Raw genomic sequence first — 288358 nt, forward strand, 5'->3', positions numbered from 1 at the left:
ACAGTGGTGAAGAAGGTAAATTCAATGCTGGCTTTAATTTCAAGAGGAATAGAATATAAGAGCAGGGATGTGATGTTAAGGCACTGGTGAGACCTCACTTGGATATTATGAGCAATTTTGAGCTCCTCATTCAAGAAAAGATGTGCTGACATTAGAGAGGGTTCTGGGAATCATCTGAAATATCAAACGAGGAGCATTTGACACCTCTTGGCCTTTATTCATTGGAATTTAGGTGAATGAGTGGGATCTCATTGAAACATTTCAAATGTTGAAAGATATAGACAGAGTAGATGTAGCAAGTTGTTTCTTATCATGGGAGAGTTGAAGACAAGAGGGCACAAATTCAGGATTAAAGGGGAGAAATGTGTACAAATTTCTTCAGCCAGAGGGTGGTAAATCTATGGAATTTGTTGCCACAGGTAGCTGTGGAGGCCAAGTCATTAGATGTATTTAAGACAGAGATTGATAGGTTCTTGATTAGCCAGGGCATCGAAGGATATGGGGAGAAGTCTGGACAGTAGGGCTGAATGGGATGATGGATCCGCTCATGATTAAATGGTGGGCAGACTCAATGGGCTGAATAGCTTATTTTTGCTCTTATGTCTTTTGATCTAATATACACCAATTCTTTTGCTGTTTTACACATTTATTTATATTTATCATTTAATAGTAATTATCCCTTTTAAATTTTGTTCTAGTTTCTGCCCCACTTGGCCCTGGTCATAAAACATACTTTGTTCTAATAATTCTGTGTGAAAATGGATCTTTTAATTTTGCTCTTTATTCTTGGAATGATAATCCTGTGCTGTAATTTCACCAAATGTCAGGCAGTAGAAATAATCTTTTAATATTGAACCTCTCAAACCTTCTGGAGATTTGAAATCCAGTATTAATGCCTCATTATACACACTAATCCCTTAACAAAGTAGTGCCTTTAACGTACATTCATCCCAAGGAGCCTTAGAGGAGCATTAGAAAGCAAAATTTGACTGAGTCTCATCAGGAAATATTAGTGGAGGTTCAGAGGTAGGTTTAATTTTACATAATAAAGGAAGCAGAGGGGTTCAGAGAAGAAATTCTGTGGCTTAACTAGTTCAATATCAGTATAGATAACTGCTGAATGTTTCAATTTTTCATAAAAGTGTTTGATGACATTTCACAAAATCCCTTCTTAAAACTCAAGCAAGAATAAAGCAAATTGAAATGATCAATATTTGGAATGATCAATGAGACATGTAAACAGTGAGGCAAAAAGAGTGTGACATTTAAAAAAGGCTTCAAGTTTAGCAGAATCCTGGTATTATGTTTGCAAGAGATCTTTGTATCAATATCCAATGCCAGTCTTTGGTCTTTGACATAATTTATTGTTTTTTTTTTGTGTTCAATATATTGTTGTACTCTAAATTAGTCCACATACCTCAAACTCCATGCTATGAAATTACCAGATTTACATAGTTCCAGTTTTGCTGGTTGAACAGTAAATCTTTACTAAGAGCCAACATGAACAGGAAAACTCTCTGTTCTTCAATATTGCCATGAAATCCATTAGCCTACATACCCATAGGTATTATATTTGCAGACTTTAATTTCTGGTCAGATTTAGTACTGTGCCTTATCAAATTTTTCTATTTAGAGTTGCCACATAGATCACTAAAATAAATGGATGTTTTATTATCATTGGAGAAAATTAATGTTAATAGTAGTACACAATTTGATTTAGCAACCCTGGCAATAATTAGACCACGTACCAGCTGGTCTTACTAATGCTGAATTCATATAAAAGAAAAGAGACAACTTCATTCTAATAATAAAGATTTGTATTATTATGTATTGAGCAGCTGTTGCTGGGAAAAAAAGGGAAGAGGAGGTCATATCCTTTGCTGCTTTTTTGTTGGGCCTGCTTCCTGGCTCTTAATGAAAGATAAGTTAGACAAAAACTAAAGGAACAGAGTAACTGGAAAGCTTTGCTTGCAGCATGGAGCTGACAGCTACCCTAAACCTTTATGGTACTGCTTCTTTTTAGTCTTCAGTCAGATATTCAACTGGTATCAACCTATTAGTTACAGATTAGTTTTCAGTTTCTGGCTCAATATGTTGCTATTCTGACTGTATGCACGATCAAGATATAATGGAACAGATAGTTTGCCTTTCATTTTTCCCCTTGGATTTTAACATTCCATTGTCTGGTTAAATACAACATTACAAGCTTCTACCCACAAGAAAATGGTGGACTGGAAAGGAAATATAATCCTGGGAACATGCAGGAAGTGTGCATGTATGATATTCATGCTACTGTACATGTTCACGCTACTGACCCACGTCTGCATCCTCAGATTCAGCTCCAACAGCGTCATTAAGTTTGCAGATAACATAATAGTAGTTGGCTTCATCAGCAGAGGTGGAAAGTTTTGTGATATGGTGCAAGAATAACAACCTGAGTTTCAACACAGACAAGATAAAGGAAATGATTGTGGACTTCAGGAGGACCAGGAATGACCACCCTCCACTACACATCAATAACTCTGTAGTGGAGAGAGTGGAGAGCACCAAGTTCCTTGGAGTTCACTTAACTAGTGACCTATTCTGGACACGCAACATCACCTTGCTTGTCAGGAAGGCACAAAAGCAACTGCATTTTCTGAGAAGACTGAAGTGGGAAAGGCTACCAGCCACCATTATGTCAACCTTCTACAGGAGCTCTATCTGAGAGCATCCTGGCCAGCTGCATCACAGTGTGGTAGAATGCTTTCTGCCACACTTATGGTCCTAGATCATTGAAGCTTCCTCCTTCCCCCCCAGTTGATGTGATCTACCAGGATTATTGTCTGAAGAAGGTGTGCAAAATCATTGAGGACCCCCTCCACCCTACACACAGCATCTTTCAGCTGCTCCTGTCAGGAAAGAAATACAGGAATATCAGAGCCAGCACCACCAGGAAATGGAAGAGCTTCTTCCCACGGGCAGTGAGAATGTTGAATGAGCAAAGGAACTGCTCCCACTAACCATCCGAGACTCTCATATTCATGAAACAATATTTATTTATTTGTATATACTGTATAATTGTACAGCATTATGTATTTTTATCTGTATGTGTGTTATGTCTGGTTGTGTGTCTGCGTGTGTGCCACCGAGGACTAGAGAATGCTGTTTTGTTGGATTGTACTTGTGTAATCAGATGACAATAAACTTGCCGACTTGATATTGCACATTTTGAATAGTCTTTAGCAACTGTCTTCTGGCTTTCAATGCCTTCAAAGTAAGAAAACTTTATTCAGTCTCTCCTGTATAAAACATTTTAAAGAAGGAGGTACCAGTGATTAGTCTTTGTTCCAGACATTTCAGAATGATGATTTGGAGAATATCTGAGAGAAGATGTTGTGATAAGATTCTTCTTTCTACGGTTTTAATGTTTTTTGCACAGGCTGATCAGCAAATGGGAGTCGAGAGCATTATTGAATATGAATGTTAATTATAATTAAAGGGAAGAAATATGAAATAGGCAGTGAGCAGAGGGATTCACTTCATTCATAAATTGAAGAAACCAACAAAACTCCCCAATTATCAATGGGAATAAAGAAGACAGAACTCTTCAATCAGGATCAGGTGAGTTAAGTGCAGCTATGTCTATTTAACAATGGGATTAGTGTCCATTCAAGGCTGAAATGGAAGGGAGGATTCTCCATTTGTGGAATGGAAGAAGTGAGCAGAATGTAGAGCCAATTTTCAGCTTCCAGGCTCTAAACTCAGTTTGCTCTTCAAAGCTGATTGCCTCTGCATCTCCCTAGCTCTTTTTTAAATCAACCTTTCATTGCTTTCAACTGCAGTGTTTGTAGTATTCCTCATGCTGACATTCACACAGAAGGATAGCAATAAGCCAAACATCCTTTGTTGAAACCAAAGGTTCTCAAAATAATAGTAGTGTCTGAACAGAACAATTCACACTGTAAGATGCAAACTAGCCTGTAAAGATACTCTATATAAATTTAAGATACCCCCCTAAAAAAACCATACAATCAATTAAACTAATTACTCTATGGAAGTTAAATACTTGGATAACTATTTCCATTAAAGCACCTCTGTAATCAATTCAATCAATGATGAACTTACTCATCTCTTCATCTTCACTGCAAAAACTGCACTTGGCACCTCTAAAGTATCCAGACCAAGTACAATTATTCCAGTGGATAATTTCTCCATGTAGGTAATATGTATTCTGTTAGGCAATATTGGCTCAAACTAACTTTGAATAAACAGTTTAATATGTCCTGAATCATTTTCTTGGTTTCACCAAAATACACTAAACTGCCCATATAAATATTTAACAATAGCCCAATAACTCCTGTCACTAAATATAGTAAGTTATGGTTATATATTTAATTTGATACAACTGTGGATGGCATGAATACATTTGCAACAATTCCCATGTTGGTTGCTTCTTAGAGCATTTCATCTTTGTGCTTCTAATTTGCCTTGCACATTATGTCACCACTGAATCTAGCGCAGATATTGGATCTTTCTTATTTCCTGTTCAAAGTTATTTCCTTGTATTTGACTGTGCTCAATCTGTCCTATTACACTTTGGCAAGATGCAATTAATAATTCTAAACCTGTTGTGAATCCTTCAAAATATAGTCAGAACTATAAAACTTCCTCCACTTTGCAGTGCAATCTTCCTTCAAAGTAGCCAACACAATCTGATTTTAATTCAGTCCATTCATCAAATCTGTAGATAGCAATAGTCTTGCAGAGCCTGTGCTCTTCCCCGGAATTTCATAATTTTCATCGATGTTTTCTTTGAGGAGATTCATGAATGTGAGATCAAACTCAAGGATAGTTTCTTTCCTGCCATTAGCAGACTCCTAAATGAACCTCTGTTCTAAGTGATTTCTATGTAACTTTATATTCTGAACTGTGTTTTTGTTGCTATCCTGTACATGGGTTGATTAGTTGAATTGCATTCACAAAAAACTTTCTTCCTGTACCCTGGGTACACATGACAAAGAAACTTAAGCTTGAACAATTGCTAAGAAACTCACTGCAGGATTTTGTTCTGAGCAGTTACTTCATACTTTGTTTCTGACTCATGCAATGATCCAATGTTTTTCCAACCATCATGTACGCTGGCTCTCTTATGTTCTTCGATATAAACTCCTTCAGCCTTTCTTTGCATTTTGTTAACAGTTCCATTGTTTTGAATGGCCAAACTTGTGGCGCTGGATTCAGAGTTTTTATTTCCTCTGAGGAGCATTCTCCACTCGAATTTTCTCAACTTCTAAAGCATTGTTCCTTTCCACAGAAAGCACTTTTTGTTTATATTTCAAACTTTCATCATGAATAATTTGTTAAATTATTAATCCTTTTTACTGTTGTAAAGTCCAAACAATCTCCTATTTCAACTTGAGCAAATTACTATGAGTTATTAATAATTTTTTTCTCTATTGTTGTTGGTTACTCTGTATTGACTTGGCATTTTGTCAGGTTTTTACTTTGCTTAACTTCAAAGATTTGAGATAAAATTTCATTTACAGAACTCTAGAAATTGATGTTAGCCTGGAGAAGAGCTATATTAAGTGCATTTTGGATGCCTTAGCACCTGTTAAAAAAAACCATCTCTATTTATTTGCAGTGTTTTTGCTTTGTATAAGTCTTTCTTTAACCTAAGAGGATGTCGAGAGAGGCCTAACAAGCAAAATACATCTTCAGTCAGATTTTCATCCTCACTGCTAAAAGAGAACTGTTGTTACTTACACCTAGAACAATCAGATTTTTACCAACATTATTTCCCCTAAAATTATACTCATTAACCAGAAACATTCAAACTCTTATATATATATACTGACTGAACTATGACATCAAATGCATATATGTCAGGACTGTTTTGCTCATAGACATCAAAATCACAGTCACTCCTGGCTTGCTGGTATCAGCATCATAACAAGTTACAATTTTCACATGCCTGCCACTTTTTAATTATTGCATCAGGAAAATCACTCAAAACTCCTACTCAAGGCATGAATCACTTTTCTCCCTAGGTGCAGGCAGACCCTGCATAAGCATTGCTCAAATTGCAGACATCTAGAAAGTATTGAGGTTAATGAATTCAGATTACACACACTGCTAGTGTTAATGTCTAAACGTCACCCCCCCCTCTCAAACCTCCATTAATAGTCTGATTCATGCCCCTTTTCCCATTATTACTATTTTCCTATAACCCACCCACTACACCTTATGAATCTCCTATCCACCGATAGATTTTATCTGCCCATCATTCCTCCTTGGTTCTACAAAACCTTCTTTACTTATTTGATTCCAGAATTTCAGCCTTTTTCTTCTACTTTTCATTTTCTAGCCTCTGTCCGTACCTCCACCTTCCCCTCATCTGGTTCTATCAACCTTTTTTTTACCTCTTTCCTTATCTGGGTCTGGTTATTGGCCATAAGCCACTGTTTCTTGATTCCACCCCTCCCTCTTCTCAACTGGCTCCATCTATCCATCAATTCATCAACTCCCTACCCATCTGACCTATCATCTTTCAGCCCCACCCTCAGCTTTTCTCCCTCTTTATTCCTTCTCCCTGCTACTCTCTCAGTCTAGATAGTAAATCCAAAACATTGACTATCCCTTTGCCTCCAAAATGCTGCTTGATCTGCTGAGTTTCTCCAGCAGTTTGTTTTTTTTAGTAAGGGAATAAAATTCTTACATTCTTAAATGCTTAGATATGTTTCAGTCTTCTTTAAATTCAACAATCCAGAAGGGTTTAGGATTTATGATCCTGGATCAGATCCTGATTGCAATTTCTTTACCAGCTGAGAGGAAATATTTTGACTTACTTGTATAGAGGGACACTGGACAAATTGGCGACTCTCTGTCTGGGGCTGTTCCACAGCCTCTCCTCAATGCAGGACAGTGAAACAGTATGGATGTGCCATTGTTCTTAAGTGAATAAAAGCCCATTCATTTCTCAACAAGTCTTTTGAGTAATTGATGGTGCATCAGTTTTTTTCACTTTAAGTTTTTTTTCACACTGGAACAGATCCTGAAGCCAGGAAAGCTGGAGATTGCTCCCTTAATCACCTGAGGCATCCACCAACTGGTTGCGTGGTTTTGAAGTATTCCTGCAGGCTTCCTCTAGCAATGTGCGATCAGAGAACGGTAAGCTACAAGTGCTGCCCATCCACACAGGCTCCTGTATGAAGGTGACTGATCCACAGCCCCATCCTTGCTGCAGGACAGTTGAACAATATGGATGTGCCATTGTTCTGAAGTGGATAAAAGCCTATTGGTTTCTCAACAACAGTCTTTCGAGTAATTGATGCTGCATCATATCCTTTCTTAAATAAGGGAACTAAAACTGTACATACTACTCCAGGAATAATCTTGCCAACACCCTGCACAATTCTACCAATACTTCTCTATTTTAATTCGAAAATGCCTTTTGCCTCTTGCTCCACCATGTACAATGAACAAGAACACATTGATTTCTCTATACAAGTCATTCCTATTACCAAAGTGCCCCAGCATGCTACTGAGCTCTCAAATACTCTTTCTGAGCTCGTGGATGACAATAGACAATAGACAATAGGAGCTGGAGTAGGCCCTTCGGCCTGTCGAGCCAGCACTGCCATTTTACAGATCATGGCTGATCACTACTATCAGTACCCCTTTCCAGCCTTATCCCCATAACCCTTAACTCCTTTGCCCACTAGAGTCTTATCTAACTCTCTTTTGAACATAATCAGTGAATCTGCTTCTACCACCCTCTGTGGCAGAGCATTCCACAGATTCACACTTCTCTGGGTAAAAAAATGTTTTCTCATCTCCGTCCTAAAGGGCCTACCCTGTATTCTTAAACTATGCCCTCTAGTCCTCGTCTCCCCCATCATTGGGAACAAGTAATCCAACTTCACCCTGTCTATCCCCCTGATAATTTTGTATACCTCAAGCATGTCCCCCCTCATCCTTCTAAACTCCATCGGATACAAGTCCAGTTTTTCTAGCCTTTCAGCATATGTCAACCCCGCCATCCCTGGAACTAACCTTGTAAATCTGCGCTGCACACCCTCTATAGCTAGTATGTCCTTCCTCAAAATTGGAGACCAGAACTGGACGCAATACTCCAGGTGGGGTCTCACCAGGGCCCTGTACAACTCCAGAAGGGCGTCTCTGTTCCTATACTCCAATCCCCTCTTTATGAAAGCCAACATGCCATTTGCCTTCTTCACAACTTTCTGAACCTGCATGTTAGCTTTCAGTGACCGGTGAACAAGTACATCCAGATCCATTTGCACCTCCCCACTCTCTAGCTTGTCTCCATTTAAATAATACTCACCTTTCCTATTATTGCCCCCAAAATGGATAACCTCACATTTGCTCACATTGAACATCATCTTCCATTCAGCAGCCCACTCCTCCAACCTGTCCAAGTCCCTCTGCATTTTCCTGACATCCTCCTCACACCCCACACCGCCACCCAGTTTAGTGCTTCTAATGTTCTACCCTTGAGCCCCATGACACTGCTTTTGAGCCATGGAAAACTGAGCGTCAGAACTCTTCCTAAGAGCTTGTCTTGGGATGCTGTCTCTGTGCCACTTATCCCATTGTCAGAGGGTTTCTGCTGAGCTATTGGTTGGAGTCCCTCCTATCCTGGAGTGCTATCCTTGATCTTTAGGAAACTGCCACTAATTCCTGGGATATGGCCTCTGACCCCTGAGATGTTCTCTGACTTCCACAACACTTCTGAGCCCAGCAGTCCTAGAGTTCAGCAGTTGAAAGTCTCTTTACCCTTCAAAGGTTTACATTGCTCTTTCTTATAGGTCATATTAATAATAGACAGATATAATTCAATGCTGAGCCCACAAATGGAATAAAAAATTCTGTCCTCTTCATATGCCTTTGAACTAATTAACATTGCAACTTGCAAAACCTCCTTTTGTTTTGAATGTTAGGAACTTAACATCCTCCCTCCTTTTCCTCTTGTAATTATTTATGTATTTTTAGCCTTTTTTAACATTTCTTAGGGAACAGGCCCTTATTGGGACTGAGTTAACTCCAGTAAATTCAGCAGCAATGAACAGAATGACACAATCAGGTATCCAATGTTTTCTCTCAATTGTGCAGAAGATATTTAGTAATTGAACCCTTAACTTCAGAAATTCTCTTAAAATATCGCACCCACCAGTCTTCCTCTTTTAACCTCCTACCTCTATGTCCCTCAACTGTCTTAATAAATGGCACCGAGAAACTGTTAGCTGATTATGCTTTTGTGAAATGCAATTACATGCTTTACTCTTACTCATGCAATACAAGGCCATTTTTGTATGGGAAAGTTAGCCATGGAGATAAATATTGGACTGCGTTATAGTATATAAATTCTCCATTTTACTTCTGGGCTGCTATTGGGTCCGGCACTGAGCCCAAACTTTGCTAAGCATCCCAAAATGCCATTTGTTTTCAATCAAAAGAACTTTTTCTGTTCCAAAATTACTGCCCTTTAAAAACTCCAGCAAGAGACCTGAGAGAGAAATTGAGATCAAAGAGAAAGTGATCTGACTTAAGTATGGTAGGCAAACAAAAGGAGGCATATTTTCAAAGAACAAGTGTGCATGAAAACTGCTTGAATAAACTCTCCGTGGAACCTGCTGACCCACCCAAAGGGTTCATTCTATGGAGAAATTAACCTATTTTTAAGCAGACAGACTGTTTCTATTGTGTCATGTCTGTGTATGAAATCAGTAGGTTGAAAAAGAGCCAAGATTCCACTCCTGACTCAAAGTGCTCATAGCACGATGGAATGTTGCCTGGATTGAAGGGGGAGGACTAGTGGTCTATAAATTGATTTAATTGAGCCTGTTTTTATTTTATCTACACAAATTGGGCATAAAACCAACTTAACCAAAGCTAGATCTTGCTCGCAATTCTGAGTGAAATTAACCCAGTCCTCTCTGCATTAAAATGTCTGACCACTTTTTTGGCATCATTCATGCATGTATGGATATCACCAGTTGTGCTCAACATATTTTCTCCCCTACCAACATAAACTAAAGCTATGGGTGCATTTTATGACCATTTGAACAGTCACGATGCAACTAGGAGTATTTAATGCTTCATTTTTGCAGTTATGCCTATCTAAAGGAATACTCAGCTGATACGGGAAGACATGAGTGAGCAGCTTCAGACCTGACTACAGGCCGCTCCTACAGGTCAGTGTCTGCTTAAGCTAACAGGGAGTGCCTTTCTTTCAGATTGCTGAGATACTCATTCAGCGATGATACTGTTGGCAGCATTCCATTTCTAGAGATATTAGTCTGGACATTGCTGGTGTTTTGGGGACCTTGTTGCTGGAGATAAAATTCAGAGACAGTGTATCCTACTTGGGCCTTGCTGAGGAATTGTTTTATATTCTCCAAGAATGCTGTTGGACATGTGAAATGCTGTGGAGAGACCATAAACTGTGTTCACATGCCGGGGCTGTTCTTGCCAAGGTGCTCAAAGTCTCATTGAGTGATTAATTCTTGACACAGGATATTTCAGTCAGCTCCTGTAGATCTCCTCATTATTTCACAGTTGATTGCAGTATTAGAGAGTCGCCCTGACACAGTGTTCCCACAGAGATGAGTTTATCTGCTTTGAATAACATAACAACTAGAGCATAGAACACTCTAGCACAGTACAGGCTCTTCACCCCTCGATGTTGTGCCAATTAATTTTTGACTTCACTTCAATGTAGGTAGCCATTGGCTGTACTCAAAAAGGCTCTAATTATTAAAAGGGAGCTTCTCCTCATAAAAGACGTTCCAGACAAGTGAGGTCCATCAGAGTATTTTCCTTGAGGTGAGTTTCTGAGAATTGCAAATGATATATTTATTGTCAAGCAGATCAGGTTTCTAGCATTGCTTAGGGATTGGATCTCAAGAAATAAGAGCTAACCTTAATTTTCCTGTCTCTCAAAACAACTTGCAGTCCTATGGCAGCAACAATGAGAATCTTCTGAGTAGCAGAATCATGTGCAAAATGGCATTGAACTGAAAATGAAAGACTGGCACTTCGCTCAACCTATGAGTACCTGTAGTATACCCCCAGAAAAGGAAAGAGTTTCATTTTTGTGTGTTGAATCCTGCACAAAGTTGCAAGCCAAAGAGAATAGTCGGTGCCAGAATAAAAGTCAACAGACCTGGAACCTGAAGGGCATTTGGGACTAGCTGAAGCACAGCAAGAGTGAAAGGAGCACAAGAGCAAAGAAGGCAACTGCTGGTGAATTGCTGGCAGAGCACCACCACCTTCAGCTCCCAGTGAAGTGGAGCAGGGAGGATTGATTGCACGGGAAGGGGATCATATTTCTAAAGGAATCTTATAAATCATGATCTCCAATGCACATTGTGACCCTCCCCATGCTCCAGTCTATAAAACCAATGTAGTTCTCAAGTAATCTGTCAAGGGAGCCCAGATGACATATAATAAACTCCACATCTTTTTTTGCAGGATGGTGTGAAATGAATACATATCAATGAAGCCCTGATCTATTTATTGAAATTGCCATTTTTTATTCAATGGTGAAGATGTGGTGGCTCACCATAAGGCAGGTGAACCAGCCCCGCTTGTAAGGCACGCGGCGGGGCAGCCGGCCAAAATGGCGCTGTCGGGGGTTTCCCTTCCTTCCAGCTCGCGGCTCAGAAACCCGCGCTTGGGGACCACGTGATGCCCGGATGACATCAGCGCCTTCCATAAGTGCACCCCAGCAGCCTGCAATAAACTAGTCTGATCACTGAACTCAACCCGTCTGGTTGTGTGAGTTATTGCAGGAGCAGTGTAACCGCCGCTACAATTGGTGACCCCGACTGGTTCAAATGTCTTTGAACCCATCATGAGTGAGCCTGGGATCAGCACAATAGCCATGAAACTGCCTGAATTCTGGGTTCAGGAGCCAGAGACCTGGTTCGTCCATGCGGAGGCCCAATTTCACATCTGCCAGATTTTGTCCAACATGACCAAATTTGACCATGTGGTTGCTGCCCTGGACCAGGCCACCGCCAGATGCGTGCTACACCTTGTTCAGCACTCACCCGCCGAGGACAAGTACGAGACCATCAAGCGAGTGCTTACCGGGTCCCTCATACTATCCAGACACCAGCGTGCCATTCGGGTGCTGCACCTCGACGTCCTGGGGGACAGGTCCCTAATGGAACTGATGGACGAGATGCTCGCACTCATGGGTGAGTACACCAACTGCCCACTTTTTGAGCGCATCTTCCTTGAACATATGCCCGGGGACATCCGCCCACTGCTGGTTCAGGAGAGCTTCACTGACCTGAGGAAGGTCGCCCTGAAGGCCCAAGAGCATTGATTCGCATGATTCTCAGAAGGCTTAGTGGTCCAGCAGGTCACGAGGCACGGGCACGACCACACCAAGCCCCCCCCCCCCCAGCGCTGCAGTAGGGCACCCAGCCCCTTCAGGGGCCCCCAATAGCATAACCAAGGCCACAGCATCCGGTTCAGGCCTCTGCTTCTACCACCAATGCTGGGGAGTCAAGGCTCGGAAGTGTCGTCAGCCCTGCTTGTTCCAGGGAAATGACCAAGTTGGCCACTGTTAATGGGTGTGGCAGCTGGCCAAGGACACAGCCTTCTCTACCTGCGGGACTCAGTCAGCGGCCGGCAGTTCCTCGTTGACACTGGAATCCAGATCAACGTCATACCGGGAACGGCCATCGAATCAGGAACCGACCTCGTGGACCTCCCCTCCGTGCGGCCAACGCAACGGCAATTCGGACATATGGAGACAAGACAGTCCACTTCCAGATCGGCCAACAGAATTTTGCATGGAGGTTCACCGTCTCGTTCCTCCTGACTGCCATCCTGGGTGCAGACGTCCTCCTTGCACATGGGCTTCTGGTGGACATTCAAGGTAGGCTCCTGGTGGATGCCCGTACCTTCCAGGCCGTTTGCCTCAGTGCCTCCCACTCGGAGCAACTGCAGATGACCACGATCAGCATGCCCAGAGGTGAGTTCCAGCTGATCTTGGATGAGTTCTCAACACTCTTCAAGCCAAAGTTCTCCGCTGCCTCACTGCGCCATAGGCTGTTGCACTACATCCCCACCCAGGGCTCATTAGTTCACTCCAAGGCACACCGGCTCCCGCCTGACAAGCTCCAGGTAGCGAAGGAGGAGTTTTCGCACCTGTTGGAACTGGGGATCATGCAGCCGTCCAACAGCCCATGGGCCTCGCTGCTCCACCTGGTCCCGAAAGGCTCCGGCGGCTGGCGTCCCTGCGGAGACTATCGACGGCTCAACGAGGCAACCGTTCCTGACCGTTACCCCAACCCTCACATCCAGGACTTTATGGCGCGAGGGTCTTCTCCAAGGTTGACCTGGTGCGTGGATATCACCATATCCCGATGCACCCTGAACACATATCCAAGACAGCCATCATCACCCCCTTTGTCCTATTCGAATTCCTGCGCATGCCATTCGGGCTCAGGAATGCCGCTCAAACCTTCCAGCGCCTCAGGGATTCGGTGGGCAGGGACTTGGATTTCGTCTTTATTTATTTGGATGACATCCTTGTCGCCAGCAAGGACAGGGCGCAACACAAGGCCCACGTATGTGCCCTTTCCTCCCGGCTGGCCAGCTTCGGCCTTACTATCAATCCGGCCAAGTGCCAGTTTGGGAAAGAGCCATGCAGTTCCTGGGCCATAACATCATGGCCGAAGGAACCACGCCCGCCGCTATGAAGGTTGCCGCCATCAGGGAGTTCCCATGCCTGAACAGCCTCAAGGCGCTGCAGGAGTTGCTGGTATGGTCAACTTTTACAACTGCTTCATCCTGGGAGCTGCACGCATCATGCAGCTGCTGTTCGCTCTCATCACAGCCAAGCACAAGATGCTCGCTTGGAACCCAGAAGCCTGCACCACATTCAAGACCACCAAGGATGCCCTTGCGAAGGCCACCATGCTCACCCACCTGCACACAAACCTGCATATGGCACTCTCTGTCGATGCCTCTGCCACAGCTGTTGGTGGCATCCTGGAGCAGCAAGTGAATGGGCATTGGAAGCCGCTGGCATTCTTTAGCCGCCTGCTCCGCCCACTGGAACGCATGTATAGTGCCTTCGATCGCAAGTTACTGGGCATGTACCTGGAGGTGCGGCATTTCTGCTATTTTTTGGAGGGGAGAACTTTTACCATCTTCACCAACCACAAACCCCTCACCAAGGTGCTCACGATAGCAAAAGATCCCTGGTTGGCCCACCAGCAGCGTCACCTCTCCTTCGTGTCGGAGTTTACCACCGACATTTGGCACAAGATGGGGAAGAACAATGTGGTTGCCGATGCAATCTCATGACCAGCCATCTGCGCGTTGACACTCGGTCTTGACTTCGACTAGCTCGCCCGGGTCCAGGAAGCTGATGAGGAGACGAGGGCCTTCAAGACCGCCATCACTGGTCTGTGGTTCCCAGACCTCCCGACTCTGAGCGGCGAAGGCACCATCCTGTGCAATATCTCCTTGGGCACCCAGCAGCCAGTGGTTCTGCAGCAGTGGCACAGGCAGGTCTTCCATCACATCCACGAACTTTCACATCTGTCCATCAGGTCCATGGTCTGGATGGTGGCAGAACGGTTCATATGGCATGGGCTGTGGAAGCAGATCGTGGGCTGGGCCAGAACATGCACCTATTGCCGGATGTCTAAGGTGCACAGGCACACCAGGGCACCCGTACAGGAGTTTGAGCACGTCCAGGAACGGTTCAGCCACATTCATGTGGACATTGTCGGGCCCTTACCTATTTCTCAGGGCAACCGCTACCTCTTTACAGTGGTGGACTGCACTACTCGCTGGCCCGAGGTGATCCTGATGCCAGGTGCCTCCACCAACTCCTGCTCCCGAGCCCTGTTGCATGGTTGGATCGCCCGGTTCGGCATCCCGGCTCACCTCACCAGCAATCGGGGCGCCCAGTTCACATCTGCGCTCTGGACACAGCTTGCCAACAGGTTGGGGTTCCGCTAGACCGCAACATGGCCTACCACCCATAGGCCAATGGACTGGTCGAATGTCTGCACCGCCACCTTAAGTTGGCGCTCATGGCCCACCTCACCGGTCCCGACTGGACAGACGAACTGCCCTGGGTGCTCCTGGGCATCCGCTCCACTCCCAAGGAAGATCTGCAGATGTCATCAGCTGAGCTGGTCTACGGTGTGCCGTTGGTACTACCTGGTGAGTTCGTCAATGCGCCTCACAATCACCAGCGGTCGCCACATGAACTACTTCCAAACCTCGTGGCATGCTTGGACACCTTCGAACCCCCATCGCCACCTAGGCATGCACCCGTCTGACTCACATTCCTGGCATGCTGCTTTCCGTGAAGTTCGTTTTCATTCGGCGGGGCCCGACCGCAGCACCTCTCCAGTGACCATACGAGGGGCCGTACAGGGTTATACAGCATTCCGGCTCGATGTTCATGCTGGACTTGGGCGGCGGCATGAGCTGTTTACCATGGACAGGCTGAAGCCACCGCACCTCGATCCCACTGAGCCCGTGGTCATTGCCCAGCCCAAGAAGCGAGGCCGCCCGGCAAAAAAGGACATTGGCACCGGTTATGGGGGGAGGGGCTGGCTGTGTTGCGGCTCACCACAAGGCAGGCGAACTGGCCCCACTTGTAAGCCACGCAGCAGGGCAGCCAGCCTAAATGGCGCTGTCAGGGGGTTTCCCTTCCTTCCAGCTCGGGGGTCAGAAACCCGTGCTTGGGGACTACGTGACGCCCGGATGACTTCAGTGCCCTCCAGCGCAGTTTTCAGCCAGGTCCAGGCTGGGAGTATAAGTGCAGCCCAGTGGCCTGCAATAAACTAGTCTGCTCACTGAGCTCAACCCGTCTGGTTGTGTGTGTTATTGCAAGAGCAGTGTAGCCGCCGCTACAAAGACATGAATTTCTACATTGCTCGAATGGGTGGGGATTCCACTGCTGGAGGAAGCAGCTGAAGGTATCACTTGCCAGACTCTTTTTGGCCCCTAGCATGCATGACCTGCCATGGCATTTCTATCACTGATGAGAATTCCAGGACACTTTCACTAAATCTAGGGCTTCACTCCCCTGCAGCTTTTCTCTCTCCAAGGCAGTCATAGTTTTAGCAAACATGGGACAAAACTAATCTTCTGGAGCAGCATCAATAATTCTTGAACCACTGAGTTCCTCCAGCAGATTGATTTTTTTTCCTCCAGATTCCAGCATCTGTGTCACTCGCAAAAAAAAGGGGAATTGTTTTAAAGAGCTGTTGACTTTCTCAGGTAGTTGTGGAGCACATTGTGAGATGTGAACTAGCCCTCATCCTGGCAGGAATTCCATGCCAAGAAGCATTCCATTATGTTTCAGTGCATGGTTTGGTATGTAAATTACTTTGATATTATTACCAATGTATTTTTTTGGCAAATTTCTTGAACTTTATTATAAGTGACTGAGTTGGGTATTGGTGGTGTACACAATATGTTTAGTTCCTAAAAAAGGGTTAAAACTGATTTCTCAACCATGGTGGATTAGAAAAATAAAACATGTATTGGCACATAATTCATAAGGCAGCTCTGAACTTCTGCACTTGCACTGTTTTCACATACGTGAGGAGAAAATGCAGGAGGATCATTAGGTTATTAAGTCCAGAACATGAACCCTGGCAAGCTGAAGTAACATGCCTTGAATTCTGATGACGTTATCTGAATTTGTAAGAAACACTTCCTCCACAATCTAAAAGAGAATCAGACAGATACATTCAAAACTGAACCTTTTGCATTCATTTTCACAGGCAAAATTACCCAAGCAGCCCAAGGCAAACCTAGACTGACTGGTCCAAAACTGCTCACATTTTCTACATCCTCCATCATCAACTAAAATTCTGGCCAGTTGCTTTGGAAAGTTTCTCCTGCTGAGCTTCTACCATAACTAGTTGGTCTGTTCTGAGATAACAAGCAGATATTTCTTAATGTTGCTTATCTCAGGAAAATTCCAGAATCATGACCAGTTTTCTTGTTAATACATATGGATTTTCTCTCTCTTCCCCTCACCCCTCCCTCTCTCTCAGGGGTGCAGTGCTAACTTTTTTAGGTGCTGGAGCCACTCCATGAGGTCCCTGGAGCAACCCCATGAAGTGCTAGAGCAGCGCTGCTCCCCTCCTCTCTCTCCCTCTCCCTCCCTCTCTTCAAGGAATGATGTCTTTAAATTGCCTGCCAGTGCATATGAATGTTATTTTGTGTATTTTTCCCTCTCAGAAAGGCTAATGTTCACATTTCTGATTTAGTTTCACTTACTCTTCCATGTAATTGATGAGTTCATACCAAATAGTTGATATCATAGCTCTGAATCCTCAAAAGAAGATTGCTTGTTATCTCAACAAGTCAATGCTGACCCACTAAACACAGTATCTTGTACATTAAGCAAATTTTTCATAATTTCTTCTTTTTGAACTTTGCATACAAAATCCATACCACTTGAACAACAACTATCTGTGCAGGTGGCTGATCCTATCTGTGATCTACAGGGACACACGTACACAGTTACTCAGTTTAGGATTGGATAGGATATTGAAGTTGTGAATGCTCCCATGCAGTCTGAGACAACAGCTGGTAAACAGAATGAAATCACCAGTGACGGTACAGGGCTTGCAACAGGTGCAAAATGGTAGGTTGGTAGGGCAGGCAGCCAAATACATCAGCCTTTTCCTTCCTAATCTTTAACTGAAGGTAGATTCATTTTCTTCAGTCCCTCACACTGAGTAACACTCTGTAACTAGTAGCTAAAAAGACAGATATTTAAAATTGAAATGTAAAGAGATGTTAAATGAAAGGTCAATAATCATAGACAGTGTACATCCAATGTATGTTTTTGTTAGACAGCATCTTCTGCTACCAGAGCTCACTCAGTACAAATGAAACTACTCTATAAGCATCAGATGGAATTGGTAGTAAGAAAACAGGAGTTAATAGCATACCAAGGTAGATGGATGAGTTTTTTTGATGAGCTGTGTATATGTACAACTGTAAATTAGAGAAGGAATCTTAGTAATATATTGCCTGGTATTAATATCTTACATCCAGCTGATGGGGGCTTGGTTTAATACCTCTTTCTAAAAGGTGGCATTTCCAACAGGGCAGCATTATTTTATTTATGCCCCGGGATGTCAGCTTCAATAAGTTAAGTCAAGTCAAGTCAAGTCAAATCACCTTTATTTATTGTTCATACCATGCTCACGTGGTAAAAATTAGATAAAATTTCTCCAGGACCACAGAACATATTTACACACATATAAGTTAGAATAGAAATTCAGCACATTAAAATATTTTCAGTAACAGTCCATGGTATTCTATCCACAAATATTCTGGAAATTCAGGAGTCTGATGGCTTGGGGGGGAAAAACTGTGGCCCAATCTGGACATAAGGGCTAGAGTGCTGCAGTACCTCCTACCAGATGGCAGAAGGGAGAACAGTTTACATGAGGGGTGTGTGGAGTCCTTCACAAAGTTTATTGCCTTTTGTCTGCATCATGTATTGTAAATGTCCTTCATGGTAGGAAGAGAGCGCCCAGTGATCTTTTCCATTCAAGTATGTATTAAAGTTTCAACTTAAAAAGACTGACAAATAAAAACTGACTCTTCGTGGCCTACTTTGATGTACATTTGTAAAGCAAGAATATCATGAGGCTGTCCTTTGATACAGACGCTTTGATTCAAATGTGAAATCAATGATCTTAGTTATTTTCCTATATAGGACAAACCTTTTCTGAAGTTCATAAATAAGAAGTCAAGCTTCAGTAAAAAAGCTGAGGTGACATGCCAGCTCAAATCTCAAATGATACTGATGTAACAGGCACTTATCAATGATCACATAATGAGCAGAGAGTGGTGAGTGGAGTTCAGAATGCTTGACATCTTCCATTATTCAAATTGCCAGGATTTTCCATTTCTTGCTATTAGAACACCTTGCAATAATTTACCTACTACTGAAGTCAGGCTAACCGGCCTATAATTTCCAGGGTTACTTTTGGAGCCTTTTTTAAATAACGGAACATTGTGAACTATACTCCAATCCTCTGGCACCACACCCGTGGCTAAGGACAGTTTAAGTATTTCTGCCAGAGCCCCTACAATTTCTCTACTAGCTTCGCTCAAGATCCAAGGGAATATCTTGTCCAACCCTGGGAATTTATCATCACTTATTTGCTTTAAGACAGCAAGCACTTCCTCCTCTTTAATCTGTATAGGTTCCATGACCTCACTGCTTGTTTTCTTTATTTTCCATGACTCTGTGCCTATTTCCTGAATGAATACTGATGAAAATAAATCCTAGGTGTTTGTGCAGAGCATGTGGCCAACCTTACATGGCAATGATCTTCACTGTAATCAGTTCTGTTGTACATCTGTTGGATCATATTATGACTTGTAAAACAAGGATACATTTCTGAAAGCTGCAGAATTTGAGGAAGGTATTTCACAGAATATTGCAGAACAGCAGAAGGAAGTCATGCTGAACAGGGAGAATTCATGCATGCCCTTGTTAGGCAACAATAAACATTAGAAAATGCTCTAATGACACAGCAGGTCATGGAGCATCTGTGAAAGAGAATAAGGAAGAAATGTTTCAGGTTGAAACCCTTTCAGGAGATAACAGGCTTTTGACGTGAAACATTCATTTGTTTTTCTTTTCACAGATTGTGCCAGGGCTGCCAAGAGTTTCCAGTATTTCCATTTTATTTTTGATTTTAACAATCAGTAAGTTTTGATTTTTAGAAACCAAAAATAAATTAGCTCAGCAATTTGCCAAATGTTTGTTGAATAATGTAAAGTTTTACCCTGGGATTAGTGCAATATATTCCCCATACAGCCTTTCCCCTCTCAACATTATACTTTTATGTTTGAGAATAGATCTTTTTAAGATATCCAAGGAACTTCAACCTCATTGATTTGATGAATAAATCCCAAATACATGATTCAGAGATTTAGAATGCCTTTAGTGAAGATGTGGTTCAAGAAAATGAATGATAACTTTGAAAACGGAGCTGTAAATTGGATATAAATTCTTCTTCAAAGATGTTCATCGTTATATACATTGTGCAATGTACATCTGCACTGAAATTCTTGCTTGCTGCAGCTAAACAGATACTTTGTAAAATAAGACAACTTCAAAACAACTACATACAAAATAGTTAATTGAATTAAAAAAGACTATAAATACACAAAAAAGATAGATAATAAATGTTCCTAATTATCCTAATCCCATCCACCACCCCAATTTTTTAAGCTTTATTCTATCTTCAATATATGTATGCCTAAATTGATCACAGTCCATCCAAGATCATTTGCTTGTACATGGATATAAATATTTAAAATTCCACGTCAGGAGACTTAAAAGGTGCCAACACATACATAAATAAGGAGATTAATGTACAGAAATATTTGGATGATAACATTTTACAAAAGGTAGTGATCACTTGGTTTAATTCTAAACTCTTGTGTGATCATATAATTTCATTGGAAGCTGTTTCCGTTATGTATTTTCAGAAAAACTTGTGTAGCAGCTGATTAACTAACTTTTCTTAGGCTGACAGAATCATGAGAAACAGACTTTCTATCCTTCATACACTCCTTTGATGAAACATGAAATATATGTTTAATATCAAACATCCATTGTCAATACAACAATTTTTTAAACACATATAGATGCTAAAGGTCCCATGCACTTGACTCATAGATATAGTTATGCAAGAGAAGTTTTTATGATAATCAAAGAAGAAAGTTTGACTGATACTAGAGCCTTAAAATCCTTTGGTGCCTAAAAAACCACATTAACTTGGAACTACATAGTTGACCCATGGCATTTTTATGCCTGGCCCCATAATAATATTATATTGTGTTCGTACTCCAAGGATCTGCTTGATCCAAATTTATCCAGCCCACAATCTAATGCATTTGCCTGATCACCCTCAGCCACTCCAACATACACTGTTTGCCAAACTAACCTGTTAGCCTTTGTCATTAGTGGCCTCAGGGACTGTGTGCAAAGATTAAACATCCCTCAGCAAAGGAAATACTTTGTGGCTATATAAATGCCATCTGTTCTTTCAGGGTCAAGAACTGGGCAGTGAAATGACTGCATTCACATGCAATATTCACTGAAGTCTCTCTACATCATTATAACCAGAAATCAATCACCAACTGCATCACTTCCTGCCCCTGCAAAAATAACTCACCCTGGCGCTCCCAGGAACATGCTTCATCCTCAATCTGGGCCTGACACAAACTTTGTATCAGTAACCAGCTGTCAGGCCACTCACCCACCAGTGATCATGGAGCTTGGCGGCCGATGGAGTGAACATTTTGGAGCGACCCTGAAGTGTCTTCTCCCCTCCCCTGAGCCACAGCCGCCACTACTCACCCTCCTCTCCCTGCTCCTCTGAGCTGCTCTCTCCCTGCTCCCCTGAGCTTCCCCTCTCTCCGCTCCTTCTCCCTGCTCCCCTGAGCCACCCCCTCTCCCTGCTCCCTCTCCCTTCTCTCTTTTTTCTCCCTCTTCCCACTCCCCTCCTCTTCCCACTCCTCTGAGCCACTCAAAAAGGCGCAAAGCCAGATGGCCATGTATGGGACACTGCAATGTTTCTTCATCCGGCTCTGGCTGAAACCAAAACTCATTTAACACAAAGCAAAATTCGTTCACTCAGAAATGAGATTTACCTCACTTACTCGAAGTTCAAAACACACCTTAGAGTGCAGAGAAATTAAATAAGAGCTGGAGATATGGATCAAAGGCAGAAGTTGAAAGGAATACGCAATAGCTTCTGCTGAGAAAGATTCAAGATGCTATATTCAGCAAATTTATTTATGTCTGCAGTTTTGCAACAAAAATAATTGTTACCAATTATTTTTAAAACTCTTGAACTATTTGAAGAATTATTTAAATGCAACCAAGTTTAAATGACAGTTTGCTGCACTCCAAACTCCTGTCTGAAATATATATATCCAGCAAAAAATGATTTTATCAGTCTTGCTAAGTAGTTTGTTCTACCAGTGATAAGATTGGTGGCACAACTCCTTGAGGTGATGTCTTGCTATTGGTATCAACAACTATGTCACCCAATATCAAAATGCTTTCAAACAATAAACAAAATGAAGTTTCGCACCGATTGAGCTGCTGTCTATTTTGGGATTAGTTATTTTGTTTTCATTATGACTTATTTTTCTCCTTTTTGACTTTTATGTTTTTTTTTTAAATAATGTCATTTTAATGACTAACTCATGATTTTTGCTGCTGTGGTAAACCATTGTTATACTGTGATTGGCTGCTACCAATTGGACACGCCTCCTGAGACCGATCCTACCCATAGCCCCTTGCATGCCACCCTTTTACTTTTGCTCAAATCAGTCAAGGAGGTGGATGGTTGTTTGATAGTGTTCCAGTCTTTACCTATTAAAAGCCTGATTGTTTCACTACTCAGCCTTTTGTGAATTATTGATGGTACATCAGGTGCATTTCCAGATTTGAAGATGCCTTTCCTGACCTGAAATGCATCATCTTAGTTTTTTTTTTGGAAGGAATATGGTTGATCTCACTGCTTGAACTTTTTCTGTCGATTGTTTTTTTTGATAAATTATCGTCAGTTACGTTCTGACATTGTACATTACGTACTTCAAGCAGAGACTATTGAAAACTTCAATTACATGATGTCTGTGTTTCAGTATTTATTTCATTTATGGTAGCATCAGTGCAGCCCGCTGTCCAACCACTGACACACCATCTGGCCCACGCATGGTAAAAGTTTGCCCGCCCCTGGTCTAAAGGATAGTGAGGGCTTACAGGGAACAGGTCCAAAAACGAAGTTCAGGACAAGATCAGTTGAGCCAGAATCATATTTGATGTCACAGCAGGTTAGAAGGTCCATACAGCTTTCTCTTACATTTGCTTTTTATTTTCTTAGGTTCGACATCCACCCTGTAATCTCTGGTCAACTTAATTTCCTTTGCTATTGTGTCATTGTGGAGCAGTATGATAAAAAATCTTTGTGCTTATTTTCACAAGCAGAGGCTTGGAGTATGAACACAATAGAATATTATTAAGGGGCCCAAGCATAAAACTGTGTAGTGCCAAGTTAATGTGCTTTTTTAGGCACCAAAGAGTTTTTAAACCCCTAATACCAATCATATTTTCTTCTTTGATTATAAAAACTTTTCTTTTTTAATATTTTATTTTTTTCCATAAATATACATAGTAAACTCTCCAATATCAATATATATATACTGTATATAAAACTTTTTCTACAAAAACCAAACAAAACTAAACAACCCTTCTCCCCCACCACCCCCACCCCCACCCCTTTTCATAATATAAATCCACACACCATCAGGGTTCATATTTATATTAACCATCAAAATTTCTTTATGGGAAAGTCACTTGTATTTATACTGTAGCAGCATCTATTATTGTAATTATATTTATAATTGGACCCGTATATGGTCCAAATATGGCTGCCATATCTTAATAAATATGTCATATTTGTTCTTTAAGTTTTGTCAATTTTTTCCATAGGTACATCTCAGCAGTCGATTGTGCTAATTGTAGAGGGGAGTCAGATTTCCAAGTAATTGTAATACATTTTTTAGCCACTCCTAAGGCTATTTTAACAAATGAAATTTGGAATTTAGTTAATTTATTGCTTATTTCAATAAAGTTATCCAAAAGATTATGTCAATGTCACCCGTAAAGGCCACCCCTGTTATCTTTGTTAATAATTTGGCAATATCCTGCCAAAAAGGTCTCACCTTCACACATGACCATGCAGCATGTTAAAATGTTCCTATTTCTGTCCCACATCTAAAGCACATTTTTGATATTTTAGATTTTGGTCTATGCAACTTCTGTGGTGTAAGATATAATTGATGTAGGAAATATAGCACTAATCTGTATATTGCATTTATAATTGATTTCATGCAATCCAAACCCTGGTTTCCTGCCTAAACCCAGAACCCTTCTGAAGACTACTGTGAGACCCTACCCACAGCTATAAGCTAATAAAAGCATTTGTTCTCCCTCCAGTCATAAGAGGTTTTATTCGCACTACAATTTTATTAACTTATTCCATAAACGATGAAGTGCTACACAAGCCAGGTATGCTGGTGTTTCCTGGCTGAAGAGTTAACGTACTGGCTAGACTACTTCCAGGCCAATGTGAACGCGACCAGAGACATCTTCCACACCGATGAACTCGGGAAGTCCGCACTCGTTTTGAGGGTAGGAACGAAAGGGTATGCAGTCATCAGGGACTGCTCTACATATGATGCTGCCATCGAGGCGTTGAAGGCATGGTACCTGAAATCACAAAATGATGTCCTAGCGAGGCACTGACTCACTCTACATTGCCAACAGCCAGGAGAGACCATCAATGACTATCTGCTGGATCTGTGGACTCTTGCCAAGGAGTGCAGGTACAAAGCAGCCACGGGCCATGTTCGTGAAGAAAAACATTTCTGGGACACTCTAGTTGCAGGTGTCCACTCAAGAGACTTGAGGCAGTGACTACTCGAGTCAGTTAAGAAGGACTGGCGAACCACGTTGATCTGGCCAAATCGTTGGTACAGGCCAAGCTCGAGAACAACGACCTCAAAGCCAGTGAGCTCGCTCACCCAGGTGACCCCTTCCAAGGACCAGCTGCTCCCACTGCCCCAGCCCTAACGACTGCTACTTCCTATGCTAGGGAGTGCTCCCATGCTAGGGAGTGTGTTTTCTGTGACAAGGGCCAGCATTCCCGATCTCGTTGCCCGACTAAAGACTCAGTGTGTTCCAGCTGAGGCAAGAAAGAGAATTGAGTGAGGGTTTGCTGCACGAGGGGAAGCCCAGGGAAGTCTGCAGCCTGCACCACTTCCGGATCAGATTCCAGCCCCAAGTTGTCTACCCCGAATTCACCCAAACCCACTTGCTGTGCTACACACCAATGGAGGATGGCAGTGAGGAAATGGCACAAAAAGGCTTGGAGGCCATCTTGCCATGACCCAAATTCAAACTTGGTGCCATCATCATCAGAGGAGAAAGGAGGATGGCCATCTTGCCACACCACGAGGTCAAAACAATCTTACTCACGCTGGGCAACCCAGGACGGTGGTGGACACTTGAGTTAGGAGTATGGAATCTCCAGGGTCCTAATCTCGATGGTTCTAGACCAGGACAGACCTCACCAGCTCAGAAACTCCATAGTGACCGTGAAGGTAAACGGTCATTCCACTTAATGCCTAATCAACACAGGCTCTACTGAAAACTTCGTAGACTCACAGTCTGTGCAAGAGTACAACCTAATGATGTGTCCTTCCAATTATCACATATTCCTTGCATCTCATTCACATTTTACACGTATTCAACAACATTATATAGTACATCTGTCGTTTGAAGGGGGGGAGTTCTGTAAGATTTGCCTGTATGCACTTGATTAATTGTGTGCTCTGGTGTTGATGGGTCTGGACTTCCTGTATCACCTTAAAAGCGTGACCTTGGAGTATTCTGGTCCCTTCCTGCCTGAAATGGTTCAGAATGGAGAGCCCTTAAAATCAGAACCCACATGCAGCCTTTCCGCACTGAATATCGATCCCCCACCTCTCTTCCAGAATCTGTCCTCAGACTGCAAACCTATTGCTACCAAGAGCAGGAGGTACAGCATAGCAGACCGAGATTTCATAAAGTCTGAGACACAACATCTGCTTTTTTTTTAAATTTTTTATTTTTCACACCATAAATCACGTTAGCCATGATATACACTTTTTCTTTTTCACACATATACAGTGACTTTTTCTCCCCCCCACCTCCCTCCTCCCAAGCCACCCCCCCACCCCCCCCTCTCATCCATTTTAGGTATACAATCTAGGTTGCATTAAGCCAGTCAGACAATGTTGTCATTCAACAAAAATACACCAGAAATTCTACAGAGTCCATTCTTTTCTTTCCTTCTCCTTCCATCAACTTAGGTAATGTTTGTCCCCGGTAGGTTTTTGCTATTGTATTTAATGTAAGGCTCCCATACTTGTTCGAATATTTCAATATTATTTCTTAAACTATATGTTATTTTTTCTAATGGAATACATTTATTCATTTCTATATACCATTGTTGTATTTTCAAATTATCTTCCAATTTCCAGGTTGACATAATACATTTTTTTGCTACGGCTAGGGCTATCTTAACAAATCTTTTTTGTGCATCTTCCAAGTCAATTCCAAATTCTTTATTTTTTATGTTACTTAGGAGAAAGATCTCTGGATTCTTTGGTATATTGTTTTCTGTTATTTTATTTAATATCTGATTGAGATCATCCCAAAATTTTTCTACTCTCTCACATGTCCAGATTGCATGAATTGTTGTTCCCCTTTCTTTTTTACATCGAAAACATCTATCAGATACTGTTGGGTCCCATTTATTTAACTTTTGCGGTGTAATGTATAGTCTGTGTAACCAATTATATTGTATCATACGCAGCCTCGTATTTATTGTATTTCTCATCGTTCCAGAACATAATTTCTCCCATGTTTCCTTTTTTATCTTTATATTTAAATCTTGTTCCCATTTTTGTTTAGTTTTACCATTTGTTTCCTCATTCTCCTTTTCTTGCAGTTTAATATACATATTTGTTATAAATCTTTTGATTAACATTGTATCTGTAATCACATATTCAAGGTTACTTCCCTCTGGTAAACTCAAATTGTTTCCTAATTTATCTTTCAAGTAGGATCTCAGTTGGTAATATGCCAGCGCTGTATCTCCAGTTATATTGTACTTATCTCTCATTTGTTCAAAGGATAAGAATCTACTTGCTGAAAAACAATTTTCTATTCTTTTAATCCCTTTTTTTCCCCATTTTCTAAAGGAAAGGTTGTCTATTGTAAAAGGGAGTAGCTTATTTTGCGTCAATATTAGTTTTGGTAATTGATAATTTGTTTTATTTCTTTCTACATGAATCTTCTTCCATATATTGAGGAGATGGTGTAATACTGGAGAAGTTCTATGTTGTACCAATTTTTCGTCCCATTTATATAATATGTGTTCAGGTATCTTTTCCCCTATTTTATCTAATTCTAATCTCGTCCAGTCTGGTTTTTCCCTTGTTTGATAAAAATCTGATAGGTACCTTAATTGTGCGGCTCTATAATAATTTTTGAAGTTTGGCAATTGTAAGCCTCCTTGTTTATACCATTCTGTTAATTTATCTAGTGCTATCCTCGGTTTCCCCCCTCTCCATAAAAATTTCCTTATTATTTTCTTTAACTCTTTGAAGAATTTTTCTGTCAGTTGTATTGGGAATGCCTGAAATAAGTATAGTATCCTTGGAAAAATGTTCATTTTAATACAGTTTATCCTTCCTATCAGTGTTAGTGGTAGCTCTTTCCAATGCTCTAAATCGTCCTGTAATTTTTTCATTAGTGGATTGTAATTGAGTTTATATAATTGGCCTAGATTTTTGTTTATTTGTACACCTAGGTATCTTATTGCCTGCATTTGCCATCTGAATGGGGATTCCTTCTTAAATTTTGAGAAATCCGCGTTATTCATAGGCATTGCTTCACTTTTATTTACGTTTATCTTGTATCCCGACACTTCTCCATATTCCTTCAATTTCTTATATAGTTCTTTTATTGATAGTTCTGGTTCTGTTAAGTACACTATCACATCATCCGCAAATAGACTGATTTTATATTCCCTGTCTTTTATTTTTATTCCTTTTATATTATTATCTATTCTTATCGATTCTGCTAGTGGTTCTATAGCTAGCGCAAACAATAATGGTGATAGTGGGCATCCCTGCCGCGTTGACCTGCTTAAGTTAAATTGCTTTGATACATGTCCATTTACTGTCACTTTCGCTAACGGTCCCTTATATAATGCTTTAATCCAATTAATATACTTCTCCGGTAAACTGAATTTTTGCAATACTTTGAACAAATAATTCCATTCTACTCTGTTGAAGGCCTTCTCTGCGTCTAAAGCAACTGCTACTCCAGGTGCTTTATTTCCTTCTACTGCATGAATTAAGTTAATAAATTTACAAATATTGTCTGTTGTGTGTCTTTTTTTGATAAATCCAGTTTGGAGACACAACATCTGCTTGATGAAGGTACTGTATCATCGAACCTAGCACCAGATCGTGAAGAGCGCAAGTGGTAGTGGTAAAAGGGGAAAACAAGTCCAGGTAGTAATTGACTGTAGCCAAACTCCTGGACACATAGTCCCTCCCTCGAATATTGGAAAAGGTGAATGATATTGCACAGTATTGAGCCTATTTGACCATTGCTTATCAACAGCTGCTCATACATTCTGAGGACCATCCGTATGCGGCATTTGAGGCTAACGGTTGTCTCTATCAATTCCGGAGGGTCCCTTTCGGTATCACTAATGGGGTTTCTATCTTCCAGAGGCAGATGGACAGAATGGTGGATGATTATGGGTTGAAGGCTACCTTCCCCTACCTTGATAACATCACCATCTGTGGCCATACCTTGGAAGACCATAATGCCAACCTCCAGAGTTTTTTCCAAGCGGCGTGTGGTGATACACCACTAGTCTACTGGAGGGGGCGATCTCTGTACCTACAGGAAGACCACCGGAGGACAGACTACACCTGGCCAGCTGTCAATCAGCCAACCTGAATAGACCGCTGGGGGCTAACTCCACCCGGCTGTCAATTACCCAACCGGGATATAGTCCTGAGTCAGCCTCTCCTGAGACAGTCACTTGGGAGCCAACATCACAACCACTACTGTAGCAGAGACCTTTAGCCAAATAAAGCCTGTTGTACAGTCTTCAAGTCTGTGTCTACTTACTTCTGCTGCAGTGCATCACAATTTATTTGGCTAAAATTTAAACCTGCCATGGAAAAGCTCCTGACTGTCAGGAGCCTGGAAATCGACCCTCGGCACCCAGAAGCCCAGGCACGCTTCGAGATCTGGAAGCACATGGTCAGGGCAGTCATCCAGGCCCACTCTGATGTCGTCAATACGAACCAGAAGAAACTCATGGTGCTCCATACTAAGTTTGGCCCTCACACCTTCCAAGCCCTCAAGGACTGCACTGAGTACCCAGAAGCTATAGCCACCCTGGAGGCCACATAAAGCCCCCGACAAAAGTGGTATACGCCAGATATCTGCAAAGTATCTGAGCCCAGCAGCCTGGTGAGGCATCTGAAGCCTACCTGGGAGTCCTTCCTGCGTGAGCTCTCCCATCTGTGTCTGGCAGAGCCCGGGGTGAACAAAAGGGAAGTGGAACGATTGATCAAGGACACCTGTGTTCGAAGTCTGTACTCAAGGACCCGCCTGGCAGAAGCTGCTGGAAGACAACATCTCCTCACTTGCCCGAACTGTGGAGGTGGTCTGCTCCTTGGAGACTGCAACCCTCCATGCAGAAGCCTTCGACTCCCGACTCCCCCAAGCCTCTGCATGGCCGGCCCAGATGCTGCCGTGAATCAGGGACCACTGGTGGAAGAGAGCATCACTGCTGCAAGCACCCTGTGCCCTTGTTAGTACTGTGGGTCCTGATGTGGGTCAGGCTGATAATCTCATAAAAACTGCCCAGCCAGGAACCTGTTCTGCTCGCAATGTGGCAAGAAAGGCCACAACGCGAAAGTGTGCCTCTCTAGGCCTGTCGGCAGCTCAGTGGCCCTCCACGATCACATTGCTACCCCCCCGGACACCGCCATGTGTGACGACCGGGTGACACCATTGCTTGTCCCGCTACTTCTGTCCTTGCCAGCCCCAGTTCCAGCCCTGCCCTCAACAGGCACCGCGCCCATGTGCTCACCACTGGTGCCGCCATACCTGATGAAACCTCGCCTGCCAGGATCGACGATGACGTCACTTCCACCAACACCGAAAACGTCACTTCTGCCGGTGCCGAAAACATCACTTTCAGCCCTGATGACATCACTAACCACCCACGCAGGCTATGCAACTGGCAGGTAAAGCAAGCCATACCGCCGTCACGCAGGGCGCCACCATCTTGTGACGACCGAACACCGTTACTATCTTGGGCCAATCGGGCCTACTCGGTACCGCACCACACCCTCCACCCAGGACAGCATGGTCAACATGGGCGCTGACCAGACCAGCCACTCGACACACCCCACGCCTGCGGAAGATGCCACTGGCCGCCACTCACCTCAACTGTTGGGGAGCGGCGACTCACACCCTGAGATTGTCCTAGCAGCCACTACACTTAAAAGAGACATCCAACATGGACTCGGGCACTTGATGATGAATGTCACAAACAACGGTCAGGCAACAAAATGCCTATTTGACAACGGCAGCACCGAGAGCTTTATACACCCTAATGTGGCCTGGACAATAAGACTTAAAATCTCTGTACCTGCAGGAAGACCACCGGAGGACAGACTACACGTGGCTGGCTGTCAATCAGCTGACTTTAATAGACCCCTGGGCGCCTAATTCCATCCGACTGGATGTCAATCACCTGACTGGATATGGTCCTGAGCAGTCACTCGGGAGCCACCACTGTAGCAGAGACTTTTCATCAAATAAAGCCTGTTGTGCAGTCTTCAGGTTTGTGTCTGCCTACTGCTGCTGCAGTGCGTCACACGGTCAAATCCCTGAACGTCACTTATAACTTTAACAAGTGTGTGTTCACGAGTAAACATCTAGCTATTCTTGGCCACATGGTGGAGAATGGCATCAATGGCCCTGATCCCAATAGGATGTGCCCCCTTTTAGAGCTCCCCATTCCCAGGACCACAAAGGGTTTGAGAAGATGCCTGGGGTTTCCCTCATATTACACCCAGTGGATCCCTCAATATGCTGATAAGGTTCATCTTCTCTTAAAAGCCACTAATTTCCCCCTCTCGGCTGAAGCCCAAATGGTTTTAACTACCTCTGGAATCACATTGCAAAAGCTGCCATGCACGCGGTGGATGAGAATGTATCTTTCCAAGTGGAAAGCCCACAAACTCTGGAACCCATCTGTGGAAAAGGAGGCTCAAGCCACTGTAGAAGCCGTGAGGCACTGGAGACACTACCTGGCTGTAGGAAATTTACACTCCTCACTGAGCAGCGCTCGGTCACTTTCATGTTTAATAGCATCAAGAGGGGCAAGATCAAAAATGATAAGTTTGCTAGGTGGAGGATCGAGCTCTCCACCTACAATTTTGACATTGCCTATCAGCCAGGAACCTTCAATAACCTTCCAGATGCCTTATCCAGAGGAAGCTGTGCCTCTCCACACACCGGCCAACTGCAGTCTCTACATAATGAGCTCCGCCATCCAGGGGTTACCCGCATGGCTCATTTTGTCAAGGCACACAATCTGCCCTACTCCATGAAAGATGTTAGGGAAATGAACAGGTCTTGCCAGGTCTGCGTGGAGTGCAAGCCGCACTTCTGCTGCCCTGCAAAGGTGTATCTGATCAAGTCATCCAGGCCCTTCGAACAACTAAGTGTTGATTTTAAGGGACCCCTCCCCTTCACGAATGGAAATACTTTCTTCCTCTTTATCATTGAAGAGTACTCCCGCTTCTCATTTGCCATTCCATGTCCAGACATGACCACTTTGTCAGTCATAAAGGCCCTAGATTCTATTTTCGCCCTGTTTGGGTATTCCAGCTACATTCATGATGACCATGGCTCATCCTTTATGAGTGACGAGGAGCATCGCATCCAGCAGGACGACTAGCTACAAACCCCTGAGGGAACGGGCAGGTTGAAAAGGAGAATGCTACGGTCTGGAAGGCTGTCAAACTGGCCCTGAAGTCAAAAGACCTTCCAGACTCGCGCTGGCAGGAAGTCCTCCCTATGGCACTCCATTCAATTTGGTCACTACTATGTACTGTGACTAAAGCTACAAGATCCTATTCAATCTCGAAAGAAGGTCGGCCTCGGGAACTATCCTCCCAACCTGGCTCATCACTCTAGTCCTTCTCAGGAAACATGTGAGGAGAAGCAAGACTAGCCCCCTGGTGGAAAGGGTGAAACTGCTCTACACCAATCCCACGTACGCTATCTTTCTCCTAGGAACAATCTTAGCTGGAGAAAAGCAAAGAATGTCCCATTAGCTACTTTGTATTTATTTCTTAATTGTTCAAAAGACATTGGAGATCCGTCCACACAACAATCATCAATATATCTTATTCCTTTGTCATGCTAGGAATTCAATATTTTGTTGCCCAGGTTCATGGGCAGCAACACATTTGTACATAATGGTGGTATTAGTGATATCTCTGCATTTTTTCCCCAATACATTAATTTATTTCTTGCCATATTTTAATCATGTGTATTAATATAGGTGTGTTAGTACAGATTCTATCTCCAATGTGTGTAGGATGACTGTGATTGGCTGAGAGTGGAGCCACACCTACTGGTAGGTCTTAAAGGATTGCTCCTAGCCAGACCAGGTCATTCTGGACTAGTCGACCTACTTGTGATATGCTCCAGTCTTCTAGTTAATAAAAGCCTTGGTTTGGTTCAACAAGTCTTTGGTTCTTTCGACGCGCTCTACAATAGGGTTATCTGTCTTTTTTATTATTAACATTCCACATAAATAAAGTCCTTTGCTGCCCCCTCTTTTATTGAATACAATCCCATTTGGATCCAAGAAGGGGGACTGTCTTCTTCAAAGAATCATGATAAAAATCTAGCTTGTACTTATAAATAATACTTTGTGGCGGCGCACATCCTCATGGTGAACCGACCCCGCTTGTATCGCCACGTGGCGTTGCAGCCATGGGGAAATGGCAGCGTCAGAGGTTTCTCTCTGACTCCAGCGTCCCTTCCAGTGCGCACCCTGGGCAGCGATTATGACATCACAATGCACCAGGTGACTGAGCTCATGCTGCCCTTAAAGGGGCGTGCTGAATTTGAATAAAACCTGTCGTTAATGACCCTCAACGTGGTGGCTGTGTTTCTTCCACTGCTCACACCGCCACAACTTCTTAAAATCCAGAACCTAAATCCTCTCAATTTATAGTCCCATGTTAGCTTTTCCAATGAAATTCTTGGCACTTTGTTATTCCATGGGAATTGCCTTGTATAATTATTTAATAATTTAAAGAAAGTTTTAGGTAGGGCAATAGGCAGTGATTGAAAAAAATACTATAATCTTGTCATCATCTTAATTTTAATCCAATGTACTCTTCCGACTAATCGGCAAGTCTTTCCAATCCTGTAAATCTTTCTCTTTTTTTAAAAAAAGACGTGTATAATTAAATTTATATAAGTTCTGTAAATTATTATCTCATTATTCCTAAATATTTGATTCCATCTGTCTTCCATTCAAATCTACTACCTTTTTGATATCTTTCATAATCAAAATTCGTTAATGGCATTATCTCACTTTTATTCATATTTATTTTATAACCTGATATTCTTCCCTATTTTTGTAATGTTATTTGTAATTTTATCAAGGTCTCAGCCAGGTCAGACATATATAATAGCACATCATCACCAAATAAGCTAATTTTATGTTCTTCCTTTCCAACTTTGAAGCCCTTACTATCCAGATCTCTCCTTATAATCTTTGCCAAGCAGTTCAATTGTTAGGATAAAAAGCCATAAAACCTTTTTTGTATGTAATTATAACTATGAGTGAAGTGGATGGGACCTTTAGCATTTATATGTGTTGAAAAATTGTTGTATTGACAACAATATATGATATTAATATATGTTTGTGGCGGCCCGCCACCGCAGCGATGAAACCAGTGCTCCAGGCGGCGAAAACACCTAAAAACCAGCAGACCGTGTAGCGGTACTGGCCCTGCAAGTGAACTGGTGGACAAATGGCAAGGACAGCTTAAGGGACAGCAACCCCAAAATGGTGCTGGCCCCCAATGAAAAGCCAACAGACAGGGACAGTGTGTGGGGAAAAAGGTATTGTCATGCAAGAAGGCACCCGCATGCGGGAAACGGACTTTTCTTATGCGGATCGTTACGTCAGCAATTGGGGCAAATGGCAGGAATGTGAGAGGCATAAAAGTCGGGCTTGAACCCCAATAAAATCAGAGAGTACACTCATGAGTGTGTCTTTCTTTCAAGTAACCCACAGCCACAATTGGTGACCCTGATGGTTTAGATAGCATCTAAACCCAATGATGAGTGGGCCTGCAGCAGTCAACAGAGTTGCTTTCAAGCTGCCAACCTTCTGGAAAAATCAGCCATGCTTGTAGTTTGACCAGGCTGAGGCACAATTTCAAATCCGGCAGATCACAGCAGAATCCATCTGGTACTACCACATGGTGAGCGCCCTGGACCAGGACACGGTGAGCCAGGTGGCCAACTTTATCCAGGAGCCCCCATCAGAAGGCACATACAGCACCTTCAAGGACATGCTGATTGAGACCTTTGGGCTCTCACAGGATGAGAGAGGAACACATCTGCTCCATCTGGACAGCCTAGGGGATGGGCCCCCATCGGCCCTCATGAACAAGATGCTGACCCTCCTAGGCAAACATGAGCCCTGCATCATGTTTGAACAAACATTCCTGGAGTAACTGCCCGAGGATGTCCAACTGCTCCTGGCAGATGCCAAATTCAGTGAACCCCACCCCCAACACTCGGAAAGTTGCAGCACGAGCAGATATCCTGTGGAAGCAGAAAAGAGAGTGCTCAGCATCTGTGGGGCTCGTTGTTAAACCCTGCAGCCAGATCCGTGCAGACCCACCGAAGCAGCACCCCCACATAGGAGGTGATCCCAACGACCAGAGGTGCTTATACCATCAGCGATAGGGCGCCAGACCCCACCAGTGGAGGCCGTCATGCACATTCCAGGGAAACGCCGTCACTAATGGCCACAATGGCTGGCCAACAAGACAGCCTCCTGTACGTGTGGGACTACCAGTCTGGACAGTGATTCCTCATGGACACAGGAGCAGAGGTCAGTGTCCTGCCCCCATCGGGACAGGACGCCAGGAACAGGCAGTCGGGTCCCACACTGAGGGCTGCCAACAACACCATGATCCGGACCTATGGTACCCACAAGGTTCAAATGCAGTTGGAAGGCAGCCTTATCTCATAGGTAGGTGTTCATGCTAGCCACAGTGAGGCAGCCACTCCTCAGGGCAGACTTCCTGCACACCCATTGCCTGCTTCTGGGACTGGAGGATGGTCCATGCAAAGACTTTCCAAACCTTCCCCTTCAAAGACGCCAAGCTTCCAGCACTCCACCTGGACTCCATGCAGCAATCTACCGATGAATATGCCAAGATCCTGGCTGAGTTCCTGACAGTGCTCACCCCCCAATTCACCACAACGATGCCCTGGCATGGGGTACAGCCTCATATCCTTACCCAGGGCCTGCCACTCCACGCACAAGCAAGATGCCTTCCTCTGGAGAAACTCCAGCTGGAAAAGAAGGAGTTCAAGAAACTGGAGGAGCTCGGTATCGTACGGTGGTCAGACAGCCAATGGGCTTCTCCCCTGCATGTGGTGCAAAAGGTGTCTATGCAGTGACTACTGTCGGCTCAACGAGGCCACAACACCAGATCGATACCCCATGCTGCACATCCAGAACTATGTGGCTAACCTCCATTGGGCAAGGATCTTTTCCAAAGTGGACCTCATGAGGGGATATCATCAGCTCCTGGTGCACCCCAATGATATCCCCAAGACTGCCATCATCACTCCGTTTGGCCTGTTCAAATTCCTGCGAATGACGTTCGGGCTGAAGAAAACTGCACAGACCTTCCAGTGACTAATGAACGCAGTGGGCCGAGACCTGAACGGCACCTTCATGTACCTGGACGACATCATTGTGGTGAGCAGGAACTGGCAAGAACACTTGATGCACTTCTGCAACCTCTACACCTGGCTGAGCGAGTTTGGACTGATGACCAACCCAGCAAAATGCTAGTTCGGGTTGGAGACCTTCGACTTCCTGTGCCATAGGATAACCAAAGAAGGGGCTGCGCTGCTACCCAGCAAGGTGGAGGCTGCTCTGAAGTTCCCTAGGCCCAACACAACCAGGGGGCTACAGGAGTTCGTGGGGATGATCAACTTCTACCACAGATTCATCCCCTCAGCTGCCTGGATCATGCAGCTCTCGTTGGATGGCAAGCAAGGAGAAGGACATCACATGGGATGAGGAGTCAGTGCAGGCCTTCATGAAGGCCAAGGAAGCCCTGGCAGGTGCCGCTCTTTTGGCACCCCAGGACAGATGCTTCAATGGCCCTGACGGTGGACTCCTCAGGAACAGCGAATGGCGGAGTTCTGGAGCAGCAGATCGAATGAAGTTGGTGGCTGCTGGCTATGTTCAGCAAACATCTGTGGCCTCCGGAACTGAAGTACAGCACTTTCGACAGAGAGCTACTGGTGCTGTACTTGGCCATCCGCCACTTTCAGTACTTCCTCGAAAGCAGGTCTTTTTTGGCCTTCACAGACCACAAGCTCCTGACTTTTGCCTTAGCCAAGATCTTGGACCCCTGATCAGCCCGCCAGCAACATTACCTCTCTTACATCTTGGAGTACGCCACAGATGTAAGGAACATTTTTGACAAGGACAACATGGTGATCGATCCACTGTCCAGACAGAGTATCCACATGCTATCAAGGGGAGTGGACTTCATGGCACTGGCAGAGGCGCAGCAAGTTGATGAGGAGATGCCCCAGTACAGGACAGCCATACCAGGACTACAGCTCCAGGACATCCCAGTCACCACAGGTAACACCACCCTCCTGTGTGACATGGCCACCAGCCAGGTCAGACCTATCATCCCTGCGGCTTGGAGATAGCAGGTTTTTGATTCCATCCACAGACTAGCTCACCCATCCATCAGGACCACAGTCCGGCTGGTGGCCAGCAAATATATGTGGCATAGATTGCGTAAACAGGTCAGTGGGTGGGTGAAGGCATGCACGCAGTGCAAAACAACCAAGGTACAGCGGCATACCAAGACCCCACCTCAGCACTTCGAGCCCGCTGAGCAAAGGTTTGACCATGTCAATGTGGACATAGTTGTACCCTTACCAGTATCCCAGAGTTTCCACCAACTGTTCATGATGGTCGACCACTTTCACCAGATGGCCAGAAAAAGCAGTCCCACTGGTGCACACATCCACAACTTCGTGCACCAGGGTCTCATCTCCTGGGGAGCATGGTTCGGGTTACCGTCCCACATTACATTGGACAGAGGGGCCCAGTTCACCTCCAACCAGTTATACCTCACAACAGCCTATCACCCACAATCAAATAGGTTGGTGGAGCACTTCCACAGGCACCTACTTCAAGGCTGCGCTCATGACCAGACTTCATGGACCTAACTGGGTAGACGAGCTACCAAGTGAACTGTTTGGTATCTGCACAGTGCCCAAGGAGGACCTCAACTCTTCTTCAGCCAAACTCATCTACGGAGCTCCACTCGTGGTCCCAGGGGAATTCATACCTTCTCCAGGTGGACAGCAGGATGGCGCAGCAGCACTCCTCTGCAAACTGAGGGAAAGAGTCAACAACTTGGCCTCGACTCCACCTACCTACCAGGCATGGACATGCGAGGACCAACATACTCAAAGACCTACAGGAGTGTGAGTATGTTTTCATTTCCAGGGGTCCGCACCACCCATCACTGGAGATGCCATACAAGGGTCTGTTCCGGGTCGCCCATAACAATGGAACCATGTTGGAACTGGAGGTCAGAGGTAGGATGGAGGTCTTCACCATGGACAGGCAAAAGCTGGTACACCTGGACCTGCCATGTCCAGTCGAGACACCAGCACCATTCAAAAGAGGCAGACAACCAAAGCCTACAGAGACTTGGCCTCTGGGCACCAAGGACAATACTGCCGATTCTGGAGGGGGGGTAGTCATGTGGCCACCCACCACTGCAGTGATCAAACCAGCAGTCTGGGCGGCGAGCATGCCTAAAAACCAGCAGACCATACAATGATACTGACCCTAGCAAGCAAACCAGTGAATGAATGACAAGGGCAGCTTAAGGGCCAGTGACCCCAAAATGGCGCCGGCTCCCACTCCACAGCCAACAGACATGGATAGCATGCGAGGAAGAAGGTATTGTCATGCAAGAAGGTACCCGTACGCGGGAAACCCATTTTTGTTATGCGTGTCATTACATCAGCAATTGGGGCAAATGGCAGGAACCCCTTGACAGGTATAAAAGTCGGGCTTGAGCCCCAACAAAATCAGAGAGCTTAACCTGACTATACTCATGAGTGTGTCTTTCTTTCGAGTAGCGCACAGCTACATGCTTGACATTAAATATATGTTTAATTTCAAACATATTTAATATTTCAGCAAAAAGATTGTGAAGGAGGATAGAAAGTCTGTTTCTCATGATTCTGTCAGCCTAACAAATTGCAAACAATTTGGGAAAAATGAGTTAATCAGCTGCTATGCAACTTCCTTTGAAAATACATAATGGAAACATGTTGTAATGAAATATATGATCACTCAAGATTTTAGAATTAAATCAAGTGATCACTAGCTTTTGAAAAAGGTTACCTTACCCATGTGTGCATAGCTTTTCCCCAGGGGCTCTGGTTTTCTCCCACCATTGAAGATATACCAGGGGTTGTTGGTCATTTGGGTGTAATTGGGTGCCACGGGCTCGTACACCAAAAGGGCCTGTTACAATTCAGTATGTATAAATTTTTAAAAAATTAAATAATTGTATAAGTCCAACCTGATGCAAGTTTTCTCCAGTTTTCAGTGCAAAAACATACAAACTCAACAACCAGACATAACACATACAGACAAGTGATTCATATGCAGTAGATCTATTCATATATAAAAATAAATAAATATTGTTTAATAAACAGTAGAATCTCAGAGGGTTAGTAATAACGGTTCATTCAGCTGTTCAGCAGTCTCACTGCCCATGGGAAGAAGCTACTTCTCAGCTTGCTTGTTCTGGCTATGATATTCCTGTATCTCTTTCCCAATAGGAATAGCTGAAAGATGCTGTGTGTAGTGTGCTAGGGGTCCTCAGCAATTTTGCTCATCCTCTTCAAACAATCCTGGAGGATCATGTTGATTGGGTGGGGGGGGGGGGGGGGGAGACCATAGTGATCCTCCTTGCTCCTCTTATGGTCCTGTGTGTGAATTGACCTCTGATCCAGTGCTCTACACTAATGCTCTATGATGCAGTGGTCAAGACGCTCTCGATAGAGCTCCTGTGGAAAGTTGATAGGATATTGGCCACTAGTTTTGCCCACTTCAGTCTTCTCAAGAAGTGCAGTGTAGCTATTGTGCCTCGCAATCAAGTGAGGAGATGTTGTGTGTCCACAATAATCCAGTCCAGTGCAGGGTGTTTGTTCCTGGTCTCCTGAAGTCCACGATCATTTCCCTTGTCTTTTCCATTTTGAGACTCAGTTTGTTATTATTGCACCATATCACAAGGTTTTCCACCTCTTCTCTGTAGTGCGATTCATTGACATTGCTGATGAGCCCAAAGACTGTCATGTAATCTGCAAATGTAGTGTGGGTCAGTGGTATAAACAGGAATGGGCTGAGCACACCGCCCTGAGGTGATGCAGTGCTCAGTGTAGTGGTGCTCAGCGTTCTGCTGCCAACCTGGACAGACTGTGGTCTTTCTGTTAGCAAGTTCAGAATCCAGTTACAAAGAGGGAAGATGACGACAGCTTCTCCACTAGCCTCTGGGGAATTATCGTATTAAATGTCAAGCTGAAGTTGATGAATTGCAGCCTGGTGTATTAGACATCTTTCTCCAGGTGGGTCAATATGGAGTGGAGGCACAAGGCTCCAAATAATAGATTGTATAATTAGTGGAATCATTAGTGGAACAGTTTAATCTTTAAGTGAATTGAAGTAGGTCCAGGGTCTCAGAGACGTGCACTTTGATACGTTCCATCACCAAATGCTCGAAGCACTTCATAATAGTGGAGGTCACTGACATGGGTAGTAGTCATTGAGGCTTGTTACTGTCGCCCTCTTTGGTACTGGGATGACTGAGGCTGTTTTGAAACTCATGGGAATGACGGTCTGCTGCAGTGATGTGTTGAATATGTCCATAATGACTTCCGTCAGTTGGTATGCAGTCCTTCAGTACCCGACTAGGTATGTTGATGGCCCCACTGAATTGTGTGGGCTCACCTTGAATAGGGTTCTCTTCACCTTAGCAATGGCTATGCAGGGGAACATGGCAAATAATGTGAGAAAACAACAATGTCAAGCTTGATCAGAATGATTAAAGGCATTACTGTGACAACTAAAGTAACAGAACATTCATTTTTTCAATAGTGCTGTAAGAAGAGAGAGAGCAAGAGGAAGAAGGTTGATTTATTTAAACCATGAAAGTAGTGAAAATTGCTCACAATGCCACAGGAGGAAAGTAGAAATAATTGTTCACTCTTGGGCCAAATAAAATATACTCATTCCCCAGATGGCATAATGGTCAAAGAGAAACAGGATATATGCACTTCCAGGAGATGTAATGTCGGCAAATAATGTTTGACAACGTGGAATATAAAGACATCATTTGAGAAAATAGAAACATTTACAGTTTCAGGTTGAATCCTAACCCTACTGGTTCTGGTAACCTTTCTGTTTTCATTTCAGATTTTCAGTTTCTTTCACTTTTCATTTACTCCACCTGCAGCGTTGGAAGTGTCTTACGGCAATCCCTCCTGACAGATAGAGAGTCTGAGGCAGACCGTACATTTTATACTCTTAAGTTCCTTTTCTCATCTGATCTTGCACAAGGTTTCTCACTAAGACTGCTAAAACAATCACTGAACCAATTAAGTTAGGATATTATCCATACAAGGTGACTGGCTAGATAAACAACGTTAAACTTTCCTGGCCTGATTTCCTTATCCGAGACGTAGAGGCTTCCTTTTGACTCTTGATAGCACTGGACAGTAAAGATTTTGCTTCCTGAACAATTATGGGTGTATTTTATGGAGTTTAGCCTGCTGATCATGAAAATCACCTTAAAATTTTCCCATCACCTACCATGTTTTTGGATATCCTATTTTTGCCATTACCTGTCATATTTTATGTCTACTTCAAGCAAACAAAGCCATGAAGTGCAATATATCATTGAAAATTAATTTTCTGCACTCACACATGGACTTGCCCGCTGATATTGGTGCAGTCAGTAGCAAACATGGTGAAAGGTTTCATCAGGACATTGCGACCATGGAAAAGAAGTATGAAGACACTGGAGTCCATCAATGCTGACTTGCTATTGTTAGGCACTTACATGAGAGGTGTCAGATGCTGAGTACAAATGAAAATCATTTTTAGGTCAGCTGAACTCATTCAATGCGTCAGCATAATTATGTGAGTAAACATGCTGTAGAGCGCGTCGAAAGAACCAAAGACTTGTTGATCCAAACCAAGGCTTTTGTTAAATAAAAGACTGGAGCATATCACAAGTCGGTCGACCAGTCCAGAATGACCGGGTCTGGCTAGAAGCAATCCTTCAAGACCTGCCAGTAGGTGTGGCTCCACTCTCAGCCGATAACAGTCATCCTACACACATTGGAGATAGAATGCTAAATTCAGTAAAAAATAATTTAATGTTTCTCCAACTTCTTAGATTATACAGCAATTCTGAAATGATCTTTGTGTTCAGCTTGAAGTTGTCTGTTATAATCCCCTATTTTTTTTGTCAGGAAACAAACCTTTAGAAAAAAATTGTTGTCTAGCGTAGTTGGTTTCATGTCCCGGATTTAAGTGAGTTCTCTCTTTATGATTGTTTGGTCTCCTCAGAGATATTGTGCAGGTGTGGACTTTCCTCCTCCTTGGAGAATTGTTTATTCACCTGATGAGTTTAGTCCTTGCTTAATCAGTTTCATTCTGGATGCCATTGGTTCACTTTCACTGTCTTAATTATTCATTTGTAACGTATCATTGTTACGGGTTATATTATATTTTATATTATAGGTAAATATTTTTTTTAAAAGAGATAGATAGTGTGGGGGTGGTATTTAGTGTAGGTCACCACAAACAGAGTAACACTTTACATCTCATTTAAAATGCAAGAGCTTGGCTGAAACTAGTCATGCAGGCACCAGTGGCTTTGCAAAAGACAATGGACTGTTTTAGAAGGAATTTTAAAAAGCAGATGGAGATGAAATAGTCCATGTTCAGAGGCTGATAAGATCTTTCAAAGATTGGGTTTAGAACCCTGCAAGGAGTTCTGGTTTTGCAAGCAGAGAGAAAATATTCTTTTGGGGAAAGGGAGAGAGAGAGAGAGAGAGAGTTCTGCAAGTAGCTTTTGAGGCTGCAACGTGACAAGCTGGCAGCTTGTTGAATACCTCATACTGAAGACGGTTTGTGAGTTCTGAGTTCAGCCTGTTGAAAACCCTTTGGTCCTTACAAGAGGAAATGGCTGTTTCTGCTGAAATAAGGGAAGCAAGAGGTACTCTGTGGTGACCTGGGAGAAGAGGTTATCATTTGGAAACCCATGATGAGGCAAGTTTCTTTGGCAAGACATTGAAGTACTGAACATAGGAAATCAGTTTGTGTATGTCCAATGAGCAACAAATCACTCTCTGAAATGACCTAGTACTTTCCTGAGTGGTAACCATTTACCTTTCAGCAATAGAGCCTGGTGAAAATTCATTTATGTTTAATTCTGTGCACAGTATAAAAATTGCCTGATACCGGTGAACTTGGAGGAGTGAGAAGTGAGATTGGATTGTGAATCAAAGAATTTTCCTGAATCTACACACACATTACATAAACGTGTGCTTAGATTAGAAGGGGGTTAAGTTAGGTTAAGTTAAGTTAATAGTATTAAGTTAAAGTTTGATCCTGTTTTTATGTTTAAAGAAAATTAAAAGTAACTTTTTTTAAGTAACAATTTGTCTTGGTGAATTTCTTTTGCTGCTGGGTTTTGGTGTCCTCTGGGACCATAACAATCAGCATGAAATATTTTCATCTGTCTGTCTACTGATTTTATTAAAAAAATAATTGCTTCAACTGTTTATTCAGTCCACTGACTAAATCATATATTACTTCTTAACCTTGTGATTTCCTTTCACAAGCTGCTTTGTGCAATTTGATGCATTGCCTTCCCAACTCCATTGAGTGTGCGATTTGAGATGAAGTACCTAGTTCTGACAATCCAGAACTGGAAACTACGTCATGAATTATGTATGAATTGATCTTCTGGAAGCCCTGGCTGCAGCAGCCTTATTGCACTTGGACTGCACAACACCAGGGACACCCACTGGGTGCTTAGGGGCTAATCTTCTTCACTTAGATTGTGAATAAACCTGCTGGGGTTTCATTTTGTTTGTTGTTTCTTTTATTAACTAAATGTTCTTTATCCAAATTTATCTGAGCAGATACAGTATGTGTGGATGATAGCAGTCATAGTTTATGTTCTCATTGAACTTTTTTTTCTTGTAACCCACATCTTGTTTGCATCAGCCTCTTTCACCAACCTCTTTTTCATCTTGGCTTCTTTCTGATGCTGAGTCAGATTTCAGATTAATTGTCAGAGTACATACATGACATCACATACAATGCTGAGATTCGTTTTTCTTGCCGGCACAGCAGAATTACCACTAATTGGTAGTGCAAAAAAAATAAACTGTACACAGTGTAAACATGTAAACAAACAAAGAACTGTAAACAGATAACATGGTAAATGCAGACTCACTCTTAATTTTTAAGAATAAATTGGATAAATACATGGATAGGTCTGGAGGGGTATTGGAATGGCTGCAGTTCAGTGGGACTAGATGAATGATGTTTTGGCACAAACTAGAAGGGCTGAATGGCCTGTTTTTTGTGCTGTAGTTTTCTATGGTTTTCTAATGAATGTAAATGAACTGACTGTGCAATACAGAGAGAACAAAAAGAAAATCAATAAAGTGCACAAGTAGGAGTCCTTAAATGAGTTTCTGACTTTGTTGTTGAGGAGTCTGATGTGGAGGGGTAGCAGCTGGTCCTGAACCTGGTGGTGCAAGTCTTATGGCACCTATACCTTCTTTCTCATGGTATCAGCAAGAACAGAGGGTGTGCAGGATGGTGTGGGTCTTTAATGATTGATGATGCTCTCTGACGACATCAATAGATGCACTCAATAGTGGGGAGGGTTTTGCCTGAGATGTTCTGAGCCCTGTCCATGACCTTTTGGAGGGCTTTACACTCAGGGGTATTGGTGTTCCCATTCCAGACTCTGATGCATCCAGTCGGCACACTTTCCACCACACCTCTGGAGAAATTTGCCAGCATTTCTGATGTCATATCAAACCTCCGCCAACTCCTGAGGAAGTAGAGGGGCTGACATGCTTTCTTTATGATGCCATTGGTGTGTTGGGTCCAGGAAAAATCCTCTGATATAGTGACTCCCAAGAACTTAAAGACCACTATACTGTTCCCATTCCTGGTGTCCTAGATAGTCATTGGACAACGTGTGTGTCTTCAGCTTCTCTCCTTCTATTGCAAAGTGTGTGATGCATGGTTATGTCTACCCTTCACTCTGTCAAAACTTGCCACCTTCATTGTAGTACCTTTGGATTGTGCCCTATTTATGCATTGTTTGGTTTGAATATGCCAATCACAACTTGGAAGATGACAGATTTTCTATTTAATTCTGTACCTTAGCTTCATTCTAGTGCTGCCTAATCTGTTCTATATAGATAATATTCTGGTTTATTTCAATTTCCAGTAACAACACTGTTCCAACATGTTCTTTTGTTTGTTTACTCTCTGTCCAATTGTCTTAATTTATTTATTAGCTAGATGATTCTGAAGGCATTGTATAATATGAATAACTGATCCACTGTATCACAGATATTTCCTTTGTGCTCTCCAATCTTTCCCACCCTTGCAATTTGTAATTTGTTTTTTACACTTTTCCAGTCCTGATAGCAGCACATCACCTCTCTCTTCACTCCATAGAATGCTTCATGTGTTTATACTGCACATCACTTTTTCTTTTTATTTCAGATTTATAGCACCTGCCATTTGGGATTTTCAAGGCCTCTTGCAATCATGTGACATTGGAGAGAACTGCTATTTCAGGTCGTCAGGAGTTGACATCAACTTGTACCACGTACCCACCCCCCTCTAATTGAAAGGTATGGATTTGATTCATTTTTATCACATTGCTTTTGCAAAAGACATCACACCCAAATGGTCACTGTTTAATTTCAGTAGAACCCCAATATAACATGCCCCAATTTAACGCAAATCCGGATTTAACGTGATGAGCCATCGGACCCTTTTTTTTGCTCTTTCTGGAATTGAATACTTTTGTCAGAACGCAGTACACCGTTAGAAAACAAAAATCTTTTTCCGAGAAAGATAAGCTTTACACACTTGACGCGATAAAGAATAAAAGTCAAACCCAAGTTATACGAGACCTCGGCATACCTGAATCAACACTTCGTGGCTGGAAGTCTCAGGAAGATAAGCTGAGGAAGAAGCAGGACTTAAGGCCAAACGCATGAAGACAGCCAAAGGTGTCAGCTTCGATGACTCCCTGTATGAGTGGTTCGTTCAAGCATGTTCAGACCTTCCAATTTCTGGGACTATTCTCAAAGCTCAAGCCAAAAAGTTTGACAAGCTGATCAACAGAAAAACCTCACAGTTCAAAGCTAGCAATGGATGGCTAGACTGGTTTAAATGCTGTCAAGGGATTTCGGAAGTGTTAGTGTCTGGAGAAATTAGCTCAGCTGACAGTGCCAACGCCAGCAAAAACCCAGGAGAATGAAAAACTCTCTTAGAAGAAGGTGGCTGCATCAAAGAACAAGTGTTAACTGTGACAGAATAGGCTCCTGTCTAGAAAAGATGTCTCCCATCAACGTGAGGAGATTAAACATCACAAAGATCACGTGATGTTGTTGTTTTGTGTTAACAAGTTAAAACTGCTCATGGTTGGTAAATTTTGCCCCGCTGTTTCCACCATGTCAATGTGAAGTTGTTACTTTTCGAATACACGCATAGCAACAATGCTTGGATGACCAGTATCATCTTTGAGGATTGGGTTTACAAAACTTTTGACTCTGCTTATTGAGGTCATTTGTGTAAGCAAAAGCTAGAACTCAAAACTCTTCTTTTGCTTGCCAACTCTACAGCCCACCCACCAGCTGCCAACTTAGTAAGCTGTGATGGAAAGATCCAAGTTTCTTACCTCCCAAAAAACACTACTTCTAAGATCCAGCCCTTAGATCAGGGGTTCATCTTCATGGTCAAGCAGAATTACAGACGTGAATTAATTTGTTGAATTGTAGACAAATCAACAACACCGGAAGACTATTTGAAAAGCCTGCACATTAAGGAATTTTGCCACTTAGGTAGAAAGGTCTGGGCAGCAGTCAGCTCCTCGTGTGAGGAAAAATGCTGAGAGAAGGGTCTGGGTCCAGCCTTTTCATCACAAAAATACACCAAGGAAGATGAAGATGATGAGGATGAACAAGAATTCTATGGCTTCACAGATGAAGAGGTGCATGTTTGAAATGATCAAAAAGGATTTTCACCAGTTGTACTCTGCCGATGATGAATGCCTGACATATGAGCATCTGATGGTCTCCAAGATCGTCGATAACATTGCTATAGCACCAGTTCCCGAACCACAGGAGGATGATAATAAGGAACCTCCACCCCACCCCAAAAGTGTCTCAAGCCATTGAATACCTGGAGGCTAGCCTACGTTGGCTGGAGACCCAGGATGTGGACCACATAAAAATCCTCCAGCTCAAAGGCATTTTAGACTTCACTCACAGCCAGCGACCTGCTGCATTCAAGCAACAAACACTTGATCACTTTTTTAAGAAATAAAATGAGATTGTAAGAAATAAAAATATGATTGCAAATACAGGTATTGTACATGTGTTCTTGGTTTTTTGAAACTGCTTTTTTTCGTTAACCTTGATTTAGTGCAACCCCGTTTTATTCACGATGCAATTTTCTGGACCCAAACCATCGTGTTATAACAAGATTTCACTGTACCATTTAAATATTTAAATAATAAAACAAGGAATTAACAAAAAGTAACTGATCAAGAGTAGGTCGATTCAGTTAGTAACCAATAAAAGAGGAGAAAAATCAATTAACCAAATTTTCAATTTTTAAAGCATTTCAAATAGCAGAAATCGATCAAATAATGGAAATTTTCATTGAAAATGTAAATATGGGCTTCTGCTATTAAGCAGAATGAGATTTTGTTCCAATAAGATACAAGATTTAACTCATCCCTGAAGTAGGTTATGGGTTTAACCTTCGGTGGTTGGAAATCCAGATGGGATTTATTGCTTTCCTTTTTCTACAAGCTGCAGATTCACTCATAGTGCAGTATATAAATAGAACCATAGAACATTACAGAACAGAAACAGGCTCCTTTGTTCCTTCTAGTCTCTGCCAAACCTTTTTTTTGCCTAGTTCCACTGACCTGAACCAGTCCATAACCCTCCATACCTCTCCCATCCATATATCTGTCAAAATTCTTCTTAAATGTAAAATATCCCTGATTAGTGTTACAAGGGGTGGTTCAAGAGCCTGATAAATGTTGGAAATAAACTGTACTTAAACCTAGACTTACTGGTCTTCAGGCTTCTGATCAAAGATAGCAGTGAGAAGAGGTGACGATCAGGGTGATGGGAATCCTTTATGAAGTTGACTGCCTTCTTGAGCCAGTGCCTCACATAGGTGTTTTCAAGATGGGAGGTTGCAGCTCATGATGGAATGGGCCCTGTTTGCTACCTTCTGCAGCATTCTGTGTTCCTGGGTAGTTGAATTCCCAAAGCTGGCTGTGATGAAACCAGTCAGTTTACCTTCCACAGTGTATTTGTAGAAGTTTTATAGTGCGTTTGACGATATATCAAATCTCTGAGACTCCTTAGAAAGTATAGATAAATGATACAATTCATTATCTATATCAACTGTTCTCAATGGGGTCTACAGCACACTTAAGGGGGGGGGGGCCATGGACTGAAATAATAAAATATTTTAAAAGTTTTTTTTATATTGTCGGTAGGAGAGAAGTATTCTTTGGCTTGGCTTCGCGGACGAAGATTTATGGAGGGGGTAAAAAGTCCACGTCAGCTGCAGGCTCGTTTGTGGCTGACAAGTCCGATGCGGGACAGGCAGACACGATTGCAGCGGTTGCAAGGGAAAATTGGTTGGTTGGGGTTGGGTGTTGGGTTTTTCCTCCTTTGCCTTTTGTCAGTGAGGTGGGATCTGCGGTCTTCTTCAAAGGAGGTTGCTGCCCGCCAAACTGCATATACAGAAAAAAAAAACAACTAAACTTGACTGCTTCACGGGGAGCCCATAAATTTTGAGCAGAGTCCTAAAGGGCCATAGCCAAAAAAAGGTTTAGAATGGCTGATTAAAAACGTTAAACATGTATTGGATGAAGCAATCACACACTGATGGTGTTTGTGCCAGTATTTCTATATAATCAGAACTACAAGGTATTCAAGCAATCGAATTCGGTCCAGACATTGTCTCCAGGCTTGTTTTACAAAATTGTTTCAAGTCTTCATATTTTTTTTGGATGATATCAACAGGCAATACTGAGTGTACTGGGATGATGTTCATTTGCATACTGCTTAGCAGCAAGCTGTTTTTACTTTTTGGGGCTCTCTTCTACTTTTCAATCCTAGCTCCCAATCCATGAGAATTCAAGTATTAAATAATATTTGTGATGTGTTCAGATAACCAGGTAAAAGATGATTTTGCAAGAAATGTTTACTCACAGCAAGGTAGTGGGATAATTCAAACTAGAGTTTGAATTATTAGATAGCAATAGCGAATAGTGGCAACAGTTGTGTCCAGCCATCGTTAACTTTGTGGCCATAATGCATCTGGGATTTGCTTCCCATCCTCAGCACTGAAGTAATGTTAATCAGTCACAAACAACAACCTCTGTATTGGAGCCAATTGGGCAATTTCCCTTCTACTTACTCCTTCCTAGTCCAATTTTCCACCACAGCCTACCTCTCCATTACAATTTAATTTCATATTGATTCCTCCCATTCTGGTAATTTTAGCTACCCCTCAGGTCTCTAGCCTTGCTCATTCTTTTTTAATTATTTTTCTAGGTTACCAGGAATGTTTACAAAGGATAAGCTGTAGATATTATCTACGTGGACTTCAATAAAGCCTTTGATGAGGTCCCACATGGCAGGTTAGTCAGGAAGGATCGTACGCTCACTATTCATGGTGAAGTAATGAACTGGATTCGACAATGGCTGGATGGGACAAACCAGAGAGTAGTGGTGAATGATGGTTTCTCAGACTGAAGGCCTGTGACTTGTGGTGTGCCTCAGTGATCAGTGCTGGGACCATTGTTGTTTGTCATCTATATCAATGATCTGAATGATAATGTGGTAAATTGGATCATCAAGTTTGTAGATTGGAGGTGTTGTTGACAGAGAAAAAGGTTTTCAAAGCTTTCAAGAGGGATCTGGACCATCTGGAAAATTGACCTGAAAAATGGCAGATGGAAATAATGCAGACAAGGGTGAGGTGTTGCCTTTTGGAAGGACAAACCAGGAAAGAACATACATGGTAAATGATAAGGCACTTTTGAGTGTGGTAGAAAAGAGGGACCTGGGAATACAGAAAGTGGTGTCATAGATGGATTGGGTTGTAAAGAGAACTTTTGGAATATTGGCCTTCATATATCAAAGTATTGAGTACAGGAGTTGGGATGTTATGGTAAAGTTGTATAAGACATTGGTGAACCCAAATTTGGAGTATTCTGTGCAGGTTTGGTCACCTAACTACAGGAAATATATCAATAAGATAGAAAGAGTCCAGAGAAGATTTACTAGGGTGTTCCCCGGATTTCAGGAACTGAGTTCAACAGGTTAGGACTTTATTCCATGGAGCATAGAAGAATGAGGGGAAATTTGATAGAGGTATTTAAAATTATGAAGGGGATAGACAGAGTAAATGTAGATAGGCTTTTTCCACTGAGGCTAGGTGAGATACAAACTAGAAGACATGGGTTAAGGGTGAAAGGGGATGAGAGGGAACTTCATCTCTAGGTTCAAGTATAGTCTCTTTCCACTGGTTGTCAGGATCTTGAACCTTCTTTTATTACACTAACCATAAACTATTCTGGTATCATAAAAACGACTGTCTGCACTATTACATATACTGAACTTTTTTTCTCATACCAATGGTAACTGAATATTTATTTTCTATGTGTATTTTATATTCATTATCTCTTTCAGAACTGGGTTAATTTAATGTAATCTCTTGTATTTTGACCAAAACTACCTGTTTGGCTGCAGCAAGGAAGAATTTTGGTGCATATATACAATGAACTAATTATCATTCTATTGTCATCTCCAAAATGGATATCACTCTCCACAGAAAATTTGCCCTTGAATTCACCTGATCAGGTTTAAAGCCATAGTGTCATAAATTCATACTTGTACAAATTGCAAACAGGCCCTTTCAGCCCAGCTGATAAAGAAATGAAATGATATTTATGAAAACATATCCTTCCTAAAGCATAGCAGCCAAAACTGCACTATTAGGCCTTTTCACACTGCTGAGTACATTTGAGTTAACCCTCCAAATTGGAGGGTCATATCATGGGTATTGCGTGGTGTGAAAAGAAATATCTTGGCAGGGTGCGTCAATTTCAACCAGTTCTACCAGGAAGGATTAGTGAGGTTAGTGCCTGCGTGCTTGCATCAGTCTGGCAGGTAAAATTCACAGCATGGCCGGCCGCACTCAGCGGGGTGCTCATATAACCTTATATATCCTTATTCCTACCAATTTTTTATTGCTGATACATACAGAACGTTTTTGCCAATGTGTGATATAAAAATTGTGAATAAAGTTCCATGGAATATTTTTCTCTTTTTAATGTAAAAAACAATCACTGAAGGTGTTAGATCTTCACCCCTCCAGAGTGATCAGTGCTGGGACCATCACAGTTTATACAGCTTCAGATATCGCCCTTCAAGATTACAAATGGGGAAGACTCTGCCCAGTTCTGTGGAACTGAGAATGTACAGGTGTTTTTGTTGCTTTGGATTCCTCCTCCATTGTTTGAATTCTGAGATTTTCTCTTATATCCTTGAATTGGGAAGGGTTGTGACTGTCATTTAACAGAACTGCCCTCTACCTAATTGGAGGACACACCAGCTGCCAATCAAAGTTTGATTCCACCCCACCCATTAGTGCACACCTCGCTGTTGATCCATGTAAATTACCTGGACTGGATTCTCCAGCATGCCTGTACTTGTCCTTGGGCCATTGGCTGTTGTAATTGGATTAACCCTCCTAGCACTGAGCCATTTTACCCTGCTAACAACCTGGGCTGGAACCTCCAGGACTATAAAGGTGCCATGTATTCTTTGTTCTCTCTCTTTGCCAGCTTGGGACCATCTTGCTTCACTCCAGTGTGGAAGAGTGCTGGGGAAACTTGGTAAGATGTGCACTGTTAAAAGAATTAAGAACATTTAATTAGTATCACTTATAGCATAGAGCTGTGCCTGCACTGAGTGAATGGGTGTTGGGTATGGTAGTGATTTTTTTCTTTGATCATTGTGTGACAGGTTATGTTATATTTTATATTGCCTATCAATTATGTTTTAAAGGAGATAAATTGTTTTTTTTTTAGTTAGGTCACAAAATGATACAAATACTTCACAACACAGATATTATTTAAAATGCCAGAGCTCTGTTCAAGCCAGACAATCCAGGCTCCCTTTGCAAACACTTTGAAGAATACCTATTAGAGACTTCACAAATAGGTGTTAATTGAACATGTTGTGGAGTAATGGATTACTATTTTGGAAAGCAACAGATAATAGACAATAGGCCAATTAGCTCGTCGAGCTAGCACTGCTATTTTTCAGATCATGGCTGATCATTCTCCATCGGTAACTATTCTCTGCCTTATCCCCATAACCCTTAACTCCTCTGCCCACAAGAACCCTATCTAACTCCCAGTGAATCTGTCCCCACCACCCTCTGCGGCAAAGCATTCCACAGATCCACTCTTCTCCTCATCTCTGACCTAAAGGCCTTCCCTGTATTCTTAAACTATGCCCTCTAGTCCTAGTCTCTCCCAACATTGGGAACATGTAATCCGAATTCACCCTGTCTAGCCCCTTGACAATCTTATATACCTCAATCATGTCTCCCTCATACTTCTAAACTACATCGCATATAAGCCCTGTCTTTCCAACCTTTCAGCATATGTCAATCCTGCCATCCCGGGAACCAACCTTGCAAATCTGTGCTGCTCTCCCTCTATAATGGTGAAATTCAAAAATGTTAAATTCTGTGCAAGTATAAGAATTGCCTGATACCAGTGAACTTGGAGGAGTGAGCTGAGATTGGACTGTGAATCAAAGAGCTTTTCTGAACTTACATACATATTACATACACGTGCACTTAGAATTAGAAGGGGGTTAAGTTAATAGTATTAAGTTAGAGTTTGATCCTGTTTTCATGTTCAAATTTGGAGACCAGAACTGGGCGCAATATTCCAGATGAAGTCTCGCCAGGGCCCTGTACAACAGCAGGAGGGCATTTCTGCTCCTATAGTCCAATCCCCTCTTTATGAAAGCCATCATGCCATTTGCCCTCTTCATTGCTTGCTGAACCTGCATGCTAGCTTTTAGTGACTGGTGTACAAGTATATCCAGATCTTTTTGCACTACCCCATTCCCTAGCTTGACTCCATTTAAATAATACTCTGCTCTCTTATTACTGCCTCCAAAATGGATAACCTCACATTTGCTCACATTGAACTTCAACTTCCATTCCTCTGCCCACACCCCCAACCTGTCCAAGTCCCTCTGCATTTTCCTGACATCCTCCTCACATTTTACACTGCCACCCAGTTTAGTATCATCTGCAAATTTGCTCAGAAGATCGGGTCCGGTGCCGCAGTCTGTCTGAGTGCAGTTTGCTATTGTAAGAGGGTCATGTGGTTTTCTCTGAGAGAGAGAGAGAAAATTCAGTTTACAGTTCAGCAGCAGCAGCTGGGACTGGAACAGGACAAGCTGGCAAACTTGTGGAAAATAAAACCATTTTGAAGATGTGTTGTGATGGAATGGTTAATTATAATTTTTTACATCAGTTATATTGAACTCCAGAGAAATTGAAAAAAATATGGTTTTAGTAACTCGGATTCTTGTTTTAGATGTGGTGTATGTACTGGCACTTTTTTACATGCTGTTTGGTCTTGTGTTTATGTACAGCCATTTTGGAAGAAATTAGGTTAATTTTGAAAAAAATATATAACATTAAGTTACCATTAGATCCATCTATTTTTTTAATGGGTTACATGGTTCCTTTAAAGGGATTAGGGCTGGATAAATTTCAAATTCCATTTGTACGTTTAGTACTGTCTGTAGCTCGAAAATGTGTAGCAAGTGCATGGAAAGATAACACAATGATTAATATAATGTGATGGCATAATGAATTGAAAGCTTGTATTGTTATGGAAAAAAATTACATATAATTTGCATGATAATTATTCTTTTTTTCATCAATAAGTGGTTACCGTATTTGGAATATATGCATTTAGATGTACTTTGATGTATTATATATTTTTCCTCTTTAGCTCTCCTTAATAGAGCTGGCTGATGGGGTGGGAGGGGTATTTTTTTCTTTTTCTTTTTTGTTCTTTTTTCTGTGTTTATGTTTTTTAATTTTCTTTTTTATATGCAATTATATAAAATTACTTATATTGGATTGTATATTTTTTTCTATTAACGATTTTTAAAAATAAATAAAGTTTAAAAAAAAAAGATGGGTTGTGAGTTCAGCCTGGTCAAAGCCCTTGTGGTCCATACAAGAGGAGATGGCTGGCTGTATAATGTTTCACTTGAAATAAGGGAAACAAAAAATGAACTCTGTGGTGACCTGAAAGAAAGAGTTATCACTTGGAAAACCCTGATAGGGCAAGTTTCTTCAGCAAGACACTGAAGTGGAGGAATCAATTTGTATCCAGCAAACAACAAATTTCTCCCTGAAAACCGACAAGAATCTTCCTGAGTGGTAACTATTTACCTTTCAAGCACCAAAGCCTGGTGAAATTCAAAAATGTTAAATTCTGTGCAAGTATAAGAATTGCCTGATACCAGTGAACTTGGAGGAGTGAGGTGAGATTGGACTGTGAATCAAAGAGCTTTTCTGAACTTACATACATATTACATACACGTGCACTTAGAATTAGAAGGGGGTTAAGTTAATAGTATTAAGTTAGAGTTTGATCCTGTTTTCATGTTTAAAGATGATTAAAAGCAACTTTTGTTTAAGTAACAATTTGTCATGATGAATTTCTATTGCTGCTTGGTTTTGGGGTCCTCTGGGCCTGTCACAATTGTATGTATTCTATTTGTGTTTGTGTGTGTATTTTGTTCCCATGCTATTTTTCCCACATTTGTTATTAATTGTCCACTCTTTCTTTCCCACAGCTGCTATAAACTGTGTGTGAGTTTGTGCGCGCGAGTGTATGCGTGTGTGCACGCACATGTTGAATCATTTCTATTTCCCATACTTGCCTTATGTAAATAGAATCGTCCCCAACCAAAACTGTGTTCAGAGTCCTTGTGTTTGAGACCTGCCAAACCTGTTTCCTCACTCACAACAATCCTGCCTCTGTCTTTTCTGATTTTGCCTTGAAGAAGGGCTCAGGCCTGAAACATCGGGAATATATTTTTGTCAAAAAGATCCTAGATGCTGAGTAAACCAGCTGAGTTTCCCAGCATTTCAGTGTTTTTACTTAGACCAAGATTAACCTGTATCAGAGTGTTGGCAAGAGCAAAGTGTGGATTCATAAAGTAACTGCCCAAGTTCCAAACCAAACCACCTCATCTGTGAAACATGGTGGTGGAGTTATTATGGCCTGGGCATGTCTGGTCGCCACAGGTACTGGCACAATTATCTTCATTGATGATGTAATTGCTGATGACAGTAGCAAAATGAATTCTGAGGTGTATAGAAACATCTTATCTTCTCAAGGTCGAGCAAATGCCTCGACACTCATTGGACAGCGCTTCATCTAACAGCAAGACAATGATACCAAACATACCGCTAAAGCAACAAAGGAGGTTTTCAAAGCTAAAAATTGGAAAATTCTTGAATGGCCAAGTCAGTCACCTGATCTAAAGTCCTATTGAGCATGCTTTCCATATTCTTAAGAGAAAACTTAAGGGGAAAAGCCCCCAAAACAAGCAGGAGCTGGATGATTGCAGTTGGGGCCTGGCAAAAGCATCACCAGTACCAACAACATTCTTGCTCACAATGTCACAAAAACTAAGGAGCTGATTGTTGACTTCAGGAAAGGAAAGCCAGAGTTCTACAATCAGAGGTGGAGAGGCACATTTAGTTTCTTGCGAGTCACTATCTTGGAAGAAATTTTCTGGACCCAACACATCAATGGCATCATAAAGAAAGCACGCTAGCACTTCTACTTCCTCAGGAGTTGGCAGAGGTTTGGTATGACATCAGTAACCCTGGCAAATTTCTACAGAGGTGAGGTGGAAAGTGTGACGACCAGCTGCATCACAGTCTGATATGGGAATACCAATACCCCTGAGCGTAAAGCCCTCCAAAAGGTAGTGGACACATCCCAGGACATCACAGGCAAAACCCTCGCCACCACTGAGTACATCTACAGGGAATGCTGCTATCAGAGGACAACAGCAATTATCAAAGACCCACACTACCCAGTACACACTCTGTTCTCACTGCTGCCATGAGGAAATAAGTATATGTGCCACAAGACTTGCACCACCAGGTTCAGGAACAGCTGCTACCCCTCTCATCAGACTCCTCAATGACAAAGTCAATCAGAGACCTATTTGAGGAATCTTACTTGTCCATTTTATTAATTGATTTTCTTCATTCTCTCTGTATTGCACAGTCAGTTTGTTTACATTCATTATCTGTTTACAGTTATTTGTTTAAATGTTTACACTGTGTGCAGTTTATTTTTGCACAACCAATTAGGGATAATTCTGCCGTGCCTTATGCCGTTGTATGTGATGTCATATGTACTCTGACAAGAAATCTGAAATAGGATGGTGCCCTGAAATGGGGTACTATGTATAAAAAATATTGTAATTTCTCCATGGTCAAACTAAAATAAAAATATCCTTAAATACAATCTGGTATGTGCACTTTAATCACTTGTGAATGGTTTGATTATAAATTTACAACTGTGGAGCAAAGGGGAAAGTAATGGAGAAAGGTGTCATTTGTCCCAAACATTATGGAGGGCACTGTATGATCTCATGAAATATAAATGTGAATGTATCTAAAATCTAAAGTGGATGTATAAAATGGATCTGAATACTTTCCTGACTATTCAATAAAAAAACCCCAAACAAAATAGTCTTGTTAGAAGTCACCCATTTTATCATTCGTATCATGGAAATTAAAAAGAGTAATTTGCATGCTGAATCTCTACCCTCCTCCCCAGCTCCTCTCCCCATGTAATCAATAAATGACCTTTTAAATTCGAATTTGAGAGCTGATATTTCCTAACTATAGAATTTTGTTCAAATATATTTGAATTCAGAATTGTTGAAATGTAGCTTCATTTTTTTAAAAATTGGGTTAATTCCTTTTTGTGTAACAATAATCTGCATCTGACTACAGTTGTAATTTGGCAAAACTATATTCCTGTCTTTCCCTTTAAAATGAGAAGATGACAGGAAGATTATAAAAGTAAAATTTATAGGAATAATAAACATATAAACAAAAATACCGCAGTCAAGAATTTTATGAACAATGTCCTGCACACACCTATAAAATGTGTGAGAATGTAAAACTTTTTAAAAATCAACAATTAAAACAATTTAGTTGATTCCTTTTTTTGTCAAAATGGTACAATAATCTTCATGTTTTAGATGACTTTGGATAGAGGAGTGTAATGCGAGTAAACGATGGTTATTGGTGGTATTGCTTGGGGGGGGGGGGGGGGGGCTGTCTGTGAATAATACCTGAGCATGCTTATTATAAAAGTGAACTGTCAGACATCACCCATATCATTCAGACAATACAGTCCCTCGACAGCGTCATCCTATTTTATGTGCTCAATCCTGAATCGAGAAAGAGCACACCTATTCCAAGCTCTTTCGCCCCAGAGCGAAATAATAGTATCCATATCTTCAAAACAGTTTTATTAGCATGCCCACAACGGGCTGATTTTCGAACTGGGAATATTTTAATAGCCTGAAAGGGTCTATAACACGCAAATTGTAAAACATTTCGAACTGGAAATTATTGGAAAAAGCCCGAGCCTGTCAATTTATAAAATATTGGAAATATCAGAAAACAATGTAGCCCAACGATCTGCCACAACGTTACGCCTGGAAAATGGATCAAACGCTTCTGGACGGTCTCTAAAAATGGGTATTCGCAATCATTTCCATGCCCCTTTAATCTATATTCTTTGTGTGTATCGTTGGTGCGTTAAATGTAAAAAGTCGTATTGTCCACCAGAAATGTGAAACACAATGACTCCAGAGTTGAATTCCTCCATGGTCGTTATCTATTAGTAAATCACGGCAGCCCTTTCTCTTTCCTAATGCTAAACAAAAGGCTTCAAACATGAAATAACAAACCAGCACATGAGTCCTCTGTTCTGGAGAGTCCCACAACCCCCAGCTTTTGCCAATGTTAGTAAATAACAGGCAGCTGCCTTGTTCACTCCTCCTCCTTCAGTGCCGCTCAGCCCAGCGCAATCGACAACAAATCGTCGATCGCACCCTTTAAATCGACGGTGACCAAAAAAAGACAGCAAAGGGAATCAGACATCATCGCAATGATTTCAGTGCCGAACAACTCCATGAACTAGAAAACAACTCCGCAGCAAATAACGTGGTTATGCGATCAATGCCGCCGCTGCCCTCATTTCCTGCTGCCGCTGAAGATCCAGTTTGATGGATTGAGTCTGGAGCTGAAATCCTTTTGATCTTTGCATTTATTCTGAGTATGGCACCTCTCCTGCTGGATGTGCGGCCAGGTTCGTGCAGGTGGACAGGAACTCAAAGGGTTTGCTGCACGCACATGTAAACCTGTTTACCTTCATTCCAACCAACTATATTCATCATTCGAGACAAAACACTCAAAAGACATCGCCATCAACTAGGTTTAGGACGTTTGCTGAGTCGAGCTTCTATTTAGGTTTAAATTCTAACTTCGATTCGGATTGGCTTAACATAGAAATGGAATAGGTCCAGCAACTGGATTGTATTGGGCGAGGGAAGTCGTTGAGTCAGGATAGAGTCTGGGAATGTAATTTGGATGAGTGTCAGGGGTTGACGTGGATTTGTATTGAAGTGGGGTCAATACTGTTTTGGGGCTTGAATTTGTTTCGAGCGTGAATTGAAGTTGGAAACGTCTTTTGAATGAAGTTGATTCGGATTTGGGGTGACAGGCTGTGGGGGTCTTGCTGTGTTGCGGGCGGAAAGCTGAAAGTCAGTGACTCGCAATCATTAATTCATTCCTCTCCTCCCTTTCCTCTGGCGAGGAACGCAACCCATGAGAGCGGGTTGAGTCAGCAGCACATGAGGCCGCTGTAAATAACCCGGCCCCCGGCACAAGGCGCACACACTGGGAGAGAAGTCCGGGGGCCACGGACGGGAAGGAGGAGGTGGCGCAAAAAAAGAAATCCCACCACCCCCAAATTAAAAAAAAATAACAGGAAGGAGGAAAATAACAGATTACAGAAACTTGTGGCGTCTGATCGCAGCCTTCGAGCCGACGATAGACGGAAAACGAAGCGAAACGACCGAGTAAGGCGGACAGAGACTGGACCTTGGCCAAGCCCTGAGCCGGGCCAGGCCCACACCGAGCTACGGACCAGCCGCGGGGCCTCGGTCGGCGCAGAGCCGCCAGTAAGAGCTCTCGGCCTGCCCCTGCCGCCCTCCGGTTATTGTTCCTGTCGCCGCCGTTTGATACAAAGTCCCGCAACTTTGGCATCGTCGCGAATACCAGCTCCCACCGACTGCAACCTCCTCGCGTCTTCCGCCTTTCACTGCCTCCCGGTTCCTCTCCTGCCCGCTGCCCTGCCCCTTCCAGGCCCTCGCCGACTCTCCACCGATCGGCTTCCCTTCCCCAACGCGGCCCGCTCTCGCCTCCCCTCCCCTGGGGCCTGCGCCTCTTCCCTCCGCCTTTGCCCACGGCACCAGATGCCGATCGCCTCGCCTTCTCACTCGGCTCAGGAGCCCTGTCTCTATCCCCGGCTGCGGGTCGGGCCGTCTCCGCCCAAAGAGAGCGGCGATCGAAGCCACGATCAAGGAGCATCCGCCGAACAATCACGGCCCCCGAGTAACCCTGAAGCGGGCGGGGGCCCGGGCTCCGAGATGCTGGCGCGGCAGGAGCTGTGGGACCGCGGCGCGGGCAGATTCCCCACGGCTGCTCCGCACCCCTTGCTGGAAGCTCCCCGGACGCGGTCTCGATCCAGGTCGGAACTCGGTGGCAGCGGCACAAACTCGCCTTTCTGCAGCCAGCCGAGGGCAAGCGGCGTTCAGCCGCAGGCCGTCTGCCAGGGCCACGGCGACAACCCTGCCTTGAGACGTGGAGCCACGGGCATAGCGGCAGGAGCGGCAAGGCCAGCAGGTAAAGGACAACCGGATCCAGTCGGGTGTTGGTCACTTTTGTGCGATTGTGCAGCCTGCAAAGCAGAGCGGCTCGAAGAAGCTTTGCTCCAGGGAGGGGAGGGGGGGGGGGCAATAACGAGATAAAAATGATGTGCCACTCTTTTTTTTTGTTCATGACCCATGAAATGGGTATTGTATTTTGAATGGTCATGGGAAGCCGGTGGACAGGAATGAGTGTTCTCGTTGTTGTATGGAGTCGGTGCCTCATTGGCAGAGCTTGCTGCATCTTAACTGAAGCCTTCGACACTCTGTGGACAAGGAGGGGGGTGAACAGTGTTAAAACAAATCAGTAAATAGATATAAGAATAATAATCAGCCAATTCATTTTGGAACGACTGCATGAACTTTGCTACATTTGAAGCCATTGCTCCACCCCGGTGTGACAAGGAAGAACAGAGCATTTAAAAATAACGTGTTTTAATTTTATCACCGACGTCAAGAATCCGACTTTTTCTGTACGTCCTAACTCGACATTCTGGGAAACGATCGCTGCTATTTGAATAGTTTTGTGGATAGGGCGAGCGGTTTCCACCTTCATCTCAGTGGTGCTTATGAACTGAGGAAACTTGTGACATTTTTTTCCTTCTTCGCACATAAGGTGCATCATGTTGCTTCACCAAAAGCCATTCACAGCTTGCATCTGTCATGCCATGTCGACAGAGAACAGTGGCATGAGATATGTGGTGTGCCTTGCATTGACTAGTAAGAACTAGTTGTCCTGAAAGAAATAAATGGCCTTCATAAGTCAACGCATTGGATTAAAAAAAAATTGAAATATCCATCATTTATAACAACTGAAAACCAGGAAATTAGTGTTTAACAGTTGTGGGCATAACATGAAATATTATTGAAATTTGCAAATTTTAAAATATACCTAGAATAAGCAAACCTTAATTTTAAACCTGCAGTACCGTTCTCAGGCCAATTATATAATTCCTTTATCACCAGATGGGTTCTTCATTTTCAAATTTTCAATACTTACACATACATGTTGCTAAAATTTACAAGTGATGGCGTAGTAACTTCCTAGTGGAGTCACTTATTTTGTGCACTGCTTTACTTCTGAATGAAGAAGAATATCTCTAAACCCTGAGTTGGTGCATATTTACCCTGAGAATCCAAGCAAAAGTTGCCTGCTTGAACTGTTTCACGTCCAATTTTACAAGTGCAACCTGATGAAAGAAAGTGTTCTCTGATCCTCGGTGCAAAAACACAACCAGACAAGCGATACATATGCAGTACCTATCTAAAAATAAATAAATATTGTTGAGTAGATAGTAGAGTCTTGGAGGGCTAGTATGAGCAGATCATTCAGCAATTCAACAGTCTCACTGCCAGAGGAAAGAAGCTGATTCCCAGCCTGGTGGTTCTGGCTCTGATACTCCAGTATCTCTTTCCCAACGGGAGTAGCTGAAAGATGTGTGTGGGGTTTCCAGGGGTTCTCAACAATTTTGCACACTCTCATTGGACAACAATCCCAGTAGATCATGTCATTGAGGGGAGGGAGATCCCAGTGATCCTCTGCTCCTCTTATGGTCCTGTAGATTGACCTCTCCAATCCATTTCTCTGCAGCAACTGTACAACACAGTGATGCAGCCTGGTAGGAAGCTCTCAGTAGAGCTCCTGTAGAAAGTTGACATGATGGTGGCCATTAACTTTGCTCGCCTCAGTCTTCTCTGGAAGTGCAGTCACCGTTGCGTCTTCCTGACAAGTGAAGAGATGTTGTGGGTCCAGGATAGGTCACAAGTTAAGTAGGCTCCAAGGAGCTTGGTCCACTCCACTGCCAAGTCATGAATAGGTAGTGGAGGGTAGTTGTTCCTAGTCCTCCTGAAGTCCACAATCATCTTCTGTGTCTTGTCTGTATTGAAACTCAGGTAGTTATTCTCACATCATATCATAAGATTTTCCACCTCTTTGGAGTGTGACTCATCATTGTGGTTGATGAGACCAACTACTGTCATATGATCTGCAAATGTGATGATTCTGTTAGAGCTGGATCTAATCATGCAGTTGTGGATCATGAACAGGAGTGGGCTGAGCACACAGCCCTGAGGTGCACCAGTGCTTAGCGTGATGGCACTTGATATTCTGCCGCTGACCTAGACAGACTGTGGTCTTTCTGTTAGTCCAGAATCCAGGTACGGAGTGGGATATTGAGTCCCAGAGAATGGCTTGGGAGAATAGTATGGTAGTGATGCCGACAGATACCAGGAAGATTTTAAAGTGGAATCTGAGACAATATAGCTAATGGAGATGGTGGATGAATGGAACTGATGGAGACTTCAACATCTTAGTTCAGGGCCAGCTGATGTTTTGAGAGCATTGGAATAGTAGAACACACAAAGAGTTTCTGGCGTACACAGCATCCATGGGTAGAAATGGCCAATCAACATTTTGTACTTGAACCGTTTATCAAGACTAGGATTTTTTAAAAAGTAAAAATATATATATGAAGGGTGAAAGAAGCTGGGGAGGTGCCCAGAAGGAAGCCATGGTGCAGTCGGACAAAGCATTTGGAGTACTGGGTACAGTTTTGATTGCCACATTATAGATTTCAGATTTCTTGTCAGAGTACATACATGACATCACATACAACTCTGAGATTCCTTTTTCCTGCATGTGCGGCAGAACTACCACTAATTAATTGGTAGTGCAAAAATAAACAGCTCACGGCATGAACGTATAAACAATCAAAAAAACTATAAACAGGTAACAAATGCAACAAACTGCAATACAGAGAGAGCAAAGAAAATCAATAAAGTGCACAAGAGTCCTTAAATTAGTCTCTGATTGAGTTTGTTGTTGAGGAGTCTGATGGTGGAGGGGTAGCAGCTGTTCCTGAACCTGGTTGTGTGAGTCCTGTAGCATCTATACCTCTTTCCTGATGGCAGAGAGAAAGAAGAAAGAGAACAGAGTGTGTGCTGGGTGGTGTGGGTCTTTGATGATTGCTGCTGCCCTCTGACAGCAGCATTCCCTGTAGATGTATTCAGTAGTGGGGAGGGTTTTGCCTGTGATATCCTGGGCTGTGTCCACTACCTTCTGGAGGTCTTTATGCTTAGGTGTGTTTGTGTTCCCATACCAGACTGTGATGCAGCCGGTTAGCACACTTTTCACCACACATCTGTAGAAATTTGCCAGGTTTTCTGATGTCATACCAATCCTCTCCACAATCCTGAGGAAGTAGAGATATTATCGTGCTTTTCTCATGATGCCATTGGTGTGTCAGGTCCAGGAAAGATCCTCCAGATAGTGACTCTCAAGAACCTAAAAATTTGCTCACCCTCTCCACCTCTGATTTCCCCCAATTATCTCTGGATTATATACCTTTCGCTTTCATTTCCTGAAGTCAACAATCAGCTCCTTAGTTTTGGTGACATTGAGTGCAAGGTAGTTATTGGTGCACCGTTCAGTCAAGTTTTCAATCTCCATTCTGTATGCTGACTCATTCCCCATCCTTTATACAATGCACTACTGTGGTATTGTCAGTAAATTTGTAGATAGGTGTTATTGTTGTTCCAAGTCACACAGTCATAGGTGTAAAGTGAGTAGAGCAGGCAGCATAAGAACACAGCCCTGTGGTGCTCCGGTACTGATGGAGATTGTGGAGGAGATGTTCTTACCAATCTTCACTGATTGTGGTCTGGAGGTGAGGAAATCCATGATCCAATTACACAGTGGGATGTTAACTCCCAAGTCTGCTGATCAGTTTTGAGGGGATGATGGTGTTAAATGCTGAACTTTAGTCAATAAAGAGCATCCTGATGTATGCATCTATTGAACGACGTGGATAGGATTCGTTGAATTTATTACCTAGAGTAGAGGAGTCCAGAGCTAGAGGGAGCAGCTAAGAGGATAAATTTAAAAGGAGGTCTGAAGAGTTCGTTTTTCACACAGTGGATGTTTGTTATCTGGAATGAATTGGTAGAGGAGGTGCAGTTGAATATAATTACAACATTTGAAAGGCATTTGGACAGGTACTTGGATAGTAAAGTTATAGAGGGACATGGGCCTAATGCAGGGAAATTGGATTAGTGTAGAATAGTATGGACCACGCAGGCCAAGACACTGCATTTCTGTGCAGTACGATTCACTTTTGCCAAGTGGCAACATGTAGATGAAGAAGATGTGGTCAAGGGACTGTAAAGGATGTCCTATATGGAAGTATCCTGGCTGAGATTGGAACGGAAAGAATAGGAACAAGTGAGGACTTTCCCATTGAGGTGGACAATGATACCTTAATTGCCACAGAATTTAAAAAAAAATGGTTGGTGATGTGCACTTCAGTCTAATCTGCTAGATATAGTATTTTATTGTAACAATTTCTTTAGGTTAAAAAAATCTGTTAAATTGAGGCTTCTTTGTTCTTCCACAGAGAGGAGAATATATTTTAGTCTGTCTTAAGAATTTTTATGAACTGTGTATATAATTATGACATTTTATTGGCACATTCATAATATACTTTATTTGCCACTGATCGTTTTGCAACACTATTTAAAAAAGCTTCTGTGAGATTCAGTATCCACTTTTGTCTGATTGTCCTACTGTCACATTTCTATTGTTATGGATGTGCACAGTCAAGTAGAATGATAAGGGACAAGAAGACTGTGGGAAGTTGACATTTTACCTGAGAAGTTTGGCAAAAAGACATTAGATTTGGTCAGTTGAAATAAATAGTGCAGAAACATTTTCCATTTATCAACGTTTTTGCCTTGGGGTGTTAAATAATTAGTAGTTCAATAAGACACTGCCTATATTATGTGACTTCAAAAAAAAGTATAATTTCTTTCAGCTTTACTTTGTGTGATGCATGTTGAGTATAAATGTTTATTTAACTGCACAGGAAGCTGGTATGAGCACATCTGGAATAATACATACAATTTAGTTCTCCATATTTAAGAAAAATGTACTTTTATATGTAATGCAGAGAAAATTCACTTGATTGATTCCTGGGAGGAGGGATAAAAAAATTGAGAAATTATCTTCTATAACATGCTGAGACAATGTTTCCACTTCGAAGGGGGATGCTGTGACAATGTTTCCACTTGTGAGGGTATCCAGAATTGGAGTATAATTTCAGAATAAAGAAGTGCCCATATCAGATGGAGAAGAGGAGAAATTTCACCCTTGAAGATCATAAGTGTTTCGATTACCCAAGAGAGCTCGGAGCAGAGTTATAAAATATTGGGAGACTATAGGGAATTCAAGCAGTATGACCAGAGAGCAGGTACGATTGGATCAGTAATGACCTTAATGGAAAAGCAGGGGATAGGGATGTTGTAGTAAAATATCCGAACTGAAAGCAAAAGCATGTAAAAATGTATAATGGCTATAAATGTGCATCCTTGCATGGCATCTGACACAGGAATATGAAGAGTAGACCAGTCAACCCCCTCTACCCTGCTTTTCTATTCATAACATGTAAACTCTATACAGTAGAACCCAAGGTCCAGATAGGGCCCTGGTTACTGAATCTTTAATAGCAACATCACTATGCACTCCATGAATTTTGGAAACAATTTTGCAGATAGGCATTGTTATGTGGTGTTTGTATACTTTCAAAATGTGTGAATTTTTAATAACCCAATTATATACTTAATATGGTATTAGGAATTTTCTGTGCTATATTTCATTTGTATGGGAAATTTTATGGAATTTATGAGGTAGATAATTTGTTCCTTGGAGCCTTGTTTTCTTTTGTGTAAAATGTATTGAATTGCATTTTGGGATCTTTCTGATGCTTCAGTCAAATTCATTGTATTAAAAATGAGCAATCCTGCACAGTTAGTCATACTAATGAAAATAATTATTCACATTGCAGATTCCAGTTATTTATATTAGATTTCAGATTTATTGTAAAGAGTACATACTTGACATCACATACAACCCTGAGATTCATTTTTTTCTGAAGGTGAGGCAGAGTTGCCACTTATTGGTAGTGCAAAATAAATTGTACACAGCATATACATATAAAGAACTGTTAAGCAGATAATGAATGTAAACAAACTGATTGCAATACAGAGAGAATTTTAAAAATCAGTAAAATGCAAAAGTAAGAGTCCTTAAATGAGTCCCTGATTGAGTTTGTTGTTGAGGAGTCTGATGGTGGAGGGGTAGCAGGTGTTCCAGGTCCTGGTGGTGTGAGTCTTGTGGCACCTATACTGCTTGGTAGCAACAAGAACCAAGAGTGTGCTGGGTGGTGTGGATCCTTGATGATTGCTGCTGCTGCTCTCTGACAACAGAGCTCCCAGCAGATGTTGTCGATAGTAAGGAGGGTTTTGCCTATGATGTCCTGGGCTGAGTCCACTACCTTTTGGAGAGCTTTACGCTCAGAGTCATTGGTGCCCCAATGCAAGACTGTGATGTAGCCAGTCAGCACACTTTCCATCACACATCTGTAGAAAGTTGTCAGGGTTTCTGGTGTCGTACCAAACCTCTGCAAACTCCTGAGGAAGTAGAGGTGCTGTGTTTAACAGTTAACATTTAATACTTAACATTTCCAATTTTTTTCCACCAGATCACATGGTTCCTGATTTCCTATATTGTGATGGTGATTTATTTAAATATACTTCATCAATTGTAATATCTCATAGAATTATTTACAACATAATGTCGTGTAAATTTAAGTTGTGTTTCTTGTTTTCCGTATTTGAACCAGCTTTATGTATTTGTTTTGTGATATCTAAAATCTGGAACATTTCTAGAAGAAGAGAGTATTGAAGCACTTATGAGGACAAACATGATTTTGTTATTTAACCAAGTCCTCTAAAAGAAAATCTAATTTGGTGATAGAGAATTATAAATTTGTTCAGCAACAATACAATAAATAACAAAAAAGAGTTGGAGATAAATGTATCATTTATTGTAGCACCAAGCCACATTGCCACAAGATTCTGCGCCAAGATTTTTTTTTTCTCATTTAGCTGATTTCAGTCCAGGTTGTGATAAATGTGTCAGTTTACCTTTGGTGTTCCTGGAAGGGATAGGAAAATGAACTACCTTGGCCTGTGACCAATAACTGCATCTTTTATTTCTGTAAGATATTGTAAGGCTCTCTGCACAAAATGAAATATGCTGGAAATGGTGAACAAAATAGTCAGTGAACCAGGATTTCAGAACCATAATGATGAACAGAGGTAGAACGGTGCAAGAAATGTGAGATAGAATTCCAGAATAAGGTCTAATTAGCTAAGAGCTGAAAATGAGAATGTGTGATGGCGGAGATTGAATTGATATGGATTGTGGGTTTTTTGTCACAAAGGGATTTTAATATGCAGATAGAAATTAAAAAGTGGAAGAATTGATGGACTGCGAGTTAATGATAACGTGAAATTTCATGTGCATGAAGATCAGGTGAAGAATAGATCTTGTTTAAGAGGTATTTTCAAAGCACTTTCAATGTAATCTTGCAACATTCACCACCTTGGGAAACATTTACTATGAATAAGGAGTTGGAGAGTTGCTGGGACTGAAACTTACACTGGCAGCAGTTTGGATTGAAGAAGAAAGAAAATTACTACAAAAAGATTTTTTTTCAACTAACTTTCAGAATAGAGGCTATGCAGTAGAATGCCAGAAGCAATTTTCTGAGTGAAATGTTTCGACAGTGTACTTGCCTGTTTCTACAATGTACTTGCATTAGCAGTTTGCATATTTCTGCACAGTTGGATTTCTCTTAGAATTGTGCAGTACAGAAATGGGCCCTTTTCGGCAGCTTGCCCATCCCAATGCTACTGCCTCTTGATAGGCATATCTCCCCCCAAGCCATTCATACCTCTCTGCACCTGTACAAATGCCTTTTAAATGTACTTGCTTCTGCCACCATCTACGGCAGCTGTCCCAGATAACCACCATCTTCTGGGGCTATGTGAAGTTGTATGAAAACTTCATTTGTGGACTACAAGATTCTGACATCTCAAAAGTTTTCTTTTTTAAACTGTACCACATGTAACTTTTCCATTGTTCAATGTGCTTTGCTTTTCTTCAGATCCTACAATTGCTCAAAAACTGAAATGGAATACTCAGCTAGTAGCTGTCAAAGCTGGAAACCCTCCTACCCAAGATAAAATACTGGCCCATTTGTTGGAAATTGCTTTTCTAAATGAAATGCAAGGAAAACTCTTCCTTTCATAGATATTTTGACTCTGGTCCCTGACCTTCTAGGTTTGAAACCTATTATCATAATGTCTATTCTTTTGGCATATCATGTGTTCACTGTCCTCTCCAGTATATGTTGCAAGATTACATTGAAAGTGCTTTGAAAATACCTCTTAAACAAGATCTATTCTTCACCTGATCTTCATGCACATGAAATTTCACGTTATCATTAACTCGCAGTCCATCAATTCTTCCACTTTTTAATTTCTATCTGCATATTAAAATCCCTTTGTGACAAAAAACCCACAATCCATATCATAAATCCTTTATTTACAGATATTTACAATGTTACCTGCCTATTTAGTATGTTGACATGGCACAGTCATTCAGCCATGTTCAAACTTGGTGCATCTTTCATATGAGTAGTTCACGTCAAATTAAATGAAAATGTCTTGCCCCCAATATTCTAGTCAAACTGAAGTTGGGAGGGGAGATGAGGCCAAATATTGGAGGAAGATAATGACATTTGAGGAATCAGAGTTTTGTGCTACTTGTGGTGTTATGAAATATGAATCAAATTATCAGGTACTGAAACTTAAGTTTTCACATTCTTTTTGTGATCCTTGGGATGTTTACTCATAACATTGTAAGATGGTAAGTTTCCGCAGCTTGTAATTGACCCATTGTGGTAAATGAGCTTCTTGTGTGTGGTTCTTGTGTACTATTTTTTATTCATTTACTGAATGTGGACATATTCTTTAAAAAAATTTTTTTTTTTTTTTGCTTTTCCTGAAGTGAATTTTGGAGGGTTGTGATGGACTCTCTTGAACTACTGTGGAAATTTAACTCTGTGCTAGAGAGTCCCACAACTAAGGCCAGTAACTTGGAAAGGAACTTGGAGGTGACAGGATTCTAGTGAATCTGCTGTTCTTTGTCTTAGGGGTAGAGATTATGGGTGAGGGAGGAGTTACTGAAGAAACACGAGCAAATCATTGTTGTCTTTCTTGTATTTGGTATTCACTGCAGGAATGGTGTGCTGGTACTGAGAGTCTGCTTTGAGATTTGGAGATGAATCATTCCATCATACTCCTGACTGGTGCTTTGTAGAAGGTGGAAAATTATTTCCAATGATTGGGGGAAACAGGTACAAAAGTTTAAAGTTCATGGAATCCAAAGAAAGTTGCCTAAGTGGAATCAAAATTGGCCGGGTAATAGGAGGGCGGTGGTGGAGGGATGTTATGATTGGAAACCACAGGGATTGGTACTAGGATCCTTGCATTGACAATTAACAATTTGGATGTGAATGTTAACAATATGACTGATAAGTTCACTGATGACCAGAAAACTGGTAATCTGTCTTGCAGAATATGTTGATGAGTTGGTAAAATGGGCAGAGCATTGACAAATGGAATTTAATCCCAATACATGTGAGAGGAAGCATTTAGCGGACTAATTAAACATAAATGGGAGTGTTAAAAGGATCAGAGGAATCTTGGTGTACAGGTACACTTTTCCTCAAAAATGATAACATAGGTAGATCAGATAGTTTTGAAGACAAAACAGGATATTTGATTTCATTAACTGGGCAGGGCGATGATGGTATAACTTCATAAAATATTGTTTGGAACACTGTGCACTTGTAGTCACAACACAAACATGTGAACATGAAGCATTAAAAGGGGAGCTGAACGGATTCATTAGGGTGTTGTCTGAGATAGAGCATTTCAGTTATGAGGGTAGGTAGACTGGATAGGTTGGTTTTCCTTGGGATGAGGGAGGATGATTCTGATTAAAGAATACAGGTTGTACCTCTCTTATCCGGTGCTCTTTGGTCGGCATATTTGAATCTGCTGTCATTAGTAAAAACTCCCTACAGATAGCGGGGGCCTCTAGCCCCAGTCCCGATTGCTGGTGCTGTAAAGGCGTTGCAATAACCGCTATGCTAATCATGCCACCCCATAGTATTATTTCCTTTTTTATGCTTTGTTCTTTCTTTGATGTGTTTACATAGGGGGTTCCCTTAGGGGTCAATTTCTGTGATGGCCAGGTCCCAATGTTGCCGGATTTAAGAGGTACAACCTGCAGAAGTCAAGCTTATTGTCATCTGATTGTATAAGTAAGTACAAACCAATGAAACATTGTTCTCTGGTCCTCGGTGCCAAACATGCAGACACACAACCAGGCATAACACACATACAGACAAACAATACATATGCAGGGCAAGTATTTAATCTATATAAATAAATATTGTTTTGTACATCTTAGAGTCTTGGATGGTTAGTGTGAGCAGTTCCTTTGATTGTTCTGGAGAAGAAGATAAAATTACAAGGAAGCCGTTTTCACCTGGAGAAGTGAATACACAACTCTTGGGGGTGGAGAGGGAAGAGATTCTTCAGGTTTAAGTATCTAGATGAACACTTGAATTATCAGGGCTCAAAGGCTACAGGCAGGTACTGGTCATTAGAATTGCAATAGATGGGTATTTGATGGTTGAAAGGCCTGTTCTTATTGTGTAACCTTATATGTAACCTGCATTTGCAATTTTTGTGTTCATATGCCTTGTTTTTATTAATGAGGATGGGAAGATGATTAGTGGTCAAGCAAGTTTTTGTACCACAGTGTCATCTCCTGCATTTCAATCAACAGTTCCAAACTCTACATTTTGTTATAGGTCCCTAACCTTTTATCTGGAATTCTGAAAATCGGCAACCTCCAAAATCCAGCACTTTTTTTTTAGTATTTAACATCTGCTCTATGAACATGGCAAAGAGAGCAGCAGAGTCCCCTATGGGTAGCAGTGAGATGCAGAAAAGGAAGCATCTTTCATTATCGATTGTGCAGAAGGTGGAGTTATTGCGGAAGCTTGCTAGTGGTGTGTCTGTGCATCGTCGAACGGAAGATTATGGTGTGGGGTCGTCCACCCTATATGATTTGAAGAAAGAACAGCTGTTGAAGTCTTACAGTGAGAGTGATGATGACAGAATGATGAATAAAAGGAAAACTTGGCACAGGGCACAAAATGTAGATATTGACCGAGTGCTTGAGTGGGTGCCACTGACTGGTCTGCTTGTAATGAAACAAGCTCAAAACTGAACCTTGTGGGTGAGTGTAAATATTCACATGGTTGGCTACAAAAATTTAAGAAGTGTCATGGTATAAAATATCTCCAAATCTGTGGCGAAAAAGCTTCTGCAGATTTGTTGATGCATGGAGAAATGTAACTGAAGCAACATTAAAACATGTTTGGCATAGACTTTGGCCATCTACAATGTTTAATGAAAATGAGCCTACAGGTGAAGACTTTGAAGGTTCTTGTGTCAGTAACGAGAGGAGGATGATCGCTAACCTCATTGCCTAGGCCAAAAGTGTTGCGGCAGAAAATGTAAACACGTTAGAGACAGCTGACATCAAAGAAGTGCTGAATATTGACAATGAGGCACCCGTTGTGCATTCCTTGAGTGATGGGTAAATTGCTGAAATGATGTTGCATACCATTGCATATAAGCATGACAAAGACATTGTGCGCATAGGTGAAAAATTGCCCATGGATGTTACAGTTAAAATGTGCCATCAGTTAATTGATGGGATAAAGCGATGTTCATTTATCAGTAATCATGAGATTATGGCTGTTTACTCAGTTAAAGAGAGACTGCTTAGATAGAAACCTTTTAATTAAACAGACGACACTGGAAGAAATCTTTAAAGAGTTCATTCTGATGCGATGATTGAGCTATAATGTGTGTTTACTGCATTTGCACTGTTTGAGATGTCTGCAACGTCAGAGCCAATTTTATTTTGAAGTTTTACTTTAAAATTTAAAAAAAAACATGCTGGTGATATTATGGTCTTTATTTAAATTCATTTAACACCTTGCACTCCGTTTTGTGCAATTTTTGAAGTATCGCATTTGCTTAAAGGGACCACCGTTTTAAAATGATTCTGAACAACGGCAGGTGTCTGGTCCCGACGATTCTGGATGAAAGGTTAGGCACCTGTCATCTTTTTTTCAATTAAAAGGAAAATGTTTTCAGGGTGGGATTATGTCATGTACTTTTCATGTCAGAAGCAAACTACTGGAGGAGCCCAGTGAGTTGGGCAGCAACTGTAGAGGGAAAGGAATGGACGACTTTTCATGCCAAGTCCACTGTCTGATCTGCTGACCTCTTCCAATAGTTTTTTTCTTCAAATTAGAGAACAATCTAAGTGCTGTTACTCTTCAATCATAAAAACAGAAAATGCTAGAAAAAAACTCAGCAAATCGGCTAACATCTGTCTGAAGAGAAACCGATAACTCTGATAAGGACTTGTAAATCTGAAATAATACTGTTTCTCTCAGCCTGATCTACTGAGTTTTTTTTTCATAATTTTCTGTTTATATTTCAGATTTGCAGCATCTGCATTTAATTTTTAAAAATTTAGTCTTGTTCTGTGTTTTCCCTGTAATCTCGCAAAACCTTAATTTCAATTGACCATCTCATACCTTTTTGTAATTAACTATTCACTATCCTTTTGGGCAAGATATTTCATTTCATAGTTTGCAGTTGGGCCAACTAAAACATTCTGTAAATGCTCCTTACTCCAAGATAAGTAGTTGTAAGAATGTTGCTGCAGCAATTGGAACAACTTTTCTTTTGATGAATTGTAGTTGAACCAACAATGAAAGTACAAAACCTATCTTCACTTATGGAAATTTTAGAGCAGGTTGTTGGCCAACAGGCCTGTTGAGCCTGCTCCACCATTTAAGAAGATCATGCCATGGAATTGGCTCCATTTGCCTGTCTGTTCCCTGAATTCCCCAACCTATCTAACAGTGTTTTAAATACATTTAGTCATGCAGCCTCTGCTGCTTTGTTGGGCAGAGAATTCCACGGATTCACTTCTCTCTCAGAGAAGGAGTTCCTCTTTACCTCTATTTTAAATCTACTCTGCCAAATCTTGAGGCCATGTTCCTTGGTTCCCATTTATCACCTGCCAGTGGAAAGAAACTTCCTGCTTTAATCCTATCTATTCTTTTCAAAATTTTATGTTTCTATAAGATTTTCTCCCCCTCCACCCCCCCCCTCGCCACTCTTTCTAAACTCCAAAGAATATATTTGCAAGGGGGTCGATCTTCCATGCCAACACCCTATTTTCTGGAATCTATCTGGTGACGCTGCTCTGCACTGTCTCCAGAGCCAGTACATCCTTTCTCAAGTAAGGAGACCAAAATCACCTCTCTCTCTGCACAACAGCATACAACAGTTTTTTTTTACCATTTAAATAGTGGTTGCCTTACCATTTTTCCTTCCCAAGTGGATGGCCTCATATTTATTAATATTGTACTCCATCTGGCAGACCTTTGCCCACATACTTAACCTATCTATATCTCTCTGCGGATTCTCTGTACCCTCTAAGCAGTTTGCTTTTCCACTCAATTTATTGTCATTGGCAAACTTGGATTGTGTCACTTGGTCCTCCACAATGTATACAGGTATACACCGTTCTATGAAACTAAAGTATTCCTATGAAATTTCTCATAAGCCAAAATAGTGTAAAGCGAAGACCCATTCACTACTATTGGATGCTATTTTCAGAAAAGCAAATTTTTGTAATTGGTGTATTCGTAAAGCAGGTCATACCTTAGTGTGAAAAGTTGCAGGCCCAACACTTCCCACTGATTGCCAAGAAGAGAAACACTTATTTATCCTAATTCTCTGCTGTATATTCATTAACCAATCCTCTATCCATGCAAATATACTAATCAGATGAATCAGATATTAATCAGATTAAACAAATTGATCTACAATATGCACACATTTAAAAAAACCCTGAATTATATCAAAAGAGTTGAACTTAAGAAGAAATTTGTTTTTCTTTCTGCTTATCCTATTGAACAGCAACATTTGAGGAGTAAAAGTTAATTTTACATACACGGTGAAAAATCTGGTAAGCTTCTGGCTAATCAATTCAAAGGAATTGCTGCTTAGAGACAAATTACTAAGATTCGGATGGAAGATGGTAATATTACTACAGATCATTCTAAAATAAAAGATATATTTATAGAATTCTATTCAAGATTGTATACTTCTGAATCAAATAATGATAATAGCCTTTTTAGACCGCTTAAATATTCCCACACTATCTCAGAATTATCGCTTGAATCTGGATGAGCCTATCTCGCAAGAGGAAATATTTTTAGCTATTTTTTCATTATAGTCAGGTAAATCTCAAGGACTTGATGGGGACCCTGTGGAATCTTTAAAATCTTTTCTAGATTGCTTGTGCCTCAATTAAGTTTGGTGCTTAATGACTCATTTAGTATTTTTTTAATGAAGTTTGTATCTCTCTTATGGAAAAAAGGGGAAAAATCCACTTGAATGTTCTTCCTATAGGCCAATTTCTTTATTAAATGTAGATATGAAGATCTTGGTTAAATTGTTGGCCCATAGGCTGCAGAATATATTACCATTAATTTTTTTGAATGATCAGACTGGCTTCATTAAAATTATTATTCTTATTTTAATATGCCGTTTATTGAACATTTTATATTTACCACCCCCCCCCCCCTGCGCAAACTCATGTTTTTGAATGCATTCTTTCATTAGATGCAGAGAGAGCATTTCATCGATTAGAGTGGGGTTATTTATATGTGATTTTGGAAATATTTAACTTTACACCATGTTTTATTAAATTAGTATATTTATGTCCTAATGCTTCTAATTAACTACCTCACAACAATAAAATCTTTTTAATCTTCAATGGGGTACTCATCAAGGCTGTCCTTCAAGTCCATTACTTTTTGACTTGGTCTTAGAGCCGTTAGCAATTGCCTTTCGTAAGTGTAGAGATTTTTTCAGGGATCTATAGGAAAGGTATTGAACATAAAGTTTCCTTATATGCAGATGATCTTTTTATATCTAACCCAGAGACTTTTTTTTACCATTCATGTTATCTGTTCTATCTTACTTTAGTCAGTTGTCAAGGGATAAGATGAATCTGGATAAAAGTTAACTTTTACTCTTGAATGCTTCTATACCTAGGTATTTTAATTTCCCTTTTAAGATAATGAGTGATCAATTTACTTATCTTGGTATTACAATTACCAAGAACTATAAAACATCTTTTTCAGGAACTTTTTTCTATTTTACTTACACAGGTTAAATTGTCGCTAATGAGATGGTCACCTTTGTCACTTTCTATGATTGGTCACATTAATTCTATTAAAATGAATATCTTACCTAAATTTTTGTATCTTTTCTAATCTATACCAATTTTTATTCCTAAATCCTATTTTTGATTCATTTTATTCACTTTTATCTTGTATGTGACAAGGAAAACACCCCTGCTAAAATAAAGTTCATCTTCAAAAATCAAAAAAGAATGGTAGTTTGACATGTTCTAATTTTAGATTTTATTATTGGGTGGTCAATATAAGTAACTTAATTCTTTTGTTGCAGTTTGTTAATTGAGTGAATGCCCCACATGAGTAGAACTGGAATTAAATTTTACTAAGAATATTTCTTTGTTGGCCATTTTTTGGTCTTCTCTATCTTCTTTACTTAAATTAACTGAACACCAGATCATTAAACACAGTTTCAGAATAGGGGCACAATTTAGAAGGATTTTTGGATTTGAGTTTTTCTTTTATTAGCTCAATTATATCCAATCATCTTTTCCAACCTTCTTTGCAAAATGCCGGTTTTAATGAGCGGCATAAATTGGGTATTAAATGTTATAAAGACTTGTTATTGACAACAGTTTTGTATCCTTTGAACAATTGGTTGTAAAATTTAATTTATCTAAAGGTTTTTTTAGATATTTGGAAATTAGACATTTTGTTCAATCCCAGATTCCTGAGGCAAATATTCTTGATACATTTTTTGAACTACAACGCCCTTATAAAGGCTTAATATCTCTTATTTACAACAAAATGGTGAATTTAAGACAAGCCTTTTTAATTAAAATCAAGAACACCTTGGAGCAAGATTTGAACCTTTTAATGCCCAATGAGGTGTGGAATGCTATTCTTAAACTGATTCACATTACATCTTTTTGTGCACGGCATTGTCTATTACAATTTAATGTGGTTCATAGAGCATATATGTCTAAAGTTAAATTGTCTCATTTTTATCCGGACACAAGTCCTCAATGTTATAAATATGATGCCTCTTTAATTTACATGTTCTGGACCTGCCCCAGCTTAGAAAAATCTTAGAGTTTGAAAAATTTCCTTCCATCGGTTATTTGTAAATTAAAATTGGAACCTAACCCTTTCATAGCTCTTTTTGGAATACTTCGTGACGATGATGTTAGACCAACTTCAATTCAATGTTGCATTTTATCCTTTTCTTTGTTAATGGCCAGATGTGAAATTTCAATTAAATGGAAAGACGATGCTTCACTTATATGTGCACAATGGCTAAGGGATATTATGTCTTGTTTAAATTTGGAAAAGATTAGATATGCTGTTATTGATTCAAATATCAAATTTCAAATGATATGGAACTCGTTTATGGACTACTATCATAACCAAGAGTTGGCGTTGATTTGGAATTTTGGCATGTTGCTTTCTCTCTCCAAGATTATGCCACTTGAATTTTTTTTAAATGTCAACCTTTGACCTTGCTTAGGAGAAGGGGTTTAGAATTTTTTTTTCTTGTTATTGTAACATTAGGTTTGTGCTATTGTACTTCTGAATGTTTATATGTAATCCTAATTGTAACTTTTTTGCTAGTTCTATAGAACATATAATTGCATTGTTCATTTTTTTTCTATTGTACAAAAATTTAAAAAAATTTTTTAAAGAAAACCCATTCAAATCCTTTCGTAGAACCGAACACGGCTTTCTTCGTAAAAGCAATTTTTTGTAATTTGAGTTTTTGTAAAATGGGGTATATCTATATTGTGAAAAGTTGCAGGCCCAACACTCACCATTGATTGCCACAAAGAGAAACACTAATTTATCCCAACTTATTGGTTAACAATCCTTTACCCATGATAGTACACTACCAGCAACTCTAGGCATCCCTGTGTGGAAGTTTTTATGTAGTACCTTATCAAACTGCTTCTGGAAATCTAAATATACCTCATCCATCTGCTTCTCACTACGCTTGTTATATCCTCAAAGAACTCCAGTAAATTAGTTCAACATGACCTGCCCTTGCAGAATCCATGCTGTGTCTGCCTGATGGAACACTTTCTATCCAGATGTCTCGCTATTTCTTCAAAGATTTTCCCAACTACAGACATTAAGCTAACTGGCCTTTAGTTACCTGCCTTTTGTCTGCCTCTTTTTATTAAATCAGTGGTGTTCAAACTGTCCCCTTAGTTAAAACTGAATGGTCTGTCTCCAAAATTTGCTCTGTAAACTCAAAGCTCCATCAACGTGAGGAGTATTTACAAAGATTGGAGTATTGTAGTTAAACTTCAACTCAATTAATTCAGGTAGTGTTTAAGTGTGAATAAGAATAAGCAATGCACCAGACCAGAACATGAAGTTAGGAATACCTCTCATGTTCACTGCTTGTTGCAATTTCTGCTTGTGTATCATTGAATGGGATGGATTTCGGATGTTGTCCAAGAAATCCAGGATTTCAACTTTGTTGTGAGGTATTACCTTTCAAAACAAAGAAGGGACTGCACACTGATACATGTATTACTTGTACACAAAGGTTCATAATTACGGTTTTAAATTTACTTTACTTTGGTTTGCTGCCTGGTCCTTCTAGTTAGATTATTTTGAAATAATGATCCTGACTTATTTGATCTTTAACCCTGAATCACACACCTATTCATTTTTGGACTGTACTGTGCTTCTCGCTGAACTATTTCTTTCAGGAATACATGGTGCCCCATTAAGACTGCTGATTTTTCCAGGAATCTTCTCTACTTTTTTTACTGATATTTTTTATTGCCCCACATTTAAGAGTCAATGTAGATATGAATCAAACTCCCTGTCCTTCAGATGATTTCCATATCCCCTTAAGTAAGACTTTAGTCCTTAATATAATTGCATGTTTCAGTTAATCTCAGCATAGTTGAATATTAAGATCTAGTGTTACGTACCTAGACCAGCAGCAATATAAATACATCAAGACAATGGTATCTTCAAAACAATTTTTATTAATAACATAACATTTCTTACTTAATTCTAACTTAACCCTATTATACGTAAATGCATATATGTATGCCCGTGGCAGGTCCCAAATCATTACAGTTTAGGCGTAATTGTTAAAAAGAATCAGTTTTTAAAGTTCAGTCAGCTTTGTGTTGAAACTCAGATTCTTTAAAAATCAATTATGGAGTAGATGTGAGGCATCAGACTTCTCAAAACACATGAAATTCTTGTGGAGTTGTTTTCATAGAATTGCTTCTTCACATGAATGATTTACCTCTCTTGCATGGAGGTTTCAGAACGTGTTTTCTTCCATGATGATTTCACTAAGTCAGGTATGTGTCTGATGAAGTAACCATAACAATGGTTATGATCAGAAAGAAGAATGATTTTGCTTTCATTTACCCAGAATTGGGTCAGTCATGTGCCTATTTAAAATGTCCCCAAACACTGCTCTCTCTCTCTCGAACAAGAGAAACAGCAAAGTGGCCATCCTTTCCGAAGCCACTGCAATTCTATGTTCCTCCCTTGTCAAAGAGAATACAACACAAACAGTACCTCTCTGGCCAGAGCATACTGCATTTCTGACCTCTGATGAAAACTTGTGTCTCCTTGAAGTGTCTTCATCATATGCCATGACTTCACTGATGATTTTGTTTCATTTCTTCAAAAGCATGAATCATGGTAGATGACCTCTTGCTTCTTTATACAAATTATCAAACAAAAGCCTGCTTGTTTGAACAAGTGTCTTTGCTGAGTGTTTGAAGTTCCTCTCTTCCAAAAGTTTTACAAGAAAAAGTTTCTGGACTGTCTGCACAGCTCAACCAGCAGAATGGCAGTGAACACACGTACTTCTTAGCAAACACTATTATCTTCAATGTTACAATGAAGAATCACTTCAGATTTTATGGCTGTTTACACAACTTCAGCCAACAATGGTTTAACAGAGATTTCAACTTTCAAAATGGTTTCTGTGTGTAAGGGTCTGTGGTGTCTGTTTTCCTGTCCACCCACAAAATCACTTTACTAAGAATTATATAATAACTAAAGATTAATAACACAATTCTGTCACACTAGTTTAGAAGAATGAAAGAATATAACCATATAACCGTTTACAGCACGGAAACAGGCCATGTCGGCCCTTCAAGTCCGTACCGGTTCACTTGAACAACTGGCAATGTATTTCCAATTAAAGTTTCTTCGTGCCCCTGGTGTCCTTCATGGTGGAAGTCACAGGTTTTAAAAGTGCCAGCTATTGCTTTTATACAGAAGATTTATTGTATTCTTTATTAGAATTACACAATTTGAACAACAACTCTTGGAATTTCAAAAATGACAGTAACTACTGCAAATATTTTTGAGAAATATCTGGAGTTACGTCTTTACATAGTGGTTCTCTTAATAGAATAAGCTTGGGTTGTTCTCCTTGAAGCAACATTTGGAAGGAGATTTGACAGTGGTGCACTTGATTATGACTTCCAGAGAGTGCACCACTCTCTAGACCAGAGGACATTGATTTAAGATTTTGAGTAGAAGATACAAGGAAGATGTGAGGGGAATTTTTTTCACTTTGACTAGCTATAATGTAGAATTCATGTTAGTAAGGGTGATGGACAAAGGATTTGAATAGGAGGAAAGAGGATTGGGAATAACACTGATGTGATTCAGTGGTGTAGCTAGGTTTTGATGTTGGTGGAACAAGAGCCCATAAAAAAATGCCACGACCACAGCTGTGCATGTTTTGCAACCAGCACACAAAGGAAATTGATGTGTATACATTCATGCCGCATACAATTTTAAATTCATCATGTAGTTTTATTTTGTATTTAATAAAGCAACTACAACAGCCTCTTTCATCTGGGTACAAAGCTCAGGGTACAGTTGGGAATCTTTCCTCCACTACACTAAGCCTTCCCCCCCCACCCCCCACTCTCTTCCACCTAAAGTCCCATTCTCCTCCATCCCTTCCTTCTCTCTCTCTCTCTCCAGGCCCTTCACTCTCCCCTTCTTTTCATGTCCTTCCCCCACTCTTTGCTGCCCCAGCCACTGGCCTCTCCTTCCCCAACCGACCCAACCCCTCCTCCATCCTTTCCTTCTCTTCCACCAAGCATGCCTACACATGACCAAATGTCATGAGAAAATTACAATCTTTCTCTTTGCACTAGAACATCAAAAGACATAATGTGGCTCTTGATTACAGTAAATCTTCAGCTATCGTATTTCATCTGACTGTAGTTGCCTTGACTGCATACACCTCAGGGTGTTTTTTCTGTGCCAGGTACACTTTACTGAATGCTCCCCAGCTGATGGATTTGATTAGTAATGAAGTCCTCGACGCTGGGGGCTGCTGGCTCCTTGATTGCCTTCACATTCCTGTGTGAGACGGCAGGACTAGTATCATCGGAGATGGGAACCTTCATCTCCCAATTGGATCCTACAGACCATTCCCTGCCATTCCAATGGAATATGGGACACCCTCCAATTGAATGCTGGTGCATGACTCGTGGCTCTCTGTGCAGCTACTCTTCAAAATGTTTTCTAAAGTTCTGCTGGAGTCCTTCATCAAATGACTTTGCACTTCAATAAGATGTCAGGCTGGAATTGGTACCAAATGTTAATAATGGAATGCACTTTCAGAATGCTCATTATTACTTTGATTTAATTTGTCAAAGATTTGTTGTTCCATGCTTTTGAGAAGTGTGATCAGGCACGGCTGAAGCTGCCTCAGTGGGTCCTGAGGATAGGCTTGTCTGGCTGGAGTTAGTGTTACTGGTGTGTTTGGCTAAACTTCCATGATAGTATAGCATACATCAGCTATTTCTTTTGCAATAAACAAGCATAATTTTCCACAGAGTCTGCAACACAATTTTTCTTTTAGTTGTAGCCATTTACCCAGCAGAGGTAGATTGAAATCTTGTGTAAATCTAGCACAATAATTATTTTTAAAAACTCTGCTTCAAAAAGCTTTCTGAGTTAGGTTGAGTCAGTGCCACTTGACATGACTTCCACTCATTTTTTTATTCCCACACTGCTCTTCCCTCCAGGTCTCACAGAAATGACAGGGTAGGCTTTGAAACTGACATCCTTGTTTCTTCCACGAATTCAAAGTTATCCATAGAGCTCTGTGTGGTTATTTTCATGTCCCATTTTAACAGACAGGGAATGAGTTGTGTACCAGGAGTTTGATGGGATGTTGCTTGTTACCATTGGTGGGAGACAAAGGGTGCAAAGTTTGGTTATTTTTTTCTGGTTGGAGCACCGCTTATCATTGGAAGGAGACCTGCAACAGCAGATTGATGATGGCTACCAAAATGTTAAAAAAGGGAAAGATCAAATACTTATATTTGTGATTTAATTTATAAAAAAAACACAGGTTCTATAAATTCCAATAGTTGCAACATCCTTTTAAAATAGTAGATCCAATGCTAAACTAAAGAACATTTACAATGTCCCACTGTTTTCAACACCACTTTGAGAAAAGAACGATAAAGTCACCTTACAAATGGAATCCAACACTGAATACCGAGTGCATTTGCTTTTGGCATTATAAAATTTAAAGTCATTATCTCATTTGTTCTTGAGAGAGGGGGGAGCGAAGGAGCCAGGCGTGGATTGGAAGGAGTGAATATGTGGTGTGGGAGGACCGTGGGATCGGGGGCGCCCTTAACTACATCCTTGATGGAATTACTCCAAAAGGATGGGCTTCAGAGCTGCCAGTCTGATTCTAAGATTTTAAAAAAAATTAAATGCTTCTCAACCCCTAAATATCTTATGCAAACTGAGAAGAATTTAAGTTAAGCTTGGGATAAGCAATATTTTAAAATCTCCCAGTTCATAATATTTTTGCTTTGTTTTCATTATATTCTTCTCCACCTTATAAGTTTGTAATGTTTCATATTTTTTTTTGTCATATCATCCCTTTTTACTAGTTCCTTTTCTGTACTTATTATCTCCCTTTCCAACTGCTCTATTTTCCGATTGTAATCCTTTTTCATCTTAGTTACATAACTTATTATCTGTCCTCTAATGAAGGCTTTCATTGCGTCCCAAAATATAAATTTGTCTTTCACTGATTCTGTGTTTATTTCAAAATATGTTTTAATTTGGCGTTCAATAAACTCTCTAAATCCCTGCCTTTTAAGTAGCATGGAGTTTAACCTCCATCTATATGTTCTTGGTGGGATGTCCTCCAGTTCTATTGCTAATGTTCTGATAGTAGTCTAGCTTTATACTCAATTTTCCTAATTCTCCCTTGAATATGGGCCGACAACAAAAACATATCAATCCTTGAGTATGTTTTATGCCTACTCGAATAATATGAATATTCCTTCTCTCTTGGGTGTTGCTTCCTCCATATATCCATAAGTTTCATTTCCTGTATTGAATAATCATAAATTTGGCTACTTTATTCTTTTTGCTTGTCTTTTGTCCAGTTTTATCCAACATTGGATCCAAATTAAGGTTAAAATCCCCTCCTATCAATATATTTCTTTGTGTGTCTGCAATATTTAAAAAAAATATCCTGCATAAACTTTTGATCCTTTTCATTAGGTGCATATATATTGAGCAAATTCCAAAATTCTGAATATATCTGACACTTTATCATTACATACCTCCCTGCTCGATCTATTATTTCCTCCTTGATTGGTACATTTTTGTTAACTAATATGGCTACACCTCTAGCTTTTAAATTATATGATGCTGCCGCTTGTGCCCTACCCAGTCTCTCCTTAATTTATTATGTTCCACTTCAGTTAGATGTGCTTCCTGCACAAATGCTATATCTTTTTTTTCCCTTCTTCAATAAACTTAATAGCCTCTTCCTTTTAATTTGGTTATATATTCCATTAATGTTTATAGTCATATAGTTCAATGTGGCTATCTTATATCTTGCTTACACCTCTTTTCAAACTCCTCACCACATCTATCCCCCTTTTTCCCATTTTCATCTCTTAGTTTTCCCTTATTAAACTCAATGTACGATAACACATTTAAAACATTAAAATACCCCAACTATTCCCACACTCAATAATACCTTAACCCCAAATGCTCCCCCCCACCTCTCTAAGTTGCCCTTTATCCCTTGCCGGGCAACCACAACTCTCCTTTTCCATTTGGATTGCGACCCTGCTCGCAAGCGTCAACTGAATTTGCAGTGATGGTTATTCCCTCTCCCCGCCAGCCCCCCCAGAAAACACTTTTTTACATATATAACAAAGGTCTCTTTTTTTCCCCTATCCTTCCTTCCCTTCTCTTTTCCCTCTTTCGTTCTTTACATATACATTGTTTTTACATCTTTATATATACTTTATCGCTGTTCCTTCATTCTTGTTACATATCTTCATCTCTTCTTCTGTCCCTCAAATGTTCTGCAAATTCTTGTGCTTCCTCCAGATCTGAGAACAGTCTGTTTTGCTCCTTGGGTATAAATATTTTAAGCACGGCTGGATGTCTTAATATGAATTTGTAACCTTTTTTTCATAAAATCGATTTCACTGTATTAAACTCCTTCCTCCTCTTTAAGCGTTCAAAACTTATGTCTGGGTAAAAAAATATTTTTTGACCCTTGTATTCCAATGGTATTCCAACTTTATTCCTTGCCCGTTCCAGTATATTTTCTCTTGTCGTGTATCTTAAAAATTTTACTAAGTGGATCTTGGTTTTTGATGTGTCTGCGGTTTCGGAGCTAATGCTCTGTGTGCCCTTTCTATTTCCATTTCTTCCTGCATTTCTGTCATTCCCAGGACCTTCAGGATCCATCCTTTTATAAATTCCTTCATGCCTGTGCCTTCTTCACCCTCCTTCATGCCCACTATTTTTATGTTGTTTCGCCTACTGTAATTTTCCAACATATCAATTTTCTGAGATAACAACTCTTGTGTCTCTTGGACTTTACATTTTTAGGTAGATTAATATTGTGTTATCTTGAATATAGAAAATTAAAGGATATCTAACAACAGTGTTTAAGATAATTGAAAGATTTGACAGTGCTCAGAAGCAGAAAGCATAACCTTCAAATGAAAATAAAGCAGTTTTAAGGATGATAATTTGGATATTTTATGCAAATGTGATTACATGGAATAATGTCTCCAAAAAGTTGAGGAGGCTCAGTCGATTGATGAAGGACTTTTGGACCAAATGCAGGCAAATGTAACAAACCCAGAATGCCAACTTGGTCAGCATATAGAAGTTGAGCTATAGTGGCCATTCTGTGCTGTATGACTCTTGTTAACAAGAGACAGAAAACATTTTTAAATGGATAGATAGTAAGGTGCACCCTGACAATACAATGAGAGCTGGAAATGTGGCCCAATGTGACAAATTATGGATTGCAGCAATATTATTGAATACATACCTATAAATTGGATGTTCGAACAAATTCCCCTCTGATGGTTCCCTAACTCCATTTGAAGAGCAAGAAAATACTGTAATACTGTGTCCTGACTGATTGGAGGATAAATATTATTATGACTGGTATTAGTCAACGTATTTTATGCCATTGCTGTGCACATGTCATTTATGGCAATTTTTGATGTTTTGATAATGATGCATTTGGTGTGAAGTAGAATGTGCAGAGGTTATGTAAATCCTTTAAAGAAAAAAATCTTACCATTGGGAATTGTTGACAAGGACACTTTGTGAATTTCCAATACAGCTAAATGGCTTGTAATTCAGTGTAAGCCAAGGGATGCCACACCTAGTTCTATAATGACTTCACTGATCATTAGATTTTTATTTTCAGATTTTTAAATTGCTATTGAGGAAATTTAAAATGGAATAGTTTGGATTTAATTCAGATTTTTGAATTCCTCTTCATTTTTATGGACAGTCTCTTGGAATGAAGGATTACTTTCTTCCACTCCAGTATGATTGGTTCTAAGGTGGCATATGAGACCAATGTGTGAATTACTCTCCATCTATAGGCAGGGCCTGAGTTACCTGGTTTGAGTAGATACTTAGTGAGGTGGTCTGCTTCTGCAGCTTGCACAGGACTTCTTAGTCAATCCATGGCGTGATTTCAGATTGTCAAAACAATCCCAGATGCCCCCTCCATTCCTCAACCATTCCCCCCTGCCCCCCCCCCCCACCAGTTTAAGCGGTCATGACCACCAGTTCCAGGAACCAATGGAGGTATCGCATTTGTCAAGGAAGCTTTCCTCTGCTGGTTACTGTGACAGAACTCAAACCAGAGTGGCTATTTCAGGAATCTGATGTTGGGCATGCAAATGATATGGCTTGCACGACATAGCTGATGACAATTAATTAGTGTCTCAATGCTGAAGTTGTTGATCAGGGAGAGGACAGTGGATTTCAAGGGTTTTGCAGCAATGACATTGGTGGTATCTTTGTAGTGTCTTGCTAAAGATGGTGTCGGAAGCACATAGGAGGGCAGCATTCACTGCTGCTTTGTGGACCTCTCAATTTGTTCCAGTTCTCACTGCCATTCTATCAGTATGCTTCCCCTACCCATCACACTGCCGCCTATCCTCCCTCAACCAGATTCTCTTACCAGCCGCTACCCTAGGAGTCATTTCATCTCACAACCATGTTGTTTTGATGTGGGAAGAAACCCAAGGGAAACCCACATGGACACAGGGAGAATTTGCAAAGCCATGGCTGGCAGTGGATGCCTCAATTCATCAAGGGACAATCAAGCCATGAGGCAGCTTTACTACCTACAGGCTACTGTGCTGTCCTAGAATGAGTTCGAACTAGATCAGAGGTCTCTTCTGTAATTGCTCAACCAAAGGCTGCTCTAGTGTGTTAAAGGCATGTGTTGAAGTGGCTCCTGAGACACCAGATTCTGTTCAAAATTTTGTCAGTGATTTGATTCGGAATATTACCATGAGATCCTGTGTTTCTCCCTCTGACAAACCATTATTTATTTGGACGAGGTTATGTTCCAAGCGCTTTGTCCTAATTTCTCCTTGTCATCTCTTGCCAGAGTTCTAACCCTTTCTATCCTGACATAGATGTCATCAAGGAGGATTGGTTTGTCTCCCTTTTTGGGTGTGGATCAGGGTATTTTCAGAGTTAGTGTGTAGAAGTTTCCCTTGGCCTCAATTTATGTCAAGGTTTAGGGGGCAAGATTTTGATGATTGGTTCAGTGTATGGGGAGTTGGAGTTGTATGGCATTCATGTAAAATTAGTGAAAGTCACTGAAGTGCTAAAAAAAAACTCTTGAAGCTCACCCAATTAAAATGGCATTCTTTCGTATTTGCCCTTCAAGAAAATGTACATTCTCTGTCTTCAGACTGGCGAGCTCCGACCAAGTGCCTCTCTGAGTGTAGTAATGTCAACATTAAATGACTGACTTCATAATCCATGATGGCAGAGTGATGTTCAGATCTGTTACTGTCCATGAGGGTCCTGACTTCAAGGCCCTGAACATCATATTGTGGAGTGGAACTCCTCTGTGGAGGTTTTAACAAGGAGTAAATGTAACACAATGGGTATCACACAGGCTCCTCTGACCAAGATCATGGTTCAGAATCAGGATTTATTGTCATAAACAAGTCATGAAATTCAGTGTTGCAGCAACATCATAGAGTAAACATTCATATTATTTACCATTTTGCGACATTACTATAAAAAATAAATAATAATAATGATGTGCGAAAAGTGAGGCAGTGTCTGGTTCATTTATTATTCAGGAATCTGATGGCGGCGGGGAAGAAGCTGTGCTTGTGCTGCTGAGTCTTTGGGCTCCTGTACCTTTTCCTTGATGGTAGCAGAGTGAAGAGGGCATGACCTTTGTGGTGGGGGTCTTTGAGAATAGAGGCTGCTTTTTTAAGACATCGCCTCATCTAGATGTCCTCGATGGAGTGAAGTCTGGTGCCTGTGATGTCTCAGGTCAAGTTGACCTGGAGTTTATTCTTGTCCTGACAGTTGACACCTACATACCAGGCAGAATGCTCTCCACGGTACACCTGTAGAAGTTTATGAGAGTCCTTGGTGACATACCGAAACCTCCTCAGCCACCTCTCAAACTATAGCCACTGGCAAGTCTTCTTTGTGATTGCATCATTGTGAAGGCTCCAGGACAGATCCTCAGAAATATTGACACCTCAGAATTTCAAGTTCTTGACCCTCTCCACTACTGAACCCTTGATGAGGACTAGGTCATATTCCCCTGGCTTCCTCCTGAAGTCTACAATCATCTCCTTAGTTTTGTTGATGTTGGCTGCAAGGTTATTGTCATCACACCATTCAATGAGCTGACATATCTCCCTCCTGTACACTTCTTCATTGCCATTTGTGAGTCTGCCGACAACTGTGGTGTCATCAGCTAACTTGTAGTTAGCATTGGAATTGTGCCTGGCCACACAGACATGGGTGTATAATGAGTAGAGCAGTGGGCTAAATATGCAAGGTTGGGGTGTGCCTGTGCTGATAATCAGTGAGGAGGAGACATTGTTTACAATTCATACTAACTGTGGTCTTCTGATGAGAAAGTCAAGGATCCAGGGTACAGAGGCCTAGAGTTTGCAGCTTCTTGACCAGCACTGAGGGAATAATGGTATTGAAGGCTGAGTTGTAGTCGATGAAGAGCAGCCGTATGTATGAGTTGCTGTTTTTGAGGTGATCCAGAGTTAAGTAGGTTGTTTTTCCAGACTCTTTTGTGTAGTCTTCCAAAGGCGCTATTTGCCTTGGCGAGTCTGTTGTCTATCTCATTGTCGATCCTTGCATCTGATGAAATGGTGCAGCCGAGATAGGTAAACTGGTTGACCGTTTTGAGTTTTGTGTGCCCGATGGAGATGTGGGGGGGCTGGTAGTCATGGTGGGGAGCTGGCTGATGGAGGACCTCAGTTTTCTTCAGGCTGACTTCCAGGCCAAACATTTTGGCAGTTTCCGCAAAGCAGGACGTCAAGCGCTGAAGAGCTGGCTCTGAATGGGCAACTAAAGCGGCATCGTCTACAAAGAGTAGTTCACGGACAAGTTTCTCTTGTGTCTTGGTGTGAGCTTGCAGGTGCCTCAGATTGAAGAGCCTGCCATCCGTGCGGTACCAGATGTAAACAGCGTCTTCATTGTTGGGGTCTTTCATGGCTTGGTTCAGCATCATGCTGAAGAAGATTGAAAAGAGGGTTGGTGCGAGAACACAGCCTTGCTTCAGCCTTGCTAAACAAAAGAGTCTGGAAAAACAACCAACTGAAAAACCTCACAAAGATAAGCGTATACAGAGCCGTTGTCATACCCACACTCCTGTTCGGCTCCGAATCATGGGTCCTCTACCGGCACCACCTACGGCTCCTAGAACGCTTCCGCCAGCGTTGTCTCCGCTCCATCCTCAACATCCATTGGAGCGCTTACATCCCTAACGTCAAAGTACTCGAGATGGCAGAGGTCGACAGCATCGAGTCCACGCTGCTGAAGATCCAGCTGCGCTGGATGGGTCACGTCTCCAGAATGGAGGACCATCGCCTTCCCAAGATCGTGTTATATGGCGAGCTCTCCACTGGCCACCGTGACAGAGGTGCACCAAAGAAAAGGTACAAGGACTGCCTAAAGAAATCTCTTGGTGCCTGCCACATTGACCACCGCCAGTGGGCTGATAACGCCTCAAACCGTGCATCTTGGCGCCTCACAGTTTGGCGGGCAGCAACCTCCTTTGAAGAAGACCGCAGAGCCCACCTCACTGACAAAAGGCAAAGGAGGAAAAACCCAACACCCAACCCCAACCAACCAATTTTCCCCTGCAACCGCTGCAATCGTGTCTGCCTGTCCCGCATCGGACTTGTCAGCCACAAACGAGCCTGCAGCTGACGTGGACTTTTTTACCCCCTCCATAAATCTTCGTCCGCGAAGCCAAGCCAAAGAAAGAGAGCCAGCGATATTGCATTTGCCATGGAGCAATTGTGACGAAAGGCGAATTGCAAGGGTCCAGATCTTTTCTTGTTAATTCTGCCCATGACTAGAAAGGTCCAGTGGTAGAAGGACCATAACAACATGCAAAAAAGGCAAAGAGCTTGTGCCTGCTACCTCCTTTCCAGTCTCAAGATCTCACACCCTGCTTCATGCCCAGTCTCCCCTCTGGTTGCTCAGATTGCCCATGATCCCAGGTCTAGACTGGGATCAACTCTGACTGCATTAGAAATTAAATATGACCATCACATTCTCACAAAAATAAACAAACTGCTAAAATATCACAATGGAAGAAACCCATGATTTACAGAAGTAGTTTTTTTTTGCCCTTTTCACCCAACCTTCAAAACATGAATAAAATCTGAATATATTTGCCTAGTTATGTAACCAATACATTGCTGTCCATGTTATTTCTTTAAATGAGTATTTGAAGTAGATGCCAATTTATGATTTAGACCAGGATGCCTCAAAGCATTCCTACATGCACTAACTACATTTTGGAAGAAAATGCTTCATTATCATTGAAACAGTTTAAGACCTGCTGATGCCAGTTACATGCAAGTTTGTTTATTCTTCCACTACCAGTTATGCACATTTGAAATCACTAATGTGATGTAAGAAAACTGGTTGGTTTAATTCTAGTGTGTGTGTTGTCAACGTTTCAACAACAGGAAATATAAAAATCAGACTTGTGTTAATGCCTGAAAATTGATAAGTATGAAATACTTGTACAGGTAGATAGAGGCCAACATTAGTAAGTGCTAATTTAAGAAATATCTGTCTATACTTGTTTGAAATAGGCATATGTTATGAATATCTTTTAATATTTTCCTAAGCCAATGAGGCTGATGGGGCCTCAACTTTTTAATTTACTGGGGTCATGAGATTGCAACTGCTAGAATCTGGATTAAAAAAGCAGACTGCTGGAGGAACTCAGCAGGCAAAGGATAGTTGATTTTTCAGGTGGAGAGCCTGAATCAGGGCTTAGAATGTAAAGGAAAGATAACCAGTATAAAGAAATCACAAAGGGGGAGCAATGAGAGAGGAAATGACAGAATAGAGGAGGAAATCATAATTTACTGGCATTCAATAGGTGTTATTTTGCATTATGTGCTTAAATCCTGGAGGGGGATTTGAATCCTGTCAGAAATTAATGTTGCCCATTGGAGCACTATTGATCGACCACATTAGACTGAGAGTCATGATTAATAGGCTTTCATCATCTTAAGACATCAACACATTGCACATGTTGCTGGCCCAGATCCAAGGCAGATACTGAGGGGGGGGGAATTTGGGTGTATCAGGCTTTATGGGGATTTCCAAGGGGAGGATCACAGGTGCAGGAGGTGGGCCAGCCCAGACGGTATATTCATACAGACAGTGCTAATAGCTATACAGTGGTTCCACCATATATATTTTACTGAAGCCTTTAGTGAAGTTCAGCAAAAGCACCCAATTAGTAGTTCAATTTTTTGATGCACAGGACAAACTTAGAAGATCGCCAATCAATGCAGATCAAAAACAGAATTAAATTTCTAGTTGCTCTGAAAACATATTTGTTTTCAATAATGTTATGATCCATTTGCATAGGGGAATTTATTTACTGTTGGCAAGAGAAACCACCAATAGCTTGAGGGACACATGCAGAATGTGCTCATGAACTATTACTAAGTTCTATTTGTATCAAAGTCAATTATGAGCATTTGAGTCTAATTGATGGTGTGTTTGCCTTTATACATGCTTTGAATTGAATAATACGACTTGAATCAATTAATAAATATTAATTTCTGGAATGCACTATTGGCTGTGATAAATATCCTTAAGGTACAGGAAAGAATCCAAAGTTGTCAACAGAAATAGTCATCCAGAACTAATCCTAGTGCTGTGTTGTCACCAGAATGTTTCATTGCTTCAAATATTTAGCAAGCTTTCCTGTTAATAATACAGAGCCTCTTTCAAAGTTGTCACCATCGTGAAGATCCATGAATGCCTATAAATCTGATCATGAAGATTTCCTGTGCTGCTGTCCAACTGCAACCCAGATTCAAACATAAAAATAAAAGAAATCCTGACTATTCCTGACTGTGGGTGTTCAAGCTGAATATTGCATTCCTTCTACTTAATTGGATAACATTTCTACCATTTAAATCTGTTTCCACCAAATATAAAACTTATAGATGTTTTGTTGGGAAGAGTCACAAGCCCTTTTTCCACTGGCACCTTGTCCCAGCAATTAACGGGGACAGGGACCAGTGGAAAAATAAATAGTCACCACACCGGCATCAAATGTTGTAATTTCACACCAGGGATTAAACACCTCAATCCCTACTCGTATCCCCAGCACCAGCTGGTGATGGCGTGCTGATAAAACCAATGGAAAAGGGACAGCAGAAAGTCACCCATTTCCGGTTGAAGATCGAACACTTCGATCCCCAGGGGGATGAGTTGTGTCCCAGTTAAGGGTGGCCCAGTAGAGCACCAAGGGCTTCCTATCCCAGGTCATTGCACAGCCAATTAACTGGGATGGCAGTGAAAAAGGGGCTACAGCAATGGGCCTTTTGGATCACCGTGTCCATGCTGATGACTTTGCCCATCAACACTTATCCCATCTGCCCATGAGGACTGTATTCTGCAATTTCTTGCTGATTTAAATGCTTCTCAAATGTACTAAATATATTTGATTCCACCACCTGTGTCATTGTAATCAATATTTCATCCAGATCTTTTAAAACTCCCTTCTCTCATTCTAAATTTATGCCCTCTATAAGCCTGATTCCATTGCAAGATATTCTTATTTTTATTATCTTTTTCTTTCTTCTGTTTATTTTAATTTTACGCAATTCCCTTATTTGAAAATGCATGGAAGGTTCAATTTAAATTAAGAATTTTATTGCTTTAGATTTTTGTTTTAATATGAAACTATTAATTGTCTTTGTGAGAAATTGTAATGAACAGGTTTAAATTTGACAGTTATTTTCATTGTAATTACTTTTTTATTATTTATACGTAGGTGGCATGGATCCTTCCTTTCAGTATCACCCAAGTCCACATGATCTACTTTTCATTGAAGATAGTGATAAGGTGAGATTTAAATAATTTTGTAATTTTTAAACAAAAAGATAGAACAATGTTGGCTTCTACTGTTCCCAATTCATTGTATTTTTACATGTATATAACCGAGATCCTATTTCCATGGAAAATTTTGAGTTATTACTTGTATTTCCTGCCCATCTCTCAACTTGGGTAGCACAGTTTGCTTTGTGGATAGCTCAATGCTATTTCAGGGCCAGCAGCCCTGGTTTGAATCTGGCGCTGTCTGTAAGGAGTTCGTACTTTCTCCCTGTCTGCGTGGATTTCCTCTGGGTACTTTGGTTTCCTCCCACCATCCAAAAACGTGGGTGGATTCGGGCAGGAAAGGGCTCATAGCCAGGAGGGGCCTGTTACTGTGTTGTATCTCTGAATCTCAATTTAAAAAAAATTGAAAGTGTGAATGTGCTAGTGAGCATTGTGTTATAAATATAGTAAATAGTTATACTGTATATAAATATAGTAGAGCTGTTGTCTCTTGGACTCTTGTGAACTGGCACACACTGAAGCAGGACTTTTGTTTAATGTGATTAATATGAAATATTAAATTACAAAGCATAATGTGTGCCATTTTGCATACCAAAGTGAAAATACAGGTGAATGCACTTCAATTGTCACATAAAGATAATGGTCAAATGTGCCAAGTAGTGTTCAGAAAAGATGATCAGGTTCTTGGGAAAGATTGAACAATGCTTTGTATTGAGTAAATTATTAGTATTTTAATTTTGAATTGTTATGTTCTTTACCATGTTAGTTTAATTGATGTTCAATCAAAACATTCCCATTATACAATATTAATATGCAGTCCTGTATAGATGCTTTCTAGTGTTTTGCAGTTACAAATATCAAAATCAGAATATAAAACAAGGAAGAAAAATCAAGCAGTCTCACCTTTAATTATCAAGAGCATTTTTTTTTTTTTTTTTATATACACAAGATGAATTTTCCAAATTCCGACATGTTGAATTTGGACTTTTACTTTGAAGTTTATTCAAAGGAAATTTGCATGGTCATTCAAGCAACATTGATCACATATGCCTGATTGCTTTTGACAAGCACCCTTCTTGAACAAAAGCGGTCCTTGTGCTGAATGTATTCCCAATTTGGTATTGGATAAGACATTCAAGTACAGGTATATGGTCCAGATGATGATGAAGGAACATATTTAGAAATCAGAATGCTTGATAATTTGAAGAAGGAAGGTACAGGTTTTCTCATTTGCCTGCTGCTCTAGTGCTTCTGGAAGAAAGGGGTCCCAGTTTAAGATCCTTTATTGTTATAATGCATTGCCCTCCATAATGTTTGGAGGAAAGACACTATTTTTTCTTTATTTGCCCCTGAGAACCACAGTTTTAAATTTGTTATCAAATAATTCTCATGGAATTAAAGTGCACATTCAAGGTTATTTGTTTACATTTTGGTTTGACTATGTAGAAATTACAGCACTTTTTGTACATAGTTCCCCCATTTCAGAGCACAATAATGTTTGGGACATTTGACTTCACAAGTGTTCGTGAGTACTTAGGTATGTTTAATTGCTTCATTAGTGCAGATACAAGAGATCTAAAATTTTGATCACCTTTGGAGTCTGTAGTTGCCATTTTTCAACATGAGGACCAGAATTGTGCCAATGAAAGTCAAAAGAAGCCATTAGGAGGCTGAAAAAGGAGAATAAAACAGTAAGAGACATTGCTCAAATCTGAAGATTACCAAAATGACAGTTGCGGACATCATGAAAAAGAAAGCATACTGGTGAGATCAGTAATCACAAAAGTAATCACTGGTATTCCATGGAAAATCTCCACTGCAGATGACAGAAGAATTCTCATCATAATGAAGAGAAACTCCAAATGTATGTCCGACACATCAGAAACACTCTTCAGGAGGCAGGGATTGTCATATGTAGATATGTCAATGACTGCTGTCCACAGAAGTCTTAATGAACAGTACTCTCTTTTAAATGATGTTCCCAACTGTTGATTTTGGTAATCCTAAGGTTTGAGTGACGATTACAGTTTTAGTTTTGTTTTTCAGCCTCATAATGGCTTCTTGGCACAACTTTGTAGTTGCCATTTTCAACATGACTCTAAAGGTGATCAAAAGCTTAGAAGCAAGCCTAACTCCCTTATAGCTGCACCAATGAAGTAATTAAACATATCTGAGTACTCACAAACATCTGTGATGCTAAATATCCCAAACATTATGGTGCCCTGAAATAGAACCATAGAACACTGCAGCACAGAAAAAGGCCCCATCAGCCCTTCTAGTTTGTGCCAAACCATTTTTATTTTGCCTAGTCCTACTGACTTGCGCCCAGTCCATATCTCTCCCATCCATGTACCTGTCCACATTTTTCTTAAATATTAAATTTGACCCCTCATTCATCACCTCAGCTGGCACCACACTCCCACCACTCTCTGTGAAGAGGATTCCCCCTCATGTTCCCCTAAACTTTTCCCCTTTCACCCTTAACCCATGTCCTCTGGTTGGTACCTCACCTACACTCAGTGGAAAAAGCCTATCTGCATTTACTCTGTCCATTCCCCTCATAATTTTAAATGCCTCTATCAAATCTCTCCTCATTCTTCTACTTTTCAGGGAATAAGGTCCCAAACCTACTTAACCTTTCATTGAAGTTCCTGAAGTCCAGGCAACATCCTAGCAAATCTTCTTTGTACTTTTTCAATTTTATTGTTATATTTTCTGTAGTTAAGTGACCAAAAGTACAGACAATAATCTAAATTTGGCCTCACCGATGTCTTATACAAATTTACCATAATATTCCAACTCCCATACTCAATACTTTGATTTATGAAGGCCAATATGCTAAAAACTCTTTACAACCCTATCCACCTGAGATGCCACTTTCTTGGAATTATGTGTCTGAGTTCCCAGGTCCCTACATCCTACCGCACTCCTCAGAGCCCTACCATTCACCATGTATGTCTTTTCTTAGTTTGTCATTCCAAAATTGCACATTTCATTTTTTTTTTTTTTTTTTTTTTAAAAAGCCCATTTTTCCAGCTGGTCCAGTTGCCTTTGCAAGCTTTGGAAACCTTCTTCACTGTCTACAACAATCTTGGTGTCATCTGCAAACTTACTGAGCCTTTCCTTTGATAACTTTCCTGGTAACCTCCTCAAAAAACTCTACATAATCCCTAAAGCATGACCTTTCACACACAAAATCATGTTGACTATCCCTAATTAGTCCATGGCTATCCAAATAATTGTATATCCAATCTCTTAGAACACTTTGCAATAATCTACCTACTACTGACATCAGTCCCACCAGCCAATAGTTTCCAGGGTTACTTTTGGAGCCTTTATTGAACAATGTTATCTACCCTCCAATCTTTGGGCATCACACCCGTGGCTAAGGAAATTTTAAATATTTCTGCTAGAGCCCCTGCAATTTTTACACTAGCCTCTCGAGGACCGAGAGAATATCTTGTCAGGCCCTGAGGATTTATCCATTTTTATTTGCTCTAAGCAGAAGCACTTCTTTCTCTTTAATCTGTATAGGTTGCATGGTCTCATCTGCTTGTTTTTCTTACTTCATATTACTCTGTGTCTTTTTCCTGAGTGAATACTGATTGGGGAAAAAAACATTTCTAAAAAAACATATATAACAATTACAGCACGGAAACAGGCCATTAGGCCCTTCTAGTCCACACCGAACCAAACATTCCTCTCTAGTCCCACCAACCTGCACAATGACCATAACCCTCCACCTTCTTCTCATCCATATACCTGTCCAACTTTTTCTTAAATAATAAAATTGACTCTGCCACCAATATTTCTCCCGGAAGCTCATTCCACACCGCTACCGCTCTCTGAGTAAAGAAGTTCCCCCTCATGTTACCTCTAAACCTCTGCCCCTTAACTCTCAACTCATGTCCTCTTGTTTCAATCTCTCCTACTCTTAACGGAAATAGTCTATCCACATCCACTCTGTCTATCCCTTTCATAATCTTAAATACCTCTATCAAATCCCCTCTCAACCTTCTATGCTCCAAAGAATAAAGACCTAATCTGCTCAATCTCTCCCTGTACTCTAGATGCTTAAACCCAGGTAACATTCTGGTAAATCTTCTCTGCACTCTCTCCACTCTGTTTATATCCTTCCTATAATTAGGCAACCAGAACTGCACACAGAACTCTAAATTAGGCCGCACCAACGCCTTATACAATCTCAACATCACTTCCCAACTCCTATATTCCATGCAATGATTGATAAAGGCCAGCATACTAAAAGCCTTCTTCACCACCCTATTCACATGAGTTTCTACCTTCAGGGAACGATGTACCGTTACTCCTAAATCTTTCTGCTCTTCTGCATTCATCAATGCTCTCCCATTTACTACGCATGTCCTGTTCTGATTCTTCTTACCAAAATGAAGCACCTTACACTTATCAGCATTAAATTCCATCTGCCATTTTTCAGCCCACTTTTCTAAGCAGCCCAAATCCATCTGCAATCCTTGAAAACCTTCTTCATTCACTATTCCACCTATCTTAGTATCGTCTGCATATTTACTAATCCAATTCACCACCCCATCATCTAGATCATTAATGTATATAACGAACAACAATGGGTCCAATACAGATCCCTGAGGCACACCACTGGTCACCGGCCTCCAACCTGACAGACAATTATCCACTACCACTCTCTGGCCTCTCCCCTTCAGCCAATGTTCAATCCATTTGACTATCTCAAAATTTATACCTAAAGACTGCACCTTCCTAGCTAACTTTCCATGTGGTACCTTATCGAAGGCCTTACTGAAGTCCATATAGACAACATCCACCGCGCTACCCTCATCCACATTCCTAGTCACCTCTTCAAAAAATTCAATCAGATTGGTCAAACAGGACCTTCCGCCCACAAATCCGTGTTGAGTGCTCCAGATCAGACCCTGTCTATCCAGATATTTATAAGTACTATCTCTAAGAACTTTCTCCATTAATTTACCTACCACAGACATCAAACTTACAGGCTGATAATTGCCAGGCTTCCTCCTTGAACCCTTTTTAAATAACGGAACCATATGCGCAATACGCCAATCCTCCGGCACTATCCCCATCTCTAATGACATTTGGAAAATTACCGTCAGAGCCTCTGCTATTTCCTCCTTTATTTCTCTCAATGTCCTAGGGAAGATCCCGTCTGGTCCCAGAGACTTATCCACCTTTATATTCCTCAAAAGCCCTAACACTACATCTTTCGTAATCACTATATTCTCCATATTTACCCAATTTGCTTTTTTTTTTTTAATCTCACATATCCCAATATCCTTCTCCTTGGTGAATACCGAAGAAAAGAAACCGTTCAATATCTCCCCCATTTCTCTAGGCTCCACACAGTTTTCCACTCTGATTCTCTAAGGGACCAATTTTGTCTCTCGCTTTCCTTTTACCACTAACATATTTGTAGAACCCTTTTGGATTAATTTTCACCCTGCTTGCTATAGTCTCCTCGTACTTTCTTTTAGCTTTCCTAATTCCTCTCTTAAGATTCCTCTTACATTCAATGTATCTTTCAAACATCTCCTTAACTCCATGCTTTTTATATCTAATGTACGCCTCCCTTTTTCTTCGAACCAAGTTTCCAATATTCCTTGAAAACCACGGCTCTCTCCAACCTTTTGCCCCTCCTTTTAACCTAACAGGAACATAAAGCTTTTGCATTCTCAAAATCTGATCTTTAAAAGACTTCCATCTCTCTACTACATCCTGCCTATAAAACAAATTGTCCCAATGCACACCCTGTAAGTCCTTTCGCATCTCCTCAAATCTAGCTTTTCCCCAATCAAAAACCTCAACCCTTGGCCCTGACTTATCTCTTTCCATAATGACATTGAAGCTGATGGCATTATGATCACTGGACCCAAAGTGCTCGCCAACACTAACCGCCATCACTTGACCCATCCCATTTGCCAACAGTAGATCTAACACTGCTCCTTCTCTGGTCGGCACCTCTACATATTGTTGTAAAAAACTATCTTGCACACATTTCACAAACTCTAACCCATCCTGCCCTTTCACAGAATGTGTTTCCCAATCTATATGTGAAAAATTAAAATCTCCCATAATTACAACCCTGTGCTTATCACAAATATCCACCATCTCCCTACAGATTCGCTCTTCTAGGTCTCGGTCCCCTCAGGGTGGTCTATAATACACCCCTACAAGTGTAACCTCTCCTTTCCCACTCCTCAGTTCCACCCAAATAGCCTCCGTGGACGAGTCCTCTAATCTATCCTGCCTAAGCACCGCTGTAATATTCTCCCTGACAGGTAATGCAACACCACCTCCTCTTGCCCCTCCGACTCTATTACACCTAAAGCAACGAAAGCCAGGGATATTCAGCTGCCAATCACATCCCTCCTGCAACTATGTCTCACTAATATATGAATTTCAGAGATTTCCCAATTCTTAATCCCTGTTTTCCCTCATCTTTAATAACAACATTATTTCCTTTTCCTGCCAATTGCCCTTCATCTTCTTCCAGAGCATTTCTTTTCTCTATCACCTGCCCATCCATATTCAAATACTTACTACAAACTTTCTTTGTTTGCATTCTAACCTTCTCTTTACTGCTCTGTACTATTTTGCTCCCTCCCCCCAACCATTCTAGTTTAAAGGATCCTGAGTAGCCCTAGCAAATACCCCTGCCAGGATTCTGGTCCCCCTGGGATTTAAGTGTAACCCGTCCTTACTGTACAGGTCACATCTTCCCCAAAAAAGGTCCCAGTGATCCAGAAACTTGAAACCCTGCCCCTTACTCCACCCCTTCAGCCACGTGTTAATCCTCCACCTCATTCTATTTCTATTCTCACTGTCACGTGGCACAGGGAGTAATCCAGAGATTACCCCCTTTGTGGTCCTTCTTTTTAACTCCCTACCTAACTGCCTGTACTCACTTTTTAGGACCTCTTCTCTATTCCTCCCTATGTCATTGGTACCTACATGTACCACGACCTCTGGCTCCTGTCCCTCCCACTTTAGGATATCCGGGACAAGAGCAGCAACATCCCGGACCCTGGCACCAGGGAGGCAAACCACCATCCGGTTCTCCTTGCTGCGTCCACAGAATCCCCTATCTGTCCTCTTAACTATGGAGTCCCCTACCACTATTGCCCTCCTCTTCCTTTCCCTACCTTTCTGAGCTACAGGGGCTGACCCCGTGCCAGAGGCACAGCCACTGCTATTCCGCCCAACTTTGATGTCCTCCTCAACACTACTCAAAGAGGCGTACTTATTGCTGAGGGTTACAGTCATAGGGATCCTCTCTGGCACCTTACATTTTTCTGTCCCTCTCCTAACTGTTACCCACCTTTCCTCCTCCCGTGGCCCTGGCGTGACCACTTGGTTGTAACTCCTGTCTATGACTTCCTCTGTTTCCCTAACCAGCCTGAGGTCATCGAGCTGCAGCTCTAGTTCCCTAACACGGTCCCTAAGAATCTGCAGCTCGACACACCTAGTGCAGATATGGACATCCGGGAGTCTGGAAGACTCCAGGACCTCCCACATCTGGCACTCCCAGCAACACACAGTCCTAACACTCATCCTTTACCCCAATGAAGTAGTAATAAAGACTATCTTACCTTAATGTGCAGTGACTCGTCCTCAACCTGTGCTCCCACTCACTCGCTGCCACTCCCAAAAAACCTTTCCTTTACTTTAATACACTACCCAATGTGACCACTAGCACTGTCCAATCCTAACCAGTTTCCTTTAATTACTCCCACCTGCACTCCCTATTCAATTACTGTCTCTGCACTGAACAGCAATCCCCACCTAAATTATTAACTCTTAATTAAGACTAAATGACCACTCTACTCACGTCCCTTCAGCACAGCATGCTCCCGCCTCTTCGCTCCTTGCCAACTGGACCTCATCTCTTTTGGATCCATTCAAAGACAACAACTCTGATCATCAAAGGGCCAGTTTTGCTCATCGCTATCCTTTTGTTCTTGATATACGTGTAGAAACACTTGGAATTTCCTTCACATTGTCTGCTAAAGCTACTTGTAACTTTTTTTAGCCTTTCTGATTTCTTTCTTGAGATTGTTCTTGCATTTTTTATATGCCTCAAGTACCTAATTTGCTTCACATTGCCTATACCTGCTATACACTTCTGTCTTCTTCTGAACCAGATCCCCAATATTCCTCAAAGACTAAGGTTCCCTATGCTTTCTAACTTTCCCTTTAATCCTGTCAGGAACATACAAACTCAATACTCTCAAAATTTCACCTTTGAAGGTCCTCCATTTACCTTAAATTTCCTTGCCTAATCTATGTATAAAATTGTTACAATTTCCACATGGTGAAATCAAAATGTATACAAATAACTGAATAAAATCTGGAATGTGCACTTTAATTACATGTTAATTGTTTGATTACAAATTTAAAACTGTGGAGCACTTGGGCAAATAAAGGAAAAAAAAAGTGTACTTGTACCAAACATTGTGGAGGGCACTGTATAATAAAACAGGTGTAAATTTGCTTTAGTTTGCTGTAAGGCAGACAGATTCACCATCAGCAGAAATTGCCAGGCAGTCTTGCAGTCAAAGAAAGATAAGCAAAAGTGAATCCTCCCAGAGTCATTAAGTGTCCAAGGATTCTCCTCCGACACTCCTGCAGCCTCTGCAGCCATAGACTCCAATAAAAACCATCGGCAATGTGGGCTCCAGATCTGAAACTCCAACTTGATTGGGAAGCCTCCAGCCCTGGTTCCAATACCCCTTCAGCCAGTCTTGACCCATTCTCCATCAGTCTACAGCCTGGTGTGAGTTTTGGAATGTAATTGCCTGCAGCCTGCATGCATTCCTCTCCTTGAGTAATCATCAGCCTGCTGTCTATATTTTCTTCAGCTGCAGAGCCTCTCACTGGTCCACCATCATGTGACTAATCTCCTCTGCTTCTCCTTCTCAACCGGTGATGGAGGGTATGGAGGTGGTGGTGGACTCCTGTTTTCTGGTGCCCTGTGCCAATCGTCTGCTTCCCTGGAGTTTGCAATCCCTCACGGTTACTGCTGATCATAGGCAGTGCCATCTTAGGCCTAGACCCTGCGGTCGCAGGATTTTAAAATAAAGCACCATCAGCTCCTTTAACAGGTTGTTTCAAGCCTATATGGAGCCGTCAGCTGTCAGACTGGGCAGTGGATCCCTGTGGATGAGCATTGTGTCTCCTCCTAGTTCTTTATGGGTCCACACCAGTAGCAGCGGTACCATGTTTTTCTTTTATGAGAGGTGCTGACAAAGAAGTTGACTTGCTGTAGTGGATGAGGAAGTGTTCCATCATTTCCTGGTTGTCTTGGGGTGGAAAGCCTTCAAGGACTCACTTTCATGTACCACTTTCCTGAACTAAACCCATATATCTTGATTTTCTTAATATAAAAAAAATCTGTCAATATTTATCATGAATCTATTTAGTAGAATTTTAATGCTTTATCACCATCTGAGTGAAATAATTGCTTCATATTTGTCCTAGACAGCCGATGGTTTATTTGAGACTGGAACCCTTGTTGTAGACACCCTCACCTGGAGAAACATCAACTCCAATTCTAACGTGTCAAGTCCAGTTAGAATTTTAACTAGACTTGACATCCTTTCTCATTCTTCTAAATTCAGAGTACAGTCCTGCCTGTAATTCCTACTTGTGACAAATTTGACATCCCAGGAATTAATTTAATGACTTTGTCAGTAGCGAAGAACTCTCAATGGAATCCCAGCCTCTGACTTATCCTGGAATCAGAATGGCTGGACTCTAAGATTCTGATCTGTTGTCATCTCCAAATTATCATTATTGCTTTATGTGTCAATGCTAATGCCATTAATGTAAAGGAAAGTTAAATTCAACTTTTGTTGGAAATGGTTATGGCCCAGTATCTTTAATGGCCTAGATCTGGCTATTCTGAAGTGTTTTCCTGGTCCTGCTACATACAGGCATGGCCTGCTTCAATGATTGATTAGATGCAAATGAAATTGAACATTGTGCAACCATCAATAAAAATCTTTACTTCTGACTTTATAAAGGAAAGGTCTCTTTTGGAATAGCTGTTGATTTTTGCCTTAAGAATACAGCCCTGTAGCAGATATTTTCCTCCACAATTACAACTACCTTCCTTGATGCTACATTTGTCGCCAGTGGAGAGATTTTCCTTTGATATCAATTAATTAGATCAAGAGCAGTCATTCTCATCTTGCTTCTGCTATTCTTTTATCTCTGTTTAGACAGACGGCAATAAGTTTTTGAATGCAGAACCCTAATCAATCAGCAGTGTCTTCTACCAAGATCAAAAAACAGAAATGGTGGAGAAACTCAAACGTAGTGTCTCACTCCTCTACCATTGTAACCTTGCCCTCCAATGAAGGTTCATTACGAGACATAAGTATATTACGAGACATAAGTATATACTGCGGGAGCCACCTCTCAACAAATCCAGCACAGTTGAGGAAAGTGGTGTTTAAGGATAAAGATTCAAGATTCCTTTATAATGATGCATGCAAAATGCACAAAGATTGTTTTCCTCTATTTGCTCTGTAAAGCCCACTAGTCCAGAGTCACTCTCAAGATAAGAAAGAGAAACAAAAGCGAGTCTCTTCAGGGACGGAATGCCTGTGGATCCCTCCACTGCCTCTGATGTCAGTGCTGCTTGTGCTCCCGCAACCTCTATAGTCACACAGCATCCTGTTCAGTGTATTTGAGCTCAGGGCATTCAAGTTGCACTCCTTGGCTTCTGGTTCCAAACCTCTGAAGCAATTTAGGAGGCTGATGGCACACAAGGCCCTTCGGGAGTCCTACTCACTAGTGGGGCCTTCACAAATTTCAGTCCTGACAGCAGGCCATTGCCTGGTGTGTTCTTTATCCTCTTAGCTCTGTTCTGGTCTGCTGCTGTGATTCCCTACCCTGTAGTGACCTCTGCTAGGCCACTTCATGTTGGCAGGGGACATGGGGGTTTCCTTCTGCTCTGGTGCCTGCCACCTCAAAGTCCACAACCATCAAGGCCTGGCCTGCCAAGCACGGCTACTGCCTTGGGCAAGGACCTGAATGTAAAACAACAAATTTGCCCCATTTTATGAGCAATTTAAACCTGTCAGGTGCGATGGCTGGTGAATAGACCCCATAAAAAAGCACTGGAAAGCCACATCTCCACTCCCCCCCTCCCCTATTTTTCACCAATGACAGCACTGCCATTATAGCAGCTGCAGCAGTGCCACCATCTTGTGTATCATGGATAAAGGCATCAGATCTGGCACAAAACTTGTGGTTAACTAGGCAGCAGTGATCCCAGTCTTCCTATATGCTCCAGACCTGGATTACCTACAATGGTCATCTGGAAGCATTGGAAAGGTACTATCAATATTCTCTTTGCAAGATCCTTCAAATTCACTGGAAAGATGAGCAAACTATCAATTCGAAGGCTAATTGATGGTTGGCCTCTTTCAAGGGATAAGACAACTCCCAAAATGGTTTATGAATCATGATTTACAAATTTGCTCATGTTATTTTGAGAATGTAATGAATAAGGTGTATGAAGAAGAACCAATAGATGTTGTGTATCTGGGTTTGCAAAAGGTATTTGCTAGAGAGCCACATAAAAGATTACTGCACAAGATTGCATAGGATAGAGGGTAATACTTGGGCATGGATAAGGGATTGCCTGGCATTAGTGTCAGGATAAATGGTCATTTTTGGATTTGTAGACAGAAACTAGTAGGGTGCCACAGTGGTAATTGCAAGGGCTTCAATAATTTACAATCTAAGAATAATGTCTTAAATAAATGGACTAAATGTGTGGTACTAAAATTTGCTGATGGGCTTAGAGGTTGTGAAGAAGGGACAAAGTTTGCCAAGGCATGTAGATGGTCTCAATAAATGGGAAAGATGTTGGCACATTGTAAAATGTGAGATTATTCACATTGGAAGGAAGAAGAAATAGTATTTAAAAGGAATGACCCCAACATTGAGGATATGAGCACAGGAGTTAATTTAGAAGACTAATTGAATGTTTTTATATGGGATATAAAAGTAAGGAAACATTGAAGTAAATCTACAGGATATTGGTGAAACCTTGTTCAAATATTTCATATAGTTTTAGCGTCCATGCTTAAGATGCATTAAAGAGTGCTGATAAGGTTAAGAACCCCCCCACCCCAATCTATTTTCTCCTGGATACATAGTACATTTCTGTAAGTATCCTAGTAGACTCTACTGCAATAATGCCAAGAGGCTGGCTTGTGAAAGAGAAATATAAAATTATATGAGAAAAAATGTTTCCAAGATAAAATCAAGACTTGATCCAGTTGGCCTTCAACAGATCCATCAGAGTAACTGTTTGGGTGTATTTTAAACAGGGAATAGAATGGTTAATAAAGTTAGGAATGGTTACTGCATCAATAGTAATTATTGCTGCTGTTTTAAGATGAGTTAAGAATTGATATCACAGGTTTATCTCATTTGCCTTGCAAGCTTACTCTCTCCCATGTAAATGTGGACTATGTATTTGTCAAAAAGGTCTTTACCCAAGTTCATCATGAGCAAGCTGCATGACACACAAATAAGTGCTCTGCAGGCTGTCATGGGATGCATACTGAAGCAAATGTGACCGTTGTTGGAAGATTATCACTTCATAAAAGATGCGTTTTGGTATGCAGGATACTTGTTGATCTTCCAAAGTAGAGATTTGTCTGCAGGCAATGCTGCTGCTGGTCCATTTAAAGATGCAGGGTTATCTGTTTCGGGATGCACTGAGGCATAATGCAGCCAGTCCAAAGGCTCTGATGAGCTGCAATCTCGGATCCTGTTGTCACTGGGCATTAATGGATTGAGTCATGTGCAAAAGCTTCTCAAACCCTTCATGTATGCATTAAGAATGAAACATTTGTGTACTCTAATTGTACCAAGCAATATAATAACTCTTAATGTGGATCATGATTATGACTATTTATTATAATTATGAATAGTCATTTGGAAAAAATAAATGAAATGCTACATCTCTGTGCACATATTTGCTGAATGGTGTATGTGAAGAGAAGCTTGATGAGCAAATCAGGGAACCAATAACAAAAGGATATACTGATAAAAGCTGAAAGATAGATTATCAAATGTTCGCCTACTATGCTACCACCAGTTGCGCCATTCAACCTCATCCCACCACTCTTCCCCTTTCTTTGCTATGTAAACATGTTTTAAAAAAATAATTTTGCCCAATACTGGTGAAAGATAGTTTCCCTTTAATATTGCCTACTTCTCCCTCCATTGATGCAACTTGACTTGCTGAGTCTTCTATGTGTCTTCCTATTTTGTTTCCAATTTCTGGCATCTGCAGTTTATTTTTGCTTTAAAAATTCAAGGAAGTCCCTAGGGTTCAAACCTAAATAATGACAGTGCAAATGGAACTGCTGTATACTTCAACTTGATAACCCTGGTAACCCAGATATTCTGCTCCTCCCCTTCTCAAAAATACTTACTTGGCAATAATATACTTGTTTTAAAAAAAAACCCCAGAAACACTGCAGGAACTCGGGTAGTCATGCAGCGTTCATAGGAGGTAAAGATATATTACTGATGTTTCGGGCCTGAACCTTTCTTCAAGGAATAAGCAAAGAACAGGAAGGTGTCAGAATAAAGATTGTAGACTGGCAGGAAGAGGAGTCCAGATCAACAAAAAGTTAATTGATATGATGAGGTGAGAATGGATTTTTGGGTCTGTGAAAGGAGACGGGGGAAAGGGAAGAAAGAGAGACAGAGCTGGGCAAAAGGGGGTGGGGGGTGGGTTTAATTCCATCTGGTTGGAGGGTACCCAGACAGAAAATGAGATGTTGTCCTCCAATGTGTAGGTGATCTCAGTCTGGCAGTCTCACCTCTCTTATTCAATTAACACTATTTGTTAGTGAAGAGGTTGAAAACCTTGTGATATGGTGTGAGAATAAAAGCCTGAGTCTCAATGTGGACAAGATGATGGAGATAATTGTGGACTTCAGGAGGACCAGAATGACCACCCTCCACCACACTTCAGTAACTCTGGAGTGGAGAGCACCAAGTTCCTTACTGCTCACTTTCCTAGTGACTTCTTGTGGACACACATCTCTTCACTTGTCAAGAGGGCGGAGGCGGAGGGAAATTAGGAAAATTGAAGTGGGCAAGGCAACCGGCACCGTTATTTCAACCTTCTATAGGAGCTCTATCGAGGGTCCTGGCTGGCTGCATCAGCGTGGCATAGTTGCTGCCCAGATCGGAAGTCAATCCACAGGACCCTAAGTGTGGCAGGGACGATCACGGGAGTCTCCCTCCCACCAAAAGATGTAATCTGTCAGGATTGTTGTCTGAAGAGGGCATTCCAAATCATTGAGGACCCCTTCCACCTTGCACACCGTAGCTTTGAGCTGCTCCTGTCCCAGATGAGATCCAGGAGGATCAGAGCCAGCACCACCAGGCTGAGGAACAGCTTCTTCCCACAGACTGAACGACCAAAGGAACAGCTCACACTAACCATCGGAGACTCTCCTCTTCATAAAACATTATTTCTGTGTGTGTGTGTGTGTGTGTGTGAATACTTGTCTGGCATAATGTATTATTTGTCTGTATGTTCGGTTGTGTGTCTCCCTGTTTTGCACTGAGGACCAGTGAACGCTGTTCCATCAGGTTGGACTTGTATCAGCAGATGACAATGAACTTGATTCCTTCTGACACCACCTTGTTTGTTGCTTGAAGAAGGGCTCAGGCCTGAAAACCCGGTCATCTCTCTCTCTCTCTCTCTGCTGGGTTCCTTCAGCATTTCTCTGCGTTTGCCGGCCCATCACAGAGTCTGCAGCCTTTGGCGGTTTCACTCAATCGTCCACTGGCGGCGGCGGGGGAGGAGGGTTGGCGGCGGCGGCGGCTCCCGGTGACGTCATCAGCACCCCGGCTGCCCCCGTCCCGGCGTGTGAGGGGGCGGAGTTGGAGCGAACCAAACAGCGGCAGCGGGGAGCGCTGTTCGGGGCGGGTCGGGCTGCCTCGAGCAGTATGCGGGAGCCGGACAGAAGAGCGGAGAACGGGCACAGCGCGAGTAACTTGTACACAATAGGTACGGCTAATCGCGACAAAATGGAAGCTATAATAAAGTTCACGCACTTGACCTCTCTCCCCCGCTGCGTTCGGTGCTACGGGACCTGCATGTCTCTGCCGAGCAGTTCCATGATTAAAAAGAATTAAAACCCCCCTTGCTTTCTGCAGCAGGCCCGGGCCTGCACTTCTCACAGTGTCTTTAAAACTCCTCAACACCATGACCCGACGATCGCGCTCTCTGTGGCGGCCGGGTTCCACGGCCCATTTCATGCGTGCTTTTCGTGTCAAGGTTGCCCGGGGATCCGCTGCCGAGCGGTGGGTGCGGTGCGGGCTCCGCCCTCGACCCTCGGGGCGGCCACTGGGGAGGCGCAGACAAAAGGATCGTCGGCGACTCGCGGCTGGGACCCGCGTCGTGTTGGAGCAGCGGGGTGGAAACGAGCGGCCCCACCCTCTGCCTCCCCTCCGCCCGCCCTCTGCCTCCCCTCCGCCCGCCCTCTGCCTCCCCTCCGCCCGCCCTCTGCCTCCCCTCCGCCCGCCCTCTGCCTCCCCTCCGCCCGCCCTCTGCCTCCCCTCCGCCCGCCCTCTGCCTCCCCTCCGCCCGCCCTCTGCCTCCCCTCCGCCCGCCCTCTGCCTCCCCTCCGCCCGCCCTCTGCCTCCCCTCCGCCCGCCCTCTGCCTCCCCTCCGCCCGCCCTCTGCCTCCCCTCCGCCCGCCCTCTGCCTCCCCTCCGCCCGCCCTCTGCCTCCCCTCCGCCCGCCCTCCGCCCGCCCTCCGCCCGCCCTCCGCCCGCCCTCCGCCCCCCCTCCGCCCCCCCTCCGCCTCCCCTCCGCCCGCCCTCCGCCTCCCCTCCGCCCGCCCTCCGCCTCCCCCTCCGCCCGCCCTCCGCCTCCCCCTCCGCCCGCCCTCCGCCTCCCCCTCCGCCCGCCCTCTGCCTCCCCCTCCGCCCGCCCTCTGCCTCCCCCTCCGCCCGCCCTCTGCCTCCCCCTCCGCCCGCCCTCTGCCTCCCCCTCCGCCCGCCCTCTGCCTCCCCCTCCGCCCGCCCTCTGCCTCCCCCTCCGCCCGCCCTCTGCCTCCCCCTCCGCCCGCCCTCTGCCTCCCCCTCCGCCCGCCCTCTGCCTCCCCCTCCGCCCGCCCTCTGCCTCCCCCTCCGCCCGCCCTCTGCCTCCCCCTCCGCCCGCCCTCTGCCTCCCCCTCCGCCCGCCCTCTGCCTCCCCCTCCGCCCGCCCTCTGCCTCCCCCTCCGCCCGCCCTCTGCCTCCCCCTCCGCCCGCCCTCTGCCTCCCCCTCCGCCCGCCCTCTGCCTCCCCCTCCGCCCGCCCTCTGCCTCCCCCTCCGCCCGCCCTCTGCCTCCCCCTCCGCCCGCCCTCTGCCTCCCCCTCCGCCCGCCCTCTGCCTCCCCCTCCGCCCGCCCTCTGCCTCCCCCTCCGCCCGCCCTCTGCCTCCCCCTCCGCCCGCCCTCTGCCTCCCCCTCCGCCCGCCCTCTGCCTCCCCCTCCGCCCGCCCTCTGCCTCCCCCTCCGCCCGCCCTCTGCCTCCCCCTCCGCCCGCCCTCTGCCTCCCCCTCCGCCCGCCCTCTGCCTCCCCCTCCGCCCGCCCTCTGCCTCCCCCTCCGCCCGCCCTCTGCCTCCCCCTCCGCCCGCCCTCTGCCTCCCCCTCCGCCCGCCCTCTGCCTCCCCCTCCGCCCGCCCTCTGCCTCCCCCTCCGACCCTCCGCCCGCCCCCCCCCTCCGCCCGCCCTCCCCCCTCCTACGAACGACCCACGATCGGTCGGGTGTGACTGTAGCTAGACGTCCCGTCCTGTCTGCAGTGGGAGCTGGTGAGGATGCAGTTCCTGCGAGGTTCCTATAATCATTGCGGTGTAGAATTATCCCCTTTACCTTGTCCCAATTGAAGCATTTTCCCCACCATTTTCTGCGTTTGTTGCAGAATTTCATGCAATCGACTTCGCCCATGTTTTGTCGCCGTTCTTGACCTGACTATTTGAAATATTTTGGAGGGAGGAAATAATTATGCTTAGTGTATTTGATTTTTTTTTGTAAAACAATGCTGCTCACCCATTTAAGGAATCTAATAAAATATTTTACGATTTTATTTGGAACCAGCATTTTAAGACTACAATTGAATTCGTGGGAGCCCTGATTAAGGCTCATGAACCTTTACCCTCACCCGCTAAACTTGACAACATAAAATAAATTATTAGTGAGCATATGGCAGAAGATGACTTGGGGTCAGAATTTGTCGTCCGTGGACTGTTGTTAGTTTGTGATGCTTGACACCTGGTCTTTTGCACAATACATGGTCATTGGAAACATCAAGTATACTCTGAAAATGATATCTGTGTCATAACATCAACCTCCTCATGAAACACAATCCAAGTGCACCACTCACATGAGTAAGTCAATCAATGCGTCTTTGGTGAAAGGAATTGGAAAAACCCCTTCTGAGGTGTGCAGATGTAATGTTGGATGTTTATGCTTATATAAATGGTAGAATAAAAATGCCACAGCATTGGCTGACTAAAAGGGAGGGGGGGGGGGGGGGGGGGAACCTATTAGGAGATATTAATAATTAGACATAAATGTCTTTACATTCAAGTTAATTTTCAATGCTGGCGAGATTATTTGGTGAAATATAAACTTCTGCATGCTCTCTTATGGATAAAATCTAAGTTTGTACAATTTGAATGTTATAGTTCTTGAGATATCCTTTAGTTAGCGTTGACAAAAAGCAAGGAAAATGGCGACAACTTGCTGATTCCTGAGGAAAGTGGTTTTGGTGTGTACTTTTTGCCTAATCACATGCTGTGAAGAGCGTTAGGACTTTTACCAAGGTGAGTGCTGTGAAAGAGCATATGCACATGTTGTTGTCAGATATGATCCCCAGTTTGAACTGTCTTGGTCAGCCTTAAGACAATTGTCAGGAAGCGGGAATGGAATTTGGCTGAAGACTTCCCTATGAAATATTAGCTGACAGTAGCAAGCCATCTATAATTGCAGATCTGTTTGAAAAGATTCCACCAAACTTGTATGGATTTCCTTGGGCAAAGATGGAAATTGTAGGCTCCACCTTTGGTGGAACCATTAAATTGAAATATTAAATTAACACAAAAATAGGTGAAAATATTAATCTTAATTCTTCTGGTCGATGCTGAAAAATAACTCCTTGTGTCACATTTAAGCAGATGGGCATAGTTGTGAAATCAACATTAAAAAGGGTTACCATTGTATGAGGTACCACAATCCTACCTGCCTCATAAAAATCCTGAATGTGCTAGCCATTCATTATGCTGGGTAATGCTGTGGAGGAATTGGTGGCAGTTCCTTGAATATCCAACCAGTTAAAAGTTTGGGTAAGTTAAAAAAAAGAATACACATTCAATATTATCATAGAGTTTATTATTTTCTTCATATCCTGGTTTGGAACCAGTGATGGGTTGATATATTTGCCACCTGTTGGCAAAGAAAGGTGAATTTCTTTTAAATTGTCAACACAAATAATCTGTTCAAAAAGAGGATGTTCATATTAAACGGTTCTCTATGCATCTCGATAAATAATATCACCCTGTTAATTGGTCTTGTAAAATACATTTGGCCCATCGGGTATCTGAATTTTGGGATCTATTCTATCAGTTGAATTCAGAATTATAGGTTAAGGAATGAGAAAGTGGCAATATTGTTTTGGAAAACAAGCAATGATATATTGAAAGTGTGAGTTTTGCATAAAAATAATGCTAATTTTATGTTTATATACAAATTGCCAAGGATAGCTGCAGACCATAACAATGGGATATTTTTATAATCACGGTGCAGGCATGAAGCACCATATATGTGCTCCCATATTCCATGATTACAAAAGAGGCATCTTTCCATTTCAACATATAATCATACAAATTAGAAACAGTCGCAGGTCAATTGGCCCCTTCTATCATTCATTAAGATTATGACTAATTTGATTGTAACCTTTGTTTTGTATTCCCACCCATCCTTGTAATTTTTCACGAACTTGTTTATAAATAATTATAATCCTTAATATTGCCTTTAAAAAGTATTCAGACTACCACCATCCCTTTGAGGAGGAGTATCAAAGACTCAAGACCCCCAGGAAAATGATACCTTATTTTAAAGAGTAACCTCTAGTTCTAGATTTTCCCACGAGGAAACAGCCTCTTCATATCTAATCTATCAATTTCCCTCAAGCAGTTTAATTTCAAAGGATATATACACAGGTAATCATATAAATCTATAATATAACATTTTATTGTCCATTTTATACAAGTAAACATTGTCATGCTTTATCCAGGAAAATGGGAGGTTGTTTTGTCCAGATAATATCCTTTAATATCATTCTAACCTTGTTAATTAAACATTCCAAAATTTTGCTGTTCAGAAGCTAGTAGAGTATTGATTTAATCAGTAGTTAATTTACATTGAAAATTCCAGTCTGCACATGTTTCTTCTGTGATTTTTATCGCAGGGTTTTGCAAAATGTTTGACACCTAAGTTGAGAGCACTGCAGAAATATTTTCATGATTATTCTGGATTTTTTTTAGTTCAAGGATAGCACTTGGAATCTGTAGTAAATTCAGTATTAGTTCAAGGAATCATTCAAATTATGTACTCTTTCAGTTTTGACAATCAATGTTGTCTCTTCTTGATTCTTTTATGTTGCCTTGTGGGAATATATTTAAAAAATCCAAATGATGTACATAAAACTGCTCTATTTTTATGTTCTAAATTCTGTTGGGTGATGTGTACTGGAATAGTTAACTATCATTAATGATAATTGTTTAAAGTACTTTGGGGAAAAATGGTAGCCAAACAATTTCAATTCAATTGCTTTTAGCCATTCATCTTCCTACTGAAGTAACCATAGTTATTTATCCCATTTGTTGATACTGTTATGACCTGGAATATAATTTTCTGTGATGAACTTTTTTGTGATCAAAAGAAGCAGTTGAGCATTTAATATTTGTTCACAGATAATCCATTTAATATTTTCCTATCTCCATGGACTCGCAAAATTTTCTTGTTATGTTACTTTATGAAATATTTGATTTAATTATTTGTGTTTTGTTAATTTCTACATTATCAACCAAGCTTGTTTCAAAATTATCAAGGGAAGGCCTAGCTTAGAAATAATATTAAATAATATTATTCATTAATACATTGTCTAATGATAGAATTGTTAATAGATTCATTGTCATCAGATTCATTCATTGATAGTGACTTGATATATTGATATAACTTCAAAGCAACGTCTTTGAGACAATGTAAGATGGTCAAGTAGTTTTTAACGTGAATAACTAATATCCCTTATGTTTGTTAGCAGGGCTTATTGAATCTTTGTCAAATGTTTGAATATTCGTCAACTGTACAGAAATGTGATAGTGCAAACAAAATTTTTTTCACGTGATGTTATTTGGGAAGATGTTAGACATTTCTGACTGTGCCGCATGATGACTTTAATAAACATATAGTGGTTACCTTGCAGTGGATATTGTGATTAAAAGATGGATTTGTGCTATATTTCTAAGTTTTGTAAGTTGATTATTATATTCTTCAAGCTGTTTAATTTGGACCATCTCATGAAACCTCTTTCCTGGTACATTTAGAGTCTGATGCTTTTATACAGTTCCCAAGCTATATGCAGTTGCGCAAGGGTTTAAATTCTGTCTTTATAGCATGCATTATCATAGATGCTTGTCAGCCACAGTTAGGCTGTCTCTTCATTTTCCTGACACATAAGGAGCATAACTGTAATTATGATGAGGGGGATCTTCAACTTGAAATACTAAGTGTGATGATTCTCTTTCCAGATGCTGCTTGAGTTGCTGAGTATTTTCATTGTTTAAGTTTCCAGCATTCTACATTTTTTAAATGTTTAAAATTAAGTTATAGGAGATGATTAATGTTAGTGAAATTGGCAAAAAATTCTCAGTATTGTAAATATAAGCTGGCATGAGTGTACAGTATAAAAAATGTATTTGATAGTGATGTAGATGCAGGGATTTGAGGGCTTGAGTTCTTAGAGTCACACATCATAAAAATGTGTCCTTCAACTCAGTGTGTTCCAGCTGATTATCAGTTTACCAGCTTCACTAATCCCATTCAGTAGTATGTGGTCTGTGGCCAATACTGTGACGATACAAATGCTCATCTTAATTTTAACTTCTGAAATGGAATACGAGACTATTTTTTTCCTGATTTCTTGAATAAATTCAAGGCTGAGATGGATTTCCTGACTATAGGGGATTCTGACTATGGATTGTTACAAGGATCAGATAGGTAAATAGACTGAGATGAAGATCTGATTAACTGATGTTATTGACTGGTGGAGCAGGCCTGAGAGACCATATGGTTTACTGGAACATGCTCTTACACTATGTTGAACTTTAATTCAGTGTTGCTGCAAATCTATACAAAATCATTATAAAAGAAATAATTGAAGAACTGTCTGCATTTCAAGTTCTAAGTGAAAGACAGAATTTTAAGAAAATCAAGATAGTGATGTGCAGATTTCAAAAGGATACTTTAGTATGAAGTGAATGGATGCTGTAGTATGAAGAAACGAATACAAGAAAAGATGCCAATGCACAAAATGATGGTGCTACTCAGCAGATCTGGCAGCACCTATGGAATGCAATAGTCAATATTTTGGTCTGAAACCCTTTATCATGAATCAGGAATTGAATTTTAAAATTCAAGCAATCTAAATTATTGACTTTATAAAGGTATAATCAAAACATAAAGTTTTGATAACCCTTGGTCGCATGCATTCATTTCATTTTTGAACTATTAAGAACTGATGAAATGGTTGATTGAAGATAAAGGGAATAAATGTATGGGAATAAGGTGGATTTGAAAAAAAAATCCTGCAGGCAGTAGGTGATATGAAAGCCAGAGCTGCTGAGTTAATATTTATTATAATTTCTGTGAGGAAAATATCTGTGCCTCCTCGAAGCATGCATGTGAAAATCAGGTTTCTTTGATTTTTTTTCTTACAAGTTCTAAGTCTGAGCTAAATTTACAACACAAGGTCTTTGTTCAAATTCATGCAAAACTTCACAATTTTCTAAAAAAAATTAAAGGTAGTTTTATTTTGCTCTTCTATTAGAAACCGCAATTATCTTTTAAATCTGTTTTCATATAAATTAGATAATTGTAAATGTTTAAAGTTATTTGTGCTCTTGTTAACTTAAAGATAAATATGGTGGTGCATTCTCTTTCAATACTGTCGCCCATTTAATGCAGATGCTCAAAAAGTAGATAAATAGATCATTACTTTCCTAGAGCTCAAAGCTGGGGTGTCTTTTTAAATTGGAAATGGATAGAACACTTCAAATTTTATTGAATGTGCTCCTCTGATGGTTAGGCTAAGGGAAATAATTTTCGATTGTGCAGCTTTTGTTTTCTGAATATTGTCTTTTACTTTTTAATTAATAGAGACATACAGCACAGGAACAGGCCATTTTAGCCCACGAGTCCGTGACACCCAATTTAAACCCCATTAACCTACATCCCTGGTACGTTTTGAACAGTGGGAGAATACTGGAGCTCCTGGAGAAAACCCACACAGACAGGGAGAATGTACAAACTCCTTCCAGTGCGGGACTTGAACCCTGCTCCAGCCTTGATCACTGGCGCTGTAAAGACATTGCACTAACTGCTACGCCAACCATATAGAATGATTCTAAGGTTAACCAGGTTGATTGCTGGGCTGTAGACTGATGTAGATGGCGGTAAAATTTGGAAGAATGAAAGATAATCTAATTAAAACTCACAAAACTATCTCAGGGCAAGATAGACAGGATGTGGGAAGGGTGTTTCTCATGGTTGTGCTATCTAGAATGGGGTGCCATACTCCCCATTTACAAGGCAATGGATTTAGGACTGAGATTTGAAGAAATATCTTTAATGAAGGTGGTGAACCTGTCAAATTTGCTGGAATATAGACTGTGGAGAAGTTAACTAAATATATTTAAGGACTGGATAATTTCTAAATACAAAAGGCATTCAGAAAATGGGAATACAACTACAAGATAGTTGATCTGTTATGATTGTATTGCATGATTGTACAGGCTTAAGGTATTGTGTACTTAATTTCTGTGATTCTCTGATGAGACGATACCAAGTATGTAATGCAAGTAGCTATACATAGAGAATTTGGAGAGAGAGGGAAACACATTAAAATTAGTATCAACAGAGCAATGACATTGAGCAAATTGTTGAAAATAGGCCGACAAGTCTTGATCGTCTTCATCATATGATCTTGTAAGATAGTTGGTTTTAATTTTCCAAAATTTCCAAGTCATTGAAGGTACAGTTGGATAGGAAAATAGAAAATAGCCTCCTTTCTAAATAAAGAGGTTACAGGGAGCAGGAAACTATAGGCCATTTCCCTCAGACAGTCCTTGGGAAGTCTTCGCCACACAGCCTTGTAGTCTCCCAGCTGTGTACAGCCTGCATCTGCTTGCTACCCAAGATTCACAAGCAGGACTGGGCTGCAAAATCCTTTTGCTGCATTGAAATTATTTCTTTCAACCGATTACGTCTGGTTCAGTCCATTCCCACTTAGATTCATCTCTAACACTTTGACATTTTCCATTTCCTAGGTCTCAATTGGTTCATCTTTTCTATGGATGTGCAGTGGCCCAACCTTGCATCAACAAATACATTTGCCTGGCTGAGTTTGTCCTTGCATTGAGGAATTTTTTTGTCCTATCACTTTCTTGAGATCAAGGGTAGCTATGGGAACTCATAAGTTCCCAAGCAATTTTTTGTTTGGAGACTCAAACCAGTCTTTCATTATTGTTCAAGGCTGCCTCTTTGATTCTTTATCTGGTACATCAGCATCTTTATTTGTTGTTGCTCCTCCATCAGAATTCTGTTAGGGAAGGATGATGGTGAAGCTGAAATTAAGTCTGGGGAGAATTTTAAGAGAAAAGATGAAGGTATGGTGGGAAAAGACAGAACTTTTGGATTTGTATGTCATTTTTGTAAGAAACCTGGTCATGTCATTGCAAATTGTTTAGTGTTGGAAAAAAACCCAAAATAAAAGGTTTTACCAGAAGCGTGTATTCAGACAGTTGAATTTAAGGAGAGCAGATGTTCCAAACCTGGTAAAGATGTTATGAATGTTTTCAAACCTTTTATGTCAGAATGCTTGGTTTCAGTAAAGGAGGGAGGATCACAGGTTCCAGTTAAAATTCTTAGAGAAACTGGAGCTGCTCACTCATGTTGTTGGAGAATATTTTAACTCTTGATCAAAAGACTGACACAGGGGAGATGACTTTGATTAGAGATGTTCGAGGTGAGATAGAGTCAATATCTCTTCACAACATAGGGCTGAATTCAGAATTAGTTTAAGGACTGTTGTAGTAGGAGTTATTTCAAAGTTACCCATGCAAGGAAGTTTAATTTTTAATAGGGAATGATTTGGCAGAGGATAAAGTTGGGTCAGTTTTGAGATGAACAAATCAGCCTAGTAAGGATGAAGTTGAAGAGGATTGTGAGATTATATCCTACCTGTGCTGTTACAAGGTCTTTGTCTAAGAAAATGATGAGAGCAGAGGAAGATCTAGTTGATAGAGACTTGCCCAGTATTTCTGAAATAGTCTTGAAAGAGCAGGTTAATTGTGAGAGTCAGGATTTCTCTTTGTCAAGGAAAGAGTTAATTCAGCGACAGAGAACAGATAAAGATCTTATTGATTTAAGGGACTGAGCAGTAAGTGAACAGGAGATTAAAGAAATGGGCTGTGGATAGTACTTGAAGGGTGAATTGTTGATGAGGAAATGGAGACCTCTTGATATTCCAGCTGATGAAGTGATTCATCAGGTGGCCATTCCTAGAATTTACTGGAATGAAATTTTAAATCTAGCCCACAGTACACCTTTGGGTGGCCATCTTTGTGTAAAGAAAACCATGAATAAGATTTTGAGACAATTTTTCTGGCCTGGTTTGAGGAAGGATGTGGTAAATTGGTGCCAGACATGTCACGTTTGTCAGGTTGTGAGGAAACCTAACCAAGGACCTCCATTAGCTCCATTGTAATCAATTCCTGCTGTTGGGGAACCTTTCACTAGGGTTATTGTGGATTGTGTGGGTCCCCTGCCTAAAACTAAGTCTGGGAATCAGTACTCGGTGACAATTATGTATACGCCGTCGAGATTTCCAGAAGCTATACTATTAAGGAATATAAAAGCCGAAACAGTTGAAAAGGCTTTGGAAAGATTTTTCACAGTTTTTGGATTACCTAAAGAGATCCAGAGTGATCAAGGATCTAACTTTATTTCTGTGTTGTCTCAGCAGTTGATTTATGAGTTGGGAACAAAGCAGATCACTTCATCTGCATACCATCCTGATACTCAGGGAGCTTTGGAAAGATTTCATTCTACTCTTAAAAATATGAGGAGGATTTATTGACTGGAGAATGAGAAAGATTGGGATGAAGGTATTCATTTATTGTTATTTGCAACAAGGGAGGCTATGCAGGATTCATTAGATGTCAGCCCTTTTGAAATTGTGTTTGGACATCAGGTTAGAGGACCTTTCATGTTGTTAAAAGAACAATGGGTTAATGAGGATGTATAGTTGCACTTGCTGGATTATATTTCTAAATTTAAAGCTAGGTTACAAAAAATGTGGACTTTGGCTCAAGAGAATTTGGAAATGGCTCAGGGTAAAATGAAGCGTTTATTTGATAGAAAAGCTCAAGTGAGGAATTTTGAGACAGGAAGTAAAGTGTTAATTTTGTTCACAACACATGACAATCTTTTGAGAGCTATTTTTTCTGGACCGCATGTAGTTAAATCAAAACTGAATGATGCTAACTATGTTGTTAACGTTAACACTCCAGATCGTAGGAATAAAATTCAGGTTTGTCACATAAATATGTTGAAACCTTATTATGAGGATAAAGGTAATGGAAAACAGCCTGTATCAGAGGTGTTGGTTGTTGACAGGATAGAGGAAGTTATGGATCATAAGATTATGGAAACAGAATCTTGCGATTGTAACTTTAAAGAAACCATGGTTCCTGTGTGCCTGTCTAACTCAGCAATTTTGGAAAATTTGGAGGAAAACTTAGGCCATTTTAAGTCACAAGAACAAATGCAGTTGAAAGAATTAATTTTGAAATAGACAAATTTGTTTCCTGATGTGCCAAAAAGAACATCAGCCATGTATCATGATATGGGAGAGGCAAGTCCCATAAAACAAATAGAATAAACATTCAGAAGAGTAAAATTATGGATCAGGAGGTGAAATATATGTTGAAAAATGATATTAGTAGACCTTCAAACTCAGATTGGAGTTCTTGTGTTCTGGTACCAAAACCAGATGGAACTGTTAGGTTCTGTACAGATTACAGGAAGGTTAATTCAGTAACTAAAACAGTTGCTTATCCTATTCTGAGAATAGATAACTGTATTGATAAAATTGGAAAAGCTGAATTTCTTACTAAGGTGGATTTGTTACTGTTGCGTTCCTCTAACTGAGAGAGGAATGAATATTTTGGCTTTTGTAACTCCATCTGGTTTATATGAGTATAATGCCTTTTGACATGAAAAACACACCTGCAACATTCCAAAGGATGACTAATTCGGTAATCCAAGGGTTAATGCATACAGATGCTTATATTGATGACTTGGTCACAAAAAAAATGACACATGGGAAGAACATCCTAGGGAATTGGACAAATTGTTTGCAAGATTGTCCAAAGCAAACAACTGTTAATTTAGCAAAAAATTAATTTGGACATACTACTGTAACATATGTAGCTCATGTAGTTGGTCATGGCAAAGCTGTACCTATTCAAGCTAAGGTAAATGCAACTTTTGAATTTCCCATTCCCAGTGGCAAGAAAGTGGTGAGAATGTTTTTAGGAATGGCAGGGTATTATAGGAAATTTTGCTGAGATTGCTCACCCTTTAACCAACCTTTTGAAGAAAGGGGAGAAATTTGTGTGGAATTTGTCAGAGGGCTTTAGAAAATTTAAAGAAGATGCTATGCCATTACCCTGTTTTAATATCTCCTGATTTTGACAGACCATTTTCTTTAGCAGTGGATGCCAGTGAGGGGGCAGCCGGTGCAGTTTTATTACAAAAACATGATGAAATTAACTATCCAGTTGCCTGTTTTTCAAAAAAATTCAATGTTCATCAAAGGAACTATTCCACTATTGAGAAATAATTGTTGTCTATAATACTGCAGATTTTTGATGTATATCTCAGTACATCTCATAAACCAATAGTGATATTTACTGACCACAATCCTCTGGTGTTTTTGAATAAAATGAAGAATAAAAACAGAAGATTGTTAAACTGGAGTTTAATATTACAAGAATATAGTCTTTAAATTAATCATATCAGAGGTACAATGAATGTGATAGCAGATTGTCAAGATGTTAAAAGTGATCAGGTATAGAAATATATACTCTCAACATTGGGTTACATTGTTATAATGTTATATATTGTGTATTGTTATCACTTTAGTGATTGTAAAGTCAGTTTACTTATAACTAAATTTTAACTCGAGAGTTAAAATTCCTTTGTAGGGGGAAGTACAGGTTATGTTATATTTTATATTGTATGTCGATCAGTTTTAAAGGAGATAAATTGTGGCAGAATTTTTTTTTAGTGTAGGCCACATACAAACATTTCAAAACAGATCTCATTTTAAATGCCAGAGCTCTGCTCAAGCCAAACAGTCCAGGGTTTGGATGCCTTTGGAAAAACTTTGAAGAATGCCTATAAGGACTTCACAAGTAGCTGTTATTTGGACATGCTGTCGAGTAATAGATTATTGTTTTGGAAATAAACAAATGAATGAACTCAGAAGATTAGGTCCAGAGCTGAAGTCTGTCTGAGTGGAGTTTTCTGTTCTAAGAGGGTCATGTGGTTTTGTCTGAGTGAGAGAGAATTTAGTTCTAAAGTTCTACAGTTCAGCAGCAGCAGCTGGGACTGGGACATGACAAGGTGGCAAGCTTGTGGAAAACCCCATTTTGAAGATGGGTTGTGAGTTCTTAGTTCAGCCTGGTCAAAGCCCTTGTGGTCTATACAAGAGGAGAGGACTGACTGCATAATGTTTCGCTTGAAATAAGGGAAACAGAAAAGGAACAATGGTGACCTGAAAGAAAAAGGTTAACATCTGGAAAAGCCTGATGGGACAAGTTTCTTCAGCTAGACACTGAAGAGGCGGATTGGAAAGAATCAGTTACGGGTGTCTAATGAACAACAAATCTCTCTCTGAAAACCAACAAAAACCTTCCTGAGCAGTAACCTTTGCCTTTCAAGCACCAAAGCCTGGTGAAATTCATAAATATTAAATTCTGTGTACAGTATAAGAATTGCCTAATACTGGTGAACTTGGAGGAGTGAGAAGTGAGATTGGACTGTGAATCAAATAACTTTTCTCAACTTATAAACATTACCTACATGTGTGCTTAGTATTAGAAGGGGATTAAGTTAAGTTAATATTAGTAAGTTAAAGTTTGATCCTGTTTTTATGTTTAAAGAAAATTAAAAACTACTTTTGTTTAAGTAACCATTTGTCTTGGTGAATTTCTATTGCTGCTGGATTTTGGGATCGCCTGGGCTCATAACAATAGATAGGACTAGTTAGGGAGGGGATTGGAAAATCACTAGGTGTTGTGTGTGGGTGATAGGCAGAAGGAACCATTTGGGGGAGGGGGATGAAACTGGGTGAATGGAAGTGGATGGGAAGCAGGAGAGCGAAAGGAGCACAGGGTGTTGGTTACCTGAAAATGGATCATTAAATTTTGTACCATTGCATTGTAGACTACTCAGGTGAAATATAAGGTGTTATACTTCCAATTTATTTTTGGTCTCACCCAGGCATTGGGAAAATCTGAGAACTGATTGGTCCATATGGGAACAAGAAGACAAATTAAAGTGGCATGCATCTGGGAGGTCAGTATGGCCATTGCAGATGGAGTGTGGTCATTGTAGAGGACCTCATATTGAGAGCACTGAATACAATAAGTGAGATTGGAGGAAGTGAATGTGAATCTTTGTCTGACCTGGAAGGGCCTTATGTGTCTGGCTTGTGTTGGTGATGTGTTGCATCTCCCATGATTCCAGGGGAAATTGCCAGGCAGGAGTGAGGTGGGAAGAGGTGAGCAAAGCAGAGATCAAGAGATATCACTCCTGTCTGATGGTCGGGGGTGGGGGTGTGGGGCGTGAGAGCAAAAAGCAAAAGTCCGAGAAATACAGGAATCACAAATGAGGGTCCCAACCACAGAAGAGGGGAAGTAAGGTTTCCTGAAAAAGGCGGCATTCCAGATGTTAACAATATGCGATTGGCATAGTGAAAAGCGCAACACTGTTGTAGCGCCAACAATTAGGACAGGGATTTGAATCCAAAGCTGTCTGTAAGGAGTTTGTACGTTCTCCCTGTGTCTGCATGGGTTTTCCCCAGGGGCTCCGGTTTCCTCCCATCATTCGAAATATACCGAGGTTGTAGGTTAATTGAGTATAATTGGTCGGCATGGGTTCGTGGGTTGAAATGGCCTACAACTGTGCTGTATGCCTAAATTATTTTTTTAAATTAATATCTGTATGATAAATGACACATTTAAATTCCTGCGAGTCACAATTTTTGAGGACCTTTCCTGGACTCAGCACACTAATGTCATTGTGAAGAAACCATGCTAGTGCCTGTACTTCCTCCGAAGTTTGTGCAGGTTTAGTATGACATTGGAACCTTGGTTGTATAGAGGAAAGTATACTGACTGGCTTCATCACGGCCTGGTATGGGGGCACCAATACCTCTGAGTTGACAGCCCTGCATCACTGACAAAACTCTTCCCACCAACAAGAAAATCTACATGGAACGCTGCCGTTGGAAAGCAGCAGCAATCATCAAGGATCCCACCACCTAGAACATGCGCTGTTCTTGCTGCTGGCACAAGATGTACCAGGAGGTTCAGGACCAGTTGTTATCCCTCCACCATCCCTCTACTAAATAAACTCAATCAGATTTTTTTAAAGGACTCTTAATTTGTACATTATTTATTACCAAATATTTTTTCTTCTGTATTGCACAATTTGTTTACATTTCTCTCTTTTGTATACTTATCTTTCCTTGAGTAGTTTTTTGCACTACTGCTAAGTGGAAATTCTGCCTTGCTTGCAGGGAAAAAATTATTTCAGGGTTGTATGTTATGTCATGTATGTACTTGAACAAAAAATTGAACTTTGAAAGTTTATATGGGGAACAGTAATCATTTTGCTCACCCTGGTCTTGCCAAGATTTGAGGCCAGCATGTTAGCTGTTGTTGATTCAACCAGATTAGAGCTATTTTATAAGGCAATTGCTAAACCTTTAGAACGTACAAAGAATATGTAACAGTCGAAGTTGTACCATTCATACTGGTCCTTCACATTATCCAGTGAAAATATTGTAACTGCTCCCCCATCAACTCCCCTTCCAATACAGTAATCTTGTTCATTTATCTATTCAGTAGTAAGTGCTAGAAAAAACTGTGCGTTAAATAGAACATTTCTCCTACTTTTGGCTACAGTGCTTTTCCTCATTGATTTAGGCATGCAAAAGGATACTACCATAAATTCTTGTAGCTTTGCTTGTTACATATTTACTTGCCTTCGAATAACAACAGTTTGTTATAACATAGTCTACAATGTTAAATTTTTTTATTGCTTTTTATTCATTCAGCTTTAAATTTTACCGTAAAGAAAATCTGCCACTTAGTATTGCTATAAAGTAGGTTTATGATTTTGAACAATGTTTTATGGTGATAAATCATTTCAGGAGTCAGAATGATAACTTCAATCAGAACTTGTATTCCTCTTCACCAATGTAATATATGTTCTATGCTATTGCACCTATTAAAAGTAATGTGAAATAAGTGTTTAAAGTATAAATTCATTGTAAAAGTTGTAATTTAATAGAGCACTAAGCAGAAAATGCCTAAAAACACAAGACATTCTGTGTGTGGTCTAAATGGAGGATCCTGACAATAAAGTACAATTATTGAGAGAAATAATTTGCATGATAGAATATACAAGGCTATTAGAAATCATGGATACTTGTGAAATACAAAACTGGGACAGGATTTCGTGTGCCATACATTCATGCAACTTAAAACATAGATCATAATCTGTCGCAGAGCTGTTTAAAGAGTTTCTGCTGAGTGGGGAAATCACATACTTTCCTTGCAACTTGCCTCCTTTCTACACCTGGATTCTAATGAGGTCAGTAAAAGCCTTTGAGTATAGTGAGAATTTTTGTGGAATGGGAAGTTTTTTTTTATCTAGGTTTCAGAAATATCTGGGAATGAAATCTTACCTGACTATATCCAAGTGGTATTACAGTTTCTTGATGCTGAATAAAAATTGCCAAAAGTGTTTTCAGTACATACAGTGGCTATTTTGTTCTTGGGGACACCTACAGGTAAAAGTACAGATAATGCCTGTCTCTTGGGCATCTGTAATACCATTGTTTTTCTTTTCCCTATATTCATCCCCTGCTGTTCTTAAATTGGAATACATTTAGACAGTTAAAATATGATTTAAAAGATAACCAGTTCTTGGACTTCTATATGCTAAATGGATGATGAATGCTATCCTTTTTTTACATGGGAGATCCATGTCTTATTATCTGGTCAGTGGTAGATGAAATTTGCTGTTCCTCCTTGTGTGTCAAATTAACTGATTTGTATACAGGACTCTGGTGGAGTACTGGAGTAGATTCTAATTCTTCCGTGTTATGGGCGTGAAAAGAAATTCTGATTTTTGCAATAACAGGAAATTTGTTGGCTATCCTATGTATAGTTTGTCAGCTGAGGAATAACTCATTCTTTTGGGCCCCAATAGTTACTTACTTCACTGTTGCCAACTGTGCAGTTTCTGGCATGCATAATTAATGCTTTGTACCGTGTTGAAGAACTGTATATCCCAACAATGAATTTCAGTACAGCAAGGGGAATAGATTTAGAGAGAAAAAAATCAAGTAGTAGAAAATGAAAGATGTGTAGGTAACCACAGAACACTATAAACTTAGCTGTTTTGATCATAACAGTCGGCTGTGAACAAATAGCAGTTATTTTTCTTTCTGTATTGCAGTCATTTGTTTCCATTCATTATGTGTTCACATTTCTTTATTTGTTTACATGTATATGCTGTGTAGTTTTTTTTGCACTACTCATGAGTGGTAATTGCCTCACCTGCAGAAAAAGAATCTCAGAGTGGTATGTGATGTCATGTATGTACTCTTGACAATAAATCTGAAATCTGAGAATATTAACATTTAACCTTCCAAAATATGTAATCAACTTGAAATAAATAAAACATGTTAATCGAAATAAAACTAATACAACAAATAACAATATAAAGAATTTAATTTTTGAATGTCATTTTTAACATTCTGGGTAACTTCATACTATGGTTACAAATTTTCTGCCTAAATTATATATACATTTTTTTTGAATGAAGAACCTCCATCATTCATGATTCTATATGAATGTTGAAAAACTGGTTAAAACATTTATGAGCAACAGGGTTCCAGGGTGAGTGTTCGTTCACAACGCTTCTCTGCTTCGCAAAGATACACTGTTGGAAGAATATTACTTGAATTTTGACTACCCATGTCTCATAAAATAGTATATATAAAATAATTCAATGATAAATTCAATAAACGTGTTCATGTTATTTATGACTAAAATGTCTTTATAAAATTCTGGATAAATATAAGCATAATGCAACAAGAAAAAGAACATTTGCAGCATTTCAGTTTGGCCCTTCTCATCAAGAATTCATTTAGTAATTCAATAGTTTTATCAAAGAGTCTGCTGTGCAAACAAGTGAATATTCAGCAGTAGTTTCTTATTCTTTCTCTGAATCTCTGGATTCACTTTCAACTGCTTGTTCATCTAGTGATTATTCATACTTTTTGGTGCAACCAACATTTCATCATTTTAAAATATTTATTGCAAGTTTTAAAATAATCTCAGTTACTGGTGGATGCTTCCTCATGATGGATGAGTTGAACTGCTGATGGGAAACCCTTTTTAATTCAACCAGTTAATGCTACAATCTGGCCTTGCCATTTTAATTTGAAATGATTCGGTGCAGGAAACACCTACAGATCATTGAATGTATTGGTGAAAAGACAAAGCTTGTTTCAAAAATATTTCTGAATGAAAATGACTAGAAATTAATGGTGCTTAGTAAATTCACGTAATTGATTCTGTTACTTCTAGATCAGGTAAAAATTGATCGTTTTCTCGTTCTGGTCTGAGTATTTCTGCTCAACTTGGTGCGTCTAAATTAAAACTTAAATTATGAGTGTGCTGGCCTCTCCTTGTAATTGTATAATTGAATGCTACAGCTGGGGATACACTAATTTATTTTTTAAAAGTTTCAGTACAACTTCCCTGATTTTTGTTATACCTGTATCAATTGATATAACCCAGAATTGTACATGCTTTATTAATCACCTTCTCAACCTGCCCTGCCACTTTCAATGGCTTTTGCATACGTACAAAAACTCCCATTGCTCCTTTTTGGACAGTATCTTTTTATTTTTTTATTGCCTCTCATTCACATCAAAAAATATCAGATCACATGTCTACATTAAACTTCATCTGCCACATCTTCCCAGTCTACTTGTCTGTTTATGTTCTGCAATTTATCACTAGTCTATTTGCAGTTCACAATTCATCCATGTTTTTTGACATTTACAATTTGCAGCTTGCACCCCCAATTCGAGGTTATTAGTGTAGATCAAGAAAAGCAATAGTAGTATGGAGTGCCTTTATTCACCTTCAGTAAAAGGAACCATTTGCCACAATTTTTTGTCTCTGTTACTTCACCAACTTTGTATTCAAGCTATAAATATCGTATTTATTCATGTTTTAACTTTGCTGATAAGCCTCTAATCTGGGACTTTTATCAAAGGCCATGCATTCACCTCTACTGCATCAATTCTATCCATTATGTCATCAAAAATTGTATCAAATTGATTGTTCAATTTGTCCTATGAAGGCCTATCTTAATTAATTCATTTTCACTTCGATGAATAATAATCCTGAAGGTAAACTGGACTATAGTTGCGCAATTCATATTTACTCCCTTCTTTGAACAAGAGTAAATTTACCATTCTATATTCAAAGAGCATTGCAAGATCTGTCAGTTTCACTCAGTTCCCTTCCATAAATCCCTCAATGGGTGGATCCTATTCTGTTGACCGTTGCATTGAGTGTAACCAACTTTTTCAATGCCTCCATATTTTTTTTAAAGTATTTAATGTTTCTATCTTCTCTGCACTTCTATAAGCAGTGACCCTAACTTTTATGATTGGAGGAAGAATACTGATGAAGTAGTTGACTATTGTTAATTATTGGATCCTGTCCTGAGTAGTCTGGGATTGTTCTTCGATAACCACAACCATATTCCTTGGAGTATTTATCCCTTGATGCACATTTACTTATGGTTCAATACTTTAAAATGGAAACCATTTCTCAACAATTGTTTTCAATGGAAAAACAAATTAAAGGTGGGAAAAACAAATTAAAGGTGGAAACAACTGCTGGAGGGTAATAAGCATGAGGGCATAGGCTACCGGTGCTATAATGATAATTAAGGAAATTGATCATTGGAACTATTAGGGGAGAGGCTAAGGATAGATGGACCCAGGTGAGGGAATCCAGTGGAAGAATGTGAGTGTAGTTGGTGGATATGAGGGAGAGGGGTTAAAATTGAGGGTGGGATAAGGGGTAAAGCCTGATGCAGAATCTCAAACAAAGTCAACATCTCCTTCCTCAAACCCACCCCCTGCCCTCACTATCCCTCTATCAAACAGATGCTGCTGGAACTTGGATAGCATTCAGCCTTTTGAAGCCATTTCAAGATGCAGGTGATGGAAATATGTTCAGAGTTACAAGAAATTAAATTGGAAAGAAAGAAAATTGTAGCCACATGTTCAAACAAGCTCTCATGGTGGTTGCCAATGTTACAAAGGCAATTGGATACCAGAGACAAGTCATTACAGCACACAATAATGGGGACCATACTGGCAATGGTTGTATAAAATCAAATAGACTTGGAAAACTACTGTTCACTTTATTAAATCAATCAGTTTACGCATTAATGACTAGGATCTCCCAGTGGCAAACCATTTCAATTCTGTGTCCCACTCCTACACTAACATGTCCGTCCATGATCTCATGCACTGCCAAACCAAGGGCACCTGTAAATTGGAGAAGCAACACCTAATATTCCCTCTGGGCACTTTCCAACTGGATGGTGTTAACATCAATCTCTCTAATTTCTGCTAGACCGCATCCTGTTCTCCCTCTCTTATTTATCCCCGCCTCCTCTCCACCCCTTCTCTCTCTTTTCACAGAGCCATTCCCCCCCCCCCCTGTTTTCTATTGTGCACTTTCTCCCTTATCTACATTTTGCCTCTTGTCTGTTCTCCTCCCCTTGCTTCTCAACCTCCTCCCCCCCCCACCCCCATAATTTTGTTCAGGAACCTGCTGACATTTTGCTCATACCTTGATGAGGGGCTCAGGCCTGAAACATTGGTTATGTATCTTTGCCTTTGCTATATAGACTACACTGCTTGGCCCCTGCTGAGTTTCTCGAACATTGTGTTTTTATTGCTGAGGATGTATTCAGTATTCCAAAGACAGGATCTAACTTCTGGTTTGGCATTTTCATTGATCTGACATTTCTAGCTGAGAGTTATCAAAGCCCAATTCTGGTTTTGACCAAGTATCTGAGCATCATATCGATTAATATGCCTCTTTCTTAAGTCAAGTCAAGTTTATTGCCATCTGATTGTACAAGTACAAACTGACAAAATAGTGTTCTGTGTCCTCGGTGCAAAACGTGCAGGCACACAACCAGACATAAACACATACAGACAAACAATACATATGCCTACGATTATCCGATTTAAAAAAAAATTGGCTGCCCAATTGAAATTTATAGCATTTTTTTTGAGAGAGGGGATATTCCTGACTAGGTTCAAATTGGACTACACATGGCAGGTGAGAAGATAGCAGAAGATTTAATTTACAAATGGATTATTAAATTATTGTCTTGAAAGATAGATAACCCCATTCTAAAACACATAATTTGGATATGAGAACAAATTAATAAATGTATAGGCTATCTTCAAAAAAAATCCCTTGTATCAAAATGCGTTAATACCAATGACATTAGGAAGTAAAATCCTGGACACTTGGCACCATAAAAGGACCGAGTGTATCGAGAATTGTTATGAACAAGGACAATTTATTCATTTGAACAGCTAAAAAATAGATAGGATTTGTCAAATAGAACTTCTGCTATCTTCAATTAAGATCTTTTTCGAAAGGGGATCACGTGAATTTATATCGAAGATGAGTTATTTCCTATTGCAGAATAATAGCCCGAAACTGGGCTTCCACAGATTGAGGGAAAGATGGGAGATGGACTTGGGGAAAAGGATTTAAGAACAATGTTGGTTCAAATTCTGCTCTGATAATATGACATCATTTATTAATGTCAGATATAGATTGAAACAATACATATTCATGCATCAATTATACCTTACACTGCAAAAATTACGTGGTTTAAAATCTGAAATTCCCGACTCATGTTTTAGGTGTAGTATAGAGGATGGAACATTTATATGTGTGAAAGTAAGATCCTTTTTGTATGACTGGGCAGAATTTTTGTCAAAAATTATAGAAGTAGATTTTCCATTGGAACTAGAACTCTATTTATTGAGCAATCTTATGGTTATTGGCACAAGGCTATCAAAATATCAAATGCAGTTTGATATTGCACTAACGGTAGCCAGGAAATGTGTAGATGTTACATGGAACTTCTGATTCCCCCCGCCCCACTTATAACTCGTTGGATTAAGGAAATGCAAAATTGTGCCCCCCTGGAAAAGATAACATAATCTTAGAAATAAATTGTGACTTGTTTGTTAAAATATGGCAACCTTATTTGAATCATACTGGCTTAAGGATATAATTAACTTTCCCAAAAAGGTTTAAATAATAGGTTAATAGCATTGAATTCCTGAAGATCAAGATACAGACTAATTAATGAAGGCAGCCTCAAAAACCCCTTCTTTTTTTAATGTTAGCAGTTGGTGGGGGGGGGGGGTGTTGAGATTTGGACAATCATATGAAATTCTGTAATTTTTAAAATACTATTTATATAATGTATGTAATCATGTTCTATATGAATCTTGGAAACAATAAAATAAAACATATTTAAAAACCCAAAACAATACATACACAGGACAAGTATTTCATCTATTCAAATAAATATTGCTTTGTAGCTGTGAGAGTCTTAGATGGTTAGTGTGAACAGTTTGGTCATTCAGCATTCCCAATTCCCATGGGAAGAAGTTGTGGTGGTGCTGCTCTGATACACCTGTATCTCTTCCATGATGGGAGCAGTTGAAAGATGCTGTGTGCAGAATGGAAAGGGTCCTCAATGATTTTACATGCCCTCTTCAAACAACGATCCCAGTAGATCATGTCAATGGGGGGAAGGAAGACTTCAGTGATCCTCTCTGCCATTCTAATTGACCTCCGATCCATTTTTCTGCAGCATCTGTACCAAATCTCACTGCTAACATTAAAAAAAGAAGGGGTTTTTGAGGCTGCCTTCATTAATTAGTCTGTATCTTGATCTTCAGGAATTCACGCTATTAACCTATTATTTAAACCTTTTTTGGGAAAATTAATTATATCCTTAAACCAGTATGATTCAAATAAGGTTGCCATATTTTAACAAACAAGTCATATTTCTTTCTAAGATTGTGATGCAACCAGCCAGCCAGGGTGCTCTTGATAGAGCTCCTATAAAAGGTTGACATAATGGTGGCTGGTAGCTTTGCCCACTTCAGTCTTCTCAGGAAATGCAGTCACTGTTGTGACTTCCTGACAAGTGACAAGATGTGTGATAATAAGGTCACTGAGGAACATGGTGTTCTCCACTCTATTACAGAGTTGTTGATGTGTAGTGGAGGGTGGTTGTTCCTGGTCTTCCTGAAGTCCATGGTCATCTCCTTTGTCTTGTCCACGTTGAGACTCAGGTTGTTCCTCTCACACTATTTCACAAGATTTTCCACCTCTTCTCTGTAATGCAACTCATTGTTGGTGATGAAGCCGACTACTGTTGGGACATCTGCAAACTTAATGACACCGTTGGAGCTGGATCTGGTGATGCAGTCATGGGTCAGTAGCGTGCACAGGAGCAGGCTGAACACACAGCCCTGAGGTGTGCCAGTGCTCAATGTTCTGCTACCAACCCAAACAGACTATGGTCTTTCCGTTAGGAAGTTCAGGATCCAGGTTCCAAGTCCCAGCAAGGAGAGCTTCTCCACCAACCTCTGGGGAATGATCATATTAAATGCCAAGCTGAAGTTAATGATCAGCAGCCTGTCATATAAGATGTCATTTTCCAGGTGGGCCAGGACAGAGTGAAGTGACAGGGCTATAAAATCTATCTGATTGTGATCTTATCTCCATAGTCTGGAAAAAAATATTGCTTTATTTTGAATGCTTTATTGCATATCAAATGAATAAAAAATGTCATGTGTTGTTTTTCTCACTTGTGGATGATAGAGTGAAGAAAGCCCAAGTCCTAAGCGCCAGCGTCTCTCTCATTCATTTTTTGAATACGCACCAGCTTCTCCTGCCCCATCACCACCAATGCGACCATGGGAGATGACTTCAAATAGGCGGCCTCCCTCAGCACGACCAAATCAACATCACTTCTCAGGGGAAAGATGCAATACACCTTCACGTAGCAGGAGGAGGTAAATTGATGAAACTCGTGATAGTAAAGGTGATGTTTATAATTTGCATTTTTATAGATTTGTTTAGATCCTGTTACTTTAAATAGAAACAATGTAATGGTATGCTCTTAATAATGCACCAGATCATGTTCAATCCAGTTCATTACCTGGCTCCATTCACATATCCCATTGCAAACCACCACACCCACCCCTCCTCCCCGACCCATCCACCCACCACTAGCAATTTAAATTGGTTTAAATTAGAAAAATAGCTTTATAAATAAATTTACTTATAAAGGCCAACCAATGAAATGAAAACCTAATAATGTAGAAAAATAAAAAATGTTAAAACTTGTACCCCAGTCAATTTTAGTTTATTCATGGGACCATGTTAGGCAAACCAGCTATGTTGGGCATAAAGCTAGAAATAAATTACATCTTTCTCTTCAGATCTGTAAGGTGTGGAATGCCCAAGATGCAATAGTAACTCCACATGTAAAGCAAGAGGATTGGTTCTGCCGTATCTCTCTTCCTATGAGTCAATACTACAACTGTAAAAGGGACATATGTAGCAGTCCTGACTACACTGTTCTGCACTGCAGCTAGTTGGTGTACCTTCACCACTGCCGAGCTGTCAGCATAATTCAGCTTTGATAAATTTCAACAATTCTGCTTGTTTTTTTTTCCTTTTCAAAGATGAGCAGGATTCCATGTTTTAGCAACTGTGTGAAAGGAAATAAATCTTCTTTACGTTTTTTTTTAATGTGTTAGTGTACTAAGCAACCAGCAGTGGAATGTGGTGACATTTGCTGTGCACTGCCATTGAAAGCTTTAAGCCCTGTTCTTACTGTAATGCCTAACTTATAAAAAACGTATTGCTTAACAACAAATCTGTGCACATGGGATCCCAGTTCTGATGTGCTGGCAAGTCCACGAATGATAGCAAAAGAGAATTTTGCTTGCCAAATGTTTTACATGTGACAACAAAGCATAATTTGGAGGTGAATGGCAAACAAGAAGGACAAACCCTGAATCCTGTTAATGATGAATCAATAGTTATTGAAGTATTAGAAAGCAGTAAGGTACATCATTATTTTAACCTCCACGAAAAATTTAAGGAGGGATATTTCACTACATTTTGCTCAATTTTACTCTTCTTGGTGCAGTTTTTTTTAAAAAGCAAATGTTTCTCTTCCAATCTTGTTGGAAAAAAACTTAGTTAATTTCAATAAATTAAGTATTTTTAGGTGAAGCTGTGAAATTTATCATGTGATTTTTCAATCAGTATTAGAAGTGTGCTATGGCTACAAATATGTTCCTTGTTTCAGAAACATGATAAAATATCTCATTCAAGTGCACAGGGTATAAAAATTTCTGTTTTTGCTCATATCAAGATTTGCAAAAGTTAGCAGAGACAATCCTCAACCCATTTATTGATTTTCCAAGATTTAATTCTGCAAAAATTTGATACTTTTAACATTGTTTAATTAGCCTGTATAGGATATCTCATTTATTTTGGTTGTGGAGTTCTAAAAATATCTATTGTTATTTAACAAATCTCAGACAATGAAATATACAAATCTCAAGTTGAAATCTATAATTCCATTTTAATTGAGCCACAACTAATTGAGTTTTTAGCAGAGACAAATATTGATCAATCTCACCGCAATATACTTTTTTTGCATTTCTACTTTTCTAAAGTCCTCCTGTAAGACGGCAACGTGGGAGACGTGAAAGACTAACTAGGAATAGTTCTCTGAGCCAAGATGAAAACTATCACCATCATCCTTATGGACAACAGCCAACTGTAGAGGAGCCCAGAGCATTTCATCCTCCGAATGTATCTCCACGCATGCTCCATCCTGCTGCACACCCTCCACAGCAGAATGCTGTGGTGGTTGATATCCATGAGCAGGTAGGTGAAATAATTAGGACGCACCCTTTGTCCGAATTGTTTCTTGGTTATGGATAAGCTTTCATTTTTATTTTATGAGCTACTTAATGAATTTAAATAAGATTATTTGCTTACAATTTTTCTTATAAGCAGTCAAGCAATATGAATTTATACTTTTTAAAAAATGCTTGATCCTCTTGGGAATTATTTTGCATGGATTATGAAATCATAAATTTGTCATCAACTTTAAAATATCAAAATTGCCTTGCCACTTGTACTCAAAATATTTTCTTTTACCAGCACATCATCCCTATTTTCAAAGGCCTGCATCCCTGTTGGGATGTAAATACACTTGAGGATTATTTGGATTTGTTGCTGGTGACTTTTATACCTAAAGCTAAGGTTGACAATAGGTTCATAGCTGAATTTCATGTTCCTTCACACATTCCACATGTGATTGCATAACGATCAATTGAAGATAGCCAAGCCAATGCGTTTTTTACCTTTGTATATCCAGATGCAGTGAAATGAGTTGTGCAGTTTGTTTTTGCTGTGGCTCAGTGCTAGCAAGCTCATCCAATCCGATTTTGTAGATTCAAATATTGCAAAAGTTTTGAGTAAAGTAAAAATAGGCTGGCAGACATGTAACATAAAGTGTTTCACTTTATGGCATGCTATCTTTTGGTTCACTATATAGAGCATTATAGCACAGTACAGGCCCTTCACCCCTCGATGTTCTGCCCACCTATTTATCCCTACCAAAAATAAATATGAAACCCTTCCTATCTCGTAACCCTCTATTTTTCTGTCAATGTAAGAGTCTCTTAAATGCTCCTAATGTTTCAGCCTCCACCACCAACCCCGGCAAGGCATTCCAGACATCCACAATTCTGTGTTTTTTTTTAAAACTTAGCCCTGATGTCTCCTTTAAACTTTTCTCCCTTAACTTTGTAGAGACATCCCCTGGTGTTTGCTATTCCTGCCTTGGGGAAAAAAAACACTGGCTTCCACCTTATCTATGCTTCTCAGAATCTTGAAGACCCCTATTAAGTCTCCTCTCATCCTTTTTCACTCCAAATAGAAAAGTCCTAGCTATGCTAACCTTGCCTCATAAGACTTATTTTCCAGTCCAGTCAACATCCTGATAAATCTCCTCTGCACCCTTTCCATAGCTTCCATATCCTGTAATGAGGTGACCAGAACTGAACACAATATTCTTAAGTGTGGTCTCACCAGAAATTTGTTGAGTTGCAACATAATATCTTGACTCCAGACTCAATCCCTCAATTAGTAAAGCCCAGCATCTCATAGGCCTTCTTAGCTCTCCTATCAACCTCTGCAGCAAGTTGAGGCATTAAGCCAAGGCCTTGACTACTCCCTATGATTCATTTAAAAGATTAGCTGGCATAATTTTGCAGAAGAGAACTTCTTGGTCTCCGAGCCAATATTTATTCCTCAGTCAATATCACTAAGAGAGTTTCTGTATTCAGTTAATGAAACAGTCTGGATTCTTCCCATAAAAACATCTTTGTAATGGTGACCACAAAATTGACTATCTGGTTGAGATGTCCTTCAGGGGAAGAAATCTGCTCTCTTAGGCTACTATGTGATTCCAGATATACAGCTAAGTAATTGGCTCAAAGAACCAGCTGAAATAGTTTGGTAAATATCAAATTGTATAAAAGGATATAATTGGATTGCACTTGGAGAATTTTTTTTCAAGATTTAAATAAACAAGTTAGTAAATTTTTTTGGAAAGGAAAAATGGTAAGAAAGTCATTAGAAAAGTTAACATGGAAATATGAACAAGGAGAACTACTACTTCCTAGTTTTAAAAATTATTATAAAACAGCACAATTAAGAATTTTAGTCTCCCTGTTTGTAAAAATTAAACCATCCTGGGTGGAAATTGAATTAAATAAGATGAAGAAATTATACCAGAGGAGTTTATTTATAAATGGGAGCCAAAATTAATAATAACAGATTAAAATGGTTCGATATTAAAACATTTGGTTAATATCTGGAATAAAGTTAAGTTAGAAATTAATGGAAATCTTCTTTCATTAAAAACACCGCTAATTAATCCTTTATTCATATTTTTCAAAAGATAATTTTTTTAATATTTGGAACAATAAAGGAATTTCAGATTTGGGAGATTGTTATGATAATGACAGATTGATGTCTTTTGATCAATTAAAAATCAAATATAATACTACTCATAATACGTTATTTTATTATTTTCAGCTAAGAGCCTATTTAAGAGAGAAATTAGGATCTGATATGGTTTTAAAAGATCTTTCAAATTTGGAGCAAATTATAGTTGATGGAATAACTAAAAAAATTATTTCAGTAACATATATTTTGTTACAAGAACAAACACCTAAACTAGGTTTGTTTAATTGAAAAGAAAGATGAGAACAAGATCTAGACACGATAATCAATCAGCAGGTCTGCCATAATCTATTGCAAAGAAGTTATGTCTGATGCTATTAATTTAAGATGTAGATTACTTCATTATAATTTTTTTTCCATCAATTGTATATTACACCTCAGAAATTGAGTAGATAGAGATCGAATTTTTCAGATCAATGTTTTAGATGTGGAAAAGAAATTGGAACCTGTAGCAGGCTGGGTCAACCCCGCACACGACGGGCCAAATCACCGTAGCAAACAGCCAGCATGGCAGGGCACAGGGGCTTTCCCCCCATCATGCAGAAGTTCAGGCTGTAGGAGCGCGTTTCCAGGGGAACAGCCAGGCCTCAAAGCAGCATTATGACATTACTCCCGTGAGCTTGTCTCCTCCCCTAAAAAGGAACGTGCGTGGTTTGAATAAACATCAGGTACTGGTTTACTTGCTTGGTGTGGGAATCATTTATTTCAGCAGCTTTGCTTTTTGGGGATCGTCTGTTGTTCCAATAGCCTGTGGGCTTCGCCACTACACATGGTCCCAAAGAACTCTGGCAGCTGGCACCTTTGCGGAGACTACTGCAGGCTCGATGATGCAACGGTACCGGACAGATACCCCATCCCACATGTACAGGACTTTACCACACGACTCCAAAGTGCCCAGATTTTTTTCGAAAGTCGATCTGATGAAGGGCTACCACCAGATCCCAGTGCACCAGGATGACGTCTGGAAGATGGCCATAATTACCCAGTTTGGCCTCTTTGAGTTCCTGAGAATGCCATTCGGGCTCAACAATGTGGCAAAACATACCAGCGCCTCATGGACATAGTGGCAAGAGACCTAGAGGGGATTTTCGTGTACCTGGATGACATCCTCATTGCCAGGACCCACAAAGAACATTTAAAATGCCTTTTTGCCTGGCTTCAGACTTTCGGGCTAACTATCAACCCGTCTAAGTGCCAGTTCGATTTGTCCACCATTGACTTCCTTTGGCACCACATCTTCAGTGAAGGAGCAACACCTTTGCCTGACAAAGTTGAGGACATTTAGAACTCTTCCAGGCTCAAAACCCTCAAAAGCCTGTAGGAATTCCTTGGGATGGTGAATTTCTATCATCGCTTCCTCCCTGGAGCAGTAGCCACCATGCAGCCTCTCTTCAACCTCGTTAAGGCAGGTAACAAGGAGCCCATCTGGTCTGTGGAAGCACTCCAGGCATTCGAAGAGACCAAAACAGCACTTTTCAAAGCCACATTCCTGGCACACCTGAATCTGGACTTACCCCTGACATTAATGGCAGACACCTCAGACCGATCAGTGGGTGCAGTGCTGCAACAGTGGATGGATCACCAGTGGTGGCCACTCACTTTCTTCAGCAAATATCTTCGACCACCCAAGCTGAAGTACAGCACTTTTGATCATAAATTGCTGGCCATTTCCAGTACATCCTTGAAGGCCGAGTGTTCACAACCTACACGGACCACAAGCCGCTGGTGCAGGCGCTGGGCAAAATCTTGGACCCCTCGTTGGCGAGGCAACAACGGCACCTTTCGTACATCTTCAATTATACAATGGACATCCACCATGTAGCAGGGAAGTCCAGCAAGGTAGCTGATGCACTGTTCAGGCCAACGATCTCCGAGATGACAGGCGGTATCGACACAGCTCGCTGAAGACGCCAACACACAGTCATACTGCACTGCCATCATCAGCCTACAAACTGAGGTGTTCGCGCTGGACCCAGGAGGCCCAACCCTCCTGTGTGACATGTCTACAGGCCATCCCAGGCCAATCCTGCCCGGAAATTGGAGACAGCGGGTATTCAATCAAGTGCATTGACTCTCTCATCCTTCCATTCGATCAACAGTCTGCTTCATTTCAGGCAGGTTCATATGCCACTGGGTTCAGCACAAAGTTCCACTTTGGGCAAAAACCTGTGTATAATACCAGCGAGCCAAAATCCATCGGTACACTAAAGGCCCAGTGCAATGTTTCATGCCCGCGGCAGACAGGTTCGACCACGTGGACATTGTAGGGCCCTTTCCCATCAACAAGGGGATGAGGTACCTTTTCACCGTGGTCGACTGCTTTACACGCTGGCCAGAGGTGATGGCCATGCCAGTCTGCGACATGGAGACCTGTGCAAGAGCCTTTACCTCACAGTGGGTCGCCCGTTTTGGTGTCCCTTCCCACATAACTTCGGACTGGGGAGTTCAGTTTACCTCTTCCCTCTGGGCAACCATGGACAAATTCTGTGGCAACCTGCTGCACCACACAACCACCTACCACCCCCAATCCAGTGGGCCGGTAAAGTGCTTTCACTGCTATCTAAAAGCAGCCCTCAAATAATGGTTGCATGGGCCCAACTAGATGGATGAACTCCCATGGGTCCTGCTGGGCATCTACACTGCACCTAAAGAGGGCCTCCCCACCTCATTGGTGGAAATGGACTACAGCGCACCACTCTCCATCCCAGGTGTCGTCCATTCTGGCTCCACGGAACCACCACTGAATGCCCTGGACAGCCTACAGTGGCTGAGGAACCACACCGCCTATCCACTCCAACATCCTTCCACCACCCACAGGATGGCAACCAGACACATCCCTCAAGAATTCAAAGGCGTGGACTTTGTCTTTGTAAGATGAGGCAAACCCTGCAGCACCCTTACGAAGGGCCTTTCAAGGTACTGAGAATGGAGGGGGTTGTATATACTCTAGACATTGGAGGCAGGCACGACAAGTTTATAGTCAACCGCCTCAAGAAAACCCACTTGGACTGTTCAGAGCCTTTCCCTGCCCCTACACTATGGCTACGGGGGCACCCGTCCAAAGACAATCTCCCAAACCTCACCCAAAGAGACTACAACCGACGGACCAAATTGATGTAGCGAACAGCCAGTGCAGCAGGGCATAGGAGCTTCCCCCCACCACGCAAAAGTTCCATATTGCAGGAGCGCATTGCTAAGGAAGTAGCCAGGCTCACAGCAGCATTATGATGTCACTCCTATGAGCCTGTTGCTTCCCCTATAAAGGAACATCCGTGGTTTGAATAAATAGTTTACTTGCTTGGTGTGGACAGCATTTATTTCAACAGCTCTGCCTTTAGCAGTGCTACAAACCTTTTTTCATTTTACATGATCTTGTTTGAAGGTTAATTCGTTTTGGGTTTCTACAACGAATAACTTGTGTGACTTTTCCGTTAAATCCTGAATTATTGTTGTTAGGAAATTTTGAAAGTATTACTCCTAAATTACTTTTGTCAGATTCTCAGTTAAATCAGTTAGGAATAGCAAGGAAATGTATCGCTGTAACATGGATATCTGATGTTTCATTAACATTAAATAGATGGCATGCAGAGATTCAAGGTTGTATTCCTTTAGAAAATAATATTTATAATTTAAGGGATAAATATTCCTTATTTATACAAAGGAGCCCGTATGGAAAAATTATGAGATTAAAAATATAGTTTTTTTTAAATCCTCCTGACCAATGAGGTTTTCCCTGAATTAATTATAACTTTATGATATTTTTGGGATCCTTGAGTGTCATCTGATGCAATCCAAATCAATATGCAGTAGTGTTGTTATGTATTTTATTTATTGGATTAGAATAAGTTTGGGGGAAGGGTTTTAGGGTTCTTTTAGTTTAGTTCCTTTTTAGTTTTTTCCTCCTTTTATATATTCTCAGCATGTACCTGTTAATACTGTAACATTGTGATTTATTATTGTTTATTGTTATTATCTTGTCTATGTTGATTAAATAAAATATTCCAAAAAGTAACAGTGCTATCAAGTAACAGTTACTCACCAATAACCTACTCACTGATGCTAAGTTTGTGTTTTGCTGGGACTTCCTGGCTCCAGATCCCTTTGTTGCCATGAACCTGTGGTTGAGAATTAATACTGTTACTGCTTTTAACCAAGTCTAGGATTGGGGAACTTTGGTTAAAATTAGAAAGGCCTCATGAGGATGATGTTCTATTTCATGCAGGATTTGTTGAAGGTCAATCATTCCACCCTCAGGCCAGCAGGGGTTCCTTCAACAACTTTACACCTAAGTCCAAGCAGCAGAAGTTGATTGATGTTTGCAGTGTTTGCATCGACAACCTCTCAACAAATAAAGCAGCATGAGCATGTTTCCTTTGGAAAGTAAGATTCAAAGCCTTTATGCCATTCATGAGGCACTAGTCAAGAGTCCGCAAGCATCAAATCCATGCTACTGAAGACCCAACTGCGCTGGGTGGGTCACGTCTCCAGAATGGGGGACCATCGCCTTCCCAAGATCGTGTTCTATGGCGAGCTCTCCACTGGCCACCGAGACAGAGGTGCACCAAAGAGGTACAAGGACTGCTTAAAGAAATCTCTTGGTGCCTGCCACATTGACCACCGCCAGTGGGCTGATCTCGCCTCCAACCATGCATCTTGGCGCCTCACAGTTCGGCGGGCAGCAACCTCCTTTGAAGAAGACCGCAGAGCCCACCTCACTGACAACAGACAAAGGAGGAAAAACCCAACACCCAACCCCAACCCACCCATTTTCCCTTGCAACCGTGCCTGCCTGTCCCGCATCGGACTTGTCAGTCACCAACGAGCCTGCAGCAGACGTGGACATACCCCTCCATAAATCTTCGTCCGCGAAGCCAAGCCAAAGAAGAAGAAAGAAGAAGTCAAGAGCATGATGGTGAATTCCCCACTTGCCTTCAGCAACATTTAAAGAGCACAATATCATCTGCTCAATTGGCATCTTATCTATGCCAAACATTTAGTCTCTCCATCATTGGCATTCAATGGATTAAGCATGTGCCACAGGAAAATGCATTGCACTTGCATATCTTATTTACACTGCCAGATCCTTCAGAATCTATCATCTTTACAGCCAAAGTCAAGGGCAACAGGCACATGCCAACACCATGTTTCTCATCAACTGCCAAATATTTTACTGTTCTTTTGTTATTACTCTCTAAATCCTAGAACTTCCCATCTATCTTAATTGTGGACTTCACTGGACTGCAGAGGTTCACAGTGATTCACAATCACGTTCATGGTTAAATAGAAATGGGCAATAATTGCAGATCTTGTCAGTAATGCCTAAAAAATGAACAAATAACCCTTTGTATGTTTAACACAGAATTATTGTGCAGGTACAAGGGAATAATTGTTCCATTACAAACTGTGAGAGAGTACAGAAGTAAGGAATTCTGGGTACAGTTGTCTCCTTATTGATGGAGAATATCTGCACTAGGGAAGATTCAGTAGATTATTTTTTCGAGTGAAAGGATCATTTTATGAGACATGTATGAGCAGGTTAGCTTTGAAGAATGAGGTGTAATCCTTTTGAAATGTAGAATTCTGGTGGGATGGCTAGAGAGATTATAAATGTCGAAGGAGAACTTCCTTTGAGGAGGAATCCACATCTACTATATGTTGTTTCAATTTAAGGAGCTACCTTTTCAAGTGATGGATGAGAGGAAATTTCTTCTGTCGCAGGGTCACGGTTTTTGGAATTCTACACTCCCGAAAGCTTTGAAGGCTGAAATAGATTTTGGATCACGTGGAAATAGAGGGTTATGGTGAGCAGGCAAGAAGGTGCAGCTGAGGCAAAGTTCAGGTCATCTGTGTCTTTAACTGGCAAACTAGGTTGAATGAAGGTCACACAACCTATTCCTTCTGTACTTAATATTTAAGTTTAACTTCACTCAAAAATAGAAAAGGAAGTGGTTAAGAGCGTTTCTTGAGCAGCAGCTTGGTAGGACAGCCGCAAGCAATTTTAAAAACAAATTCGATAATCATTTTTAAAGGAGTTAATTATTTGAAATTGAAGACATAAGTTTTATGGGAAGTTGGAGAGAAAAATAGAAAAAGGAAAGGCAGAGTGATGTTGCAAAATGGTTCACTTTAAATCCTCTTTGAAAGGATTTCATGAATAAATCAGAAATAATCAAAGTAATTTATGGTGCTAAACTAACAACAGGATAAGAATTTTAATCCCTATTTACTCTGTAGTTAGATCTTGTACAGGTGTCTAACCTTTTATCCGGGATCATCAGTACAGGATACTTGCCATTGTTCGGAATCTTTCGGATTTTGAAATCATTTTAATTTCCATTCCTTTAAAGCCATCCGAGTCACACTGCCGTCTTCTCCTACCCCCACCACGCCAGCCAGAGTTGTGCAGCCGTCTCACCCCTCCTTGCCCGCCCAAGTCACACTGCTGTCTCTCCCCCTTGCCCGCCCTAGTTGCGCTTTCGTCTCTCCCCCTCACTCTCCTGAGTCATGCTGCTATCTCGCCCACCCAAGCCATGCTCCCATCTCTCTCCCCATCCCTCCACCTGAGCCACGCTGCCGTCTCTCTCCCACCCCTCTGCCTGAGTCGCGCTGCTATCTCTCTCTCTCTCTCTCTCTCTCTCCCCTCCCCCTCCCCCCCCCCCACTGTACCAGCACCGGAACAGCAGCCCTCTTCTCGGTTCACCTGCCCTGGCACCGGTAGTGCGGTTTCAGCTGCGTGGGGGATTATGGGTATAGTCGACAGCCATTGATCCACTGCCAGGCCAACTGAAAGCACCGTGACATTGGACGGGAGGGAGTCTGTATAGGTGGTTGGGAGGCACTTATAAAGTAACAGAATACGACGAGATACACAGGAGTTGAGCTAGGGTTGTGCCAGGTCATATTTGGTGCCAAACTCCATCTTTGATGAGCATATGTCATCTACCGAAAAATGCGCAGGTTTTTGGAGGTTGCCGATTTTCAGGATCCAGGATAAAAGGTTAGACACCTGTACTTAAAGCATCTTTGGCACAAGGATGATTGTGAAAGCAGATGATTAGAAAATAGTCTAACTATGATCAATCTAATCAACTTCTGATAAATTGTGAAATGACAGGAGAATGTAAATCTTTAATGTAAACTTTTTATTAAAATGGGGTTGCAAATTTACTTGCAAAAACTTGACATTTTGTGGGGAAAAATGCACTTTAACTTCTCTCCAAGATTTGCATCTAACATGACCAACAAAATAGAAATTTCTGCTTTGATTGAGGGCATTAGATTGATTTGAATCAGCTGCAATTTGAACAAGTCTCCCTGCAAAATGGCTGAAAACCTTTTTCCTTCTGACTTGGTGAGGTGCATAGAAATTTCCATCAAAGGATAGTGAACTCTAGAATTCTCTGCCTGCGAGAATGGTGGAGGTCACATCATTAGATATATTTACAGTGGAAATATATGAATTTGAGAAACTGAGGAATTGAACATTATGGGGAACAGATAAAATGAGGAGTTGAGGCCAACATAGGTTGTTGCCAATTATCATATTGAATGAAGAGGCAAGCTTAAAGGAGCCTTCTACTCTTATTTCCTTATGTTCTTGTACAGTCCTAATTCTGACATGGACTACATTTCTGAATCATGCATTCAAGAACTGCGAAAATTAACAGTTTAAAATAAATTAATTTTAACAAGTAAAATTAAAGCTCTTGCCCACTTGAAAATACTTTTAAACAATTAAAAATATTAAAGCAAGTAATAAGAGAATTTAACTAACTTTAAACAGGAAAGTGTGCAGACATTGTGATTGTAGTAAAAACTCAGAAATGCTGGAGGAACTCAGCCAGTCTTGTAGAGTCCACCTAGTAAATTCGTACCTTTTAAACTGAAGTTGTCATTGCTGGTAAACCTGGAATCATGAAAAACAGGCTGACAAGGCAATCATTCTGAGTGAACACTCTGTGGCCTTGTGGAACAGGTGAAGACTGGAGACCAAGTTCAGATAGGTTTAGTTAAGGAAGAGGAAAGTGGAGATACCGTGTGACTCATCGTGGCATGCTAGGAAGAAGCATTCAATAGCCAAATGTGCACCATCGAGGTATGCTTTGGATGTCTCTATCTGGCCATTTTAAAATCGATTGCAGTCATTGAAGTGATTCATTATTGTGTTGTAGGAAATGGTCCTCAACATTAACCCACAAACAACAATTTATAACTATTCAGATTATTTTTTTTTTAATGATCCAGTTTTTCTTTTTTGGGGTGGAATAATTATTGGGAAGGAACCAATGTATTTCCCTTGCTGAACTTCGCAGTGATGCTATGGGATCTTTTATATTCATGTAGATATGAGATCTAATCTGATTGACAGCACTTTCATCAATATTGCACTCTTCCTACTGCACAATAATGTCCTCCATATTTTTTGCCTGTGGAATGTGATGTGAACCCTGAACTAACTGTTCACCTGAAGTGAGAGTGCTCCCATAGCCAACATCAAAAACAATTGGAGGGTGAAACACAAGACCTAACTCTTATCTTGATAGGCCAGTATGAAGTGGTTTTTTTTTAAAGTTCACTTCCTGATAACTTTCAAAATTTTGCATATTTGCTCAAAATATTGTATAAGGGATTTATTAAGCACTATGCGGGCAATTTTTTTCCAGAGAAAATTAAGATGAGACGAAGTAAGTTTCATTACTAAATTAAATAATAAGAAAAAGAAACAAATTTCTTGAATACTGTTGCCAACTATTGTGAAAGGGATTTTAGATGCAATTGAGAATGCAAGCTAAATACAGTTCAATATTTAGGATCTACTGGGAAAGTGAGCCAAGGAATGGAATCTGGTGTTTTACTTTGACAACTGAGAGGGATTTCACTTTGGAAGGTTAAACCAGGGCAGGGCTTGCACAGTGAATGGTCAGGTCATAGGGATCTTGTAGAAGAAAGAGACTTGAGGCCACAGGTACATAGTAGTATGAAAGTAATGATAAAGGCAAAAAGTGATGGTAAAGTTGGCACACTCTAATTATAAGAGACTGGATAGGTTGGGAGTTTTCTCCCAGGCAAATAGAAAGTTAAGAAGGAGACCTTGTCTTCTTCTTTGGCTTGGCTTCGCGGACGAAGATTTATGGAGGGGGTAAAAAGTCCACGTCAGCTGCAGGCTGACCTTGTAGATAATTGTAAAATCACGAGGACCATAAATAAGGAAAATAGTTATTGATTTAACCCCCCCCCCCCCCCCGAGTAGTTGAATATAAAATTGAAGGGCATGGATTTAAGGTGAGAGGGGAAAGATTTAAAGGGGACCTAAGGGGCACTTTCACACAGAGGTTGGTGGGTATCTGAAACAAGCTGCCAGGGGAAGTGATGGAAGCGGGGACAGTTGTAATGTTCAAAAGGCATTTAGATAGATACACAGTAGAAAGGGTTTAGAGGTAGATGGGCCAAGTGCAGCCAAATTGGACTAGCTTGTTCAGCATGGACATGTTGGACAAAAGGTCCATGACAGTAAGATTAATCACATGCATAGAATAGTTGTGCTGCTCTACCCCAGATAATTTACAAGCATAAGAACTAGGAGGAGGAATAAGCTCCACCATTTTGTAAGATTGTGGCTAATATGATTGTAACAGCAACTCCACATTTCCCTTTACTGTTGCCCTCTTTCTTATCAAGAACATATCCACCAATACCTTAAAATTCTCAAACAGTATTCCAAGACTCTTAGCCCTGAGATTTGTCTCATTTTGGTCTGAAACAAATGACCCATTACATCTAAATAGAGATTCAGATTTCTAGATTGATCCATAAGAGGAAACTTCCTCTCAAAATCCTTCAGGATTTTTTATGTTTCAGTTCCTCCTGCTCTTCTAAACTCCAGTGGATGAAAGCACTGACGTGCCCCACTTTTCCTTCACACCATCCTCCTCCAGCCTTCAAAGCAGGTGCTGACAAATCCTAATTGTGGGGATTGATGAATGAGGAAAAATGCCATTATTGTCCAAGTTAAGCTGCTGAATCCATCCAAGTCTGAATAATTTTCAAAATCTACTTCCCTAATTATTGCTAGAAAGCCAAATTCTTTATATTACAGTAGAAGCTATCAAGTAGTGAAAAATTAATGGAAATAAAAATGGAATTGGATTTTCAAAAATAAAAATGACTTTATCTGAAAGTGGATGATGACCCAACTATACATGGTCTGGAAGGCACTTTCACTTCAGCTTTGATTTGAGTGCAAAATGATTCGCACTTCTGAACAACAGTAAAACTTGAATGTTTTGAGTAGACTTTACCCGAGTGTGTGTGACTCATTGAACAAATTAACTCGGTGTCCATTACAAATTGAGTTGGACCATCTCGGACAATTTGGATCTTATTGAATCTAATTAACTCAGTTTCTCTCTTAATAAATTGTATGTTTGTTTCATTGTCAACTTTGGCTGTAAAGCTGGTAAATGTGCGTGCATTATCAGTTTAATTAAGGCCATGTACATATTTTGTTGGACCAAATAGAATGTGACACACATGTTTTAGCAGACTTTGTCATGAGATCTACACCAACTGACTTCACTTAAATTAAGTCATAAAAAGTAGTTCAAATAAAAAGTGTGTGCTGTTTTACCCAGGTGCAAATTATATTTATACTACAAGGCCTGTGACCAATTTACTGAGATCACAGGAAATAATTTTCAAGTTTCAGCAAGTGTATTGTACAATGAATAATTTGTCCATTGTTTGAATATTAACCATTTCTGTGTTGTTTTTTAATGTGCAGATTCATCAGGGCACTGTCCCTGTCTCATATACTGTTACTACTGTAGCACCACATGGTATCCCACTTTGCACAGGACAGCATATTCCAGCATGCAACACACAGCAAGTTCCTGGGTGTTCAGTCGTATTTAGTGGACAACATTATCCTGTCTGCAGTGTACCTCCTCCGGTTAGTATAGCTGTTGTCGTTAATACTAATGATGAAGAAATAGAACAAGATAAGTAGAAAACGTTGATTTTCATGGAAAAATTTGTTTTGGTACTTGCTTTATGAATCAGTAACAAATTCAAAACATTTTGCCTGCAAAATATTGTAGAGAACTGCTGGGTGTTGTATCAAGATCATTTTCTAGGTCAGAACTTCTTACTGAGATTTGTTACTTTTAAGTTGCAAAGTTTGTGGGCCAAAATTTTATTCCAACAGATCCTCTATTTCCAGCAGTAACAGGGCATTTGGGAATGAGAGATGATCTGGAGCATCACTCTGGCAACTGACTAATGTTCCCAGTCGCTTGCAGTACCTCACACTACAAACGGTAATAAATGTTAGCAATGTTTGCCCATCATTTGGCAGGGTTTGAGTTGCAGGTTGAAGACATGAAACCATCTCCAGAAGCATTGTGTTAATACCGAATGACATCAGCACTTCCAAAACAGCTTAAAATGTAAGCAGCCATTGGAAGGGACAGTGAATCAACATAGGGTTCTAAAATCATAAGGGATAAATATTTATCTGCTAGTACCATCTGTACACTGCATTGTCTGCAACCAGTCACTCCTTAACACCTAACCTTGAAAATTGCAACAGTGTTGATAAACATGGACACCATTACCTCCAAGAAAATTGGAGCATTCATTAGTTACATCACTTCAAAAATCAGGCCCTGTGTAAGAATCAGATTTATTGTAACGTCTTTAATTTTTTTTAAATGTTCAAATCATAGACATAGACAAGTGATCATTTTAATTGAGCTCAGGTCTTTTGCTCTGTACAAAGTAATAAGCCTTCTGCTTCCAGTGGCTCTCAAGTCAAGTCAAGTTTATTGTCATCTGATTGTATAAGTACAAGCCGACGAAACAGAGTTCTCTGGTGCTTGGTGCGAAACATGCAGACACACAACCAGACATAATGCACATACAGACAATTAATACATATGCAGGGCAAGTATTGTATCTATATATATAAAAAAATATTGTTTTGTACAAATGAGAGTTTTGGATAGTTAGTGTGAGCAGTTCCTTTGGTTGTTCAGCGTTCTCACTGCCCTTGGGAAGAAGCAATGTCCATGAACCTTCTGCACTCATGTATTTCAATGTCAGTTTCTTTCTAATCTAAAGGAGAATTTCTTTCTAACTCCTTCCACATCAGCACTCTTCATTTCATGATGTTGCTCTTTTGTTGCCTTTTACCCTTCTGCCATCGTCCAGGAATGGTATTTGGCTTCCACCTATCCAATAATCAGAAGAATGACTGGAACACAGGACTGCAGGGACAACAAGGATAAATAATGGATTAAAATCGATAATTTGAAGAGGGTTGATTAAGATTTTAAAAATTATAATTTAAAAAAAATCTGTTTTTGAGAGTTGAGGGCGGGGTTGAGGTAGGGGGGAGAGACATTGCAGAAATATAAAGTAAAAAGTTCATAAAGCATTAGAAATAACAACAAATAGATTTCAGATTTATTGTCAGAGTGCATGCATGACATCTCATACAACCCTGAGATTCTTTTTTCCTGTGGGCAAGCAGAATTACTACTTATTGGTAGTGCAAAAGAACTGTACTCAACTTAAACATGTAAACAAATGAAGAAATGTAAACAAACTGACTGTTCAATACAGAAAGAATAAAGTGCAAAAGTAAGAATCCTTAAATAAGTCCCTGATTGAGTTTGTTGTTTAAGAATCTGATGGTGTCTAGGTGTTCCAAGGCTTTGTGTAGAGCAAGTGAGATAGCATCTGCCATAGACCTGTTGCATTGGTAGGTGAATTGTAGCGGATCCATGTCGCCACTCAGACAGGAGCTGATTCAGCTCCAGCCTTTCAGAATACTTTTTCACTGTTGATGTGACTGGCACTGGTCAGTCATTTCGGCAGGTTACCACATTCTTCTTGGGCAACAATACAATTGATGCTTGTTTGAAACAGGTAGTATCACGTCCTGCTGAAGTTATATGTTGAAGATACCCTTGAATACATTGGCAAGTTGGTCAGCATATTCCAGCATGCAACACACAGCAAGTTCCTGGGTGTTCATTCGTATTTAGTGGACAACATTATCCTGTCTGCAAGTTGGTCAGCACAGTTTTTTAATTCTTGGGCAAGTACTCCGTCCAGACTGGATGCTCTCCTGAAGGCAGCCTGCACATCATCCTCACATGGAGGTTCACAGTGGTGGATTTTTCTTGTTTTTGTAGTTGAATCGGGTGTAGAAGGCATTGAGTTCAACTGGGAGTGAAGCTTTGGCATTTCCTGCTGCTCCAGATTTGGTTTACTTCATTTAGGCCCTGCCAAAGCTTTGGGGTATCCTTCATTGTTCCCATTTTCATCTAGAAACTCTACTTCACCTGGGAGATGGCTTTCCACAGGTTGTACCACCCCCTTCTCCTGTACTTCTCCTGGAGTATAGGAACAGAGACGCCCTTCTGCAGTTGTACAGGGCCCTGGTGAGACCCCACCTGGAGTATTGCGTCCAGTTCTGGTCTCCAATCTTGAGGAAGGACATACTAGCTATAGAGGGTGTGCAGCGCAGATTTACAAGGTTAGTTCCAGGGATGGCGGAGTTGACATATGCTAAAAGGCTAGAAAAACTGGACTTGTATCCGATGGAGTTTAGAAGGATGAGGGGGGACATGATTGAGGTATACAAAATTATCAGGGGGATAAACAGGGTGAAGTCGGATTACTTGTTCCCAATGATGGGGGAGACGAGGACTAGAGGGCATAATTTAAGAATACAGGGTAGGCCCTTTAGGACGGAGATGAGAAAACATTTTTTTACCCAGAGAAGTGTGAATCTGTGGAATGCTCTGCCACAGAGGGTGGTAGAGGCAGATTCGCTGATTATGTTCAAAAGAGAGTTAGATAAGACTCTAGTGGGCAAAGGAGTTAAGGGTTATGAGGATAAGGCTGGAAAGGGGTACTGATGGTAGTGATCAGCCATGATCTGTAAAATGGCGGTGCTGGCTCGACGGGCCAAAGCAGCTCCTATTGTCTGTTGTCTATTGTACTAATCTGGATCTCTGGATTTAAATGCCTGTGATCTGGCTCTCAGCAGGTTCTGGTTGGGGAAAACCTTGAATGATTTGATAAAGTCTGTGACAGCCCTGGTGTAATAATTCACAACCTCATCTGAGTCCTTGAACACCTTCATACATGTATGAGTTCTTAAAAAAAAAAGTTAAAAATGAAATGGATCCTGCAGAGAAAAGGGTGTTTTTTTAAGATTGAATGTATTTGTAGTTAATAATTATTTTGTCCCAGTCATACCAAAAGCTCTGAGAAGAGATGAATCCTGAAGTAGTGGAGCACAATGAACTGACTGCCTTTGAGAAGTGACTAGACAAACATTTGAATTGCCTCCGCACAGAAAATACTGGGATCAGTTTGGGGTGGAGGAGGAGGTGATGGACCTAATCGACTGTTTCCATGCTTTATGATTCTATTTCTTTGTAATGATAATGGTTTGAAATGTTTTATTTCCCCTTCAGATGCTCCAAGCCTGTTCTGTACAACATCTTCCAGTTTCGTATGCTGCATTTCCTCCTCTTATCTCAAGTGATCCCTTTATATTGCACCCTCCACATCTGTCACCCCATCATCATCCACACGTGCCACCTCCGGGTCAGTTTGTTCCTTTCCAAACACAACAGTCACGATCGGTAAGTGATATTTGAACATTTGTGACAAAAGAATTATTCAGATGTTTTGTTCTGTGACTGGGAGAGTTACAATACGGCAACACCAACTGAAAATGGTACTCACCACCATGTTCAGTCTCTAAGTTTTCATTGACACTTCTGCTAATACATGAAGTGTATGTTACTTAATTATCTTTATTCATTTGCCAGTAACTATGAAATGAAGTTTGATGTTGCAAGGAGATAGCACAACTTCATTGTTCATTTTTCTTTTTCTCCTGAATTTAACTGTTGGACTTTTTAGTGAGATGCAGTTTTACCTGTACCAGTGACCTTGTGGTAAAGTGTAATTCAAAGCCAAGCCCCTGCTGCAATTAATCAAGACTGACATAACTTATACAGCTCATCTAGGGTCCTTTTTGGTCAACATCTGTTTTCCTCTTCATGCTAAATGGTGTTTCCAATTACAATGCCTCCAAACTGAGTTCACACCAAACCTTTTTAGAAAAAGCATCCTTCTCAATATTGCTCTTTTTCATATTCCCATGAAATCTTTAAAAATTATGATTTTAGTTGTAAATGAAGATATAAAATGATAAAAGTACCAATTCTGTCCACTTTCTTTTAAATGTCATATTTGAATTGTTTTGAAAGCAAAACTCAAGTATTATTTTCATGATCAGAATCGAGATGAACATCACTACCTTGTTTGTTACTTTCTAGATGCTCAGTTTTCACCTCTTTTCTGATTTTCCTGCAATTCCTTGATACTACTTCATGTACGTTTCCCAAGAATCTCCGCCACAACTTACAAACTTTGAGGGGAGGAGGTGGTGGTGGTGGTCATTAATTTATTTATACATTTTTAATGTTTTTTCCTGAAGAAATCATATTATTAATCATATTTTGAACACCAAATTTTCTTTTCCTAGACCATTTACTCAACTTTCAAACAAAATTGGGATCATAAAAAGGTATTTTCCCTGGATTTAATGACTCATCCTCACCTTTTAAGAGACATTCGTGGAGATACTTTTGATTTTAAAATGGTTCCTAATTGGAAGACAGCAAAACTTAATTATTGAAGAAAAGAGAAAATGATACTATGATAATTAGCTTGACATAAAAATAAGGAAACATGTTAGAAGAATTTGTTATTAGACATAGGTTCCCCACTATTTAAGTCATGGAGTCAGCAGTTATAAAATGAAAATTTGTATTTGACAGATCTAAGGTTTTTAATGCTATAAAAAGGGTAGATAAGGAAAATCAATGGACATGTCTGAGTTTTCTGGGAGACTTTGGTGTTCTTGTGCACCAAACAATTAGGAGCACAGGTGCTATATTATGTTTTATTACAAAGGGGTTTAGATGTAAGAGTGAAAAGAAAAATCTTGCCACTGTTTTTGCCCTAGAACTTGATCTAAATGTATCAATCAGGATAAAAAAAACAAACTCACTGTATGACTGAGATGTGAGAATTGGGAATGAAAATGGAGCAGTTAGAGGATAGGTCCATGGTTTGATAGACCCATTAATCCACCACCAATCCCACACCCATCTCCCTTTTCATGGTCATTTATAGAAATAAAAATACATGTTGGATATGCTGTACAAGGCAGGAAAATTGAGATATGTGTTTAGAAGCAGAAAGATTTAGAAACAGAGAGATGAACTCTTTCTAGTATGAACCCTCAGGGCATAGTGCAGATCCATAGGTTCCCAGAAAGTGGCAACACCAACACATAAATTGATAGGGTGGTAAAGAAGGCAAACAGCATGCCTGTCTTTATCTTTAGGGACATTGAATATAAAAGTTGAGAAGTCATGTTGTAGCTTATTGTTAGAGTACATACGTGACATCACATACAACTTTGAGATTCTTTTTGCTGCAGGCCAGGCAGAATTACCACTAATTGGTAGTGCAAAAATAACTATGCATGTAAACAAATAAAGAACTGCAAACAAATAATGAATGTGAACAAACTGTGCAATACAGTGAGAATTTTTAAAAATCAATGAAGTGCACAAGTAAGAGTCCTTAAGTGAGTCTCTGATTGACTTTGTTGTTGGGGAGTCGATGGTGGAGGGGTAGCAGCTGTTCCTGAACCTAGTGGTGCTAGTTTTTTGGCACCTATCCCTCTTTCCTGATGGCAGTGGCGAGAATAGAGTGTGTGGTGGACAATGTGGATCCTTGTTGATTGCTGCTGCTCTCCGACAGCAGCGTTTCCTATAGATGTTCTTGATAGTGGGGAACATTTTGCCTCTGATGTCCTTGTCTGTGTACAGTACCTTTTGGAGGGCTTTACACTCAAGTATTGGTGTCCCCATACCAGACTGATGCAGCTGGTCACCACACTTTCCATCACATATCTGTAGAAATTTGCCAGAGTTTCTGGTGTCATACCAAACCTCCGCAAACTCCTGAGGAAGTAGACGTGCTGATGTACTTTCTTCACGATGCCATTGGTGCGTTGGGTTCAGGAAAGTTCCTCCGAGATAGTGACTTCCAAGAACTTAAATTTGCTCACCATTTCCACATCTGATCTCCCAATGATCACTGGATTGTATACTTCTGACTTTACCTTCCTGAAGTCAACAATCAGCTCCTTAGTGCAAGGTTTTGTTGGTGCCCCATTCAACCAAGTTTTCAATTTCCCTCCTATATGCTGACTCATCGCATTTCTTTATACAATCCAGTCCCATGGTATTGTCAGCAAATTTGAAGATGGTGTTATTGTTACAACACAGTGGAAGGTGTAAAGTGAGTAGAGCAAAGGGCTAAGACTGCAGCCCTATTGTACTCCGGTACTGATGGACATTGTGGAGATGTTCTTAACAATCTTCACAGATTGTGGTCTGGAGGTGATGAAATCCATGATCCACTTACACATTGGGGTGTTGTGTCCCAGGACTTGGAGAGTGCTGATCAGTTTTGAGGGGATGATGGTGTTAAATGCAGAACTACAATTGATAAATAGCATCCTGATGAATGCACCTTTACTGTCTATGTGTTCCAGGATTTTGTGTAGACCCAGTGAGATGGCATCCGCCGTAGTCCTGTTGCTACGATAGGCAAACTGGAATATATCCATGCCATTGCTTAGTTATGTCACATTCAAGTATTGAGTGCAGTTCTGGTTGCCATCCTACTGAAAGGATGTGAAGAGATATACCAATATGTGGCCTGGATTAACTTTTAAGAGACTTTGGAAAAACTTGGATTGTTTTCTATGAAGCATTGGAGGGGAGACCTGATGGAAATATTTACAATTATGAGAGGCATAGATTGGGTAAATTGTCATTTTTTTCCCCCAGGATAGAAATGTCAAATACTGGAGGGCAAATGTTGAAAATGAGAGGGGAGAAGTTTAAAGGAGATATGTGAAGCAAATGTTTGTATACAGAGAGTGACACAATGCCAGGTGCTAGAAGCAGATGTAATGACCAAGTTTGAAGCATTTAGACAGGAGCATGAACAGACAAGGGATGGAGGGATGTGGACTGGAGATTGAACCACTTAGATTGAACTCTTAGTCAGTACCGATATGGTGGGCTGAAGGGCCTGTTCCTGTGCTTTTGCTATTCCAACTGGCATAGCGGTTAGAACAATGTTATTATGAAACCAGTGACCTGGGTTCAAATCTGGCACTATCTGTAATGAGTTTTTAACGTTCTCCCTCTATCTGCATGGGTTTACTCCGGGTGCTTCAGTATCTTGCATCCTCCAAAAACATATGGGTTTTATTGGTTAATTTGTGTGGGAAAGCTGTAAGACTTTTTTTTAAATTGTTCTTTGTTTAAAAGCTAACTCAGGGTTATATCTAAATCTTCAAAAGAACTGATTTAGGCTATATGCCAATTGGCTCCCTTCAATATTATTCAATTTTAGTCTAAGGTGGGCATTTTTCCCATCATGCTATGTCAGTTATTTGGTAGAGGTATCTGATTAGTACCACCCTGCTATATGCAAGCCTTACAAATTTTCTCCTAACTTGTACTCAGCTGTAAACTTTTGGGATGTGCATGCAAGTTCCCAATAAAGTGTAGTATTTAAAACAAAAAGAAAATAATTCTCAGGCCACCTATTGCAATTTTTTTCTGGTTTCTGAACTTCTGCCACTTCTACAATTTCTCTTTATTTACTACACCAACTCGTCCACTAAATTTTGTTCTTTTTTTTTCTGTGCTCTGCAGCTCAGCTTCTCCAGTCTCTCGCTATGACTGAAATCCCTCGCCTCTGCAAATAGAGTAGTGCATTTCTTAGAAGTTCTTTCTGAGTAATTAAGTAAATTGTGATGTGGAGAAATGAACATCATGCTCATGTTGTGGTCTAACAAATGTTTTTTTCATGTTTGGTGTAACTTCCTCAGTTTTCCACATTTAATGTAGCCAAGGATCTATTTGCTTTTTAAATGGCCTTCCTAATGTTCCACTGTTTGGTTATTAAATTTATACTTATAAAATGAGGATATGTTGTATTTTCACTCAAATCACAAAGCCTAAGATTGCCTGAATGGTCCGAAATAAATTATTTCAAAAGCTTTAAAATGGCAAAACATCATGACTCGTAATCAAGAACACCATGACTTATAATTTTTACCCATCTCCTTTCAGCCTTTACAAAGGATAGAGAATGAAGTGGAGTTACTGGGAGAACATCTTCCTGTTAGTGGTTTCACTTATCCTCCATCACCCCACCCACCGACCCTGCCTCCATCTGCACCACTCCAGTTCCTGCCGCATGATCCTCTACACCAAGAGCTGCCCTTTGGAGTTGTGAGTGAAGGTTCCTTTGCTTCATTGATTCTGGGTAATAGCGTGTTGCTGCAGAGTGAAATGCAATGCCAAAGGGGAAATCACAAATGATGTATTGTAATCTGACGTTTTCCTTGATTCAATGTCTTTCCAAGAGAGGCGTTTGAGTCTACTATGTAACTTGAATGGATTTGACAAAGAAATCACCAGAAGATCAGAATCAGGATTTATTGACATGAAGAAGTCATGAAATTCGGTGTTTTGTGGCAGATTCATAGTGCAGACATATATATTATAACCATCTTACAAAATTACTATAAAAAATAAAATAATAATAACTATAATACTGCACAAAAAGTAAGGCCGTGTCTTTGGTTCATTGGTTATTCAGGAATCTGATGGCAGCGGGGAAGAAGCTGTCCTTTTGCCACTGAGTGCTCATCTTTAGGTCTTTAGATGTTGGAATGCCAGAAAAAACTTATAATTGAGAACGAGATATAGGCCTTAGTTCATTTCATGCAGAATTATTTTCTGCTTGAAGCTTAAGGACTTGCGATAAAATTAATTTGATGTAAATATATTTTAAGGATGATAAAATGATATTTCATTAATTATTATATCCTTTTCAAAATTTGTAACCTAAGGTAATATTCAAAGAACTTTTGCTTTATTTTTTTTAATTTAGAAACCATTTTACCAAGAATGGTTAAGCTTGTGAATGCAATTTCTACCTAATGTCAATTCAATGATTAGACATACACTCAAATGCTTCTACTTTCAGAAACATTAAAATTGTTAAATTTTAAGCTGCATCTTGTATCCTGAAATACAAAAATCTAATCAAAAGTGACTGGATGTGGAAGACGAAGAATCTAAAATAGAAAAGGCAGAGTATATCTATGTTAGATGATAAAATTTGTTAACTTCAACAACTTCCAGTTCCCTGAACTCATTCACCTCATGTTTACCATGAACATCTAATCACTATATACCTCCATCCCTCACACCAAAGACCTCAAAGCCCTTTTATTTCTTTCTGGACAATAGACCCAACCACCACCACCCTCCTTTGGCTGGGAGAATGTCCTCACCATCAATAACTTCTCCTTTGACATCCCACTTTCTCTAGATTAAAGGAGTATCCATGGGTACCTGCATGGGCACCAGCTAAGCTTACCTTTTTGTTAGCTACGTGGAACAATCCATGCTACAAGCCTACACTGGCAAAGCCCCTCAACTGTGAAGCATGGAAGTCTGCAGATGCTGTGATTGTAGTTAAAAGCACACCGAAATGCTGGAGGAACTCAACTCTTCCTCCGCTACATCAACGTCTACTTTGATGCAGCCTATTGTGCCCATTGACTTCATTCACTTTGCCGCCAACTTCCACCTGCCCTCAAATTTACTTGGTCCATCTCTAGCAATGCTTTCTCTTTCCTTGGCCTCTCTCTGTCTCCATCTCAGGAGACAAATTCTTGACAAACATCTTCTACAAACCCAACTCCCACAGCTACCTCGACTACACCTCTTCACTTCCCGTCACCTGTATGGATTCCATTCCCTTCCCTCAATTCCTCCATCTCCATCACATCTCCTCCTAAGATGAGGTCTTCCATGCCAGATCGTCAAAGGTATCCTCCTCCGTCAAACAACATGGCTTTTCCTCTACCGATAGCAACTCGGGGCTTAGCTGCATATCCTCCATTACCCACACATCTGCTCTGATCCCCTTCATCTTTATGCGCAACAAGGACAGGATTCTCTTTGAACTCACCTACCACCCCACCACCTTCTGTGTCCAACATATCCTTCTCTGCCATTTCTGCCATCTACTATATGATCCCAACACTAGAGCCATGTTTCCATCTCCTCTCTTCCTCCCCACTCCGCCTTCCACAGGGATTACTCCCTCCATGACTCCCTTATCAATTCTCCTACTCTACCAGTTGTCCCATTGGTGCCTACACTTGTGATTGCAGGAGATTGCTTCACTTGCACCCACACTTCCTCCCTCAGCACCATTTTGGGCCCCAAACAGTCCTTCTAGTGAAGCACTATTTCACTTGTGAATCTGCAGGGATCATCTACTGTCTCTACATTGGAGAGATTGGGAGCATTCTGGGAGATCACTTTCTGAGCACCTTAGTTATGTCCACCACAATAATGTGGATCTCCCAGTGGCTACCCATTTTAATTCTGCCAGACTGAAACCATCCGCACATGGAGGAACAACACCTCATCTTCTGTCTAGGCACCCTCCAACCAGATGGCATTAACCTTGACTACTTAGTTGTTCTTTAATTTCCCCCCACCCCCTTCCAGTCCTCCAGTGTGCTAGCTTGTGCTCTTTCTCTCTCCTCTTTCTTTCTCTCTTTTACTTTTTCTCTCTCTCTCTCCTCTCCTTTCTCTCTCTCCCTTTTTTGTCTCTCCTTTCTCTCTCTCCCTCTTTCTCTTTTGTCTCTCACCTTTTCCCTCAGTCTCCTTTCACAGAAACAAAATCAATTCTCACCACTCCTCTTATCATATCCAATTAATACCTTTTGTTGGACTGGGCCTCCCCCTGCCATCTTCAGTCTGTATTCTTGCACCTTCCTGTACTTTGCTTATTCCTTGAAGATGAGCTAAGAGCCAAAACGTCGGCAATATATCTTTACCTCCTATGGACACGTCGAGACCGCTGAGTTCCTCCAGCATCTCTGTGTTTTTACTGATAATATGTGTTTATTCATCTTGTATTTTGAGAGATCTGTCAAGGTATCCTGCCTGGTGTATGATGTACAAAAGGTTAGTAAACAGTACAGCAAGTAATTAAGGAAATTAAAACGGAACCTTGTCATTTATTGCTAGTGAACTTGAATGCAAAAGGAAGGAGGTTATGCTTCAGATAAGTAAGGCATTGTTGAGACCATGTGTTTTCAAGGAAGGATGTTAATGCTTAAGAAGCAGTTCAGAGCTTTCCTCAATTTTGAGGATGTGGAGATGCTGTTTTGTGGAAGAATTTAGAATTAGGGATCCCTTTTTAATAATATATGTTTATGACAAAGAAGAAGCAATATGTTTTTTATCTGAGAATCATGTCTTTGGACCCGCTCAGGGCAGTGGGTACAAAGTCTTTGAAAATTTCAACGTTGGGGATAGATTGATAATGATGAGTAAAGGGAGCAGATAGATAGGAATGCTGTGAGATTAACCATGATCTTAGGAAATTCTTAGTAAATGGCAGTGTAGGCTTTAAGTCCAAATGATCGACACCTGCTAATTCCTCATGATATTCTCTGGTCCCTCTGTTTTTGAGTCTGGATGGCTGTTTCTTCATGTCACATGGAATTAATCAAATTGCTGAATCATTTTCTGTAATTGTAGAAACTACAGGAAGTGGCTAAGATTGGTCATCCACTTGGCACTTTTAGTTGCAGCAGGTTGGAAATGCTTCAAGTTATTTTTAATTATTCAACTACTAGCCCCTCATGGGTCCATTGCAGAACTCCAGGAACATCTCTGATTTGCTCAAACTCTAATGGAATAAAGCAAGACCAATGGTTTCACTTTTTTTTTGTTGCCATGTGTACCAGAATGTAAGAACCTAAGAAATAGAAGCAGGAGTAGGCATTCTGGCCTGTTGAGCCTGCTCCCCCATTTAATGAGATCATGGCTGATCTGATGACAGGCTCATCTCCATCTACCTGCCTTTTCCATATCCCTTAATTCTTCTACTATGTCAAAATTGATCTAACCTTGTCTTAAATATATTTACTGAAGTAGCCTCCACTGCTTCAATGGGCAGAGAATTCCACAGATTCACCACCTTCTAGGACAAGCAGTTCCTCCTCATCTCCATCCTAAATCTACTACCCTAAATCTTGAGACTGTGTCCCGTTGTTCTGGTCTCCCCTACCAATGGAAACAGCTTGCTAAATTATCTTACCTATGCCTTTCATAATTTTATGTTTCTAAAAGATCCCCTCTCATTCTTCTAAATTCCAGCAAGTACAGTCCCAGTCTCCTCATAAGCTAACCCCCTCATCTCTGGAATCAACCTGATGAACTTCCTCAAAAGTTAGTACATCCTTCCTCACGTCAGGAGTCCAGAACTGTATGCAGTTCTCCAGATGTGGCCTCACCAGTGCCTTGTACAGCTTCTGTATTAACCTCCCTGCTCCTAAATTCAATCCCTCTGGCAATGAAGGCTAACATTCTATTTGCCTTCTTGATAGCCGACTGCACCTGCAAATCAACCTTTTGCGATACATGCACAAGCACTCCTAAGTCCTTCTGCTCAGCAGCATGCTGCAATCACATGCCATTTAAATAATACTCTGATCTTCCATTTTTTCTTTCAAAGCGGATAACCTCACAATCACCCTTGCCTATGCACAACCATCTTTATCTTTCTGAAGACTCTCTGTATTGTAGCAGTGCTATAGATAGACCACAACTCCCAGAAGTCTAGCGAACTGGAACGGAATGTCATAATGTCATGAACATTATGAGTGCACATGGTTCAGTGTTTTAAAAGAATACACATGACTTGAGTAAATGAATTCTGATTTACCTGCTAGTGTGTGTGTCGTTATTTCACATTGATCAGCCACAACTGAATTTTCATTGGCTACAATTGGTGATCCCGACAGATCCAAAACGAGCTTTTGACCATATGGATACTGCAGCTGTTGCTGTTAAGCTACCGCCCTTCTGGATGGTGGAACCAGAGCTGTGGTTTCTACAGGCTGAGGCACAATTTCACCTCAGGAAGATCAAGGCAGACGCGACTCACTATTAACACCTCGTCAGTGCCTTGGGCCAAGCCACTGCCAAGCGAGTCAGTGACATCCTGCACGATCCACTGGAGCCTGGAGAGCGCAAATATGACACTCTAACAGCGCTCCTGTTGCGAATTGACAGCATGTCCTGCAGAGAGAGGGCTATTAGACTGTTACACATGGAGGAGTTGGGTGACCATGCCACAACCGAACTAATGGACGACATGCTGTGCCTGGCACCCGGCCAACAGCCCGATCTATTATTCAAACAGCTCTTCCTGGAGAGGATGCCAGAAGACATTATTATCACAGAGTTCTTTCGAAGACCCCAGGGCAGTAGCTGCAGAAGCAAATGGCAATAGCTGCAGAGAAAGATGTCCTGCAGCTGGCAAAAAAATACACTGAAAGGTCTTCAGACAACGTCACTGGATCACAGCTGTCTGCACCCAGCACCTCTATTGTTGACACTACTTCCCAAGCCAATGCTCTCAACACACCAGCTCATATAATAAGACAATGTCTCAAGTCAGGCAGACAGCCTATCGACACTTCCACTGGTGTTTTTACCCCGGCGTCGGGGAGTCAATGTACGTAGGTGCCTGCCACCCTGTGCATTCTTGGGAAATCCCCTGGCTGACTGTCATTAAAGGTTGGCCAGAAATCTACAAACCTTTTATATGTTTGGGATCAGCTATCCCTGCACATATTTTGGTGGACACAGGATCGGAGGTTAGTGTTTTTCCACCAATTGGTTTCAATACATGTTATCCTACCCCTAACCTTCAACTCACAGCAGTCAATAGTTCCAACATACCCATGTATGGCACCAAAAAAATGAATGTTCAGTTAGAAGGGAACATTTACACATGGCCTTTTATTATAGCAGCAGTGTCATGACCGCTACTCGGGGCTGATTTCCTTTGAGCTCATTCGTTCATGGTGGATTTAAAAGGGCATCAGCTGGTGGATAGTACCACCTTTCAAACTATTCACCTGGCAGAATTGCATGTTCCTGTGCTATGCCTTCAAGCCCTGTGTGAGACTGTTGATAGGTTCTCCAGACTTGTAGAAGAGTTTCCTGAAATTACAACTCTGCAGTTTTCGACCCCCCACTGCAAAACATGGAGTAACCCACCATATTTCGACCAAGGGTCCTCCCATTCATGCTAAGCACATCGCTTACCTCCAGAGAAACTGCAATTAGCTAAACAAGAATTTAATAAAATGGAAGAGCTGGGATAATTCTCAGGGCCGACTGCCCATGGGCATCTCCATTATATATAGTCCAAAAATGCACTGGAGGGTGGAGACCTTGTGGAGATTATGGACAGCTCAATGATGCCACTATACTGGATCACTACCCTATTCCCCATATTCAAAATTTTGAATGAATCTGCATGGGGTGAAAATCTTTTCAAAAGTGGACTTAGTGCAAGGATATCACCAGGTGCCAGTGGAACCAGACAACATCCCAAAAATGGCAATAATTACCTTTTCGGATTGTTCTAATTTTTATGTATGCCTTTTGGGTTTAAAAATACAGCTCAGACCTTTCAGCAAGTTATGGACCCAGTAGGGCATGGCATGGCCAACATCTTCATTTGTCTAGAAGATATTAATCACCAGCAAAACTAAAGAGCACATGAAACATCTGTGTACATTCTGTGGACATCTGCGAGAATTTGGACTGACCATCAATCCAGATAAATGTGTTTTCGGACAGTAGAATTCCTGGGGCATACAAGGGTGTGGTTCCACTGCCTTCCAAGATTAATGCCATTACTGAATATTCCAGACCAATTACTGTCAAAAGGCTGCAAGAGTTCTTGGGCATGGTTAATTTTTATCATTGATTCCTTCCAGCAGCAGCTCTCGTTATGAAGCCTCTGTTCACTCTGGTGTCTGGTAATGTCAAATCTATTCAGTGGACAGATGAAAGTAAAAATGCTTTCATAAAGACAAAGGAACTATTAGTTTGAACATCCATGCCCAGTTATCCAGTCCTAAATGCAGCCACTGCCCTTTCAACAGACGCGTCTGATATGACCATAGGGGGCGCTCTGCAGCAGTATGTCGATGGACAATGGAAGCCATTGCCATTCTTTAGCCGCCACCTCCATGAGGCTGAGGAAAAAATACAGTATCTTTGATAATGAGCTCCTAGCCTATATTTGTCCATCCATCACTTCTGTTATTTTTTGGAAGGCCCACAGTTCACCATGTTCACAGACCATAAACCCTTGACCTTCGCGTTTTCGAAGGCAACTTGACAACAGCGGCAGTTATCCTTTATTTCGGAATTCTCTACCAGAATAATGCACATTTCTGGAAAAGACAATGTAGTGGCTGAAGCACTTTTCCACTCAGTTGCGCTCGAGATATCAGCTATGGACCACGATATTGATTACATGGCTCTCACCGCTCCCCAAGCACAAGACGGTGAGATGGCTTTGATATTGCACCTCGATAACCAACCTGCAATGGAAGGATGTGCAATTCGAAGCCATTGGCAACCTGCTCTTTTGCGACGTGTCAACAGGACATCCACGGCCAGTGGTTCCAACTTCGTGGAGACGTCGTATTTTTGATTCTATCCATGGTCTTTCTCATCCATCCATCAGACATGCGAAAGCACTGCTTCCCACTGGTAACTCACCGCTTCGACCATGTCCATGTGATATTGTGGGACCAATTCCAGTTTCACAAGGCTACTGCTATCTCTTCACGGTGATCAGTAGGTTTATGAGATGGCCTGAGGCAGTCCCCATGGCAGATGCTTCTACGGACTCTTGTGCGCAAGCATTCCTTAATTCCTGGGTGGCTTACTGGCGCACATCACTTCTGACAGAAGACGTCAATTTACATCTTCATTATGAACAGCCTTATCTCGGCTGCTTGGCTCTTGGTTACATCATACAAGCACCTATCACCCGCAGCCAGAGGGAGGTTGAATGATTCCATCATCACCTTAAATCAGCCTTAATGGCCCGTTTGGACAGTCCAAACTGGGTAGACGAATTATCATAGGTGTTTCTTGGCATTAAGACAAGTCCAAAAGATGATCTTCATACTTGTATACGGTGCACCTTTCGTTCCATGCAGATACAGTAAAGATGAAGATCCGAAAGAGCTGCTGAGCAGACTAAGGGATACCATAGGCAAATTTATTCCCTGTACCACATCATCACATGGCAAACAGGTTTATTTTGTACCACACGAACTGAAGGTATGTGGACAACCCTTGCAGGCGCCATACGAGGGACCATACAAAGTGATAAGATGAACGAGGACAACCTGCATCTTGGACATTGCCAGGCAGCATCTGTCATTCACAATTGACAAGCTCAAACCTGCCCATTTTGACAAAAAACTTCCCCTATTCAACAGCCAGCAGTCCAACGCAGAGGTTAACCTCTCAAAAAACAATCAGGTGATAGTGCCGGTTCTGGGTGGGGGGTGGGGGGGTGGTGTGGTGGATGTCTGTCAAGCTGCCTGTCTCCCCTCTGGTGAGCCTTGCAATACTAACATTGGCTGTGCATTATCTCCACTGTTAAGGGCACTACCCTTGGATATAACTGTATATGCACCTATTGTCTTTCATTATTATACAATGAATTTCTGCTAATAAAAGCCATGATTATTGTTTGACCACATCATGTTTGTCTACTTCATCAACTGGCACACTTCAGGGGGGGTGCCATGTAGCAGCGCTATAGAAAGCCTACAACTCCCAGAAGTCTAGCGAACCAGAATGAGATGTCATGATGTGGTGCCCGTGGTTCAGTGTTTTAAAAGAATACGCGCATGACTCGAGTAAATGAGTTCTGATTTGTCTGCAACTGTGTATGTCATTATTTTCTGCTCATCAGCCCTGAATTTTCAGTGGCTACAGTATCCTCTGCAGAATTTGCTTTTCCACTCAATTTAGTGTATATCATGAACAGTTGCGGGCCCAGCACCGACCCCTGGGATACACTCTCATCACTGATTGCCATCCAGAAAAACTCCTTTATCCCCACTCTCTGCTTTCTAGTGGTTAACCAATCCTCTGTCCATGCTAATACATCACTCCCATCTCTATGGATCCTTATCTTTTATGTAATATCAGGACCAGGGAATTTATTTATCTTTAGACCGTCAAGTTTTCAGAATATACCATTTTACAGATAGCTATTACATTCTGGTTCTCACCTCCCATCAGATCTATAACATCTCTTCTTGGCATGTGTCCTCCACTGTGAAGACCGACATAAAATAATCATTCAAAGTTTCAGCCATTTCCTCAGTACCCAATATCAATTCCCCCTTCTCATCTACCAAAGGACCAGCCTTCACTTCAGCCATCCTTTTGCACTTTATGTAATTATAAAAGTGTCTACTGTCCATTTTTATATTTTGTGCTAATCTTTTCTTAAGGTCTACCTTCCCTCTCTTTATTGCTCACTTTGTGGTTCTTTGTTGCTTTTTAAAGTTTTCCCAGTGTCTTCTAGTTTCCCACTGCTTTTGGTGACTTTGTATGCACGAGCTTTTAGTTTGATGCCTTCTTTTATTTCCTTACTTATCCAAGTCTGGCCATCCCCACCCTTGCTTTTAATTGGAATATACTTTTGTTGAGCATTGTGAAAAATCTCTTTGAAAGTCTTCCACCATCCCTCCATATAGCCTGCAATCCTAGTCTACCCTGGCCAATTCCTCCCTCATCCCCTCGTAGGTTCCTTTGTTTAGACATTATTCACTGGTTTTAGACCAAACTATTGTACCGTCCAAGATCCCTAACTGAAAGATAACTAAGTCTACCTGTCTCATTGCACAGAAACAATCCCTTCCCTTGACTGTTCCCTTGTAGGTTCAGTAACATGCTTTTCAAGAAAGTCATAACATATGCATTCTACAAAGTCCTCCTCAAGGTTACCTCGATCAAACTGATTCACCCAATCTATGTGCATGTTAAAGTTCCCCCATCCTTGCATGCCTCCAATATTTCTTGGTTTATTGCCTGTGACACTGTAATATTATAGGGTAGCCTATAGAGTGGGTCTATAGGCCCACCCCCACCAGTGATTTTTTTTTTCCCTTTACTATTCTTAATCTCCATCCAAATGGATTCAACACTGTATCTTAGATCTTACATTATCTCTCATTTTTGCCCTGATCTCTTCTTTAACTCAGTGATCTTGGAAACAAGGGGTTGCGAGTTTGTTCCTCACTGGAGCCTCATTTCCGTGAGGTGCGCTGGACAAAGTGGTGACTCTCTGTCTTCCTTATGGTAGACAAAGTTAAAGAATTTCATGTATGTTATATTCTAAATGTAGTATTACGTGAAAATAATGGAACCTTTACCTTTACCCCACCTCCCTTACCTTCCTGCCTGTCCTCTCTTATCTGATATTCTTAGACATTTAATTCCCAATCCTCTCCACCCTGTAACCTCATTTCTGTAATGGCCACTAAATCATTCCCCTATGTCCTAATTTGTACCACAAGTTCACTGACAATGTTTCAAATACTACAGGCATTCAGATAAAGTGCCCTTATACCCATTGTGCTATTAAAGTCTGGTTATCTTTGCCTTTTTTGCACTAGACTTTTGTCTCCTTTACTCTTACATTTCTCTTTTTTAACTTTTGCTTTTACTTTATCTACATTCTTCTCTTTTACTTTATCGATTATCTCCAATCTGGGCAGCACAGTTGGCACAGCGGTTAGCCTTTACTACACCAGCGATCGGGACCGGACTGGGGTTCGAGTCCCGGACTGTCTGTAAGGATTTTGTACTTTCTCCCCATGTCTGCGTGGGTTTTCTCCAGGGACTCCAGTTTCCTCCCACCAATCAAAACGTACTGGGGGTGTAAGTTAATGGGGTGTAAATTGGGCGGCATGGACTGGTAGGCCGAAATGGCCTGTTGCTGTGGTGTGTGTTTACATTGTTTTTTAATTAAAGTATTGAACACACTGACCCAACCCCCCCCACCCTTACTATTTAATTTAAATTCTTTAGAGCATTGACTCACATCATGAATAATATGCAGTCCTGTTACAGTGCCATTGCCCAGGGTTTGAATCCGGCGCTAACCATAAGGAGTTTGTACATTCTCCCCGTGTCTACAAATTGTACTAGAAGATGCAGGTCAATTGGGTATAATCGGGTGACATGGGCTTGTGTGCCAAAACAGCCTGTTACCGTGCACTATGTCTAAATTTAAATTTAAAATAAAAATTAGTTACTGATCATGGTGTGGAATTAGAGAAAGAAAATACCATACTGGTTGGAATGAAATGTTTCATTGAAAATTAATTTAGCTGACTTGCAACTTGTTGCAAACTTCTGTTATAATTTTGAAATGTGACACCTATCAGCTAAGTCAGCTGATGAAGGGTTATATCAAATCTATTCCCAAAAGGAATTCTCTGATTCATTTCTAAACTGAATGTGTCTCTTCCAACTACTTTTGAATTTACTGTCCTGTACCATTAACTTTTTCTTCAAGGATTTTTGCCACATTTATGCAAGTGGTATTAGTTGTTAAGAGAGAAAAGATTATAAACAGTTTAATAATATCTTCTACCAGCTGTAGGTTATAATTCTAAGCACTAAAAATAAATAAATAATGACGTTGAGTCCACAGACTTGCTATTCTGTTGTGATTTTATTTCACAAAATAATTGTATCTACAAAGTCGACTCGTTTGCCACAATTCATTCACTGTGTGCTTTCAGATTGATTATAAGTGGCAAGAGGCCCTGTAACTGAGCCTTATTTTGAAAATTTGCTTAGTTAATGAAACTTAACTGTTAAGTTCATTTTTTCATTGGGAAATTGAGCTAATTTATGGATGATATCGAGTAAGTACTCGGAATCCAGTATATGTTTACTGTTGTCTGTTATTGCTCCCAAACAGCCGTATCATCATTTCATGCCTCGAAGACTGCCAGGACGCAGATATCGCTCACAGCAACCCTTACCACCTCCACCTTATCATCCCAGCTTCTTGCCATATTTCCTGTACGTGAGTTTAGCAACCTTCAACCATATTTTGATAGTTAATTATAATTCTATGAGATATTTGGAAAGTTTTGAACTCTAGTCATTCAGTGACTCAATTAAGCAGCTATATGAATGTACAAACTGCCTGCTCTGTAGTGTACTAATATAGTTTATTCAAAATTACAGGAATGCATTTTGATCACTTCTAGTTTATCAGATTGTAATATGACTGATATTTTGTACTTATTTGTATCTTGTACACTCTAACTTAGAGAGCATAAAATCAAAATAAATATCATTTCTGTCAGTAATTGCATCTTTACAATATTCAACTCAGAGGTAGAAATGCTCGGACTGCATCTATGGAAATTGTAGTTCAGGTTACAAATTACAAAAATATGAATGAATAGAAAATTTGAAGAAAAAAATACATTTTATAAAAAAGGAGACACTTCCACAAATTGAGTCCAATATTAAAAAATTCCAACAAACTCGTTTTCAGTTTGCAAAATGTGTTCTTTATATGTGCTCTTTGGCATGAGCCATTTCAGGCAAGTTGATTAGTTGTTTGCTATCTCTAATTGCCACATAACAAGCAGCAGTGGAATTTCTTTTTGGTGAAGCATTACTTTAGAATGCTTGGTGCAACCATATGCTTTGCAAGAATAGGAAACATGAAAAAAGTGGCTGGAGAAATGGTGGAGGGAGATGGAGGAATTCCTGTCCTGAGAACACTGGGACAGGCTTTGGGGGAAATGTGTCCAGGACAAATTGGATGCATTAGAGGTGGGCAGGACAAGGATAAATACTCTCAGATGGCGAAGGTTGGTAGCTGGGGTGGGGGGACTGCTCTTACTTTGTACTATCAGGAGGGTTTAGACTTAAATGGTAGAAGAAGGGGAACTTGAACGTATAAAAAGAAACAGTAAACAATAATTAGGAAAAAAATACAGTAAATGGCTGAGAAAGAAGGGCAAGAGGTAAATCAGGCAATGGAATTTTATAAACTATGCTAAGAGGGCTAATAACGTAACATGGGGAAATCTCAAGGCATATGTGTAGAGGAATTGCAATAAAGTTAATGAATCAGAAATGGAAATTAATTATCAATAGTTGAAACGGCTGCTAACGGCACCGCTACTGAAATGAAGTGCATCCACACAACACGAGGGTGAACCAGTAACTGACTTTATTTGAATCTCACACTGCTTTTAGGGAATGACCCACTTCCTGCCTGGTTTATGGGAGTGACGTCAGCACGTTGCAGAGTCACTGCCTGCCCAGTGACGTGCAACCAGGAAGTGGCAACATCTCCCAGGCAACACATCGCCAAACGCAGGCTTCTCCTGAGAAGGGAAGGGGGGCCCCACACCATCTTGTACCAACCGACTGGGGCGGCAATTCGGCGCGCTGCAGTCCAAGCAAATCTTAGCCCATAGAGTTGCATCGTGGCAGAGGCCATGCCACGTGAACTTGGAAGGACATGACAGGCCATGAGTTTGGTCGAACACCCACTATCACCAGGTCGTGGGTAGGATGGATCTGGGGAAGCCTGTGGATATGTCACACAGAAAACTTAGGCTCCCCGGTGAAGGACAGAAATTGCTAACCTTCAGGCTGGTGATGGCAGTCCAGTAGACCTGGACATCAGCATCCTCTGCCTGGTCTTTGGCCAGTTGAACAACATCGAGTCCTCCTGAGATAGTGGAGATGGCCAGTCTGGACAGAGCATCGGCCACAACGTTAGATTTGCCTGCATTGTGGCGAATGTCCATAGTATACTCAGAAATATAAGAGAGGTGTCGTTGTTGCCTCGGCAACCACAGGTATGAGACCTTGCTGAGTGCATGAGTCAGTGGCTTGTGGTCTTTGTAGGCAATGAAACCCTTTGGCATGCACCGCATATTGCCAGGTACAGTGCCAACAGCTCACAGTCAAACTATTTGAGTTCTTGTGTCCAGAGATGCTTGCTGAAGAAGGCTAGGGGTCGCCGCTGTTCATCAACCCACTACTCAAGCACCACGCCAACCGCTCCGTCCGATGCATCTATTTTAAAGGCTGGGGGGAGGAAGAGTCAGGATGAGCCAAAGATGTGGCCTCCACAAGTGCTGCTTTAGTTGCCTGGAATGCTTCAATGGTTTCTTGTGTCCACTGGAGCGCCTTGTCGTTGAGTTTGATGAGGTTGAATAGGGGTTGCGTGAGGGAAGGGGGGCCCGCGCCATCTTTTACCAACTGACTGCGGCAGCGATTCGGCCTGTCTAACCACGCGGTCGTTCAGCTCGCTACACAGTTATTACAGTTACAAAAATGTAGCTAAGTATGCAGAGGATTTGTAAATAGGCAGATGCATTAATAATGCAAATCGATATCAGTAGTTATTAATATAGAACTGGCTGTGAGCTGACCAAGGATGAGAACTAAACAGGTTTAAAAGGTGGTCTAGTTAGAAAAAAGGAAATCACTGCATAGGTGAGGAAGGATGTTGGCTTGGAAAATCATAACGCTGAATAAGAAGGGATATTGGTTGGAGTTGTCTTTAGGGCCACGTACAGTAATCATGTGGGGATGTAATGAAAGAGAAAATTGAGTAATAAGGGTACAACTTCAATCATGGGTAACTTTAATCTATTTAGCAAAGCCCAAGATAACAATAATAATCTAGAGAAGGAATTCCTTGTGTGATAAATATGTAGTCCCTCAGGGAAAAGTGTCCTCAAAGTGCCCCCTGAGTCGCAAGAGCGGGGACGGAAGATGATTCATCAGAAAGTAACCTGGTAACTGACACAGGAATGGAACAGACAATGAATTGGATGATCGGCATACCTGGGGCTGCAACAACTGCGGCAGGACACAAGCTCCAGAGTTGCACATGTGGCTGGCCAAAGGTTACTTCCACTAGAGGCCTGAAAATATGTCAGGGCAGGAGAGTATGCCTGAAGAAGGGGCAACAGGGATCTCACATTGACAGCTACATTTTGAGAATCAGGTCGAGTCAGTCGACTGAAGTTCAGCAGCAGGACAAAACCCAAAGTCTGCATGACATCAATACCCCTGTCCCAGTGGAGGAAGAACAAGGCATAGGAGAACAACCTGAACCCAGCCCACTTTGACCGGCAATGGAAAAGAAGATCCAGGTGCAAAAGCTTTTAATCAAGTGGCCAAATTCCTGCAAGAAGGCAATGTTGGGGGAGGGGGGAATGCTGCAACTGATGAGAAAAGGCAACACCGTGAAAAAGTTGGAAAGAATGGGGGAATTCATCTATAACTATGGGTGGAACGTTTTGGAGGGCAAGAGAGGAAGAAGACTACACCAATGATCCCAACTAGGCCCAGAAGGCAGAAGGAGATAGATCATCTGGTGAAGGGTCTCTTTACAGGGGAGAAGAGTGGAAGTCTCTCAGTGTCAAGGGCAGAACTGGAAAAGATCCACACAGACAACTGACGCCACGAAGAGATCACCATCCCACTTGACATGCCACCAATCCATCTACCCGAACACCAGCTTGATAATCAGCCCACCTAGATGGAGCAAAGTGGAGAAAATTGTGCATAGAACAAGGGCTGCGTCACCCCCCAGGTCCCAATGGAATGCCATATAGGCTCTACAAAAATGCACCAGGTGTCCTGCAGTTCCTCTGGAGGCTCAGGCAAGTGGTATGGCGAAATCAGGAGATACCAACATCTTGGTGGCGAGCAGGAGGAATCCTGATCCCAAAGGAAAAGGGTTCATCAGAAATCAGCCAATTCCTCCATATCAGTCTCCTGAACGTCGAGGGCAAAATCTTCTTTAGTTTGGTGGCTCATCGGCTGCCAAGATATCTGCAAAGGAACCATCAATCCAGAAAGCAGGGATTGGACTTCTCAGGCTGTTTGGTACGTGCTTGCACTATCTGGCATCAAATCCATGTCACCAAGAAGGAGGGAACAGATCCTTCATGTGGTGTTCCTGGACCTTACCCATGCCTTCACCTTGGTCCCTCATAACCTCCTCTAGACTGCTTTCGACTTCTTCAAGGTCCCAGTGGCCCTCACAAGCCACGTTAAGGCCTACTTCCAGGTGTACAGATGTGTTTGACAACAGCAGACTACAACACAATGTGGAAACGTCTAGAGGTGTGAATCATGACTGGTTGTACCCATCTCGCCGCTAGCCTTCACCATGGTTATTAGAGCATCTCAATGGGTGGTTGGAGAGCAGCGTATATAATCTGGCTTGAGACTGCTGCCTATCAGAGCATATATGGATGATCTCGTAACACTGACCACGTCCAAGGCTTGTACTTTACCCCTGTTGAGGAAGCTTAAAGAGAACATCGAGCAGGTTTGGATGAAGATCAAGCCAAGCACGTCCAGAAGCATCTCCATCATTAAGGGGAAGCTGATAGATCAACACTTCTACATGGGTGATGAGATGATTCCAACAGTCTTCACAAAACCAGTGAAAAGCTGAGGTTGGAGGTATAGTGCATAACTCAAAGATACAGAGCAGGTACATCAGCTCAAGAACATTGCTGTCAGTGCCTTTGAGAGCATTGACAGAACCACACTGCCTGGCAAGTTGAAACTCTGGTGTATGCAGTTTGGGCTCTTTCCACACCTCATGTGGCCACTAAGCCTGTATGAAATTCCAGTCTCGAGTGTGGAAAAACTGGAGAGACTGATCAACTCGTATGTAAGGAAGTGCTTGGTCTTCCCAGATGCTTCAGCAGCATAGGGCTCTACGGCAAATGAGTCCTAAACTACCCATTTCCAATCGTTCAGAGGAGTACAAGGGCACCAAATTAAGACTGGAGATGATGTTAACAGAGGTGAGTGATCCATTTGTAACTATAGTTGCCATCGTCCTGGATACTAGGAGGAAATGGATTCCATCAGAAGTAACTAAGCAAGCAAAGGCGGCACTCAAGCACAGGGGCATCGTGGGCCAAATGCAGCAAGGGAGGAACAGTCTTGGGGCCAGTACACCAGCCTGGTACAAGGCTGCTCCATCTTAGAAACTTAGGCTTGTGACGGAGAAGACGCGTCGACAGGAGGCAGCAAGGTACACAAATGTCATCGCTCAGGCAAAGTAAGGGCAATGGACAAGATGGGAGGGAGTGGAGAAAAGGAATATCTCCTGGAAAAAGCTGTGGGAGATGGAGTCATTCACTATCAGGGTGCATATAATTTGCAGTCTGCCATGAATCTCAGTCAGTGAAATGGAGAGGAACCCACATGGCTCCCTCTGCCTGACTTCAGCAACACTAAAACATATTTTGGAGGGATACAAGACCAGCCTCATTCAAGGCTGTTACACCTCGTATCTTAATCAGGTGCTACAGTGTCTTGCAGAAGTGCTGGAAGATCGGCAGACGAGTGTTAATGCTCTACTTCCCCCTTCATCCTGCTGGCCATTAACACCATTTGTCCAGGAAGATGAGAATGAAGCTGGGATTACCACATCAAGATCAGATTCCAGGCAGCTCGGCGGAGCACGTGATTGGAAGATGATGGCAGACTTAGGCCAGAGGCTCTGCTTCCCAAATGAAATCACGGAAACCATTCTCAGACCAGACCTTGTGCTGTGATTGGCCTCACTCCATCTCATTTATATAATCGAGCTTACATTGAGGATGCAGTGGAGGAGGCCAATGAGCATAAGAAACTGAGGTTCACTGAGCTTGCAGCTGATGTGTAGTAACATGGCTGGAAGGCAAGAGTCTGACCAGTTGAAGTAGCCTGCAGAGGATTTGTAGCCACATTGACATCAAGACTACTCCAGGCATTGGGAGTGCAAGGAAAGACACACCAACAAGGAGTCAAAGATCTCTCCAGAGCTGCTGAGAAGGGTAGTCAGTGGCTCTGGATGAGGAGAAAGGATTCCACCTGGGCACCCAAGTGAATGAATAGCATTTAGGGGGTGAGCCCAGGACGCTGGGATACACTGCTGAACACTCCAGAGGTGTCAAGGTTCTATCAGCAAAACACTTGATAGCCCAGAAGATGCCACTATTCACTTGGCTACCTCGTAGAGTCTATGCAGCACGTCTCAGGAGGGATATTAACATCTAGTCCTACATAACATACCATTAGAATTCTGTTCTTAGAGCCAAAGAAAAGTACAGCACAGAAACAGGAACTTGGGACTATCCAGTCTTTGTCAAGCAATTCTGCCTCATCTCATTGAACTTCACACGTACCATAGCAGGTTTCTTCATAGGCTTCATCACTGAGTTGGATAATTTGCAAGGCTCTGGAACTCATGAGTTCTTGGGATAGAGAGCCAGCACAAATATGATAGACCTAAGGCTGCCCCTTGGGCAGTAACTATTTTGTCTTCCTAGAAAATACTTCTTAATGCGTTCAAGTTATGTGCCGGCAAGGCAGGAAGAGGGACAGAAGGGGATGATCTGTCTTAGTCATATTGAATGGTGGAGCACCCCAAAGGGCTGTGTTTTCCTTTTATTCTCACTGCATATTTGGTTAGTAGTTCCAGGATTTCGATCCAACAACAATGAAGGAGCTGCAACACTTCTAAATCTAATTGAATGTTGAATTTGTGTTTTATAATGTTCCCAAAAACCACGTAACCATCTGTTTTTGAGGTGATTGTGTCGTGAATGCACTTACACAATTAGGACTTGGAGACATGGTGCTTTTCTCATTTTTTAATCTTCTTTGGCTTGGCTTCGCGGACGAAGATTTATGGAGGGGGTAAAAAGTCCACGTCAGCTGCAGGCTTGTTTGTGGCTGACAAGTCCGATGCGGGACAGGCAGACACGATTGCAGCGGTTGCAAGGGAAAATTGGTTGGTTGGGGTTGGGTGTTGGGTTTTTCCTCCTTTGCCTTTTGTCAGTGAGGTGGGCTCTGCGGTCTTCTTCAAAGGAGGTTGCTGCCCGCCAAACTGTGAGGCGCCAAGATGCACGGTTTGAGGCGTTATCAGCCCACTGGCGGTGGTCAATGTGGCAGGCACCAAGAGATTTCTTTAGGCAGTCCTTGTACCTTTTCTTTGGTGCACCTCTGTCACGGTGGCCAGTGGAGAGCTTGCCATATAACACGATCTTGGGAAGGCGATGGTCCTCCATTCTGGAGACGTGACCCATCCAGCGCAGCTGGATCTTCAGCAGCGTGGACTCGATGCTGTCGACCTCTGCCATCTCGAGTACTTCGACGTTAGGGGTGTAAGCGCTCCAATGGATGTTGAGGATGGAGCGGAGACAACGCTGGTGGAAGCGTTCTAGGAGCCGTAGGTGGTGCCGGTAGAGGACCCATGATTCGGAGCCGAACAGGAGTGTGGGTATGACAACGGCTCTGTATACGCTTATCTTTGTGAGGTTTTTCAGTTGGTTGTTTTTCCAGACTCTTTTGTGTAGTCTTCCAAAGGCGCTATTTGCCTTGGCGAGTCTGTTGTCTATCTCATTGTCGATCCTTGCATCTGATGAAATGGTGCAGCCGAGATAGGTAAACTGGTTGACCGTTTTGAGTTTTGTGTGCCCGATGGAGATGTGGGGGGGCTGGTAGTCATGGTGGGGAGCTGGCTGATGGAGGACCTCAGTTTTCTTCAGGCTGACTTCCAGGCCAAACATTTTGGCAGTTTCCGCAAAGCAGGACGTCAAGCGCTGAAGAGCTGGCTCTGAATGGGCAACTAAAGCGGCATCATCTGCAAAGAGTAGTTCACGGACAAGTTTCTCTTGTGTCTTGGTGTGAGCTTGCAGGCGCCTCAGATTGAAGAGACTGCCATCCGTGCGGTACCGGATGTAAACAGCGTCTTCATTGTTGGGGTCTTTCATGGCTTGGTTCAGCATCATGCTGAAGAAGATTGAAAAGAGGGTTGGTGCGAGAACACAGCCTTGCTTCACGCCATTGTTAATGGAGAAGGGTTCAGAGAGCTCATTTCTGTATCTGACCCGACCTTGTTCGTTTTCGTGCAGTTGGATAATCGTGTTGAGGAACTTTGGGGGACATCCGATGCGCTCTAGTATTTGCCAAAGCCCTTTCCTGCTCACGGTGTCGAAGGCTTTGGTGAGGTCAACAAAGGTGATGTAGAGTCCTTTGTTTTGTTCTCTGCACTTTTCTTGGAGCTGTCTGAGGGCAAAGACCATGTCAGTGGTTCCTCTGTTTGCGTGAAAGCCGCACTGTGATTCTGGGAGAATATTCTCGGCGACACTAGGTATTATTCTATTTAGTAGAATCCTAGCGAAGATTTTGCCTGCAATGGAGAGCAACGTGATTCCCCTGTAGTTTGAGCAGTCTGATTTCTCGCCTTTGTTTTTGTACAGGGTGATGATGGTGGCATCACGAAGATCCTGAGGCAGTTTACCTTGGTCCCAACAAAGCTTGAAAAACTCATGCAGTTTGGCATGCAGAGTTTTGCCGCCAGCCTTCCAGACTTCTGGGGGGATTCCATCCATACCTGCTGCTTTGCCACTTTTCAGTTGTTCGGTTGCCTTATATGTCTCATCCAGGGTGGGAACCTCATCCAGCTCTAGCCTTAGGGGCTGTTGAGGGAGCTGGAGCAGGGCGGAATCTTGGACTGAGCGGTTGGCACTGAAAAGAGATTGGAAGTGTTCTGACCATCGGTTGAGGATGGAGATCTTGTCACTGAGGAGGACTTTGCCGTCTGAGCTGTGCAGCGGGCTTTGGACTTGGGGTGAGGGGCTGTACACAGCCTTTAGAGCCTCGTAGAAACCCCTGAAGTCGCCAATGTCCGCGCTGAGCTGTGTTCGTTTGGCGAGGCTAGTCCACCACTCATTTTGGATCTCCCGGAGTTTGCGCTGAAGATGGCTGCATGCGCGACGGAAGGCTTGTTTCTTCTCTGGAAAGGACGGCTTTGTAAGGTGAGCCTGGTGGGCAGCTCGCTTCTTTGCCAGCAGCTCCTGGATTTCCTGGCTGTTTTCGTCAAACCAGTCCTTGTTTTTCCTGGAGGAGAAGCCCAGTACCTCTTCAGTGGATTGCAGTATGGTAGTCTTCAACTGATCCCAGAGGGTTTCAGGGGACGGGTCCGTGAGGCGGGTTGCAACGTCGAGCTTTGCTTTGAGGTTTGCCTGGAAGTTTCCTCTCGCTTCGTCTGACTGCAGGTTTCCAACATTGAACCTCTTTCTGGGGGCTTTATTGTTCCTGGGCTTTGGCTTGAAGTGAAGGTTTAGCTTGCAGCGAACCAGCCGGTGGTCAGTGTGGCATTCCGCGCTAGGCATGACCCTGGTGTGGAGCACATCTTGTTTGTCACTTTCTCGCACCAGGATGTAGTCCAGGAGGTGCCAGTGTTTGGATCGGGGATGCATCCAGGTGGTCTTAAGGCTGTCCCTCTGCTGAAAAAGGGTGTTTGTAATGACAAGTCGCTGTTCTGCGCAGAGCTCCAACAGGAGGTGCCCATTGTCGTTGCACTTGCCGACGCCATGCTTGCCCAGGATTCCTGGCCAGGTTTCTGAGTCTTTGCCGACACGAGCGTTGAAGTCGCCCAGGATGACAACCTTGTCGGCTGTAGGGGTACGTTGGATGAGGTTGCGCAGGTCGGTGTAGAACTTGTTCTTTTCTGCTGGTTCCGCCTGGAGGGTTGGAGCATAGACACTGATGAGGGTGATGTGACGCTTGTTTTGAAGTGGGAGTCGCATGGACATGATTCGGTCCGAGAGGCCTGTCGGAAGGTTTTCGAGTTTGGAGGCAATGAAGCTCTTGACCATGAAGCCTACACCAGATAGGCGTCGTTCATCCGAAGGCTTGCCAGACCAGTAGAGTGTGTAGCCCACGCCGCGTTCTTGGAGGCTGCCTACATCTGCCAGGCGGACTTCACTGAGAGCGGCTATGTCGATGTCAAGTCTGAGGAGTTCATGTGCAATGAGGGCAGACCGACGTTCAGGTCGGTGGCTGTCAGCCTTGTCTAGCATGGTTCTGATGTTCCAGCATGCTAGCTTGAGTTTGTGAGCATCTTTTGAGGGGGAGGACATGGAGGGGGAGGACGTGGAGGGGGAGGACGTGGACCTGTCCTCTGGCCTGCGCAAAGGAGCTTTTAGGTGGAGTGCAGTGCGCGCAGTACTGGCCCCACCCTTTACACCCTTTACACACATTTTTTAATACCATCAGACTAACATGGCGACTGACATTCAGAGATACATATATATATGGGGGGGGGGCGACATCATGACGTGGGCGTCATGATGTACAGCAGGGCGGGCTTATACACAACAGATTGGAGTCATGTGTTTGGGAGGTACTGTCAAAGAAGCCTTGGCATAAGTTGTAAAACTGCACTTTGAAAGTAATACAAACTTTAGCCACAATCTGGAAAGAGTTGAGGGAATGAATCAGGCAAGATGGTGAAAGGGGTGCTCTTCAAACAACCTCAATTGTGTTTTACATTGATGTTAACTGGAACAACACCCATTCAGACACACGGAATATTTCCCACACACTTGAAGTGTTTTGTAGAAGTGGAAAAGTACAAGGGAGTAAAGAGGTACAATTGCCCGGCTCTCCTTACAGTCAGAGAAAGAGAAGCAAAAAGAGTCCCCACAGAGCATCTGCAGATTTGCCTCTAGTGCTCCCGCAGCTGCACAAGAATCTAGTTTGGCACAAACCATTGACAACCTGAGCCCAGATCCAACCTTCCAACAAGATGAGGAAGTCTTCAGCATCCACGTCCCTTCAGGAGCCCTCCTTATCAATTGGATACCCATCTCTGACCTATTGTTATGCAGCATGGATATAGCTGCTTCATTTGATTTTCTGCATTCATTGTGGGATTCTTGTTCTCTTTATAACATGCAACGGAATCTGTTTAGGGTGCATGTTATCATCTTCTGTCCCCTCATTTAGTTGCCAGCTGGTTTGGCATGAATAGCTAATGTTTTTATAAGACAGCTAGGAAAATCAAAATCATTTTATTGAAAGGTTCTCATTTCAAAACTTTCTCTTTCTGCAGGTGCTGCCTGACTTGCAGAGTATTTTTAATATTTTCTGTTCTTGTATAGAAATAAGATAAAATAGGAGCAAGAATAGTCCGTGTGGCTCTTCAAGCCTATTCCACTGATTCATTTTATAAATTCACAATTCCTCGAGAAGAAATTCCTCCTCACCTTCATCTTAATTAGTTCAGGATTGCCTTGTACAGTCAAACCATTAACACCCCCATTCTTCTGAGCCCACTGAAGACCTTCTACGTCATTGTTGAAGCACCACCTTGCCTCGGCACAGAGAAGTCAACCTAGTAACCCTTCTCTGTGTTGGCTTCAGTGTAAGTATATCTTTCAAATAAGGAAATCAAAACTATGTAGCAATCATCAATGCCCTGTGCAATTTCAGCTTTTGTCCTCCATTCTCTGCAATATTAAAGCATAATGGAGGATAAGAACAATAAAAAATAGGATTGTTTTTGTGTTCCCTGAAGTACAACAAAATGTTTGTTAATTTAGCTCTTTTGAACTATTCTGTGAAACTGGCAGTGCTGCCAGCTGTAATGGCAGCACTACCTCTGGTGCGGCCCTGGGGAGAGCTGGGATCAAAGACACAGCGCTCTCTGAGGGTCCTACCACCCAGTTCTTCTGCCAATGGCTCTGTACAGGCATTAAATGGCCTGTTAAAGTAGCCGACTTTGTTTTATTTAAAATCCTGCAACCACGGGGTCTGGCCACAACATGGTGGCCCCTGTGTTTGGCAGAAGCCTCGAGGAGTTGCAGAGGGAGTGCAGTGGACTGTTGGAGGGATCTAGCAGGGAGAACACCCCCTTCCATTGAGGAGAAACAGAGGAGATGACCCTAAGCATAGTGACCATGGTGGCGGACCAGCAAGGGGCTCTGTGACTGAAGATCATACATCGGCTGAGAGCTTTTGGTGTCTTGCGGGTGAGGAAACCACACAGGGTCTGGGTTGCTGGCAACTGGGTCATGAGAACCAAGTATCTGAACTGGGATTTGAGAGGATGCTGAGGGCAAGGAGGGCTCCTGAAGGGCCCTGGATGCTGAAGACTTCCTCATCTTGTTGGAAGTTTGGATCTGGGCTCAGGTTGCCAATGGTTTGTGCCAAACTAGATTCTTGTGCAGCTGCGGGAGCACTAGAGGCAAATCCACAGATGCTCTGTGGGGACTCTTTCTCTGACTGTAAGGAGAGCCGGGCAATGCTAACGGTGAATCTTTGTTGGCAGACTAAAGGCAATTTCATGTAAAAAAGCAGAAATGTAATATTACATGACAATCTGTCATACAGACTATATACCATAAGTAAAGTTCCACTGGATTATTTGCAATCCAAAATATTAAAAATAACAGAAAGCCAAATCCATGGGCTGCAGAGATGAATCCCTTGAGAAAAGATATCAGGCAAACAAATGACTAGCAAGTTCCTCGACGCAATGCCCTACTTCATAGGGCCTTAAAAGAAGTGTTTCAGATGTGATGAATGCCTCAGTTGTGATCTTCCAAATATTTCTAAATTCTGTAAAGATTCCAATGTAATGTTTGTTAAACTTTTTATTTCATGAAATTACGGTGAGCCCACATACTGTCCCTGAAGCTTTATAGATTTTCTCTCTCTCTTTAGAAATATTGTATGTATTGTAAATATTTCATACCAAGATTTTAATTGGATATTGATTGGACCAGTCGTTTTAAATTATTTGCTGTAATTTTCCCTGCAATCATTAAAATTACCTAGTGACTTTACTGCTTCATGTCCTTGCTCCTTGGGATGGAAACCTGAAGTGCAGACACTTTTTGATGTTAAGAAATAGAATTTCTTCTTAATTTAAAGATAGAAGTTGAGCTCTAACAGATTTTTGTTATTGAATAATATAATTTACTCTAGATATTTAACCTGGTGATTTGGACTGATTGCTAAAATGCAATTACAACCTGAATTTTAAGCATGTAATCTATATGAAATAAACTCCGCCCTTCTATGAAATAGGGTAATAGGTTGATTTACCTGATGGATCAGTGTCAGAGCATCTCGTTTGAAAAATGGCACTGCTGATATGGTAACACACTTAGTATTAATAACACATCACATTCATTTTCCTGTTCAAGTTTCTGAATTGGGACTTGGCCACAAACTCTTATTTGGACAAGTACAGCATTAATGCTAAAGCATAGCTCATGTTTATTCTACAAGTTGTTGTTATGTTGAATTATTCCATATGAATTGTGCATTGTTATCCAAGGGCACAAAAACTAAAAGGAACAAACATCCTCATTCAAGTCTTATCTTTAAAATTTTAATACATTTCATGTTTCTGAGCAATTAAATGATTTTAAAACTATAAATATACTTTGCTTATTATATACAATATTTTTATCAGCCTAATATTTGTCTAGCCCTTATCTTAATGAATTAAGGCTAGATTGAAACCAGATATAGATACCAAGAAAGTCATATTTTAATATAATTCACGTACATGTAGCAAAGATCTGTTTGTCCATGAATTAAGCCACCAAGTTAGCTATTAAGGTTAACAAAAAAATGGTGAATGTTGTAGATGTATTTAATGAATCAAACAGTATTTGTCTTATTTTTTATAATCCTATTGTATGTAGAAAAAGGTGCTTTTATATTTCAAGCTAAAGGCCTAATTGTTCTTTGCAGATCAATGCTTCCAGTGCCACCTGCGGTGGGACCAGCTTTTAGTTTGGAATTGGATGTGGAGGATGGTGAGGTGGAAAATTATGAGGTTTGTATTTTTGCATTTGCTGAAAACAAGGAGATTTTCAGCAAATAGCTGAATCATTTGTAATGACCCATCAAGGAGAGAAAAAAATCTTGCCTACAAGATCAAATTGGGGTTGGGTACAGAATCAGATGATGAGAATGGAAAAAGGCATTGATGTACATTCACTTGATCTGAAGTAGCATCAATTCTTAGCAATTGAACAATTGGAATTTGGGAATTGTTTTTAATTTTATTAGTTGTACTTGGCTGGAAACCAAATGCTGAGAGGAGTGTTAGGAAAGCTTTAGGATGTGGATGGCTTGGTGTAAGTACAGTAAAATCCCCATTATCCAGAATTCAATCAACTGGAAACTCAAACAACCAGTAAAAAAAATTGAGGAAGCAAATAAATGAATAGTTTGGTGGATACGACTTGGTGTTTGGACCCCATTTGACATGCGCAGGTTTGCTCCACTGAACTAACCATGCCCCTCAATGCGTATGCATTCTTTTCGCTGTTGCCACTTGCATGGAGGTAAGTCAGGTGGTCAGTGTGAGGACGATGTAGCAAGGGCCTGACCAGGACACTTGCATGGATGTGAGTCAGGTTGCCTTGGTGAAGATGTGAACAAACTTTCAGCCAATGAAGCACCTTTGGTTATGCCCTGCCCACAGCAACTATTTGAATAAAGTTTCAATAAAGTTGGATTGGAATAAAATGGCAGCACCCTGGCTGATGCCACTGGGACGGCTCTCCCGAAGTTTCTCACTGTCCCTGCAAAATAAGAGTCTTTATTTTTATTAGTATTAGGTGTATTAGCAAGGCTTTATCTGTAAACTTGGGGGGAGGGTGCGTTAATTATGTCGGTGGCACAGTTAGTGAAGTGGCTAATGCAACAGTGTTGCAGAGTCAGCAAACTGGAGTTCGAATTCAAATTTAATGTTGTAAGTTACAGGAATTCCTTGATAAAAGTGAACTTGACATAATTAAAGACTACAGTACTGATTATTTTTTCAAATTACTTTACATTTTGCAGTCTTTTGTCTTTTAAATGGTGTATTCTTAATGCAGGTATATTAGGTTTTGGGTCTCAGTTAACCGGAAAATTTGCATTTCTAGCATCTGCGATCCCCATAGGTGCTGGATAATGGAGATTTTATTGTAATTAGAACATTGCCAGAAAGGAAAGTTGAAATGGGAGCTTTGAAGCATTAACTGAACAAAACATTTAATAGTGAAAGAACGTAAAAACAAGAATGGATCTGTGTTCCAAAATAAAGTTAGGATTTAGAGCTATGGATGATATTGTGAAAATTATTCAAAACTGGGATGTGAGAAGCATTGATGAATGCAAAAATATGATTTACTTTTGATTCCTAAGGTTTGTATTTCAAAGAGAAATACGGAGGTAAATACTACTAGGCAGCAGTGTCAGGGAAGGATTTTATGATGTGACTTTAAGCAAATCCAAGAGTTATATTACACCTCTCTTTACAAGTGAATTTAAGAAAGGGATGAGAATTATGCAGTTCTTGGTGTGCAATTCATCAAACGATATCATCAAAATTAATTAAATAAAAAATAAGAGGAGAGATTTTCAGCCTGTTCAAAGATGTAATCTGGTAAGAGCAACAAATTAGTAAAATTGGTTGATTTTATTCATCCAGGTATTCTGGGATAAAGATAAAGAATTCAGGGGTCATTTTTAAATTGTCACTTTGTATTGTTTCTTGGGTATTTATTTTATAGGCTCACAAAAAAAATTCCATAACTAATCTCAGTTATGGAAATTGAAATGGGAAAATAACTTTCCAGAGCAAAAAATATTTGAAAAAAATGATCTAAATCAGAGTTTTTTCTATAAACAAAAAAAACCAAGTTAAATATTGGGTGTTGTACTGAATAACGGAAATCGCCAAGAGTGCTGGTGTATGTCGCAAATTAAGTAGGCTTAGAAACAGGAACAGATAATAGAGAAGTATGTTATGGGTGTAAAAAGAGAGTGTTATTGTTTTAAAAAATTGAAACCAAAGAGCAGATGTCTGGTGATAAATTAAGCACAAGTTAAAACTTAAATTTGAAGAAATTTAGTAAGATTTAGACTCACCTAATTAAAGATGCCAGTGAAGAATTTTGAAAGTGTTTTATGAGTTTTTAAACATGAGGCAATAGGAAGCATTTTTCTCTCCTTTTTAAATGTGCAGTTTTGAAAATCAGACCAGCATAAAGTTTGTTTTAAACATATATTTTGTATTTATGACACGGTATCAATGCAGCCTTTGTTTCAGATTAGTGAAATTAACATGCAAAGGAATATGCATTGTTAATAAGTTCTCCACAATTAAAATAAATGGTTAAAAATCATGTCTAATATGTCCCAAAGATTGTCGTATAATTCAGTACTCTTAAAGATCCCTCATAACAAATTCATGGTGAAATAAATTTGACAGATATGCAGTATCTTGCACATGTTTTGACCTCCAAGATCCCTGCTGCTGGAACATTTCTATTGGCTCTCTATCTGCAGTCGAAGCCCCTGCTTGTATTGCTGCTGGACCCTGCTTGCTAAGAAGCTGCTCGGAGAAATTACTTGATGTTTTGCTTTCAGGATAATTGCTGCATTTTAGAAACACTTGTTTGGTTTTGAAAAGAAATTGTATTTATATAATGAATTCTGCTGAAGCAACCTGTCTAAAATTAATTTTTTTTTAATTTGGCAAGAGATAGGTATGATTGATCACAGTTTGATATTTCACTTTAAATGAAGAAAATATTTAAGTGCTTTAGAGATACAAATGTTTCCGTAGATGCATAAAAACATAAATTCCTAACAATTAGGCACCCTTGTATAATATTGGTTACAAGCTAAAAGTTAGCATTTCATTTGGAGAAGTGAATTGTTTAATATGTTTATTTTGATTAAAGGCACTTCTTAACCTGGCAGAAAGACTGGGAGAAGCCAAACCACGGGGACTTACAAAGGCAGACATCGAACAACTTCCATCATATAGATTTAACCCTAACAACCACCAATCAGAGCAAACATTGTAAGTATATCTGGTGTAATTCATTGTGAGACTGGAGTAAACAATCATATTGTTTCATCCAATGACTATTACCAAAAAGCGATCAACTCGCCAATGTTTTATTTTCTCATCTCAGTATTATGATTGATGCCAAAATTCAACAAAGGAATGATCCTGTTGAATAAATAGAGAAGCCTTTGCATTCCTAATATATTTTTTTATTCATGAAATATACTTAAAATGACATTAAAAAGCAAAAGGAAAATACATTAAAACTGGGAACATGAGGATCAGGATAAATTTTGGGCCAGGACCTCATTCTTGTTCTCTCCCATTTTCCATGTACTGCTAGCCCGTTGTCAGGTAGGGGAAGCTGCAGCAGTTAAGTGGGCTGGATGTGGTTATTGATCAGACAACATGAACTGCAATTGTGTGAGTGACTTGCAGGTAGGAACAGGGGAAGAGAACCTATCAGGTGGGGAATTGCCATTTTTTCAGGCTTGTGGCAAGTAGAGAGAATAATAAACACAATTTTCATGAAAGGTAAAGGTATTAGGGTGGGATGAATTAAGGCCAGAGCTGAAGTTTATATGAGAGGGGCTTAGGTTCGAGATTGTTAAGTTGCTCAAGCCTCCTATTTATGCCAAATAAATGTAGTCACTACAGTGAAAAGTTCTGCTACTCAATCTGCAATAATTTTGTTTTTCATTGTTGTATGCAGATGCGTTGTGTGCATGTGTGATTTTGAGTCAAGGCAACTACTTAGAGTCTTACCCTGCAACCATGAGTTTCATGCCAAGTGTGTTGACAAATGGTTAAAGGTAAAATGACTTTGTAATCATGTAAACCTAATAGCTTATTCTCTAACATGTTTTTATTATTTATTTTTTTAGCATTTTTAATGCAAAATATTGAAATAATATCTGTGTAGCATTGATTATTTATTGTAGCTTATATCACAGAGCTTTCTAAAAGTTTTTACTTTGATAAGTGCTATTGAGTTTGTTATACAGTATTTGGCAAAATCTGTGATGTACATCTATTTCAAAGTATGCATTTATATCCTTTGTAACTGCTATAAGCATTTGTCAGCAAGAATATTACATCAATTTATTAACAAAAGTCATTATTTAATGCTCCATAATCTCTGACAATATTTAAAACAACAGTTATTAGGCATATTGCACCAGTGGAGAGTGAAATGTAAATTTTTGATTTAAAATGTCATAATTTTTAATATTTGATTTGTTTATACATGACAAATCTGAAGATGCCCCACTTGACATTGTGCTGCAGATTTACCATAGAAAGCAGCATAGAAACAGATCCATCTAGTCTTTGTGTGAGCTATTATTCTGCCTAGTCCCAATGACCTGCACCCAAACCATAGCCCTCCTTACCCCTCCCATCCACTTTTATAAAGTTTCAATGTGGTTAAGATAAACCTTTGCCGATGTGGTGTTTGGGACCAATATTCACAATTTGATTAATGGTATTCTTTATATATTCCAGTTCCTTCAAAATGAAATACTGTCTTTTTTCTCATCTCCAACAGGCAAATCGAACATGTCCAATTTGTCGAGCTGATGCTTCAGAAGTTCACCGTGATTCAGAATGAGACCAGTTTAATAGCACAAATTTGGATGTTCCTTGTTGCATATGAATGAACTATCCATTGAACATGCCTATTGTGGCTTCCAGCCTTCCCTTTACATTAAGGGTCATGATGTGATGCAGTTATTTGACCTCCCTTTGCACTGTGTGATTTAATGATTTATAAAGCTTATATAGTCTTCACATTGAACAATTATGGGATTGTTATACTAACAGTGTGATTGGAACTCCAAAGAATTTTTTTCAGCTTAATTTGTGTGTGCACTAACATTCCCTGATTTATTTTTTTTTGTGTGTGATCATTCCGGGTATTGCTGCAGGATTACAATGGGTGTGATCTTTTAGCATGTATGCTTTTATATATTTATACATACACATGTATATGTGTGTGTATTTTATATATAATATAAAGGTAGTTCAACAATTTTAGCAGTCTACCTTATAGAGCCTTCAGGTACTGTGAGTGAGAGTGATTGTAGGTGTGCAAGTATTCTAGCCACACGTACTTTGTCAGATGAACTTAAGCACTGGCATGACGTGAGTTGTATGTGTGTAGTCTTAATTATGCTGAAATGTATAGTTATTTATACAGTACTAGTACTGTACACTGGTTTGTTTGTTTCTGTTTGCAGTTGCACACTGTAAGTTAAGGGTGCAGCAATTATGAAAATTTTAGCCAGTTGCCCCTTGGTATTGTTTAATGACAGATTAAAAGAGCACATGATAAAACACCCATATCTGAATGAATAGTAAAGGAATATGTTGATTTGTAAACTGGTATAATGTAACCCAGAGTACCAAAGCAGTAGAAGAGTGAAATACTTTGTGGTCCTGTGATGTACAATGAATGTAAATTGTGTAAACAGAATGACGGGAGGGGTTTGAAAGCTGGGTGTCGTATAGTAATATAATATGTGACTGAAATTACTGGCCAGTCTCATAACATGGGCCATGCATTGTGTAAAATACTCACATAAGCACCTTAAGAACTAACCTGGTTTGTTCAGTTATTTTGCTAACTTAAAATGAGAGTTCTTCAATTTATCTTCTGATCTTATTAAATATTTCCATGTTGTCCTTACACAATATTCACTACTGCTTTCTTCAAACTTTCTGGTTTGAGCATGGAGCAGCACCAGAAGGCATTTTGCTGCCTTCAGCTCTGCCTTTCCATGGTGATATAATTAAAACAAAAAGTTTTCTGTCTTAAGGATTTTATTTCTTTCTCTAGACAGTGCTCTATAATATTTTTTATTAGAGTTAGTATTTTCATCCTATTTACAAAGTAACCCGAGTAAAATTATTTACATATAAGAGCCTAAGTCACAATGCTTGGGTTTTTCAGGGTAGGAACATTTGGGTAGAGGGAGGCACTGAGCAGTTATTAGGTCAATTGTATGGTAACAAATATAATCAACAATTTTAAGTATTTGAATGAATTTTAGCAAATTTTGTAAAACAAGATTGCAAAATTACTATTTTTATAGCATTAAATATACACTGACTGCCTGAATAAAAACATTTGGAGAAGGAGGACTGAAGTAGATTTGGATTTTAAAAATTTGTTTTTCTTTGATCCTTCACGATTATAATCAACTTGGTCATCATTTAAATCTATATTGACTATTCTTGTAGATTTTTAACATTTTGCTAATAAAAATTGAAGCAAGAATGCAGTCAGTTTGGTGTGGAAGTTCATTATAGGATACAGCCTTTGACTTGATATAATTATATAAAGATCAGACATACACCAAACAATTTGTGCTTTTGATTTGGATTGTTGAGATGAATTGAGATCCGACCAGACCTGGCCTATAACTGCTTGTTACTTAAACTGAGCACAGAATAGGAACAATTTTACATTTTTTTTTTCATTTTATAAACATGGTTTTAGAAAACTGAAACCAATATTGATTTCTGGCCTTTGACTTTGGTTGTAGTAGATATGATATGAGAGTTTATTATACGTGTGTCAAAATGCAGATTTTTGGACCTTGCGCAAGTATCTGAATTCTCTTTAGATTTTTACTTAGTATCAGTATATTAATTTTCCACTTTTGAAACATTCTAGGAAATCAAAGTAATTAGAACTTAGAAATAAAGGATAAATAAGAAAAACAGCAAATTATACAGATTGTTTTGGTTTTTTTTTTGCAGAGGTGTTAATGTTGATTTAAATGTTTCTCAAAGTTTATCCAGTACTTCTAAAAGGCCTAGATCTAGAAAGTTGTGCAGACAGTTGAAAATGGAGATAACAATGCCATCATCATTATTCAGTTACATGTGCACGATAAATATTTTTCATCATAACTTCCATATCAGGGCAAATGCAATGTGTAAATCCTAAGTGTGTAAATCCTGAGTGGAAACAAGATGTGAAAAAGCTTAGCCAAAGATTGTAAATATTGTATGAAGAATTTGTAAACTATAACCAGGGTGAACTAAATTACAGAATATTTAATATGTTTTGGACAATTTTTTCTTTAAATTATTTATAGAATCATGGAAGAGACATTGTAAATACTGGCCTCTTAGGAATACTGGATTATTATAATTCTGTCTATAAGGTATTAGTGTAGTGATTCTCAGTTTTAAAACTGTAGGATTTAATTTGGAACATTTTAAACTTATACCATGAACAGTGTAATAGTTTTTGTTCTATCAATATCTAATTCTACATTGCTCATTTGAAAATCTTGAATGTACTTTTAAAACAAAATTGAAGGTTAGTCAAGCTTTTGGTTATCAGTAATGTGGATTCATTCCAGTAGCACCAAATATCCCATGGCACTACTCTAAAAGACATTTCTAGTGCCGTGTACTGGAATGTACACAAGCACTATGTGACACATTTGCTGCAAGTTTATTAGTTCCTAAAAAGATTTGAACCAGCTTTATATCAGTTAATGTTCTTGTAATGCAATGCAGCTATAATGCTGAGACAAATGCAGATGCTGAATACAGTATCATCTAAATAATATTTAGGCTAAACGGTGCTGCCATAACTTGTATTAAAAGGTTAATTACTATTGTGCCATTGTAATTAATCGAAACAGTCGTCTGTCAGAATTAATAAGGTAAGATGGGAATTCATTTATTTGGAGGGAATAGTTTATATTTAATTTTCATATGGAAAATGGAGTTGGAGAGGAAGCAAAGTAATGGGTCTGGTTATTGGCAAAGTTAATTGTTGCACTCTTAATGCTTAACCACTTTTAAAATTGTTTCTTATGTTTGCATGGAGACTGTAGGGCAGATGTGTACAGACTTTGCTTTCTGTGGTCAGTGTGTTTTAAGTACATGTGCATGTGATTCAAACAAACTCATACTGGCTGTGGCTGCTTCTGCCCAATTGGGGTTGGTTTGGGTGGGAATGGGGATTCATGCTGAGCTATTACTGCCATGAACTGTAATGCGCATTTATGTATTTAATCCCACAGTCTGTATGGTGTAAGAGAAGCAACAACTTGCAGTAGGATTTGTTGTGTTGGTTGACCCCACAAGTATTGAGTTTATCGTGTCCAGGTCACCATTTTGTGTTATGCATGAGTTTTTGAAAAGTTTAAAACTTCTGTTAATTGTAACAAATATCACAAAGACCTAGTGATATCCCAGGTTTCAGTCATTATTTCAACAAACAGGGTGTAAAACTGGACTGTCAAAATGTTTGCCATACTGTTCTATTTTTTAAAAAAAGTTTGTTCAAAACATGGCAACATTTGGTTTAACAACTTAAAAGTGTCATTGGAGTTGCAGCCTAAATTTCAAGAGGATGTAAAACCTGAAGCACATACAATCTGGGTCATCTTTAGGTCTTAATGGAAATTTTTTTTGATTGGGATTTTGTTTGGGTACATATGCAGTTACCTCATTTTCCACTATATATTTAAAAATTGCTGATGAATAAGTAACAAAAAAGCAAATTAATTTTGTTGGAAGCATTTGAGCATTTCATTAAATCATTCATATATTCATTTAACATGACAAGTAGTTTTCAGTGTTGTATTATAAATCTATCTGTAACCAAATCATTTGAAAGCTTGATAAATTTTTAACAAAATTTGTACATTTTTTATGGAAGTTATTAGTAATGCTTTACTAAGTAGTGCAATGAATTTTTATTTTTAATCCCTGTGCCCAATTTTGAAGTTGAGAGGGTTGTTCATTTAATAAATGTATGATGTATACTTGCTCTGTGGAATGGTACTCTTAACTTTGTTCCAAGTGTTAGATTTAATTTTCCTACCAGCATTTCTTCCCATAAAAGTCTACAATTTTTTGGATGATTTTTCTGTTTTCGGATGATACCTAAAAATTGAACTAAAGCACGAAAGACTGCAGACAATGTAATTAAAATAAAAACACAATGCTGGAGAAACTCAACAGGTCAAACAGTGTGCTATATATAGCAAAGGTAAAGATACATAACCAAGGTATCTTGAAGAAAGGCTCAAGCCTGAAACGTTGGTTATGTATCATTATCTTTGCTATATAAAGTACACTGTTTAACCTGCTGAGAAAACAAACGAGTGCAACCTCAATATAAAGCACGTCGAGGAACATCTTTGACACTCACGTGGAAAGGGAAACAAACACTCTTCGCACTTTTGGAATTCCCGTTCAGAGATTTGTGGTTTGGGTGGGAATGGGGATTCATCCAATGAAAATCTGTTTAACCAATGCTCATACTCGCCTGCAGACGGATGATCAGATTTCTCCAATCTCCATCTACATTTCCTTCACTCAATTTCCATTGTTGTTTCTCAGAGCCAAAATTTGTAGAACAGATTCTCAGTGCGGGATTGCTGATCAATTAATAGAATCCATTGCTTCATCTTCAGTTCTGCTGTTTTCTGATAAACTTTGGCAAACAAATGATTGTTGTGTTCTTCTGGGAGTATTACTGCCTCCTGTGACCTTGCAATGCTAACCATTGAGGACAAATTGAGAACCATGGGGCCATTAAACTCCACATAACTACACAGCAGAAGAAAGATACACAGTCACCTTCTTTATCCGAAGAATGGCTGGAATACAGTGCCATATTATACTGGCACTAACTCACTGAAATATGGAGCCAATTCTTTATAAAACATGTCAAGGAAATGGACACCAATTCTTAGGACTCCATGTTTGCATATGTTACAATCCATTTACCACAATACTGCCCAAACATTTAATCCAATAATTTTTCTATAAATCTTAGCAAGAGAAGGTTGAGAACCCAACAACAACAGCCGCAAGGTTTGCATAGCAGTTAGCACAATGCTGTTAAAAGTGCCAGCGATCAGGACCAAGGTTCGAATCTCACACTGTCTGTAAGGAGTTTGTACATTCTTCCTTTATCTGTGTGGGTTTTCCCTGGGGGCTCCAGTATCCGCCCTCTGTTCAAAAGGTACTGGGGGTTGTAGGTCAATTGGGTGGCACGAGCTCATGGGCCGAAAAGGCCTGTTACCGTGGTGTATGTTTAAATTAAAAAATTTATAAGCCCAGGCATAAAGAACTACCCACTTTACCCTCTATATTACAATGAAATATAATTCTTGTGTCTGGAATCATGATAGTTCCCCAGTTCATGTGAAACTGATATAGTACAGAGTTGAAATGTTTATAATACAAGCAAAAATGTTAATATCAAAAAAAATGATGAAAATACTCAACTGATCAGGTGGCAATTATAGATAAAGAAAGCGTTGATTTTTCAGGTCAATGTCCTCTCATAAGAACATTTTTTCAAACTTTAGGAACAAGTTGCTTAGTTGTCAAAACGGCATACTTCAGTTTACAGGGTTTCATGAACATATTTTCAATATGACTCTAGGTTATATTACTGTGCAAATACACAAGATTTGATCAGCTCATGTACTCTTGCTGTCCTGAAACTGGTTAATTTACTGAGGACCTCCTATGGTCTTTTGTATCGCCTGGGGGCTTGCTGAAGGCAGGCTTTTAAGGCAGGCAGGCTGGAAATTTTAAGCAGACAGCCTGGGGCTTTGAAACATTCTAAATTTACTTGTGAGGCAGTAAATCAGCTTCTGTTTAATTGTGGCCACTTTAATCCCCAGCATTTACCAAACCTATTTTATTAACCTAATTTAGAGCTGATGTTAAGAAAGACTGAATCCTTGTAACGCACTGGATATAAGGAAAACATTGGATGGAGTACCAGATTTCCTTCAGTTGTACCAGAAATATTTACTACTTTATAAAATGATAAAATATTCTATATTCAAGTAATAATACAGCTGATCTTTGTGAGGTTTTTCAGTTGGTTGTTTTTCCAGACTCTTTTGTGTAGTCTTCCAAAGGCGCTATTTGCCTTGGCGAGTCTGTTGTCTATCAACCAACTGAAAAACCTCACAAAGATAAGCGTATACAGAGCCGTTGTCATACCCACACTCCTGTTCGGCTCCAAATCATGGGTCCTCTACCGGCATCACCTACGGCTCCTAGAACGCTTCCACCAGCGTTGTCTCCGCTCCATCCTCAACATTCATTGGAGCGGTTTCATCCCTAACGTTGAAGTACTCGAGATGGCAGAGGTCGACAGCATTGAGTCCACGCTGCTGAAGATCCAGCTACGCTGGGTGGGTCACGTCTCCAGAATGGAGGACCATCGCCTTCCCAAGACCGTGTTATATGGCGAGCTCTCCACTGGCCACCGTGACAGAGGTGCACGAAAGAAGAGGTACAAGGACTGCCTAAAGAAATCTCTTGGTACCTGCCACATTGACCACCGCCAGTGGGCTGATATCGCCTCAAACCGTGCATCTTGGTGCCTCACAGTTCGGCGGGCAGCAACCTCCTTTGAAGAAGACCGCAGAGCCCACCTCACTGACAAAAGGCAAAGGAGGAAAAACCCAACACCCAACCCCAACCCACCAATTTTCCCCTGCAACCGCTGCAACCGTGTCTGCCTGTCCCGCATCGGACTTGTCAGCCACAAACGAGCCTGCAGCTGACGTGGACATTTACCCCCTCCATAAATCTTCGTCCGCGAAGCCAAGCCAAAGAAGACAGCTGATCATAATGCCAAACATATGTGTATATTTAGCTAAATGCATTACCTTTTTAAACCTGCATAGCATTCAGGGCAGGCCCTGTGCTGCAAAATTGGCTTATGACTGTGACTTGCCTATTTTCAGGGCTTTTCAGTGTCATGATTCTCAAACTATGTTCTCCAAAGGTATTTTGCTGTCAACAAGGGGTTAGAGGAAGCATATGAGGAAATGGATTTTCATAGAAAATTATTCAGAATCCTATTAGCGTGTGCTGAATTTAAAAATCTCGTGTTTCTGTCATTCATAATTCGGCCAATGGCTGTTAATCTGTAAGAAGATTTGAGGGAGCCTGAGTGCAGTCTGACTAGCTGTTCCAATTTTTTGCTCACCTATTGTGCTATATAAAAAGAAAGTCCAAAGTTTACAATTAAAATGTCTCCGTTCTATCAAAGCTACTTTTTCATAGAGTTGTCAGAGAAAGATCATACATTATTGCATGTCCCAAATGCACTATTACCAGAAAGCATGGTGACCAATAAGCAGACGGTAAGATTTTTTTAATTGTTTATTAATAACCAAATAATCCTCATCAAACATATTGTCCAGGTATTCTCCAGCTTTTCAAATAGTAGTATGGAATATTTATGTCCAAGTGAGGGAATATACCGTTTGTGTACTATCCCAAATTTTTACTATATTGTTCAGTAGATCTACTTACTATCAGTTATTGTTGCATTGAAGTGTCAATGTAGACTACAACAAGCCAAAAAGACCAACTCCCATTTCCTGAAGATGACTCTGCATGGCCAATAAATTCTGGCTTCAACCACAGTGAATATTTTCACTTTGGGAAAATGTTGCATTGGCAACTTCTAATTAAGATCACTGTACAAGCATACAAATACATTTTGTAAGTCCTGCATTTGCCTTTCAGGTAGAGAGAATGACAATTTTATGGTTATCCTACCATGAGATGGGAACTGGTGTCAACCGCAGCACCATCATTTTTCCCATCTGCAATTCTGTTCCATGCAGTAAATTCGACTTATCCATCCAAAAGCATCGTTCTATTGGAGAATTGGTTTTGTGAACAATTTAAAGGTTTACTGGCTTTGATGTGTATTTTCTTTTTCTCAAGTAGTTTTGGGAGAGATTGCCAAGATTTCTAGCCCTGATTTTCCCAATCTGTCTTTACTGGTTGCTCACATGCACACTTCAGTTTTCCCACCAAATCATGAAATCAGTGTGACTCTCGTCCAGAAATTTGGCCACATTGTGTAGTTGCAACTAATCCTGTCCAGCTTTCCATTACTTGTATTAATGGTTGGTAAAAAGTTGATACTGGGATAGCCCCAGTTAATATTTTACAACTTCCATGAGGTTGGTATTGTTTATAATCTTCATCAGTTAATAATCTGAACCAGAACCATCATTCTGCATCTTTAAATTCATTCTTTGGCAACAACATCCATTTTTACCACAATTAAAACATTCCAAGTAATTTCTCGGGATTATAATCCTGTACAAAGTAGAGAGATGGGTCAGTAACTTTGTGGGTGATACAAAGGTTTGAGGGGTTGTGGATAGTATTGAAGGTTGGCATAGGTTACAACAGGATATAGATAGGATGCAGAGTTGCAGAAAAGGGCGAGGTGATGTATTTTGAAAGATTAAACGAAGTCAGAGTACATGGTTAATGGTAGGATACTTAACTGCATGGAAGAACAGAAGTACCTTGGGAGTCTAAACCTATAGAAGTCTGAAGGTTGCCATGCATGTTGATAGGATAGTTAAGAAGGCCTATAATATGCTGGATTTCATTAGTCGGATTGAGTGTAGGAATCATGAGGTAATGTTGCAGCTCTTTAAATCTTTAGTGAGACTTCACTTAGAGTATTGTGTTCAGTTCTGGTCACCTCATAAAGGAAGGATGTAGAAGCTATGGAGAGAGTGCAGAGGAGATTTACAGGATGTTACCTGAATCAGAAAATGTCTTAAGAAGCAAGGTTAGCAGAGCTGTGGTTTTTCTCTTTGGAGTGAAAAATGATGAGAGGTGACATAATAGAGATCAACAAGATTATGAGAGGCATAGATAAGGTAGAAAGCCAGCATCTTTTTCCCAGGGATGAAGTTTCAAACAAGAGAGGACATAGGACATGCCAGCACAGAAACAAGCCCATTCAGCCCTTCTAGTCTGTGCTGAACCATTTTATTTTTGCCTAGTCCCACTGACTTACACCCAGTTCATAGCCCTCCATACCTCTACTATCCATGTACCTGTCCAAATTCTTCTTAAATGTTAAATTGAGTCCACATTCACCATCTCAGTCCACATTCCCACCACACTCTGTGTGAAGAATTCCCCTTAACCTTTTCCCCTTTCACTCATAACTCGTGTCCTCTGTGGAAAAACCCTGTCTATGTTTACTCTGTCTATCCTCCTCATAATTTTAAATATCTCTATCAAATCTCCCCTCATTCTTCTACACTCCATGGAATAAAGTCCTAACCTGTTTAACCTTTCCCTGTAAACTCAATTCCTGAAGTCTGGGCAACATCCTAGTAAATCTTCTCTTGACTCTTTCTATTTTATTGATATCTTTCCTTTAGTTAGGTGAACAAAAATGCACACAATGCTCTAAAATTTGCCTCACCAATGTCTTATACAACTTTATCATAACATTCCAGCTCCTATACTCAATACTTTGATTTATGAAGGCCAATATGCTAAAAAGCTCTCTTTACATCCCTATCCACCTGTGACACCTCTTTTAGAGAATTCTGTATCTGTATTCTGTTCTACCGCACTCCTCGATGCCCTACCATTCAACGTGTATGTATTTTCTTGGTTTGTCTGCATTAAATTCATACCCGTGGCTAAAGGCATTTTAAATATTTCTGCCAGAGCCCCTGTAATTTCTGCACTAGCCTCCCTCAAGATCTGAGGTAATATCTTGTCGAGCCCTGGGGATATATCCACTCTTATTTACTTTAAGACAGCAAGCACTTCCTCCTCTGTATAGGTTCTGTGGCCTCACTGCTTGTTTTCCTTACTTCCCTTATTTCTGTGCCTGTTTCCTGAGTGACTACTGATGGGGAAAAAAGATTAAGATCTCTTATGGCTCCATACAAAGCTGACCACTCTAATCTACAAGGGGACCAATTTTGTTCTTTACTATCCTTTTGATCTTTATATACTTGTAGAAACCCTTAGGATTTTCCTTCACATTGTCTGCCAAAGCAACTGCATGTCTTTTATTTTTGCCTTTCTGATTTCCTTTCTTGAGATTTTTATATTCCTCGTGTACCTTATGCTCAATGTTGCCTATACCTGCTATATACCTCATTCTTTTTCCAAATAAGATCCCCAATATCCATCAAAATCCCCCATGCCTGCTAATCTTTTCTTTAATCCTGACCGGAACATACAAACTCCATACTCTCATCTTTGAAGGTCCTTCACTTACCCCAAACATCCTTGTCCAAAAACAACAACCCAATCCACACATTCTAAATCCTTTCTCATTTTCAAAATTAGCCTTTCTCCAATTTAGGATCTCAACTCAAGGCCAAGATCTAGCCTTCTTCGTAATTAACTTGAAACTAAAGACATTATGATCAGTGGACTCAAAAGGTTCCCCTACACATACGTCTGTCATCTGTCCTGTCTCATTCCCTAAAAGGAGATCCAGCATTGCATTCTCCCTGAAAAAACATTCCCAAATACATTTGACAAACTCCAAGCCATCAGCCCTTTTACAGCATGGGAGTCCCAGACAATTGGTGGAAAATTTAAATCCCCTACTACCACAACCTTATGTTTCCTGCAGCTGTCTCCTATCTCTCTACAGATTTGCTCCTCCAATTCTTGTTGACTATTGGGCAGTCCATAATACAGCCCCTTGAGTGTGGTCCTACCTTTCCTGTTCCTCAGCTCTACCCATATAGCCTCAGTAGACGAACCCTATGGTCTTCCCTGCCTGAGCATAGGTGTGGTATTTCTCCTAATGAACAATGCCACTATTCCCCCTTTCATCCCCCTGTTTTATCGCATCTAAGGCAACGGAACATTGAGCTACCAGACTTGCTCCTCCTGAAACCATGCTCCACTAATGGCCACAATATCATAATTCCATGTGTCAATCCACACACTAAGCTCATTTGCCTTTCCTACAATACTCCTTGCATTGAAATAAATGCACCTGAGAATATTTCCACCACGTACAACCCATTGACTTAACAATGCATGCAATTTTCACATCACTTTTTATCTCCTTCACTCCTCTATCTGTTTGGCACTCCCTACATATCTAGTTTAAACCCATTGGAGCAGCACCAGCAAACTTTCCTGCAAGGATATTAGTCCCTTTCCACTTCAGATGCAAACCGTCACGTTGGAACAGATCCCACCAGTGAGCCCAATGATCCAGAAACCTGAAGCCCTCCCTCCTGCACCATGTCTTTAGTCATGTGTTAAGCTGCATTATCCTCCTATTCCTAACCTCACTAGCACGTAGCACGGGTAGCTATCCTCAGATCACAACCCCAGAACTCCTGTTCTTCAACCTAATGTCTATCTCGCTGAACTCTCCTTGCAAGACTTCCTCACCTTTCCTACTCACGTCATTGGTCCCTACATGGACAACAACATCTGGCTACTCACCCTCCCTTCTAAAAATGCCATGAACTTAATCTGAGATATATTGGTCCCTGACACCAGGGAGGCAGTATACCATCCGGGATACTCAATCTCTTTCACAGAACCTCTTATTTATCCCTCTAACTATTGAATCCCCTATCACTACAGCTCACCTCTTCTCCCTTCCCTTAGACACAGGACCAAATCCCATGCCAGAGACCTGATTGCTGTGGCTTATGCCAGGTAGGTCATTTCTTTCCCCCCACCCCCCACAACAGTATCCAAAATGGAATACTTGTTATTGAGGGGGACGGCCCCATAGGAGTGCCCTGCACTGCCTGCCTGTTCCATTTCCCTCTCCTGACTGTCATGCATCTACCCTTCTCCTGCCTCTGAGATATGATAGTTTCTCTATAACTCCTGTATATCACCTCCTTCTGCCTCCCGAGGTGTCAACTCCAGCTCCAATTCCTGAACTCAACTTGTCAGCAGCTGCTGCTTGGATGCACTTCCCTCAGATGAAGTCGTCAGGGATACTGCTGGCTTCCCTAATGACCCACATTCTGCAAGAAGAGCATTCCCCTGCTTTGGCTACCATTCCCACTGTTTATGACTAGAGGAACAAAATAAGATATCTAAAGCCTGTGCCTACTTGATGTATTATTTTTGTTCCTTGAATAGGGTGGTCCTTTCTTACTTCAACTCCTACTATCCCTCGCCTCTTACCTGTTCCCGCCAAAGCCTTACCACTCTGACGATGACCACTCCTTCGTACAAAGTGAAGGGAGGGGAGTTTAGGGGAGGCATCTGGGGTAAGTTTTTTTTTACACAGAGTGTGGAGGTCTGGAATGCATTGCCAGAGGTGGTGCTGGAGGCTGGAACAATATGAGCATTTAAGAGATTCTAACACAGGCAAATGGATGAAAGTAAAATAGAGAGTTATCAGGTAGGGAGAGTTTAGTTTTTATTTGGTAGGTCTACCTATGTCAGCCAAACATCTTGGGGTGAAGGGCCTGTATTGTGCTATGGTGTTTTATAATTAAGACCAACTTAAAGAAGAGAGGGTAAAAACATAAAGCTGGGGAAACACAGTAGGTCAAACAAGCCCTTGATGAAGGGCTCAAGCCTGAAACCTTGGTTTTGTATCTTAATCTTTGCTACATAAAGTACACTGTTTGACTAGCTGAGTTCCCCAGCTTTGGGTTTTTACTTCAACCATGGTATTGGCAGACTTTTGTACTTTATTCCAATTAAGAAAGAGGTTTTATATGGCGGCTTAGGTAGGGAGAGATGGAAATGCTCGAGGAAAATTCCAACTAGGAGTCTTGCTAGTACAGCCAAGGGAGGGAGATATTTAGACAAGGCTATAATTTTTTTTAAAAAGCAGCTGTTTGATATAACAAGAGCCAAATTTATGGAAATTTTAAATATGAAAATAAGAATGTTGAGATTCTGGCAAACCAAGCATAGCTGTAGGTCAGGAGAGTGGGATAAAGGGAACAGATTAAAATTGCATCATGGAAACAGCATTTGCAATGGTGGGAAGCCATCCAGAAATATATTGGAATAATTGGTGATTCTTATCCACGTCAACCATAGCAGAGGGAGAGGAATGGGATATACAAAATTAGGAGGGGTAATTCCAAGCAGGCTTTTTCCACTGAGGTTGGGTGAGACAAGAACCAGAAGTCGTGAATTAGGATGAGAGGTGAAATGCTAAGGGGGAGCATTGAGGGGAACTTCTTCACTCAGAAAGTGGCGAGAGTGTGGAATAAGCTGTCAGCAGAAGTATGGATGTGAGGTCGATGGCAACATTTAAGAAAAATTTCAATAGGGACTTAGATGGAGGGTATGCAGTGCCATGGTCAGGGTACAAAATACTGTAGTTTGCAAATGGACTTGATGCGCCACAAGGCCTGTTTTTGTGCTGTGCTGTTCTAACTCTGAAGAAGCTCACCTGACCCACTGAACTAGGATCAGCTTAGCTTGACTTCATCTTTTCTCCCCAGATCCGATCTCTCCCTACCTATACCCGTGATACTCGCACGCCCTCCATTTCTTCAATGACTTCCAATTCCCTGAACTTGACTGCCTCATTTTCACAATGGATATCCAATCATTTTTACACCCCCAGACAGAAGGTCTCAAAGCCCTTTGTTTCTTTATTGAAAAACGATCGAACCAGTCAGCCTCCTCCACCTGGCAGAACTGGTTCTCACTCTTAATAAATTCTCCTTTGACTCATCCCACTTTCTTCAAATCAAAGTTGTAGGTATGGGTCCCAGCTATGCCTGCCTGTTTATGGAGCAAGCCACGCTGCAATCTCCACAGACAAGGCCCCTCAACTCTATATTGATGACTACATCAGGGCTGTTCATGCACCTGTTGATGAGCTTATCAACTTCATTCACTTTGCTGCCAACTTCCACCCTGATCTCAAATTCACCTGATCCATCTCCAGCGACACTCTCCCTTTTCCTGTTCTCTCTGTCTCCATCTAAGGAGACAAGGTTTCCACTGACATATTTTACAAACCCACTAACTTCCACAATTATATTGACTACATTTCTTCGCATGCAGCCCTGAAAGGATTCTATTCCATTCTCCCAATTTCTCCATCTCCACCGAATCTGTTCCCCAGGTGAGATCTTCCAATCCAGATCATCTGAAATGTTCGCCTTCTTCCACACATGTGGCTTCCTCTCCACTACTATCAACTCAGCCTTTACCCACATCCTGCTCATCTGCCCTGGCCTCCTGTGTCCCAAGACTTAACAAACACTGGATTCCCATTGTCCTCACCTACCACCCTACTAGCCACCATATCCAACACATTATTATCAATAATTTCCGCTACCTAAAACATGATCCCACCACCAGACGTATTTTCCCCTCTCCTCCTCTCTCTCCACCTTCCAGAGGGACTGCTCCCTCCATGACTCCCTCATCCACTCATCCTTTTCCACCCATAGCCCCCTTGGCACCTTCCCTTGTTGCTGCAATAAGTGCTTTACTTGCGCCCACATTTCTTCCCTCACCACCATTTGGGACCCCAAAGAGTCCTTTTTAAGTGAAGCAACTTTGTGCATCCACAGGGGTTATCTACTGTATCCAGAGCTCCTGTTGCTGCCTTCTCTACATCAGAGAGATTGGAGGCAAACTGGGAGATCACTTTGCTTAGCATCTTTGCTCTGTCTACATCAGTGACAGGGATCTCCCAGTGGCCAACCACTCCCATACTTACATGTTTGTTCATGGCCTCATGTACTGTCCCACCAAGACCACCCATAAATTGGAGAAGCAACACAATTTTTCATCTGGGCGCTCTCCAACTGGATGGCATTAACATTGATTTCTCTGGTTTCCGCTAGCTCACTTTCCATTCTCCCTCCCTTCCCTTTCCCTTTGTCTTCTTTCCTCTAGCTCTTCATTCACAGAGCCTTCCCTCCTCCTCCCCCTTCTTGCTGATGTGCCCTCCCTCCCTTATCCACCTATTATCTACCTTTGGGATAGTGCTCCTTCCCTAACACCACACCCCCCCCCCCACCCCACATCTTGATCAAACACCTGCCTACATTTTTTCATATCTTGATGAAGGGCTCAAGTCTGAAATGTTGCTTATGTATCTTTCTTTTTGCTATACAAAGGACACTGATTGACCTCCTGAGTTTCTCCAGCATTGTTTTTACTTCAATCACAGCATCTGCAGAATTTTATATTTTACTACTAAATATACATTTTATTGGTTCCTACACATAATTTTTTTTTAAAGATTGAGATATTTGGTGAGAGGAGCCAAAGTTCTTGTTTGGGTGTCATCAGCTTCACATAATGATTACAACCATCCAATTGAACGAGACACTTCAGAGCCAAATTATGCAATATTTGCAATAAATAGAATTTTCTTCAAGGCTCAGCTATGATTGATTGCAAAGAAATTGAGTGGGAGAAAATATTATGCAAGGAGGGAGAGATTTAGTGATCAGGAATTTTATCTGTGTGAGTATGTGGTGGTTGGGATAGGTGGATTATTTGGAAAATGAAGACAACAGTCAGCAATGCTTGTCCAATAAAGAAGGTGCCAAACCTGGAAGAATATAGATGCTTCAGACTCTCCCATGGCAGCTCTGCTTTTAACTAATACTAATTCAGCAATCTTGTTCAAACTTGTGGTGGTTGTAGACCAAGAATGTGTGGTAATATTTCAACATTACATCAAATAAGCATTGTATGCACCCCTAACTATTGAATCTCCTCTTGCAAACATTTGCCTGAATTCATCATTCCCTGATGGGCCTTTGAGCCAGTCATGGGGTCAAAGACTTGGCTGCTGCTTCACACAACAGGATCTAAAAAGGTCTACTTGTTTCTGAGGGGGACCCTGCAGAGCTTATCTAGTCCCGTCACCTTTCCTGTTGATCAAGGAATCACGCAGCATTGAATAGACCCTTTAGCTCAATTCATCCAAGCCAACCGACATGTCATTCTGGGCTAGTTCCATTTGCCTGCATTTTGTCCATATCCTTTTAAACCCTTCCAATCCATTTATCTGTCCAAAGGCCTTTGAACATTAAAGGCCTTTTTATAACTTGCAGGAAGATCAATCCAGATCTATGGTTTATGATTACTTACATGACTGAAAGAAATTTGTTTTTCATTTGGTTGTTTGTCGTACTATTACCAACAGGAGTTCTAGAACACTGAACAATTTCCATCAAATAATGTAAATCAGTGGTTTTCAAAGATGTTCTTTCCACTCACATATCACCATAATTAATTCCTATGCCAAGGTGCTCTGTGATTAGTAAGGGATTACTTAAGGTGGTATGTGAGTGGAAAGAAAAAGTTTGAAAACCACTGTTTTAATCATTCCTAATTGACTTGTTATGTCCACGGTTTCATAACTCCAAAGGAAATGGGCCAATGGCAATTTTTCTCAAGCAAAATATTTCAGTAACAATTAGGTCTAGAGCAGTGATTCTCAACCTTCCCTTCCCACTCACATACCACCTTAAGCAATCCCTTACTAATCACAGAGCACCTCAGACATAGGGATTATTTATGGTGGTATGTGAGTGGAAAGAAAATTTTTGAAAACCACTTATTTAAATTATTTGAGTGGAAAGAAAAAGTTTGAAAACTACTCATGTAAATGTATGAAAAATCAGGCAAACTCATTCCTGGCTGAGCCCATTTCATTTCTACGTAATGATGCAAAACAAGAGTTTGATTTATTAGTGATAACGTTACCGGGCTAGTAATTCAAAGACCATAGGCAAAGGTATACAAAACCCTACTGCAGTTCAAATAAAATTCAGGAATAAAAATCAGCTGTTAGTAATGGACATTGTATAATTACCTCATTTTGTGAACCCCTATCGGATCTGCTAATGCTCCTTAGAAATGGGAGGTCCACGTTCAGTCTCCTTGACTCTTGATCCATAGTAACATGATTAACATTTGGTAGGTTTACAAGAATTTTGAATTAAACCACCTGAAAATAAAAGTGGTCTGAAACTCCATCATACATTTGCAATTTGGAGTTTTCCCTCAAATTTCATTACATCATACTGTAATGTATAAATGTTGGAAGGAATTTGGTAAAATTAGAGTAGGTTACATACATACACACATTTTAAAACAGATCTTATTTGAAATACTGAAGAATTCATATTCAGTAATATTGCAGGATCTATGGAGACTTTTATGCACATTTCACAAGTAGCTAATTGAAATGATGTCATGAAATGAATAGCCATGGTTTTGGAGGAGACAAACTGGCTGTTTGCAAGTATCTACAGGGTGCTCACAGAAAGGTCACTCCTAGGTTTTGTTTACCTAAGACAACAGTTTGAGCAGAAGGATAACTCCTGTGGTTTGCTGAAGAAGATGGGAGCTTTTGCAAGTGAGAGAGTCACATGGGCTTTCTGGCAGTCTCAGTTTGGAGAGAGAAAGAGAGAGAGAGAGAGAGAGAGAGAAAGAGAAAAAGTTCAAGAAGGTCTCTCAGCCAGAGTATGTGTGATGACACTGAAAGGGACTGAACAGTCACAGCTGAACAGTGCAAGCCAGGAAAAGCTGGTTGGAAACAGAAAGTTCCAGAGCAGTGGATGGCTGGAAGTGTTAGTTGTCTGAATAAGTGAAACAGAAAGGAACTCTGTGATAGCCTGAAAGAAAGAGGTTACCATCTGGAGAACCCTGATGGGGCAAGTTTCATTAGTGAGACATGGAGGTGACTAATGGTGGTACCTCAGTTGTGGAAATCCTGGAACAACAAATCTCTCTCTGCAAACCCTACAAGAACCTTCCTCAGTGGTAAACATTTACCTTTCGAGCACCAAAGTCTGGTGAACTTTATACATCTTAAATTCTGTGCATAATATAAGAATTGCCTGCAACCAGTGAACTTGGAAGAAGGAGAAGTGAGATTGAACTGTGAACCAAAGAATTTTTCTTCAATTTACACACACATTACATACACGTGTGCTTAGAATTAGAAAGGGGTTAATTTGGGTTAGTTAAGTATAGAGATAAGTTAAAGTTTGATTCTGTTTTCATATTTAAAGATAATTAAAAACACCTTTTGTTTAAGTAACTACTTGTCTTGGTGAATGTCTATTGCTGGAGGGTTTTGGGGTCCTTTGGGCTCGTAACAATACAAACAAGAGCTAGAAAACCTACTGCAGATTACCACCTCCCAACCTTTTTCAGCTAATACATTAGAACCATTCTATGTTGAGAATCATGAGAAGATGCACGAAGTTCTCTGACTTCAATATCTATCAACTAAAAGAGCAAATTACTGCTCGAAGTACTTCAATCAATTTTACAAAATGTAATCATAGAGATGAATTCAGCTGGCAGGAAGATGTAATTCTGTTTGATTAAAGCAGATTACTACTGAGATTCTTGGATGGAACAATTGCTCCACTGCGACCTCACTACCAATAGAGGAGAAAAATCTCTAAATCTACACCTCATGCAATCCTCATTTGCCAGGCAGTAATCTCATTGCAGCCACACTTAGAATTGTAGATGAAAAACAAATTTCAGTGCACCTTGTCCAAATTGTCTTAATACTCAGAGGGGAATAGCATAACTGTACCCTCCCTCAGTGTCAATTTCCTTAAGCTCAGGAGGTCACAATGCTAAAGTCCTCGAGATAAGTCAAAAGGTCTTTCCCAGAGTTTCTTACAGCTCTATCCAATTGTTCATAAATGCTGATAGAGTGGCCTGTAGCTCACTGGCTAATGTGCCTTGCACACCCTTTGACCTCACAGTGGCCCTATTCCCACAATCTTTATAAGCTCCCTGGTTTGGTGCTCTCAGCGTCAAGACCATGTGAAGATAAGGCAACTGTCTGCCAGAACACCTATACTCTGTCTGCAGTAGGCATCCTCCAGATATGTCATTTGAACTCCTCTTCTCATTCTGTCATCACCCTTCTCCACATCCTAAGTGAGGGCCAATGCAAACTAGGAGAGCACTGAATTTTCCAATCTCATGTAAACCACCCCCCACCCCGTGTTATATAACATATATAACATATATAACAATTACAGCACGGAAACAGGCCATTAGGCCCTTCTAGTCCGCACCGAACCAAACACCCCTTTCTAGTCCCACCTCCCTGCACAATGCCCATAACCCTCCATCTTCTTCTCATCCATATACCTGTCCAACCTTTTCTTAAATAATACAATTGACTCCGCCGCCACTATTTCTCCCGGAAGATCATTCCACACGGCTACCACTCTCTGAGTAAAGAAGTTCCCCCTCATGTTACCTCTAAACCTCTGCCCCTTAATTCTTAACTCATGTCCTCTTGTTTTAATCTTTCCTCCTCTTAAGGGAAATAGTCTATCCACATCCACTCTGTCTATCCCTTTCATAATCTTAAATACTTCTATCAAATCCCCTCTCAACCTTCTACGCTCCAAAGAATAAAGACCTAATCTGTCCAATCCCTCCCTATACTCTAGATGCTTAAACCCAGGTAACATTCTGGTAAACCTTCTCTGCACTCTCTCCACTCTGTTTATATCCTTCCTATAATTAGGCGACCAGAACTGCACACAGAACTCCAAATTAGACTGCACCAACGTCTTATACAATCTCAACATCACCTCCCAACTCCTATATTCCATGCAATGATTGATAAAGGCCAGCATACTAAAAGCCTTCTTCACCACCCTATTCACGTGAGTTTCTACCTTCAGGGAACGATGTACCATTACTCCCAAATTTTTCTGCTCTTTTGTATTCCTCAATGCTCCCCCATTTACCACGTATGTCCTATTCTAATTCTTCTTACCAAAATGAAGCACCTCACACTTATCAGCATTAAATTCCATCTGCCATTTTTCAGCCCACTTTTCTAAGCAGCCCAAATCCCTCTGCAATCCTTGAAAACCTTCTTCATTATCCACTATTCCACCTATCTTAGTATCGTCTGCATATTTACTAATCCAATTTACCACCCCATCATCTAGATCATTAATGTATATAACGAACAACAATGGGCCCAATACACATCCTTGAGGCACACCACTGGTCACCGGCCTCCAACCTGACAGACAATTATCCACTACCACTCTCTGGCTTCTCCCTTTCAGCCAATGTTCAATCCATTTGACTATCTTAAAATTTATATCTAAAGACTGCACCTTCCTAACTAACCTTCCATGTGGTACCTTATCGAAGGCCTTACTGAAGTCCATATAGACAACATCCACTGCGCTACCCTCATCCACATTCCTAGTCACCTCTTCAAAAAATTCAATCAGATTGGTCAAACATGACCTTTTTTTTTACTCCTATCTATCTACCCAGGTTCTCCATTCATCTACTTCCTTACCCTACTTGCTTTTTCTTCTTCTCATGTTTCTAATTAATGCCTACTGCCTCATCTCACACTTCCCTTTCACTTATATATCCTGGCTCTCTTTCCACTATAATCTCAGTCCTAATGCATGGTCATTGATCTTAAGGTGATGGCACAGAGGAAGGATACAGATATGTTATTCCCCTCTGAGTATTAAGACAATTTGAGCTGAAATGTCAACCATCCCATTGCCTCCACAGATGCAGTTTTACCAGCTCTGGATTTCACTTGAATATCTCGTTTCTAAACTTGTCAGAGCCATGTAAACTACCAGAGTCATGTTTCATTGGAGCTGCGTTCCCTGCACCACCTTTAGATTTAAAAGGGGGTAGTATCCAATTATCTGGAAAATCATTCAGCTTGGTGGTGCTGAAGTTCCGTGCTTTTTTCTGTACTTGGCAACCAAAAGATTATTAATTGAAAATAGTTGCGGTTCTTCTGATTTCCAGGAGATGGCAGCAGGTAACTGCAGAGGTCAGAAAGACATTTACAGATGTATCTGCATTGTTAATTAAGTTAAAAGAGAAATAGTTTATTTAAAAATGTACTTTTGAATACTTGTGATTAACCTCCTTGTCAAAATTTGGTTTTTAGTTCGTGAATATTGACTGTAGACATTTGTGTTGTCATTCTTAACTGAGTTTGATATCCCTTTAAATTGAATGGCTTATGAATACTGTAATGAACGGAAGGTGAGATCAAATCATAGTTTAAGTAGGATTTTGCTATTAGTTGACTCTAACAAATTATTATTTATTGGAGGTGATGAATGAGTTCCTTCCTGGAAATACTAGGCAGCGAATTATTTTGTAATTGCAGCATCTTTAAAATGTTGGAGGTTTTCAATCTTACAAGATCAAGATGAAAAGCAAGTTGTTTGTGTTTGATCATAACAAATAAAGTAACATTTTGCACAAAAGACCCTGGTTACATCACTAAGAATCAGGACAGCCAAAGTTGCTGTTTTTTGTAAATTAACCAGGTTCAGATGATGAAAATCTGAAAATCTACCATCTAGATTAAGCCATCAAGATCGTTATGCTTCCAGTTGCCATGCACCCAAAGAAGAAAGATGTTTCAGCAACTCTTGTTTACACTGAAAATTATAGAGAACCTTGATTTAGTTGAGGTAAAGTAACAAACAAACTCAAAAATGTCTTTTTGATCATTTTAGTTCAGTAAGTGAGTGAACCAGAGATCTAAGAGAAACAATAGGAACAGGAGTAGGCCAACTGGGCCCGTAAAGCCTACTCCGCCATTCTATTAGATCATGGCAAATTTGATGATAAGCTCATCTCCACCTACCTGCCTTTAACTCATATCCTTTACTATGTAAAAATTTATCCAACATATTTATAATTATGTCATGAGTTAATGGTGTATTCTCTGATTTCCATTTCCAGTTGAGAGGGCTCAGATTTTCCATTTACTTCCGGGTGTGGTGCACTGAGGTAGCAGCAAACAAGCACAATCTCAGAAAAGACTGTACAACAGGCTTTACTCCATTAAAAGTCTGAACACTAGTTCATGCCTTGATGGCCCTTGTGTGACTAGCTCAGGGGGGGGGGGGCGGTGCTCAGGTTTATATTCAGGGGAAGTCAGACCCTTAGGGGGTCTTCCTGCAGGTTTAGAGATTGCCCCCTGCAGTAGGCTGGTGGTCGTATCACCACATTCACCGCCTTCTTCAAATTAAGTCCTGGTTTGAGGTGGGGGGGGGGTGTGTAAAACAGTGCCGGGTTGTATTTACAGATTTAGGTGGTCCAGCGACCATCAGAGTCTCTGGGACCATCGCAGCGTTGGCTCCTTGTCAAAGATCAGTGAGGGCGTGGTTGCCTGAGGGCTGGCTGGGTCCAGTGTAGCTGTGGTGGGTGATGGTGTGGGGAGCATGGTGTCTATCTGTATGTGGGGGCGGAGGGAGGACGTCGGCCTCCGAATCCTGGGTGGGCCAAGGGTACCCATGGTGGGGAGGTTGGGCCGGGTAGTCCTGATGCTGGGGGGGCCCTGCTGGTGTCACATCCCTGGTCGAGATGGTCTCCTCACGGCCTTTGGAGTACCTGACATAGGTGTGGTTCTGGTTGGCGTGGAGAAGGAACATCCACTTGACCAGCGGGTTGGACTTGTACATGGAGGAGGAGCACCTGCTCAGCCAGCAGGTCGGACTTGTGCGCCAGCACATGTTTGCGGAGGAGCACCAGTCCCGGATATGTGAGCCAACCTGGGAGGGAGACCATTCCTGAGGAATGTGAAAAGGCGTTTGTGGGGCATCTGATTGGTAGCCGTGCACAAAAGCGACCTAATGGCATGGAGTGCCTCGGGGAGGGCCTCTTGCCAGTAGTCAATGGACCAGCCTTTTGATCTCAGGGCAAGAAGGACTCACGCACCACCTGCTCATTGCCCCTCAAGTTGTAGCTAGTTGTATGACTAATCGCAATGCCTCGCACTACCAGGTGCTGGTGCAGCTCCTCACTCATGAAGCCGGATCCCCAGTCACTGTGGAAGAATGCCAGGTATCTGAACATGGTGAAGATCTGCGTCAGTGCCCTGATAACGATGGCTGTGGAGGTGTCAGGGAAAGGGATAGTGAAGGGAAAACGGAAGTATTCATTTACGAACGTGAGGAAGTAGATGTTCTTGTTCATGGAAGGCAGGAGCCCTTGAAGTCAATGCTAAACCTTTCAAAGGGCTGAGTGGCCTTGATAATATGGGCCTGTGGTGGATGGAAGAAGCATGTTTGCACTCTGCACAGAGCTTGCATGACTCAGTCGTGGTCCGGACTTCTTGGACAATGAAGGCAAGGTTCTAGGACTTGATGAAATAGAAGTTATGTGACACAGTGGTACAGGTCCAAGACGGTGTCGGGAGAGCCATTGAACTTCTCTGGTCTGTACTGAATGCCGTAGCAGAACATTGCCAGCTCAACCCTGCAGTGCAAGATCTTGTCATTCTTGATCTTGCCCCTGTGGGTGGTGCTGAACATGAACGCCACTGCGCGCTGATCGGTGAGGAGGATGAACCTCCTGCCTGCCAGGTAGTGGCACCAGTGGTGGGGCACTTCCACGATCGCCTGGGCCTCTTTTTCACTGATGGAGTGCCCGAACTCAGAACCGTGGAGGGTCCTGGAGAAAAAGGCCACGGTTCGGCCCCCTTACTTGAGGGTGGCCCTGAGGGCAACATCATAGGCATCGCATTCCACCTGGAACAGAGTGTCCTCATCCATGGCATGCATTGTGGTTTGAGTGAAAGCTGCTTGCGCCTCAGGGTGGGGGAAGGAGAGGGGAAAGGTGCTGGCTTTGGTCAGTGGGCAGACCTTGTCCAAAAAGGCACCTGTGGAGGGCCTTGAGCTTGTGGGAGAGGGGCAGTTCCATTAGTGGGCGCATGCATTCTAGTTCAGGACCAGTGAACCATGGTCCACGATGTACCCTAGGATGGCGAAGTGGGTGGTGCTGAACACACACATCTCTTTGTTGTAAGTGAGGTTCAACTCCTTGGCCACCGGAGAAATTTCTCCAGATTGTCATCGTGCTCCTGCTGGTCGTGGCCGCAACTGGTGACATTGTCCAAGTACAAAAAGGTCGCTCTTAGGTTGAGCCGTTCTACCATGCAGTTCATCTCCCACTGAAAAACAGAGACCCCGTTAGTGACCCCAAACGGGATCTGGCGGAACTGGTAGAGGCGCCCGACTGCCTCAAAGGTGTTAAATGGTTTATCCCGGGTGTGGATAGGGAGCTGGTGGTAGGTTGACTTTAGGTCAATTGTCAAGAAGGTCTTACAGTGGGCTATCTCATTGATCATGTCGGCTATTCGGGGTAGGGGGTAGGTGTCCAGTTGGGTGTATTGGTTTATGGTCTGGCTATAATCGATGACCATCCTTAGTTTGCTACCCCCTTTTACCACTAGGACTTGGACTCTCTAGGGGCTGGTGCTGGGCTCTTCCGCCAGAAGCCGCCTCATTTCTCCTTTAATGAAGGCTCTGTCGGCCACGGAATAGTGCCTGCTCTTGGCAGTTATGGGCTTGCAGTCTGACACAAGGTCAGAAAGAGGGCGGGAGGGTTTACCTATAGTGTGGAGATGCCGCAGGTGAACTGGGGGCAGTCACAGGGCTGCACGTTGTGGAGTGTGAATGGGGGAAGGAGGTCGCCGAAGGCGAGGGTGAGGCTTTGGAAGTGGCATTAGAAGTCCAGCCCTAAGATGACTGGGGCACAGAACCTCCCCCCCACACCACTGCAAATTCCACTGAGCAGCACCTGAGGGCCGTGATGGAGTGGTCCTGGACAGCAAAGGCGATGAAAAAGTTTGTTGGATAGATATGGAGTTTTAGTGTCCGGGCCACATTTGGGTGCACAAAGCTCTCAGTACTACCCCTATCGAACAGGCATTTTGCTACCTTCCTATTGACAGTGAGATCCATCAATTGAGCGCCCAAGTCCATGGGGAATGTCCCTTTTTAAGGTGGTGGACGATAGGACCATCTCGGGGCGTGAGTTGCTCCTTTCCGATGGATGAGGCAAGTAGCGGCATGTGACCTCCTTCCAGGGTGTATTGGGTGGGCATTCAGGTATGTGACCATGTCATCCCGTCAATGTGTAGCAGCAGTCGGGGGCCAGCTGGCCCAAGTTGGTGGCACCTGGTGGATGCAAGTGGCGTCGGTTCATTCAGGCAACCCAGCTGGCAGTGAAGCCGGAGATAGTCATCCATGTGGGGAGAGATGAAGTCGTCTGGAGGATAATTCCAGTGCCTGGGGCGAGCACACTGCAGCGGTGCGGGTCAGTGGTGAAGTCAGCAGTAAGGGCACAAGTGGCAGGGTCGAATAATGCCATTGCCTGGTCCTCGTACATGGTGGCATTCAGGAAGGCTCCCAGAGGGCCACAGCACTCACAATGGGCCTGGAAATGCACACCTTGATGAAGTGGCCTTTCTTCCCGCATCGGGAAGCCTTTGCGGGATCGCCTGTCTGACCTACACTGGGAACTGCAGTACTTACAGGGGGGAGCTGCACCGGTGGTTGTGATAATCTCCTCTTCATAGGGCCCCTCAGTGATGGTGGTCGTGTGTATTGGCCAGGCATGATGCGTTGCAGCCTCCAGGGAGTGGACTACCTCCATTGTCCTGGTAAGTGAGGCAATGTTTTCCTCCATCAGCTTCTGTCAGACCCTCCTCGAGAGCAGCCCTCGCACACAGGCGTCCTGGATCATTCGCTCCACTTTCCCTTCGGTCACCCTGGTCTCGGCCAGGCATGGGCGGGCTAGCTCATGCAAGGCCCCCAGATGGGCATCTCACCTTGCTGCTGGGACCTGATGCTGAGCAGGTACTGGGCATAGAGCAGGTTTGTCAAGGACTTTTACATGCTCTTCAGGACGGCCATCGCGGGTTCATAGTCCATGCAGTTCTTGATGGCCTGGAAAGCTCAAGGGCCCAGCTTAGTGCGGAGCACCATGAGCTGCTTTTGGTTTGTGTTGATCACCCCAGCCTGTGTTAGAATGGAGGCCTCAATCACATGCCTCCAGATCTCAAAGCGTGTCAAGGCTTCCAAGTTTGAGGGTTGATCTCCAGGCTCCCGATTGTCAGAAACTGCTCCATGGTCTCTCTTTAAACTTTTACTGGAATAAATTATGGTGCACTCGGGTAGCAGCAAGCAAGCACAAAACTCAGAAAAGACCATACAATAGGTTTTATTCCAGTAAAAGTCTGAACACCAGTTCATACCTTTGTGGCCCCCATGTGACTGGCTCAGGAGGGGCCGGCTCAGGTTTATATTCATGTTGGTTGATCGACAGCCAGCCAGGTGGAGTCAGCTCCTTAGGTGGTCTTCACGCATGTACAGAGATCGCCCCCTGTAGTAGACTGGTGGTCATATCACCACACTGGGGTTTCTAGTAGATGGATGCAGTTGATTCAGCAGGCTGGCCATGAGAAAAAAACTGCAATGCATGGTAGAGGGATGGGAGGAATAAGGGTCGGGAATTGCCAACAGTTGTACAGCAAAAAGGATGATCCACCTGATAATCATCTTCTCTTTGCTGTCTGCCGTAGAAATGGTTACCTCTCTGCAACCAAAATGGTTCTCCCTGAATCTAATTGATGTATCTTTATATCCAGATCCACCATGGTCATGATCTTCACCGTGAGATGACATCAGAAGAAATACAGGGAGCAACACCAGTGATTATATGTGGTCTTTTGGACCTCACAATGCCTTTAGCTCTGAAAACCAGGAGAAACAGTGGAGCTGTCAATTTCAGCTGCTCAGCGAAGTTCATCCACACTTGTATTTCCATCTAGATGGTACAGGTACATGATCCTTTATCCAAAACCCTTGGAGGACAGCGTGTTCTGAATTTTGGATTTTTCTGGATTTCGGAAAGCCCACCCGAATTGTGATACTGTATCCCCTTCCAGTAGCCCAGCTGACTCCCCCAACCATGGTTCCTCGGCTGCCCGGCCGGTCCCCACTTGCCGGATTTTGGATCTTTCTGGATTTTAGATGTCCGGATAAAGGATCGTGCACCTGTAATGCAAGTCACAACCCTAACACAACAAAGCCAGTGAAGACCAGTGCCAATCAAAGCAAAGTCAATGCTTTTCCATTCTTTGTCATTCTTGCGCTGTCTGCCATCAACCCACTTCCCACAGGAGTGAGCATAACCTTCTGAACTCACAAGGAAACACTTCTCCTTCTATCACCTCCTTCCATATTTCCACCTCAGATGTCAGCCTACAGTACACATAATATATTGGCACATTAGGGTTAATGTGTCCTTCATAATGTCTGAGACAAAGACTTTTTTTAAACTTTATTTGCCCCTGTGCTTCACAGTTATAAATTTGTTATCAAACAATTCACATTTAATAAAAGTGCACATTCCAGACTTTATTCAAGGTTATTTGTTTACATTTTGGTTTGACCATGTAGAAATTATAGAACTTTTTATACATAGCCCCTCATTTTGGGGCACCATAATGTTTGGGATATTGGGCTTCACACGTGTTTGTGAGTTCTCGGGTATGTTTAATTGCTTCAGAAGTTCAGGTATAAGAGAGCGAGGCTTGCTTCTATCCCTTTGATCACCTTTGGAGTCTGTCGTTACCATTTTTGAATAGGAGGTCCAGAGTTATGCCAATAAAAGTCAAAGAAACCGTTATGAGGCTGAAAAAAAGTTTAAAACAGTAAGAGACATCACCCAAACCTTAGGATTACCTAATTCCACTTGCAACATCATTAAAAAGAGATTTTTGGTGAGCTCAGTAATCGCAAAGGGACTGGTAGGCCAAGGAAGACGTCCACTGCTCATAACAGAAGAATTCTCATCAATAGTGAAGAAAAATCCTCAAATGCCTATCCAACAGCTTAGAAACACTGTTCTGAAGGCAGGTGTGGTTGTGTCAATGACTCCTGTCCACAAAATAATTCATGTACAGAAACATAGAGGCTACACTGCAAGATGCAAACCACTAGTTAGCCACAGAAACAGGAAGGTCCCAGATTATAGTGTGCCAAGACGTATTGCAGAATTCATGATTAACCTGTATCAGAGTGATGGCAAGAGCAAAATGTGGAGGTGTAAAGGAACTGCCCAAGGCCACCTCATCTGTGAAACCAAGCTCTGGGCACTCAACTGGTCTTTTACTTCAGGTAATCTTCCTATACTGTGTATCCTTGAGTGTGTAGCTGCATTTAATTTTATGCACATCCCTGACTAGCAAAGCCTTCTTTGATCAATGAATGCTGAGATGTTTGGCATCTTTGTGTTGGAAACATTTTTCTTCCATAAAATGCCTTGAATATGGAATCAAAGGTGGAACTTATTGAGTCTTTCTTGTACAAAGTGCATGCTTCATAGTAGCTGCAGATGGAGATTGCACAATTTGTAGATCAGCACCGCAATCCCAATATAACAAGAACAAAGGTACAATACCTTGACTCATAGCTGATTTTTCTACTTAGTGAGGGAGAATGTAATGTTGGCACAGGAAAGATGATCCATGATTTTCTCTCCTATCCTATCTAATTTTTCTTACCAGTCATAAATTCACTTATCTCTTAATTTTCGGTTGAATCAATTGAAAAGCTTCATAAATGTTAAAAAAAAACCCTGCAGATGTGGTAATCTGAAATAAAAACAGTGAATGCTGAAAATGCTCAGCAGGTGAGGCAACATTTGTAGAGGGGAAAACAGTTAAAATGTCAAGTTGATGGCCTTGTATCAGAATGGAGAAACATTGAAAGCATGTTTTAAGTGCTGAGTGACAGGAATATCTGACAGCGGGAACCAAGAGTCATTGAATCACAAAAGCTGGTTACTTTGGCTGATGGTGGTTGGCGAAGGTTCACTAATCCCAGGAGATGTAAATAAAAGATGCATTAAAACAAAGAAAGAGGAAAAAGCATGACCCAGTGAGGCTGAGATACAATTACTGGAGGGCTAGGATTCTCATTTGGGAATATTGGAACAATTCACCACATTAGGGAGAATCTATAATGAGTGGGAATCAACATATTCTGAAGCAAACTGCAAAGGTTGGTTATCAAAAAATGTAAATTTCAATGTTCATTCTAAGGAGTGAAATTTGTGTTGACAAAAGAAGAGGTGTTGTTCCTGGAGTTCAGATTTGGTTTATTGTCCCCATGGACTTCAGTCTCTCTGGACTCCACTCAGTCACAGACTTTCCCTTTTATTCTCTTTGGCTCTTGTTCCCATTTTTTGGAATTTAAAACATGTTCTGATAAAAGGTCATTGATGTGAAACATTGATTCTCTTCTCTCTCCACAGACACTGATGAACTGATCATGTTTGAAATTATACATTACCCATTTACCCAAAATCTTAAATTGGGAGAACAAAGAAAGGCAGATGCTATCAAGAATAAGGGCCAAATGCAGCTACTTTCACCCTTTTATGTTAAAACAATTAGAATCAAAGCTGCCAAATTGTTTGGGACATTGCATTGTGCCATAATAGAAGATGGAGGGAGGGGAGGGGATGTGGGGTGGGGGGTTAGTGGAAATATCTGGGAGAGAATTATTCCTTATGAGCTCAAATGTTTTGGTAAGATCCACAAAAGCAGGGTAGAGTGGTGTTTGCTCTTTGTGGAGTAGATAAAGGGAGCTCGTATCTATTGTAGATCTTCCTTTTTTTGAAGTCACAGCCATACCTCCATGTCTGTGTGGGGAATTAAAATGACCGGCAACCAGGAGTTCCAGCTTAGAACTTGAGTCAGGGCCCTATTGGTAATCCCTGACAATGTTATTGTTAATAATAGGAAAGAAGCAATGGAAAGTAATAAATAAGCTATATTTTATTTTTTCATAATTTAGTGAGAATAATCATTATAATAAGTGACAATAAATAATTACATTACAGATGACCATGGACTATACAATGGTAAATAATGAAATAAATAATAAATACAGGTGGAACAAAATATTTTTTAAATACTTGAATAACATAAAATTCCGACTGAATGAATCAAGTTCTGTTGAGCAGATCATTCTGAGTAAGTACTTGCCATTATAGTAACAGCAGAATTAAAATGGTGTCAAACATTTTTGTGCAAAATTGTTGAAATGTTTGTTAAAATAATCATAACATTTGAAAAATAACTAAATTCACTTTGCTCTTTCTATGCTATGCAGAAAATAAATAACATCAATGTTACAAATGTGATAGCCTCAGCTAATTTAACTTGTAGATCTAACTGAATACAGTACTCTACTTGCAATGATCAGGGAATGGTTCAAACAATAATAACATTCAATCTGGGCAGATATTATGCCTCTTGTTAGGCCAACAATTTTTAACTAATTTCATGTACTGTTGAAGCAATTCACAGCAGTTTGATTGACTAAACCATGTTTCTTCCTTTTCTTTGAAAGAAAGACTAAGATGCAAAGGTTAAGAGCAAAATGTATCTAAAGCACATGTCAATGTCATTGGACAAGTTACAAATGATAATGAATGGCAGGCAGGATCTGAAATTGTGCAGGATCAGCCATTTAACCCCTCTCACCATCTTACTCCACACTACTAATCCCAGGCATTATAAATACTAAAGGATCCTGGGGGACTAGAGTTTGGACTGATACGATTTGGGTTGTTTGACAGTTTAGTCCAAGAGTGTCCAAAAATCACAATGCAAATAAATAAAGCCATGGTTTGACGAGCCAAAACAAGAAATTAAGTACTGGTATGTCTTGTTTTGTTTTCCAAGGGCTTCGAGCATCATGATCTGTGTTGAATTTCTATTAGTTGTGTACAACCAATGCAGGTAAAGACAACATGTAGTTAACAGGGTTACAATGGGTTGTGTTTATCAATGATTTTTCCATGATCTTCTCTTCTATAAAAAGAAAATAATTTGTTAGTAACACTGAAATACCCAATTTAATTTTAAGGATAGCAACATTGTTTCTCTTGTAAAATGTGATGAAGTTTTACCATTGTGTAATCTTGTTCAGTATCTTCTTCACCCAAGATGAATGTGGATTCAAACATGTTTTCATTCCATTTCTAAGAGTAGCACTGAAATAAATCAACTATGTTAGTTTTGACTTACAGTTTTGCAGACCAAAAATGTAAATAAAAATCTATTTTCTTTTTTCTTCTTTATGAAATGTTAATGTTCATGTTGGTGTTCTCTATTTACTTATATCAGAAAATCTACCAGATGTTATCTGATCTTATTTCATACAATGCATTCTCCAGAAGTGTCATTCGTGTCACATCCTTAAGTAAACATTATTTCTAATAGAGTGACTCACATTATTTCAACTTTGTGGCAATGTGGCCCATGAGGTATGATTTCCAGGTTCTTCATGTGCGTTGGAGGGATAAAGACAGATGCTGTTCGAATGCATTTGCAACGCAAATCGATTTTCACATTTCCAATGGCTCGACCTTATTTACACAAATTTGAAATGTTAAGATTCTCAAAAAACTTTTTTCTTTTGTTTTTTTATTGTGTATTTTGCTTCCTACTTTAAATTCAATGATCAATTGGTAAGGAATAATAAACACAAGAGGTAAGGTGAGAACCTGACTGAATGGCAGAAGTACTTAAGGTCGTCACATTAAAACAGAAATTAGTAACTTTTATACTGATAGAGCTGCAAACACTCAATATTTGTAATCCTGTATACCTTAAGCTGTGGTATATGTCCTGCTGTTTCTAACATTGATCTTGGATATTCTTTTTTAATCTACCAGATTATTTCACGAATGAAGCAACATCACTGAGCATAACCTTTCCAAATCTCTGAACTACAGAGTTGAAATATGATATACTCCAAGGAATATTTGCAAAATATTTGGATGGAGTGGTGAAAACTCTGAGATGAGGCACTTGTAAGAAGCAAGTTACTCTTGGTCACAGATAAGCCATACCTTGATTGGAAAGTTTGGAATATAATAACTTAAAATGAAAAATGTTTTTATTATAAACTGCCATTAAGTTTACAGAAGTGCTAAGTAGAATGTTTCTATACCTCAAGGCAAAGAAATAGTGCATCAGAACATTCATCTCTTTGCTTTGATTTGCCCAGGGTTTATAGTCATTAAGAATCTCCAGTTATCATTCCTGCTTGTGGAATGTCAGTGTCCATGTTGGTGTTATCCAATCTAACTGTACCAGAAAATCTAACAGATCAGATACCCAATCACAAATGAAGAGACTGAGTGAACAAATCTCCCTCTGATGTAAGCTAAACACAATCTGTTGGGGGAACTCAACAGGCCATGCAGCATTAGCAGGACAAAAGGAATAGTCAACATTTCAAGTCAAAACCCTTTAATGTGACAGATTCAGATTCCAACATCTGCAGACTCCTGATATAGAATTCACTAATCATTTCCCCTCAGGAAATGACTATCCAATATTCCTACTAAAAGGTAGACCCTAATTCTGGGCTTTTCCACTACATTGTCATAAAGAACAGTGTGATCACACATAATGACTGATATTCTAAATTCTGATATAATGTGACATGCCTAATATTACATCGGAAAGATTTCCACTCAGGATTTTCTCTTCAGTAAGTGAACATAATGATCAAAACAAAAGACAAGCACAACTCTCTTACCATCTGTCAAAAGAATGGAAACCACCAGGATGGCTGCAATGACAAGGATATACCTGCAGGTCTTCATTTCTTCTTCAGCTCTTAATTATTTCAGTTCTGAACCGTCTCTGTTCCTTCACCACAAATTCGCTGTATTTATAGGCTGGATGTAAGCTCATTTAGTAATCCAGGAATTTCCACATGTTGGCATCTTTCCAAAGGGGATGGCACAAAGATAGCAATAGACCTCTGATTTGCTCACAGTGAAAGTAAGCGATTCATTTAAATTAAGTGTATTCCTCCCTGTTAGAGCAAACATTTTATTTAGGTTGACAAAAAAGAGCTCACCAAACTACATGTGGAATTAAGAAATGATTGGTCTTCAAGAATATTGTTAATTCAGTTATCAATTCTGAGAATGAGGGCTTACATTCACATAGGGGCAAAATAAACTTGGCTCCATCTAATTTCTATTGCATTGATCTAAAGTTTGTAATTTTACCTGTTTTGTCACATCTATTCATTATGGTTATGTCACAATAGATAATTAGTTACTTCACTACATGTGTAGACTAGTTGATTTCCTGAAAGAGACATGGTTTAGATTGCTCAGTCAGGAATTGAAAGATCGCCCTCATGTAATAGAACTTAACTAAATTAGGATTAATTATAGCAGAATAAGTTTCTTATGAAACTTAGACTATCAAATGATATATTTGGGAGATAATTTCCTGTGGTCTATATCATATATTGTGTTGTCAACATTCACAAGGAGCTATATAACAGACAAAAATCTGCAGTTATTGTCTTTCTGTTCCATTGGTGTCTATTTCATCCTTGGAGTTATTAATTTTAAATAATTCCTTTGTGTTCATTCATAAGATTGCCTTACACGTGGCCTTAAAACTGCAGCTCTACAGCCAGAGCAGAGCACTGTCATGAGCTATTCCAGTAGTAGTAATAGACTCCTCATAAGAAACAAACAGATGAAGTTTCAGGTTAACTTTATAGGTTCAATGCTCTGTACATACATTGCTATTCTATTCCTACACAGTCATGGTCTAAAGGACAGCACAAATGAGTGATCAGTTTCAGTATGGTTGTATATAAGACAAGAGAAAATAGTCTAGTTGCCCCCTTTATACTGGTCTTGTTTCTTCTATGTCCAGCAGACTAACCTGAACAACTACAGGAACTTCTATCATAAATCCATCCTTCTAAAACTGGGCTGATATTCCAACTGGCAACATGACCTCCACGCAATCCCCCCACCCCCCACCCCACAACAAAACAAATGGTATTTGATTGTTTTTCATTTTCAGTGCCAAAAAATTGAATCCCATTCTCCTACTATCACTCTGAGCTCTTGTACAATGCAAGTCACCCGTTTATTGGTAAATCTCAAGTTCATTGTCTGTCTGTTGCTGAATTTGTAAAGATTGTTTTGCTGTCCTTGTTCATAGAAACTAAATCATCATTCTTAAAGCACAATGCAATCTTTCCCCATATTTAAAGTCTTCCAATCCAGACACCATTCTGGTGAATCTCCTCTGCACCCTCCCCAGCCCAGCCACATCATTTCTATAGTGTGACACCTGGAACTGCCCTCAACACTCCATTTGCAGCCTAACAAGCATTTTGTAAAGTTGCAAAATAACATTCCAACTCTAGCATTCTGTGTCCTGGCCTATTAAGACAAGCAAGCCGCTGCCCTCTTCACCACCATCTTAGTGGTCTGCGTTGCCACTTTCAAGAAACTATGCAATTGAACATCCAGGAATCTCTGTTCATCATCTTCCTTTAGGGTCCTATATGTAGTGGGTTTGATCTGTTGACTTGATGAAATTGAGGGGATCAGGGAAATAAATTGGACATAAGCCATCAGTTACAGCCTTTCCAAATACATACTGTATAAATCTTATCCCTTCTAACTCTCTCCAATAATTTCCTTTTCACCAATGTAAGGTAGAAAGCATGTTTATCCCTGATGATGAACCACATTTGATAGTACTGCTCCCATTAATTACCTTCCCACAGTACAGACTTCCCCCACTCTCATTTCTGACCAATTAACTCAGCCATGATCCATGATTACTCTGAGTCCTAACCACCCTTCCCACTCTTGCTTCTATTCCAGTGGTTTCCCCAACTCCATCAAGTCAAACCACCACCTTCACTGTCAACTCTGCAAACCCCCCACTTAAGGTTCTGATCACCACCTGCAGCATCGCCATCAGAAAATCCCAAAATATGACCAGCCAAATCACCGTCCATCAAACAGGCCCCAGACAGACCTCTGACTGCTGAAGGTCTCTACCTTTGGACATGGCCTTGGTTCTGGATACCAGCACAAAGAGAAGAGAATGTGGAGGAACAATTCAGTGATGTGTGAGCTCTGAGCTTGCTGAAACTTTTGACATGCCATTGATATGAATTGTGACTGGCTGAAAGGCTGCTCTGATCCTTGTGGAGCTCCATGTATCACACAGCCAATTTAAAGCAGATCTATATTCTCCCATTTGCTCTGAAGTTCTCTCACACACCGTTCTTTACCAAATCCTTCTCTTTATCTTTGTGGATCTCCTATTATATATGTCTGACCAAAAGCCTCTCTTTAAAATGCATCCAGTTCTGCCGAAATAATGGGACCTTGGTTTGTACAAATCAGTACAAACATTCCATCGTCCACAAAGGGACACATTCCTGGAAAAAATCTTGCTACAAAGTGATCAATAAAGAAAGGGAAGATAGATTATGAGAAAAGATTGCATAAAATATAAAAACAGACAGTAAAAGATTTTATTATTAAATAAATTGGAAAATTGTGGCTGACATGAACATAAGCGTTTCACCTTGTATTGGTATGTGTGAGTTCTTAAGACAACACATGGATGAAGGAAAAGGTAGACAGCACATAAGGTATGCCATGAGGCAGCAAGTCTCCATTACAGATCTGCATACTGTGTGTCAGCCTCCTGCTGGCAGCCAAGTATAATCAATCAGTAAGGCATTGATAGTAGCCTTGGAAACACGATCTCTATCATTAAAAGTAAACTACTTTTGTTTTAAGAAAGGGAGATGAAAAGTAGCTTACTTTTAAATAACATGTTTTCTTTGTATAACTCTGCAATTTTAACTTTAACACCAAGAACTTTCATTTTCATTATTACTAACATTGTTAACATTTTTTAAACTTGTTTTGTGTGTTCACATTGACATACACTAAAACCTGAAGAGCAAATAAGATAGCACTACTTCTTTCTATAACAGGGGTCTTTAAATTTGCTCAATGAGTCTCTTAGGAGGATTCATGTGTCTTGATTGATTGTCCTTGAATCTGAGTTGTTGTTTCAGTCGAGTCTTCTCAGCTGTGTATTAAGGTTGCTCAATAGTATCCATCTTTCCATCTAATGTGGCTGGTCCTATTTGAAGATCTTGACGATTTCCTCGCAGAACAGCACCTTCATCTGTTTGAATGGTGTATGATCTTGGCTGGACTTCACTAAGGACAGTTCCCTTCTGAGCCCATAAGTTTGTCTTGTCTTTTAGCCTTATTTGGCCACCAGTGTGGAGTTCCAGTAAGTTTTTTGTTCCCCTGTCAAAGTAATACTTTTGCTTTTCTTTCTGTTGTTCTTTGAACATCTTCACTTTCTCCCTTTCCTTTGGTTTTAGGAGGTTCTCCTGAATGGGTAGGTTTGATCTTGTCGGACTCTGGCTTTACCTTACTCTTAATTTAGTCTATGTGTAGTCTGAGTCCAGCGTGTTCTTTGAATGAAGTGATAGGAGAAGGTATTCGGTTCAACAGTCAGTTTATTACACAGCACAAGAATAAAACTTAACAGAGCTCTGGGTCAATCGTTAGTTCATAGGTCACCTGCACAGTGAGCTACTCCCCAAGACTGACCCCTATTGTCCAGTTGGCTCAGTTTATATAGATCAACCTTATCATACAGAACAAAAGTTGGCTTCCTTTGCTAGATCTTTTTGCATAAGGGTTATCACAAGTCATCTCCTGTTTTGCAGATATCTGGGGTGTAGCGTTCCCATCTTAATCCTCCAGGCCAGACTATCCTGTTGATTTGATCAGAAATTACTTCATCCCCAGATATTTCTAATCACCATTCTGTTCCTGCCTGGCCAATTTCTGCTGTTCTCTTTAACACCTCCTCATGCCTTAATCTTCCTCCTAGACTGGTTTTCCATTCCCTTTGTTTCTTGCAGGCCATTCTTTGTTCTGGTCTGGCCTGTGTCTCCTGCGCTACTCACCACCTCCTTCAGTTTGAGCATTCCTCCTAAATCGTTTTATGCATTTCCTTTCCCTGTAGTTTGGGAGCAGACAATTTTGCTCAGCCAACTTTGCTCCATGCTGTGATTGCCACTTAATCACATTCCTCTTTTTCCCTGACCCATGCAGTACATATAAACTTATTAATTAATCATTTCTTTCATAATGTTTTAACCCCTAGATTCCAACAGTCCCCCTTTTGGTCTCATGAAAATGAGACCAACCACCAGTTAACTTATGGGACCAAGACCTCAGGAGTTTTTGCAAGGACCGGCATCTCCGACCCCTTGTTAAACTTAACCTCACAAACTTGGCCATTATGAACACACTTCAGTCCAATGGGGGCCCCAACACAGTGTTCAGGAACGTCAGTCCAATCCGCAAAGTACTGTTTCGGTTCGTTATGGGCCTCCCAGGCTGACCACAAACATTTTGTACAGTTGTTTCCTTTTCCAGATGCTTCAAGGGCTAGGAACAACATCACCCATAGTCCCCACATAGTATTCATTCCAGCTGCCTTCATTGTTTTGATGCCAATAAATCGATTATACCGCCAACCACTGATATACAGTCACCGTAGTCCAATAGTCTCTTTAAAGGGACCCGTTCAAAAAGTTCTTAGTCCATAGTTGCTTCACAGAGTCCCAGTCACCTCCGTTCGAATCTGTTCCAGTGTCCGTGTTGGTGGGTCCGTTGCTGTTCACTGACTCCAATGATACAACATCTCGCCTTTTCCCAGTAGTCGAACCGCGTGGGACGTCCTCTCCACCACTCTGTAGGGTCCTGTCCACCTGGGCTCCGACCACTTTCTCTTGATCACCTTTAGCAGAACCCACTCTGCGACTGAAGGTATCGGTGTTTCCCCTTTTCTGTTGGGACTTGTGACCTGTTGTGAAAAATCTGACACCAGAGCCGTTAGTTTATCATAATAAAGCTTGCATCCCATTGAACTTACCTCATTCTTCGTAGCCTGAATTCCGGCTCCCGGTCCCGGAAACTGGTGCCCCGTTTGTAGTTCATATGGAGTAAATCCTGTCACAGAACTTACCGAACTCCTTATTGACATTAATGCCAGGGGCAACGCATCCACCCAATTTAGTTTGGTCCGTGCCTGTACTTTCCCGATCTTACCTTTTATTGTTTGGTTCATCCTCTCCACTTTCCCTTGGGATTGTGGATGGTACACTGTTCCAAAGGCATGTTTCAATCCCAACATTGCTTCTACCTCCTGCAGATCGTTATTCTTAAAATGACTTCCATTATCGGACCTAATTTTTCTAGGAAATCCGTGTCTCGGAATATACTGGTTGATCAGGAATTTACATACCGTCCTTGCATCTTCTCTTTTGGCAGGGATTGCCTCCGGCCACCCTGTGAACGCATCTACTGCTACTAAGAGGTATCGATAGCCACTTACCCTCTCAATCATGTCCGTATAATCAATACAATTTCCTGCCCTGGTAACTTAGGTAGCGGGAACTGACCTTCATGTGGCTTTACAGTCGCCTTTACATTGAAAGCTATACATACCTCACACTCTCTAATATGGTTCTCCACCATCGCCGGCAGGAAGGGGTGCCACCAATGTATCAAGTACCTTATCATCTGCTTCTTTCCACAGTGTGTTAGCCCATGCGCCTCCTCGAGGAGGGGTTTCATGAGTCCAGATGGTAAGACTGGCCTCCCGTCTATCGATCTCCATAATCCTTGATCCTTGGTTGCCCCCCTTTCCTCCCATACCATCCTTTCCTGAGGTGATGCCTTTGCTTGTTCCTGTACTATTACTTCTACCCTACACGGTGGTAATAAGTCATGTGCTGTTCTGTCTGCCTGTATCATAATAAACTGAGGGCCGTATCCTGCTGCCCTTTTAGCGGCCATGTCCGCTTCCTGATTTCCCCGAGCCACCATCGTATCTGTTCTATCATGTCCTTTACATTTAAGGGCTAATGCCCTTGGTTTCAGGAGGGCCTCAGCCAGTTTCCTAACATCCTTCTCGTGTTTAATTGGGGTCATTGCTGCTGTTAAAAACCCACTTCTAATCCATTGACTAAGTTCAACCTGTATTGTCCCTACCACATATGCCGAGTCTGTATATATATTGACCTCCTTCCCTTCTGCCCATTCTAATGCTGCTATCATTCCCTGTAGTTCTGCGAGTTGTGCTGACTCCTTTCCTCTCACTGTCCCTGTAATGATTTCTTCAAATCCTCCTGTAGTTTTTCGTACCACCGCATAGGCAGCTTTCAATCCATCTGTGGGGTGTCTGTAACAACACCCATCTGTAAACAAGGTTTCATCTGGTTCTCTTAAGGGTGTAGCCTGTAAGTCAGGTCTTATTTTAATATCCTTCACTACCCTCTTCTCACAACAGTGTGGTTCTCCCTCTCCCATATTGTCTGCCATGTTAATGCCTTCATGGGTAAATGTAACATTTGGAGCATTCAGGATCTTTTCTAGTCTCGTCTGCCTTAGCGAAGTCATTGTAAATGCTGTCGAGCTCACAAATGCTACAATACTATGTGTTGTTAATACCGTCAGGCCATGTCCCATTACTATGTGTGCCACCTTTTGTAAAATCTTTGCTACTCCCGCTGCATGTCTCGTACATGGTGGGTGTCTGTCTTCTGTCGGGTCTAGTGTGATACTCACATACATGAGCACACATCTTCCACCCCCTTTTTTCTGAAAAAGAACACCATCAATTGTGTCTGCTTTTTCAGAAACATCCAAAAAGAAAGGTAGTTTATAATTTGGAATCGCCAAATCTATAGCTGTTGTAAGAGCTTGCTTCAATAGAATAAAACTCATCTCAGCCTGTGCATTCCAATCAAAGGTAGCTCCCAGATTCCTCATCCCCTGCTCATTCACCAAAGTTCGCAGTGGATGTGTCAACTCACCATACGATGGGATAAACCGCCTACTATAACCTGACAAACCCAAAAACGAAAGCATCTCCTTTACAGTCTTTGGTTTTGGATGATGTAGTATCGCTGTTCGATGTGCAGGGGAAATCCCTGTGCCTTTCGCTGAGACCATTCTCCCTAAAAAGGTGACCACCTGCCTGCAGCATTGCAGTTTTGAGCGAGAGACTTTAAAGCCTGCCTTGAACAGCAGCACTAGCAGGAGACAGGTGGCCTCCAAACAGGAAGTATGATCAGGTGCTGCTAATAGAATGTCATCTGCATACTGGATCACAACTACCCCACCTGGCAGTACTAGCCCCCCCAGCTGTTCTTTCAACACCTGATTGAAAATCCCTGGAGATAAGATAAAGCCCTGCGGAAGCCTAGTATACCGCAACTTTCTACCTCTATACGTGAACGAAAACACATCTCTTAATGGTTTTGCCAGCGGCAAGCAAAAGAAAGCATTCACTAAATCTATGCAAGAGAACCACTTGTGGTTAGGGGTTAAAGCAGTATATGGGTTTGGTACTGGAACTGTGGGTGTTTGCACAATACCATTGATGCGCCTTAAGTCATGGGCCATTCGATATTTGCCCGTGTCTTGTTTAGGAACAGGTAAGATGGGTGTATTCCAACTAGAACACGAATGTTCCAACACCCCTGAATACATAAGGCCATCAATGGTATCTGCCAAACCTTCCTCAGCTTCAGGTTTGTGGGGATACTGCATCTGCCAAATAGGGGTGTAATCTGACAGTTCGAAGGTTATGGGATCAACCGTCTGACAAAAACCCACATCTGCTGATCCCACTGACCACAGGTTCTCAGGGAGAGAATCTAGCATAGGGGCCGAGTCGGGGTGATCCATCTTCTCTCTACCATGAAAGCGTTCAATCTGTCTATGCTCAAGGAGGACTCGATCATATGTCGGAGACAAAATTCTGTATGCCTGACCAGATGAGGAGAACTACACTGTCGGTATTTGGGTATCGGACCAGTCACCAAGGGACATCAAGTTCCGACACATCGGTCCCAAATCTGTTGCCTGGTGAGTAGTGCCAATTGCAAGGGTGACATGAGGAATGGCCTCACCTGCCATCTCATACCATTCCAGCTGTTCAGATGTCAGTGCTACCGTAGCGGCCACTCCCTCCTTTCCTACCACTATGTAGTCCGAATTAATCTCCCATTGCATGCCCACTACCTCTTCATAAAAGGCATGCTGATACATTTCATCCCCATCCCTATAGTAAAAGAGGGTCATATGGGGGGGGGGTCCGAGGGAGGGGTATACGGGTGTAACGTCTGGATCCACGGCTTCCATTGATTATAAAGCTTTAGCAGCCCTCCCTTCTGTGGGTCCTCTGGTTGCAACAACCCCCAGTAAATGTCAGCCCATTGTCCCTCAGACGCGGATCCTCCAGCTGCCGCCAACAACATCTGAGAACCGGAATGAAGTGTAGTTAATGAACAGTTCATAGAATATCCATTTGGAAAGGTGACCTCTATTCCGCTGGGTCCACAAAGGATCGATGCTCCGCACCTGACCAACAGGTCTCTGCCCAAAAGATTGGTAGGGCCCCTGGCTGACAAAATGTATTGATGTGTAAAAGTCTATCTCGCCACAGAAGTGACTAGTGGTGTAGAAAACGGCAGATTTTCTGGTGTACCCGAGAACCCTATCAGCTGGACGCTAGAGGATGATGTTTTATCTTGAAACTCAGCGCCAGTGAGTGTTGAAAATCTGGCTCCCTAATCCACTAAAAAGGATACTTCCACGTCCATTACTTTAATCTGCAGGAAAGGGTCTGCCAACCTAGCCTCTTCGTGGGTGCTCGGGCTCCGTCACTGTGGGCAATATTGCTCCTCCTCTGTCAGCAAAGGGAATTGTCTCTTCGGAGCTAGAGCCGCATGGGGTGCCTGATGTACCGGGGGTGGCACTGACGATCTCTGGGGCTGGACCCAATGCTCATTTTGTGGTGGTCCATATCCCCTTCCCCCAGTGTCCTGAGGACCCCAAACTAGGGGGCAGTCTCTCTTCCAGTGTCCTGGCTGACCGCATACAAAACATACGGCTGGTTGCATTCGTGGAGCACCCCGACTTCTCCCTCTTACTCGGAATCCCCCCATTGGACCTCCCATTCTGCCCACATAGGTGGGACCCGGTGCCCAATATGGGGCCGGGTGCCAACTCATATTATTCCCTTGTGGTGGCAGCGGTGGCTGCTGAATCATCTGGTTCGCACCCTTTGAGGAAATCTTTTTTGCCTCGTTTGCCTTTTTCCTAGCCTCTTCCAATTGAAGCTTAAGGAGTTGCACTTGTGCAGACTCCATAATTTGTTTGTCCTCCTTTTGCTTAGCCCTGTAACGTTTCATGTGATGGGTCAAATGTTTTTCCCATTGCTCATTCGAGCAGCCAGGAATATCAGGGTTATTCTCTAACGCTTCCCTAACTACAGCTGGCAGTCCACTCGTTACTGCAGCCCTAAAGAGTGTAGTCTGCAAGGGATCTGTGGCTGGGTGTACTCCTGCTTTATCCGTCCAACTCTCCTTACACTGACTCAAAAAGGTCAAGATCTCCTCATCCTCTGACTCCTTTTGTCTATTGTGAGGAGTGGGGGTGGTGTGATCCTCTGACATTCCTACCGAGAAGGCATTCTCAAGTGTCTGTTCTTGCTCTCTCTCATTTGTTTTTTCCAGTCGCATACTAGTTTCCCTCACTTTACATACATCATTCTGTATTTCCTTTGTTAACTCCTTCATTTCCTCCACCCTTTCCTGCATAACTCTCTTAAGTCTCTCCTTCGCCTCCTGGAGTTTGTGACCTGCTAATTCAGTGACATTCACTATTCCCTCATTTATCTGCATCGCTGGCATTTGGGGAATAGGATAAGGTGGTGGCAATGTCTCCGGTAACTCTGGATATAACAGGGCTGACGGCTTCACCTCCCCCGTATTCTCCTTAGTGTTATGGGATCCCTTTTTAATATCCTGTTGAAGGTTCGCTTCCACAGCCATCCAAGCCAATGTCATAATGTGTAAATCTGCCCTTCTCTGTTCCTTCACTTCTCTCTGTTGTTTAAACCTTCTTCTATTCCATATAGATCCTTGTCCTTTTGCCTCATGTTCCTGTACCTCCTTGGCTGCTTCCCTCTCTGCTTCTCCTAAGTACAGTACCAGCCGGATTTTTTCAAACCCTCGTGGTACCTTCCCCTGACTCTGCAGCTCTTTCCATATCTGTTCGTACCGTGCCATAGCCTGTACCTCCTCTCCCTTCGGTAATCCTCCCAGTAATTGATTCCTTGTTTTTTCCCACTGTCGGTTTACAGATGGGGGAACTCCTCTGTCTTCCCCAAGCTCTTGCCCTACATCCCTATTTACTCCTTCCATCTTCGTTCTGATCTTTAACCCTTTAGACTTCGTACTTCACTGGGTCTCTCCCCTGGTAGGATTTTGACACCCTGCAATTTACTTCGTCCCTTCCCACGTTATTATGAACACCAGCGACACACTACACACGATCCTTAAACAAATACTTATTATAAACTATTATGATACACTAGACGATTCCTAAACAGATACTTATCCACTATAGAAGCAAATAACTATAAAACAATACTCCTTATACAGATACTGATTATACACTACTATGGTATACGATCCTTAATCAAATACTTATCACACACTATAGAAACAAATAACTATCACAATGCACCTTATACAGATACTTATACACTACTATGGTATACGATCCTTAATCAAATACTTATCACACACTATAGAAACAAATAACTATCACAATGCACCTTATACAGATACTTATACACTACTATGGTACACGATCCTTAATCAAATACTTATTACACACTATAGAAGCAAATAACCATCACCATACACCTTATTCTAATTGGCCAAGGGTCTAAACCTATCTCTCGAGATCGCTACGAGGGGACTCCAACCCCGTTCTACTAGGAGGACTCCAACCCCCTTTTTACTACAGGGGACTCCAACCCCGTTCTACTAGGAGGACTCCAACCCCCTTCTACTACAGGGGACTCCAACCCCGTTCTACTAGGGGGACTCCAACCCCCTTTTGTTTTATTCTTTGGCTTTAACGAGGGCTTTTGCAGAGTAGTGACAACACACAATTTATCTTTGCCAATAGCAGAACTTCGTTAAAACAGGCGTCTGCTTACCTCCCTTTGTAGGATGGTCACTTGTTGTTATCACCACACCACAATCGACCGGTGTTTCGTATCTTTTTCTTCTGTCACTTCTCCATCTTCATCACGTCGGGGTCACCAAATTGTCGGACTCTGGCTTTACCTTACTCTTAATTTAGTCTATGTGTAGTCTGAGTCCAGCGTGTTCTTTGAATGAAGTGATAGGAGAAGGTATTCGGTTCAACAGTCAGTTTATTACACAGCACAAGAATAAAACTTAACAGAGCTCTGGGTCAATCGTTAGTTCATAGGTCACCTGCACAGTGAGCTACTCCCCAAGACTGACCCCTATTGTCCAGTTGGCTCAGTTTATATAGATCAACCTTATCATACAGAACAAAAGTTGGCTTCCTTTGCTAGATCTTTTTGCATAAGGGTTATCACAAGTCATCTCCTGTTTTGCAGATATCTGGGGTGTAGCGTTCCCATCTTAATCCTCCAGGCCAGACTATCCTGTTGATTTGATCAGAAATTACTTCATCCCCAGATATTTCTAATCACCATTCTGTTCCTGCCTGGCCAATTTCTGCTGTTCTCTTTAACACCTCCTCATGCCTTAATCTTCCTCCTAGACTGGTTTTCCATTCCCTTTGTTTCTTGCAGGCCATTCTTTGTTCTGGTCTGGCCTGTGTCTCCTGCGCTACTCACCACCTCCTTCAGTTTGAGCATTCCTCCTAAATCGTTTTATGCATTTCCTTTCCCTGTAGTTTGGGAGCAGACAATTTTGCTCAGCCAACTTTGCTCCATGCTGTGATTGCCACTTAATCACATTCCTCTTTTTCCCTGACCCATGCAGTACATATAAACTTATTAATTAATCATTTCTTTCATAATGTTTTAACCCCTAGATTCCAACAATCTTAGCCTACATCCCATAAGAAATTGTATTGGTGACATACCAGACTTGAGTGGTCTTGTGCGGTATACTAGCATATTCTGGTAGAAGTCTGTTCCACTGTCTTTTGCCTTATTCATCAGTCTCTTCACAGTCTATACTGATTTTTCCACTAGACCATTGGACTGTGGAAAATGAGGACTTGACATGATGTGTACAAAGTCCTACTCTTTGGCAAACTGTCAGAACTTTAAATTGCAAAACTGGGGTCCATTGTCTGCGAACACTTTGCTTGCCACGCCATGTCTGGAGAATATGGCTTTCATACCTATTATTTCAGTATCTGCAGTGGTGGTGTTAAGTTTACACACCTCTGGATACAGGGACTAATAGTCTGTGATTACAAGATAGTCATTCCCTTGACATTCGAATGTCAGCGCCTACCTTCTGGTAAGGTCTGTATGGTGTTGGGTGTGGCTTTAGTGGTTCTGGAGGATTGCTTGCTTGATATTTCCCACATATTGTACAGTTTTACACTTAATTTGTTATATAATTGTTGATTCTTGGCCAGTACATCACCTGCTCTTTTCGATTCCGAGATGTCCTCCATGGACCCATTTTAACATCTCTTTTCTCAGACTCTTTCAGATCAGGATTTTGCTTCCTTTGTAGATTATGTCTTCAACCACTGAGAGTTCCGCCCTGCAAATCCAGTACTCCGAAATGTCAGGTGAACAGTCCTGCTTCATGTTGGGCCATCCATTGAAGATGTTTTTTTCTCAGTTGTCTCAGTGTTTCATCTTTGTTTCTCTCTGACTTCATGAGCTCCATTTTTGCATCTGATATGGACAGTGCACTTGTGATCATGTCCACGAAGGCATTCACGTCTTCATCCAGTTTGCTGACTCTCTCGTGATAACAGCTCTAGACAATGTGTTTGCTGTGTACATTAGCTTACCCTCTGTGTACGCCACATTCAGTGTATAGCATTGCAGCCTAATCATCATTCTTTGTATTCTCAGTGGACATTCATTTAATGGGTTTTGGAACAACGCAATCAAGGGCTTATGATCTGTCTTTACACTGATTGCTTGTCCTGACACAAACTGATGAAATCTTTCACAGGCGTATGTGAAGCTGAGCAGCTCCTTTTCAATTTGAGCGTATTGTGTGTCCGCGTCTGTGATTGAGCATGGTGCATGTGCAATGGGTTGCCAGTCATTATATTTTTTCAGAAGAACTGCACTGACCCCACTATGTGATGCATCTGATGATATCAATGGGTCTCGCTGGGTCGTAAAACCTCAGAACTGGTTCCTCTGTGAACAGTTTCTTTAGTTCCCTCCATGACTTTTCATGCTCATGATCCCACTCCCATTCAATGTTCTTTTCTGTTAGTCTTCTCAATGGAGCCATCTTTTCTGAGAGGTTGGATATGTATTTACCCATATAGTTGACCATTCCATTCTGTACATCCTTTTTTCATTGTGGCCTTGGCATGTTCCCAATGGCGGACACCTTTCTGGGATCTGATCTGATGCCCTCACTGCCAATAATATCTCCTACAAATGTTAGTTCTGTCACCCCGAGCTGGCATTTTTCTCTATTCAGCTTCAGGTTTTCTTTCCTTGTTGTTTCCGGCTCCTTCCTTAGTCTCTCATCATGCTCCAATCTCATGGATCCCCATACTATGATGCCATCCATTGAGGTATCAACTCCATCCAGGTGCTCATAGACCATATGGATATTTTTGTGATATACTTCAGGAGCTGAGTCAATTCCAAATGGTAAACTTAGCTATCTGTATCTGCCAAATGGACTATTGAACGTGCAGTCTTGAACTTGCTTCATTCAATTTTAACTGTTAAAATCCTGATGATGCATCTAATTTGCTGAAAAACTTTGCATTTGCAAACTGTGGCATGATTTCTTCACACATTGGAAGCTTAAAGTGTTTTCTCTTTATTGCTCTGTCTTTGTCTTTCATTTTGACCATGAATTCTCCTTGCACTGGTATATTGGTACCTGAATATCTTGTCATCTTCTCTTTTGTTCCATACATCTTTGGTCTCGGTCTAATCTTCTTAAGATAAGTCTCTGATATTACATTAATTTGTGCTCCAGTATCCAATTTAACTGAAATGTATGCGTCATTCACTTTTAATCTCAACATAGTCTCTGTTTTCTTTCTTGTTTTTAGTCACAACATCGACATAGAATTCCTCTATCTCCTTTACATCTACTGCATGAACCTTGCTTTGTTGCACTTGGTTTCTACAGCAACGGACACAATGGTTGCTTTTTTTGCACATATAGCATGTTTTACCATCTGCTGGACACTGTTTTGGTAGGTGTGTACAGCATCGACGACATGGGTTTCGATTGTCCCTTTCATTTTTGTTCACTGTTTGAATGGTGTATGCCTCTTTTTCTGTTTTGGCACGCTTTTTGTTAAACAGTTTATGTCTGTTCTTGCTCACTGCATCCACTGCAGCTAGTTTCACTGAACAGCTCTTTTGCTTGCGTTTTTACAATTTCTGTAGCCCTACAGAGTGCTATGGCTTTTTTACAGGTCTAGATTTTGCTCTCTTAGCAGTCATTCCATTAAACTATTATCTGGAATACCACACACAAGTCTGTCTTTTATCAGTGAGTCAGTCAGTCCACCAAATTCACATGTTTTGCTTCTGTTTCTCAATTCAACCACATACTGACCAATGCTTTCTTCTGTTTTCTGTACACAAGTGAAAAATCTGTGCCTCTCAAATGCCACGTTATGTTTAGGTATGCAGTATACCTCATACTGTTCCATTATTTTTTCTAGTTTAATTTTGTCTCCTTCAGCAGCAAATGTGAAGTTATTATACATGTCCAGGGCTTCATCACCCACAATATGTAAGAAAACTGATGCTTTCACTTTATCACTTTTCTCATAAGCTCCGACTGTCACTAAATGTAATCCAAAATGCTGTTTAAATCTGTTCCAATTTTCAGCCACATTGCCTGTCAGCTGAAGTTTCACTGGTGGATGTAATCCTTCCATGTTTCACTGTAAGGCATTGCTAGTTGTCATCCAAACATGATCTTTATCATTACAGTAGGTCCTTTGGAGGATAAGGAAGGGGAATTGGTATTGGGCAATGAGGAAATGTCAGAAGCTTTAAATGACTATTTTGTGTCAGTCTTCATAGTGGAGGCAGGGCTGGATTAAGCTAGTGCAGGGCCTGTAGCATATGTTATAAAGGGGCCCTAAATTTTAAAAATGCACATAAATATTTTTTAAAAGCTAGTAGTTTAAAAGAGGGAATGAAAAGGGCAAGTAGAACACCAAATGCTAGGGGAAGCTATATTCAGAGGAAAGACATAAACTCAAAGCAATAAATCATTGCAAATGGAGCCTTGCGCATTTTATGAACGGATACAAACTTACGCAGATGAAGCAGGTTTCAAGGGAAGTCAGTGGCCAGGCAAAGGGGAGAGATGGCAAAGTAAAAACAAAGAGTTTTCAGCTGAAAATCTGAGGGTGAGCAACAGAAACCCCAGCAAAAGGGCTTGTCAGATGCTCTGCAAGTGGCTGGAGACCTGCCTGGCCATCAGTACCAGTGCCCGTCCCTGCGGTATCATGCAGAACCCTTGCTCTTGCACCAGGGAAGAGAGCATAGGCCAGTCCACTAAAATGTTTGGCTTGAATATAAAGGGAGACAGTTGCCTGAAAGTACCCCGAAGACAGCACTGATGTGGATTCCCCCGGTAAGTGAACAACAACAGTAAGGAGCTTGATGTTTTAGTTCAATATATCACAACATGTTCTTAAAATTAGTTACTGTATTTTTTTACATGTACAGTAGTAACAAAGAAACCTTTATCAATGTGACGGAGGTTAGTGTTGGCGAGCACTTCGGGTCCAGTGATCATAATGCCATCAGCTTCAATGTCATTATGGAAAGAGAGAAATCAGGGCCAAGGATTGAGGTTTTTGATTGGGGAAAAGCTAGATTTGAGGAGATGCGAAAGGACTTGCAGGGTGTGCATTGGGACAATTTGTTTTATGGGCAGGATGTAGTAGAGAGATGGAAGTCTTTTAAAGATCAAATTTTGAGAGTGCAAAAGCTTTATGTTCCTGTTAGGTTAAAAGGAGGGGCAAAAGGTTTGAGAGAGCCGTGGTTTTCAAGGAATATTGGAAACTTGGTTCGAAGAAAAAGGGAGGCGTACATTAGATATAAGAAGCATGGAGTTAAGGAGATGTTTGAAAGATACATTGAATGTAAGAGGAATCTTAAGAGAGGAATTAGGAAAGCTAAAAGAAGGTACGAGAAAACTATGGCAAGCAGGGTGAAAACAAATCCAAAAGAGTTCTACAAATATGTTAATGGTAAGAGGAAAGCTAGAGACAAAATTGGTCCCTTAGAAAATCAGAGTGGAAAACTGTGTGTGGAACCTAGAGAAATGGGGGAGATATTGAACAGTTTCTTTTCTTCGGTATTCACTAAGGAGAAGGATATTGGGAGATGTGGGATAAAAAAAGCAAATTGGGTAAATATGGGGAATATAGAGATTACAAAAGGTGTAGTTTTAAGGCTTTTGAAGAATATAAAGGTGGATAAGTCTCCAGGACCAGACGGGATCTTCCCCAGGACATTGAGAGAAGTGAAGGAGGAAATAGCAGAGGCTCTGGCGGTAATTTTTCGAATGTCATTAGATATGGGGATAGTGCCGGAGGATTGGCGCATTGCGCATGTGGTTCCGTTATTTAAAAAGGGTTCAAGGAGGAAGCCTGGCAACTATCGGCCTGTAAGTTTGACGTCTGTGGTAGGTAAATTAATGGAGAAAATTCTTAGAGATAGTACTTATAAACATCTGGATAGACAGGGTCTGATCAGGAGTACTCAACATGGATTTGTGGGAGGAAGGTCATGTTTGACCAATCTGATTGAATTTTTTGAAGAGGTGACTAGGAATGTGGATGAGGGTAGCGCAGTGGATGTTGTCTATATGGACTTCAGTAAGGCCTTCGATAAGGTACCACATGGAAGGTTAGTTAGGAAGGTGCAGTCTTTAGGTATAAATTTTGAGATAGTCAAATGGATTGAACATTGGCTGAAAGGGAGAGGCCAGAGAGTGGTAGTGGATAATTGTCTGTCAGGTTGGAGGCCGGTGACCAGTGGTGTGCCTCAAGGATCTGTATTGGGCCCATTGTTGTTCGTTATATACATTAATGATCTAGATGATGGGGTGGTGAATTGGATTAGTAAATATGCAGACGATACTAAGATAGGTGGAATAGTGGATAATGAAGAAGGTTTTCTAGGATTGCAGAGGGATTTGGGCTGCTTAGAAAAGTGGGCTGAAAAATGGCAGATGGAATTTAATGCTGATAAGTGTGAGGTGCTTCATTTTGGTAAGAAGAATCTTATATGTGGTAAATGGGAGAGCATTGAGGAATACAGAAGAGCAGAAAGATTTAGGAGTGACGGTACATCGTTCCCTGAAGGTAGAAACTCACGTGAATAGGGTGGTGAAGAAGGCTTTTAGTATGCTGGCCTTTATCAATCATTGCATGGAATATAGGAGTTGGGAGGTGATGTTGAGATTGTATAAGACGTTGGTGCGGCCTAATTTGGAGTTCTGTGTGCAGTTCTGGTCGCCTAATTATAGGAAGGATATAAACAGAGTGGAGAGAGTGCAGAGAAGGTTTACCAGAATGTTGCCTGGGTTTAAGCATCTGGAGTATGGGGAGAGATTGGACAGATTGGGTCTTTATTCTTTGGAGCGTAGAAGGTTGAGAGGGGATTTGATAGAAGTATTTAAGATTATGAAAGGGATAGACAGAGTGGATGTGGATAGACTATTTCCGTTAAGAGGAGGAAAGATTAAAACAAGAGGACATGAGTTAAGAATTAAGGGGCAGAGGTTTAGAGGTAACATGAGGGGGAACTTCTTTACTCAGAGAGTGGTAGCTGTGTGGAATGATCTTCCGGGAGAAATAGTGGCGGCGGAGTCAATTGTATTATTTAAGAAAAGGTTGGACAGGTATATGGATGAGAGGAAGATGGAGGGTTATGGGCATTGTGCAGGGAGGTGGGATTAGAAAGGGGTGTTTGGTTCGGTGCGGACTAGAAGGGCCTAATGGCCTGTTTCCGTGCTGTAATTGTTATTATTATATTATTATTATTATTAGAATATGGACTTGAATTGCAGACCTTACGCCAATAAAGAAGATATAAATGGGAAGCCCTGATTCAAAATTCTGAGCTGTAGTGAGATCCATCTTGGTGATTGGTTTGGAAATGAAGAAATGGAGGTGTAATTGATCAAAGAAATTGATAGAGGTGGGATTGCATTTTTTGATAACTAGTTTTAAGTTAAACTTTTGGAGTGTTAGAATGGATTTGTTGATTCTTTTGCATCTGTGCCTTTCTTTTAAACATTTATAATCTGTGCTTTGATTGGGGGTGTTATAATCATCTAAAAACAGCTATGATATACCTAAATAAAAAACACTGCAGTTACAGTAATTGAGCAAGTGCCATACTATAGCAATAGAGCAAACATTTAGCACGGTTCCCTTGAAAATGCGGGGCCCATAGCATTTGCTACTTTTGCTACTACGTTAATCTGGCACTGGGTGGAGGATGTGTCTACCATGCCAAAGCAGAGGTTATGTATGTGATGGGAAGTGAGAACCTGGATACAATAGTGATCACTAAAGAAGGGATGCTGAGGAAACTTATGGCCTGAAGATAGATAAGTCCCCTGGCCCTGTATGAATATGTCCCAGGGTACTGAAAAAAATGACAGAGGTAATTGTCTGGGCCAGGGATGGGCAACCTGCAGCCCATGGGCCAGATCCGGCCAGCGATCCAATTTTATCTGGTCTACAACCCAATGCGTTCACCCAATAACCCTCAGCCACTCTAACATATACTGTCAGCCTCTGTCAACGGTGGTCCCAGAGTCTGTGCATGTGGATTAAACATCCCTTAGCAAAGGAAATATTTTGTGGCTATATAAATGCTGCCTCGTTATAACCAAGAATCGATCATTAAGTGGGTGCGGACCACACTGGGTGACACCAAAATGACTGTCTATAAAATTTTTGTGCAGATTTCAGCAGAACTTCATTATTTTTTATAAAAATATCCCTGTAGTTAGTTATAACAACAAATACATTTTTCATAAGCTCGCCTTACATGTATCAATATACCTACAAGACTAAATCTCTCGGCTAATTTACTTTTTGAACCTTCCATTGTGCTCAGGTCAGAGCTGTCATTATTACCCAATTACAATGATACTTCGAATCACATGGTTTTGTCTGTATGTGCTACAAACACACGCTGTTTTTTTCAACGCTGCTGGTGTTTTTATAGTCACTGCTTTTGTCAAATTTTCTGGTGTTTTAGCTACAATATTGTGGTAATTAGTATTTGTGAATCTATATTAATAACTTTTTTGAGAATGAAATAGTAATTAAAGGAAAGGAAGGAGAAAAATAAAAAAAGCTTCCACTCAATTACTAATAATGCTGTAACTAATGATATTGTAACTAATAATATTATAAATCAATGTAGAAATATTTTACAAAACTATTTGATCTTAGTATTCATTTAATCTAAGAAATATTACATTTAAGCAACTTACGACTATATTTGTGATCTACCATGGGACAGTGAAGGCTTTTTGATCTTGCGATATTATCAACTGAAAATGTGTTGGCGAAAGGCATTGATTTCGATAAAGTGATTCACAAGTTTGTATCTTTGAAGGAGAGAGAAGGAAAGTTCTGAATTAGTTGAGATGGTCACTAAGTGCTGAAATGCTTGTGTATTTGTTCCTGCTTATTTTTATGGTATTTCATTTATGAGTATATTTTCCCTTGCAACCGCTGCAATCGTGTCTGCCTGTCCCGCATCGGACTGGTCAGCCACAAACGAGCCTGCAGCTGACGTGGACTTTTTTACCCCCTCCATAAATCTTCGTCCGCGAAGCCAAGCCAAAGAAGAAGATATTTCCATATGCATTTGTCTACAGGTTCTACATTATTTGGGCCATAATTGATAATGCAAACCTAATCCATTAATGTATCTCATGTAACAATAAAATTTAACAATTATGTTAAAATCAACATAATTTTGATGCAGTGCTTAAACGTTTTTATTTCAAATTCTATTGCTTTCTTACCGAATTTTCACTTTAACCACATGAAACTATGTAACTCTAAATACATTTAGGCTGTGTGTATGATATTGTAATTTTAATTTTGTTAGTTGTTTATCTTGTTTCTATTGCCATTACATCAGTGACATAGGGAATTACAATTTAATAGTATCATTAGTACAAAAAACATTACTAAGGATTCTGGTATGTTCTGGTATGGGAGGAGGTCCATGGGGGGTGGGAGGGGGTAGTAACAACATGAGTTGCCGCACTGGGTGACACCAACCCTAGAGACGCCACTGAATTGATCATCAACCGCATCACTTTCTGCCCCTGGAAAATTGACTCACCCTGACACTTTCAGGAAAACACTTTGCCCTCAAGATGGGCCTGAAACAAGCTGTGCATCAGTGACCAGCTGTCCCACTCTTGGTCCCAAGCTACTCATCCACTGGTGAACGTGGAGCCAGGTGACCGATGGAGTGAACCATGCAGATCAACCTGAAGCGCTCCCTCCCCTGCTCCCCTGCTCCCCTGAGCCGGCCCCAATCTCCCTGGTCTTTTCTTCCCTCAGTTGCTCCAGTCCCCACTTCCTAAGCTATTCCCCTCTCCCCACTCCCTGCTTCCCTGAGTGCCCCCTCTCCCTTCCCCCTCATCCCCTTCCCACTCCCCTGAGGCACTCAAAGAGGCGCAAAGCCAGATGTCCATGTGTGGAATGCTGCGATGTTCCTTCATCGACTCCACTACAAACAAAACTCATTTAGCACAGGGCAAATTTCGTTCACTCACAAATGGGATTTACCTCACATAATCGTAGTTCATAACACACCCTAAAGTGTAGAGAAATTTAATTAAAATGGGAGATCTGGATCAAAGGCAGAAGTTGAGAGGAATACACAATAGCTTCTGCTGCGAATCATTCAAGATGCTGTATTTGTAAATGTATTTATGTCCGCAGTTTTGCAACAAAAATAATTGTTACTGAACTATTTGAAGAACTATTTAAAATCAACCAAGTTTAAATGACAGTTTGCAGCACTTCAAATTCCTATCTGAAATATTTATATCCAGCAAAAGATGATTTTATCACTCTTGCTAAGTAGTTTGTTCTACCAGTGATAAGACTGATGGCACAACTCCTTGAGGTGATGTCTTGCTATTGGTATTAACAACTATGTCACCCAATATCAAAATCCTTTCAAGCAATTAACAAAATCAAGTTTCGCACCGATTGAGCTGCTGTCTGTTTTGGGGTTAGTTATTTTGTTTTCATTATGACTAATTTTTCTCCATTTTGACATGTTTTTTTTAATTAAATTGTGTTATTTTAATGACTAACTTGTGATTTTTGGTGCATTTCCAGATTTGAAGATGCCTTTCCTGACCTGAAGCCTCATCATAGTTTTTCGGAAGGAATACAGTTGATCTCACTGCTTGGACTTTTTCTTTTTTTTAAACTTTATTTATTCGTTCAAAATACAGATAATAAGTAACATATATAACAATAAACTAAGCATGAACAATATATTTTATATATATATATATAAAAGAAAAAAGAAATAAAGAAAAAGAGAAAAAAAAGGAAACCCCCCCTTTCAGCCAACTCTCCGAAGGAGAGCCATAAAGAGAAAAAAATTAAAGAAAAATTAAGCATGCATATTAAGATCTAATCAATGTAAATCAAAATGTAAATAATTTGAATATAACAATCACTTATTAATAAAAAACTATAGTTATCACATGAAACATATGTGATTTTTTCCATTATTAAACAATATTTCATCTCATTATACCATCTATTAATATCAATCATATTTGTATCTTTCCACATACAGCAATACATTTTTTGGCTACAGATAATGCTAAATATACAAAAGCAAGTTGAAATTTATTTAATCCAGACCTTTACTAAAACATTCTCATTAGCCTGACCCAGATATAAAAATGCATCAGAAATAAATGTTTCATCATCTTCATTTGGGGCATAAATATTAAGTAAAGTCCAAAATTCACTAAAAATCTTACAATTCAATTTAAGAATACATCCTGCCTTTTCCTCCATTGATTGTAATTCAAAAGATAAATTCTTATGTATCAAAATTGCTACACCTTTAGCCCTAGAGTTAAATGAAGAAGAATATACATGCCCTACCCTGTCCCTCTTCAATTTCATACTTTCCTTGACATTCAGATGTGTTTCTTGTAAAAAAGCAACATCAATTTTCATTTTCTTAATATACGCCAAAATGCATTTATGCTTAATCGGTGTGTTTAAACCTCAAACATTAAAAGTAGCAAACCTCAACTTTGACATATCCACTAATATTACTAAGAATTAATAATATCGATATATAAAAACTCAAATCAATGTAAATAGGCCGTCCAATAGGAGAAAAAGAAACCACAAATTAAAGACTAAATGAAATGAAAATGAAAAAAAAAGAAAAAAAAGATAAAGTAAAAAAAAAACCCAAAAAAACTATCAAAAGATAGTAATCCCTAAACCAAACTTGGGTGTGGATCACCCACCAGTGGCTGATGACTAATAGAACATAGAGCAAATCTCTCCCTCCCCAGCCAAACAAAGAATAACAACAAGATATCATAATGACATAAAAATGAAGTAAGAATAATAAAGTTCTTCTATTCATCCAAGAGATTCCAAACTTGGTGACCCCTTTTCAAGAGATGTTAGATTCTTTCCATTCCCATTTCTCCCATTTCTACCATTTCTTCCATTTCCAGAACAACCAGATTTTTCTTTAGGAGACAATGGTGGACTACGTCTTTGTCCTCTTACATCTGGCAACGAATCAGCAAAAATCATTGCTTCACACTCATTCTCAAAAAACAGAGATTGAAAGTCTCCACAAAACACCTTCAACACTGCCAGATAGCGAAAAGTAGACTTATAGCCTTTACGCCACAAAACTTCTTTAACTGGATTAAATCAACGCAGATGCTGAATAACCTCTTGACTCAAATCGGGATAGAAAAAAACTCTAATATTCTGAATCATTAATGGAACTTGTCGTTGTCTCGCATTTTGCACTGCTAGATGAAGTATTGTTTCTCTGTCCAAATAATTCAAGCATCGAATTATCATGGGTCTCAGTGATTGACCAGGCAGAGGTCTTCTTCTTAAGGCTCTATGAGCTCTTTCCAATACTAAGCCTCCAGAGAAAAATTCTTGCCCCAATATTTGTGGGATCCATTTTGTAAAAAAACGAAGAGGATTTTGTTCTTCCATACCTTCCGGCAAACCAACAATCTTCACATTATTCCTTCTGCTTTGATTCTCCAAATAGTCTACTTTCCTCTCTAACTCCTTCTCACGTTCTCGCAATTCTTTAATGGATTTTTCCACCTCCATCACTTTTTCTGTATTAGAGGCCACTTGCTGTTTACATTCCAAAAAAGGAGACTGAAATTTTTTAAAATCTTCAGAAAATGCTTCCACATGTGCATTAACTGTAGTGAATTCTGACCTCATACTATCTTTCATTTGAGACAACTCTTGCATTATCGGTTGAGTGACAATATTTAACAGATTAAATTGTAATTCAGAAAGACTCAACCCTGCTTTCTTTAACGTAGTGACAGGACCAGGTAACTGCAGCTCCTGCTGCAGCTCAACAGCAGGCATTTTAACAGTCTTACTGCGAGTCTGAACTCCCAGCAATGGCACCCCGACCTCCTCAGGAGATAAATGCTGGTCTCCCCCCACAACTCGCTGTTGTTTCAAGAACTCATGGATAAGACCGAGCTCTTCAGGTTGGAGTACTGCCTGAGTGGTTTCAAACAATGGAGTCATTTTCCTGCGTGCTCCCTCTGTTAGAGTTGGCAGGCTGCCAGAATCAGGATCCACTTCTTGGGAACACGCACCTTCCTCCTGAGAACGAGTAATTCCAGCGATATCCTTCTCCTGGTGAGTAGTAGTCATTTTTTTTCCAGCTCCCACAGGCAATCTAGGCATGGAAAAAACTAAACCTGAAGCTGTAGCAGGCTGTTTAGATCCTAAATCTTCAACACTCCGAAAATGTAGTTTCTTCTGCACTTGAGGTTTAATCTTTTTACCATTAGTGGCCATAACAGATCCTTAATACTTTAAACTAAGTTTTTAAAAAGTTTAAACTGGAAAACAAAGAGTTAAAAACGGGTTCTTAAATGTCTATATGCCATCTTGGCACGCCCCCTGCTTGAACTTTTTCTATGGATTGTTTTTGATAAATTATCGCCAGTTGCGCTCATACACTGTACATTATGTAATTCAGACAGAGATGATTGAAAACTTCAATTACATAGTGTCTGTGATTCAGTATTTATTTTAGTTATGGTGGCATCAGTGCAGCCCATCGTTCAACCACTGATGCTCCATCCAGCCCATGCATGGTAAAAGGCTGCCCACCCCTGGTCTAGGCTGTGGTGATAATTTACAAATAATTGCTGGACAGGTCCCAGCATATTGGAAAATGGTGAATGTCATGCCACTGTTCATAAAAGGAAGTGGGGAAAAAGGCAGGTAACTATAGGCCAGTTAAATTTTAATTTCCATAGTTGGGAAAATGCTTGAAACTATCATTAAAGAAGAAATAGGGAGACACCTGGAATGAATTGGAACCATCAGGCAGATGCAACATGGATTCAGCAATGGCAGTTCTTGTTTAACAAACTTACTGGAATTCTTTGGGGATATATGTGAAATGGGCCCACAACTGTTCACAATATACATTAATGATCTAGAAAAGTGGACAGAGTGTAGTGTGTCTAAGTTTGCAGATGACACAAAATTAAGTGGAAAAGCAAATTGTGCAGAGGATACAGAGAGACTGCAGAGAGATGGAGATAGGTTAAATGAATAGACAAGGGTCTGGAACATGGAGTACGGTTTTGGTAAATACTTTTGAAGGAAAATAGAAGATCAGATTATTATTTAAATAGCAAGCAATTGCAGCATGTTGCTGTGCAGAAGGACTTTGGAGTGCTGATACGTGATAGCAAAAGGTTAGTTTGCGGGTGAAGCAGGTCATCAGGAAGGCAAATGGAATGTTGGTCTTCATTGCTGAAGGGATTGAGTTTAGGAGCAAGGACGTTATGCTGTAACTGTGCATGGTATTGATGAGGCTGCATTTGGAGTACTGCTTGCAGTTCTGGTCTCCTTATGTGTTGAAGGATATTCAGGCCTTGGAGGCAATGCAGAGGAGGGGGTTAATTGGTTGGAATTGTACTCACTGGAATTCAGGAGAATGAGAGGGATCTTATAGAAATGCATAAAATTATAAAAGGAAAGATAAGATAGAGGTAGGTAACTTTTTTCTACTGGTAAGTGAGGCATGAATTAAGGGGCATAGCATCAAGATTTTGGGTAGTTGATTTAGGATGGAGATGAGGAGGAACTACTTTTCCCAGAGAGTGGTGAATCTATGGAATTCTCTGCCCATGGAAGCAGTGGAGACTACCTCAGCAAACATATTTAAGATGTCTGGGTAGATTTTTTGCATAGTAGGGGAATGAAAGGATTTGGGGAAAATGCAGGTAGCTGGAGAGCTGGAGCTGAGCCTATCATCAGATCAGTCATGATCTTATTGATTGGCAAAGCAGGCTCAATGGGCCAAATGCCTTACCCCTGCTATTCCTTATGTTCTTATGTTCTTAATCAACATTTTGTAAATTTAAAAGGTTTGAGGAGATGGTGAGCTTTTTGGATTGCAGCACTCCTTCTGGTGGGTAAGGTAATGAGTTCCTTAATTTAGACCCAGCAATGATCAATGCCCTGCAATGTCTTTCCATATCAGGGCAGAGGGGAATTTTCAGATAGTGGTGAATTTGCAGGTAGTGGTGTTCTCGTGTCCTGTGATTATGGGCTAGGGTCAGACTGGCCTTGGTGAGTAAATACAGTCTTTGCCCGTGGGCAGAGATTGATTTCCACAAAAAATTAATTTGTAATTCAAAGATATAGCCTAAGTAAAAAATGAATGCTTTAGTGCAAAAAATTACAAAATCAAATACAGTAAAACCCCTCATAATCGGCACCTACGGGGATTGATAGGTGCTTGGATAAAAACATTTTCAGATTGCTTGAGTCTGCGTGTTGGGTGAATGGAGAACTAAAGGTGAGGTGCACCAATTTTAAACTTCTATTTTTTTTACCCATTTTTTTTCCACAATTTTTTTTTCTAGTTGTTTGAATTCTGGATAACAGGAATATTACTGCACTGGTAAATCAAAGAACATTTATAATGGTGAACTATTGCTTTGTTGTACAAGTAAATTTGGTCCATTAAGTCCTTCAGGTAAGGACCATTGCCAGTATGCCCCATTAATATTATTCCAGTCTCACCAATGTGATTGAATTTTAATCGATCCACTCAATTCAGGGGCATTTAGGGATATATAGATCAATAAAGTCGACAGCACGTGAATATATAAATATATATTATTAATAATTTTTATGAGGTTCCATCTCATCAGTTTATAAAAACTGGAAGGACAAAGTCAAAAAGGAACTAAATAGTTAAGGAACTGGTTGGTGACTGACTTTGAGCTTTTATGATTTCACCATGTATGGTATGGATAAATCTCAAGTTTATCTACATTCTACAAGTGTAGTTTTGAAACTCACCTTCAGTTTCCCTGAAGACACCACAGTAGTGGTCCAGGTATCAAATAATGATGAGTCAGAATACAGGGAAGAGATTGATAGTCTTGTGCCATGAGACCAAGTTCACATCAATGGCTCTGAAGCAGAAAGTGGAAAAAAGCTATTAGGAATAAATATCTCCAATGACTTAACTTGGGACAACACATTGGATGTGACTGTCATGAAAGTGCACAAACACCTCTACTTTCATAAATAATGAAAGAAGTCAGCATGTTGTACTCATCCCTCAACAGCTTCGAAAGATGCACCATCTAAGGTATACATGCTGGATGCATCACAACATGGTATAGGAGCTGTTCAGATGAAGATCGGAAGAAGTTACAGAAGGCAGTGAATGTAGTTCAGAACACCACACAAACTTTTCTCCCTTCCATGATCTTCATTGACATCTCCCTCTGCCTGAGGAAGGCACCCAACAAACTGAAAGACTCATCACACTCAAGATACACATTCTTTCTCTTCCTTGGGGAGAAGACTTAAGAATGTGAAAGCATGTACCAAGATGAGACCCTTCTGGGTGGAACTGGGCCAAGCCCTGGAAAAAAAATCATAGATAAAGAATTCCCACAGGAACCAGAGCTGTGCCTGTTGGGAAACATAATGAACATAAGACTTATGATAAACCTGTCCAAATTTCAAATGCAATTCATGGTGCTTTAGCCAATAAGACGAATGTAGACTAATAGAAAATATGGTGGATTTATTCCTTTGGTGGGTGAAGCTGGGGTTTGGAAGTGAGGCTGAGACTCCATTCCTCAACTTAAACCTAGTAAGAGTATTACATAATTGCATGCTTTCAAAGTTGGAAGTGATTTTGGATAGCTGGAGGTGACCCTGCAATATACTGGTCAGGGAAATGATTCAAAAGAGGCACCAAAAGTGTGGAACTGACAATCACAAACTGAGCCACTTCTAATTAATTTAAACTTTAAAGCAAAAGTTGATTTATTTGTATTCCATCACAATTTAACTCTAAAACAAGCAATTGAAAATCCACTTCAATCAATCTTGTTTACACAAACTACAGCTGCCCGCAGTTCAGTGCAGATGCTGATGGGGTACAGGCCCAAGTCAAGATTGGACCTGTTAACAAACATTTCTACGACTGATTCCACCTGCATTGAATTCGTCCATCGTTATTGAATGAAGATCTACCGGGACCAATGCCTGAAGAGGACGCACAAAATCAGTGAACCGGTGCGGACTCGAAAGGCCAACATGGCCTGTTTCTGCTCTGTAAATGGTTATATGGTTATATGGTTATAATGATTGCATTGGCAGTGGCCAGGAAGTGCAGGAAGTTTCATGGGCACTCCCCAAAGTTTATGCAAAGGCTCCCAGGTGCCGCCTTGTCTGGATTGAGCAGAGCTCCAGCGGTTACCTGGAAGTCCGACTCCTGCTTGAGTATTGCATTCTGGAATGCAGAAATGCAAACTTGTGTTCCCCTGGAGAAAATTACTTACAACTTAAGAAAAAAATGCAACATTTTCTTGAAAATTTGATAACTATACCTAAATTCCATAGGGGCACAATTATAGTGTGGACATTTATGCCTTGCCACCCTACCTTCCCCATCTACCCCTCAATTGGCAGGGGAGGCCCATCCCATCCCAACCAGGAAAAGTCAAGAGAAAGAAAACAGCCTGAGAACTGGATGCTGTGATGTGACAAGCCCATAAACCCCTGATATATGTTTCATATCTTTGTTGTGAACATCCTGAATGTTGTGTGTAACTATGGTTGATTAATTATTGATCATGGAGGGGGTAAGGAGGGTGGGGTGGGGGGTAAGGGAAGGGGTTAGAAAAAGCTTTAACTCTACAGAAAACATTGTATAGAATTAATAATTGTAAACTGTAATCAATATTGATGTTGTCAACATTAATATTGATAATATTGATAACTGTTTGAGTTTAAGTTTGGATAATTATAAATAAAATATTCAAAAGAATGTGAATGCATGCTCCAACAGGTTTAAAGATAGTTTCTTCCCTGCAGCCATCAGGCTCCTTAGTAAAATCCACAGCAGTGCTATCGTGCTGACCTTGCTTGGTGCTAATTGGTCATTCTTTTCATTATAACTCTGCTCTCTGCAAAAATGTGCACTTTATGTGGTCGTATGAATGTGAGAGAACATGCTAGGCTGCTTGCAGAAGAATCCTTCTCACTGTACTTGATATAATAAACTTAAACTTGAACTGAACAGCTGCTGTTAGAACTCTTTCAACTTCATTTTTGCATAACCAACATTGCCAGTTCACATTTTCTTCATGTTTCATGCATAATTGGATATGTCTCAAAATATCAATGGTATCTTTGAGTAAATTGAGACCACAGGATATATGCTTGATTAATAAAACAACTAACATATATCCTTTTACATCACAACCATGTGAATCAGATTTTTAAAAGGTGTGAAGTTACACAATGAAAGAAATGAAATGTGGATGTGGTAAATCGCTGTAATATACCTGATCAAGCATAACTATAGGCCTGTTATACCTGTGCCCCACCCCCCCCCCACCCTTCCCACAGGCACCTGTGTTACGAGCCCAGAAGACCCTAAAACCCAGCAGCAATAGATATTCACCAAGACAAAAGGTTACTTAAACAAAGGTTGCTTTAAATTATCTTTTAACATGAAAACAGGATCAAACCTTAACTTATTACTATTATCTTAACCTAACTTAATCCCTTCTAATTCTAAGCACTTGTGCATGTAATGTGAGTGTAAGTTCTTTGATTCACAGTCCAATCTCACTTCTCAATCTTCCCAAGTTCACTGGTTGAAAGCAATTCTTATACTGTGCACAGAATTTAACATTTATGAAGTTCACCAGGCTCTAGTGAAAAGCTAAATGGTTACTGCTCAGGATAGTTCTTGTCAGTTTTCAAAGAGAGATTTTTGTTCCTGGACACAAACTGATCCCTTTTAATCAGCCATGTCAATGTCTTGCCGAAGAAACTTTCCCCATCGGGGTTTTCCAGATGATAACCTCTTTCTTTTAGGTCACCACAGAGTTCCTTTTTGTTTCCCTTATTTCAAGTGAAACATTAGGCTGCCAGTCCTCTCCTCTTATATGGACCACAATGGGCTTTGATCAGGCTGAATTAAGCACTCACAAAATGGGGTTTTCCACAAGCTTGCCAGCTTGTCCTGTTCCAGTCCCAGCTGCTGCTGAACTGTAAAACTGGCGAAATTAATTTTCTCTCTCTCTCTCTCTCTCTCTCTCTCTCTCTCTCTCTCTCTCAGAGAAAAAGCCTGTTTGACTCTCTCTGCTTCCAAAGCCACATGACCCTTTTAGAACAACAAGCTGCTGTTCCAGACAGTCTGCGGTTCCAAACTACTCCTCCAATCTCTTTCATCTGTTGCTTTTCAAAACAACAATCCATTAGTGAAGTTTCATGGGCACTCCCCAAAGTTTCTGCAAAGGCTCCCAGGTGCCGCCTTGTCTGGATTGAGCAGAGCTCCAGTATTTTAAATAAAATCTGTTTTGAAGCGTTTGTATGCAACCTACACTAAAAATACCTGCCCCAATTTATCTCCCAAAAACAAACACACACATATATATAAATATATGTCTTTCTTTGGCTTGGCTTCGCGGACGAAGATTTATGGAGGGGGTAAAAAGTCCACGTCAGCTGCAGGCTCGTTTGTGGCTGACAAGTCCGATGCGGGACAGGCAGACACGGTTGCAGCGGTTGCAGGGGAAAATTGGTTGGTTGGGGTTGGGGTTGGGTGTTGGGTTTTTCCTCCTTTGCCTTTTGTCAGTGAGGTGGGCTCTGCGGTCTTCTTCAAAGGAGGTTGCTGCCCGCCAAACTGTGAGGCGCCAAGATGCACGGTTTGAGGCGTTATCAGCCCACTGGCGGTGGTCAATGTGGCAGGCACCAAGAGATTTCTTTAGGCAGTCCTTGTACCTTTTCTTTGGTGCACCTCTGTCACGGTGGCCAGTGGAGAGCTCGCCATATAACACGATCTTGGGAAGGCGATGGTCCTCCATTCTGGAGACGTGACCCATCCAGCGCAGCTGGATCTTCAGCAGCGTGGACTCGATGTTGTCGACCTCTGCCATCTCGAGTACTTCGATGTTAGGGATGAAAGCGCTCCAATGGATGTTGAGGATGGAGCGGAGACAACGCTGGTGGAAGCGTTCTAGGAGCCGTAGGTGGTGCCGGTAGAGGACCCATGATTCGGAGCCGAACAGGAGTGTGGGTATGACAACGGCTCTGTATACGCTTATCTTTGTGAGGTTTTTCAGTTGGTTGTTTTTCCAGACTCTTTTGTGTAGTCTTCCAAAGGCGCTATTTGCCTTGGCGAGTCTGTTGTCTATCTCATTGTCGATCCTTGCATCTGATGAAATGGTGCAGCTGAGATAGGTAAACTGGTTGACCGTTTTGAGTTTTGTGTGCCCGATGGAGATGTGGGGGGGCTGGTAGTCATGGTGGGGAGCTGGGTGATGGAGGACCTCAGTTTTCTTCAGGCTGACTTCCAGGCCAAACATTTTGGCAGTTTCCGCAAAGCAGGACGTCAAGCGCTGAAGAGCTGGCTCTGAATGGGCAACTAAAGCGGCATCGTCTGCAAAGAGTAGTTCACGGACAAGTTTCTCTTGTGTCTTGGTGTGAGCTTGCAGGCGCCTCAGATTGAAGAGACTGCCATCCGTGCGGTACCGGATGTAAACAGCGTCTTCATTGTTGGGGTCTTTCATGGCTTGGTTCAGCATCATGCTGAAGAAGATTGAAAAGAGGGTTGGTGCGAGAACACAGCCTTGCTTCACGCCATTGTTAATGGAGAAGGGTTCAGAGAGCTCATTGCTGTATCTGACCCGACCTTGTTGGTTTTCGTGCAGTTGGATAATCATGTTGAGGAACTTTGGGGGACATCCGATGCGCTCTAGTATACATAAATATATGTATATACAATACAAACACACAACATAATCTGTCACACCTGTATAAAGGCAACTGTTCCACAGCCCCCTGCATCTCAGTGCAGGACAACTGAACAGATATGCTATGTACTCAAGTGAATGAAAGCCTATTGGTTTCTCCACAATAGCCACCTGTGTGATTGATGGTGCATAAGTGGGCTTGATATGAGGGACAAAGATAGAATATTTTTTAAAAGATCCTTCCAAGCTGCATTGAATCAATTAAGCAGTTTATCTGACAAAACGTCTCTGGGCTAGTTCACTCCATTTTCAATCTCTAAATTATTTCCCAACTAAGCATGGAATTGGGAAAGGGGCAGAGGTTTCTCTTTCCAATGCTCTATGACTACCTCCTTCGGTATTTTGAGTTTGTGAACCTTCCTGTTCCCCATGGAGTTGTTACATCCTGATTTGGTCAGATGATGTCTTGTGTTGCTTGCTCCTATACAAGGGGTATCAAAAAAGATTATTCACATTTCATCTCGACCTGATTGAATTCCAATAGTTCACTTCAGTGGCCTCCACGGTTAGCAAACTTATTGTGATAGATTAACAAAGAAACTCATTTCGTACCCATGGCTAACAGGTCAGGGGGTTAAATTCTATAAAATGTAGAAATGGATGATGCCTCTTAGTTTCTGCATGTTTTTGATTTAAGTTATGCAATTATTGCCAAAAAGAAAAATGTCGTCCATCATTTTCTTTTATTCATTCAAGGGCTGTGGGCTTCACAGGCTGAGCCAGCATTTATTTGCCCGATACCCATTTGAGAAGGCATGGTGAGCTGTCTCTTGAACATCTGCTGTCCTTGAGGTGCAGATATACCCACAATGCTCTTGAGAGTTCCAAAATTTTGATCATGTGAAGGTAAAGGAACAGCAATATATTTCCAAGTGGGGATGGTGTGTGGCTTGGAAGGAAACCTTGTTCCTATTCTTTTGCTGCCCTCATCCTTCCAGCTGGTAGAGGTCGTGAATTTGGAAGGGGCTGTCTATGGAACATCGGCGAGTTGCTGCAGTGCATCCTGCAGATGATGCAAACTGCTACTACTATGCATCAGTGCTGGAGTGAATAGATGTGGTTGGGGTGTCTAGCAACTGGGATGCTGTGCCCAAAATGGTGTCTTCTTGAATACTTTTGAAACTGCACTCATCCAAGCAAGGGGAGAGAATCCCACCACACTTCTGATACTCACCACAGGATTCCAAACCTTTGAACTTCTCTTGTAGCCATGTTGGAAATATGCCCACTTCAGTTTAGATTTTGATCAATAATAACCCCTAGGATATTGATATTGGTTTAATTTGGACAAGTATTAGGTGTCTTACATTTTGGGTGGTCAAATGTAAATAGAAAGATCACTGTTAATGGCAGGACTCTTAAAAGCAGAGAGATCTGGGCATATAGAGAAGATAGTAAAGAAGGTGCATGGCATGATTGCCTTCCTTGGTTGGGGCTTGACTATTAGACTAAGGAAGTCATGTTGCAGTTATATAAAACTTTGGTTAGGCTGCACTTGAAGTTTTGTGAATAATTCTGATCACCCCATTACAGGAAGGAGGCTTTGGGGATGGCACATAAAAAATTTGCCAGGATGCGACCTGGATTAAAGGACATGAGCTATAGGGTGTGGTTGGTCAAACTTGAGTTGTTTTCTCTGGAGCGTCAGAGGCTGAGGGGCGATCTTTTCTCCTGGGTAAAAATATGACATATTAAGGGACTCACATTTAAGGTGATGAGGTAGGGATGGGTTTAAAGATGTGAGGGTTAAATATTTTACACAGAGAGTGGGAGGTACCTGGAATGGGTTGCCAAGAGTAGTGGTGGAAGCAGATATGAAAGAAGCATTTAAGAGTCTTCTAGATGGACACATGGATACGCCATGAATAGATGGATAGGAATCAAGCAGGCAAGAACATTTTAGTTTGTGTATTCATGTGGGGCTGAAGGGCCTGTTCCTGTGCTGTACTCTTCAATGGTCAGGATAGTGATGGATCCAGTGGTGATGATGTGATTGAATGTCAGTAGGTGATCATAATATCTAATATTTGATGTTTCCTTTGCTTCAAATTTCTTCACTATTCGTCATGGAACAATTTTCACAGAACTGTGGACACCAAGTAGCTGAAGGAAGGGGTGAGCAATCAATCCAGCTAGCTAATGGTGTTCCAACTCTCCTTGTGTTATTTCTTCAGGCCACCAGTGATCTCACTCAACCCCATTGCTGTCATCTGTCACCTCCCCCTTCCTATCCACTGACTCCCATGACCTTTCCCAATTAATAGCCCTTACTGCTGGGGTCTGAGCGTCTCATACACGTCCTCCACCATTTTGTTTTAATCTCCTCATCAGCCAGGGACTACTGTCAGGAATCCTAGCAGCAGTTTTCTGCTGCTGCCTTTTCAGCTAACATCATCTAAATCTAAATATGTGAAGAAAACATGCAGAGGAAGTCCTGCTTCAAAGATTCAACACAACTTCTGTGTGGGCAGTTTTCTCAACCATGAAACTGCACCTTCCCAGCTCTCTGTTGATTTGTGGTCCATTATTGATGCTTAACTAATAGCGCAACCAAGGATGTAAATAATTCCATTTGATTTGATTTTGAGTCGGGTTCTATTGCTGGAAAATGTTCTGACATAGGATTTGATCTTCTGGCTTCTAGCCATCAACTGACTGGGTGAATCATGGTGACTAACAGCTGATGGTCCAGCTGTTGTCAGATGTCCACATGTGTGCAGTGAAATACTAAGATCCAAAGTAAGCAAAGCTGGTGAATCTGCATCTGATAGCAGCATATGCTCAGCTACAGAGCAATGGTCCCCTAAAGAGATTGCACAGGCACACTTTGCACTTGGCTCTCAGGAAGGGCTGGTACATGAGCAGTGACCCTATCCAATTATCAGTCGTAACCATTCCTGTGAAGAGTGGAAGGACTTTGCAGGTCTTCCCTAGGTGACGACAGAATTCCATTCCTGAGAACCCCTGTGATCTGAACTGTTCATTGATCGGTGTGAGGGAGGAGATGGCAGGAGCAGCAGTGATGGGAAAGGAAAGTAACTGACTCCATGAGCAAGACTGCTCAGCACTCCCGCTACTGCTTGGCTCAACCATGATCTTATAGTCCTTGAAGTTAACGTCTTAATTTGGTGTATAGCCAAATTAATTTGTATTGAACAGAAACTTGCAGAGGTTGATAGTGAGAGGTTAACAGGGAAAGGGACATCGGGAAGCAGGAAGCTTTTAGAAGTGAGTTTCAAAGAGTCAGAGGCAGCAGGATTCCGGTGGGAATTAAGGCCGGCTGGTGGAAGTAGGAATCCCTGGATGGACAAAGATAATGGGGCTCTATTGGAGGTCTTTGTCAGGTATAAGCAGCTAGGATCAAGCAAATCCCTTGAGGAGTACAGAGAATATTGGAGTTCACTCAAGGGAGAAAACAGGAGGGCAAAAAAGGGTAATGAAATAGTTTTGGCTGATAAGGTGAGAGAGAATCTTAAGAGATTCTACCAGTGTTTTAAGGGTAATGAAGGAAAGAATAGGGCCCCTTAAGGAATAACATGGTTTTCTGTGTGTGAAGCCATAGGAGATGGTCAAGATCTTGAATGAATATTTCTCATTGGTATTCAGATGCAGAGCAAGGAGTCACAAGGGAATCTTGAGAAATGTTGAAAGGGAATGAAATGGAATATGTGTCAGGTGGTAAAATCTTGTTTGAGCTGGTGGAAAGCAACACAGTTGGCAGCATCTCCTAATAGGTCAGAGTACAGGAGGAAGATAGAGGGGCTGGTAGCTTGTTACTAGAATATCGACCTCTCCCTAAGCCAAGGAGCTGGCCATAGGCTTCCAGAAAAGAGGTGGAGCTCACTCCCCAGAAATAACGTACTAAACCCTCCCTACCTCCGTTTATCTTACATCAATGTACATGTCTATGAGTCTCTTAAATGCCCCTAATGTTTCAGCCTTTACCATCATTCCTGGTAAGGCATTCCAGGCACCCAAAACTCTCTGTGTTAAAAAAATTTACCCTTATGTTTCCCCTAAACTTCCCTCCCTTCACTTTGTACTCATGTCCGCTGGTGTTTGATATTCCTGTCCTGGGAAACAGGCTCTGGTTGTCCACCCTATCTATGCCTTTCATAATCTTGTAGACATCTATCAAATCTCCTCTCATCCTTCTACGTTCCAAAGAAAAAAGTCCAAGTTCGGATAACCTTATTTTCCAATCCAGATAACATCCTGGTAAATCTTTTCTGCATCATAACTTCCACATCCTTCCTTAATCAGGTGACCAGAACTGAACACAATACTCCAAGTGTGGCCTTTCTAGAGATTTGTAGAGTTGCAACATAAACTCTCTACTCTTGAACTCAATCTCCCTATTATTGAAGCCCAGCATCCCATCAGCCTTCTTAACTATCCTATCAACCTGCATGGCGACCTATGAGAGATGTATAGATTTTGACTCCCAAGGTCCCTCTGTTCATCCACACATTTAAGTAACTGACCATTAACCCTGTGCCGAGCCTTCTGGTTTGTACTTCCAAAATGCATCACCTCACTCTTTTTCAGATTGAACTCCATTTGCGACTTTTCTGCCCAACTCTGCATCCTGTCTATTTCCTTTTGCAACCTACCACAACTTTCAGCTCCATCCACAACTCCTCTAACCTTTGTGTAATCAACAAACTTATTAACCCATCCTTCTGCCTCTTCATCCAGGTCAGTTTTAAAAATCACAAAGAGCAAGGGTCCCAGAACAGATCTTTGCGGCACTCCATTAGTCACCGACCTCCAGGCAGAATATTTTCCTTCCACTACTACTCTCTGCTTTCTACCTGCAAGCAAATTTTTTATCCACACAGTCACATGCCTCAAGACCTTCTGAACGGGTCTCTCATGGGGGATATTGTCAAATGGTTTACTAAAATCCATATAGACCTCATCTACAGCCCTACCCTCATCAATTTCTTTTGTTACCTCCTCAAAAAACTCAATTAGGTTCATGAGGCATGACCTTCCCTTCACAAAACAAAACAAATCCTGAGTAGACTATATTTCACCAAATACCCATAGATTCTATCCTTAAGAATCCTCTCCAATAGTTTTCACACCACTGATGCAAGACTCTATAATTCCCAGGATTCTCCCTATTACCTTTTTTAAACAAGAGGACATTTGGATTCTCCAATCCTCCACACCTCCCCTGAAGCCAAAGATGACTCAAAGATTATAGTTACTGCCCCAGCTACCTCTTCCCTCACTTCTCACAGCAACCTGGGGTATATCATGTCCAGCCCTAGGAACTTATCAATCTTAATGTTTTTAAGAAGATCTAACACTTCCTCTTCCTTAATCTCAACATCATCTAGCCCACAAGCCTGTTCTATTCTGACCTCACCCTAATCAAGAACCTTTTCTCTGGTGAATACTGAAACAAAGTATTCATTTAGGACCTCCCCATCCTCCTCCACCTCTAGGCACATATTGCCTCTTTTATCCCTTAGCAGCCCCACCTTCATTCTTATCATCCTCCTGTTCTTCATATACACATAGAACGCCTTGGAATTCTCCTTAATCCTACATGCCAAGGCCTTCTCATGCCCCCTTTGAGCTAAGTCCTTTCTTAAGCTCCTTCCTGGCTACCATATACTTCTCATGAATCCTTCCTATTTCCTGCTTCCTATATCTAATCTATGCTTCCTTCTTCCTCAACTAGCTGCCTCACCTGTTTTGTCAACCATGGTTCCCATTTCCTACCATCGTTTTCTTGTCTCAGTTGGACAAACCTAACATGAACCCAGCACAAGTGGTCCCTCAACTTCGTCCACATTAGTCTTGTGCTTTCATCCTTGAACATCTTTTTCCAATTTACTCTCACCAGTCCCTGCCTCATCCCACTATCCCTTCCCCAATTAAACACTTTCCCATTTTGTCTGCATTTATCCTTTTCCACAGCTATGCTAAAGCTCAGGGAGTTGCGGTGACTCTCATCAAAATGCTTTGCCACCACCCTACGAAAGGTCTGCCATATGACCAGGTTCATTACCTACTTCCTCAGAATCCTGAGGAAAATTGACACTGGCACATTGCCTGAATCTTTAATAATTTCTACTGATGCATCATTGAGAGCATCCTGTCACGTTGCGTCACTGCATGCTATGGGAATTGCTCTGCTCAAGACCGGAAAGAACTGCAGAGGGTTGTGAACATGTTTCAGACTATTACACACCACTTCATCTACACTTCCTGCTGCCTCGGAAAAGCAGCCAGCATATTAAAAGGTTCCTCATACCCAGAAACATTCTCTTCACCCTCTTCCCAATGAGAAGATGATTCACAAATGTGAGATGACGCATCACCAGTTCCAGGGGCATTATCTTTCCTGTCCTTATCAGACACCTGAATGAACTTCACACAAATAAAATTATGTTGCATTCTGCAACAATTGATCTCTCTCTCTCTCTCTCTCTCTCTCTCTCTCTCTCTCTCTCTCTCACTCTCTCCCTCTCTCTATAACTGCATGTCCGTTACTGTGTCTTACCTGCTATTTGGTATATGGGATGTCTAGCTGAATTGCTTGCAAAATAAATTTTCTTTATACCCCTTGGTATATATGACAATAAACTTGAATTTGGAAATTCTGAATGATGATCCTTTGTGTGCAGAGGCTAGTGGTGGTGGGCATTGGAAGCTCTGATCTTGTTCTGTGCAGGAGACGGGAAGGTGAAAGCAGAGATGTGGAAAATAGATGAGAATACAGAAGGTTAAGGACGTATAAATATGTTTCAAAGTCATCAGTGTAGAATGCCTCATCATTGGAGCAAATGAAATTAATGTGGAGCAGCAAGAACCTGAACATCTGGAGTCTGAAGATAGGAGAGTGGAACCTGAACATTCTTTTACGAGCCCAGAGGACCCCAAAACCCAGCAGCAATAGATATTTATCAAGATAAATGGTTACTTAAACAAAAGTTGCTTTTAATTATCTTTAAACATGAAAACAGGATCAAATTTTAACATATTACTGTGAGAGATGAGTAAAACTGATATGAAAATATGAAAGATGAAGAAAACTAGTATGGATATATGTGTAATGAATAAAGCCAGTATGAATAGGATAAGGATAGATAATAGAATGTAAAGTTAGTCTGAATAAGATAAAGGTCTTCTAGCCTTAGACAGAATTAGCAAGTTCTGCATATAAGAAGGTTGTAGCCCTGAGAGTCGGGAAGGTGTGAATAAGGACAAAGGCAGGTTTGTGAATAAGGACAATGACATGATGGGACACCGACAGGATACCCCCTGGTCCTCCAAGTTCACAGAAACAGCACGTAGGCAGACAGGATTGTCTAATGCCAAACTCATCCAGGAGGCAGAAGAATGTAAGGTGAAGGGTACTTCTATACTGAAATCAACTGTATAAAAGTTGGGTGAGCCCCAGTGTATTCCCAGGGTAAGGGGAAGCACCCAACTTTGCATTGTTGTATAATAAATGTTCTTTGTTCTCAATTTTTGTCTCGAGCAAATTCTGTGAAGGTACTTCTGTTTCTAACAAATGGCGGCTCGTCCGGGATCCCACTCCCTCCACTGACAGAGTGCCCGATGACGGGGGTAGGTGCACCCCAGCTGATTCAGCTGGACTCACGGACGGCGGGTGACTGGTCAGTGGATGAAGCAAATGATATCCGAGAAGAGGCATTGAGAACAAACAACGGGAGGACGTTAAGGAAGCGCGCTAGGAATAGCTACTGGATCCCGGTAAGAGGAATTTTACTTACCTGTTAGTATGGGAGGTGTGAGTAGCAAGGGAAATAGTCCTAAGGAGGGATGGGACAATCAGATAACTAAGCAAAGTCTGTTAGGATTAATGCTATCTGATTGGGGTGCGGGGAGAACCCGTGGGAAAGACAAACAGACCATGGTCAGGTATTGCTGTCTGGAATGGGTTAAAAGTCCGATAAAAGGGAGTTCGGTATATTGGCCAAAGCTCGGATCCAAGGATGACTGGATGTGTCAGGCATTGAACATCTAGCTCTATCAAAACCAAAGAGATAATATTGAGAGCAGGGAATATGCAGCCTGCTGGCTCAGTGGATCAGTTGATCAACTGGTATTGAATGAAAAGGAATGTAAGGACAAGAAGGATGAGGAACCTTTTGTCCCTGAAACACAAGGATGGGATGTGTTACATTCCCTTCCTCCACCTTATGCTCCTCCTATGCCGGCTCCTATCTTTCCCCTCTCTCCTTTTCTTCTTTCTTTGGCTTGGCTTCGCGGACGAAGATTTATGGAGGGGGTAAATGTCCACGTCAGCTGCAGGCTCATTTGTGGCTGACAAGTCCGATGCGCGACAGGCAGACACGGTTGCAGCGGTTGCAGGGGAAAATTGGTTGGTTGGGGTTGGGTGTTGGGTTTTTCCTCCTTTGCCTTTTGTCAGTGAGGTGGGCTCTGCGGCCTTCTTCAAAGGAGGTTGCTGCCCGCCAAACTGTGAGGCGCCAAGATGCACGGTTTGAGGCGATATCAGCCCACTGGCGGTGGTCAATGTGGCAGGCACCAAGAGATTTCTTTAGGCAGTCCTTGTACCTTTTCTTTGGTGCACCTCTGTCACGGTGGCCAGTGGAGAGCTCGCCATATAACACGATCTTGGGAAGGCGATGGTCCTCCATTCTGGAGCGTGGACTCGATGCTGTCGACCTCTGCCATCTCGAGTACTTCGACGTTAGGGATGAAAGACCTCAACAATGAAGACGCTGTTTACATCCGGTACCGCACGGATGGCAGTCTCTTCAATTTGAGGCGCCTGCAAGCTCACACCAAGACACAAGAGAAACTTGTGAACTACTCTTTGCAGACAATGCCGCTTTAGTTGCCCATTCAGAGCCAGCTCTTCAGCGCTTGACGTCCTGTTTTGCGGAAACTGCCAAAATGTTTGGCCTGGAAGTCAGCCTGAAGAAAACGGAGATCCTCCATCAGCCAGCTCCCCACCATGACTACCAGCCCCCCCACATCTCCATCGGGCACACAAAACTCAAAACGGTCAACCAGTTTACCTATCTCAGCTGCACCATTTCATCAGATGCAAGGATCGACAACGAGATAGATAACAGATTCGCCAAGGCAAATAGCGCCTTTGGAAGACTACACAAAAGAGTCTGGAAAAACAACCAACTGAAAAAAACCTCACAAAGATAAGCGTATACAGAGCCGTTGTCATACCCACACTCCTGTTTGGCTCCGAATCATGGGTCCTCTACCGGCATCACCTATGGCTCCTAGAACGCTTCCACCAGCGTTGTCTCCGCTCCATCCTCAACATTCATTGGAGCGCTTTCATCCCTCTCTCCTATGCTCTACCCTTCTGCACCTTCCCCTCCTCCCCCACAACTAAAGAAAGGAGAAGAAAGTAGGGGTGGTATGATGACCTGTTCACAAAGTACTAGATTACCACCTCAATTGACAAGAGAGGGAGGAGACTTTGATTCAAAACAGTGTGAGACCCTCCAGGAGGGAAGGGCAGAACGTTTTTGATTAATTTCCCGGAGAGCAGGAATCTAGACATTATAAAGGAGAGGATAAGCCAGAAATTAACTGGATGAGACCTTTACGGGAAGTTCCCATGGCAGGGGGTCTCTGTTTTGTAAATGTGCCCCTGACTAGTACGGAGGTGCCTAATTTTAAGAGAGAATGCCCAATAAACAGAAAGGAAAGGCTAAGATTTTGATGCAGGCAGTCAAGGAAGTCGTGGAAGGACAGTAAGGAAAGGGTAGGAGCTGTGTGCCAGCGCTTGAGTGGGAGAGTAGAGACCAGAGCAGGGGCAAGGGTAGAGGGGAATTCCGGGGATGATGACTGTTCCCAGGACCTCGTGGTAATCTCGATAGGAATTGGGAAACAGGAGCATTAGTTTGCTACCATTGTAAAAGGAGGGACATTTTAAGAGAGAATGCCCAATGCGAGCCAGGGAGACGCGACCTTACGCACTGATGTGTTGGAATATAGGGGTTAATTAATCATAGAAAATATGTAGAATATATGCTTATGTACGATTCAGTTTGTATTCATGATTCCAGTACTATGTAACAATTTAATATTTACCTCATGGCGAAGGGAAAGAGTAATGTAAGTAAGGGGCAGCCACAGTATGTAGCAAAGTTGGCTGATTACAGTAGGTTTAGAATTGCCTGCTCCCAAAATACAAAAGAGAGGATATGAATGAAACAATTTAGTAGGAATGTTTTAAGGCAAAAGGAGGTGTTGATTAGCACAAACAAGAAGAATCTGACAGAGACTGTCAGAAACAAAGAGAATGGAATCAGTAAAAGCTAAGACAGAAGGAGGTGTTGAGTAGAACAGAAGAATATGGCCAGATCAGAACAAAGAAATTAGAAATATCTGGGGTATGAATTGATTTCTGATCAAAACAACAGGATATTCTGACCTTGAGGATTAAGATGGGAGCTCTACATTCCAGATAACTGCAGAGCAGGAAATTACTTGTGATAAATCTTATACAAGAAATCTAGCAAAGAAAGCTATATAAACTGTAGAGACTGGACAGTAGAGGTCAGTCTTGGGGAATAGCTCACTGTGCAGGTGACCTATGAACTAACGACTGATCCAGAGCTCTGTTAAGCTTTATTCTTATGCTGTGTAATAAACTGATTCTCCTATCACTTCATTTAACGAACACACTGGACTCAGACGACACATAGACTAAATTAAGGGTAGAGTAAAGCCAGAGTCCGACAGATGGAAGCAGATTATGAATAGGGGGGGGTCACGGTTCTCAGTCAATACACACTGTGGGGCTGCACGGAGAACCATTGGTAAATTTAAGCATAGGACCCCACAGTGACAAGATGGTATTTTTAGTAGATTCTGGGGCAGCCCGGTCTAGTATTTTACAACCACCCAAGGGTGTTAAGATAGAGGGGACCGCGATGATTTCGGGAGTAGGAGGAAGAGATTTTACGGTCCCTGTATTAAGGGATGTAAGAATACAAATGGGAGAAAAGATAATAACAGAGGATATTTTACTAGTTCCCCAAGCTGGAGTTTGTTTGTTAGGACGAGATTTACAGGACCAATTGGCTATCGGCAGCACACCACAGGAATCGGGTATCGGGGTTCAATTGTATGTATTAAGCGAGGAAGATCGAGAACTAATAAATCCTGGAGTATGGGCAGAAAGAGGCAATAGAGAAGTGTTAGATATTCCTCCCCTGCAAGTTACTCTAAAAGATCCTGAGCAAGTAATTAGACGAAAACAGTATCCAATTCCGATGGCTGGCCGAAAGGGGCTGCAGCCAGTAATTGACCAGTTGGTGAAAGATGGTATACTCGAGCCTTGTGTGTCACCTTTTAATACCCCAATTTTACCTGTCCAAAAACCAGATGGTACCTATTGATTAGTGCAGGACTTGAGGGAGCTGAACAAAATTATTCTCACCCGTCACCTGGTTGTACCTAATCCCTATACAATAATGGGTAAAATCGATCCCCATAGTAAATGGTTTAGTGTGATTGACCTTAAAGATGCTTTCTGGACCTGTCCATTAGCAACAGAGAGCAGAGACATGTTTGCCTTTGAATGGGAAAATCCTTTTACTGGACACAAGAATCAATACCGGTGGACGGTCCTTCCCCAGGGTTTTACAGAATCACCAAATTTATTCGGCCAGGTCTTAGAACAAATATTAGATGAGGCTCCTCGGAGAGAGAATTGTCAGTTGATACAATATGTTGATGATTTGTTAATTACAGGAAAAACGTACGAATTAGTTAAACAGTATACTGTTGAACTTTTGAATTTTCTGGAGAATAAGGGTCTCAGGGTGAGCGAATCCAAATTACAATTTGTTCAATCAGAAGTTAAATACTTAGGTCATCTGGTAAGTCAGGGAACTAGGAAAATAAGTCCAGAAAGGATACGTGGTATTCTACAGATCCCACCTCCCAAGAATGCCCAAGAACTTAGGAAATTCCTTGGTTTAGTGGGATACTGTAGAATCTGGATTGAAAATTATTCTAGCCTGGTCAGATTTCTCTATGATAAACTCACAATTCTAGGGGGCGAAGCTGTTGTCTGGACAGAGAATGGAACAAACATTTGCCTGGGAGAGGGTGAAGTATTTCATTGCTAATTCTGAACCTTGCAGATCCTTCACCTTTGAAACTCAATAAAAGGCTGAGAATTTCTTCTGTGTGTACTTCCTAGGGAGATGTAAATCAAATTGGCATGGAGTTCTTGAAAGTATTTGAATTGCATTAGTCAGCAATTCAACTTGTGGTTGTTGAATCAATCTAAACCAGATGGTTATCAGTTGCCTAAAATTTCTGTGCTCAGAAAGATTTGTTCATTTGATAAGACTGCTCTGAGGTTTTGCATCCTGTCATGTCAAAAATGTTATTTTTGGATACTTGACATGGTATAAAATATTTTGTGAAAACTAACGTGCCTGTTCTATTAAACAAGTCAGACCTAGATTCTGCAATGAAGCCAACAAGGTTAATTGGTCAAACAAATAGCCACTGGAATATTTCTAAGATATAAGAGGCTTGTTTATAATACAATTAATCTTTTGATAATAGTTTTGAGATCACAAATAATGCAGAAATAATGTTGCTGCTAAGAACAAACCTGTTGAGTACAAATACCCTTTGAAGAGCTTTGACACTGGTTGCTTGATTAAAAACAAAATTTGTTGTGATTCAATATTTCTAAGGGTTTATTCGGGAGTTATGGAATTAGTGGATAGCAGGCATCAATTCAAATGAGAACCCATCTTCAAAAAGGTATTTTGTTTAAAATGTAACTCCAATTAAACTTTGAGGCCATAAAAAACAGTCATATGGTGTGGGACATAACATTTCAAATCATGTAGGGAAAACCATGAATGTTCCCAAGTAAACAATGAGGCACTGGAGGAAATCAGTGGCAACATCCAGGGATAGAAATGGTCAAGTTATATTTTGGGTCTGCATTCTTTATCAAGGTTAAAATAAGGAGGGGTGATATCAGGTATATCAAGGTATAAAAGAGAAAAAGCTGGGAGGGGTTAATAGGTAAAAGGAAATTGGACAGAAGGTGAGAGAGGTGGAGAAACAGGTAGAGGGAGAGACCACTGGAGTGGGGTTAAGGTTAGAAAGAAATCTAAGAACAGGAGAAAATAAAGAATTCAAAACAATACAATCAGATTAAGGTGATTTACCTAAAACTGGGGAAAAAAATGGTGGTTCATGCTGTGGGTTTCAGGATATCCATGGGAAATATGATGTGTTGTTCCACATTTGGCCTCACCCTGACAGGCTGAGGACAGATGTTTGTATGGGAATATTGAAAGGAGTCAAAATGATTGGCTGCTGGGAATTCTAGCTTGGACACACAGAGCACAGGTGTTTGGGAAAGCGGCCATCCAATCTGCATAGAGTCTCATCGATGTAGAGGATGCCACACCCTGTGCAGTGGATTAAGTTGGACAATGTGCAGGTTAAGTTCTGCCTCACTTGGAAGGTCAGTTTATGGCCCTGGATGGAGGCGAGGGGGAAGATGTAGGGACACAAATGTTTCTGCTAATTGACCCTCATAAGTTTGTTTCATTTGATTTGTCACAAAATAACTTGTACAGTGAGAAGGGTTCTTCTGCGAGCAAATTAACAGATTATCTAGCATTTATTCAGCAATGAAAAGAATACAATTTGCATCGTATACAATTGCAATGAAAACAAAGATCCATTAGAACTAAGCAAGTGCAGCATGATGAGGGGTTCATTCAGGAGCCTGATGGCTGTAGAAAAGAAACTGTCTCCATATTGGTGCATGCCTTCCCACCAGTGGGAAGAGGGAAAAGAGAGTGTATCCAGGATATGATAGGTTCTTCAATATGTTGGCTGTCTTTCCTGGGCAGTGGGAGATGTAGATGGAGTTCAGGGAGTGGAGGGAAGTTTCCATGATGTTCTGAGCTGCATTCACTGCCTTCTGTAACTTCTTCTAATCTTCATCTTAGTAGCCATAAAACACTGTGAGGCATCCAGCAAGTATAGTTCTGATGGTACATCTGTAGAAGTTGCTTAACAATAGATGAACATGCCAAACTTTCTTAATCTTTTAAGAAGGTAGAGACATTGGCATGTCAACCTGCTTGTCTCAGGTTAGGTTATTGGAGATGTTTATTTCTAAAGTATTGAAGCAATCTACTCTTTCGACTTCAACATTAATATAAAGGGGGGAGGGTTGTGGACTCTACCCCCTCTCCTGGTCATTGATCATCTCCTTTATCTTATTAGCATCTTATATTGAGAGAGAGTTTGTGATCTTAGCATCATGTCACTATCTTTCAATCTCTTTCCTTTATTCCTACTCATCATTATTTGATACCTGTTCCATTACTGTGGTGTTGTCAGAAAATTTGATGATGGAGTTGGAACAGTATTCAGTTCACAGTCGTGGGTCAGTACATTCTTGAGGATTGACAGTGTTGAGTGTGAACATAGAGGAGATGTCGTTACCCATATTCACTGATTGCAGTCTGTTAGACAAGAAGTCAAGGATGAGTTGCAGAGGAAGTACTGAGGCCTAGATCCTAAAGTTTGAGAATGGGTTTGCTGATAATTTTGGTGTTGAAGAAGGAGCTTTAGTCTATGAACAATAGTCTGATAAGGGTGTTCCAGGGCCAAGTGGAGAGCCAGGGAAATGACATCTGTCATGGATCTGTTTGGCCGGTAAGCCATTTGAAGTAGGTCAAGGCTGGCTCCAAACTAGAGTTATAATGTGAGCCATGACTAGCTGTCAAAGCTCTTTGTGATGGTGAATGATGAGATCAGGGAAGGCATTAATTGGTCACCTTTTTTCATACGGCTATACAATATGGAAAATGGGCCTTCAGCCCAACTTGACCCTGCCAACTAAGATGCCCATCTGAGCTCATCCCATTTGCCTTCCTTTAGCCCATATCCCTCTAACTCTTGGATGTACTTGTTCAAATGTTTTTCTAAATGCTGTTATTATATTGGCCTCTGCCACTTCCTTTGGAAACTCCTTCCATATTATCGCATCACCAGCAGTTATTCCTCAGGATCTCATTAAGTTTCCCCCCTCTACCCCAACCGTTCACCTTACCCTATGCTGTCTAGTTTTAGCTCTCCTAGTCTGTGGAATAATACAAAGACTCTTTGCCTTATGTACTCCCCTCATGATCCTTTAAGCCCAGGTTTCCTAAACTGGGATCCGTGGAACCCATGGAAAGGCATAGGGGTTCCACAGAAATGACAAGGAATAATAACAATGTACCTTTTTTTCTTTAAATCACATTACCTCTGTCTTTAATTCAATTTGTTTCTGGATTGCCAGCAAACAATGCACTCCACCCTAAGAAAACAAAATGGCAACATGAGACCTGATGTCAGCAGCGCAGATGTCAGGCCTGCGCATCATTTTCAACCAATGAGAATCCAATTTCTTCTGGCACGCTGCTGACCTTACTTTAAAGCTATTCCACATGTGTAATATTAAGAACCATTGATCATTGGATTAAAAATGAAACTAGGAGACAGGATAATTCATCTGAAGAAAGTACTGAGATGCCACCTTTTCTTCATGAAGATTCTTCGATTGCACCTATATAAGTGTTATAAAAAAACAAAGGTATGATGAAAATTATTTGTTGTTGGATCCACCTCAGCTGGGAATAAAGAGACACCAGATGCACAGTTTTCGAATTACGCAGCAGTGAAAACCAAATAGAGAAACTGACTTGATGCCGCTCCTGGCATAAAGATACAACTATCTAATATTGTGCCCAACATTAAGAAGATCTGTGAGGACGAAACAATTTAATTCATCCCATTAATTAAATGTAAATTAGAAGCAACAAATGATTTCAACAAGGTGAATGGTGAGTTTATTTACTTTCTTACGATGCTTGTGTATATACCAGGTCTTTGATGATTATGATTGACAATTGGGGTTCGCGATATCCAAGTGCTCCCAAAAGGGGTCCGTGAACTAAAAAGTTTGGAAAGCTCTGCTATAAGGTCATCTCTCAGCTTCCTATTCACCAGGGAAACAAATCCTTAACATATCCAACCTCTCCTTATGACTCTAGCCCTCCAGTCCTGGTAATATCCTGGTGAATCTTATTTAAGCTCTTTCCAGTTTAATGGAAATTTTCTGACAGCATGGTGACCAGATTGGGCCACAGTGCACAAAATGTGGCCTTACTGATGCAGCTGTAGCATGATGTCCTAACTCCCATATTCAGTGCCCTGATTTATGAAGGCAAGCATGCCAAACAATATCTTTACCATCTAGTCTTCCTGTATCACCACTTTCAGGGAATTACCTGTACCTGTACTCCTGCCGGTGGTCTATCCAATCTTTCCTAAAATGATAAAATTGACCCTGCAGCCACTACTTCTCTCAGCTAATTCCACACAGATGTCACTCTCTGAGTAAAGAAGTTCCCCCTCATGTTACTTCTAAACTTTTTCCCCTTAATTCTTAACTCGTCCTCTTGTTTCAATCTCTCCTACTCTCAATGGAAAAAGCCTATCCACATCAACTCTATCTTACCCCCTCATAATCTTAAATACCTCTATCAAATCCCCTCTCAAACTTCTACTTACTATGATAATAAATTGAATCTTGAATTGAATCTTGCCATTTACATTCTCATCCAGTTTGTTCATGTAAAGATCAATAACAAAAGACCCAACACTGACAACTGTGGCACACCTCTTCTCAAAGGACTCTAGTCTGAAAACCACCCATCATCTCCACCCTCTATCTCTTATTACCAATCTAACTTTTTATCCTATCACAGTAAAACCACTTGTATCCAGCATCTATGGGGATGGTAGATGCTGGATAAGTGAATTTTCTGGTTGCTTTAGACCAGGGGTGTCAAACTCAAATTCACGGAGGGCCAAAATTAAAAACTTGGACTAAGTCGAGGGCCGAACTAAATATTTATTGAAAATTTTCAACAACATCTGCATGTTTTCTCTTCTTTCAACATATGTAATGTTAAACTTTTTCTTATTAAAATAAATGTTTCATAATAGTTTTGGATAAACTCTTTCCAGAAGCATTAACAAATGAGAAATAAAATATTCAACAAATAATATTTCTCTATAGAGGATTTGTCAAATGTTGCTAGTGTGCTGTCGAATAGTAAAATCTGAGGGCTATTGAGAATGTGGGAGAATAACATGATTCCTGAAACAATCAAATGGGTGACTGATTGTGGGCATGAACTCTAGCAGGGTTATTTGCCATGCCCTTTTTCCATTGGTACAGATATCCTTTGATTTACACACTTTTCAAGTTTTATGCCTAATGAGCTTGTATCCAGGTGCAGGACCATTTTTAACCAGGAATATATTTATCACTGTGACATGAAACTATTGGAAGATCGTTTTATCCTGAGATTAAAGTTCATAATCCTTACTCAGGCCTTTGTGTGGGAGGGCGGGGTTTGCGGGCGATCGGGTTGGACAATGACAGTGCGGGGGCATCGGCTCTCGCTGCAGGGCGGCATCTCGGCGGATCAGCAGCCCCGTCACCGTGAGTCGCGGGTCAGCCTGCGGCAGGGAGGGGGAGTGGGCAACGGTCCTGGCGAGGTCAGGCCCGAGGCCTCCGGTTCCGGGCGCTGGGAAGCGGCCTTGGCTTCCCCTGACACCGGCCAGGCCCCAAAACCAGAGTCCACGGTGAGACCCTGCAACGTAAACAGAGGAGGTGGGGTGATTATCAGGCTGACGCCAATGCATTCTGGGATTTGTTGTATTACTGTGCATGCGCTATACTGGCGCGGCGGCCAGCGGGCCACCTCTAATACATTTTTGAAATGATCTTGCGGGCCAAATATAATTATATCGCGGGCCAAATTTGGCCCGCGGGCCAGAGTTTGACATGTGTGCTTTAGACTGTGTGTTGCAAGATTGGTGAACTAACAAAGCACACCTATTTAAAACTTCCGTATTTTTTACCTGTTTATTTTCCACATTTTTTTTTTGGCAGTTACTTTGAGACTGCTAGTTCCTTGAATTCCAGATAACAGGGTTTTTATAGTATTTAGCTCACCCTGGATCCCATATGAACTAACGATCCAAATCATCCAATGCAGACCTTGGCAAATACCTTGCTAATGTCCATGTAGACAATGTTTACCACCCTGCTCTGATCAATGTTCTTGGTCAACTCGATCTTCAAATTCATGAGATATGATTTCCCAACTCCCAAAGCCATGCTGGACTCTCTCTAATCAGTTCTTAACTTTCAAAATCCAATCACATCCTATTTCATTAAAATCTTCTCCAATAACCTGTTAGGCTCACTAGTCTGTCATTCCCAGACTTTTCCTCACAGTCTTTCTTAATTAAAAACTCACCATTAGCCACCCACCAGTCTCCCAACACCTCACCTGGGGGTTATGACAATACAAATATCTCTGCCAATTTCATCTTTGTCTTAGGATACACTTGATAAAACCCCTAGGAATTTTCTACCTTTATGCACTTTAAGACCTCTAGATATATTAACATACCTCAACATTGTTAAAGACATATCCCTGCCACTTAAAACACACTTCATGGCATGTCCATGTTGTCACTTAATATTCTGACTATTTGTATATCCAGAGATCATTGATCAACATTAACAAAAGTATACATTTTGGGCTAATGGTGTTTTGTGTTCAGACACTTTGGACCAGTCACTGGTATTTTAATATTCAAAAGGATTCTGCCAATTGAGCTGTGGATCCATTATAATTCTGCAATATAATTCTGCAAAAGTTACTAACCTTCACTCAAAATGTTAATGTCAATTGGGTGATTATATACATTGAAACGAGCTCAATATTTATTGTTATATTTGTTTTTAAAAAAGTATAAACCATCACTTGAGGATAAACTGGCTCTGCTGAGACGGTCTCCAAGCGAATATATGCTTAATGAGACTAGATGATGGGCTTTGATAGAGGTTTTGGCTTGAAACATCAACCATTCTTTGTCTCCCACCAAAGCTGCTTGACCTGCCGAGATCTACCAGTGGAGCATGTTCAGCGATCATAGTAATGTCAAAATGGGGTGTCATTGGGGTGAGATTCTTAAAGTCACTTAAATATATACCACCCCAAATCCTGCTGCAGACAGGCCAAAGGGACTTGCCAAGAGACTTGTGGATATATTGACTCAGACAATGTTATGTCCTGGAGTAGAGAGTGAATTTTTGCCTGTAAATCTGAGACAAATTAAGTTGTCCAGTTGGTTCCCCTTGCCCACACAATAAGAATTGAGACAGAGTCTGAGATTCTCAAATTTATACAAACCAAATGGGCAAAAATAAGAATGTAATGTACACTGCAATGGGCCAGCAGGGGAGAGGGTAGCAAGGTCCCATGAATCACAAAGCCACCATCTTTAAATAATGATTGAAAACACAAGAGGATAAGATGTATCCAAGAAACAGATGTGATCAAATGATCAGAAAACATTTTATTGCCATCACTGCCAGATTCTTGTTACTAGCCAGGACATGACACTAGGTAGTGTAGATGGGGAGGTGGTAGCCTAGTAATTTGGGGTTGAGGAAGCAAGGATCATAGTGTAGGGCATTTTTAATTTTAAATTTACTTAAATTTTTGTGATAGATTTCTGTCCAGGAGCCAACAGTGGTGGATATTAATGATCATGCAATTTTGTGGATAACAGGGATTAGTAGAATTTAATAAACAAGAACCTGAAAAAACTGCTGAAAATGTAACCTCCATTGATACTTTAAAGCTAGAAAAACCTGTCACTGGGTGTGGGTGTGGGACATTCTGATTCTGTGCCATTGTAACTATGCAGGGGAAAAACCATTAATGTTTCTGTTAACTAATCCTCATTATTTCCCTCATGATGACATCAGATGAAGTGGTCATCAGTAAAGACATATTCACAGTTCAGGCTTTGTCTGTTTGTCTTTTGATATTCTGACTGTATATATTCTGGGAGTTATTCTTCAATGCTACAGTAAAACAGTGTATCTTGGGAGTCTGGTGTTTTGCACTCAGAAACCTTCAGTATTGTAAATATGTAATTATACTAAAGTTACATTTCACACTCAATATGTTAATGTTAATTAGGTGAATATATATATTGAGATTGTAGTTAATAATTTATTGTTATCTTTGTTTTCAAAAGGTATAGACCAGGGGGGTGGGGGTGGGGGGAGGGCCCAAACCACAGCATCACATGCTGTTCTTTGACATATTATGTGCAGCTCTCCACTGGCCACCGTGACAGAGGTGCACCAAAGAAAAGGTACAAGGACTGCCTAAAGAAATCTCTTGGTGCCTGCCACATTGACCACCGCCAGTGGGCTGATATCGCCTCAAACCGTGCATCTTGGCGCCTCACAGTTCGGCGGGCAGCAACCTCCTTTGAAGAAGACCGCAGAGCCCACCTCACTGATAAAAGGCAAAGGAGGAAAAACCCAACACCCAACCCCAACCAACCAATTTTCCCCTGCAACCGCTGCAACCGTGTCTGCCTGTCCCGCATCGGACTTGTCAGCCACAAACGAGCCTGCAGCTGACGTGGACATTTACCCCCCCCCCTCCATAAATCTTCGTCCGCGAAGCCAAGCCAAAGATGTGCAGCTCACAGAAATATGCTGGCTCAGACTGGAATTGTACGAGCTGCTACTAACAATGGTAGTTTAAGTGGGTGTGGCTTGCGATTGTGTAATTCTTGTGGCTCTCAAACATTTGAAGTTCATCATATGTGGCTCTTGTGTTAAGCAAGTTTGGCCACCCCTAGTATAGATTTTCACACTGTTGAGTGTCAGGGGAGAGGAGAAACATGCACTGCTGAGATGATCTCCTAGAGAACCTCTACTATCTCCTTATCTCCTGAGAAAACCTGCTTATTATAATGAACAAAGACCTTTTGCATCCATCAGCTTCCATACCACACCTAGTCACAATATCCTGTGCAGGGAAGGCTCTCTTCTCTGGTTGAGCAAGAAGTAATCAACAAATGCTCATCTGTGATGCACGACCTTTTTCTGATAACTGCCCGCCTACTTGCTCCACCGTGAGTAATTTGTGAAGAGGGGTTGAAATATGCCAAATCTGGCCTCTGTGTCTTGATTCTTGTTGCACCAATGGTCTTTCAGTTGTTCTCTAGCAGTCTCTTTAAAGGACAACATTTGTGGCATAACCTCTCAGTAGCTATTCGATGTGACCTCACCTTTCAAGATGACTGGGAGGGATGAGAAATTGAAGTAGGTGCATACTTCCCACTGTCTTGGAAAAGCACCCAACATATTAAAAGACTCATCCCACCCCGGCCATGTTCTCTTCAACCCTGTCCCATCAGGAAGTGTGAGATCATGCACCACCAGGTTTAAGGACTGTTCCTTTCCTTCCATTATCAGACTTCTGATACTAGCAAAATTAGCAACCTTTACTCCAAATCAACTGACCTCTCTCTGTAACTCTGTACTTTTGTATTTTTGTGCTGTGTCTTGCTTCTTGTACTAGGTAGGAAATAACCAGTCTGCCCACAAAATAACTCCCATCACTGCCTATTCAATACATAGGTTGTGTCATTGTATCAAAGCATTAGAATCTCTATCTCCCTTTTATATTCCATCTCACAATGGTGGTGTCATCTGCAAATTCGTAGATGGAGTTGGAGCAACATTCAGCTGCACCATCATGGGTGACCAGGGGGCTGAATTTGTAGCCATGCAGGGTGCTGCTGCCTGCTGAGGAGGTGTTATCTCTAATCCTTGTTGATTGCAGTCTGCAGGGCAGAAATCAAGGAAAAACACAAGTGCTGGAGGAACTGATCAGGTCTCGCAGCATCCATAGGAGTTAAAGATATGTAACCATCAGTTATATATCTTTACCTCATAAGGACGCTGCAAGACTTGTTGAGTTTCTCCAGCACTTCTGTGTTTTTACTACAATCATAGAGTCTGCAGACTTTTGTGTTGCACAGGAATCAAGGATCCAGTTGCGGGGTGGGGGGGGGGTGGTAGTGGGGTGGGGGGGTCACTGAGTTGCGAGATCAGTTTATTTTGGACTATGGTGTTGAGGGTGGATTTATTGGCAATAGGCCCTTTCAAACTGCCATGTAAAATGGGGTTAACTGGGCGATTTACCTGGTTAGCACCCCAGTTACATGGTAGTTAGAAAGGGTTTGACCCAGTCAACCCCGTCAGAATCCATCCGGGTCCCTGACCTACCTCAGAGGTAGTCAGGGAATCCAATTAAACTTAACTAGGTCGTGTCCACAGCCGATTTGAAAATGGAAATGGCCAACCCACTTATTCCGGTGACGTCAGTGCTTGTGTACGTGAGTCACTGGGCAGCCAGCGTCCGAACATCCAGCAGTACTTCCGGTGAGTACGTGATGCATCATTGCGGGGGCAGGATCGCCCTTAAATCGCTGGGTAGATCCCCCTGCAATTTAAAAGGTGCTTCCAGATGGTGGATATCAGAGCTACCGGGCAGTCAACATTAAAATCCATTGTTATTGTTTTACTTCAGCATTGGCATTTATTCTATATTCAAATAACTGTATACTCAACATTTCTGTTATAAATACTTCCTCTTTGAATCTCACAGGTATCTCTCCGACTCTTTGTTCTCATGGCTCATGAAACTCTTTTTAATCATTATTTTCTTAAATAGCCTGAAGCTCACTGAGTAATCCCTAGCTGGGTGAAACTGTGTGTACATATTTACATTAATGGATTAAAGTTTGTGCTACAGGAAATAATAAGGTGGGAATGCTGATGGGGAAAGATGTCTGATACTGTGTACTCTTTCTTAATTTGTTCTCTAGAAGGAAGTAATTAATCCTAACATCCTTAAACCAGCCATCCATCAAGTGTTCAAAAGAAATATTTCACAGACAAAAGCAATAGGGTGTTTTTCTTTTGGTGCATACTTATTGATTAACCAATAAAATGTATTCAACAATATAATTGAAATTAAATCCTTTGTTGATAGACATTCCACTCAAATTAACATTTTAATGCACCTAATAGCCCGAATATGCCTGACATTGTCTTATCTCAGGAGCTAAGCAGGCTCAGGACTGGTCAATACTTGGAGAAGGTGACCACTTATGAACACCAAATGCTGTAGGTTTCTGTGAGGAGCGCTGGTCAAAGTGGCGACAGTAGACAAAAGTTAAAGGATTTCATGAATATTACATTCTAAATGTAGTATTGCATGACAATAATAGAACCTTTACCTTCACTTTTAACATCTGGCTGCTTTCCAATTAGTAGGTTTCTACTTCTTATGTTCCATCATAAGACAAAGTCTATCTAATCTTAATCTAATCATTCATTTCCTGAAAGTGGATTTGTCAGTGCAGAAATTACATTGCAGTAAACAGATACTTGGGCAACTGATAATGAGTCACCTTACCCCTGTGTTAGGAAGGAAATGCTGCCAACTGGCATGTTCCTGGCTGCCCATGTACATGCTGAGGGACACCCCAAGGCTTGCTGCAGCCAACACAATGGCTTTGGGCAAGGAACACAGTTTAGGATCCTTCCATTACTGGTCATTGAGGGTTTGAACTTGGTATGAAGAATGATAAGGAAAAACACATCATCCATGATTTGAATGTGGAAACTGACTCATTGGGCCAGATAGCTTAATTCTGCTCCGAGGTCTTGTAATCTTGTGGCTGAGATTGATGGGGAAGCCTCAAACAACTGAAGGGGGGAATAAACATAGGAAGACACATTAGTGGCAATTATGATATATAGGATAATTAATGGTTAACATTACAAAGTACAGTAATTAAACATATGTAGGAATATGACACCAAGAATATCAAAGGACTGCACTGTTTTCCTATATAAGACATATACAGCATATATGTTTTACTTTGAACAAAGGCTTTTTTTTGGAGAACAAGTTTGTTGCCCTCTCTTATTGATACTATTCCAGAAAGAATATTAAAATTGTGTTGTGGTCTTAACATGCTGTCAGATATTCCAGAGACTGGGCATTTGGCTTTGTGTGTAGTAGGTCATCTTTAAACAAACTTATAGAGTTTTTTTGAGGAGTTTACCAGGAAAGTTGATGAAGGAAAGGCTGTGGATGTTGTCTATATGGACTTCAGAAAGGCTTTTGATAATGTGCCACATGGGAAGCTAGGTATTCTTTTTTTAATTTTTTTTTTATTTTTCACGGTATGAACCATATTAACCAAAATACACACAAACATTTCCCTCTTGCATAGTGCAATTTTCTACCCTTCCCCCCCTCCCTCCCTCCTTCCCACCCCCCTCCTTCCCGCCCCCCTCCAAACCCATTAAACGTTTAACATATACAATACAATAAACCCTTTAAACAATGAAAATAAACAAGAAAATTGTGTCATCTACTTTTCCAGTTCATTTCGTCTTCTCATTTTATCATTTTAGGGGGTGGAGGTCCGCGGTAAGTCCTCTCTGTTGTGTTCCATGTACGGTTCCTAAATTTGTTCAAATAATGTGACTTTATTTTTTTTAATTATATGTTATTTTTTCCAATGGAATACATTTATTCATTTATATGTAACATTGCTGTACTCTCAGGTTCTCTTCTGATTTCCAAGTTGACATTATAGATTTTTTTGCTACAGCTGAAAAGTTATGCTCCAGAACTATGAAAAATATAATAAACACAAGGTTACACATGATACAATATAATTGGTTACAAAGGCTATATATCACGCCCCAAAAGTTAAATAAATGGGATCCAACATTATCAGATAGTTGTTTTCGCTGTAAGAAGGAAACAGGAACAACAGTACATGCAATTTGGACATGTGAGAAAGTGAAAAAGTTTTGGGAAGATCTAAATCAGATATTAAATAAAATCACAAAAAGCAACATACCAAAAAATCTAGAGATCTTTCTTCTAAGTAATATAAGAAGTAAAGAATTAGACCTCAAACTGGATGAAGCGCAAAAAAGATTTATTATGGAAGCTAGGTATTCTTAATGAAGTAGTGAGCTGGATTCGACAATGGCTGGATGGGAGAAGCCAAAGAATAGTGGTGGATGATTAGTGATATGGCTCAGGGATCAGTGCTGGGACCATTGCTGTTTGTATATTTTAATATTTTAAATATTAAATTTTAATATTCTTTCTGGAATAGTATCAACAAGAGAGGGCAATCTTGTTCTCCAAAATGATCTGGATAATGTGGTAAATTGGATCAGCATGTTAGCAGATGACTCAGATTGGAGGCTTTATGGACAGCGAAGGAAAATTTCAAAGCTTTCAGAGGGATCTGGACCAGTTGGAAAAATGGGCTGAAAAACAGCAGATGGAATTTGATGCAGGCAAGTGTGAGGTGTTGCATTTTTTAATTTTAAATTTTTTTTTTAATGTTTATCAATTTTCTTTTTTTTATTATACTATTTTATTTTTCACACTGTGAGCCATATCAACATATAATTTAAAAAATAAAGTCACATTATTTGAACAAATTTAGGAACCGTACATGGAACACAACAGAGAGGGCCTACGGTGGACCTCTACCCCCTAAAATGATACCACATTGCTTTTTCCACTGAGAGTAGGTGAGATACAAACCAGAGGACATTGGTTAAGAGTGAAAGGAGAACATTTTAGAGGGAACATGGGGGCTGGGGGGGAAAGTTCTTCACACAGAGAGTGATGGGAGTGTGGAACAAGCTCCTAGCTGAGGTGGTGAATGCGGGCTCAATTTTAAGATTTACGAAGAATTTGGAGAGGTACATGGATGGAAGAGGTAAGGAGGACTATGGACTGGGTGGAGGTCAGTGGGACTAGGCAAAAATAAATGGTTCAGCATGGACTTGATGGGCCAAAGGGTCCTGTTTTAATGTTGTAATGTTCTATGGTCCACAGTTCTATTCTGCAGTGAGTGACTCCTCCTGAACTCAAAACCCTTCCTTGTTCTACAATGTCAGGAGTGAAATTAAATTCTCTCTACTTGCCTACTCCATACACTCACAAAGCTCAGCACCACAAAGGACAAAGAAGCCCACTTGATCACCAATCTAAACATTCATCTCCTGAATCACCTCTATGTCTGGAGTGTGTGCATTTTACAAACTGCACTGCAGTTCCTTGTTGGCCTACAGTCAGCACTTCCCTGATGCATCATCAATCACTCAGGAGACTATTGTGGAGAAGCCAACAGGCTTTAATTCACTTGAGAACATAGCATATCCCTACTGTTTGGTTGTCCTGCACTAAGTTGCAGGGGGCTGTGGAACAGTCAGCTTTATACAGGAGCCTGTGGGGAGGGGCCACAGGTACAACCGGCCAATAGGTATGCTTGACCAGATAATTATATATTACAGCGGTTTACCACACTCCCAAACCTACAAACTCTGACCAGCAATAAGGACAAGGGTATGGGGATGGCCTTTTTTAAGATCACCCCGCCACCCCCCCCCCCCCTTCAAGGTGCATGCCATTCTCATTTGGAAGTATAGAGCCAGTTATTCATCAATGATAAATACTGGAACTCCTCAGCAAAAGCATTGGAGAAGGACCATCACCAAAAAAACCACATTGGTTTACGTCAGATCACCATCACCTCCTTCAGCATGCATTGCTTTACCATTATGTTGCAGCAATGCTCAAACATGCACCACAGTCATTTAGTGAATGAAGGCCTATTTATAGGGTTTATAAACCTCTACTGGTTGACCGTTTTGAGTTTTGTGTGCCCGATGTGGGGGGGCTGGTAATCATGGTGGGGAGCTGGCTGATGGAGGACCTCAGTTTTCTTCAGGCTGACTTCCAGGCCAAACATTTTGGCAGTTTCCCCAAAGCAGGACGTCAAGCGCTGAAGAGCTGGCTCTGAATGGGCAACTAAAGCGGCATCGTCTGCAAAGAGTAGTTCACGGACCTATCTCGGCTGCACCATTTCATCAGATGCAAGGATCGACAATGAGACAGACAACAGACTCGCCAAGGCAAATAGCGCCTTTGGAAGACTACACAAAAGAGTCTGGAAAAACAACCAACTGAAAACCACTCTAGGTCTCCAACCCCTCTCAGAGTGATAGTGCATTGTGTCTGTGGTTCCCAATGAAAAAATAATGGTGTGACAGATTACATTATATTTTATATTGTATATAGACATATTTTAAAGGAGATAAATTGTGGCATTTTTTTTTAGTGTAGGTCACATACACTTTAAAACAGATCTCATTTAAAATGTCAGACAGTTCAGGCTCTGAGTGACTGCAAAAACTTTGAAGTATGCCTATTAGAGACTTCACAAGTAGGTGTTAATTGGACATGCTGTGGAGTAATGCATTATTGTTTTGGAAAGCAACAGATGAACAAACTTGGAAGATTAGGTCTGGAGCTGCAGTCTGTCTGAGTGCAGTTGGCTGTTCTAAGTAAGAGAGAGAGAGAGAGAATTCAGTTCTAGAGTCAGCAGCAACAGCTGGGACTGGAACAGGACAAGCCGGCAAGCTTGTGTAAAAACCTTATTTTGAAGATGGGTCTGAGTTCATAGTTCAGTCTGTTCAAATCCCTTGTGGTCCATACAAGAGGAGAGGACTGGCTGCATAATATTTCACTTGAAATAAGGGGGAAAAAAGGAACTCATTGGTGATCTGAACGAAAGAGGTTATCATCTGGAAAACCCTGATGGGGCAAGTTTCTTCGGCAAAACAGTGCAGAGGCTGATCAGAAGAAATCAGTTGTGGGTGTCGAACGAGCAACAAATCTCTTTCTTTAAACTGACAAGAACCTTCCTGAGTGGTAATCATTTACCTTTCAAGCACCAAAGCCTGGTGAAATTCATAAATGTTAAATTCTGTGCACAGTATAAGAATTGCTTGCAACCAGTGAACTTGAAGGAGTGAGAAGTGCGATGGGACTGTGAATCAAAGAACTTTTCTGAACGTATACCCTGCGTTTAGAATTAGGAGGGGGTTAAGTTAAGTTAATAGTAATAAGTTAAAGTTTGATCCTGTTTTCATGTATAAAGATAATTAAAAGCTTTTTGTTTAAATAACCATTAGTCATGGTGAATTTCTATTGCTGCTGGGTTTTGGCCACTGGTCATAAAATGGACACAGAGTTTTTCCCGTATCTAGTCCCCAGCTCCTTGGGTGCTTTGGAGATCTTTGCCCCAGAAGCGAACTGAAAAAGGTAATTCAGCCCACCAGGAGCTAGAACACATTTATTATGTGTGTGAAACCTCGATTCTCTGATCGCTTTGTTGTCCCCAGGCTCCTGATATTGTCAATTACTGACTACTTTGGAAGGTGGGAGAACAACAATGGACTCCTATTTGGCCACCTCCAACTATTATAGTCATGTGGGTGACCCCAAAGGTGAACTTCCCCTTGTTGGTGCGTAGGGAATTGTCCTTTCAACATGCTCATGCTTAAGATACACTTGGGTGTAAGCAACTAAAACAGGGACAGAGCAAGGGAATCATTGCCTGTAGATAGGCAGAGGGTAATTTTTCTGGTTGTGATTATGGAGCATCCTAAACCCTCTATGGAGGCCTATAGTCCTCCCCAAATTGCAGGATTGTCAGGGATGATAGTTTGCTTGGCACCAGTATCTTCTAGAGCCAAACAATGCTGCGTATTCACTTTGCCTCAGTGTACAGCTAACGGGATGTATGGCCTCAGCTGAGCATTTCCACTGGTTGCCTTGGCCTTGATCCTTTGGGATGGGCATGGATCTCTGCCTCCTTGTGGGTGATGATTCCTGATGCGGATATGGGCTGTCACAGCAGGGTTCTAAGCTCTGCCCTTAGGGAGTCAGGGGGAACTGTGGGTGAGGGAGGATCTGAGGGAGGGTTGTTCTGAGTTGTGGGTGAGGACTAGAGCTCCTCCTCAACAGGGCTTCCCCCACCCCCCACAATGCTCTTTCCAGAGTGCATATATTTTGAGGTCCCATTTCATTTAGTGTGAATATCACTTTAAGGGGATAGTACAGGCTTCAACCATTTTCAGCTTTGGAGAGACTGGATGGCATTAGCTAGTACAGGCTGTAGCAAATTTGTTACTTTTGAGAGGAGAAAGGATGCTTTTTCCAGGGACATAGTTGGTGAGAGAATCGTGTGTGTGGAACACTGGAAGAACAACATTTTATGACCAGTGGCCATCTCATCAAACACTGATCAGGAATGACTCTGTATGATAATAGGCAATTTGGCTGATTCTCCCTGTCAGGGGAATTGTTGAACCCCACCATGACCAAAGGAACCATTGTCTTGGTAAATTTCTATTGCTGCTGGGTTTCAGAGTCCTCTGAGTTCGTAACAGTACATTCTCCCTGTCTAATTAAATTAAATGGACGGGGAGTAGTGGCAAGGATTTTGAGTGCATTTCACCAAATAAAGCATGTTTATTCATATAATGATGCTCAGAGTCCAATAACCTGGACTGGGAAGAGGTGTCGGCTGTGAATTGTGCTTCTAACAACTGAGAAAAGAACCAGTCCTCACAGGAAATCACTATTATTCTTAATTGGTGCAGCACTAATGATAGGAAATACTTTTAAAACAAATTGGGTTGAATAATACCAGTGAGCATCTGAGTGGGGAAAATAGAAGATGACACAGTCTTTTAAACAGCTTTTTCTGTATTGTTATCAGACTGCAAGCAGTAAGCAGAGGCTCAAACATATAGAAATCCCATGAATTCCCTACAGATGGTCCAGCTCACATAATACCCCAATTTAAGATGCTCTTTTTGCAAGACAATTGCATTACCAATAGCTCTCTTTTTTTTGCTCCTAATTGAAGTGATGGACAAGTATTATCAACTACAAGCTGTAAAAAAAAACTCCATGGCAGATTAATGGAATGGCAGTATTGTTCAGGGAAGTGTACGCTCCTCATAAAGGGCCTTTATTCCTTTTAGCAGTTTTGGCTGACATAAAATAAACAATGCCCCATACACATATGGCCACTCTTCAAATCTAGCCAAACTGTACATGAAAATCACTCAAATGGCAACTTTATTTGTGATTTTTTAATGAGGGGTGCAATTTTAGTGTTGCCATAGGTGCTATATTACCTTGATATGCCACTGCTGTCAGGGGAATTATTGTATCCCATACTTTGATTGACCCGTACCTGGATTTTGGAAGCATCGCGGAAGTTATGTGTTTCATTTCCACTACACAAGGAAAAGGGGAGCTGTGACATCTGTTTGTACGAAAGGATATTTCTCTAGAAGAAAATTGACAAGGATTTGTGAGTTTTCTGCAGTCCGGTCACTCAGTCTCTCCAATCTCCTTCTGTTCATCAGTTAAAAAGTTTGTGTTTCAACAAATAGATTTCTAAGGTTGAACTTTGAAATGATTTTCAGAATTGTGCCTAAGCTGTAATGGATTGGGTATCTCTCACACACACACACTTGCCAATAGTAATTATTAATAAATATAGCTTTATAAAAGAAAAACAATAACACTGCCTTGGTAAATTTCCATTGGTCCTGGTTTGTGACATAACACATACAAAGTGGAGGTGGGATCCCAGGAATGCGAGAACACTCCATGCCAGCAGGCAGCAATGCTGTAAACAACTCTATGCAGGTAAACCAGGGGCCCTCGTTGTCCACCCTCACTTCGACCTCGCAGACTTGACTAGATGCTATCTGCTCCATGTATTCAAGTCTTTCTAATAATCTATTGGCTTCCCAGACAGCCTTCCTGGTTGCTGGTCCCATAAGGACCAGGATCACTGATTTTAGGTTAGGGTGAGCAGTGGTGACTATGTAGCCCCTAGGGCATCAGTAACCCATGTTCTAAGGGAAATAGCAGTCGTGGGTTCCCCCATATATGCCCATAATTAAAGCCCATGACATTTGTCCCCTCACTAATCCTGTTCCACTGTGGCCGGCAGTACAGGTCCTATTCTAGCAGAGTTGGGTATCTGGCTTCCACTACCGTCACCATCCGATCCCATAGGGGGTGCTGTTCCAGATCCCTTCAGTCGGTGCCCTGCGGTGTAATTGTCTGCTCGTCTAATAAGCTACCCAATGTGTTTGCTTCCTAAAGGGATAGGTTCACAATGGGGGCCCCCTCATCCCAGAGCCTAAGCAATCACGCAGCCAGGTTTTCGCCTGGGCACTGGCGATATCTGTCTCCCAGCACAATCAGCTCTTCACTGTATATTCACGTGTCACTGAGGTTTGGCAGCAGCCACAGGCATGTCTACCCAAGATCCCCTCATCCCATTCTCTGCTGCTTTCCTATTCTGTAGGGTTGGTGGGGTGCCCTAGAGGCAGGTCTGTGACCACGTGGTCACCAGTCTAGCCTGCAGGGGTTCGGAAGGGCGGAGAATCTGTGGGGCAGGTTTTCTCCTCCTCACTCTCATCACTGCCAGCCAGAGCACTAAACTATGCGTAGCTGCTCCATTTTAAGCAGCCTGCAGGCTACCTCTGATCCTCTCACCTCACGATCAATGGCTTGGGCTTGGGCAGCTTGTGCTGCCTCCTTCACTGCACAGCAGCGCTGCTGGAGCACTTCTATCTCCTTATTTATGGGGACTCTCCAAATCTTTCCATTCTATGATCTCACATTGGCTTCTCAGGAGAGATGCTAGCAGCCAAAAGGCACCCCTCTGACTCCCCCCCCCCTTAGTTTTTGGGAACCCCGACTTCTTGAGGAGGGACACCACATGGGTCAAGGTGCTTGGACCAGCCCACTGATTTGCCGTGGTCCACCAGCATGCTTACCAAGCTCCCAAACCCTATCCTGGGGATCCTATCCTCGCTGCCTGTACGAGCTCTCCTGCCCCAATTCCAAAACATCTCCCTGTAGCTGTGTTCACTTGGAATTCTAAAGACCCTGCTTGCAATGCCGATTGTTATATATGTGAAACTAGTTCAAAGGATCCCAAGGATATCAAGTCTGAACTCAGCTGACTGAATGGTAGTTTTTATTTACACACGAAGAGGAGTTGCAATATGGGTAAAAGACACATACATACACACACTCATCGGATGAAACAATACACTCGCACCACTCATGGGTAGAAGGCTATATTATCAAGTTATCACATAAAATATCTGCCACCCCTTGATATCTCTGGCAGGCACAGCTCTTATCCAATTAAACTAGAGGCCCTAGCCACATGATGCTACAGCTCCCAACCCTTTCTCACCTTACCAATGATCCTCTAGCATTGCCCATGGTTCCAAACCTGGAGCTCAGGTTCATCTCAGAAGAGAAAGAGGAAGATGGTTCACATGCAGTGGACTTTATAGTGCCATCAGCTGGCGGGTCTGGCCCAGGTATTGATAAGCCAATTAAAGGGACCAATGACCAGGTGTGCACTGTCCTCTGGTCAAGGCTTGACCTTGATTGGTAGGTGAGGTGGTTTCTGATCAAGTTACAGATGGGAAGATCACATGCCCCTCCACAATCCACATTCCCACCAGATTCCAGATGGAGGGGGTTACATATTTCACATTTCAGATAGAATTTCTTGTGAAGGGGGGAAGAGCTAAGTTCTCTCTGTACTATTGTAACTTCAGATTCTCATTGCATCAACTCTAACTGTAAACATTTATTTTTCCTTTTTATAAATACAAGGACATTCTGCATTACACCACAGAAGGACTGTGTGCATTATTGCAAAGTGAGTTTCCTTTTCCACTAATAGAACTGTGAATGTTTATTATCTATATATCTTATTATTCTCTTTTTAATTTGATTCTGAATGCTATTGTAGTTTTTATTTATTTTTACAAGATGTCTGTTTGGCAGCAGCAAATAAGAATTTTGGTGCATCTGCATATTGTACCATATATATTGGCAATAAAAGCATTGACCACATTGACCACCGCCAGTGGGCTGATATCGCCTCAAACCATGCATCTTGGCGCCTCACAGTTCGGCGGGCAGCAACCTCCTTTGAAGAAGACCGCAGAGCCCACCTCACTGACAAAAGGCAAAGGAGGAAAAACCCAACACCCAACCCCAACCAACCAATTTTCCCCTGCAACCGCTGCAACCGTGTCTGCCTGTCCCGCATTGGACTTGTCAGCCACCAACGAGCCTGCAGCTGACGTGGACATTTACCCCCTCCATAAATCTTCGTCCGCGAAGCCAAGCCAAAGAAGAAGAAGAAGAAAAGCATTATTGTTATCAATATCTGTAATAATAGTGATCATGGTTGCAATGCAACTAGCAATGCCTTACTGTTTCATTATCCTTGGCTGCCAGCAGGGGGCTGACACAGAGCAGGACACACAGTATGCAGAGCTGTAATGGAGGCCTGCTTCATGTGTTGCTCAAAATAGTTTTAAAGTAAAGAACCTTTTCCGTCATCCAGGTTATCTTAAGAACTCACACATACAAATACAAGATGAAACATGGTGTCAGAAGTGGGATGAAGGAAATTAGAAGGAACTACTTTAAAGGGTAAAAACTAAAGTCCAGCAACTGATCAGTGAAAAGAAGCTAACATAGTGAAAAATGCAATGATTACATCCACCAGCGAAACTTCAGATGTCAGGTAATGTGGCTGAAAGTTGGAACAGATTTAAACAACATTTTGGATTGCATTAAGTGGGAACTGACAGGAAAAGTGATAAAATGAAAGCTTCAGTTTTCTTACATGTCATATACGTAGTGTATGTTTAGCCATTGGATTATCAATTTGTTTATATAATTTAGTAAGAGTAAAAGGGAGAGCAGCTCCCAAAATAGAGCTAATTGAAAAATTTTGTATCGGTTTAATTTCTAAATTTACCCAATGGGGATTTAGAGATAATTCTGAATAATTCAACCAATACCTGGCTAAACATACACTACGTATATGGTTTCAATTCCGGAGATTTTTTGGCCTAACTCATTTTATCTTGGAAACTCCTATTGTACTAAATTTCCTTTTTCATCCCTCTCTAATTGATCAAGCTTATTTACTCTGGAAAGTTAAAGGTATAACATGCTTTTCGGATTTATTCTTGGATAATTCTTTCATGTCATTTGAACAATTATCCATGAAATATGATTTACCTCGATCTCATTTCTTTCGATATTTGCAGATTAGGAGTTTCTTAGTTTCAACTTTACCCTCTTTTCCCAATCAGGAGACTACAACTGTTTTAGAGGATATACTATATTCAAAATTCCCTCCAAAAGGTGTGATATCTAAATTATATAATATAATTACAAAAATAAATTCTGGGACTTTTGAAAAGTTTAAAAATGATTGGGAAAGAGAACTCAATCTTCATATTTCCAATGAAAATTGGAATAAAATTCTGCGACTGGTAAACTCTTCTTCTCTATGTGCAAAACATTCACTAATACAGTTTAAAGTTGTTCATAGAGCTCATATGTCTAAAAATAAACTCCATCGCTTTTAATCTCATATCGATCCTATATGTGATAAATGTCAATTGGAAATAGCTTCCCTTACACATATGTTTTGGTCCTGTCCCTCTTTACAGAATTATTGGAAGGAAATTTTTTTCCATTATATCTACTGTTTTGAATATTGATTTACAACCACATCCCATTACTGCAATTTTTGGATTACCTATGATAGATTTGACTTATTTATCTCTTCCTGCGGATCGTATGATTGCTTTTCTTACACTAATGGCTAGAAGATCTATACTATTGAATTGGAAAGAGGTTAATCCTGCCACTGTTTTCCAATGGTTTACCCAAACTATACTATGTTTAAATTTAGAGAAAATTAGAAACTCTGTCTATGAATCCCCTTCTAAGTTTGAGTTAACCTGGCGACCATTTATTCAATATTTTCATTTGTGGTGAGTTGATCTGGCTCTGTTTTCTTTCTATGATTATTTATGATAATTGGGCTGTAAGATGAGATCGGAGTGATCGGCGTGGTTTAGCTATATCTGTAGGTTTTTTTTAAAGTTTTTTTAATTCAGATTTGTTTTTTCTTCTTTTTTGGGTTTTTTTTTCTCTTTTTTCATATATTGTTATTAATTATATCTTTTTTTTAGAGATAGTTCACACCCTAAACTGATCTAAAATTTTTTTTTATGATATATTTTTATTCTGTAATATTATTGTTTAATATCTCTGTATTAATTCATTACTTACTATGTATTTTTTATATCTCTTTGAACTGTATGTGTTTATAAATTATAATAATAATAAAAAGATTGAAAAAGAAAAGTTTTCTTACATGTCGTGGGTGATGAAGTCCTGGAGGTGTATAATAACTTCACATTTGCTGCTGAAGGAGACCAAATGAAACTGGAAGAAATAATGGAACGGTTTGAGGCATACTGCATACCTAAACAATGTGACGTTTGAGAAGCACAGATTTTTCACGTGTACAGAAAACGGAAGAAAGTATTGATCAGTATGTGACTGAACTGAGAAACAGAAGCAAAATGTGTGAATTTGGTGGACTGACTGACTCGCTGATAAAAAACAAACTTGTGTGTGGTATTCCAGATAATAGTCTAAGGGAAGGACTGCTAAGAGAGTAAAATCTAGACCAGGAAAAAGCCATAGCACTCTGTAGAGCAGCAGAAACTGTAAAATTGCAGGCAAAAGAGTTGTTCAGTGAAGCTAGCTGCAACATGGATGCAGTAAGAACAGCCATAAACTGTTTGACATAAAGCATGCCAAAGTGAAAAGAGAGGCATGGCCAGTGAACAAAAATGAAAGGGACAATTGACACTCATTTCATCGATGTGGTGCACAACACCTACCAAAACAGTGTCCAGCATATAGTAAAACATGCTATACATGCAACAAAAGCAACCATTATGTTTTTTCATTTAATTCAATTATATATTTTTTGTATGTATAAATTATAATTGATGTGATATGATTTAAAAATTACAAATAAAATATTCAAATAAAAAACAACCATTATGCCCTTTGCAGTAGGAAACAAATGAAACAAAGCAAGGTTCATGCAGTAGATGAAAGGGAGATAGAGGAATTCTATGTAGATGCTGTGACTGAAAACAAGAAAGAAAACAGAGATTGGATGTTGAGATTAAAAGTGAATGACGTATAAATTTCAGTTAAATTGGATACTGGAGCACAAATTGATGTAATATCAGAGACTGATTTTAAGAAGATTAGACCGAGACCAAAGATGTATGGAACAAAAGTGAAGGTGACAGGATATTCAGGTACTGATATACCAGTGCAAGGAGAATGCATGGTCAAAGTGAAAGACAAGGACAAAGAGCATATACTAGCATTCATCATGGTACCAAAGGATGTACAGGCCATAGTAGGTTTAACAGCCTGTGAGAAACTGAACCTGGTAAAAAGAGTCCTCGTTGTGGAAAGCGAAGGAGAGATAGTCTATGATGAACTCATGAAAGAGTACAATCACTTATTTCAGAGTCAAGGCTGTGTTCCAGGATAACATACGATCAAAGTGGATAAACATGTGCCACCGATAATATATCCATGCAGAAAAGTTCCATTTACACTTCAAAAGCAACTAAAAGGAGAGTTGGACAGGATGGAAAGCCTGAACGTAATTCAGAAGATAGATGAGCCAACAGAGTGGATGAGTTCACTCTTCGATGTGGACAAAAAGAATGGAAAGCTTAGAATTTGCCTGGAGCCAAGAGAACTAGACAGAGCAATAAAGAGAAAACACTTTAAGCTTCCGAAGCATTAAGAAATCATGTCACAGTATGCAAATGCTATAACATAACATAACAATTACAGCATGGAAACAGGCCATTAGGCCCTTCTAGTCCGCACCGAACCAAACACTCCTCTCTAGTCCCACCTAACTGCACAATGACCATAACCCTCCACCTTTTTCTCATCCATATACCTGTCCAGCTTTTTCTTAAATAATAAAATTGACTCTGCCGCCACTATTTCTCCCGGAAGCTCATTCTACACCGCTACCACTCTCTGAGTAAAGAAGTTCCCCCTCATGTTACCTCTAAACCTCTGCCCCTCAACTCTTAACTCATGTCCTCTTGTTTCAATCTCTCCTACTCTTAACGGAAATAGTCTATCCACATCCACTCTGTCTATCCCTTTCATAATCTTAAATACCTCTATCAAATCCTCTCTCAACCTTCAATGCTCCAAAGAATAAAGACCTAATCTGCCCAATCTCTCCCTGTACTCTAGATGCTTAAACCCAGGTAACATTCTGGTAAATCTTCTCTGCACTCTCTCCACTCTGTTTATATCCTTCCTATAATTAGGCGACCAGAACTGCACACAGAACTCTAAATTAGGCCGCACCAACTCCTTATACAATCTCAACATCACTTCCCAATCCCTATATTCCATGCAATGATTGATAAAGGCCAGCATACTAAAAGCCTTCTTCACCACCCTATTCACATGAGTTTCTACCTTCAGGGAACGATGTACCATACTCCTAAATCCTTCTGCTCTTCTGTATTCATCAATTCTCTCCCATTTACTACGCATGTCCTGTTCTGATTCTTCTTACCAAAATGAAGCACCTCACACTTATCAGCATTAAATTCCATCTGCCATTTTTCAGCCCACTTTTCTAAGCAGCCCAAATCCCTCTGCAATCCTTGAAAACCTTCTTCATTATCCACTATTCCACCTATCTTAGTATCGTCTGCATATTTACTAATCCAATTCACCACCCCATCATCTAGATCATTAATGTATATAACGAACAACAATGGGCCCAATACAGATCCCTGAGGCACACCACTGGTCACCGGCCTTCAACCTGACAGACAATTTTCCACTACCACTCTCTGGCCTCTCCCTTTCAGCCAATGTTCAATCCATTTGACTATCTCAAAATTTATACCTAAAGACTGCACCTTCCTAACTAACCTTCCTGGGGAAGATCCCGTCTGGTCCCGGAGACATCCACCTTTATATTCCTCAAAAGCCCTAACACTACATCTTTTGTAATCACTATATTCTCCATATTTACCCAATTTGCTTTTTTTATCTCACATATCCCAATATCCTTCTCCTCGGTGAATACCGAAGAATATCTTTCCCCATTTCTGTTCAATATCTTTCCCCATTTCTCTAGGCGAGCTTTTTCTCTCCACCCAGGCTCTCAGGGGCACCAGTTCAGGAGGAGAATGAACCCCCCCCAACATCGTGGAACAGGAACCCAGCCTACAACCCTTCCATCATAGGTGGACTAGGAGACTCGTTCAATAGTCCACTTGGCAGATACAGATTCCTAAGTTTACCATTCAGAATTGTTTCAGCTCCTGAAGTGTATCACAAAACTATCCATATGGTCTATGAGCACCTGGACCGAGTTGATACCTCAATGGATGGCATCATAGTATGGGGAACCACGAGAATGGAGCATGATGAGAGACTAAGGAAGGTGCTAGAAGCAACAAGGAAAGCAAACCTGAAGCTAAATAGAGAGAAATGCCAGCTCGGGGTGACAGAACTAACATTTGTAGAAGATATTATTGGTAGTGAGGGCATCAGACCAGATCCCAGAAAGGTGTCCGCCATTGGGAACATGCCAAGGCCACAATGAAAAAAGGATGTACAGAGGTTTAATGGAATGGTCAACTATATGGGTAAGTACATATCCAACCTCTCAGAAAAGATGGCTCCATTGAGAAGACTAACAGAAAAGAACATTGAATGGGAGTGGGATCATGAGCATGAAAGGTCATGGAGGGAACTAAAGAAACTGCTCACAGAGTAACCAGTTCTGAGGTTTTACGACCCAGTGAGACCCATCGATATCATCAGATGCATCACATAGTGGGGTCAGTGCAGTTCTTCTGAAAAAATATGATGACTGGAACCTCTTTGCACATGCACCACACTCAGTCACAGACGCGGACACACAATATGCTCAAATTGAAAAGGAGCTGCTCAGCTTCACATACGCCTGTGAAAGATTTCATCAGTTTGTGTCAGGACAAGCAATCAGTGTAAAGACAGATCATAAGCCCTTGATTGCGTTGTTCCAAAACCCATTAAGTGAATGTCCACTGAGAATACAAAGAATGATGATTAGGCTGCAATGCTATACACTGAATGTGGCGTACACAGAGGGTAAGCTAATGTACACAGCATACACGTTGTCTAGAGCTGTTGTCACGAGAGAGTCAGCAAACTGGATGAAGACGTGAATGCCTTCGTGGACATGATCACAAGTGCACTGTCCATATCAGATGCAAAAATAGAGCTCGTAAAGTCAGAGACAAACAAAGATGAAACACTGAGACATCTGAGAAAAAACATCTTGGATGGATGGCCCAACATGAAGCAGGACTGCTCACCTGACATTTCGGAGTACTGGATTTGCAAGGCAGAACTATCAGTGGTTGACATCATCTACAAAGGAAGCAAAATCCTGATCTGAAAGAGTCTGAGAAAAGAGATGTTAAAATGGATCCATGAAGGACATCTCAGAATCAAAAAAACCAGGTGATATACTGGCCAAGAATCAACAATTATATAACAAATTAAGTGTCAAACTGTACAATATGTGGGAAATATCAAGCAAGCAATCCTCCAGAACCACTAAAGCCAAACCCAGCACCATACAGACCTTAGCAGAAGATAGGCGCTGACATTCGAATGTCAAGGGAAGGACTATCTTGTAGTTACAGACTATTAGTCCCTGTATCCAGAGATGTGTAAACTTAACACCACCACTGCAGATACTGAAATAATAGTTATGAAAGCGATATTCTCCAGACATGGCGTGGCAAGCGAAGTCTTCACAGACAATGGACCCCAGTTTTGCAATTTAATGTTCTGGCAGTTTGCCAAAGAGTAGGACTTTGTACACATCATGTCAAGTCCTCATTTTCCACAGTCCAATGGCCTAGAGGAAAAATCGGTACAGACATTTTAAAGACTGATGATCAAGGCAAAAGACAGTGGGAC

The 288358-nt window shown here is 41.2% G+C and overlaps 1 protein-coding gene and 2 long non-coding RNA genes across 7 annotated transcripts; all 3 read left to right on the forward strand.

Moving 5' to 3' along the window:
- The first annotated feature begins 3434 nt into the window (after window positions 1–3434).
- On the forward strand, window positions 3435–53319 carry LOC138757937 (uncharacterized). Its single transcript, XR_011354001.1, has 6 exons — window positions 3435–3603; window positions 7034–7152; window positions 10116–10199; window positions 44865–44995; window positions 48959–49044; window positions 51256–53319. It is a non-coding gene; the product is annotated as an uncharacterized lncRNA (long non-coding RNA).
- A 4364-nt stretch (window positions 53320–57683) lies between these two features.
- Window positions 57684–188109, forward strand: LOC138757924 (E3 ubiquitin-protein ligase RNF38). 5 transcript variants are annotated; one of them, XM_069926080.1, is made up of 13 exons: window positions 57684–57916; window positions 91571–91641; window positions 130312–130505; window positions 132186–132399; window positions 145331–145498; window positions 149040–149210; window positions 150122–150163; window positions 153807–153968; window positions 165607–165710; window positions 179244–179328; window positions 182234–182355; window positions 183056–183155; window positions 183890–188107. In XM_069926080.1, the coding sequence occupies exons 1-13, from the start codon at window positions 57859–57861 to the stop codon at window positions 183950–183952; spliced, it is 1554 nt and encodes a 517-aa protein (XP_069782181.1). In that variant the 5' UTR covers window positions 57684–57858; the 3' UTR covers window positions 183953–188107. The 5 variants fall into 5 exon arrangements, with proteins under 5 accessions (XP_069782181.1, XP_069782170.1, XP_069782189.1 ...); XM_069926069.1 differs by lacking the exon at window positions 57684–57916 and adding an exon at window positions 57972–59468; XM_069926088.1 differs by lacking the exon at window positions 57684–57916 and adding an exon at window positions 57972–58744.
- A 28227-nt stretch (window positions 188110–216336) lies between these two features.
- On the forward strand, window positions 216337–238627 carry LOC138736203 (uncharacterized). Its single transcript, XR_011340162.1, has 3 exons — window positions 216337–216601; window positions 234972–235102; window positions 238294–238627. It is a non-coding gene; the product is annotated as an uncharacterized lncRNA (long non-coding RNA).
- Window positions 238628–288358: the final 49731 nt, after the last annotated feature.

The sequence above is a fragment of the Narcine bancroftii genome, chromosome 1 (assembly GCF_036971445.1).
Source record: "Narcine bancroftii isolate sNarBan1 chromosome 1, sNarBan1.hap1, whole genome shotgun sequence".
NCBI lineage: Eukaryota > Metazoa > Chordata > Chondrichthyes > Torpediniformes > Narcinidae > Narcine > Narcine bancroftii.

Coding starts and splice junctions, on each gene's coding strand:
- LOC138757924 (XM_069926069.1), top strand. CDS start 59,039: ATGCCGATCGCCTCGCCTTCTCACTCGGCTCAGGAGCCCTGTCTCTAT. Junction 59,469..91,570: donor AGGAGCGGCAAGGCCAGCAG/GTAAAGGACAAC, acceptor ATTTATACGTAG/GTGGCATGGATCCTTCCTTT. Junction 145,499..149,039: donor TCTGCAGTGTACCTCCTCCG/GTTAGTATAGCT, acceptor TTTCCCCTTCAG/ATGCTCCAAGCCTGTTCTGT.